Source organism: Cotesia typhae, unplaced genomic scaffold (assembly GCF_013202065.1).
Source record: "Cotesia typhae breed Kobodo isofemale line unplaced genomic scaffold, CoteBio_Ctyphae scaffold_91, whole genome shotgun sequence".
Taxonomy (NCBI): Eukaryota; Metazoa; Arthropoda; class Insecta; order Hymenoptera; family Braconidae; genus Cotesia; species Cotesia typhae.
Genome location: NW_027423781.1, coordinates 3,540,328 through 3,759,069, shown reverse-complemented (window position 1 = coordinate 3,759,069; position 218,742 = coordinate 3,540,328). Strand labels below are relative to the sequence as shown.

The 218,742-nt window shown below is 29.6% G+C and overlaps 8 protein-coding genes across 9 annotated transcripts; 5 read left to right on the top strand and 3 right to left on the bottom strand.

The window, feature by feature from the left end:
• Positions 1–10,398: 10,398 nt before the first annotated feature.
• Positions 10,399–39,589, bottom strand: Dop1r2 (dopamine receptor 2). Its single transcript, XM_074258548.1, has 3 exons — positions 38,350–39,589; positions 21,483–21,567; positions 10,399–10,819 (listed from the first exon to the last, which is right to left on the bottom strand). The coding sequence occupies exons 1-3, from the start codon at positions 39,555–39,557 to the stop codon at positions 10,691–10,693; spliced, it is 1,422 nt and encodes a 473-aa protein (XP_074114649.1). The 5' UTR covers positions 39,558–39,589; the 3' UTR covers positions 10,399–10,690.
• On the top strand, positions 29,294–31,644 carry LOC141537648 (uncharacterized). Its single transcript, XM_074258769.1, has one exon. The coding sequence runs from the start codon at positions 29,294–29,296 to the stop codon at positions 31,319–31,321; it is 2,028 nt and encodes a 675-aa protein (XP_074114870.1). The 3' UTR covers positions 31,322–31,644.
• Positions 32,245–113,557, top strand: LOC141537517 (uncharacterized). The gene is made up of 5 exons (XM_074258549.1): positions 32,245–32,370; positions 98,933–99,092; positions 112,911–112,985; positions 113,203–113,292; positions 113,391–113,557. The coding sequence occupies exons 2-5, from the start codon at positions 98,982–98,984 to the stop codon at positions 113,445–113,447; spliced, it is 333 nt and encodes a 110-aa protein (XP_074114650.1). The 5' UTR covers positions 32,245–32,370; positions 98,933–98,981; the 3' UTR covers positions 113,448–113,557.
• A 147-nt stretch (positions 113,558–113,704) lies between these two features.
• Positions 113,705–116,078, bottom strand: LOC141537515 (uncharacterized). The gene has a single exon (XM_074258547.1). It carries the CDS (start codon positions 115,959–115,961, stop codon positions 113,982–113,984), a length of 1,980 nt encoding a protein of 659 aa, XP_074114648.1. The 5' UTR covers positions 115,962–116,078; the 3' UTR covers positions 113,705–113,981.
• Positions 116,079–144,192: 28,114 nt separating this feature from the next.
• LOC141537579 (uncharacterized) lies at positions 144,193–151,539 on the top strand. Of its 2 annotated transcripts, XM_074258636.1 has the most exons (6): positions 144,193–144,456; positions 145,458–145,553; positions 145,628–145,807; positions 148,647–148,672; positions 148,838–148,997; positions 151,411–151,539. In XM_074258636.1, exons 2-5 carry the CDS (start codon positions 145,479–145,481, stop codon positions 148,851–148,853), a joined length of 297 nt encoding a protein of 98 aa, XP_074114737.1. In that variant the 5' UTR covers positions 144,193–144,456; positions 145,458–145,478; the 3' UTR covers positions 148,854–148,997; positions 151,411–151,539. The 2 variants fall into 2 exon arrangements, with proteins under 2 accessions (XP_074114737.1, XP_074114736.1); XM_074258635.1 differs by lacking the exon at positions 148,647–148,672 and having other exon boundaries at positions 144,203–144,456.
• A 6,575-nt stretch (positions 151,540–158,114) lies between these two features.
• Positions 158,115–171,494, bottom strand: LOC141537329 (solute carrier family 25 member 44). The gene is given in 6 exon segments (XM_074258229.1): positions 158,115–158,400; positions 158,403–158,468; positions 159,417–159,603; positions 168,351–168,655; positions 168,726–169,061; positions 171,043–171,494. Coding segments are annotated over 5 exon segments (984 nt in total). The 5' UTR covers positions 168,901–169,061; positions 171,043–171,494; the 3' UTR covers positions 158,115–158,149.
• Positions 171,495–182,954: 11,460 nt separating this feature from the next.
• Positions 182,955–217,884, top strand: Ets96b (Ets96B). Its single transcript, XM_074258801.1, has 10 exons — positions 182,955–183,146; positions 186,519–186,627; positions 193,601–193,654; positions 194,605–194,664; positions 200,185–200,305; positions 201,090–201,235; positions 209,620–210,010; positions 210,111–210,243; positions 211,448–211,772; positions 217,351–217,884. Exons 1-10 carry the CDS (start codon positions 182,955–182,957, stop codon positions 217,788–217,790), a joined length of 1,971 nt encoding a protein of 656 aa, XP_074114902.1. The 3' UTR covers positions 217,791–217,884.
• Positions 213,937–215,339, top strand: LOC141537647 (uncharacterized). The gene is made up of 2 exons (XM_074258768.1): positions 213,937–214,371; positions 214,497–215,339. The coding sequence occupies exons 1-2, from the start codon at positions 213,937–213,939 to the stop codon at positions 215,337–215,339; spliced, it is 1,278 nt and encodes a 425-aa protein (XP_074114869.1).
• Positions 217,885–218,742: the final 858 nt, after the last annotated feature.

Sequence of the window (218,742 nt, the reverse complement as noted above, 5' to 3'; positions counted from 1 at the left end):
TAATCCCAATATTTTAAAAAGATTTACCGTTTAGTTACTTAGATATTAAATTTCAAAAACTACAGTTTTTATCTCCTTATACACGAGCTCTTATGACGGACAAACTTTAGGCGAGACTTAAATTATTTTTTTCAATATTAATCTCCCAACTTTAACGAATAAAAAACTATACACAAGAAATTTGGATTATTGTAAAATATAAAAACAATTTAATAATAATACATTACCAATATAATTTTTGAAAAATTTAAAGTTAAATTTTATGTTTTTGACTCGTTTATCGTCAGCTATTTATTCGAATAAAGATTTGGCAACGTCGCGTTAACAGCTGAGAAAAAAGAAAAGGATAGAAATATAGTTACAGAGAGAGAAACATTTAACTCACACCCTCATGCACGTCTCTGTAATGTGTAAAATCAAACGCGCTGTTGCCAAATCTGTTTATTTAATCAAGCAAGTAATAAATACGAAAGTCATTTTATTACTTTATTTTATTAAATAAGTAAAAATCATAAATCATTAGATTGTTCAAATTGTTTTAAATGAAAATAAACAATATTGAGAAGACTGAAAGTTAAAAAAAAATTTAAACAGTATTTTGACTCATAAGTTACGCTCGAACGTCTTTAAGAGGAAATTAAAATTTTTAGTTTTTGAGAATTATTCTTGGATACAGAATTTGATTGTATCGACCGGAGATAATATAGTCTTAAATTACATACGGCAATGGTTACCGATCAAATATATTGGTCTTTCAAGTCAAGACGATGAAATAAGATAAATTCTTAAAGCGCAGCATCCGGTTGTTTTCATCAATATAAGTTTCTGATATATTAAACTCATACTAGCAGTAAAGTGGACATATAATGTTTAACATTACACCACTCATTAGAATGAAAAAAGATTTAGAATGTGCTACAACCCTGTTTAAAATTTCCAATAGGATCCCATCAAAAGCGACAAATGCCACTTAGAAACCCATAAATTTTATTGGTTTCTAAGTGGTTTTTGTCGCTTTTGATGGGATCTTATTGGAGTCTTTCAACGGGGAACAAGATATTTATTTATGCACTACATGTTGGGGTAAATATTGTATTAGATGGAAATATTTAATGTAGTTGAGTTTTGTAATGGTTTGTTGAATATTTTAGAAGTCCGATGACCAAATATATGGCTGGAACGTCACTGAATCAATAATTGGTGTCATGATAAACATCCTATGTCCACTTTCCTGTTTGTATTAGTATAATATATCAAATTACGACAGATGCCACGATTATTAATAAGTATTTTTTATTACGAATATTTCTCTTGAATCAACATCATTTTTTCACCAGTGCATACAAACACTCAAATTATTGTGATTTTTATATTCCATCTATATCAGATTTAAAATTTATAATTCTTACAATAATATATTTTTTGTATTTTATAAACATAATCTGCTCTCATTATTTTGAGTAATAAAAAATATCTTGTGTTGATTGTTATATAATTTCTATCTAACATTTCAATTTAAAATAGGGTAGAGTATTTTTTTTTTTTAATTTGAAAAAAATTAAACAGTAAAATTCACTCGGATTCTGGTTAATTTTTGTAGTTTCAACCAGTAAAGCGGACATCGGGGTGGCAAAAATATAAATATTACAGAACTTAAGGAAGTTCGAGCGTAACTTATGAGTCAAAATAATCTTAAAATTTTTTTTGACTTTCAGTCTTCCCAAAATTGGTCAAAATTTTTTATTTTCATTTAAAATAATTTGAACAATTTAATGATTTATGATTTTTACTTATTTAATAAAATAAAGTAATAAAATGACTTTCGTATTTATTACTTGCGGGATTAAATAAACAGATTTGGCAACAGCGCGTTTGATTTTACACATTACAGAGATGTGCATGAGTGTATGAGTTAAATATTTCTCTATCTGTAACTATATTTCTATCCTTTTCTTTTTTTTCAACTGCACAGAAAAAAGAAAACTTGAAAAATTACATTATAAATAGTAATAAGTGTCCCGCCGTATTCAAAACTAGAAAAATTACAATTCGAAATAACATTATTGTAATTCAAACTTTGAATGTTAATTTTCGAAGCTTTCAATGTAAATATTACAATGCAATTCTTATAAAATCTGTAATACTTACAATCTGAAACTGTAATTTTTCCAGTTTTCATCACGAAGCGCCACGTTACATTATATACTGTAATTTTTCCATTTTTTTTTCTGTGTGTTGACGCAACGTTGCCAAGTTTTTATTTGAATAAATAGCTGACGATAAACGAGTCAAAAACATAAAATTTAACATTAATTATTTCAAAAATTATATCGGTAATGTATTATTATTAAATTGTTTTTATATTTTACAATAATCCAAATTTCTTGTGTATAGTTTTATATTCGTTAAAGTTGGGAGGTTAATATTGAAAAAAATAATTAAAGTCTCGACTAAAGTTTGTCCGCGATAAGAGCCCGTGTATAAGGAGATAAAAAATGTGATTTTTGAAATTTAATGTCTAAGTAACTAAACGGTAAATCTTTTTAAAATATTGGGATTAGATAAATGACGTATTAATTTATACACAGAAATAAAGAAAAACTTGAGTTAAGCGGAAATTTTTTTGAATCAAGAAAATCTTAAGGAAGATTGAAAATTTCTTGAACGAAAGTAAATTTTTTTAAGCCAAAAAAATTTCTTCTTGCTCCAAAATAACTTCGGTTTTCTTTACAATTTTCTTGGTTCAAGAAATTTTTTTTTCTGTGTACGTGTGCTTAATTTCAAAGGTCAAAGTTGGAAATTATTTTTTACATTAGATTCGCATGATCCTCCTTACTGTAGAAAGTATAAAAGCCACAATTTATACTTTAATATCGAAAATAAGTGATTAGTAGCTGTCACTATTACTATAGTGACTTTACTATAGTTATTTACTAATAACGACTCTCCTATAGTAAAAATTCTACTCTTAAAATATATATTTTACTAGTTCAAGGCAAGTCAATAATTACAGTTTCATTTTTAGCATTTCGTTTAAAACTTTTCATTGTACTTTGTAAATATTGACGTTGCTTGTACTAGAAATTTAGTAGCTGTATTTTATACTTTTTACATATCATGCGATCATTTTTTAGGTACGAAATGATAAATATCAAAGTCAAAATTCTTAATTACTACACTGATAGAAAATTTATGTTGACTCAAGAGATATTTTCTTGATCTAAGAATTTATTTTGGAAGACAAATGATTATTTTGATTTAAGAATTTCTTGTCTTGATTTAGATTTTCTTGGCTTAAGAGCTATATTATCTTCAATCAATACATTTACTTTTTCAACCAAAATAACATTATCGTTTAAAAAACTTAAAATAATTCATCAAAGTATATTTCAAAAACTAAATAGTCTTTAATTGTTATACCGAAAAAAAATTATTTCTTGGAAATAAGTAAATTAATATTAATAAAAAAAAAGCCATTCTTAACACAAGTCGGTAACATCTTGAATCAATGTTATCGCCTATCTTGAACCAAGAGACAAAAATTCTTGAAAGAAATATATCTATATCTAGTTTCAAGAGTTCAAATTTTGAAGAAAAAATGTTTCTTGTATCAAGATTGTTTTTCTATCAGTGTATACTTTAAAATTTTAGACATTCACATAGCGAATATTACTGTTTAAAATAGTATTTTCTGCTACATAAAAAATACATAGCGATTATTAATATCACGACTTCACTGTTTGAAATAGTAATTTTTAGCAGTTAATCATTACTTATTATTATTAATTGACTATTATTTATTACAGTTCACTTTTTTCCGTATACAGTTAACTCCTTCCATAGAATAATATAAAAATTCAACCCGTTTAGGTAATTTAATATCACAAAGAATAAATCAATCTTCTTTTACTTTAAAAATCACTGAAAAAAAAAATAGTATTAACCAGTAATTTTAAAGATCATTATTGCTTGGTACTGAATGCGTTTTTCTTCTCGAGGAGTTGAGTTTATATTGATCATTACTAAACATATAAAGAGAAGGAAAAAATCCAAGCTGTTCGTAGTGGTATAGTAAAAGTTAATGTTTCATCAACATTATATTACCGTTGTACAATTTTTAAGTTTTATATTTCGCTGAGACATTTTTTCTCATAAATGGAATTAAATAAAAAAAAAAAATAAGGACTACAAAAACATCATAATTTTTAATGATGTAATTATAAACTGGAAATACAATTTGATATTTCTATGTCAAGAGTTATTTTTTAGTATGTACATTCTTAACTTGAAGAGTACTTGTAAAATAATAATAGTTGTTATAATAAACATTTAATGAATCTGAAAAATATATAACATTAAATTTTTAAATTTGTTGTACTATACATACTTGTTACAGAGAAGATAGGTAACTTAAATGTTTCACAAATAATATTTTGTTTTGTTTAAAAATTTTTTTTTTCGCTACTATACTTATAATTATTATTGTTGACATCTTTACATTTATATTTCAGCAATATTTATAATTGCTGAATTATTTACAATAAATACATTTGGCAAAAAAAAATATTAAATGACCTATTTAAAAAAATTTTAATAATTGAATTCGTTAATACTTTTTTTTTGTTTTTTTTTTTTTTACTCTGCTTACCAGAAACTCTCTCACACTCACATTGAAAATTCTTTTTGAAGCTCTTACCTATCTACATGAATAATAATCACACAACAGAAAGGTGAGAGTTTTTTTTTTTAAATAAAAATACTTCTTAAAAAGTTTATTTAATCACGTACAGTAATTCATAATTATTCAGACTGAATTTTCTCTCTCTTTTTAATTACCATCTTTTAATATATTTAATTATTTATTAATTTATAAACCCGTTTTTGCTGATTATATCTTGCTCTAAAGTTTTAATTGTATTCCCTGATGAAAAAAAGAAAAAAGTTAAAAGTATTCAAAAGAATTAAAAATAATTGACTTAATGCAATGTATTGATTTATATAGATGTGAAGTTTTTGTTTTGAGATTATGTTTTTCGATTCTTTTGAATTCTTTTTTTCAATCAGGGTTATTTAATTTTAACGACCGATAGAACTAGAATAGAACAATAAATCGGACTAGTGGCTGTAAAGCCATTAACGTCCCGTTAAATGGGTGGTCATGTCAAACGTCATTTTATTTAAAATATTACGATTTACTTATTATCTATTCATAAATGTACAATATACAGGCTTTGGAATTTCATTAGCCGATAAAATTATCACATGTCTAAATTAATGTATAAAAATTGTTGGCACTGATGCAGCAGCAATTGATAAGAAAATGATTGTGACATGAAAAAAAACAAAGGTTTCTTTAAACTAAAAATCGATGAGACTATTAGAATCAATTTAATCTCAACGAGATCGGAACACGCAACCTTTACAATTGCAGTAAGCTGCGTTACCATTGCGCCACGGAGTATTTTAAACCAATGAGAATTTATAATGGTCATTTTACAAAAATCGATTAAATAATGAGGCAAATTTGATATTGTTTTTTTTTTTTTTTTTTTTTTTTTCAATTATGCGTTAGTACGAAAATACGATACACGGCGAAAAAAACAGAGATTTTTCCTATTTTTGCATAGGAATTTTTCTAATGTTAACATAGTAATTTTTTCAATGGTAGCATGATAGAAATATCCATATGACATAGGAAAAATTCATTTGTGACATGAAAAAAAAATTTTTTTTTTTTTTCGGTTCAAAAAAAATAGAAATTGAAAAAACATCATTCTGAAATTTTCAGGATATTTGTAGAAAATGGAAAAGTTTCATATAAAAGAAAGAAAAAAGAAATTAAAGATGTTTATCATCGAGAAATTCGGAGTTTTTTTCGGAAAATCTAAAAAATATCGATGAAGATAGGTTCGAATAATTTTTTTCTATTTTTTTCCAAAAAGAACATTTAATAAAAAAAATTTTGAAGAAAAAAATGTTCCGATAAGTCAATTTTTGAAAAAGTTATGGCAATTTAAGCCACACCGTCCATAATCTGCTGGATGTTTAATTTTTTCGAAATGTAAAGCAAAATTTGAAAAAAATTTCCTCGAATTTTTTCATCACAAACCGATTGTATATCACTGTTTTACTTTGAAATTATCTGAAATTGCTTGAATGAAAAAATTGTTATGTAAATTTGTAATTATTAAATTAAGTTACATAAATTTGAGTGATAAATGAATTTTTTTTATGTCACATGGATATTTCTATCATGTTAATAAAGAAAAAATTCCTATGTTAACATTGAAAAAATTTCTGTCAACATAGGAATTTTTCCTATGCAAAAATAGGAAAAATTCCTATATTTTTTTTCACCGTGTAGTTATACGGTGTACCTATACAGAAACACTGAAATGACAGTATATTTCTACAAAAACTAAGAATTTTATAAAATGAACCTCTGAATCACCGTCGAGAATTGATTTTTTGATAAATGAGTAAATTTATTTGATCACTTCTTTAACTTTTCTCTATTTGTCAACATATTTTATCAATTTTTTCTCCACCTACTTCTGTAGTACTCTTAATGACTTACCCCCACGGAAAAAATATAACTGTAAAAATATGTGCTCGGAATATGTGCCAGCATTTATGAAAATCTACATTGAGAGATATATTCAACACGTACTCAAATTCATCAGAAAATATATGACCATCAGATATATTCTAGATCATAAATCCTAAGATATAAGCTGCTATATATTCCGAGCATGTATATTTGCATATATACACTGATAAAAATGTATTTGATTCAAGAGAAAAATTCTTGAGCCAAGAAAAAGATTTTGAAGATTTTGATAAACTTGAAAAGTTTATCAAATTGAAAAGTTCTTGCTCTGAAAAATTATTCTTGATTCAAGTAAATTTTACTCTGATTATTTTTCTACTTGATTCAAAATATGCAAATTCTTAAAAATTATGTTTTTAGTTCAACAATATCACTATCTTGAATTAAGCCAATTGTTTTATCAGTGTGCATTTTCGAGGGAGTAAATATTTTATGTTCATAAAACACTCTGTTAAGTCTGTAAAATTAATCCTATATAGTAACTTCAACGAACCACAGTTCTTTAAAACTACTTAAATTCGATATCTTGAAGAATTTAAAAGAAATACTTTCAGGGAATTTACGTCTTTAAGACAATTCATTTACGACCCATTACTTGTGTTGTTGTTTTTCTATTCATCCGCCAGTGCTATCTTTCTCACGACTATCTCTTATCTGCTTTAACTTATAGCTATTTTTGTTTACTCAGCTAGTTTATTGATGATTAAAGAAAGTATACACAGAAAAAAAAATTTCTTGAACCAAGAAAATTGTAAGGAAGACCGAAGTTATTTTGGAGCAAGAAGAAATTTTCTTGGCATAAAAAAATTTAATTTCGTTCAAGAAATTTGAACTTCATTCAAGAAATTTTCAATCTTCCTTAAGATTTTCTTGATTTAAGAGAATTTACGCTTGACTCAAGATTTTCTTTCTTTCTGTGTACAATTAGGAGCTTCGAAATTTTTTAGGGTTATTTTACGTATATTATTTTAACAGATATGCATTTTTCTAAATCGATCTTAAAATCCCTTCAATACCAAAACAATAAAAATTTATTATTTTTCAGTCTTGTCCCGTTTTGCCTACACTGATAAAAAAAATGACTTAATTCAAGAAAAACTTTTTATTCAAAATGTCATTTTTGTTTTAAGTAATTTAATTCTTTTAACTTATTATAAAATTACGGTGTAAAATTTTCATCCGGTACCTTTAAAACAGTGTGATTTATTTTTATACTACTTCGTGTTATTTAATATAACTGAATCTGTTATCTCCGCAAGCTGTTGAGCTGTATTGAATTAAATGAATGAATTAATTATAACTTTATCTGTTTGAATAATCTATACAATTTCTATATAATTAAGAGGATAAGAATGATTATTTTAATGAATTTACATGTGCTTAGATACACAGAAAAAAAAACTAACTTGGATTAATTAAATAATTTTGAAGAATTTCATCTCCTTAATTTAAGTAAAAAAATTTTTCTCTTAAATCAAGTTAATTTTTTTTTAGTGCATTCAATTTGAACAAAAAATTTGATTGCAAGATATTAAAATGATTAAATTTCATGTCATCATAAATTATAACTAATATATTCACAAGTTGGAAGGTGTAAACTTTTGAAACTTATACTTTAAACTTAACACCGTGTTTGAAGGAACTTTTCCATCGATCGAGTTAAAAATTTCCACACCAAGTCATTTACATCAGACCGAATCCAACAAAGTTATTACAGAGTATGTTATCGCTATAAAAGAGTTTAATAATGAAAGTTTTTCGGTAAATTTATGATGTATATTTATATTAAGTAGGTGATTACATTTTCATCATTGCAAGTAATAGTTATATTTCTAAAAAAAATTTTTTTGGACGCGGTGTAGTATAAATGAGTAAGTGTAAAGAATTTTCGTGTAAAAATTACATCAAATACCGTGTTAAGTTTAGGGGGTTGTGAATTTTATATTTTTACACCGTCAACCGTGTACATATATAATTTAGGTAATACTTATTATTGCAAGATTTCAATCAATAGTATGGAAGTAAATGATATTTAAATTGTCATTGGAAATTTCAATCATTAAAAATCAATTATCGTAATTTAACAATAGACTTTTCAGCGTGAACATTGTTAAATTACTTATTGTGACACACACACATATATATATATATATATATATATATATATATATATATATATATATATATATATATATATATATATATATATATACGCGATGAATAATTATAAAAATATTAAAATGTTCAACAAACTATTTAATATACAAACAATTATATTAATAAAGTTATTAATTCAGGATAAAAATTAAGTAATATATTAAGTAAATATTCAATGATCAATTATAGCTCATTAAGCAAATGTATATCGAATAACACGCAACAGTGTAAAATAGATATTTATGTCATTAGGTTGTGGCGGTTTTCTGACAGCGACGATATTTCGATATGAGCTTAAGGTTTGCGGCGGAAAGGTTCGAAACGGGTGTAATTTTAACGTCCGAGGCGTAGCCGAGGACAGGAATTTACGCTCGTTTTCGAACATTCGCGTCACAATCATTAAAGCGAATATCGAAAAAAAGTCGTTGTCAAAATCGCCACTTAACGGCCGAATGACATACAATATTTTTTGTTATTATCGCTCCATCAAAAGTTTAACTTTTGAGAGATAGGAGGCAAATAATGTTATATTAAAATTTTATGAAGTTTCACGAGGGCAACAAAACTTAATTTTATATTAATTATCTTTTTATTAATATTTATTTATGGCGTGGTTGTTATTTTATTAACATTAGGTCCGCTTCATAATAAACTGCCAGCAGAGAAATAATTCGCGCCACTCAATAGTAACTGTTTAAAATTTACTCACAATCATTGGTCGGTACACTAGAATGTGACTTTTTTTTTTACAATCTCTCTCAATTTCGTCTGGGTGTACTTGAACAGTTCGTAAAAAAAAGGAGAGGGTAAAACTTCAAGGCCTAGGCCATGAAAAAAAGACGGTATGGTAGAGTCTCTAGAAAAAAGTCCCTTTACGGACGCCACCCAGCGCTCAAAAGTTGAACTTTTGGAGCGAGTATAACAAAAAAGTAGATTTCACCACCTTGAAATTACATGGATGCAAAATTTACACCGAGAAAATTTTACACCGATATTTCACACTACACGACTATGTAAAATGCTCTGGGTCTATTTTTACAGCGAAATTTTTCACAATGTAGCACCTAAGTAGTACACTACTTTCAATTTCAAGAAAGTATATTATAAACTTATTTACAATTGAAATTAATAAATTTGCAAAACTCAATAAATTATTCAATATTATGACGACATGAAAAAAAAATGTATATAAATTTGATAGCTCATAAAAAAAATATGGATATAAAAATGTCGACTTTTTGAGGATGTATTTTGAGTATATACCAATTAATTTTTCAATGACATTTTTTGAAATTACAATTTTTATCTTTTACACCGTCATAAAACGCCTACTCTACTTATTAACTGACGCTTGCAAAATTTAAATTTTGTGTAGTGGCTGAAATATTTCTACTTATGTAAAGTTAATCGACTTTGGTAGAATGACTTTTTACATATTTTCCAATATTTGGCACAATTTTTAAGTGAAAAACTAAAAGTGATAATTTTATCGGCTAATACTTCCTTAAGTGATAATTATACAATATATTACGCTAATAATTGAATTTTCTATAATTTAAAAAATATTTATTTACAGATATTTATAATTTAAGTTTGTTCGTCATCACATACATCTTCATCTTCTTCAGGAATTGAACTGTCCAGTCGGTGTTTCCAAAATTTAAATCTTACATCGTAATCATCATCATCTTCATATTCTTCATCATCATCATCATCATCTTCATCAATTTCATATAGTTTGTTTAATTCAATTTCATCAAGAATAATATCATTATAAATATGATCGTCTATTGCTGTATTATTGATTGCTTCACTAAGAATTGTTGATGGCACTTGAAGAGTATTAGATTCCCCCGTTAATCACGTCTCACGAAAACGTATTGCACGATCTCGTTTCGGCCCTAATTTAGGCCCTACCTGACGTCAAGTCCCAGAGTTCGAGGATGGCGTGCTTGTTGTCGTTACTCCACTGTAGGCACCTCCCTCACTACTCTGTGATACACTGCTATAACTTACACTACTTGTTGGAGCTGGTCCCATTCCTCCTACGTACTGAAATCAGAATAGGTAAGTTTAAATAAAATAATAAGAATATGATGATTTCGTATCGTGCTAGGACCAAACATTCCATAATTTCAAAGATTAGTACAGGATCCATACACGAAAAAAAAAAAACTTCTGGGAAAGTATACAATACTACTATTGTAAAGCTGGACTATACTTTAATTATTAATAATTGTCAAATATTTTAGAAGAAAATTTACTATTTACTAGAAAATCGAACGCGCTTTTACCAAAATATTTATTTATCGACAATTTAATTGATCAATATTTTTACAAATTTCACTCATTAATATTTATACGTTGCCATGGTAATCGTTGCTATGGAAACCGTTGCCAAAGTGGTCACCATAGCAACGAAAAGTGACAACAATTAAAACGTTACATCAACTTTTTAATAAAGAATTTACGAAATTTTACAACTTACTATAGTAATTTCACCAAGTAATTGTATTAAATTCGATTAGAAAAAACACGATATTACTATTGTAAAAAGAAGAGATTAAAATTTCCAGTCCTGCCTCTGTATCTTTTTAATAGAAGTATAACAAATTCTATAATAGTTGAATTGGAATGTTTTTCAATTAGTGTGAGTGATAGCTGTGCATGGCGCTAGACTCCAAGTTTATGTAAATGCCGAAGGACACCAATAGTAGTTTTTCTCGGGTAGCGTAGAGGGAGAGTCTCTCGCTGCCAACTAAAAGTTCTGGGTTCGATTCCCGGGTAAAAATTCCGATTTGTATTCACCGGCCACTATTTTAAGACGAAAGCTTTAAAAAGTCCTCAACATTTTTATTGCGAAAAAAATTGTTATACCAACCCATGCAAAAAAAAATCCTGATTCAGAATGAATTTAAGATTGATATTCATATTTTGACAGAAAAATAAATTAGTTTTAAGATCAATTCAAATTTGAAATTGAATTTTAAATAGAAATTAGCACGCCTGTAGAACCTTTAATCCTGATTCAGAATTTTAATAATGATTTAATAATATTTAGGATAAATTTTATGCATAAAGTATTTTTTAGTCTTAATTAAAATTCTGAAGTAGGATCGGAAATTCTACAGGCGTGCTAATTTCTATCTACAAATTAATTTCAAATTTAGATTGATCTCAAAATTAATTCATACTTGTGTCAAAATATGAATTTCAATATTAAATTCATGTTGAATCAGAATTTTTTTTTGTACAGGAACTAAAGTATTTTGTCGAATCAACTAAAAGATTTTGTTATATAGTAACAATTTTGTTGTTATAACATATCAGTAACTTGTTATTACCAAAATTTTGTTATTTTAACATATGATTTGTTATCCCTATGTGTTAACAAATTCATTTGTTACCACAACCTATCTTAGGTTATCTTAACAAAATTTTTTTCTGCGTATGTTGTGAGGCATTTATAAATGTTGATTAAGATGTTATTGCTTATTACCATCGAAGGTTATTTCTATGGATTGAATATTTTAATAGATATACTATTTCTATTTTGTTAAAGAATATCTACTTCACTACAATTTTTTTATACATTTCGTATAACCATAGTATCAGATTTCAGACTTTATCAAGAATATTATGAACCACGATAAATTTGATCATTTCAAGACTATCGAGTTTAAAAGCAGTCATGCTTGCGAACTCTTTTAACGAAGTGCATGAAATTGAAAGGAACTGAGTTTATATAACTCAGACAGAACCAACGAAACGTGAGACTGACTGAATGGATTCTCGCGACATGCCAATGAAACGTTTTCACGTTTATTTAATGTTATTATTAGATATTTTACATTGATACTAGCTATGATACTTCCTATAGGTATACTTTTAAGGTTAAATTTTCTATCAAAGTATCATTTTCATACTGTTGTATTGTATTTAAAATTGACTTCTTGGTCAACCTATATTTTCTACTGCATACATGTGTATCATGATCCATAAGTACTGATGTCACTCTAAGTGACATCAATGGTCTCAAGTCCTTCAGATTACCATCTTTTACTAGCATATCAAATGTCAAAATTGATGCAGTAAAATACAAGGTTTCAGCATGGTACTTAGTAGTAGTGAATTCAGAATTGGAATCAATTCAAAGTGTACCAAGTAACTGACGTATGTATAATATCAACTGTTGCAAAGTCTATTAAATCTGTGGAGATGAAAGCTTTTATGTATATTGATGTGGCTTTAGATTAACCTGTCTAAATTCCTCTATCTGTATTACGGTAATAAAAATTTTATTTGAAATTTATTAAAATAAACAGTTATATAAACTTGTTGCATAAGTGTTTTCAATATTGATTCTCTTGGAACTTTTACGAGTTGGAATTGTTTCAATTAATATATATTGATCAAGCAATTAACTTTTATCAACATTATTTCAAAGAATTGAATCGTCTTTAATCAAAAGGAAAAGTTTTTCAATCAACTAAAATTTACTTGGACCAAGAACAATTTCTTAATTGAAGAATTTTTCATCTTGATTCAAGACAATATAACTCTTCAAAATTATGTTCATCGTTTAAGTTTTCTTTCTTTAATCAAATTAATTTTCCTATACGTGTATGGTAGGGGAGGGTGGCCTAAAGCGGGTAAGCTAACGAATAAGGCCTAGAAGTTTTAGTTTTTCTTCTACTTACAAACGAATATTATTCTATCCGACATAGTAGTGATCGAACTTCAATATTAGATAGGAATATTGTCTTAGTTTGGGCCTAAGAATTTTTTATCAATAAAAAATAAAAACTGTTTAAAAACTCGCTTAGTCCTACCCCTTAGCCCAAAGCGGATAATCACTACAAATAGATGAATCTAATGATAAAACTAATTTTGATAATAAAATTGTGTATTTAGCTAACATAAAAAAAAGATTTTTAGGCATTACAATCATTCAAATAATGATCTTATTTTTATATAATTAATTTTAAGCAAAATAAGCATTTTTCTATTGAAATTGATAATAAGTTTTCAATCAAGAATGTATTTCCGCGTTTTTCTTATATTTACGTATTACTTGATAATATTTTATGACAAAATAAATATAGAATTGGATCAGAGCAGCGCAAGTAGGTACTCACTTTGCCCTACCTGCTTTGCCCCAGTACACGTTTTTTTGCTAAACAATTGTAAAATCAAAAATACAAAGGGAACTGTCCAAACTTGTATTGTCCATTAGAGTTAAATGGTACCAAAATAATATGGTTTCATCAATATTATCATAAGTGTAATAGTGTTAGAATCATCTGATGACACATTCCATTCGTAATTTTAACAAATTTAGCAATTTCTTTATTTTGTATTTTGTTACTTTCTGTTAAAACTCGAACACCCAATCAGAACTTTCAAATACTCAGGAGTGTTCTCATGATCACTACAAATGCGTACTTTGACGTTCGCACTCAGTGTCACAATAAAACAGCACCTACCCGGTTTGAGCGAGGTACCCACTTTAGGATACTTTCCCTTATATATTTTTTAGTGATAGTCAATTTTTTATGGTAAGTTTTTGGAGGAGTTTTTTTTATAGTTTTTTGGTTTTTAAACTTGTTCGATCACGTTTGTCTATTAAATTATTTGTAATTTATCCTATGATATAGATAGCACTATCATTTTTAAAGTTTATTTAAAAAGTGCCCAAATTGTACAATATCACAATAAAACAGCACCTACCCGCTTTAGACTACCTTTCCCTATAGTAGAACATGCATTACTTCTGTTTGAATTTATTGTATAAAACAAGAATTCATTAAGGGGTTATATCCACTTGTAAGTTCGAAAAAATGTGTTTTTTTGTTAATTTTTTCTAGAGAGGCTTCTTATTGAATATGTACATAAAATAAATGAACATTTATCGAATTTAACGTATTTTAATAATTTATATTTTCCCGAGTTGAAAAAATTAACTTAAATGAACTCAACTGCTATAAAAACAATTGATTTAAGCTCATGTAAGTTCATTTTTTCGACTCGGGTTATTAATAAAAATATTGGGTTCCGTTGTTCCTGTAGAAGATCTCCTGAAGGTCCTCCACAAAAAGGTGTCTGGCGGTGAGGAAGATATCTCTGATCCAAATTATTTTAAATAAAAAAAACCAAAAGGAATACTTTAAGGATAGATAAATACAGGTAATGATCGAAGAAATAATCAAAATTTTGATTTTAGACAAAATGGCGGCTTCCCAACAAAAAAATCTTTTTTTGCACGAAAATTTACACTTTAAAGTGACTTAAAAAATCAAAATTTTTATCAGAAACTTTATTCCTTCGATCATTACCTGATAAAAGTATCTAAGAAGATCCTGTAAAAATTTCCAGTCAATCGGTCAAGCCGTTTCGGAGAAATATTCCTCATCGACTTTGAAAACATCGTTTCGAGAAAAACGCATTTAAAGTTTTGGCTATTATTTAAAGTTACGGTTCCGCCTACTTTCAAACGCTTGGAGACGTCTTTACAAATATGCTCATTACTCCGAAACCATTTACCAGATTACTTTGAAATTTACAGACAATATTCTCGAATATATATACATTCAAAATATGCAAAAAAAAATTTTCGATTTTTTCAAAATTACGAGTGGATATAACCCCTTAATGATCGAGTGTCTGTCAAATTTTTTAATATTGTGACAGTTGACGTAATTTATACCTTTAACTTCAAATAGCATTAACTCAAAAATTTACGTACGTATGTAAAGTTTTTTCATTTCCATGAAAATCATATGTTACGTAATTCTTTCGAACAACTTTAGCACTATGATTGATAACAAAATTTTTTTAATTACAACACAAATTCGATACAAAAGTTTACATAGATATGTATATATATTACCATCCAACGCGGCTTGTCACGACGATAGTGTCTCCAGTTTATAACTTATCTTTACTAAGCTTAACATACTTATTCTACAGACAAATACCAAGGTCAAGTTCAAAGATGAGTTTATTCGGTCAAGTAGTTTAGAAATGACAGGATTTTTAAATTTATAGAATCGTAAAAATTCATATCTTAGCAGTTTCTTTCAAAGATAATTTTCGAATGAGATAAATTATCGAATTTCTCTAAATTACATCGGAAACTTCATGAAATAAGTTGGTTTTTTGGTTTTTTTTATTTAAAATAATTTGGATCAGAGATATGTTCCTCACCGCCAGACACCTTTTTGTGGAGGACCTTCAGGAGATCTTCTACAGTAACGACGGAACCCAATATTTTTATTAATAAAATATGAATTCTTAGAATACGTTAAATTCGCTAAATGTTCATATATTTTATGTATATATTCATTAAAAAGCCTCTCCAGAAAAAATTAACAAAAAAACACATTTTTTCGAACTTACAAGTGGATATAACCCCTTAAAAAAGTCTTAAAATTATTCTATAATAATTTTTGAACAATTTCAAATTCAATTTAAAAAGAGTGTACTCAAAAATGTTGCGGTTAGGAAGTCGTAAAATCGTCTAAAAAATATGTAAAAATTAATTTTCACAACAAAATCGAGAACCAAATTTCAAAAATCTGCTCTCGGAATTTTTTTTTTGGTGTCTTAAAAAAAAGTCAAAACAGTCTTGATTTGTGTCACGTTTAAGATCTTAAACAAACGACAATTTTGAGACGATTTTTTAACATGAGTGAATATTTATTAAATAAATATGCAATGATTGTACACAAATCTCATATAAATCCATATTTCTATCACTGTGTGAATACTGATAGCTGTAAGGAAGTTTTTTACGACGTAGAAGTTTACTGTAAGTAATAAAGATCCTAATTTAGCTAGTTCATATTTCTACTATGGTCTATTGTCAACATACGAGGTAAGGTATTTTAGTGCTTAGTTCAAAGTCAGCAAACTTCTCCACTACTGTGGGTCCAATAATATTTCAGAGGTTTGGCGAATTATTTCATGAATCTGCGGTGGAATAAAAGCATTCGAATAGAAAGTTCCCGAGAACAAAAGGAATTTTGTCTCCATACTACCATAAATATTAATAAATTTTTTATTCAACATAACAAATATACTCTGGGAGATCATAAAAAATATTTTTTTTCATGGTTTTTTACATTTTTCTTATCAATTAATAACGAATTCATAAATTAATAAAAAAATTTTTTTTTTCGATGGCCTAAATATTAAATATCTTGCTTTTCCGATGGTATAAAATTCTCAAACTTCAAAATTTATTAGTGTACGTTATTTTAAAACCATGAAAAAAAAAATTAGCAAATTCTGTCGAAAGGTGTTTGGATGGAGGAACGACCTCAAATTTGAATTCTTCTCTGTTAACTCAATTTGTTTTGGTTCAGATTTACGCTTGGCTTGACGTAGCCAACTAAACCACTGACATATTAAAATTTTGTTTATTTATGCAATGCTCTTAAATTTTCAATTTTTGAAGAAGCGGCTCAATTAAACAGCTGACATTTTTTGCTTCGGTATTTTCTACTAATGTTTTGAAAAATTGACTTCTTGGATGCTATTGATACGTTAGAGTTGAATAAATTCTCCAATTTTCAGGATTAGATTTTGAAATAAGGACTTACTTGGAAAAAAAAATAAAAAAAAAAATAAGGTGACCTTTGAGATTTTTTTGAGACTCTAAATTCTGACTCGAGGGACTTAAACTAGACTACAAAATAAGTTCAGTGTAGGTTTCCTATTTCATCTAGAATAAATTAAATTTCTTCACTATTTGAATGTACGTAGGTGTTACTTTTGCTACTTTCAATGTAATTCACTATACTAATCTTCTTAAATCTTTTATTTTAATGGTGTATATGCTATAACTGTTCTATAGTGATCAAGGGCCATAACTTGATTTCTATTGACTACCATGTCAATACCTAAAAGGATATTTTACAATCTACTTATAATCATACCCGATTTTTCATCGATTGGTTCTTGCGTCTTATTTTTTTATTCTGTAAATAAAATCAAAATATTAAAAATTAACTTAATTAATCTAAATATAAATAAGTTGTAAATATTTAGTTGATAAAAATGAAAAAAAAAAAAAACCAAATACTTTCGCGATGCTTTTATAATCATTATTTATTAAAATAGAAATGATAATTTTTGTCTTTTTCGTTTAATATAGTACCTTCTCCAACCGTACCAGTTAGAATAATCATAATATAAGTTATACACTGAAAGAACAAGAATACACTGAATAATATTTCAGATTATACTCAGTGTGACATCTGTAGTGAAAAGAAATTTCAGATAGTAGCTAGTATAATTCAGATTATATTGAGTGATATCTGGATTATACTCATTATAATCTCCCTTTCTCCCAGTAAAATCTCAGATTATACCGTGTAAGATTTCTTTACACGGAGAAAAGTAAATTATTAGGTTGATCATACTAAATTTGTAGTTCCAATCATCTAGGATATGATTAAAACATTTTTAGATGCAAAGATGGTTAGTGTTATTATTTTTTTATGATAATAATTATCATTTTTTTTTAGTAACAGTTACGATCAGGATAATAACAGTCAGGATGGTTATATTTACTACCAAGGATAGCAATTGATATCATTGAATTATATGAAAAAATTGATTGAAAATTCAATAATTTTCAAATACGTGAAAAGAAAATTATAGGCACTTTTCCCCTTCACTACGGGAGTAGCTCTTATAATCATATAAAAATATTTCCTATACTGTTATAGAAATAGTTTCAATGATAGTATTGGAATGATTCCTATAATATAGTATGGAAACTTTGAGTATTTACTGTCACTGCAAAGGTCATGACTTGAATTTGTGCCATTTCAATGTTTTATATCATTCTTACCGATAGTCAATTTATTATGATAAGTATTTAGTCTGCATTCGAAAATGCTATATCTCTAGATGCATAATCGAGAAATGACCTTCTATCTTATGAACCATTGACATTTTTAAAGGTATAAACTCATGCTGATGTTACGCTTATCAAGACCTTTCATTTAAGTACCGACATCAATTTTTCATATATTTCCCGTGCAAAAAAATTCTGATTCAAAATGAATTTAACATTGAAATTCATATTTTGACACAAATATGAATTAGTTTTTCGATCCTGTAGATATTTTATCTATAGGATAAATTTTATCTATAAAATATTCTCAAGTCTTTATTAAAATTCTAAAGTAGAATCGAAATTTCTAGAGAATTTTGAATCAGAATTTTTTTTGCACGGGTTTATATGTATTATATGTATATATGAAAAATACATCAAATGCATGTGGGTACTCGAATGAAAGCTCTTAATGAGTGTAACATTAGGATGAGCTTATATTTAAAAATGTCATTAGTTAAGAAAGTGCAATTTAACAAAAGTCATTGTTTAAAAAAACAAAATTTTATTTGTTTATAGTTTACAAATCACGGCTCCTACAAATTATGGAAAAAATTCCTGTAAATATAGGAACCACTCCATTCATTCGTATCGAAATTATTTCAATAAAAAATTATTAAAAACGATCTTATAAATTCTAGGAACACTTCCTAATATTATGGGAATCATTCCCATAATCATAGTAGTTATTATCATAGTAGTTATTATCATAGTAATTATTCCCCTAGTCAGTATAGGAAATAATCCCATAAATTTATAGGAATAATATCTATGTTTTTCTTTCCATTTATATTTACGTTTTTGACCGTCGATTTTGAACGCTGGTATTTAAATTCTGCTTACTATCTTAGATAATAACTGTTATAATTCCTGATGATAACTGTAACCATTAGAAATTATAAATATAACCATTTAAAAACGATAATAGTAATTAACTTTAGTTAACATACAGGATTGTATCAATTATTATAAGTATGGTGAATGCTACCATCTATATGATTTCTACAATCATTTAGATAGTATTCACTACTATTGGGTTGATGGTAAAAATTTTTACCATAACTTAATAGTAACTGATATCATTTAATTTTCTCCGTGAAGATATAATCCGAGATTATGTTCTGTAGAATTTGGATTATGCTCAGTAGAATCTTGAATTATATCCAGTGATATCTGCGCCATTTTCTGTTTAGTGCCTGCGCGGGAAGTGCTGTTTACCATTTGTGAATTATAGTCAAATTAAAAAAATATGACCGTTGCATTAATTAGTGTGTGAACATTTATATTCTGTGCTATGTTACAATATGTTTTATAGCCGTTATAATTATTAAAATTACAAGGTATGCAAAAATAGTATACAAGACGTATGTGTTTATGTTTAGACTTGAGACAATAAGATCTAACTTGTTCATAGTCACAACGCTAAGTGCGCAGGCACTAGAAAAAATCGCGGTGATATCAGTGGGTATAATCCAAGACTCTACTAAGTATAATCCAAATTCTACAGGATATAATCTCGGATTATATCCAGTGGAATCTTACGCGGCATAATCTGAGAGAATCCCGGAAAAAATAGACCCGTAAAATTTTTCAGGAAAATTGTAGGTGTGATATTTTATAATAATTTCAATGAAATAATATGAATTTTTCATAACTTCAAAATTTTTTCCGGGTCTATTTTTTCCGATTACCAATCTGAGATTTTACTTAGGGAAATAGGAGATTATAATGAGTATAATCTGAATTATACTAGCTACTATTTGAAATTTTTTATCACTACAAATGTCACTGAGTATAATCTGGAATGTTATCCGGTGTAATCTTGTTCTTTCCGTGTAGTAACATTAATTCATAAATTTTAAACTTACTTAAACGATACAAAAGTTTTGCATAGGTGCAGTAATGATTGAGATATTAAAAATTCTCACATTTTTCATATTAAAAAAATAAACACCATTAACTATTTTAAATCGGATCTTTTAATCAAAAAATTTTCTTTTATATCAATTTATAGTTTGTTTAATATATTAGTAATGTATGAGTTATTATTAATGTATAAGTAAAAAATTTGTATACAAATAATTGAGTCCCAAATTCAGGTAAATTTTGAAATCATCGGTGACATTATGTTAATATTGCTGGTGAATAGTGTTCCAGCGGAGATCAAAGTTCCCCGAATTTGAATTGAGATTTAGAATAGACTTTCATCGTTGGAGTAAGTAAAACTAGTTGAAGATTATATAGTAATTATTCCTCTTTTGATTATAAATTGTTATCTATTATTGTCTCTTATTATTTTTTGCCTTGATTAAGGGAGTTAATTGTGCAACGGGCGCTTAAAGCTTGCTTAACTAGACCCACTAGTTCATTGTAGAAAACTATAATTTTCTTAACATTAGTCACCATATTAATTTGATATTTCTTTGCTTAATAATTATTCTTGAATATGCTAAAATATCAAAAATGTTACAACAGCATAAAGATTGAATTTTGTAAAATTATAATTTTTTTATCAGGCTAGACCATTACCCATGCACAACTAGCTCCACTAATTGGGCGCGTTGAGCAATTTGGAGCGCTTTTCCATTTCCGACAATAGCTTCTAAATTTGTACTCGAATCATTTTTGCATCGACGGTTTGAAGAAAAGTTAATTACGAGCCTAATGGAGTAGGAATCAATTAATGAATCCGATGCATTGTTTTAAAAGTCATGGGAAGTTACTATACGCCACAATTTAATGAATTACCCCTGCTCTACCCTAGTGTGATAAAAACAATAAATAATAATATGTATAAAATAGCAATCTCACCTGACTAGGTTTACATCTAAAGGCAGGTTGATATCTTCTTCTCATCTTTCTAGGGCAGCAGACGCATAATATTCGTACAAATGCTCTGAAACAAAAACGATAATTATGTACAATTTTAATTTTGATAAAATTTTTCTAAATTTTTTTGTTCTTAGCGATGATAAACGTAATAAGGTCATTCGGCATCCGAAATGAAATTAGATTTCATTTTATTTCATTGCTATGAACAAAACAACTGTAAGAGTAAAATCCATAGACTCGGTAGAAGTCTGGCGCCAAGTACCGGTCAAACGCCAGCCTATCGAGTACTATACCGTAAGCAGAGCCTGATTTTAGGGTTAGAAAATTTTATATATTTATTACATTAATTGATATTGAAAGTAATGTTTTTACACGCTTTTTATTAGCTTCACCTGTATGTTTGTATGTTTGTAACCGACTTCTTTGGGCGCGATTTTGACCCACTTTAAACGGCCAGATTTGGTTCAAACTCTGTAGATATATCGAGGACCGATGACAATACTCTATTTTGACAAAATTATTTCATTTTTCATTTTGCAAAATAAGATTTTTGTTAATTAATTTATGTAATTTTTATCTATAGTCGATAAGGCAGGGATTGGTGATAATTTTCAATTCTAACCAGTATCTTTCGCTGATTTATCTTATATTCCAGCATTAGGAAATTTCCAAATACCAAAGAAAACTTTCAATTCAACAAAACAAGTAAATAGTTTAAAAAAAATTAAAAAACACGCTTTTTATAGAAAACCGAACTAAAAAATAAATTTTGATAAATTTAAATTAAGAATAGTGTTAAAAATCTTGATAAATATAAATTAATTATAGTGTAAATAAGAATAAAATATATTTTCTCAACTTTCAGATACATTTTACAAAAATCAAAAATCTCGACATGATTAAAAGTTATTTAAAGGAAAAGTAGTGACAGTATGAAATTTTCAAAATTAAAACATGCTTTAACTTCTAAACTAATTAACTGATTGTGCTCATATTTGAACTTGACCTTTCGTAATCGTTTGTAAAATAAGTATGTTGAGTTTCATTAGGATCCCTTAAGAATTGTTAACGCTATCGTCGTAACAAGCCGATTGTAGAACCCTTTAAAATGCCACAAACCACGCATAGATTGGTCAAGCTATTCAGAAGTTATGAGAAGTATAAACACATTATCATGTACACGCACACACACAATTTCTCTTCTTACCTAGCTTATGAGATGAGTAGTTGTGCTAAACCCTCCCCTAACATATTTGGTAATTTAGATCAATAATCACGTTAATTTCGAAGTAATACTCTGATTATTGATCTTGAATACTGAAGATGTTTCAATTGGTTAATTATGATAAAGTAGGTCGAAATTATTCGACTGTATGAAAATAAGGTCTAATTTCTGTAGTTTTTTAGAATAGTTAATCTAATATTGTTAAGGGTAAAAATTATTAGTTAGATTTTGTAAAAACCTATCTATTGCATTGGTCCTCTAAGAATTAATTTAGAATTTGGTTATAATATCACCTTAGTCGAGTAAGGCTCAAAAATTTCATAGGTCAAAAAGCTTATATAAGGTATCGGCGGGTAATAAGGCCTAGCTAAGGGAGATTTTGAAAAAAATCAAAAACATTGTATTTAATTATTGCAATGTATTATTAAATTTTAAATTAATACATTAGCCATAAAATATAATGGAGTAATGGTAATTTTCACCATAAACAAATACAAAATTAAATTTTTTCAAAAACCTTGCGAATAGGCCTTATTTTAAGCCGTAAGATGGACGGCGGGGGAAGATGGTCTATCTTTACAAGCATCGAATGTTATAATTCTAACATTAATTCTAACGTTAATAGCCTACTATCAGACAAAATAGGTAGAATTTACATAATTTTTCATGTAAAAATAATAAATTTTTTTTTTTTTATTTTTACCCCGGTAGAGGTAAAAAAGCCTGCGGGTTATACATATTGGAAATAGTCATATTCTACTTAATAAAATTGGTATTAGAGATCAATCATTACATAAATTGAGCAACAATACTTTTTAAGATGTTGATAAAAATTAGAACAATGATTTTAAATTATTAAATATAAAATTATAAAAAATGTTTACCATTTACTCAAATCGTTTTTTAGGAATTCATCTGCGCTACTTTAGCATATTTAGGATGATGAAATATAGAAGATAAGGAACGTTTTATCGGAACTCTATAAACTTGTAGGGATATTTCTGTGCTAGACGCTTCTACTAGAGAAGTCTTTAGCGAAAGCGGTTATTTTAAATAGCATTTATATCACTTAGGCCTTATTATACTTATATAATGTAATGCGGCTTGTGGACAAGAGAGCTCCTACAATTCTTGATGAATTTTAATGAAACTTTGTACATTTATTCCTTGGACGAATACCTTGAATGCGTTCGAGGATGAGCAAAATAAATAGATTAGTTTAGAAATGGTAGCCATTTAAAATTTCAAAAATAATGAAAATTTCATTTTTGGTTACGTGATCTGTAAATAACTTTTGATTAACAAGAGATGTTTATTTTGTAAAAATTCTCATGAAATTACCTTTAATTTGATCTATAAAACATTTACTTGTGTATTTACTTCACAAGTTATCGAGAACAAAAATGAAGATAATCTATTTCTGAGAAATCTACCTTCCATCTCGGTTAAGCCCAAATGGCGTTTTATTTTTTATTTACATTTTAAAGTTGAATATTTTCCATTTTACTACACATTTCTTTAGCTAAGCTTCATTGCACGCCGGTACTCCATGATACAAAAATGACATATTTTAATAAGTTTAATGTCTAGCTTGCAAGTTCATTTGAATATCTTTATAGGTAGTGTACATACTAGCATGACCTCTCTCTTAATTTCAATATAACACGCGATATCGAATTCAAATAAAAAAATCGTTTGTTCAAATTTACTTTGTTATTCATTATTTGTGTAAGTTATCGTTTGAATATAATTCGGAAATTTTTTTCTCTTCAAATTTCTTTTTTAGTAGATTTCATAGAAATCTAACTATTGCATTTGTCCTCATGACGCAACTTTCGAAAAATTTTGCTATTTTCTGACTCAGTTCGTCAAGCTGATTCAGAAAATACCATTAGTTCAAAAGTTTATATATGTATGTATGTATATATATATATATATATATATATATATATATATATATATATATATATACGATATAACGCGGCTTATCCGGACGATAGCGTCTCCAATTCATCATGGATCTTTTCCAAACTCAACATACTTATTTTTCAGACGAAAATTAAGGCCAAGTTCAAAGATGAGCTCAATCGGTCAAGTAGTTCAGAAATTACAGGGTTTTAAAATTTTCAAAATCATAAAAACTAATTTTCTGGCAGATTCTTTCGCGTATAACTTTTGAATGAAATAACTTATTTAATTTTTGTAAATTTTGTATTAAAGCCCATTTAATGAGCTTCAATTTCCATACCAATTCATTCTCCTCAACTCAAATTAACCTCTTCGTCTGTAGATTTTTAATGAAATTTTACTCTTGCAGTCGTTTTTATTTTTTGATTAATAAGTATAACGCGTCCAAATTTCTTAACTTCCCGCTAAGAAAATCGAAGATGTTCAAAAATCGGGACGTTATTGTTCTTACCCGGTTTTTCAAAAATCGAGTTTTTATCAGATCTCGCCGTTTTAAGGTGTCAGGAAGCTTCCCTGACTTCTCTAGCGAGGGTGTCTGTACGGCTGTGTGTGTATGTGTGTGTGTGTGTGTGTGTGTGTGTGTGTGTGTGTGTGTGTGTGTGTGTGTGTGTGTGTGTGTGTGTGTGTGTGTGTGTGTGTGTGTGTGTGTGTGTGTGTGTGTGTGTGTGTGTGTGTGTGTGTGTGTGTGTGTGTGTGTGTGTGTGTGTGTGTGTGTGTGTGTGTGTGTGTGTGTGTGTGTGTGTGTGTGTGTGTGTGTGTGTGTGGATATATGTAAACCTCTTATAACTTTTGAACGGCTGGACCGATTTGATCTCGGTTGGTGCCATTCGAAGGAGCTTGACCAAACTTAGATTTCGAATGTAAATTGGACCGATTCGGACCGATAGATTTCGAGAAATCTAAAAAAAAAATGAAAAACACAATTTTTTTCAAAGTGGTTTTTTTTTAATAACTCCTAAACGGCTTCATCAATCATTTCCAAAAACTAATTAGCTCTTAACATCAAAAAACCACGTTGATCGCCGTCAGTCCGGTCATAATCGGTTGATTTGTTCGTGAGTTATCGTTGACGAATGAAAACCGAAAAACGCGTTTTTTCGGAATAACTCCGAAATTTTTAGTTTTATGAATTTGAACTTAAAAATTCATTATGGAGCTTAAAAAACTGCGACGAATCATTATTAATTAATACCCTTAAAAAAAAAAGAAAAGTTATAACATTAGTAAAAGAAACAAAAATATCAATTTAGCTAGGCATGACTCCGATACCGTCTCCAATATCATTATCTTCTCCTTCTGAAAGTAAAAAATAATGAATATGGAGCATTCTATACCAAATTGACCGTTTATGAACCCGACCTTTTTCGATTTTTCTGAAATTTTGGTATCTTTCTATACCCTATTGAAAACAATTTTCAAAATTGTTTCAAATTTTTTTAACGAACCAAAAACCAAAAAAAAATTTCGAGTTATTTAAAAAAGACAGCTTCTTTTTGTTAAATAACCATAAGTTTTTTTAAAATTATCTTATTGGGATAATTTTTTTTTGAAATTTTTCCTTTTAAATGTACTATTTAGAAAATAAAAATAATTTGAATTCGTATTCAATGTTTTTTTTTGAAAATTTTGGAAAAAAAAATCAAAATTTCGGGATGATTGACATTTTTTACTTTTTATTTTTTTTTTATTTTTTGATTTTTCTATAAAAAAAATTTTACGGTTATTTTGGTTTTCGTTTTAACTCGAATCTATATTTTTTTTTGAATTAAATGAGTTGAAAAATTATTTGTACCTGTGTTGTAACTTTTTTTTTTTTTTTTAAAGCTAATAATTAATTATGATTAAAAAAAATTATACGGCCTTCTGGCTTTATAGTATATTACACACTAGGGTGGGTCAAAAAAATCGAATAATTTATTTTTGATTTTATACTCTGAAAAATAGGTTCGTAGACACCTAAAAAGAATTCTCTCCGAGTATAAGCTCTTAATTATAACGGGAAGGTCCTCCGCTTTGCGGGTTTCTATTTTTTTCGAATAATCAGATAAAAAATTTATATCTCGCTTCCAACTGCTTGGAAAAATATTCCGTGGCATAGATTTTGTGAGAAATTGAATGCTTTACAAAAAGGTCTCTTATGACTTTTTCAAAAACTCAACCGATTAAAAGATATTCATAGTTGAAGTTTGGCTATTTTAAGGAAAATATTCGTTTTTATTATGAATTTTATAAGTCGATGAAAAAAATTATTTCGGATTGCGGAACTCATGATTTTGTAGGAAATTTACTGCTCTACAAAAATGGTCTCTTATGATTTTTTGATTAAGTGAAGCCGTTACGAGATATTCATCGTCAAACATTAACGAATATCAATATTTCCAGTTTTTGATCAATAATTCGATAAATTTTAATTTAAACTATGAGTTTCAGGAAAATTTACATAAATTTGAGTTTCGATCGATAAAGAAATGTTATAAACAATTTTTTTAATATTGTTTTCAGTCTTGAGCTTGTTTGATTGCATTAAAACAAGAAATTAGAGCATTTTTTTCGACATATAGCCAATGATTAGTTTAATTTGAAGTGAATGACATATTTCTTTGTCAAATTTAATATGAAAAGTATTGAATCAAGTGAGAAACAACCAGTATTTAACTTTTTTATAGATAAATTTTTTATTGAATTATCAATTGCAATATAATTGTCTATATTTTTAACATAACAGTACGCTATTACTATAAATAATTTCTTTTATTACAATTTGGGAATGTTTTTGATGTTCTTTGACAACTTGCAATAAGTACTGGAATTGTTCTTCATTTTTTGTCAAGCATTGATTATATTCACTGACTAATGCAACAGCTCGCTCTGCTGAATCATTGACAACTTTTAGTTGTTGAAAGTATTCTTTATTTTCGAGATAACTCTCATTAGTAGGCCATAATTCAACATCGACATCAAGAAAGTCATACGGTAGATCGAAGATTTTGAAAAGATTTAATGACTTTTTAGACACAAAGTCACGAGGCGAAGCCGAGATCAACAAACATGAAATCTGAGGCTTTCTTATTTAATTCTCGTGGAACGGCCCGCTGCGCTAAATAAAGTAACCCCTTTCTGTCTTTGTCGAGCAAAAAAAATTTTTTCGTCTTAGAGCCAAAAGAGCGTATACGAAAAAAAAAATTTTTTTATTCACTTTTCTTATGAATCTGAATGTTATGAACATTTTTAAGCCGGTTGGAGAAAAAAAGATTTTTTTATACGCCCTTTTGGCTCTGCAGATATATTATCGTGTGTATAAATAAAAGTAAAAGCACTAAAAATAAAGATATACATTCTTTTTTTACCTTTGAAATTTTTTTTTTAAACGTAGAATGTGTCTATTACTCAATTGGCAATGGAAAAAAAAAAAAAAAAAAAAAAAAAAGAAAACTAAAATATTAAATATTAATTATTTACATTTAACAGAAAATGATGAGGTATCATTTGTTGTGGAAAAAATGGAAGATATTGTAAAACTTGATGAAGAACCCAAACCATTAAACTGGCTTTTGAACGGTACAGAGCAAATCCATGTCAAAAACATGGAAAATCCCAACAAAGGTCAAAAACATCAGTAGTTTAATAAAACTATAATTATCGTTTTTTCTTTCAATTATTTTTTTTTGTCATTTAAAAAATGTTAGAAATGATATATTCAATATTATAAAATTTATTATTTTACAATTATTATTATCTACTAAAGTAAAAGCCATAATATATGATCACGTAAGGTAAGAGCCCTAGTATTTGATCACGTACCAGTAGATGATCACTCCATGTATTTGTATATCTATATTCACAAATATAAGTATACAAATACATGGAGTGATCATATACTGGTACGTGATCATATACTGAGGCTCTTACCTTACCAGTATACGATCACTCCATGTATTTGTATACCTATATTTGTGTATATATGTATACAAATACATGGAGTGATCATATACTGGTACATGATCATCTATTTGGGCTTACTTTACCTTACCTTACCTCACTTCATCTAACCTTACTCCACTTAAAAAAAAAAAAAAAAAAAAAAAAAAAAAAATTTATTAAGTTTAATAAATTACGAATTATTGAGATTAAAAATGTTTAAAAATCGACAATTTATTTCATGATGTTACAATATAATGTTAAAAATTTGGATTAAAATATTGTTAATAAAAAATTCTTAAATGTAAAAAATTTTAAGTCATTATGTATAATTAATAAATAAATAAATTGTTATTAATATATATATAATTAGAATTCGTTATTTATGAAATCTACTTCCATTTCGGCTGCCGAATGGCCTTTTTTTTATATGCTTTTTAAATTGATTAGACCCAATATCTAATCAAAGTGATCAATCAGTCATACTTTTAAGCACACATGACCTTGTTTCACACTTATCGTTTATAATCATTTAAACATTTACGTGTATTGATCGTATCTCAATGCATTTAACACGACAAAAAAGCATAGCATGCTATTATAATTATCACGTAAATAATTATGACTAGTATTGTGACGTTTAAATCGCATAGAAGTTATAAATCGTTCATTATTAACCATGTTTGTCAGGTTTAATAAAAGTGTAATGTTGTTTTTACTGATTATATTCATTATTTGTAAATTTGCAATTGTAAATTTAATCGTCGTACCAACAACAGAATATCGTTACGAAAATCCGAAAAATCGTGATTTGATCTATATTTTAGAGAAAATAGAACCAAAAACCTCTTCATGTGTAAATAAATTTGTGAGTGATTTCGTAAATCAGGAGCCATTTCGGGTCACCGTCTTTTTGTCTAAAACTTGCGTTGCTAATTTGTCAAACTTTTATTTATCAACAATTTTGGATGAACACCCAAAGTTTATTTTATCGAATGATGGACACTTCTCAGATAATGAAAGGAGTTCAAGTATTTTAGTGTTAATGGATGATTATCAATGCTTAAAGAATATTTCTTACGATTTCCTTCATATATGTACAGAAAAATGTTTCTACATTGTTTTCTTGATAAAGTACTTTGATGACAAAACCTCTTTCATGGAAGAATCTGAAGCTCTGATTAACAAATTTTGGACCCAAAAAATAGGGAATTTAATTATTCTTGGTGAAGTAAAAAACATCGTATTATTGGTAAGAAGTCAAAATTTCGAGCCAATGTTACTGCGTGAACCGTCAAAGCCAGTTGAACTCGGTACATGTGACCAATTTACAAAATGGAGTATTGGCGAGTATGTTGACAGGTCAATAATATTAAATAATAATATTGTAAACGTGGGATATTTTGATCGTGAACCATATGTTAAGCCGCCAACCCCTGATGATGAGCATTTTTCTGGATTAGAAATATCTTTGATGGAGGTGTTAGCGAAGCACTTAAAAATGTCAGTGAATTTGTCTTTGATTGAGTGGGGTAATGGAACTGATTTCATAGATGAAGTTAATGAAGAGTTCGAGAGTGATCGTGCAATTGATTTTGTTATTGGTGGTATCTTGTGGAATCCAACTAAACTAACGGATTTCACGGAGCCATATGATGTTATAGAGATTGTTTGGTTGGTACCAGTTCATGCAAATATATCATTGCAGGGTCTTATAGCGCCTTTTGATACCTTAGTTTGGTACGCCATAGCAGGCGTCCTATTGTTTGCAATAATTCTCAAGTATGGGCTTTTCTATAAATTGACTTTTTTAGAGATTTTCTCTCTATTTATGGGATACTCATGGCCTAAGCAACCGACTAAAGATTCATACCGCCTAAATTATATTTCATGGGTTATTTTTGGTTTCTTGTTAATACAATACTATTTAGCGGCATTAGCAGGACAATTAATGGCTCAGTCGGAAGTCCGAATCAAAAGCATGGCTGATTTGATTGATTCAGGAATTTCATATGGTGGATTGAAAATCCACCATGCGCTCCTAGGTTCTTCAGATAATGAAGATAATGATTTTGAAGATCATGTTATGGAGACGCTATCAAAGAATTTCGTTATTTTTGAGCACGATAATTACGAAAAATTGTTTCATGATTTAATTAACGGAGAAAACTCAAGTTTTGCGTTGGCAGTTACGTTGAATATGTCAGCAATGGGTACTAAGTTCGATCACAACAATGTTCATAAGATGGACGAAGTCTTGTCAAGTGTACCAATAACATTTGCAGTATGGAAAGGCTTACCTTACTTAAGCGTGCTTAATCGAATAATAGTAAGATTGGTTCAATCAGGAATTATTCAACATTTAGCTAGTGTTGTAGCTGCTAGCGAAAATGTCCATCATGTTCATCAAGATGATATAGCAGAAATGTTTATTGATTCCGAAGACCTTATACCTGCTTTTTTATTATTAGTGATGGGATCAACTGCAGGATTTACTTGTCTACTGTGTGAGGTTGTGGTGAGTCTTTGGATGAAAAGGAAAGAAAAGTCTACAAAAAAAGGCAAGCCATTGCTAAAAATAAAAAAAAAAGAAAAAAATGGCAGTAAAAGAAAAAAAATTAGATGGGTTGAAAGTAATCCTATCTTAAAACCGAATGTTGAAGTTAGGTATACACATGGGTATAACATCCCTTGGAAAGAAGTTTAAGTTAGTGATAGGAAAAGAAAAATCAATTAAAATCATATTTCTTCGGAGTTAAAAAGTAAGTTAGATAGAATACAAAAAAAAAAAACTCTGTTATATTTACTATTCCGAGTATCAGCAGTTTCTAGTTGATGTATTAAAATAAGACCTTGTTTAAATATGTTGAGATAAAATATTTGTGAAATGAGATTAAGTTTTAAAAATGTTGGACTTGATAAGAATTATTAAAGTAAAACTTATTTAATGCCGTGTATAAAATTTTTAAACATTATGAAAAATTAAGATCGCTGTTGCTATGGTAACTATTTTTGTGATAAACCTTGTTATAAAAATTGTTATATTATGGAAATTACTGATGAGGTAACTGTTTCCATAGTAACTATAACAACTCATACAGAAAAAATATATAAACGAGAAAAAAAAGTAGTACACTCAAAAAAAAAATATTTTTCTTGTAAGTAAGGTACCCGCGGGTAATAAGGCCTATTTAAAATGACCGCTTCCGCTAAAGACTTCTCTAGTAGAAGCGTCTAGCATAGAAATGTCGCTACAAGTTTATAGAGTTCCGATACAACGTTCCCTGTCTTCCTAAAAATTCCTGAAAAATTCCTGAAGAACTCCTAAAAATCGATTTGAGCACTGATAAAAGGATTTAGTACGGAGTACTAAACTGATTTAGTAACAAAATTTTTAGTCATTCATTTGAGAGAAAAAAATATTTAATACCCATCAATATTATTTGTTACAGTTTAATCAGTGATTTTTTTATCCGAAATAAATTATAGTCATATGAACAAAGCCTTATTAAATAGAAATAAATATTTAGTTCCACCAAATAATATTTAGTAATAGTTACTAAATATTTATTTGGTAAGTATTGTCGGTAGATGGCTATGCTGAAATTGAAAATTGTATATGTATTTGTTGAAAACATTAGTGTTGACATTAATATTTTAATTATTATTAAAATATTGAGTCAATTTGCAATAATAAAACCATGGAAGAGATTTTAAGACCGTGAAATTTAAGTGAATTGTACTCCGTTTTATCTGGTAAGTTCGCCTTTATTTACTTTCAATGTGATACATAACCTATTCACTGATAAAAAATAAAAAATTTTAACTTAATGTGATTCTGTTCTTTATAATACCTTATATTTTTACTAAAAATTATTTATTTTAATTATCTTGATTTATTTTGAGTAAAAAAGTAAGGTTACACGCTAAAATTTGTTTTTTTAATACCAACAAAATATTTATTGAGTACCAATAAATCATTTAGTAAATACTACTAAATATTTATTTGATGGAACTAAATGGGCTTTAATAAATGATTTAGTAACTATTACTAAATATTTGGTTATGAAAGGTTTGTTAATAAATCATTTAGTACCTGTTACTAAATCTTATTAAATAGAACTAAATCCTTCTATCAGTGAGTAAATGGTAAACATTTTTTATAATTTTATATTTAATAATTTAAAATTATTGTTCTAATTTTTATCAACATCTTAAAAAGTATTGTTGCTCAATTTAAGTGATGATTGATCTTTAATACCAATTTTATCAAGTATAGTATATAACTATTTCCCATATGTATAACCCACAGGCCTTATTAGGGGACATCCATTAATTACGTGAGCTCTAAATGGGGGTCCAATGAAATTTTATCTAAACCGAAGGGGGGGGATAATCGAAAATCTCACCTCAACTTCAAAAAATATAAAATATTACAGACATTAAAAACAAATTATTTTGAGTGTTTATTTTACCCGCTAAAATAAATTTTATGTCTATTAAATAATATCTATTGTAAGACATGCGGCATTTACTTTGCTTCGTGTGTAAAGCTGCAGAAGCAGAGGACAGCTCTTCATACGGTTCGACGAAAAACTGTTGTCAAGATTCAACCAATACGTGTAGTCAAGCGTCGTGCTAAAAAGCTTCTGTGCGTTCTGGACGAAAGTTTGGAGTGGATAGACGAAGAAAACGTAGATGTTTCCCCTGACTGTCTTCCAGCACTACCAGTAATCCCAGATGATATGTGTCCAATTATTTCAATCGAAAAAGTACATGAGTACTCCATAGATTGAGTAAAAATTAAAAAAAAGTGTTGTTTTTATGTTTTGTTTTTGCTTTGAATTTTATTTAATTTAAATAAATTAACTATAGTATACTTGAATGGTTTATTATTCTCCCGAATAATAAAAATAATTTTAATTTAAAATATTTTTAGCGTCAATCTCCCCCATTGGGAGGGGGGGGGGTCCAGACAAATCTTACTAAATCTCACCTAAGGGGGGAGGAGTCAACTGATCGAAAAATAGCGCACGCAATTAATGGATGCTCCTTTATCCTACGGTAGTAAAATAAGGTCTTTTAGCAAGGTTTTTGAAAAAATTTAATTTTATGTTTATTTATGGTGAAAATTACCATTACTCTATTATATTTTATAGTTAATGTATTAATTTAAAAATTAATGATACATTGCAATAATTAAATGCAATATTTTCGATTTTTTACAAAATCTCCCTTAGCTAGGCCTCATTACCCACCGGTACCTTGTAAATTTTTCCCATGGGGGTTAGTACACAGAAAGAACAAGATGACACTGGATATCATCCCAAATTATACTGAGTGAAAAAAAAATTCAGATAGTAGCTAGTATAATCCAGATTACAATGAGTATAATCCAGATTATAATGAGTATAATCCAGATTATAATGAGTATAATCCAAATTATAATGAGTATAATTCAGATATCACGCAATATAATCTGGATTTTTCTAGCTATTATCTGAAATTTTTTTTCACCACAGATATCACTATGTATAATCTGGGATGATATCCAGTGTCATCTCGTTCTTGCCGTGTACAACTTGAAACATTTTATTAATGCAACTAATGGATTCCTTGCTATAACTATACTCATTTATTACCACAGCATATTTTTCAGTTATCCCGTCTTTTATTATTTCAACAAAATCGTTTTTATGCGTGCATAAGTTTGGTTTAATTATCGTAATCATTATGCTCGCACAGATGCATGTAAATGTGCATATTCGTTAATAAAACTTCCATAACTTTTTAATGGAGTATCCGATCGTTAAAAAAACTGAAAGTTATGTAAAATAATTTTTTAAATATTTTATAACCCAGCTGAATTTTTACAAAGACAGTTCAAACATGATAAACTAACATCCTCTTAAGAGACTCAAAAAAAAGGAATACTCAGTTTTTTCGTGCCACCCCAATATATATCGTAGATACTCTCGAAATTAGTAAATGGGTTAAGAGTTTTGCGGACTTTCTACGCTAGAAGGTTGGCTTCCAACCACTCTAGAGCATGATTTCGAGACTTCATGGCACCGTTTCTCCAGACTCTGTGACTGGGATAACTATTGAATCTCTTTATAGCTCCATGACGTTATCCCTGCCATGAAATCATATATTCACACATATACTGTGAAATTACATTATACCAATATAGTAAACGAGATATTTCTATGAATTTTATTAATTTGAATAAAATAACTAATTTATAAAGACTCTTTTGAGAAATAATAGTTGATACGCTTTTAAAATCTGGAAGCACATTTATTAAATAAATTTTTATTTGAAATATTTAATTTTTACCCTCTACATTCCTGACAATGCAAACTATTATACCAAGAAAGAAGAAAGGTTAAAAACTAGATTTTTTTTCGTGAATTGCTATAATTTCCATAACATAAAAAAAAGACATATAATTTATTGTGACTTTGTGAATAATTTATGCATACATTTAAATGAATATTGTAATCTTTTTGAAATATTTTCTTGGATAATATTAATGATATCAGCTGCCACCCATCGGAGGTCACCGTCAACGGAGTTGTTCATGTATACTTTAGAAGCCGCCGTTTTCATCTGAAATCAATAGGTTTCGAATTCACTTAAAGGATATATATTTTTTTTTTTATGCAAACTTAACTTCTCCTTAGAAAAATTGAAAAGTTATTTATTATTTAGAGGTGTTTATTTACATAAGAGCTTATACATTTCTACGGTTTTTTTTATAACAATTTTTTGTAATGAAAAAGTACTTTACACATAAATATAATATTGAATTGACATGTAGTATTGACAAGTACTCTCTCGTTATAATTGTGGCATACAGGAATTTTGTCACAATTAATTTAGTTGCAAACCAAACCACATTAAACGCTTTAAATTTAAAATTATAAAGCGCATGAAATACACAATAGAAATAGCGATAAATTTTTTAAATAAAAACAATTAAATCATGACAGTAATAAAATAGACTAAACCACTCATCAATGCATTCATAATTTTAGCACTATAAAATATTCTCTCGTCGTTAAATTCTATATTTTGCAGCTGGCAATACTTTTTCGAGTTTTTCTAGTCTCTACGACTTCCAAGCTGCAGCGTTTATTTTGTCAGCTCACGTGTTGATTATCGATTTCATGTACGTAACTGAAGTTATCGTCACCAACTACAGTATTCAGCTCATTTGTCGTAAATAAAATGATTCAATTGATTCCCTCTGATTAAGCGGCCAAATATGCAGCGACCTCGATTATTTCCAACAATCAAATGGAAACTTTGTTTGCATTCTCTATGAAGTAGCTGAAAGTTTTCCATTCAACAATTTGGGAAATTTAACAAAGTAAAGTTAACATTTTCGGACTCACGCTACTTTTTACATCCCAAAAATTCTGCGATCGGTTGACCTTGAAGACGATCTTATAAACTTCCCACTCATTTTCAAGCACAAAGTTCAAACATATATTGAACTAGCTGTTACCCGCCCGCTTCGCTGGGCATTTTATAGAATTGTATTTTTAAATCTAAACTTGAAATTTAATTAGAGTATTGTTTTAACTTTCACAAATTCCAAATTTCATCGAATTAGCATATACCTTTTATCCATGTAATTATTCCAGCTAATATTCATTCCAACTTTCAATGTATAATCATTATAATGTTTGCATGGCTTTTTTTCAAAAATGAATAATAATTGACACGAAGAAAAAAATTTGAAATGAGAATTTGGAGTCTATAGGAGCTATAGCTTGGAAATTAAAAATTTTTAATGTTAACACCCATCTTCGCAAACCCCTGTGAGATGAGCTATCATAAAATTTTCCCATGGACTTTTTCTACATCTCTTACAGACGATTCCTACCAAATTTGGAGTCGATAGGAGCTACAGTTTAAAAACGGGAATTTTTCATTATTAACGCCCCCGCAATCCTCTTTGGGGTAAAATATCGTAAAATTCGTTCATAAATTATTTTTTCATCATTTACAGAAAATTCCTACAAAATTTGGAGTCTATAGGAGATATAGCTTGAAAATTAAAAATTTTGATTGTTAATACCCACCCCCGCAACCCTCTGTGAGGTGAGATATCGTAAAATTCGTTTATAGATTATTTCTACATCTCTTACAGAAGATTCCTACCAAATGTGAAGTCGATAGGAGCTGTAGTTTAAAAACGGGAATTTTTCATTGTTAACGCCCCCGCAACCATCCTTGTGGGTGGAATTTTGTAAAATCCGTTCTTAGCTGACCTCTACTCGGTAAAAGGAATATTCCTGCAAAATTTAAAGTCTATAGGTCTTATTTGAATCATTTAATTTTTAAATACGTATTTTTAGGTTGAAAAAAGTGTCGACGATGTTTAGAGTTGGTTAGTCATATTTTTTAAAAGTTATTTAGATAAAATTAAAAAAACCTTTTTTTTTAGTTATTTTTTAAATATCTCTGAAACGAGTCAACTGGTTGACTCTAAAATCTAATCAAATCGAAGTTTCGAAGAACGCTTTTGAACGCTATTAAATAAATTAACGTTTTTTATATTTAAAAATATAAAAGATAATTATGAACTGTGACAGAATTAATGCAAATAATTTATAAAGGTGATTTTTGTTTGTAAGCAATCGTCATATCATGTGACATTGCAAGCAAAACAAATTCACTCAACAAAATATTTATTAACTATTAATAAATTTACTTTCTTCCCAAATAAATATTTATTGAATGTTAAAAAAATTTATTAAAATTTAATAAATTAAATAATTGTCCTCAAATGAATTAAATCATTAGTAGTTAATAAATTCTTTTGTCAGTGCATTCTTAAAAATCGGATCGAAATCGATAACTTGTTATTTTTTAAAATTATTAATTTGCAAAGCTTAATTAAAAAATTAATTTTCATATTTGTTAAAGTGGAAATTTTGTTTTTAAAAGATGTTTTTATTGTATTTTGATGCAAAAAAAAACTAGTTCTTGAATCTAAAATATAAAGTTCTTTACAAAAACCAAAATTATTATTCATTTTCAAGAAATTTTCGTGGATAAAGAAGTTGATTGTATTGACTGAAAGTAATACTCTTGGGCCAAAATAACATGATGTAATCCAAGAAGATTTGAAGCAAGACAACTGTTTACTTCATGACGAAGTTCTAATTTTTTTTTCGTAAATTTATTCATTTTATAAGTAAAGAAATTCTTTTTTTTTTTTTTTGTATTATTAGTTGAGGAATTAAATTTAACTTTATATCGCATTTCAATTAGGCAACTCGTTTGAAAGTTATAAAAAGCATACACAATTTCTTGACAAGTTTAAAGTTAAATATTTCCTCCTAACCAAATAAAAGTACCAAATAAAAATAAACTTGAGAATTTAATCTGCAATTGATTTTTTGAAATATTAGTGACTGGAGTGACCCAGTGACCAGGGCAACCAGGCGCTTTCTTTTTAGTTTGCATTTAGTTATTACATTTTACAGTCCGTTTAATTCAGTTTACTGCTATTTATTCACCGTACTCCTATGAACATACTTTACATTTATATTTTCTAATCTAAATGAATGTATTTTAAAATTTCATTCTGCGATCAAAGTCGACTTCAGTACATCTAAAAAATTATTTTCTGGGATTATCGAAATAAATATGGTAAGCGATGATAAATCATAGGTCATAAATTGTAAAAGTGTCAATAAACCATTAAAGTGAACTCACCGTCTGAAATCACGACTCCAACAAGCGTAGATAACAGGATTCATCCCGCTGTTAATCCACCCCAACCATGTGACTGCAGCGGAAACAATTTCCTCGTTCCAAATACACCGTGCACAGAATCCAGACAGTAGATTAACCACAAAAAATGGCAACCAACAGACGATAAATACGCCCATAACTATTCCAAGCGTTTTAGCAGCTTTTTTTTCCTTTGCAAATTTAGCTAATTTACGTGATAACGAAAAATTTTTTCCCAGATTTTGTTTATTGTTCAATCTTGTTGACGGCATACGTGAAAGTCCATTATTATGTAAAGTAAGTGGTTCTTCCATGTCCTGGATCTCTTCTGGAGTACTTGATGCCGTACGAAACAAATGCCTTGCATCAGTATTCGTAGCACCTCCCCTATGTATTCGTAAAGTAAGTTCTAATTCACCTGACGCCATCATTACTTGTTTTGTACCAAGTTTCAAACTACGCGTTTGAATCACAGCAGCTCGATAAATACGGTAATAAGTAAACACCATTACAAACAATGGCAAATAAAAACTGATTGTCGATGAAAATATCAAATACCCTAAATTTTCTGTAAACGGGCATTTGTCCTTCGGCACTATTTCAGTACGAACTGCACGCCACCAGGCTATGGCCGGGAACGATATTGCACTCGAACAAACCCATACAATTGCTATCAATATTGCGGCACGTCTACGGCTCATACGCATTGGATAGGTAAACGGATCAGTTATTGCCCAATAACGATCTAAGCTAATAACACACAGATTCAAAATTGACGCTGTTGAAAATAATACATCCAATGAACGCCACACGTCACACCAATCTGTGGTAAATAACCAGCGATTCTCTAATACTTCATATATTGCACTGAATGGCATCACAACTAATCCAACTAGACAATCGGCAAACGCTAAGGATGTCACAAAATAATTTGTCGCTGTATGTAAATAACGTTCACGGAATACTGCTAGTATCACTAAACCATTCCCGAATATCGTCGCCATTGAAAATAATATCAGTATCACGGCCAATATAGCACGATCACTTGCTAAATCCCACAAGTCATCAGATGTTCGATTCCCATTATAAGTTGAATTGTAATCCGTATAATTGAAATCACGAGTCATTATTGACTCATTCCAGAAAAATATTCCAGTTTCGTTCCTCATAACTACAGATTTCTTTTTCATTTAAGAGTCTACGTTTTTCAGGTTGGTAGACCTGTATTTGTATTAATTTTAAGTAGTTGATTTTTTTCCACCATTTTGATAGATTTTCAGAATCCGTCAACTTTACAGAAGGTGATACTTGGATATCTGAAACAGAGAGAAGAGAAATTACAAAACGTTTCAAAATTTGGATATTTTATTCATATTAAATTAAATGCCAATTGAAATAAAACGGATCAGTTTTCATAATCAGAGCTTCGCGCTTAAAATATGCAAAATTGAATAGCCAACAGTTCACACATCATAATGCTCATTGGGTTTTCGATAATTTTAAATTTTCTCCCGAACCAATCAACTGATTTTGATGCGGTTTGCGACAATTAAGTTAAAAGTCGATGAGATATTCAAAAAATTTTCAGTGCTGTAGTTTGAGAATAATTTTAAAAAGCTTCTTTCTTTTGTTTTTATTTTTTAGATTTTTCAAAATTTACTGGGCTGAATTGTATCAAATTCTCGCATAATCTAAGGAACATAGAACCTTATGATCTATTGTGAACTGCGTTTTGATCAATCAAGTCATTCACAAGTCATTTACTCACAAGAGATTTACTCACACATATCCTCTTAGATAGTCAGCCCCAACAGCAGTCTGGCACAAAAATCGTGATAAATTATCTGCATATAGATTTTTACATTTCTTGAAAAAGAAACTTACGGTAGATCATTCTTCAAGAATCATCGAAGAATCGCGGCAGATATTTGACCACGATTCTTAGACAAAGATGGGGCCAGAATTCGTCCGAAAAATGGCCAAAAATGGTGGAGCTCCCCACCACGACTTTTTGGGTCTCAGTCATGACGGCAGAAATTCTCATTTATACTTTATTACAATAAGTCTAGGTGAAATTTTTTTACCAATAATCTGGACAAATTTTGACAGCAGACTTATCACTAAACTTGACCAAATACTACTCCAGGGTCTGTTTTAAAAATCTTGCCCAAGTTTGTCGCCAGTCTAGACAAATATTCTTGGTTAACTGTCTGGCTAAAGAATCTTGTACGTGGGAGAATAGTTCCCTAGCACCTCGAAACGTAAAGATTGGATCAAAACTCGATTTTTGAAAATTGGAGCTAAACACGGAAAAAACGACTGTTTAGAATTTACAGAAAATCATTTTCAAAATATCCACAGTATATATTCTTCAAAATTTACAGAAAGACAGTGTAATTATTACTTGTGAGTTTATGTAAAAACTACGTATTTTTTTGTAAAATTTACAGATAAATTCTATGAAATTTCCCTGATTAAAAAAAAAGTATTGAGACAAAGAAAAAATATTGAAAAGTATTGGTTTTCTAGTCAATCCAATACTTTTCAATCCTTTTTTCTTTGTCTCAATACTTTTTTTTATTCAGGTATAAGAATATTATGTGATCGTTGCAGAGTAACTTCTTGAATTAAAATTATGTTTGATTATTGATTAAAAATGTAAATTATAATCTGTTAATTAGTAAATTTTTAATTTTTTTCATCATATGTGAATTTAATAATTTACTTATTTAATTAATTTTATCATATTTGAACAAATTTTTTTTTACTGATTATAAAAAAATAATTTGTATTGAAGTACACTGTAAAAAATCAGAAAAATTAAAATTTTTGGAAAAATTCAAAACCGTGATATAAATTAGTTTACAATGATGTAGACTGAAGCATTGCTTTTTAATTCAGTAAAATAAATTTCCAGTAATAGTAACAAAAAAAGTTATATTATAATTACAGACTCAATTTATTAAATTTACAGATTTATAATAACAAAATTTACCACGTAAAAATAACATAGTAAGTTCTGTAAATATTACATAAGTCGACTTATCGATAGAATTCTGTAAATTTTACGATTTCTTCTATAAATTTTACAACGTATTTTTTCCGTGAAACAATAACTCCTCAAATTGTTAATATTATCGATTTTCGTAACGGGAAGTCAAAAATTCTACCCAAATCTAAATTTTTATACTCAAAAAAATGTAAAAGTCATATTCCCGAGTTCGGAATGCTTGAAAAATCAGAACTATACAAAACTTTCAACTTAAAACGTAGAAAAACTTACTTATTCGTTTAAAAACAATGAAACGTCGAGGATAGATACTACGGGGTCAATGATTTTATCAATTTCTCGTTCAAAAAGTAAAATATTTAGAAATTACGGTGATAACAAAAAAATCAAGAACAATAAGAAGAAAAGAATGAGAGGGAGAGAGAAAGAGAGTAAAAGAGAAAGAGAGTTAGAGCAGGAGAGAGAATATAGTCTATAACCACAGGTTTGGAGAGGGTGACCCTTTCAACCGTGATCCGGGTAAATGTTTACCGCTACTTGATCAAAGCGAATTCGATTTGACAGGCCTAGCTACTGAACTACAAGTAGCTGGCTAGTATCGCTTCACACTTCTATGTTCTACAAGAGCACTTTACATGACAGTCTCAATATTCGCCTTAAATTGCCATAGTTTTACGAAAAACAAGCGGTTTAGAGCTTACAATTTCATAAAGCGCTTATCAGTGTCTTAAATATTTTGATGTGGATGCCGAACATATTTGTAAACTAAATTTATTAATTATAAAACTATTTGTTGTAGTAATATTGATTGCATAAAGATTAATTGTGTAACATGTAGTCCGTCAATTGTTGAATAGCCTGATCAATAAACACACATAGTATGGCTCATTTCATAAAAGTTGAATTAATACTTGCTGTCTTAAATTCTATTACTATTCAAATAATCCAAGAAGAGTTTTTAGAATCAAGATATCATTTGTGGAAGGTAAAATTTGATGTATTCCAAAAAAAAGAGCTCTAGGATGGTTGAATTCATTTTTTAAGGTTGCACTATAATCACACTCGCTTCGCTCATGTTTCGAATGTTCGGGCAGGCAATAAAACATACTAATCAAAATTTGAAATCCCAAAAATAAAAATGAAACGAGACAAGTTGCCACTTTTTGCCCGGAGGGCAAAAAAAATTTCAAAACAACGTAAGTGTCTAAAAGAACTGAAAAACAAAAATTAAAAATAACCGTGCAAAACATGAACTGCTTGCATGGATTAGTAAAAATTTCCTTAAATAAGTAATCATAAACTTATTTGAGGAAATTCTTACTAATTCATGCTGAAAGAGTGCTGGAACGTTGTTTTATCTTTATAATAATAATATATGAGAGTGTGAAGTTAGTCGAAACTCTAAAAAACTGGGACCTGATTCCTTATTGGTCGAAATTAAGGCGCGCGCGTGGCGCGCTATTTAAATTTCTAGTTGCTTATAAAAATTTAATTAGTTAACGTACTTTCGACCGGTAATGAAAAAAACAGTACACTGATAGAAAGGTTAGTTTGACTAAAAAAAAAATTTTAAAATAAGGAAAGCAATAAATTTCTTGAGTCAAAGAGAAAAATTCTTTAGCTAAGATAAAATTCTTGGTTTTAAAAAAAATTTCTTGACTCAAGAATTTTTTCTCTTGTCCCGAAAAATTTATTGTTTTCTTTCTAGTAATCGCGGTTCAAGAATTTTTGACTCGAGTGTAAGTAACCTCTCTACCATCAACACAAGTAGAAATTTTAAAGCTCTACCTTATGCAACCTGATGCGCATGCCCAAGACGAAGTCAAAGTAGGAATTCAAGTTATGGCCCTTGTAATGTAATATACCATGTACCATGTCACTCAATAATAGTAAAGTGTTAAAAATGAACAAATATTAATTAATATAATACTAAGATAGTATCATACAATTTTACACTGATAGAAGGAATTGTTTATATTTAATAAGCTTTATTAACTGTTGATAAATGATTTTTTAGCATCATAGGACTTAATAAATATCTATTAACAGTTAATAAGTAATCTATTAAGTACAATTTATTAACTGTTAATGAATATTTATTAATGGTTAATAAATGTTTGTTAACTGTTAACAAATATTTAGTTAAAGTAAAAAGCAAAAATAGTAATTTTCTTTTGATACTTTTGATAGTCCTGTAGCTGGATTACATGATAATAATTCGATTTACTAAATAAATTGACGTTTCTAATATTTAACAATATAAACGATAATTATGTAATGCAATTAAATATTATAATGTAATTAATGCAAATAATTTACAAAAATAATTTTTGTTTATAAGCAATCTTCATATCATGTGACATTGTAAGCGAAACAAATCCACTCAACAAAATATTTATTAACTATTAATAAATGTACTTTTTTCCCAAATAAATATTTGTTAAATATTAAAAAAAATTTATTAAAATTTAATAAATTAAATAATTGTCTTCAAATTAATTAAGTGACGATTAATATTCAATAAATCCTCCTATTAGTGTAAATTTTCAAACTTTTTCTGATTTTATTTTTCCGATAAAAACGTTTCACTAATTTTTTTATTTTAAAACTCAGCCATTAAAAAGTTACTACTTGATCAACGTTGTTTTTATTTTCTAACTGTTTAGATGTAATTAGTAGGCACATTAGCTTATGTACATTGACTAAGCTGAATATATGAATATTCTAAAAGCCAAAATTCGTGATGAATACCAAAGCGATCAACATAGTAATACTGAATAACCTGCAACAGTCAGTTAAGCTCTATTGTGAATGACTTAAATTTCACACTCTGAGTTCAGTATATCCCAGGGTTTGTGTGTCAAGAGCCAGTTGGTTCGTGAATCGTGTTTGTTATTCCAGTGTCAACAGCAGCTGTAGCTTAATACAACTCGAAGTGTTGTACCTCTTAAACGATACGAGACCAACATGCTTATTTCTTATTTAGAATCTTGAATAATTAAGTCTTATCATCATACTGATCTAAGCTTCCGTTCAGAATATCGTAAATTTTTTAATTTAGGAACTTACTGTATCGAAACGAATTCCAAACTTTCCTATCAAAAAAATTCACATGAGTTTATATGGGAATCCACATAGGAAAGTATGAATCCATGGATCCCTGTATGGGAAATCCACGTAGGAAATATTAATTTCTATAAGAATCTACATAGAAACCTGTGGGTTCATGGATTCCTGAATGGGGATTCCACATTGGAAGTATGGATTCCTATAGTGAATTTATATAAGTAGAATAAAAATAGCCCTTATAAGAACGTGACTTCTTTTTTTTATTTATTTTTTTTTTAAAGTTTAATTTTTATTTATCAAAAAAAAAAAAGTTACATGGAATGTTCTTGTAGAATAAAAAATACAATAAAAAAACTGTGAAACAATCATCATAAAAAAGTTTGGAAAATCCAAAAGTGTACGCCTCATAATCTCATTTTTTTCTTCTCTCGTCCTTGTTAACATGTTTATATAAATAAATAAAAACATATAATAAACTAATATACCATAAACCAATATAAACGAAATGAAAAATATCTTCACAACGTACTATTAAAAATATTAAAATGTAGAAAAACACCTCAATAGTCAATGTAACTTTACCGTGACTTATAAGTAAGTACCATTTATAGATATAAGATAGAGTTACATTCACGAGGTTACAACTTAAGATTTTACATTTGACTTTATTTTTTTTTTTTTTATTTATTTTTATTCAATAAACAAATTAAAAAAATGCTTTTAAAGAAATTTAGCAATTTTTTTTAATGTTTTTTTTTTATCTTTATAACTGCTAACAATCAAATAATTAATCAAATTCAAATAAAATAATAAAAAAACAAAAACAGAACCCTTGTGGAAATAATTCTCTGAAAAAACTCTTGAAAAGTCTTTATAACTCTGAATAAGACTTTTCGAAAGTCTTCACATCCCTAACTAAGTAAAGGAAAGACTTAATAAGTCTTCAAAACTCTGCAATACTCTTCAAAAGTCAAATTTTCCCTGCAATTTCGGAATTTCTCAAAGAGTTATTAAGACTTGATAAGACTTGTTCAGTTTTACAGGAAAAGAAGAAAATATTTCTTTTCAGAAAAATTGCTTATCAGAATTAAATAAAACTATAAAAAAGAATTAATGCATGTTTTAAAAAAATTTTTTTTAAATAATATTTTCATCACGAAAATACTTTGATGGGCATCGAATCACTCATAGTTGAGCAAGTCAAAACATCAACAGCAAATGAAGTGCACTTGATGTTGGAAACAGATACTACTCAAAGAGTAAATCCAATCGGTATTTAATTTGGATTATCAAATATTAAAGTCAACTTTCTAGGTAGGAAAGAATTTTCTATCCACACGCTATCTGCTGGAATTAATTGATACCTAACATATTTTAGTTTATGAATTTACAGTTAGAATCTTTGAGTGTTCTTAGTTTCTAATAGGTGGCATGTGGTTAGAAAATTCTTTCCTACCTAGAAAGTTGACTTTAATATTTGATAGTCCAAATTAAATACCGATTGGATTTACTCTTTGAGTAATATCTGTTTCCAACAGCAAGTGCACTTCATTTGCTGTTGATGTTTTGACTTGCTCAACTATGAGTGATTCGATGCCCATCAAAGTATTTTCGTGATGAAAATATTATTTAAAAAAAATTTTTTAAAAATATTCATTAATTCTTTTTTATAGTTTTATTTAATTCTGATAAGTAATTTTTTTGAAAAGAAATATTTTCTTCTTTTCCTGTAACACTGAACAAGTCTTATCAAGTCTTAATAACTCTTTGAGAAATTCCGAAATTGCAGGGAAAATTTGACTTTTGAAGAGTATTGCAGAGTTTTGAAGACTTATTAAGTCTTTCCTTCACTTAGTTAGGGATGTGAAGAATTTCGAAAAGTCTTATTCAGAGTTATAAAGACTTGTCAAGAGTTTTTTCAGAGAACTATTTCCACAAGGGAAAACTCTGCTATGGTTTAGTAGCGCCATAACTCTAAGGTGAGGAAAAAAAATACTATAATAAAATGTATAGATAAATATACAAAAAGATCAACAGTCATAAATTAGTTTTTTAGAAATAATAATTTAACGATAGTGAATTGAACACTCATATTAACTAAGAAATTCTGTTGTGTGTTACTTTAGATAATTAAAAAAAAATTATTCGGGTACGATCATTTTTTCGACCAATTTTGTTGCCACATACACCCATCCATACACGGCCGTCCAGAAAAGATTATGTTAAATGTTATTATTTACTATGTTAAACAAAAAAATTGTTATTGAATTATATTTTATGTGCCTGACAAATTATTTGAATTGATATTAGTGTACTTAAATTAACCTGTAAGTGGAATATAAATAACAAAAAATCAATTTCAGTTTCGAGAAAATTGCTTTTTTTGAAATATCGAGAGTAGAGCACAACTTCAACGCTTCGCTTATGAAGCGTGCAATAATATTAATTTTTCTTAGCTGGCTATACTAAATAGATCTCGCTAAGAGTCATATAGGAAAAATTGCACTTGTATAGTGTCAGAAACATAAGTAATGTTAACATTCTTAGTTAAGTCAAATAGTTTTATGAAAGATGTAAAAGTTGTGATGTAAGTACCTGACTTAGGCCAGTGAGTAGCTTAAAAGACTGTCAACCATGAGGTACCAGGTTCAAGTCCATCAGACGTGGACAGTTTTTTCATTAGATAAAATTACAAAATCTTTGTTCCAGAATTAATTGCAATTGATAATTAATTAATAGCAATTATTTCATAATTATTTTAAATTTTTTAAATAATTTTTTATTCGCCTGATTAATATGAGAATCTATGTAGAATCCCACCCGGGATTCCTATATAGGAAACCATATGGAGATCTATCCGAAAACGCCATATGGGAATCCAGGCTGGTTTCCCATTTGGACTTTTTTGATAAGGTTGTATTACTTAGTGAAAATTTTGAAAACTTATAAAATAGTATTTTATTTTATCAACAGGTAGCTTATCTATTAAAAAAAGTCTTTTCAAATGATTTAATAGAGATATTTATGGATCAATACTTTTCAAGCTACAGATTATCGCTTGATCATGTTACTTCTATTTGACTTCAGAAAAGTTTTGACTAAGTTAATACGAAAATCATATTGACTGCATAGATTTGATCAGAGATGAGCGGATCTTATTCAAATCATATAGTTAAACTCAATTCGATGTTTAAGTTAAATAGCGCTGAAAAAAAAGTTTTCTGCTCGGCACCATCTACACGGAAATAAAATTGAACGAATTTTTACAATTTGACTATCGTAATTTTTACTAAATAAATTAGTAACGGTAGACACCATACTTTCCATCTATTAAATTTTACGATCTACATGGAAAGAAAAATATGGGAACTATTCCCATAATTTTAGGGGAACAGTTTCCAGGTAATTATAGGAACTTTTCCCATAAGTTATGGGAACTGTCTCCATAATTATAGGAATGATTTCTATACAATTATAGGAAACATTCCTATAATATTATGGGAAATATTCCCATAATAATATAGTAATGGTTCCTATATCATTATGGGAATCATTTTCAAAATATAATAAAGATAAAATCATTGTGCGGAGTGACTTCGAAATGATTCCTATAATATATACACGGAAAAAAAAAAGTTGGGGCTGCCAGATGATTTTTTCATGGATCAGCCACATGATTATTATGTGACAGCAGTATAATTTTCATATAGTAAGCAATAATAGTTAAAACAGCAATAATAATTATATAATAATAATAATAATAATAATAACTTGGACAACAACAATCCCTTTGTAGGACGGCAAGTAAGTATATCTAAAAAGATAACTTACTCCCAACAACAGCTTGACGCGGTAAACGAAGATCTCCGTGCAACCATCCTGGAGGACTCCACCCTGCTCACTGTGAGCCAGGTTGTGTATGGTGCAGCAGTTTCGGCTTTTCCGAGAGAGAGACATTGTCTCTCGATCGAGGCAAGGTTGAGACAGCGCATCTTACAACTTGGCTCCAAAATTGACAGATCCCGGAAACATGTCTCCCGCATTCAGTGTGTGATTGAGTTCGAAACAACTCAAAAAGCATACACGCCCCGAATTCGACGAATTGTTGCTGAACTTCGGTGGCGTCATCACACACTGAACAAGAGTACTCTTCTTGTCATCAAAGAAGAGTCTCTTAATAAATTGCGGGCTCTAGTGACTGCCAAAAAGTCACTAGAGAAAAGGCTGACGCGGTTGGTCGACAACTCGTTGTTTCGATCCAGCCCTTCACGGTTTCTGACAGCAAAGACCGATGTTACTGGAACTTATCCAACACCTGAGCGGGTGGAAGCTTTTTGGACTGAGTTGTATGGAGATCAACCAATCGTGAACGCCAATACTCCAGCTCTGCACGACTTCAAAGTATTCTGTCGGGAACACCGTCGACAGAATGCTGATGAAGAGAGCCCTGCAGTCAGTGTGGATGAAGTTCGTTCAGCTCTAAATGGCAGCAAAAATTGGGCTGCCCCGGGACCAGATGGCATTAATGTCTTCTGGTGGAAGAAGTTTACTTCTACCCACCTCCATCTGGCCCGCATATTTACATCATACATTAGAGCTGACGATCCGATTCCGGACTGGCTTGTAGAAGGGCGAACCGTACTGATACCTAAAAAAGGTGACTTGTCTGACCCTAAGAATTTCAGGCCTATCACCTGCTTGAATGCGGTTTATAAAATTTTTACAAAAATTTTAAATAACCGTATCTTGCAGCAGATAGAGCCTGTATGGTAACAGATATATGAACAACGTGGCAGTAAAAGAGGCCTGTCAGGTTGCAAGGAGAACCTGATAGTGGATCGATGCGTCTTACAAGATGCGATCTACTATCAACGCAACCTGTCAATGGCTTGGATTGACTATCGCAAGGCATTTGACTCAACTCCACATGAGTTGATTTTATATCTACTCAAATGCCTGGGAGTCAATCCCGAAATAGTGGAATGCATTCGGCGTACAATGCAGCTCTGGCGAACGCGTTTTCACATTGGAAGTGGAAACGCATTGCACGTAACCGGAGTTGTAGAGTACAAACGAGGGGTCTTCCAAGGCGATTCCTTGAGCCCCCTGCTGTTTTGCATTTCACTGCTGCCTATATCTGTTGCTCTCCGTAAAACTCGTGGGTACTCTGTGGGGCCTCCGGGTGATCGAAAATATTCGATCACCCATCTGCTTTATATGGATGATCTGAAGCTATATAGTGCTGATGAAGATCATCTACAAGCAGCCCTCAACATCGTAGCAGAGTACACACGAGATGTCGGAATGTCTTTTGGGGTGGACAAGTGTGCGGTCGTACGTCTGGCGAGGGGTAAGTGCTCTGATACCGGTGATGATGTCGAGTTAGTGGATGGGAGTGTCTTAAGACAATTAGACGCCGGGGAGTTGTATAGATATCTAGGAATGGAAGAGCACCGCATGCATGCGGTCTCTGAAGTCCGAACAACTCTCCAGAGCGAGTATGTTAGGAGACTCCGGAAAATTTGGTCCTCCGAACTTTCCGGCAAAAACAAAGTCTCAGCTACTAACATGCTCGCTGTCCCAGTCTTACTATACTCTTTCGGTGTCCTGAAATGGGCCCGAAAGGATTTACGAGATCTCGACATCAAAACCCGTAAGATCATTAATATGAATCGGAGCATGCACCCCAATTCATCAGTCGCCAGATTATACCTCTCCCGGTCCATCGGTGGGAGAGGTTTGCAGAGTTTGGAGCGGCTTCACGACCGTTTGGTCCTAGGTTTAACACACGAAGTTGTCAATTTCACTGCAGACGAGGATGACTTTCTTATGCAAATTGTACATAAACATGAAAATGCGCATAAGGGGTCATTCTTGTATAAGGCAGCAATATATGCGGCAAGAACCCTTGGTCTTGGAGAAATAAACGCTCTTATGGAACTCCGAAAGGAGGAATTTAAGAGCGTCATCAGGAACGCCGAGGAAAAACTACTCCTTGGCGAACTGATGGACAAGTCCATGCACAGCGTGTTCTTTAAACACGTGCGTGATCATGGCTTGTCCATCCAGCTGACGTTTTCCTTCTTAAAGTCAGCGGGCCTGATGTCCGAAACTGAAGGGTTCATATTTGCCTGCCAAGATGGTGTCATTAACACTCTTGAGTACCGTAGCAAGGTGCTCCAGGTGCAGCTTCCGGACACGTCCTGTAGGAGGTGTAGACAACATCCGGAGACGCTTATGCACCTTTTGTCGGCATGTCCAGTGCTGGCGAGAGGTGCATATATCCAGCGTCACAATGCTGCCCTGAGAGTACTGTACTACTATCTTCGTCATTGCTACGGTATTGACGTGACACCAGTGCTGCCTTATTTGCCAGGAGATATTCCCCAGGTTGTTGAGAATGACGGTTGCAAAATTTATTGGAACATGCCATTTGCAACAACCCGGCGGATAGATCACAACAAACCTGATATTGTGCTCTTCGACAAGGCCACTCGTGACATTTATGTCATTGAGGTCTCGGCCCCGGCTGAATACAACATCTCAGCCAAAGAAGAGCACAAAAGACAAATATATCAGGATCTCCTGTTTGAAATTGGCAAACTTTACCCAGGTTACCGTGTCAAGCTTGTCGTCCTGATTGTTGGCGTCCTAGGAGGAATGAAACAGTCTTTTATATCCTCACTTGCCAAAGTTCCAGCTTGCTCATCAAAAGCTGAGTTCTTGGCAGTTAGGATGCAGAAGCCTGTTTTACTTGGTTCTCTCCGTCTCTTAAGGGAAATGACTTTGGCCTGCTGTGATCACTAACCGCCTTGTTGTGCAGAGTGGTCCAGCAGTAACGGATGGAGCTCAGGCTGGGCCCTCGGAGAATCGGACTCCGGGGATAACCCCCCTGAGCATTTAATAGCAAAATAATAATAATAATAATAATAATAATATTAATGGTTGACAACTCGTTGTTTCGATCCAGCCCTTCACGGTTTCTGACACCAAAGACCGATGTTACCGGGAATTATCCAACACCTGAGCAGGTGGAAGCTTTTTGGACTGAGTTGTATGGAGATCAACCAAACGTGAACGCTAACACTCCAGCTCTGCACGACTTCAAAGCATTCTGTCGGGAACACCGTCGGCAGAATGCTGATGAAGAGAGCCCTGCAGTCAGTGTGGATGAAGTTCGTTCAGCTCTAAATGGCAGCAAAAATTGGGCTGCCCGGGGACCAGATGGCATTAATGTCTTCTGGTGGAAGAAGTTTACTTCTACCCACCTCCATCTGGCCCGCATATTTACATCATACATTAGAGCTGACGATCCGATTCCGGACTGGCTTGTAGAAGGGCGAACCGTACTGATACCTAAAAAAGGTGACTTGTCTGACCCTAAGAATTTCAGGCCTATCACCTGCTTGAATGCGGTTTATAAAATTTTTACAAAAATTTTAAATAACCGTATCTTGCAGCAGATAGAGCCTGTATGGCAACAGATATATGAACAACGTGGCAGTAAAAGAGGCCTGTCAGGTTGCAAGGAGAACCTGATAGTGGATCGATGCGTCTTACAAGATGCGATCTACTATCAACGCAACCTGTCAATGGCTTGGATTGACTATCGCAAGGCATTTGACTCAACTCCTCATGAGTTGATTTTATATCTACTTAAATCCCTGGGAGTCAATCCGGAAATAGTGGAATGCATTCGGCGTACAATGCAGCTCTGGCGAACGCGTTTTCACATTGGAAGTGGAAACGCATTGCACGTAACCGGAGTTGTAGAGTATAAACGGGGGGTCTTCCAAGGTGATTCCTTGAGCCCTCTGCTGTTTTGCATTTCGCTGCTGCCTATATCTGTTGCACTCCGTAAAACTCATGGGTACTCTGTGGGGCCTCCGGGTGATCGAAATTATTCGATCACCCCTCTGCTTTACATGGATGATCTGAAGCTCTATAGTGCTGATAAAGATCATCTACAAGCGGCCCTCAACATCGTAGCAGAGTACACACAAGATGTCGGAATGTCTTTTGGGTTGGACAAGTGTGCGGTCGTACACCTGGCGAGGGGTAAGTGCTCTGATACGGGGGATGATGTCGAGTTAGTAGATGGGAGCCTCTTAAGACAATTAGACGCTGGAGAGTTGTATAGATATCTAGGAATGGAAGAGCACCGTATGCATGCGGTCTCTGAAGTCCAAACAGCTCTCCGGAGCGAGTATGTTAGGAGACTCCGGAAAATTTGGTCCTCCGAACTTTCCGGCAAAAATAAAGTCTCAGCTACTAATATGCTCGCTGTCCCAGTCTTACTATACTCTTTCGGTGTCCTGAAATGGGCCCGAAAGGATTTACGAGATCTCGACATCAAAACCCGTAAGATCATTATTGGCGTCTTGATTGTTGGCGTTCTAGGAGGGATGAAACAGTCTTTTGTATCCTCACTTGCCAAAGTTCCAGCTTGCTCATCAAAAGCTGAGTTCTTGGCAGTTAGGATGCAGAAGGCTGTTATACTTGGTTTTCTCCGTCTCTTAAGGGAAATGACTTTGGCCTGCTGTGATTACTAACCGCCTTGTTGTGCGGAGTGGTCCAGCAGTAACGGATGGAGCTCAGGCTGGGCCCTCGGAGAATCGGACTCCGGGGATAACCCCCCCCTGAGCATTTAATAACAAAATAATAATAATAATAATAAGCTATATTATTAAGAGAATAAGAAAAATTTTGTGGCCAGTGTATTTATATGACAAAATGGGTTTTTGCTTGAAGTTGTGTCTTTTCAAGGTTTTATATCATTCTCACCAATAGTCAATTAATTATAATAAGAATTGAGGCTGCATCCGAAAATGCTCTGTGTCTAGATACTTAATGAAAAAATGACCTTGTATCTGGTAAACTTTTGACATTTTTGAAGATATAAGCTCTTCCCGATTACACTCGCCAAGAGATTTAATTTGAATACCCACATGCATTTTGATATATTTTTCATATACAGGGTGTCTCTGAAGTGGCGGGAGTAATTGTTGGGGTCGATAGAGAAAAAAATACTGAATCGAAAGTTCCTGAGCCAAAAATTTTTTTGGGCCATAGAATTTGAGTTATGAATTAAAAACGATAGCCAATCAGAAGCGCGCTATTCGAGAAATGAAAATGAGCGGGGAAGTAGAGGAGACGCGAGAGTGAGATGCTGCAATAGCAGCTTACTCGCTCACACAAAGCCGAGCATGAGAGGGGATTGTGACGCTATGAGCCGAGTACGTAAGTGTGAATGAGTGGATGTATGAGGTCGCAAGCGGACGGCTTAATGTATGAGCGTGTGTCCGTGTATCGCAGCATTATTGGAGGCGTTGTAACGCTGAATTAAAGCTAACCGGGTACTCTAAGACAGAGGAAAAAATTTTAATTTTTATTTTTATTCGAAAAAATTTAATAAAAAAATAAAAAAAGGCCCAAGATTTAACCAGACCCACAGAAACGGAGAGTAAATTTTTAATTCTCATTTATTTTGTTGGGGATTATTTTCAAATACAAAAAAAAAAAAAAGGCTAAGATTCAACTGGAATCCAAAAAGAGATGGATGAAAAAAATTTTATTTTTTATTTTTAATCAGCAAAATTATTTTTCTTTAAAAAAGAGCCCAATCTCGACTGGAGCAAGAAAAAATGATTGAAAAATTTTATTATTAATTTTCAATCAACAAAATTATTATAAAAAAATAAATGGGCCCAAGTCTCAACCGGACCCAAACAAACGGATAAAAATTTTTATTACTTACTTAATTTGCTGGAAATTATCTTTAAAAACGAAAAAATGCCCAAGACTCGATCGGATCCAAAAAAATAACAGTACAAAAATTTTTTCCTTATTTTCAATCAGCAAAATTGTTTCTTTTAAAAAACGGCCCAATCTCGACTGGAGCAAAAAAATGATTAAAAAATTTTATTATTAATTTTCAATCAACAAAATTATTTAAAAAAAAAAATAGTCCGCAGACTCAACCGGACCCAAACAAACAGATAGATAGTTTTAATTACTTATTTATTTTGATGGGAATTATTTTAAAAAACGAAGAAAATCGCCCAAGACTCGACCGGACCCAAAAAAAAAAAAAAAAATAAATTGAAAAATTTTGTTTTCATTTTCAATCAGCCAAATTAATTTCTTTTCGAAACAAGGCCCAATCTCAAACAGACTAAGAGAAACTAATTAAAAAATTTTATTTTTATTATTAATCAAATATTATTTAAAAAAGAAAATAAGCCACAGACTTAACCGGACTTAAACAAACGGATAGAAAATTTTTATTACTTACTTAATTTGCTGGAAATTATCTTTAAAAACGAAAAAATGCCCAAGACTCCATCAGACCGAAAGGGAGATGAATAAAAAAATTTTACTATTCATTTTTAATCATCATAATTAACTTTTTTATAATAAAAGGCTCAATTTCGACCGGACCCAGAAAAAATGATCCAAAAATTTTATTTTTTATTGTTGATCATCAAAACTAATTAAAAAAACAAATGAGGCCCTAGACTCAACTGGACCCAAACAAACGGATAAATAATTTTTATTACTTATTTATTTTGCAGGAAATTATTTTTGAAAACGATAAAAATGCCCTAGACTCGACCAGACCCGAAATAAAATAAATTGAAAATCTTTGTTTTTCTATTTTTAATCAGCAAAATTATTTTCCTTTGAAAAAGGGCCTGATCTCGACTGGAGCAAGAAAAAATAATTGAAAAGTTTTATAATGAATTTTTAATCAACAAAATTTTTTAAAAAAGAAAATAGGCCCCAGACTTAACTGGACCCAAACAAACGGAAAGAAAACTTTTATTCCTGTTTTTTTGTTGGGAATTATTTTTCGAAACAAAAAAATTGCCCAAGACTCGACCGGACCCGAAAAAGATAAATCGAAAAATTTTATTTCTAAATATTAATTAACTAAATTATTAAGAAAAAAAAATAGACCCAAGACGCAGCAGGACCCAAATAAACGGATAGAAATTTTTTATTACTTGATCACCAAGATTAATTTTCCTTGAAAAGAAAGGCCCAATCTCAAACAGACTTCGAATAACTGATTGAAAAATTTTATTATCAATTATTAATTAACAACATTATTCTTAAAAAAAAATTAATAGGCCCCAGACTCAATCGGACCCAAACAAACGGATCGAAAACTTTTATTTCCCATTCATTTTGCTAGGAATTATTTTTAAAAACGAAAAAAATGCCCAAGACTCGACCAGAGCCAAGAATAGAAGAATGCAAAAAAATTTATTTTCTCTTTTCAATAACAAACAAAAATTTATTGAACAAAAATCAGCCTAATCTTGACAAGACGATAAAAAACTGATTGAAAAAATTTATTATCAATTATTAATTGACAAAATTATTTCAAAAAAGAAAATAGGCCCCAGACTCAACCGGACCAAAACGAACAGATAGAAAATTTTTATTACTTATTTCTTATGCTCGGAATAATTTTTGAAAACAGAAGGAATTGCCCAAGACTCAACCGGACCCAACCAAACGGATGGAAAACTTTCATTTCTCATTTATTTTGCTGGGAATTATTCTGTAAAATAATTTTTCAATTAATCGTCAGGTAAAATGTCAAAAAATAAATTAAAACAAACATTGAACTCAAGTCCCAATAATTTTGATATTTTAATTAAAATTATTTTTTAATTAATTGACAGGTAAAATGTCAAATAAGGAATTGAGGAATTGAAAAAATCGCTCTCGAGTCCTGATAATTTTGATATTTTTATTAAAATTATTTATCAGTTAATTAACAGGTAAAATGTCAACTAATAAATTAAAAAAAAATTGAACTCAAGTCCGAATAATTTTGATATTTTTAATAGAATTATCTATCAGTGAATTAACAGGTAGAATGTCAAATTATAAATTAAGAAAAAAATTGAACTCAAGTCCGAATAATTTTGATATTTTTATTAGAATTATCTATCAGTGAATTAACAGGTAGAGTGTCAAATTATAAATTAAAAAAAATTGAACTCAAGTCCGAATAATTTTGATATTTTTATTAGAATTATCTATCGGTGAATTAACAGGTAGAATGTCAAATTATAAATTAAGAAAAAAATTGAACTCAAGTCCATTGTTTGTCCGGTTGATTCTGGGCCCTATTTTTTTTTCAAAATAATTTTCTCGATTAATAATAAAAATAAAATTTTTCAATCAGTTTCTTCTAGTCCGGTTGAGATTGGGCCTTTTTTGAAGAAACATGATTTTGGTGATTGAAAATAAGGAAAAATTCTTTTAATTATTTTTTTGGGTCCGATCGAGTCTTGGGAATTTTCTTCGTTTTTAAAAATAATTTCCACCAAATTAAGTAAGTAATAAAAATTTTTATCCGTTTGTTTGGGTCCGGTTGAGACTTGGGCCCATTTATTTTTTATAATAATTTTGTTGATTGAAAATTAATAATAAAATTTTTCAATCATTTTTTCTTGCTCCAGTCGAGATTGGACTCTTTTTTAAAGAAAAATAATTTTGCTGATTAAAAATAAAAAATAAAATTTTTTCATCCATCTCTTTTTGGATTCCAGTTGAATCTTAGCCTTTTTTTTTTTATTTGAAAATAATCCCCAGCAAAATAAATGAGAATTAAAAATTTACTCTCCGTTTCTGTGGGTCTGGTTAAATCTTGGGCCTTTTTATTTTTTTTTATTAAATTTTTTCGAATAAAAATAAAAATTAAAATTTTTTCCTCTGTCTTAGAGTACCCGGTTAGCTTTAATTCAGCGTTACAACGCCTCCAATAATGCTGCGATACACGGACACACACTCATACATTAAGCCGTCCGCTTGCGACCTCATACATCCACTCATTCACACTTACGTACTCGGCTCATAGCGTCACAATCCCCTCTCATGCTCGGCTTTGTGTGAGCGAGTAAGCTGCTATTGCAGCATCTCACTCTCGCGTCTCCTCTACTTCCCCGCTCATTTTCATTTCTCGAATAGCGCGCTTCTGATTGGCTATCGTTTTTAATTCATAACTCAAATTCTATGGCCCAAAAAAATTTTTGGCTCAGGAACTTTCGATTCAGTATTTTTTTCTCTATCGACCCCAACAATTACTCCCGCCACTTCAGAGACACCCTGTATATACATTGTAACAGTTTTATCTGTTCAGGTTAGCCCCTAATCAATTTTAAAATTAACTAACAAAACTAATAACAATAAAAATTATCAGGGCGCCACCAGGATTATTAATCACGGTTCCTGGAACCGGTCCAGAGCTGAGAAAACTTATCTTAGGGTAGAGAGAGTGGAGGAAGGTGCTGTTGAATAATAAAATCTTAACTAACAATATATCGATATTTATTAACAATAAAAATTTAACAAACTTAACAAATTTAAGCGCTCACACACACACTTATAATCTAACGAAGCGGAGAATAACTGCGAAATAAACGATATTTACAAACGAACCTCCAATTGACGATACGATGACTAGACGGGCTTTTTTGAACGAACGGTCTCCCACACCTGCTTAAAACTAGATGGGCTTTTCTTAACGAACGGTCTCCCACACCTGACCTAAAACTAAGCTTAAAATTTAACGTCCACCGGACGACCAAAACTAACTCCACACTTTACAACTTAAAACTAAGTCCACAGGACTACCGCACTTAACACTATTAACACTTTCTATCACGCATAACCCGTTCAATTCTTCACACACATAACCCACACTTCGCTTAAATAATTTATTTTTAATTTTAAAAATGATTTTAAATTAATTACAATTTACTTTTATTTTACTCAATCATTGGCTATCGGTGAAACGAAAATTCCTATATAATGACCAATTTCTTACTAAATTTGTTTTCGTGTTGACCTTGACTCAATATCACTGATTACTTAGACTTAATATCCACGCTGACAATTATCAAGTGTCATTTATTTTAATTTAATTACTTTACGGACTTAATCCCCATTATTTTACTTAAATTTATACTTGTTAAAATAATTTTATAATATAATAATTTCGATAAAAATTTCCTAATATAACCTTCTTAATAATTTTCCTTGATCGGTATTGTTTTTCAATAATAAATTCTTACTATAATGTTGTTCACAATTAATACTTAAAAATTTTCCGATCTATCTTATTTTCAATAATAAATTCTAAATATAACAATCTTAACAATTTTCCACTCTATAATATTCTCAATTAATAATTTTCTTAATATAAAACATTCTTAGTAATTAATTCTTAATATAAAATATTATCAACAATTTTCTGATTGTTTTATCAATTATAAAAATTTGACACGAGTCGAAATAGTCAATTTCAATTGCTAGAACATTCGCTAGTCAAGTCTTTGCTTGACCTTGGGTATTGGAATTTATGCGACACACAACTGACGCTTGACGAAAATTCCACGAATAAAAATTTGTCTCTTTTCTCAATGACAAAGATCAATCAATTTTACTCAGTTAATTATTGAAAAATTAATTTAATGAATTTTCTTAGATGTTAGTTAATTGATTGAAAACTTTTAGATATTAAAACTTCCCCCGCAAGGTCGATCGAGCGATCCCCGGGTATAAACCCCCATGAAAATCACTCAATCCAAAAACTAGCAAATGTTCTACGATTTAATTATTGAATAAAATTTTCGTCGATTAACGATCCAATTGATAAATAATTAGGAGAAGTAACTGGGTATTGGATAAACCGCGGTCCACTTCCTTCCCACAGAGCAATAATTGACATCTTGACGAACAAAACGATGATCTAACTCACTCGTTGAGGATGAAGTCCTAGTTGTAGTTGGCTTCCTTCGTCTCGTCACTACTCTCGGGAACGGTCCTTTTTGATTTCCGTGGCACTCAGTCTGGCGGTCACACTACTTCTCCCTGTTCCACTGCACGGCTCACCTATTTTAACCCAAACTCACCCCCTCCTATTCTCCCTTTAGGCCCGAAGATCGAGACGCGCCAGTGCTATGTCGAATAATTATCGATATTCGGTGACTTATCGATTAAGGGTAATTTTACCCTGTTACAACATATATAATATATATATATATAACATACCTAAAAAATTGATGTGGATACTCAAATGAAAGGTCTCGATGAGTGTAACTTTAGATGAGCTTATATCTTTAAAAATGTCAATAGTTCACAAGATACAAGGTCATTTCTTAATTATAGATTTAGAGATAAAGCATTTTCAAATGCAACCTAAATATCTATCATCATAAATTGACTATCGACGAGAATGATATGAAACCTTAGAGAGGCACAAATTTAAGACAAGTCCTTTGCAATGACACTAATTTTCACTAAGAAAATCGATTTTATCATGTGACTATCCAGGAGACAAAATTTTTCTCATTCTCTTAATAATAAATTATTATTATTATTTAATTGTTATTGTTGTTTTAACTATTGTTACCTGCCACATGAAAATCCGTATCTTCCACAGGAATGTATCATCTGGCAGTCCCAATTTTTTTTTTTTTTTCCGTGTAGGATTTAAACCTATACATTGTGGGAACCATTCCTATATTATTATGGGATTCATTTCCATAATGGTATAGGAATAATTCCCATAATTGTTTCTCGTGTATATAAATATTAAATAATATGCAACTTATGTGGAATTACTCATATATGTATCATAAATCTCGCTCATTGATAATTGTATCGTTATGTTTATAAGATGTATCTCTGCAAACAACTTAAAATGCAACAAGCAATAAATATAGCTATTTGTTTTATTTTTGATCTCAAACAAGATAAGCCTATAACTCCCTATCGACGATAACTGGGGTAGCTTTCCATCAAATATCGCAGAATCTACTTGTACTATATAGCTTGTTATTTTTATAAATTGTCAGATATTGGAAAACCCAGCTATTGACGTGCCTTGTTTACAGAAGAATCTGAGGCTAGACGATCAAACACATTAGTATCAAAAAAGAATACTATTTTCGAACTACCCAATTTTGCTATTGTCTATCTTGAGCACTTACTTTCAGAAACCTTGATACGATCGTGGGAAGAATTACTAAGTGAGATGGTAACTTGGATAGAATTATGATATTTAAAAACAAAGATTTCGTTTATTTGTTAAATTTAAATCCTTAACTTTTATTCATAGGTGTAAAAGAGCTAGTTAAAGTAAATGAAATTTTCTGTTATGCGCAAATAGGATATAGTAAATATGCATTGAACCTAGTTCTGAACTTATACATAGGCTGAACCTAAAGTTGAAAATTAGCTTAATACTTTTGTAAGAAAATTATACTTATAATTTATAGCCATTTATGCGTAATTGTAGCTCGTAGAAATCAAGTTAAGCTCAAGTTTAACCTGGAGTTGCTATTATATCACGTACTTATTAATACTCGAAAACTCATCAAAGTTTTTGTAATTTGAAGTTTTGAATTGATATTGATCCTGTTTCTTGGCATAAGAAGGATTGTCTCATCAGCTAATTAAATATCAAAATTTTTAGTTTCTTTCACGGAAAGAAAATTATGGGAAATATTCTTATAATTGGTAGGAATGGTTCCCATAATGGTTATATGAATTATTCCTCGAATATTATAGAAATCGTTCTAATAATGGTGTGGAAATAGTTGCCATAATAGGATAGGAATAGTTCCCATACTATTATAGGAATGATTCCCACAATAAGAGAACAGTTCCAAGGTCATTATAAGAACCATCCTTATGGTGTTATAGAACCTATTCCCAAACCATTATGGGAACCATTCCCATAATAGTATATGAACTATCCCTATACTATTATGGGAACTATTTCTATATTAGTTTAGAAATAATTCCGATTATATGATAGGAATTATTCCATAATAAAATGGGAATTATTTCTATATAGTGTCAAACAAATATTTATTTTCAGAATAGTGAAAAAATTCTCTCACAATATAGAGGATTGAATGGATCTTTTAAACAAAAAGTATATAATAGAAATGTTTTCTACATCATTCTCGAAAAAAATATTCTCATATTATTATGGAAATAGTTCCATAACAGCATGGAAATTATTTTTATATTATTACGGGGACGATTCCCATAATATTATAGGAATAGTTTCCATGCCATCGTGGTAATTATTCCCACAATTAATAATAATAATTTCTACAATTTGTTAGGTTCATTCCTCTATATTGTGGACATCATTCCTCTAATAGTGTATGAACCGTTCCTATCAATTACAGGAATGATGCCTACAATATAAAGAAATTAACCTAACAAATTATAGGAATTATTATTTTTAATTGTAAGAATAATTACCACGATGGTAACTGTTCTCATAAATTATGGTTGCAGTTTCTATAATGGTATAGGAAAAAATTCCATAAAATTATAGGAATAGTCTTCATATTTTTCTTTCCGTATATTGAGTATTTGTGGTGGATCTTTAAATTTTACCGTGAAAAATTGTATATTACACCTCTTGGGAAGGAAAATAAGAAAAGCGTTCGATCACATGTAATTGTTGTCCGATGCGAAGCCGAAGTCGACAAACATGTGATCTGATGTTTTCTTTTTCACTTTCCAAGGGCTGAATACTATTTTTTTGTCCGACAAAAACGGAAAGCGCCAACTTTCGTCCCTCTGATCCGGGCAAGAAACGACACTTTTTCTTTCCGATCAGTGAGACAAAGTTTAAACTAGTCAAAGTAGATCTCTGATCGCCAGTTTTTCAACTGGCGTCAGAGCAATAATTGGACTCTAGCACTGGTAAACTCAGTCTTGGCGGACCTATATTGCTCTATGCTTGAATCAAGACTGGGTGACCGACCATAGGCCATTTCAATGAATTTCCCAAACTTAGGCCAATACTAGGTAATCCATTCGCAACCATTCAATAGCAACTCGAGCTTGGACTAAGGCTGGGTAGCCTAACCTTGCCTCTTCAATGGCAACTCACGATTGAACCAACGTGAAGTAAACTATCTTTGCCACTTTAATGAAAAGCCAAGCTTGGGTCAAAACCGAGTAACCCTGCTTTGCCTATTCATTATTCATACATCAATCAGGTTTGAGTTATCTTATTTAAAGTAATTAGTGTTTACCATAAATTTTGATTCAAACCCATAATCCATTTGAGATGTAATTTATATTGTCTAATTCCTTAACTTGTGGATGTTAAATAATAATCATTTGTCACTCCGTGCTGACACGGGTTTTCTCTGTGGTTTTCCCATGGTATTATTCCAAGAGCCTAGGAAGAAGTGAGGAATAGGGCGAATGCAGTGTAGGAAGCACAAGATAATTAGAGTGAACAAAAAGTGAAGAGCATGAAAGGTTAATACCCTATAAAAAATCCATGTGAGAATCCAGCCTAGATTCCCATATGGCGTTTTCGGATAGATTCCCATATGGTTTTCCATGTAGGAATCCTGGGTGAGATTCTACATAGATTTCCATATTAATCAGGCGAAAAAAAATTTGTTTAAAAAATTAGAAGTAATTGCGATTAATTAATTATTAATTGAAATTAATTCTGAAAAACGGATTTTGCAACTTTATTTGAGGTCTATGTTTATTGCACGCCTCATTAGCAGAGCGGAGGCAGTGCTCTACTCTCGACATGTCAAAAAACCCAGTCTTTCGAAACTTGAATGACTTTTTTCTCACTAATATAACACTTACAGGATAATATGAGTGCACTAAAATCGAGTTAAATAATCTATCAAGCACATATGGTATTTTTTATGAACAATTATTTTGTTTAACATAGTAAATAATAACATTAAAATCAATCATTCTTGGACGTCCGTCAGTCTGTGTTTATGGATCCATGTATGTGGCAGAGAAATTGGTCGAAAAATTTATCGTACCAGAATACTTTTTTTCTTATTATATAAAGTTATACCTTGGACTAATTCCTAGTTAGTATTAGCGTTCTAAGTACTGTCGTTTAATTATAATTTGTAAAAAACTAAAATACGACTGTGTATTTGTATATCATTATATACATTTATTTTTTAGTATATTTTTTCCTCACCTTAGAGTTATGGCGCCACTATATATTTTTTTTATTGCAGTATTTTTTTTCTCACTTTGGAATTATGGCGCCGCTAAATCACACCTAGCAGAGTTTTCTGTTTCTTATTATTTTGCTTTTTATATTTTATTTTAATCAATTTTATTGTGAAAAATGAGATTATGAGGCGTGCACTTTTGGATTTTCCAAACTTTTTTACTGATATAAATTCACTACAGGAATCCATACTTCCTATGTGGATTCCCATATAAATTCATGTGGATTTTTTTGATAGGGTATTAATTGATTCATAAATATTCTTTTGCAAATAATAAAATTCAAAATTTAGAAGTACAAGGAATGATTGAAAATCTGTAACATCGATGTGTTCCTCAAAAATTAAAATAAAATAGCTTATCACAACGATGATACGAAATTTTTAGTGAGAGTAAGTGCGATTTTCACTTAAATCCTCTAATTAGCAAAAGTCGTTTCTAAATTAAGTTCCAAATGCCCTAAATTTGCATTATTCCGAAAAAACATATTTAATCTCGGTTCGAAATTATATCTCTCATTTTAAAGTGAATAAATTTTTGACCCAAGATAAAAATTATTTGATTCAAGATTAAATATTCTCGACGAAAACTAAAAAAAGTTAGCTCAAAAATTTTCCGCTTTTTTTTTGAAAAAGTTTTTTTAATGATTCAAAAAGTGACTTTTGTTTTTTTATTTAATAAGGAAGCATAACAATTTTGAGTCAAATGTACCAAATTGAAGGCAACATTTTTCTTGGTTCAAAATAACCGTTTTTTCTGTGTAAAAAGAAAATTATTGATGGCTGGTAGAATAATCGTGGATAAGATGCGGAAATTCAATCGTTGAACTGTTTAACTCTTTTTATCTCATTCAGTTTTTTTCTTCTTTAAATAAACGAATAAAAATAAAGAAAGTAAAAAGAAACCGTGACGTCATAACTGCAACGCAAGCAATGATTTGTTAGTGTTGAGAAATACGTAACGGCCTCCAGTACAAACTATAAACTCCATCTAGTTATTATATACTTCAGTACTATATATAAAGTACAGAAAATCTATACACATGAGGGTGAGTGAATAGGTGATCCATAAGAGGCAAGTTCAACGTCGCCCTCGGTATACATCGAATATCGGTCAAGCGTGTTCTCAATGTTTCTCTCTACACTTCTCTTGTTTTTAAACTATAATCGTCAACCTTCATTTCTCTATCTTTCTCTTACACTTTAGTATCCTCTCTTTGTCTATTTACCTATCTTCTTGTTATATCTCTCGCAAGCACATATACATCCTAGCTTTATCTCGTGACCAGTCTGGCAATAAGTAAATAATATCAACCTGTAAATAGCGGCTGCTTTATACTTTGAAAAAACACCATAAATATCTCTACTGCGTGACCTTGAACGTTTAATGCTGATAAATTATCCACGCCATTTTCGTTTATACAATGTCTTTTATTCATGGTATTTTGTTTTTAATCATTATCATTAGATATTGATCAAACAAGTATAACAGATAATTATAAAATTTTATAGCATTTATTTAAATCAAATAAAAAACAATTAAAAGTTCCAGAAAATATAGTGGTTTGTTCTAGGGTGTTCCAAAATGTAACTTCGATGATGGACCTCTCAAAATTGGAATTTTGGGTTCTCTTTTTTAATAAAAGTTTCGTTTGGACATTTCCTGACATATTTTTAACGTAAAGAAATTATTTGATATTCAGAGAATTTTTTAACAACAGATTTTCCGCTGAAATTTCAAAATTTGGCCGGAAGTATCCAAAAAAAGGTTCTGTAAGAAATTCTCTAAAAATAATGGGGTTTTATCTTATGACATTATAGAAACTACAGCTATAAATTATGGGAACAGTTCCCATAATTTTAGGAAATTTTTCTATAATTATAGGAAAATTTCTTATAATTGTAGGAATGTTACCAATAATATTATAGGAATGATTCCTGTAATTATAATAATAATTATAGATTATTCCCATTATAGGAACCATTCCTACCAATTATAGAAATATTTCCCATAATTTTCTTTCCTTGTGGCAATTAAAATTTGAACTGGAGATAAAAAAAATCTTATAATTTATCTGAAGGGGTTTTTTATAGATATTAAGAAATATCCAAAAATTACAAAAATAAAAAAAAATTTTAAATGTACGATTCAGTACGGAAACCCCCCCTCCCTCCTCCCTTTGTAGAACTTCACGTTTGATTTTGGTCCATTTGACGGCATTCAACAGACTAGTTTAAGCATAAAATAGTTATATTGTATGTGAACCAGTGGCCAAAAACAAAGGAGCGAACTGGCATTGTGATCTTTATACGATTTCTATTGGAAAATTGACATTACTTGTATTTTTTTTATTAGTGTATAAAACGACAATTTTTACACTGATAGAAAATTTATGTTGACTCAAGAGATATTTTCTTGATCTAAGAATTTATTTTGGAAGACAAATGATTATTTTAATTTAAGAATTTCTTGTCTTGATTTAGATTTTCTTGGCTTAAGAGCTATATTATCTTCAATCAATACATTTACTTTTTCAACCAAAATAACATTATCGTTTAAAAAACTTAAAATAATTCATCAAAGTATATTTCAAAAACTAAATAGTCTTTAATTGTTATACCGAAAAAAAATTATTTCTTGGAAATAAGTAAATTAATATTAATAAAAAAAAAGCCATTCTTAACACAAGTCGGTAACATCTTGAATCAATGTTATCGCCTATCTTGAACCAAGAGACAAAAATTCTTGAAAGAAATATATCTGTATCTAGTTTTAAGAGTTCAAATTTTGAAGAAAAAAATTTTCTTGAATCAAGATTGTTTTTCTATCAGTGTATTAATACTCTATTGATCATTTGTCTACATTTATTCAAAAGTTGATAAAATTGGGCATTACAATTTTTCGTTGAGCTTTTTTATTGAGCTCAATTTTTTTTTACAACAATTTGTTGAGCATTTTTGTTAAGCTTTCAATTTCCTATAAAAACATGTTTCAATAATCGTCGTATCGCGACTCGTTGTCAAGTTACAAAATTCTAAAATTAAGAGAAATTAATATATGTTATTTAAATGAGGAATATAAATTTGCGAGTCGCTACCACTGAATATTAATTTTAAAGACAATATTCTGACAGAGTCTTTGTCTCATATGCAGGATACTCTAATTCTTTGAGACACTAATAATTTATACTATCATAAATCACATGAATATTTTTATAGAATTCAAGTTCGTTATTATTCTATGCGACACCGACTTTAATCTCATTTTATCAATTCGTTGTGAAGAATAAATGCTTTCTGAAATAAGAGCAGAACGACTGGTGATAAAAGAACATTGATAATATAACTTCGTTATCTATAGATTGAAAACAACAAAATACGTTGATGGTCGATTTTTTCCACATTACTTTATTATCTCACCAACGTTTCCATAACTAGCTTTATTGATATGGAATATAAATGAAAGATAAAATATTTTCAAAAAGAAAAGAAAATTAATAGCTTTTATAAATAAAAATCACAAATAAAAGTTAATAAAATATGGAAATTATTATTTTTGACAAATATGTTGCCTTTTATTTGACGGAGATGAGCGAGTTTTCTATGGATCGATGGCCTGATTTTAAAATAACGTAGATTAAAAAAATAGAACAAAAACAATGATTACCGGAAGAATTAAAAGTAAACTATTGCTTCAGTACAATTGGAATGTCAATTTGATTTTTGACTAAAATTTATTAAAAATTCATACGTTTCATTCATTATCGAATTACTTTCTTCCGGAGTTCTATGCAGAGACAAATTAAATATGGAGATTTTTGCCATCTTTTTGTATGTATCGAAAGGCGCCTACCTGTAAATTTTGATTCCTTATTTTTCAAATGTTTTTAAGACATGAATTTGTGAAAATTGCAAAAAAATATTGGTATATCAAGGTTAAAAGTTTGATAACTCGTGATTATCACCTTATCATACTCCCATTTTTGATTTTTTTTGAAAAAATATACACTGAAAAAAAAAATTCTTGACTGGAGTGTAAATTTTCTTGGCTCAAGAAAATATCAAGGAAGATTGAGAATTTCTTGAATGAAATCAAAGTTTCTTGAGACAAGATAAATTTCTTGAACCAAGAAAATTTTTTCTTGCTCCACAATAACTTGTTTTCCTTAAAATTTTTTTGGCGCAAGAAATTTATTTTTTGTGTGTATGTTACATACTTGTGTAAAAAAGTTGCGGAATTCTGCACATTTATCTTACATATATTTTAATGTATATCCAGAAAAAAATTTTTACATTTACATGGACAGAAGTATACGAAGATTGAAATTTTTATGTCGAGAGAGGGAGGGAGGGGGTAAAATGGGGTACACCCGAAATTTAGTGAAAAAATTTTGTCTTCTAAAAAGCTCTTAAATATTCAAAAATAAATGTAAGTATTGCTTTCAACTATGAAATTCTAAAAAAAATATTCGTTAAAAAATAAAAAATTTTTTTTCTGCAACATGTTTACATAATTAGACATAAATTTTAACTTTCTCTTGCACTTTAAAAAAATTTTTTCCATAAGATCTAAAATACTAATAATTTTTCATTGAAAGAATTATTTTTTCAAAACGTTTTTATTAATTCATTAAGATTTATTAATATAGATTAAAAAAGTTCCCGTGTAAAAAAGTTGCAACCGGTGAGGTTAGTCGAGTGGTCTAAGGCGCATGGCTTATAGAGCACTCGGACTGGCTCACCGGCCAGGCGTAGGTTCGAATCCCAAGCTGGTCTTAGAAACCATCTTAGTTGATATTCGACCCTTGTCGCGTAGATTAAGATTTTCACAACCCAAAACGACCCCAACGTATCACTCCTAACAGTTAGTTAGCAATATGACCGCAGCAGTTAAAACCAACTAAATAAGAATTACTTAAAAAAAAATGAAAGACACAAATATGAATTCCAAATGAATTCCGAGCGAATTCCTGATGACCATACAAAGATAGTACAGAACTATAGTTCTATCCCGTGCAAAAAAAATTCCGATTTAAAATAAATTTAAGATTGAAATTCATATTTTGATACAAATATGAATTAGTTTTGAGATCAATTCAAATTTGAAATTGATTTATAGATAGAGATAAGCACGCAAGCTTGTAGAATTTATTCTAAATATTCTTAAGTTACAACTATAAAATTTATAAAAATTTGTTTCTGTGATTATAACGACAACTATGTTGTAAATTGTGAGAATAGTAGCTTTTATGCAATAATAAGACCATGTCAATCAATCCGTTCTATGTTTCCGTCTTGTGAAATCAAAAATTTAATGAATTTGTGAGTCGATTCGTCCGATTCATTGACAATAGTAGAAATTAATAATTTAATTACTATATGTTTTGTCATAAGAAATAATACTGAGGAGGACCGGAAACATTTTTTGTAATAAGACCTGTAAATACGTCTGAAATTGAACGATGTTCTACTAAAATTTTTCATACAATCTATCACTAGAACTATATTTCTATAATATGTTTGTATATTCATCAGGAATACATCCGAAATTCATGTTCGTGTCAAAATATGACTTCCGCATGATATTCAGCGGATCACCTACGGAATTCTGCAACTTTTTTACACGGGATTAGACTACAAAACAAAATTTTTAAGCTATTATTCAAAATAAGATTCAAATATCTTCGATTTTATAACTCACTTTCTCTTAATTTTTTTCCAAAAATGCTTTTTTTTTTAAATTTGTAAACATTTCGGAAAAATATTATTTATTTATTTATTTTTTATTTTTTTCAATGTTTCATTGTATTTTATTCAATCTCTCTATTAGTTAATGAAAAAAGTTTAGCATTTTATCCCACGTATAAAATTGCTTCCCGAGCCAATTAAAATCTCTAAAAGCATCCGGCTTACATACGCTCAACTTACAACGATATATACGGTCATTTTTCAATTGTCAGTTCAGTAGCTTAACAACTCCTGTACTTCTATCACTATTCGAGTAGTATATCACTGCATTCAACGCTTAATGCTTCTATAACGATAAATCCTACTTTCAGGTTCCGTATCATTAAACATCCTATTTACACAATTTTATCTTCCCAAGTAAGCTTCACAAATTAGGTTATACAATTTTTTACAAATCCAAAAGTATATTTCAAGGTACTTGATACAGTTATGTAAAACACACCAAATATTTGTCAGACTTTGAGAGAAAATTTGAAAGTTATCGAAAAAAAAATTTGTTTTTCGTTTTTATTTTTCTAATTTTATTATTGGATAAATATAACTGAAAACATAATATTTATCAATGCAATAACTTTTCTTACTCCATAATCGCTGATCAATAGATCCTTAAGAATATACGATTGTCATAATAATTGCAACGTACTGATCAGCTTTATAGCAAGTATAGTCGTATATTTTCTAAATGTAAGTAAATACCCCTCCATATATCTTGCAATCGTTTATGAATTCAAATTATTTATAAATATACTTGTACATATATTATCAGTAGTACCGTACGTAATTTACAAAAAACTTTAAATTTATTTGGATAACATTTTGAAAAAAAAAGGTGTTTTTTTGGAGTAACTTTCTGAAGACCTGCTAATTAATTTATAGAATTTATAAGCTCTACTTCTGAAAATTGAATCGAATGGAGCAAATTGATTTGAAATTGCTTGATTAGTTTAAAAAATTAAATTAAATTGTCAATCATAAACAACTTTGAAGAATATCGAAATCGATTTTTCCAAGCTTGAATACCTCAATAATCTACTGAGTTTCAGGAATAGCTGGCGAGGGTCAATACTACTGCGGAATTTTAATTGACAAATACTTATCCAGCATTCCATACCAAATCAACAATGATATCATTTTCTTATTACTTAATTCTTCTACAATATTTTAAATTATTGTCTTCAATTAAAAAAGATTTTCCGCTTAACAAAATAAATTGCAATCTCTGAAAAATGAAATACTGAATTTAAATTTGCATAATATCTTAATATACTAGCAGAACTTATCTGCTAAGTGGACAATAAATGAGTATTTTTATTTTGTGCAATTGAAACAAATATTTTCGAAGTTTAAACGTGCACAATTTGAACCAGTTACGTTCTATCAACGATAATTTAAAATATGATTATTACATGCCTCATAGCGCGAAATGCGTCATTCTTCGGGTGTATTTTAGGTCAAGTTTGAAGATGAGCTGAATCACTCGATTAGTTTAGAAATGAGAGTAATTCAAAAATTTCAAAAAGTGCGAAAAATCTTATTTCTGTAGCTTACAAATAAGCTTTAATTTCCATATTATTTCATTTTCTTAGACTGAAAATAATCTACACGTTTATAGGTATTTAATGAAATTTTACTATTGCATTCGTTTCTAGAATATTACAAATTTTTCGTAACTGAGAGAAAAGATATTCTATAAATTTGATTAAAGTATTTAAATAACCAGTTTATTAAAAGACCCCTATAGTGGCACCTTTAACCCTTATTAGTTGCACTTTTTCTTTCAATGTAAAAATGTTCTACTTGGAATAAAAATTAAAAATTTTTTTTGATCTAAAGGTCTTAAAGATCAGAAATAATATATTCATTAGTGATATTAATAATTTCATTAATTGAATAAGTACCAAAATTAAAGAAAGTGTCAGTAATGAGGTCCCTGCCACTAATGGGGTCTTTTACCCTATATTGATTTTATTTTATCAAGAAATCTACTTCCATTTCGGCTGCCCAATGGCACTTTTTCATGTATTTATTACATTGAAAGAAGTTGTCTTTAAAAATTACCGTTAAATTCACGGTGATTGCGGGACGGATGGACGACCTAATCATTTGTCGGTAAGTGGGATAATTTTTAACTTTTATTAGGTTTTCGGTAAATTTTGTGAAGTCTACCATCAAATAAATGAATTTTTTCGTAAATTTGTTTCAAAAATGGTAATTAATAGAAAGGCAGCATTGTGTTCCACGATCACCGTGAATTTAATGGTAATTTTTCAAGAAAAAAATTTTTTTTGTGCACGGTAAAAAATTTTGGTGTAAAAATTGACCCAGAGCACTCTACACAATTGATCGTAAATTGCATATTTATACCCCCTGCATTTAACAATTTATTTGGTGTAAGTTTCACACAAAAACTTTTACTCCGATTCATTTATACTACACTTTAAATTAGTTCCCATAATGATATAGGAATAGTTTCTATAATAGTAGAGAAATTAGTCCTATAGCGTTATAGGAACTATTCCTATAATGGTATAGGAATAGTTCACATAATTTTCTTTCCGTGTACACTCCGTCCAAAAATTTTTAAACAATGTGTAATATTTTCTTTGTATCTAGATGTCACAATTTAAAATTGATCAAAAAGTTAGCTTATATTTTTATCTTGATTAGAAATGCAGTTACTGAATTATAACTATGTCCGAAACAAAAATGAAAAATCTGGAAATCGGTTGACTGTGCAGGCCAACCCTAGAACTTACCGCTTAAATTTGAAGTGCCTTAAAATTTGTTTTTTGGTTAGTATTTGAGCTTTTCAAGTCCAAAACTGTCTAACACTGTTTTTCGTTCGATTTTGTTTTTTAAAGAAAGCATTTGATGCAGTTTTTTAAGCACAAAAAAATGTACAGGTTTGTATTGATTGGTTGAGAAATCTATGAGATATCTTAAATTAATATCGAAAAACAAAATTTTGTGAATTTTTTAACAACTGTAACTTTTGAATGCGTACTTCGATTTTCATTTTCGAAAATGTAATCGACGCAGTTTTTTAACCAAAAAAAAAATGTATCTATGGTTTTATTGTGATTTTTTTAAGCTTTAAAGTTATTTAAAAAAAAAATAAAAAAGTGTGTGTGTGTTGTGTGAACGTATATGAACCGCTTATAACTTTTGAACGGCTTGACCGATTTCAACGCGGTTTGATCGCCACCAAAAACGTAAAAATTGGTTTATTCATTCAAACGTTATTACGGTTTAAAAATTCAAAAAATAGTGTTTCATCAAACTTTTACCAGACTTTTGAACTTAAAGAGCTCAAAAGCATAGAAAAGCTACCTTATTGAACTCGGAGAGCTTAAAGTAACATACAAATTGTATTTTTGAGCTCGAAGAGCTCAAAAACGTCATAAATGCAATTTAAAGCTCCTAGGTATGGAATTAACGGGAAGTTGCAGGGATGGCCTTCAGGGACAACCGTTTTCTTAATTTTTTTGATAGGGACGTTATTGCAAATCTATTATTCGTTTACTTTAGTGAGGACAATTAATTTAGTTTGTTTATCTGCATCAGTTTGCTATCAATCTACTTCGACATCAATGAAGTATTTCTAATTCGAAATTACACTAAAAATTCATAATGTAAACTAGTTGTTGACAAATTAATGCTAATATTCTGTTCCATTAAAAAACGATTCTTTCCCAATACATGATACAATTATATCTTCGTATCACTAATTAAAAATGAAAAGAAAACACTTTCAATCTAAAATTGACAAATAATCTAGTATCTTTTTGAAAATAAAAGATTGAATTATAAAGGTGGTGTCAGCAGTAGAATAGTTACCAATATCTACCAACTTGTTAGCGTACCATCTGGTATACCTATTTAGTGATATGTAGTGCATCCTATCGAAGACTGTATTGTATACCGCGGACCAAGCAATCCTATGATTACTTCGTTCTCAATAACCATTAACCAATCGATCACTACAACTATTCAAAGCAAGAATTCCAAACTAGTAAATACTTAAGCTCCTTTATTATTAAATGAATTATATGATCTAGTATTGGTCGATTCGACCTCTGGCCCAATTTAAACAATGAAATTAAATAATTTTTGTTACAATCGATTCGTTTACAAACAAAAATTCCAAACTCATTTCAAGATATTCAATTTTGTTGTTTTAGTTAATTAACTCTTGAATCAATTAATTAAAATTCGAGATGAAGGATCAGAAAGTTCTCTCTATTCATAAACTTTACTATTTTAACGAAGCTCTTAATTATTTCGGATAAAATATACATATCCTTCGTTCGAAAATTTCTATTTCTTGTATTGTGATGGCATTGATGATGACATTGGTTCAAGATATTATCAACTTATCACAAAAGTGCCGTTAAAACTGAAAATTTTCAGATTTCGATTCTGAAAAAAAATCTGGAAATCCGTTGACTGTGCAGGCCAACCCTAAAACTTCCCGCTAAGTTTGAAGTTAAAGTGCCTTAAAATGTGTTTTTCGATTGATATTTGAGCTTTTTAAGATCAAAGCAACGTTTTTCACATTTTGAGCTTTTCGAGCTCAAAATGTACACAGAAAAAAAAAGTTTGGAAAATCCAGAAGTGCACGCCTCATAATAGCATTTTTCACAATAAAATTGATTAAAATAAAATATAAAAAGAAATATAATAAGAAACAGAAAACTCTGCTAGGTATGATTTAACGGCGCCATAATTCCAAAGTGAGAAAAAAAATACTACAATAAAAAAAATATATAGTGGCGCCATAACTCTAAGGTGAGGAAAAAATATACTAAAAAATAAATGTATGTAAAGATATACAAATACACAGTCGTATTTTAGTTTTTTACAAATTATAATTAAACGACAGTACTTAGAACGCTAATATTAACTAGGAATCAGCCCAAGGTATAACTTTATATAATAAGAAAAAAAGTATTCTGGTACGATAAATTTTTCGACCAATTTCTCTGCCACATACATGGATCCATAAACACAGACTGACGGACGTCCAAGAATGATTGATTTTAATGTTATTATTTACTATGTTAAACAAAATAATTGTTCTTAGAAAATACCATATATGCTTGATAGATTATTTAACTCGATTTTAGTGCACTCATATTATCCTGTAAGTGTTATATTAGTGAGAAAAAAGTCATTCAAGTTTCGAAAGACTGGGTTTTTTGACATGTCGAGAGTAGAGCACTGCCTCCACTCCGCTAATGAGGCGTGCAATTAACTTGATTCAAGAGAAAAATTCTTGAACCAAGAATATAATTTTGAAGAGGGTAATTGTCTTGAATTAAGATGAAAAATTATAGAATCAAGTAAAATTTTCTTAAATCAAGAATTTTTCTACTCAAATCAAGAATATGAAACTCTTCAAAGTTATACACTTGATTCAAGAACATTTTTTGTTCTGTGTAAGAAGTTATGGATAGGATTAATAATAAAAAAAGTCAAAAGACAAGATTATTATCCACATAGAGTGATTCAAATAGAATCTTTATTTTAAAAAGGAATCGTATCGAGAGAAGTGTCGTTACTTGACAGAGTTTAATCGCAGACTGACTATCCCGACTAGAAATTTTAATGTAAGACCTATTGGGTCCTCATTGGGCTGCCTAATAGGGACCCCAAATAGGGATGTCACGCAAAGTCCTATGTGGCCCTCATTGGGCAATCCCTCTTAGGTCCCAAATGGGGAAACCCCATCAGAGCCCAATCCAAATTTTTAAAGAAAAAATATTATGATCTTCGAAAAGATTAAAAATAATATAGGATTAGATACTCATGTTATGTTACTCATTAGTCTATTTAATTTGAATTGAAACGAAATCATTGGTCGGAAAAATCCTTGTCGGGAGTTGGGCTCGAACTTGCGTCCTTAGGGTCCTTAGTCGTTCACGTTACCGCTGGTCCAAGCAGGAATGCTGACTAATTCAATCGGTTAACTGACACATTATTCATGCTATGATCAAGCTTTTACAAATTGTTTTTTTTATTTATTCACTTTTCTGGCGTGAAAATACAATTTTTGTATAAATTAAATAGAAAATTTTAAAATAAAAAAAAAACTTGACTGAAAAATCCAAAAAAAATTGAAAGAATCAAAAATAAAATTCCTTAAAACTGTCCGATTTGATTTGGGATCCTCGTTATGCTAACATAAAGAACTTTTATTTTCAAGATTAAAATTTTGTTGAAATGCATATTATTTAAAAAAATTTTTTTATATGGATAAAAATTTAATTATGAAAAATACCGATAATGAAAATTTGTTTTCAATTAAAATTTCTTTTCATACTGAGAAAAAAAATTTGGAGTATGAATTTTGTTTCAGCAACATTAAAATGTATTTCAGTCTAAAAACTCAGTATTTGGATTTAATCAGCACAGAAAGAAAAATTTCTTGACTGGAGAACAAAATTCTTGGCTCAAGAAAATTTTTGGGTACCGGAAAGAAGACCGAAGCTTGTTGCTCGAAGTAAAATTTTTTCTCGAAATTCTATTCTTGGTGGAAGTAATTTTTTATTAATTCAAATCATCATAAATACTTGATACAAAAATTTTTATCATTGATCAAGATTTTTAGATATCTTAGGGAAACAGCGCCACCTAATTCAGCTGAGAAAAAATCTTCCCATTTGACATGTTAATCAATAAAAATATTAATGAAAATTTACTTCTATCAAGAACTAAATTTTTTGTAGCAAGAGGCAAAATTTTCTTAAAACAAGATTTTCTTGACTTAAATAAATTTTTTTGAATCTAGATATGTATTTCTTGAAGCAAGGGAATTAATTTTGTTGGAATAAGTGAAAATTCTTGTGTCAAAAAAAAAAATTTTTTTTTCAATGTTGGATGAATTTTTTTCTAATTCTTTTCTATTCTTAACAAATAATTTTTACTTTTATTTCTAATTAATTTATGACAAATATATTCTAATAATATAAGCTCACACATCTTTGGGCGATTAATTTTTTATATAAATAAACGACTGCCTAAATTTAAAGATTATTTCTTCATGTATCTACTCACAGTTTGGGTTAACTTAATTGGGTTCTACTACGAGCCCAGTTAGGAAAACCCATCGATGCAATATTTACATTACGTTGAGAAAATCATCTTCGGTCCCATACAGGTCTCTTTTGGGAGAACTTAGCAATTTTATTTTTATTATTCGTTGGGTTATCCCTCTTAAGTTCCACCCAGGTCCCTATTGGGAAAAATTTAATAAAAATTATAATTTTTACGTTGGGACTGCCCAATTGGGAGCTAATTAGGTCCTTATAGGGATTTCCCCCTTGAGCAAGCCTCTTCGGGACCCAATCAGATCCAGATATATACCCTGGGTAATCCCAACGTAATTTCTAGTCGGGATAATGTTAAAAACTATTTTATTGTGAGGTCTTACCCTCTGTATTGTCCTTAGTAAAACACATTTTTTTTTTCTTAACTAAGACCGTAATATTTAGTTGTACTGTGCAGTGTAAAATAAGGAGTCCTTTATACAACTCAAGTATCTAAGGTCATAAAATGAAGCCTATACAGGCTTTCTTATTCTAGCTGCACAAATGTGCTTTGAATGTATTTTTCACATTTAAAAACTAATAAAAGAAAATATATTATTTTTCTAAAATAAATATTTCTAAGAACAAAATATAAAACTAAAAGTTTATAACTGGATTTATTGTTGTTCAGAGAATCCAACAGAGCTCAAAATGGTTTTATTACTCAACTATAACTTTTGAATGCGTCGTTCGATTTTTATTTTTAAAAAAGCATTCGACGCAGTTTCTAAAGCATAAAAAGAAAACGTGTAGATTCATATTGATTGGTTGATAAATTTCGAAGATATCTCAAAATAAATACCGAAAAACAAAATTTTGCGATTTTTTAAATAAATTTAACTTTTGAATGCGTCATTCGATTTTCATTTTCGAAAATGCATCCGACGCAATTTTTTAAGTACAAAAAACGTTTTATCATGATTTTTCCGCACACTTTAAAGTTATTTTAAAAAAACATAAAAATTCAAATTTTTTTTTAATTTTTTGTTTAAATTTCTTTGAAATGGCTGGATGGATTAACTTTCAAATCTACTTAGATCTAAGTTTTGATAAACCCTTTCGAATGACGTGTCGTAGAATTCAATCGGTTGATTCGTTTTTGAAAAACTGTACGACAAAGTAGCATTTTGCTACTCGCAGTCTTTCTCATGCTGAGAAAAAAAAACTTTGTATTGCTCTAACAATACGTAATATTTTGATTTAAAAATATTTACATATAATATTATTTTTTCATAAATATTATAATGAATAAAAATTGAAATTAGACGTGCGATAATAAATGATAATTTTCAAGTTGTATCAAGAATTACAATTACTCATAATTATTGTTTAAATTTATCTTCTGATTATATGGTATAAATACACAGGATGTCAAGATAAATAACATAACATACGCGGGAAAACTCGGAATTTACTACAGTATTACTGCGTAGAGTATAGATCCCAAACTAAACTCGGTATTGCTCCGAGAACTGTTTTGGTATTTTGATAATCACCATACATATTTTGACTATAAAAAAAGCTCGCTGGATAATACTTTGTATACTGATAAAAACTTTTTTTTTTTCGTGTGTTACAGTCTATCCGATTTAAAAAAAAAAAAAAAAATGTTGAAGAAAAATTTTTTTATGAAAAAATACCTTTCATTGATAAATATTTGCATTCACTCATTTCCGTATTATATCACTATTTTATTTTTAATCATTGCACGAAATATAACATCGATTATGTTAATTAATAACATTTATTTATATATGAACTTAGTGGATAAGGCTTTGAACACTCGTGTAATGACGCCCTCACTTCGCTCGTTGCTTCAATAGAGTTATATCATGTTAATTGAACAGATCATCAATAAATGACGCCTTTTATGATCTTTCAATATAGTTGAGTCATATCAACAGATGGCGTTGCGTTTTATTATATCAATTTATTTAAATTAATTTTTAAAACAAAAATATTTTTTCGAATTTTCTTCAAATTTTCGTCAATCGTCAGGAGCGGAAGATTTAACATTTTATTTGGGTTTTTTTGCATAAGAAATAGAAAACTGAGTAAAATCTAGCCGTAACATAAATAACAATAGTTTAAAAAACGAAAACAGGCTTTCATAGAAAATCAAACTGAAAAGTAAATGAAGTGGGTCAAAATAAAGTCCAAAGTAGTCGATTGCATGCATACAAACATAGAAACATAAAGGTGAAGATATAGTAAAAATCGAGTAAAAATCCCAGTAAGTACTGTCTAGAAAAAGAAAAAAAAATATCAAACGTCTAGTACCACCATACTGACCTACAATACGTTAAATGAATATTTTTTACAGAAAAACCAATTTATTGGTTTATTATGATATTTTCGTCAGTATTAAGTCACTTTGTCATTGGTTCAAGCCTAAAGGACTCATAATAATTTTTCCAATCTTAAAAATTCAAGATCTTGCAAAAATTTCGTTGTGGAAAGTTAGTAAAGGACATTATTAATGGTCTAAATAATTTCATTAGCAACTATAATTTTTTAATTGTGAATTTGATAATTTTCAATAAACGAGTCAGTTAGATTAGTAAAAAAGCCCTTAATTCAACATTCATTTAAAAAAAAGCCAATATTTGATTCAGTTCACTAATTTCAGGATACTGATGAGTGAATTTATGACGAACTGTTTCAAAAATTCAATTTTGTAATGATACCAATTTCTTGAACTTTTTCACGCGCATCATTTTTAAAAACATACTTTCAGTTGACATATTTTTAACCTGATTTGATTTTAGTTTCATTCCTTTAGTAAATTTAGTGAACATAAAACTTGTAAGTACATGACTTAGACCAGTGAGTAGCATCGAAAACTGTCAACCATGAGGTATCGGGTTCAAGTCCATCAGACGCGAGCAGTTCTTTTATTAGATAAAATTATGAGATCCGTTTTTCAGAATTAGTTTCAATTAATAATTAATTAATAGCAATTACTTCATAATTATTTTTAATTTTTAAATAAATTTTTTTTCGCCTTATTAATATGGGAATCTATGAAGGATCCTATACCCTGGATTCCTATATAGGAAACCATGTGGGAATCTATCCGAAAACGTCATGTGGGAATCCAGGCTGGTTTCCCGTATGGATTTTTTGATTGGGGCAGAACTTATACAAAATTAAAATTTTTAAATTTGCTTAGATCCGAGAACAAAAACCATCGAACCGGAATTCAATTTTGAAATTGATGTATCAAAAAAAATTTGTATTTTTTTTTTTTAAGTCCAAATATGAAAATGAAAATTCATCAGGAAAATAATTACTTTCAATTATTCTATGTGGTAAAAAAAACCATTCATGCGCAAATGCTATAATAATTAAAAAAAAAAAAAAAAATGACAATACTGACATTTAAGTAAAGTTTTCGACTTCAACTTTCATAGGATAAAAAAAAAGTGATGAAATGTCGTGCTAAGGGTCGTATTGACATAAAAGTTAATTTGCTACAGTGATCATACATGACCAGTTAGAGCAAAAAGTACTACAGGACACGAGAAATCACAAAGAATAGAATCACCTACATTATTTTTTTTTGTTCTTTTGAATGAAGAAATTTTTTCTTGTTCCAACAATATAAAGCTGTTAAAGAAAAATGAAACTATTATCAGTTTTTGAGAATTATTTATGGATGAAGAATTTGATTTACTCTTAACTCAAGTAGTAATCGTTATTGATTAAATATATTAGTTGCTTAAGCTATGATGATGAGATTTAAGACCAGAAGTTCATGAAGCGTGACAACCGATTATCATAAAAATAATTTTTTTTAATCAAAATTATTTCTCTTGCATCAAGATGTTTTCTGGCAAAGTAGTTTAAAATGAGCCAAAATAATAAGATCGAATATTACATACCAGTCTTCGACGTTGTTTTGTGTACGATCCGTTATTATGCGTGATGTATAATGTTATTCACTTGCGATCTAAGGGTAAATATCACAAGGAAAATGATAAGTTTTCTTAAATTTTTAAGGAACACTTACGATTATCTATCGCTAAATCACAGATACTTATTTACTTAATTCTCACTACCATTGTATTTTTTAAACTTTATCATTGATTTTATAATCTCAAAAAATAAATTCCTAACGTATTATAAAAATAGTGAAAATACCTTGTACACAGAAAGAAAATTTTCTTGACTGTAGAACAAAATTCTTGGTTCAAGAAAATTTTTGGGTGCCTGAAGGAAGACTGAAGTTGTGTTGGTCGAAATAAAAATTTTTCTTGAAATTCTATTCGTGGTGGAAGTAATTGTTTCTTAATTCAAATTATCATAAATACTTGATACAATAAATTTTTATATTCGATGAAAATTTTTAGATACTTTAGGGAAGTAGCGCCACCTACTTCATCTGAGAAAAAAATTTTCTCACCTTGAGAAAATTTTTCTCTTGAATATTTGATGCCCATTTTATATTATTTTAGCGTGAAATTATACATATTAAATGAAAAAAAAATGATTCAATATCATTTGATCTTCTCATTTGATATGTTAATCAATAAAAATATTAATGAAAAGTTACTTCTATCGAGATATTTAATTTTTTGGAGCAAGAGAAAAATTTTCTCAAGACAAGAAAATTTACATTTATCAAAAATTTACATTATCAAAATTTTTTGGAGCAAGAGGCTGAATTTTCTCAAAACAAGAAAAGTTTCTTGACTTAAATAAATTTTCTTGGATCGAGATACGTATTTTTTAAAGCAAGAGAATTAATTTTGATGGAATAAGTGAAATTTCTTGTGTCAAAAAAAAATTTTTTTTTGTTTAAGAAAACAATTAGGAAGAAAAATATTTTCTTGCCTCAAGTGAACCTTTTTTTCTATATAAGCATTTAATCGTTATACATTTCGATAATTTAAGTTGACTAATAACTATTACAAGATATAGTATAAAAATATCAAAGATAGCAACAGAACAATGAACAAGAATACTTTATCAGAAAAATTGTTGAAATCTATGGCACTTATTCAGGAATAAGAAATACTCTGGTTTTGGTCATAAAATATCAAAATTTATTCCATCAATCTATTTCTTTTCCCAGTATATTTAAAGTAAGTACCATAAAAAATCTTTCAATTACTATTTTGAAAAAACAATTTAAGAAAGTAATTTCAAACAAATTTTCAAATTTTTATAGTTCCACAAAAAAAAATTTAAGCTGAAAAACTGATACGTTTAAAAAATAATTTTTTTCCTAATTATTTTATTTTTAAAAAGCTTTAAGACTTAAACAACGTTAATGTATTTAAAAAAATCAGTCATGTTGCTTCTACAGTCAGAAAAAATATGATACAATCACCCCACTTTTAAAAAGTTATCAAAATATTTCAATTCTGTTAAAATCTGTTTCCTTTTTTACATCAGGATATGGAAACAATATCAGTAAAACATATAGAATAAAAAAACGGCTATTTGGCATCCGAAATGGAAATCGATTTCGCTATCTGAATGTTTTCAATTTTATTGTTATCAACTTCAAACTATTATTAATTGGATAAAAAATGCTAATTAACGTTTATTTTATCAGTATTTAAGTCAAATTCACAAAAATTAGCTCACTCTTGCCATCAACAATTTATTCAATGAAAAAACCACCGAAATAACGATTCTTTGTATTTTCTATGAATATTAACCGTCATAAATCACTTTAAATGATCATAAATTATGAGTTTAGTGTATTAAATCAAATAAGATATCTCTGTCGGAAGTTATTAGTGAATAAATTCACGGATATTGCGATTTTTGATATTTTCAAAATTTCAAAAGATCACCATTTCTAAACTACACTTATAGAAGGATTTGTTTGTATTAAATAAGTTTTATTAACTGTTAATCAATAATTTTTTACCATGATAGGATTTGATAAACATTTATTAACAGTTAATAAATATTTATTAATAGTTAATGAATATTTTTAAGCTGATAACAAATATTTATTTAAAATAGAGAGCAAAAATAGCAATTTTCTTTTGACACTTTATAATCTTACAGCTGGAGGAACACATGATAATAATTCAATTCACTAAATGAATTAATGTTTTTAATATTTAAAAATATAAGAAATGACTATGAGCTGTGATAGAATTTAGAATTTTACAATAAATGTTATTATAATGTAATATAATCAATGCAAAAAATTGTCAGGAAAGATTCTTAGCGATTCAAAACGTCACGATCTGTTGAAACCTCGTTTTTTCCAAAAAGGAGTAAAACCAATAACGCCGATTTATCGAAAATCATTGATTTTCTTAGCGGGAAGTAAATCTATAGATATATATATATATATATATATATATATATATATATATATATATATATATATATATATATATATATATATATATAGGAGACTTTTTATAGATATGGTCACTCATCATGATATCTCTGGAACTATAAGACCTGGAGACTTGAAATTTGGCAAGAATATTCCTTTCGCCGAGTAGAGGTCAGTTAAGGACGGATTTTACAAAATTCCACCCACAAGGGGGGTTGCGGGGTGATAACAATGAAAAATTCCCGTTTTTAAACTATAGCTCCTATCGACTTCAAATTTAGTAGGAATCTTTTGTAAGAGATGTAGAAATAATCTATAAACGAATTTTACGATATCTCACCTCACAGAGGGTTGCGGGGGTGGATATTAACAATCAAAATTTTTAATTTTCAAGCTATAACCCCTACAGACTCCAAATTTTGTAGGAATTTTCTGTAAATGATGAAAAATAATTTATGAATGAATTTTACGATATTCTACCCCAAAGAGGATTGCGGGGGCGTTAATAATGAAAAATTCCCGTTTTTAAAACTATAGCTCCTGTCGACTCCAAATTTGGTAGGAATCTTCTGTAAGAGATGTAGAAAAAGTCGATGGGCAAATTTTATGATAGCTCACCTCACAGGGGTTTGCGAAGGCGGGTGTTAACATTAAAATTTTTTAATTTCCAAGCTATAGCTCCTATAGGCTCCAAATTCTCATTTCAAATTTTTTTCTTCGTGTCAATTATTATTCATCTTTGAAAAAAAGCCACGCAAACATTATAATGATTGCACATTGAAAGTTACAATTAATATTAGCTGGAATAATTACATGGATAAAAGGTATATGCTAATTCAATGAAATTTGGAATTTGTGAAAGTCAAAACAATACTCTAATTAAATTTCAAGTTTAAATCTAAAAATACAATTCTATAAAATGCCCAGCGAAGCGGGCGAAAAACAACTAGTAATTTATTAATTTATAAAGATGATTTTTGTTTATAAGCAATCTTTATATCATTCGACATTGCAAGCGAAACAAATTTACTCAACAAAATATTTATTTACTGTTGATAAATATTTATTTTACTATAAATAAATACTTATTAACTATTAATAAATGTACTTTCTTCCTACATAAATATTTATTGAATGTTTAAAAATATTTATTAAAATTTAATAAATTAAACTAGCGACCTGCAGTCACTGTGCGACTGTCAAGATTTACGAATTATGAATAAGAAAACTTTGGCTTAATAATTTTTTTTATATTTATATTCACACTGTACATAGTTTGGGTACTTTTTAAATAAATTTAAAAAATAATCGTGCTATCACAGGATCAATTACAAATAATTTAATGGATAAACGTGATGGATAATAAGTATTTGTTTTACTATTAACAAATACTTATTAACTGTAAATAAATGTACTTTGCTTCCAAATAAATATTTATTGGATGTTAAAAAAAATATTTTTAAAAATTTCATAAATTAAAAAATTGTCTTTAAAGAAATTAAATTATTAATAGTTAATAAATCCTTCTACCAGTGTAACTAGTCGATTTTGCTCATTTTTTAACTCGTTAAAGTCAATTACCCAGAGAAGAATAATTGTGTTAACTCTCATTCCCTTGAGGATAGCGGGTGCTATCGAAATGACAAGCCGCGTTACACCTCCCTTCTCACATACTCAAAAGTTGTACTTGAAGTAGTATGCTGTCTTTCATATAAATTAATTTAATACTTTCCCTATTATTACTTTTTTTTTGTTATAAGTCAGCTTTTCTTCAATCTAATTTAATTTTTTTTTCTACTCAAGAAAATCAAATTCATTGAAAAAAAAGTTTTCGTTCATGAGGCTTTTTAGCCTCAGGATATCCAGTTAAACTTTTTTAATCGTTCTCAGCGACTTGACGACCTCGGAAGATTGAACTTTTCAAAAAAATAAAATAAAAACATACGGAAAAATCTTTTTTTGATTCCAAGTGCTGCAAATTCAATTATCACATAGTAATAGAATTTTTTTAATTAAATAGAAAGGTGAGTTATTTTTGTAATTGAGTGTTTGAAAAAAAAAACAAAAACTATTGACAGAATAAAAAAAGTGACTTTATTAAAAATTCAATTGCGAGAATTTGTAACCGAATTATATATATTTTTCTGACAAATATCACTTGCTGTAAAAAGCGGAACTTTGACTTTTCAACAATAAAGATAAATTTATAAAAATTATGAAGTGTCCATTATAATAAACACGGAGGAAATCAAATATCTTTTTAAAAAGATCACATTCACTAGAATAAACTTCACCCTTGGGATAGCAATAACTATCGTATTCATTCATGCGTAACATACTTTCACGATCAATATTATCGCAGTTTTTTTCATAAAAAAAGTTCTAAAATAAAAAATCGGATAATCTTTAATTGCTGTAAAAGTGTAAATATTGTGTTCAGCAAAAAAATTATAGACTAAAAAATTGGTAATCGTTAAGAGTAGAAGTTAATTCTATTCCGATTTATGGCCATAAATCATATTGATTTTTTTATTGTTAAAAATATAATTATGTGAAAAAAGAAATTTCGAAGATATCAATTTTCGGTAATTATTTATCAGTGGGGTCCACCCTATTTTTGGCCATATCTAGATCAACATGTTTTAACTTTTTTTTTTTATTTTGCTTGTATTTACTGCGGATTTAAAATAAAAAATATCGTGAAAAAAGAAAATAAATATTTTGATAGCTTTTTTGCCTTTAAAAGTTAGAAAAAATTTTGGCTCTTCAATTCTTGGACAAAATTTCTATTTTATCTTTTTTGACGTTTTTTTTATACATATATTTATTTTTTTTTTTTTGAAAAATACATAAAAAACGAACAATTAAAAGAAAAAAAAAGGTGAATATCCCAATTTTCTAAAAAATTTATAAATTTTTCAGAAAATTTGTTAAAATTGTGAAAATCAATTTTTTTTTCATTTTTTTTTATATATTTAAAAATATATATATATATATATATATATATATATATATATATATATATATCAAAATTTTCGAAAAAATGGTGGATTCTTGCAAATAATTACCCAATTTTCCAACTTAAAGATAAAAAAATTTATCAATATCATGAAAATTCGAAATATTGATATTTGTAATTTTTTTTTTGAAATCATTTGTTTTCCCATGTAAAATACAGAAAGAAAAATAATAGAAATCGCTGCACTTATTTCAATAAATTTTAGTAATGACTCAAGGTAAGAATTTTATTATACCCAAAATTAAAAACTTAAAAAATAATACTTTAACTCTTACAAAACTTTTTTTTAATGCGCCGTGAAAGCAAATAATTTGAAAAAAATTTTAAGGCATATATTTTCCGATTTTTGAAAATCAAAATTATTTTATTTATACTATGTACTTTTTATTAACTAAAAAAAAATAAAAGCTAATTATTTTTATACAACGATGATCCAATCTAAGAAGTAACAATCAACGATTTTATCTATATTCTAATAATTTAAAAAATCTTTTAAAAATACGGTCCAGAATTAACTCTAAACTATCATAAGCTCGAGATCAAATTAAACTAAATTATTATTATTATAATTATTAATTAAATTTTATCACAGATTAAGATCAGTTAATCAAAAAAATGAGGCTTAAATAGAGTTACGATAATATCTTGTTCATAATTTATCATTCAATAGCTAATTATAAAATTTCTTTGCACACAATAAACATAGTGCTTTGTCGAAAATAGTTATGCATTAAATACATAAAGTTATAATTTAATTGAAGATCGTAGAGTCTAAGTGACTCTACTACAAATTACGTTCGTTATAATTTAAAGCCTTTTCGTGCATGAAATGAAACAATGCACTCGACAATAAATAAACTTTGTGATTTAATAGAATCATATTGAATTGTGTTAATGGTCTTTTGTTCAGCTGCAACCAACATATGAATTGAAAAAATTTCATTTTATCAATTCATTTGCATTACATCCCTCACTTAAAAAAAAAAAGTTTTTTAATCCAAACCCGGGTGACAATCTTGTCTACTAAGATAATGGTTAAAACTTTTAGTCTACATTCTCGGAATGATTCGAGAAGCATTGTGTTAATAATTGTAATTAAAATTTCGCACCTTATTTTTATCCGAAATTATTATTAAAAATACAAGTTCACAGCACAGCACAATCTAAGTACTCATTTTATGTATAATAAATATATATACATATTTATGTACACATATATGTATATATACATGTATATATATATATATATATATATATTGCCAAAAAGTAGTATCGAGCTAAGGCGGGAGTTTCGCGGTTTCAGAGAGACTGTCACCACCGCGTGGTAGAAAAGCTCCAGTTGTTAATAAACGCCTGCGCAATGAAGGTAGTCCTAGAAATGTGTCTATATACGGTAAGTGAATATGTGGGTGTGTGTGTGGCTCTTTGTGTGTAACTGCAAGTTTACTCTATGCTTTGATATCGTGTCCTGGGAATCCCCAAATAAAATATTTCCAGTCATTTGACTTTGAAGATTTTCTACCAAAGCCATTTTATCTTTATAATCTTGGGGTAGAAATGTATAGATACTTCTGCCTTGCTTATACACATAGATAGATAGATAGATAGATAGATAGATAGATAGATAGAGAGATAGATAGATATACAAGCAGAAGCAGCTCGCGCTGCGGGCAATAAGAAAAAGTAGTCAATAAAAGGATAGCACTCAACCCCAAATCAGACAATTGAAAAAAATTTTAATTTTTGATTTGCTTGAAACTTTTATAGGTTTTATACCAGCTGATGCAAGCTTTTCCTTAAATTTTCAAATATTTCACACACTGAAAGAAAAGTTCATAGTTAAGTGAATTATGCCGTCACAAATATAAAAAAATAATTTTCTGATCTTTTTTTCATAGTTACTCGAATTATGCATTAGTTGAAGTTACTATCGATAAATTGTTATACATTGATAAAAAATTTCTTAGTGTCGAGTAAAAATTTTCGTGTGAAAATTACATCAAATACCGTGTTAAATGTAGGGGGTGTATATTTAATATTTTCACACCGTCAACCGTGTAAATGTATAATTCACGATAATTTTGCGTTCAGGAATTAAATATCGACTCTACACGCTGAAAAGTTGATGGTAATTTACATTTAAATAGATAAACACATCACTCATGAAGGGCACGCAGTAGCCTATAGGATCCGGCCCTTGCTTACCAAAGGATTGGACTGGGTTCGACTCCAGCGTACAGCAATGAATATTTTCAATATTTCAGTGTATTATTATGCTCAGCCCAAAAAAAAAAAAAAAAAACGAGTTCCAATTTCAAAAGTTTACTCCCTACTGCAGTCGCTCATGACCTTAGTAGTTTATGCAACTTTAAAGAATTGAAAAAAAAAAAAAAAAAAATTTCTCATAAATATATATGAAATATTTGTGAAATGTATGAAATATATTTATAATATGTATACAATTGTAATCATTAAAAATCAATTATGGTAATCGTTACCATAAACTTCTCAGCGTGTATATTGTTAAATTATTTACAGTTACATAAATATAATTAAGATAAATAATTATAAAAATATTAAAATGTTCAACAAACTATTTAATATACAAATAATATTAATGTAGTTATTAATCCAGGATAGAAATGAAGTAATTAGACATATTAAATGGTTGATTCTAACTCACTTATAAATTTTTCAAACATAAATTTTTCTCTGTGGTTGGGTTAAACAAAAATTATCAGGTGACTGAAAGGTTGTTATGGACGATGTTTCAGATAGCTTAACTAGAAGAGCCCTTCGTGCGTAACCAAAAGATCTGGGTTTGATCCCCAGTCTGGGCAGTCCGAATTATTTTTTGTTTTCTCAGTTCAAGTTAATCAAGATGACTATTAAGTCCACATTTAACTAAAAATAGTTTAAGTAACTATCTATTGGGGTTCAGTAAAATAAATATTTTTATATTGGCCGGGTGCACGCACATATTCTAGTAAAAAATGAGTGTGTATACATGTATACATTAAGCATGAAAAAAATTATTGAAAATCACACCTAGTGCAACTTTATATAAATCGAGAAATTTATTTTTCAGTCTTGAAATTTTGTCAAAGAATACTGAAAAAGTTTGGAAAATCCAAAAGTGCACGCCTCATAATCTCATTTTTCACAATAAAATTGATTAAAATAAAATATAAAAAGCAAAATAATAAGAAACAGAAAACTCTGCTAGGTATGATTTAGCAGCGCCATAATTCCGAAGTGAGAAAAAAAATACTACAATAAAAAAAATATATAGACAAGTATCAACGCCAAAAACTCTCCGTTACCGCAGGTCGTGTTATAAGAAATTTAGCGGATAAATTTCCTACACGCTATTGTTCCATTAATTATAAGAAAACTTATTAGGTCTCCAGCGAATCCGCAAGGCTGAAAGGCTGAATAAGAGAATTTTGATTGTTGGTAAAATTAAAATTTCATTTCAACTCGTTTACTACTTTTTCCCCTAATAACTTTTGAATGCGATTTATTTTTCAATTTCTGTAAATTTCATGTTTAAGTCCATAAAATTAGCTTTAATTTACATACCTGCATGAATTTCTAACACAAAAATTTCCCATATCATTAATGAAATTTTACTATTGTATTCGTTTTAAATAATTTATGATTTATCGTTTAGTTATTGTTTTATTTGTATATTGTAATTTGTGTAACATTTTTCATCTTTCTATACGATTTAATTTTTTTTTTTTTCATTTACATAAATAACATTAAAAACAGTAGTACATAACAATTTATACAGATGAGAATAGTAGATTACAATCTCAATTTTAGCTTATGCATTTCATGAAACATCACTACTTTCATTGAGTCTTATTTCTGTTCGAGTATGCCCCCTTGATCTTTTCTCTTTCGATCCTGTTTGCCTTATCTTATTCAATATTGAATTTTTGTTTGAAACATGAATTTACAAACATTGTCTATTTTTTATATAATTATTATTATTACTTTATTTTAATTGCATATTTTTTTCAAGAAATTTACTACATTAATTTATTATTATTATTAATTATGGATGAATGTAGCTGTTAATTAAATCTACTTCCATTTCGGCTGCCGAATGGCCTTTTTTTAAAGTTGATTTTATATTATTCAGCAATTTTATATTATAAATTTTATTTTTAATTTAATAAAATCACCAAAATGGCAATTGTTGCTTAACTGCTATAACTACTTTAAATAATTATAATCTCTAATCAAACGTTTTGGAAAACTTCAACATTGGAATTTATTATTATCATTATTTTATGGAAATTGATAGTAATACACAAAAGGCAATAAAAATGCAATTTCAGTATACTTTTGATTGAATAATTTTTTAATGCCAATTATGAGATAATTATTGAAAAACTTACATAAATTGTGATAAAATTAACTTTAAGTTACATTTTTGAAAATTAAATTTTAATATTATAGAACAATTGTTAGCCTCTGAAGGATAATTTGAAGCTGACAGATGAAAATTCAACTGATTTCTTAATTTCCAAAACCTGCCCTTCTAAGATTTGCTCTGGCGTCTGGATCATCTCCACACTGCAGCTGATTGAAATAATTAGTCTCGCACCATTCACTGCAGCAATCCTTATTTTCCTTGCACTAAAACATTAAAAATTTTATTAGTAACTAGCTGTTACCCGTCCGCTTCGCTGGGCATTTTATAGAATTGTATTTTTAGATCAAAATTTGAAATTTAATCAGAGTATTGTTTTGACTTTCACAAATTCCAAATTTCATCGATTTAGCATATACCTTTTATCCATGTAATTATTCCAGCTACTATTCATTGTAACTTTCAATGTGTAATCATTATAATGTTTGTGTGGCTTTTTTTCAAAAATGAATAATAATTGACACGGAGAAAAAAATTTGAAATGAGAATTTGGAGTCTATAGGAGCTATAGTTTGGAAATTAAAAATTTTTAATGTTAACACCCGCCTTCGCAAACCCCTGTGAGATGAGCTATCGTAAAATATGCCGATAGACTTTTTCTAGATCTCTTACAGAAGATTCCTACCGAATTTGGAGTCGACAGGAGCTATAGTTTAAAAACGGGAATTTTTCATTATTAACGCCCCCGCAATCCTCTTTGGGGTAGAATATCGTAAAATTTATTCATAAATTATTTTTTCATCATTTTCAGAAAATTCCTACAAAGTTTGGAGTCTGTAGGGGTTATAGCTTGAAAATTAAAAATTTTGATTGTTAAAACCAACCCCCGCAACCCTCTGTGAGGTGAAATATCGTAAAATTTGTTTATAGATTATTTCTACATCTCTTACAGAAGATTCCTACCAAATTTGGACTCGATAGGAGCTATAGTTTAAAAACGGGAATTTTTCATTGTTAACTCCCCCGCAACCCCCCTTGAGGGTGGAATTTTGTAAAATCCGCTCTTAGCTGACCTCTACTATGTATATATATATATATATATATATATATATATATATATATATATATATATATATATATATATATATATATATATATATATATATATAGTTAGATGTATAGTTAGGAAGTGTTGTTTATCGCTCCGTATAACTTTATTAATTTTGTGATTAATTTCAGTTCATTAATTTTTATTTTTATATCATATCTAGTTAATAATTTTTTGTTTCAAGTTGTGCTATTTATCGTTTCGGTACTTTATTATTTACTGACTTATTTTGCAAGTTAAATTTTGTAACAAGTGTTTTCAGCATTAGCTATAGTGTGTTGGCCTGATAGTTATTTTGTTTTGGAGTTCTGCTATTGCCATCTATACTATGCCGGACAAAGCTCTTAATTGGTGTGGTATTTGCATTCGTTCAATTACCGATGATAACTTTGCCGCTACAAGTGATGTTTGTAAACATTGCTTTCATTTGACATGTGTCAAAGTTAGATGTGCTTTGCATTCAAGATCTGATGTTGTGAAGTTTGTAGCTGATAAGTGTCCGATTTGTCCTGCTGTACAGTCTCAGGTGCAATTTCCATCACAATCTGATGTATTAGAGCAGATTAATGAAAAACTTGGGTTAATTCAGGATATTAGCAAAAAAGTTAATGGTGTTATTGAAAAGTTAGATGACCTTAATGAGATCTGCAAAACTCTACGTAAGGATTATGAGAGCCTGGATAAACGTATTACTGCAGTTGAAGATGCTTCTGCCGCTGCTTCTTCGGAAGTTCGGTCAAATGTAGAGACTGTCAAGCTGTTGCAAGATATTGAAATGCGACAATTATCTTTGGAGACAAAACAGCTTTCCGATCATCTTATTATTTCGGGAATCCCTGAGCTACCTACTGAGAACTTGAGTAGTATTGTGATGAATTTAAGTAGACGCTTAGAGCTACAGGGGCTTGATAACCAACACATTTTGTCTGTGGAGCGACTTGGGAAGAGGAAAATAGGTGTTGCTGGAAATAATTCTTCACATTCCCGGGATATTCTAGTGAAGTGTCAATCCTCGATTATTATTAATAAATTTTTTGAGGCGAAGAAAGTACATCGGGACATTACAGCAGATTTGGTAATTCAAGGTGTTCGTAATTTGCCAGTTTATATTAACAGACGTTACCCTTCTGCTCTTTACAAGTTACGTCAGAACATTATGAAGCAGTTCCCGATGATAAATAAGAAAAATGTCTGGATTTCGCCAGGTTCAGTATGTATTAGATTGTAGGATGGCTCGGATCCGATTAAGTTACTACCCTCAATGGATTTAAAAAATATACCGGGTTTAAGCCAATAACGTCGTGTCGTTGACTCTCAGCAGTGTATTAATAACTATAGTTCCTCAGTTACTTTAAAAATTTGTCATTTAAATGCGCAATCATTAGTTCCTCACATTGATGAATTCCGTGAATATCTTCGACCACTGGATTTTTGATATTATTGCTGTTTCAGAATCGTGGCTTTCATCAAGTGTTGTAAATCTGCAAATCTTATGATTTATATATTGTTCCATTTACTGCCACACATCATACAGCAACATCTCATACGTCGATTGATCACTGTATAGTTAGTAATATTAATAATATTGTTTCAACGTTTCAATCTGATGTGCCTTTTCTTTCCGGACACGATATTATTAGTGTTACATCAAATTACAGTGTACCAAAGCATTCTCTGATAACATTTCGCTGCCGTAATTGGAATCTCCTAAGTAATGAGTCTATTGTTGAAAGACTTAATGGTTTTTTGCTGGAGTTCAATAGTGTATCTCATGATAGTGTATACACTATCAATATGATAGTGTATCTCATTTAAATAATAATGTATTAAACATTATTGACTCTATTGATGTATGAATGCTAGGATTATTTGTATTATTTGTATAATTAATTAATGTAAGGCCCTTAGGGAGCTTCGGCTTCAGGGTCTAAATTTTTGAATAAATAAATAAATAAATAAATGTATATATATATTGTAACAGGGTAAAATTACCCTTAATCGATAAGTCACCGAATATCGATAATTATTCGACATAGCACTGGCGCGTCTCGATCTTCAGGCCTAAAGGGAGAATAGGAGGGGGTGAGTTTGGGTTAAAATAGGTGAGCCGTGCAGCGGAACAGGGAGAAGTAGTGTGACCGCCAGACTGAGTGCCACGGAAATCAAAAAGGACCGTTCCCGAGAGTTGTGACGAGACGAAGGAAGCCAACTACAACTAGGACTTCATCCTCAACGAGTGAGTTAGATCATCGTTTTGTTCGTCAAGATGTCAATTATTGCTCTGTGGGAAGGAAGTGGACCGCGGTTTATCCAATACCCAGTTACTTCTCCTAATTATTTATCAATTGGATCGTTAATCGACGAAAATTTTATTCAATAATTAAATCGTAGAACATTTGCTAGTTTTTGGATTGAGTGATTTTCATGGGGGTTTATACCCGGGGATCGCTCGATCGACCTTGCGGGGGAAGTTTTAATATCTAAAAGTTTTCAATCAATTAACTAACATCTAAGAAAATTCATTAAATTAATTTTTCAATAATTAACTGAGTAAAATTGATTGATCTTTGTCATTGAGAAAAATAGATAAAATTTTTTGTTCGTGAAATTTTCGTCAAGCGTCAGTTTTGTGTCGCATAAATTCCAATACCCAAGGTCAAGCAAGACTTGACTAGCGAATGTTCTAGCAAACAAATTTGACTATTTCGACTCGTGTCAAATTTTTATAAGTTATAAGACGAGTAGAACGCTAGTGATAATGTTTTATATCACGAATTAATTATTAAGAATTCTATATTGAGAATTAATTATCGAGGATAATATAGAGTGGAAAATTATTGAGAATATTATATTATAAAATTATTCCGTCAAGTGTGAATTTAATAATTTTGGGATTAAGTCTGTGAAGTAGTCAAATTGAAATTACTGAAACTTGATAATTATCGGCGTGGACATTAAGTCCTAGGAATTAGTTAATTGAGTTAGAATTGTCATAGTAAAAGTTTAATCAGAATTAGTTAATTAAACTTATGTTAATAATTTTGAAGTGATTGTAAAGGTTTATGTTGTGATTAAGTTAATTCAAGGCATTAAGCCTCTGGTTCTATAGGGATTAGTTCGAGGTTAATTGAAATTGATAGTTGAATTGGAATTATTGTTTTTACCAAATACTAATGATTGAATAATTTGGAAAAATATTGTAATTAAATTAAAATTATAAAACTAATTAAGCGAAGTGTGGGTTATGTGTGTGAAGAATTGTATGGGTTATGCATGATAGAGAGTGTTAATAGTGTTAAGTGCGGTAGTCCTGTGGACTTAGTTTTAAGTTAAGAGTGTGTAAAGTTAGTTCGTTTTGGTAGTCCGGTGGACTTGTAATTTTAAGCTTAGTTTTAGGTCAGGTGTGGGAGACCGTTCGTTAGAAAAAGCCCAGTAGTTTTAAGCAGGTGTGGGAGACCGTTCGTTCAAAAAAGCCCATTAGTTTTAGGTCAGGTGTGGGAGACCGTTCGTTAAGAAAAGCCCATCTAGTTTTAAGCAGGTGTGGAAGACCGTTCGTTCAAAAAAGCCCGTCTAGTCATCGTATCGTCGTTGGAAGGTTCGTTGTAAATATCGTCTTATTTCGCAGTTGTTCTCCGCTTCGTTAGATTATAAGTGTGTGAGTGAGCGCTTAAATTTGTTAAGTTTGTTAAATTTTTATTGTTAATAAATATCGATATATTGTTAATTAAGATTTCATTATTCAACAGCACCTTTCTCCACTCTCTCTACCCTAAGATAAGTTTTCTCAGCTCTGGACCGGTTCCAGGAACCGTGATTAAAAATCCTGGTGGCGCCCTGATAATTTTTATTGTTATTAGTTTTGTTTAGTTAATTATAAAATTGATTAGGGGCCAACCTGAGCAGGTAAAACTGTTACAATATATATATATATATATATATATATAGATTATTACAACTAACCATAAATTTAAGATCACAAATTATTGTAAAATTTAATAAAAATAAAATGACTTACTGGATCCTATCTATTACCACAAGCATTGACTCAAAAAGCCGCCATGCCGATCAAAAGTAAAACCAATATCAATTTTGACATTTTTTGCTACTTTTTAATTAAAAAAAAAATCTTACAAATTAATTAATCGCTTGATAAATTTAAAAGAACTTATAGCTCTGGAATCAATTTTACGAGTGAAGTTTTGTGCTACTGCTCGGCCTATTTAAACCCATCACAATCTTGTAGGTGTGAAATATATATCATATATATTTGACTAGTGTTGCTACGTTAACCTTGGTAAATTGTTGTTTAGAATAATTGTTTTAGAATTTCCCTCCTCCATTACGATAAATAACTATCGAAAAATGTATTACATTATTTTGTTCGCTTAAAATTGATAAAAATATTCCTTTGTCCGTAATTGTTTTTTTTTCCTATAAAATAATTTTTTATGCAAAATTAAATATTTCAAATAATTATAATCCCGAATTTAATAATATTATTAAGAATAATAAAGGACACACGGAACTTTTCGCTTCGAGCTGCTCTAGCGCCCAAGTGTACTCTAACCCAACCGGAAATTTATTTTTCCGCTACTATTTTCGATCAAATTCCAAATTAATTTAATAAATTATTAATATCAAAGTCGATTGTTCTATTATTTTACAAATTTATTAATTAATTTAAATTTAATTAATTTAATTAAATTAACGTATCACGAGTCAGTCTTATCAATATCATTGGAGCGTTATTTCGAAGTAATTCTTTTGCGATGTCAACTAATTTTTTATCAGTACTTCAAAACAATGATATATTGTTTTCCTTAACCCGTTCGAGTATTTTTCCTTAGTTAAATGTTTACTTCTTTTTTATTAAGAAAAAAAATTATTTTATCCTGGGTATAGGACATCTTTTTATTAGATTTAGATTTAGATTTATTCAAATATGCTAAAGCCTACCCGGGAAAAAATGATCAGACCTGATCAGACATGAACAGGCATGAGTCTTCAGCCCTGATCAGACATGAAAAATGACCATGCCTGATCAGGCATGAATTGACCTGATCAGGCCTGATCAGACATGGTCAGGTCTGAAAACCCATTACTATTTTTAATTAATTATTTTGCTTAATTTTATGGTTGTAGTACTTGATAGAGTCGTACGCAATTCTCTATAATAAAATAAAATAAAAAAAAAAATAATTACATATTATTGTAAGGATGTAACACCAGCGGTCAACCATCCAACTACCAACCATGCTCAATGCTGTTTAACTCTGGTGTTATCCGTTTGCCTTGAATTTCCCGCCTGCTGTGCTGCTATATTAGATGTAACAATTCTATGAAGTACATAGAGTATCGAATAAGTTTATGATAAATATAATGTTAAAATTGGTTTTATAATATATTTTGATAGTCCTAATTTATTTATGTAACCGAATCTCATTATAATATCACATTTATTTAAATAATATAATAAGTAATGATTTTCATATTAGGCAGGAGCAGAGCAGACCATAACATCCCATAGAAAATGTAATAAATTTTTTATTTCAAAATTATTTAAATAAACGTAATGTTAAAAATAATTTTGCACTTTTTGTGATGACCAAAAATTTTTTTTCGTCAAAGAAAAAATTTTTATCATATCTCTGACTATAGTCAGAGAGGAACAGTCATAAACAGGCATGGTCAGACATGAATAGACATGAACAGGTATGAACAGGCCTGAGCGTATTTAACACTTCAGACATGAACAGGCATGGACAGGTCTGATCAGGCATGGAGAGGTCTGATCAGGCATGGACAGGCCTGAACGTATTTAACACTTTAGACATGAACAGACATGAGCAGGCATGGATAGGTCTGGTCAGGCATGGACAGGCCTGATCAGGCCTGAGCGTATTTAGTACTCCAGATATGAGCAGGCATGAACAGAACTGATCAGGCATGATCATGTATAACTTCAGGCCTGGTCATACATGAACAGGCATGATCAGGTCTAATTTCAGGCCTGATCATACATGAACAGGCATGGTCAGGTCTGATCATTTTTTCCCGGGTAGGCCTGATAGCAAGTTATAAAATATTCTTACATGTTGATCATAAATGTACAGGGAATGACAATTTTATAAATTTATGATGTATTAGAGTAGAAAAATATAACATAATTTGCACAATGGGTAATAAATTGACAATGTAGTTTTTTGGAGTAAACAAGAGAAAATACAATAACAATATTTGATTGGATGAATGTATTGATTTAACTGATAAAGGACTTTAGCTATAGATACCGAGAATAAATAAATAATCGAATATTTTGTTTTTAAAAAATTTTAGATATGAAAAGTTTATTAAGTCCACTGGTAATTCCTCCCATAGACCTGTATTGCTATTACAACAAACAAAAGTTCATAGAGCGTTGAAAAGAAATTTGGTAGTCTTCTGAAGGAAACATAATTCTTCTTGGCTGCAACTCTCTCTGAACGTTGAATCGTCAGATCTTCATTAAATAATTCTCGCAAATAAAAGGGCTTATCAATATTTAATAACTTATAAATAAAGCAAGAAGTGTAATAAATACGCCGACTCTTCACAGATAGCTAACGTAATTTACGTTTGTACGGAGTGATAAGTTCATTTTTTTTCAGACTATAAATGAAACGAATATACGAATTTACAGCACGTTGAAGTTATATATCGTTATCATAAGTAGAATGTGAGATGACAATTGTACAATAATCAATAATAGGTAATATAGTTGCTGCACAGAAAAAAAGGTTCACTTGAGCCAAGAAAATATTTTTCTTCCTAATTATTTTCTTGAGCGAAAACAAATTTTTTTTTTGACCGAAGAAAGTTCACTTATTCCAACAAATTAATTCCCTTGCTTTAAGAAATACGTATCTTGATCCAAGAAAATTTATTTAAGTCAAGAAACTTTTCTTGTTTTGAGAAAATTCAGCCTCTTGCTCCAAAAAATTAAATATCTCGATAGAAGTAACTTTTCATTAATATTTTTATTGATTAACATGTCAAATGAGAAGATCAAATGATATTGAATCATTTTTTTTTTCATTTAATATGTATAATTTCACGCTAAAATAATATAAAATGGGCATCAAATATTCAAGAGAAAAATTTTCTCAAGGTGAGAAAATTTTTTTCTTAGCTGAAGTAGGTGACGCTGCTTCCCTAAAATGTCTAAAAATCTTGATCAAATATAAAAATTTATTGTATCAAATATTTATGATAATTTGAATTAAGAAAAAATTACTTCCAGCAAGAATAGAATTTAAAGAAAAATTTTTACTTCGGCCAGCACAACTTCGGTCTTCCTTCAGGTACCCAAAAATTTTTTTGAGCTAAGAATTTTGTTCTCCAGTGAAGAACTTTTTCTTTCTGTGTTAAAGTACAAGTTATTACGTCATTACTGGTAAATAAATTACTAAATGTTACAAATTACAAATTACCTTTTGGATCTCGACGCTGATGGTAAAAGACGTGAACTTGGTTATAAATAATTTATAATTTGCAGGAATTATCAGGAGTTGTGAATCTTGTAAACATTGTTAAGAGTAGATTAGTAAACTTGTAAATTTATAAATTTTTAAATTGTTATGTTCTTAATTACTTATGAAGTAAATTAATATTAATTATGTATGCATGTAAATATATTTCCATTGTTTTGTATTTTTGCCATTCGGCTCTGGCCTTGGCATAAAATAAATAAATAAATAAAATTTTTAATTTTTAGAACTTTTTTTAAATATTTCAGAGTCTTGAAACTTCAATCTATTAAATATTCAATCAAATCAATTAAGACGATGGGATCACTTGTTTACCTAGCGACGAAGATAGCAGCAGAAAGTCCTGATAGTAAAGAAAACTGTGAAGAACAACAACCGAACGAGAGTAAAAAAATTCTCTTAGTGAAAGTATGTGCTTATTCAATTACGTCATTGTTACATTAAACAAAAACGCTCTTTAGCATCTATATTTTCTCATTATTAGCTTTATTCTTTGTTAAATAATAAACAATGCGTCCATTAAAATTAGATGATTTTCAAAAGGAAGAGTGCTAGAAAAATTTTAAATTAATTGTTCCATGACATTAGTGATTTGTAAAGACATTATTGTATCATTACACACTGTTTACAATTTACAGAAGTGAGTAAATTAATAGATTACCTCATATAGACTGACCATATTCCAATTCAGCAGATTTTCGCGATCTAATCTGTCCATGAAACTCATACAGTTCATGTTATATAACTGGTAGGAGTTCGTATTGACTTAATTTAAGCGCAGTAGAGCAGATTTGAGTTGACGGTGCAACCTTTCAATAAGTCCGTTTGTTTAAGCTCTTTCGGTTGGTTTGCCGTAATATAATACGGTATTTAATTATTTAATTCAATAATAAAACAACAACAAATAAAAATGCTTCAGCTTTAGTAGTTCGTTAGTTTTTTTACACTGTGAATGTAAATACTAAAAAAAAGTAAACTGTAAAATTCACTCGGATTCTTGTTAATTTTTATGGTTTCAAAAAGTAAAGCGGACATCGGGGTGGCAAAAATATAAATATTACAGAACTTAATGTAGAAAGTTTAAAAGCCACAATTTATAATTTAATATCGAAAATAAGTGATTAGTAGCTGTCACTATAGTAAATAACGTCTCCCTCATCTTAAAAAATTACAGTTTCACACAGTAAAAATTGCCGTTTCAATAAATAATCCATACTATAAGGAGAAGAGAAACTCAGATGAGGAGAGGGGGGTCTCACTCTGGAAGAATTTAACATTTGGAACAGTAAAAATTCTACTCTAAAAATATATATGTTTTACCAGTCCAAGCAAGTCAATAATTATAGTTTGATTTTTAGCGTTGCGTTCAAAATTTACCATTTTACTTTGCAAATATTAACGTGGCTTGTATTAAAAATTTAGTAATTGTATTTTATACTTTTTACATATCCTGCGATCATTTTTTAGGTACGAAATGATAAATATCTATGTAAAAATTCTTAATTAATGTATTTGAACATTTTCGACGTTCACATAGCAAATATTACTGTTTGAAGTAGTATTTTCTTCGGCGCCGTAACAAAAAAACCTTAGACAAAATAATCGCGGACAAAATAACCATGGACAAAATTTCCAGAAGATAAGATTCTATAATTAATCTTTGAAAAACCATGTTAAAAGGGCGCAACACGATTACAATATGGTTTTATTAACAAATTCTGTCTGTTTGGTATCAATTGTCGGGGATATTTTGTCCAGGGATATTTTGTCGTGGAACCGTTTTTGTGTGTGTTTATTCCAAAATAGGCCATTAAACGAAGCTTGTTATTTATATGAGACATTTTTTCATGGATTTTGTGTGTGTGTTGATGCGAAAATATTTTGACTATAATATTTTGTCATCTGGTTATTTTATTATTTGGTTATTCTGTTACATGGTCAAAATGTCGTTCGGTTATTTTGTCCACAGTTTATTTATTTTCGGGTATTTTGTCATTGGGTTATTTTATCCGCGGTTATTTTGTCGTCCAGTTATTTTGTCGCGGTTATTTTGTCGCGGTTATTTTGTCCGCGGTTATCTAGTCACAGCACCATTTTCTTTCATGTAAAGAATAAATTGTAGCATTTAAATAATAATTATTACATAGTGATTAAAAAAATCATGATTTTAATGTAAGAAATGGTAATTTTTAGCAGTTGATCATTACTTATTTTAAATCGACTGTTATGTATTACAGTTTACTTTTTTTCCGTGTGGTTTTTCATTCAAAAAATCACGATAAATATTAGTTTTTATATAATTTTGTACTACTGAATTTATATTTTCGTCATCTTGTGCAAAAAAATTATTTCCTTTCTGCTTAATAGAGTAGAAATTCAAACTTTAAAAAAACTTATTTGAAGACATCCAATTGTTGTGCTTCAAAAATTTCTTGTCTTGAATTTCATCATCTTTCCGTAAAGAACCAATATCTCCAACCGATAATTACTACCGAATGACTTGAGGGTATATTATCTTCGATCGATACAATTAAATTTTGCATCCAAGGAAAATTCTCGATAGCTAATAAGCAATTTAGTTGATTTTAATCACTTTATAATTTTAGATTAAAAACTGGATTCTTTGTTTAAAATAGAAAAAAAAATTGAACGAGTAGGGTAAATGGAGCAAATATTGACCAGGTAGCATAACAACTTGATTTAAAAAATTTAGCAATTTAGTTTTATGTTCAGTACGTAATTATTAATTTTCAATTATATTTCAAACAAAAATGCACATAATTAAAATAAAAAAAAAAATAGTATATTACATAGTATGTAATATACGATTGAAATCATTTATTTAATCCATACAAAGTCTTACATCTGTATATTAGATATATTAGTCAACTCAAATAATTTCGAATTGTTTCAAATTGTTTTTAATCATTTAATCATCGAGATTTTTTAAACAGGGTCATAAACTCTTCCAATAAATTTACAGATAATATATATTTATTTTCATTTTATCCAAATTGGTCAATATTTGCAGCTTTGACCCTACACAACTTTATAATTTCCAGAAAAATCAATTTTTTTTTTCGGCGCACTAAATTGTCAATATTTGTGATATAATTTTATAATAATAAAATCTCAATATAAAAAGCAATAATATGACATTTAGGATAAAGACTTTTAATAGAATAAGTAATCTTTATAAACATCGAAAACTTATAATTTTCACTATTAAACAACTGATAAGATAGTATAACAAGATTATTTATTAGGTAATCACGGAACTTCATTATACAAACAGAGGCTGAGAGTTGTCATCTTTTATTGATCCGTCTAGAAGTTTCATAAACTCATTATCTTTAGAGCTAAGCTTATTTACTCGTTCATCAAAACTGTGTGATGGATATCAATATTTTTTTAACATAATTAATGATAAGTTTTTAACAATACCAAATGATTGTGAAAAATTATTATTGTTAACTAATTCTCCAATATATAAATTTGTTTCCATAACTTTTCTTAATAAAAATTGCTTGGTAAGTTAAAAAAAATGTGAATATTTGAATATATAATATTTCTATTATCGCATCACTTCTGGCACAAGAAGTTGTAGTAAATTTACATTATACCAATCTGTCGAGTTAACTTCGAGTTTGAATTATGCGCAATTGTATATGAGAGTGTAATTTATTAATTATGATTAAAAAATATGAGCAGAGATTCGTTTTTTCGATTTATTTTTTTGAGTTCTAATAAAGTTGAAGTTTATTAAATTATTTATTATTATTATTCTTTATTTAATTGGCCATGAAGTCGAAGCTTCTTGCGGCCATCTATTAATACAATACAACAATATAATATAATAGTATAGTATACAAAAGATTAGAAATAAATACATTAACAATTAATATAATATTATAATATATTGAATTTTAGGAATAAATAAATTTTAGAATAACTGGCATAGATACGGGGAAAGCCGAGCACGAATGAGAATAATAAGCAAGTTGTACGCGAGTATGAGTGTAATTAGTGACACGTTATCATCTACCGTACACACTTATTTTTGAGCCGCTCAAGTTAACCAATTGTCTTTGCATGAACGTAGAATTATAAATTCAATTAAGCTCTGGTTAATTATGAATTACGACTAATCCTTTGACAATGCTAACGTTAAGAACCATAATTAATGCTTAAGTGAGGCACATTATAACAATATTAGTTTTAATAAATGTCCAAGCGAACAAGATAATTAATCTTGATGGTTATAAGTTATTAGGTAGCTATTTTAATTTTAATTTCAATAATTACCAGAGATTTAACGACCGATTTACGATATCTCATGAACAAATTAACCGATTTCGAGGCTTCTACATTGTAAAAAATTTCGGTGTAAAAGTTGGATCCAGAGACTTTTACACCGCCGTGTAAGAGTGAAATGTCAATGCAAAATTTTCACTCCCGTAAATTTAACACGGTGTAATTTAATTTTTTCACTAAGGTAAAAGCCCCAATTATTGACACTATAAGAGACAAATTTATGATTTCTTTTTTTTAAGCAATCAAATATCAATACCGTTGAATTTTGTTTGTGGTAATGTCTCAAGTAATGTTTTTACTAATCAATTTCTTTTTTTTAAATAATAATCAGAGATTTTTACTAATTAATTTTGAATAATTAAATAGATTATCCCGATACACCAATTATTGACAGGTTAAAAAACTGATTGATCTAATTATTGACATACTTTAGCCCCAATTATTGACACCTATATTGCGCATGCCTCGAATCATATGCTTATTCTTATTTATCGAAACTTATTATTAAGTAATCAATATTATTAAAGTTTATTAATAATAATTTCCATAAATGATTAATTACTTTTAAAAATATAAAAATTAATTTAAAAATAATTTATTGAATCAGAAGAGTTCAAACTCTTACAATAAATTTTTTAGGTTAAAGTAAAAAAAAGGCGTCATAGCGCTATCGACTGGCTGTCAATATGAGATTCAACTTAAAAATTATGAACTAGTTATTGACACCCATTGTTTAAATATTATAAAGCATACAATTAATTTCGATTATTCAATTTTATAAATTTTTCATATATTGTTTATTAAAAAAAAAAAAATCATATAATTAGATGAAGAAATTAATTAGTACTCGGCATTTAAAAAAAATGCTTTTCTAACCAAAGTTGTTAAGAAAATAGACGCTCGTAAGCTGGTTTGATGAACTGGTACTAACTTTATTTTTTTTTAATAATTAATATTTAATATTTTGAACTGACAGTAATTTTTTTCAATTTTTTAGTTAATTAGAATTTAATAAAAATTTATATGATAGTTATTCTTATTACAGATAATTAAATATATTTAAAAATAATTTAGGGTGTCAATATTTAGACCCCTGTCAATAATTGGGGCTTTTACCTTCTTCCGTGTTATTATTTATAACTTTGCAGATTTAATAACTATTACTAGCAACCTTGCAGTCATTATTATCTGACTGCCGAAACTTGTGAACTATAAATAAAAAAAATTTGGCTTTATTAAATGATGACTTTTGTTGAATTGGACTGTACTTTTTTAACTATTGTCATCTACCATCATTTTGTGACTACTATCATCAAGAGCTTTCGTTTGAGTACCCACATGCATTTTAATATATTTTTCATCTATACATTTGAGGAGTTGAGTTTCAAAAGGATATCTTTTCATTTTTGATTAATCGAGACAAAAAACTGGTTATCTTCAATTATAAATATTTTTATTGAACTTTCTTAATTTAGCTATAACGTGCTATCAGTTATGAAGCTACAATTCGATTTTCATTTAGAAATCTTTATAATTCTCGAAGTACTTAATATTTGAAAGATCAAAAAACTGTTCTTTTAAAATATGATAAGGCACCCTTTTGAAAATCAGCTCCTCATTTACATGCTTGATGGTTTAAAATTGAGGATTCACACCTTTCAAATTTAACATTACACAGTGCGATTTTCACACCGTCCGTATGAAAAATTTTTATACCGAATCATTTACACCACACCGAGTCCAAAAAATTTCTTACGGTGTAAAAGCAATTGATGTCTTATTTTAACTAGAAGAGCCGATTTAATTTAAGAATTGATCTATGTATAGTGCCTATCCTAAAAGGATCTGATTACTATGCCATGTGTGCTGATGCTAATGTATTAACTTTGGAAGAAAGAAGAATTTGTGTCTCAGTACTCAGTACTTAGTACTAATAGGATTATTAAAGGATGACATTTATTGTCCCAGATTCTTGAAATAAATTCCAAAATATTTTCCTCAAGCTCACACAAGGTCTGCTTTACCATTTATTTACCCACTGAACGCAAAAATCATTATGCTAGAATCACCATTATCCAATAAGAAAATAAAACCAATAAGAATACGTATCGTTATTCTGACGACACGTTATACAGTAATTTTTTTTAGAAGTACGCTGTATTAATTCAGCTATACAGCAGATCATCAAAATGAAGATCCGTATTATTATTTTAGGCGTAACATTAAGTTGATTCAATAATACAAATCCTTACGTTAACAAAACAGATGTCTGTTTTGACGAAACTACATATATTTACAAGAGCTATTCTCTGTATGCTTAAGTGAAACAAATGAATCCTTAAATCAGAAATCCGGATCGTTATTTTAAGGAAACGTCATTTGAGGTTACGTTGGATAGGAGGGTGTGCCAAAATGTAACTTCCTCGATGGACCTTTTAAAATTAACATTTTGTTCCGCTTTTAACAGGAGTTGTGTTTGGGCATTTCATGACATATTTTAAGCGTTAAGGATTTCTTTAATTTTTACATAAATTTTTAACAGGAGTTTTGTTCGGCCAAATTTTGAAATTTTGAAATTCCAGCAAAAATGCGTAAACAAAACTCCTGGTAAAAAATTCTATGAAAATCAAATAAATCCTTAACGCTCAAAATATGTCAGGAAATGCCCAAACACAACTCCTGTCAAAAGCAGAACTTAAAATTCTAATTTTAAGAGATCCATCAAGGAAGTTACATTTTGGCACCCCCTATTGGATAGTCATTTTAACGATATTTGTTTTTCCGTGTATCAATCTTGCAATTTCAGTTTAACAGTCAAATTTCGTAAAATCTGTTCTAAGCAGATTTCTACATGATAAAAGTAATATTCCTAACAACACTACAGGAGTTATAGTTCAAAAATGTTTTTTATCATCACCCCTGCAATTTCCGTTCGGAAGTTGAATATATTCTTCGCTAGACCCTCTTTTATGATGAAAAGAAACCTGATCAAAATCTATTTATGACAAAAGGGGTCGATTCTAACCATTGGTCGATTTGACATGGTATGACCCATATATAGATTTATAAAAGTTTTATATATTTAGATGTATACTTTTTTGTACATCATTTTATATCTTAATTTATAAAATTTTTATGTAGGGGTTGAAAGTTTGCTAGAATACAATAGAATTTGATCAAGTTTCCCCATTAGATTTATCATCGGTAGTGATGAGTTTCTTCAAAAACGTTTTATAAAATGTTGAAGTAAAAATTTGATCTTTCTAAGTTTCTTTTTGATATATTGAATAAAGAAACTAAGTTTTAAATTAAGAATATTAAATTTTTACTCATCAAAAATTTTTACTTATCTTCAATCGAATTTTCTTGCATCAATATTTGTGACGCTATGAAAGGATTGAAATCCTAACCACGATTTTACTCACAGTTTCTCTTGTACTCTAGCTCATCTGATTTCAGCGTTTGAATGAGGGATCGTGTATCACAAATAAATAAAAGAATTTTAAAAATTAATTTCCTATAAGCTTCATCAATATATCAAACTAAAATCTAACATATATAAGCATTGTAATACAATAATAACGATACTAAGATTATATGTTACAAAGAACTGCTTACAAAAACTTCAATACTGCACTAATACATACGATTCAATTCTTATTGTCACAGCAATACAAACTCAAATGCGAATCCAATTACAAATGTGAGAGTATTTACTCCGTCCCGCTAATTATCTCTCTCTGTGATAAGCTGCAACCACTATCTCAACACTCTACGTAGCTTACTCAGAACTCACGTTTACGTCCACGGTCTAAGCTCATTCCCTTCGCCACTAAATTAGCTGCTACCCACAAAACCCTGGATCAAAACCAGAAGAGGTTACGAACCCATGAGACCCCGGATTCACGGGGCACTTCCGTTTATGTCATTGCATCTCTCCTTAAGTGCACGGTCAAATTTCCTAATTATTGCGTCAAAAAACTTACTTTTTAGAGTGACAAAATAAGATAACCCTATCTCAGCACACATGCTAAATACGAATTGAGGAGGATCGAGCGAAACTTATGAGTCAAAATAATGTTTAAAATCTTAACTTCCCGCTAAGAAAATTGAAATTTATAAAAAATCGGGAAGTTATTGGTTTTACCCAGTTTTTCGAAAATCGAGTTTTCAACGGATGTTGACGTTTTGAGATCCTAGGAAGCTTCCTCGAATGATTCCGCGATAATGTACGTATGTCTGTATGTATGTGTGTGTATGCGTATATATGTGTATGTGTGTGGCCGTATGTAAACCTCTCATAACTTTTGAACGGCTTGGGTGGAACGACCAAGGGTGCCATTCGAAGGAACTTGACCAAATTTAGATTTTAAATATAATTTGGACCAATTCGAACAGGTAGATTTTGAGAAATTTCAAAAAAACTACAAAAAAAAATTATTTACAAATGTGATTTTTTTGGAATAACTATTAAACGGCTCTTTCTATCGATTTCAAAAACTTATCAGCTCTTAAACTCAAAAAACCACCTCGATCGCTGTCAGCCTGGTCAAAATCAATTGATTCGTTCGTGAGTTATCGTTGTCGAAAAAAAAAAAAAAAGAAAAAAGTGTTTTTTCAGAATCACGTCGAAATTACTAGTTCGATCAATTTAAACTTGAATATTCGTTATGAGGCTTTAAAAACTGCGTTGAACGCTGCAAACCACGTGAAAATCGATTTATTCATTCAAAAGTTATTGCGGTTTGAAAATTCAAAAAATAGTGTTTTATTGAATTTCTATCAAACTTTTGAGCTCAGAGAGTGCAATTTTGAGCGCTTAAGTATGGAATTAGCGGGAAGTTGCAGAAATGGCCTTCAGGATCAACTGTTTTCCTAATTTTTTTTACTTTCAGTCTTCCCAATATTCGTCAAAATTCTTTTTCGTAATTTAAAATAGTTTGAATAATTTAATAATTGATGATTTTTACTTATTCAATAAAATAAAGTGATAAAATGACTTTCGTAATTATAACTTGCTAGATTAAATAAACAGTTTTGGTAAAAGTGGGTTTGATTTCATCCATTACAGAGACGTGCATGAGTGTGAGTTAAATATTTATCTCTCTGTAACTACATTTCTATCCCTTTCTTTTTTCTCAGCTGTTGTCGCGACGCTGCCAAATCTTTATTCGAATAAATAACTGACGATAAACGAGTCAAAAACATAAAATTTAACTTTAAATATTTCAAAAATTATATCGATAATGTATTATTATTAAATGTTTTCATATTTTATAATAATCCAAGTTTCTTGTGTAAAGTTCTTTATTTGTTAAAGTTAGGAAATTAATATTGAAAACAATAATCGGAGCCTCGACTAAAGTTTGTCCGCCATAAGAGCCCGTGTATAAGAAGATGAAAAATGTGATTTTTGAAATTTAATATCTAAGTAACTAAACGGTAAATCTTTTAAAAATTTTGGGATTAGATAAACGACGTATTTATTTATACGTTTACTTAATTTCAAAGCTCAAAGTTGAAAATTATTTTTTACGTTAGATTTGCTCGAACGTCCTTAAATAACTTGTCTACTATTTCTACAGAAATACTCTTCTCCGAAATTGCAAATGGGACAATATGTACTGGATACAAAAGCGTATTACAATAACTTCTGTAGACTTCTCTCTCAGCTAGGTGCAATACTCTGCTCAACAGCTTGAACTGAACTGCTCAAATGGGACCATAAAATGGCTTACAGTAGAACTTTTATAAATTCGAAGCGGAGCTTTTGGAATTCTAATTGAAGGTAACTATACTAGTAGACGAGCATAGAGAAGACAAGAATAGCTTTTCCTCTCTTCCGAAGTCATATTTAAAAAGCTCAAATTTATAGGAGTGTAACTTTATAAGGATTCCAAATCGGGCTGTACATAGAGACAGGTTTGGATAGCGGCCGCCATCTCGCGGTTAATGCCGAACTATGTACCAACTTTGCTCATCACTGATTCTTTTTAGAAACATCTGCTAGAATTAATTGATACTAAACATATTTTAGTCCACGATTTTACAGTTAGAATCTTTGAGTATTCTTAGCTTCCAATAAATAGCGTATGGTTAGAAAATTTTCTTTTATCTAGAAATTTGACTTAAATATTTGATAGTCCAAATTATAAATCTATTGGATTTACTCTTTGAGTAGTATCTGTTTCCAACAGAGCAATTACACTTCATTTGCTCTTGATAGTTTGACTTGCTCAACTATGAGTGATTTGATGCACATCGAAGTATTTTTCAGATGAAAAAATTATTTAAAAAAAAAATTTTATAAAACATGCATTGATTCTTATTTATGTTTTTATTTTCAATTGCACGACTCATGATGCGAAGCATCAGAGGGTCCTATACGATCGAAAAATGTTTTTCGCCTCATTTCGGTAACTATTTTTATTATTATAGTCTTATTAGTTCACGGAATCAAGATATTTTGCATACTATTGTCAAGATTATTTAATAAAAATTAATTTCATATTTTTGAAAATTGATTTAGTGCAATAAAAACGGAAAACAACATTGAAAAAGGTCAAAAATTTTTCCTGTCCGTCATGTATGAAACTTCGGAAACACTGTAACTTGCAGAAAAATGCATCAATTGAGTTAAATTTTTTTTTTTTAATTTTTTGAAAGAATTGTAGGTCACCGAATGCGAATGGCTAGGTAATTCAGTATCGTTTATTTACAATTAAAAAAATAAAACAAAAACCACAAGACTGTATATCTGTATACATAATGTATATCTGTATAAAATAATTCTCTCAAAGTTTGTTGTAGATGAAATTTCTGGGTTAAAAATTTGATTGCTACTTATTTCTCTACATTTGTAAATATTTTCGATATAACTTAGAGGCAAAAATATATACAACTTCAGCTGAAAAATTTTTCAAAATAATTTATAGTTAAGCTTGACATCATTTTTCACAGCAATCTTATTACAACTTTTAGCCAGCCTTCTACAAACAAATTCTTGTCAATAACTTTAGTTCAGATATCGGTGTAGATTTATTTGAATTTCTTTAGCATTTTCAGTACAGATTCAATACAGTTTTCTGCAGTGAAAGATTTTGAGAGAACTTAAAAACAACTTGACTAAAATTCCTTCAGTGTAGGTTTCTTGACTCAAAGTGTAGGTATCAGGGTTCAGCCTTTTGGTTTTTTTTTATTTTATTAATTGCAATTAAACTACTTCGAGCTCAAAAGTCTGATGGTAGTTTGATAAAACACTATTTTTCAAATTTTAAAACTGCAATAACTTTTGAATGGAAGAACCCATTTTTACGCGGTTGAAATTCAACGTAGTTTTTTAAGCCTCATGAAAAATCTTTAAGTTTAATTTGATAAGACAAGAAATTTCGGAGTAATTCCGAAAAAACACTTTTTTCGGTTTCACACACACACACACACACACACACACACACACACACACACACACACACACACACACACACACACGTTTTTGAAAATCTTCAATTTTCTTAGCGGGAAGTTAAAAATTCACAATCTTTTTATCAGGAAGCTAAAAAAAATTCCATATTAGTAAACTAAATTTTACAACTGCCAATTAATTTTTAATATTTTCTACTCATAGATTCTACCGACTATTAAAAACTATTGAATTTTTAATGTAAAGACATAGATTACTTATCTAGATTAACAGAGTACACTTGAACACTTAAAATCAAATAAATATATTTTATTTTTATAACGAGATATACAATCAATGGATATATTTTTACAACATTTCTAATTTTTATGTAGATCAACACGTTAAATCAGATTGTTGGCCTATCAATAATTAATAAATCATGAGCTTAGTGTTATTTTATATTCTCATTAAAGCATCAAGTGAATACAGTTGAAAACGCAATCCAACGAATAATAGTTGAGTGGATTGCAGTCTTTTGTGTTTAATCAATAAAATTGTTCGTAGCAAAAATGTTCGCAAATCATTTATTAAAAGTTAAATACATGTTTTTCAAAATTATTGGATTAGCACCATTTACATTTGAAGATGCTGAAAAATTGGATGAGTGTAATTTAAAAACAATAAAAATGAAACATTCACAACTTGGAAATTTATACAATAGTGTGCTAATAGTACTTATATTTATATTGGGTGCTTTCGTTTTTAAACAGCTTCTTCATAATGATTTACCTCATACAACAAAAATTATTGACTTAATATACATTATCAAAGCAGTTGTGGGTGTTGTTGTGTTGTTGTCATTATGGATAATAATGATTTTGTATCAACCGAAAGCCGTCAAATTAATAAATACTATGATAGAAAACAATAAAATGATTAATAATAATCGAAATATGTGTGGTGTTTTTTCACTGAGTCAATTCGGATACCAAATAACAATTTTGAATATTATAAATTGGTGTATATGGTTCGGTACACTTGTTACCTATCCATTCGCATACGAAATCTCACTATCTACCAGCATAATTGTTTATCTACCAGCATTTATTTCTTGTTGTTTACTGATGCAATACGTGATTATGGTAGAACTTCAGAAAAAAAAGTTCTTCAGTTTGCACGCGGCATTTATAAAACTAACAAATAGAATCGGTTTTTCAGATGAGAGAGTAATTACACGTATTATTATCGAACTCAAGCAAATATACGAAATGTTTTATTCTACAACCGAAGAAATCGCTCGTTATTATTCACTGCCAGTGTTCCTAATTATTATAAATTCTTGTGGAAAGATATTTTTTCTTACTTACAATTTATTGCATCCACTGATCTATGAAAACTCTCCTTATAAACATGCGAAGTCAGTCACTGAAATCCATTTAGTATTTAACTTGATCATGGAAGGATTTCCTATTGTTGTTTTGACTTACGAAGTAACTTGTCTTACAACCGAAGTAATAATATCATTTAATATCTGTTACTTTTTATCGTGGTCAATTATATACATGAACACACGTAGCCATTTCATTCAACAATTTAGTCAAGCGAAATCATAAATAAATATTCTTACCACTAAAAATAGACATGTATGATAAAGCTTGATCAAATGTGACCATGCATGATCATTTAATTCCACGCTCAGTCTTATATGCTCATGCAGGGTGGTTTTAGTCACTTGAAAAATTATCATGCATAATTAGGCTTGGTCAAGCTAGAATTGTTTCTAATCATATAAAGCAATGATTACCCTATCAAAAAAATCCATATGGGAATTTAGCCTGGATTTCTACATGGCGTTTTTGGATAGATTCTCATATGGTTTCCCATATAGGAATCCAGGATAGAATCCTACATAGATTTTCACATTAATCTGGCGAAAAAAAATTTATTTAAAAAATGTTATAGAAAAACGTTACAATTAATTTCTTATTTAATATTCCCACGTCATGCATTCAATTTTTTAAATGATCAAAATTACAATACTATGTATCTGCATAACTTTACCTTAATTAAAGTTGCAAAAAACGAAAAAATTTTTTTTGGAAATTCAAAAATTTTTAAAAAACAGAAAAACACTCTTCTAAAAATTTCAGGGTCTTTAAAGATCAGTACAAGGTATTTAACAAAAAAAATTGAGCGAAAATTTTAACTGCGAACTTCATTTTTAACGATGTTCAAAAATTCAAAGTTTGACAAATTTGGTATTTTTCAACATTTTTTTCCAAAATATTGTTTTTTCCCCTTTAACTAGGCTGGTTTCCCATATGGAGTTTTATTGATAAGAATGACTTTCTATGATTATACATCATTTAACCAAAATGGTCAAACATGATCCATACAAAATCATGCGTGACTTCACATGCATTCAGCAACACACATTTCCACGTAATTTTATTAATTAATTTTTACATTATTAAACTCTTGTTAAGTCAAAATTTTATGAATGATTTCAGATAAAAGAAATAACGAGTGCAGTTCATAAAATTATAAATAAATCTCTTCACGTGAATAATGGATGGCTCATTGAAGTATTTTGACAATTACATTATTTATAAATTATATTTGGATTTTATCGATAATATGCCTGTTTTAAAATATTGATTGAAAAGAATTAAAAATGATAAAATTTGAATTCTTTTCAATAATTTCAATTCTTTTGTTTGTATATATAAATATATAGGTTGCATAAAGCGGCCGCATTTCAATCAATATTTTTAATTAGGAATACAAAAATACTTGTTTTAGTTACAAGAGTTTTCACGTCGACTGCATAGAATTGATGTTAAACTCACAGCATGCGATTTCTTCAAAGTCGACCTTACACTGTTACATTCAGTAAGAGATTATAATTAAATTTTTTTTATTATTCTGCATGTATATAATCCAGTTTCTAGAAAAAAAATTTTTGTTTAATAATCATTCATGTGTTTCAGATTATCAGTATATTAGTCACTTACTTGGTAATACTTCTTCAAGTAAAAGATGAATAAAAAAACTATATCCTTTGATGACATGATTGCAATCATCGATGAAAAGCGAAACATTAATCTATTATCTTTATCCTTTAATTTTATCGTTTCAATCAATTCAATGTATTTAATGTATAATTTAATTTCAAATCAAATGTGAATCAGAGAGTGATCTGGATGATCATGGCAATAATTTTAACGTAAAGAGAATGATGTACCGATTGTAGATAACAATTAGAATTTAAAACAACCAGAAAAGTAAATTGGAAACAAAAACGATTTATTAATGTAATTTATTTTTGGATTAATTAAAATTTAACAGAAAAGCAATTTTATTAAATTATAATTTAAGGCGCGCAGTAGTCTATCGGATCCGGCCTTTGCTTACCAAAGCGTTGGACCGGTTTCGAGTCCGGCGTACACCAATGAATATTTTCAATATTTAAGTGTATTATTTACCCCCTGCCTTACTCAATCATGACCTTAGTAGTTTATGCAACTTTAAACAATTAAAATAATAATAATAATAATAATAATAATAATAATAATTATAATTTAGTTTAAAATTTTCACAAATTTAAAACCACTTTTTTTATAGTTATCAGGTAGTTTTGCAAATAGTGGAATAACTTTCAATGAATCATTTATCATGTACTCTTGTAACTCAGCACTGCTATGTATATCAGACACATAATCGTGAATCCTGCCGTATAACATAGGTAAAATAGTTGCTTTGTCTAAATTAGGGCTGACATAATTCCCACGGATAGAAAATAGCGTATTGCGAGGTCTTGGAGCTATAAAATTAGACACATTGCCAACTTCAATGCATCGATTATTCGAATCAAAATATCTTGCACCAATTTGATATTCCTGTACATTATGGCTTTCATCTAGTACATTTTTTCCCTGCTCATCTGATACTTCATTCGCTAAATTAACTTCTTCATCATTGAAAATTTCTTCTGCTTCAGTACTTTCAACATTGTTATCATCACAATACTTCAACAATTCATCAAATACAAGATTTATAGCTTCCATCTGATAAATCCATAAGTTAAACAGCGGACACTTTGAAACATTACAAATAATTCTGGTATCGTTTTTCATGTATATATCATTTCGCAATAGGTAGAGTGGCTGAAAAATCGACAACAGAATGAATAACTGCTGCCCCAAAAGTGATATACTTTTGCTCGCATTGACGTAGTTATTGAAACTCTCACGTAAATTATTAACATACGCCGAGCCACCAATTTCTACACGCTCCTGCAGTATATCCGTAAACATTTTGACATGATCCATTGATCCTTTGGCACCAGATTTAATAACATGCATCAACATACCGCATCCATTAATCATTTCTTTAAAAGTGATAAGAGGTAAGCGAACTCTAATCCCAAAAATTCTGAGGTCTTCTAAGAACTCATCAACTTCATCTCGCCAAATAGTGCATCCAAGTTGCATAAGAACATTCGACTTCTTCGGAGTAGAGCTATACTTCGAGGACAAAATCTTCCATATCTTTGATTTCCTTTGAAAAAACTTATCATAAACTTGAAGCAACAACAAATGATACTGACCAAGTGAGTAACGACTCCTATTGCAGATATTCCGTCGTCTTCCGTATTTCCAAGAAAATTGCAACAGTTCCGTTATCGCTCGAAGCATTATTAAACTTGGGACTTCATTTTCTCTCTTCAAATAATAAACATTCAAGTCATCACCATCTTGGTCAGCGTGCAACCCCTCCAGTACAAATGGATTCACATGGATGGTATTGTCATTCTCATTCTCATAACCCAACAGTTCGCAAGAATAGATTGCACAGTCGTTGATAGATGGATCTCGATTGATGATAACGTATGGTGAAGCCAAGTCCAACGAATCCATCATGTGCTGAGGAATGCTGACGTCATTAGGACCAAGACTGTTGTCGATTGTTAATGTCATTCGAATACCTGAGGCGTTTACACCTAGAATTCGTGTTCGCATGTAACTCAATTTTCCAGATTTTTGTTGCATCAAAGATCCACCTTTGAATTTGTCATTGATGAATTGATAGTATTTCAAATGTTCCATGTCAATAATGTGCTTGGGTATTCGGAAGATCGGAGCTTGGCGATAGATCAAGCGTTGTGGATATTGCAAGTTATGGGGGACAGCTATGTTATTTATCTCGTTATTGTGCACCTTATGAATAAACCAAATTATTGATTGAAAATAGGAGTGGTTTTTTTTGGTATACAAACTTGGTTGCGGCATGCAATAAAATCTTTTTGGTGTTTCCAGTATAAACGTCCGGGGATATTGCAAAAACGGTGTGCAGTATATACACTGTCGAGTTGATGATATGTAACATATTATGCATAGATAAAAACTTCCGTTTTTACTTTCTTGAAATATTTCTACGAATTTTTCATAGCTGATTGTTAATGTGTTGTGTGTGTTAACTGCATTTACTTTGTATTTTATAGTATAAAAATGGGGATCAACTATTGATGTAAATTCGCTTTCTGAACATAAATCACCCATATTCTTTGAGTAACGGTACTAAACTATAAGAAAAAAAAAAGTATTCGAAAAGTAAAACATATATTTTACTAATCACTCTTTGTTCAATTATTTTGTTTTCGTAGCAACAGTATAGGAGTAAAATATATCCGTGATCGATATAAGAGTTTATCAGCCAACTTTTTGTCGCTAGAAATATAAAGTTATTAGATAAGACAAATAAATGAATGTCATATAAAAAATACTTCTAAATGGTGATAGTACTTTCGAAACGTGTATAGATAACATTCATATTATAAGTATTAATCATGCAAATATTGTATTCGACATGAACATCTAGTTAGTTTATTTAGTGAGCTTTCTGAGCCAAAAAATCTGCAAATCGGTTAACCCTGAAGACCATTCTTGAAATCTCCCACTTATTTTCAAGCGCAAAGCTCAAAATTATATTTGATTCTAAATTTTGAGTTTGAAGAGCTGAGATTTGTTGACGAAGATATTGTTGACAAAAAATTAAAAAATTTCTTAACTTCCCGCTAAGAAAAATGAAAATTTTCAAAAATCGGTCATTGTAGTCAATTTATTAGTTTTACTCCGTTTTTCGAAAATCGAGTTTTCATCGGATCTGAACGTTTCGAGGTCTTAGGAAGCTTTCATGATTATTCCCGTAATAGTGTCTGTATGTATGTGTGTATGTATGTAAACTTCTCATAACTTTTGAACGACTCTACCGATCGATTCCAAAAACTAATCATCTCTTAACATGAAAAAACTATTTCATTCGCTGCCGGTCTGGTCAAAATCGGTTGATTCATTCGTAAGTTATCGTTGACGAAACAAAACCGAAAAAAAGTGTTTTTTTTTAATTACTCCGGAATTCCTAGTTGGATCAAATTAAACTTGAAAAATCTTTGTGAGGCTTAAAAAACTGCGTTGAATACCACCAACCGCTTAGAAATCGGTTCATTCATTCAAAAGTTATTGCGGTTTCAAGATTTGAAAAATAGTGTTTTATCAAATTTCTATCAGACTTTTGATCTCGAAGAGCTCAAAAACACACACAAATTGTCATAAGTGCGATTTCACGCGTAGGTATGGAATTGGCGGGAAGTTGCAGGGATGGCCTTCAGGGTCAACCGATTTCCTAATTTTTTTTTTTTTTCTTGGCATTGTTATGTACTGTATGGCATAACTAATTTTTTATTTGAATATTCAGTCCTAGTTTTTACAGTAATAGATCGGGAACTCTTGAGTTTAATTTATTTAAGGATGATAGGTGTCTTTGTTCAATAATGAGTAAACTGTTAAAATTAATACATATTTTGTTCAAATTCAAAATTAATGTTATTAGTTAAATTCATATTATTATTATTATTATTATTATTATTATTATTATTGTTATTATTGTTATTATTATAATTATTATTAAATGTAGAGCATAACTATGAATGACGGTATCTGCGATCAATTTAATTATCTTTGGGCCCGTGACAATTCCGATGATGCCAGTACAGTAAGTTCCAAAACCGGCGAATCTTCCTTACGGCTTTGACCACGCACTTTCAGCCAGTTGGTCCGGTATGTCTTCGTCGAAAGCATTGTAGATAGACGGTGATCCTCGAAGTCCGTTGATGAACTGTTGAGCTACAGTTTCTATCACTGCTTCTCGCTTCCTGGGGAACATGATGCGTTCACGCAGAGCATCCAGATCTTTTTGAGAATAGATACCTCCGGTAGCTAGAAACGGTGCCCTTTGGTAAGTCCAGGTCGGCTGTATGCTGGGTTCCAGCGTCTCTGGTGGTAAAGTCTCTCCAGGCTACATCACGGCCTCTGAACATGTCCAACACATGGTCATGACAATAAGGAATAGGATTTTCATTTCTGAAACATAAAATCATCAGTTAAGGTCTAAAGTTGAGAGCTGGATTCGCGACTTTAGTTCGATTTCTATTTGGCTTTGAAATTTTGATATTCGTTTTCTTCAATCGCTGCGATTGGGATGCACGACCTTTGATTTGTTAGCTATTTTCAGACTAACGTTACCGTTAGGAAAAACCTCTAAAATTTCGTGAGTTCCATCATAATGATCCCCAAATTTGTTGGGTATAGAACCCTTCGGAGAAAAGCATTTTCTCCTTCTTTAAACGTTACTGGCTTTATGTTTTTGTAGTAAATTTTTTTTTATTTCTCTTTTGCGTTAATTAAATGGTCTCGAGCTAATTAACGTATATTTATTAATCTTCTAACCAAATTGCTTATATAATTGTCGTAAGTACATAACCAATGAAGCTCATGGAGAGGTACACTCGACGGTACGCGGGCGGGGTTTCCGAATACAAGTTCATAAGGAGTGAATTTTGTTCCTTGATGAACATTCGTATTGTAGGAGAAAATGGCCAATTTAAGCCAATTGTCCCAACTCACTGTCTTCGCTAATAAATTAATTAAGATATTCTCCTAGAACGTGGTGTGAACGTTAGAGAACTGTAAGATTGTGGTCTCAATGCCGTTGCTTGTATTTTCCTTATTTCAAAACGCTTACTAATATGTTGCATAAATGAACTAACGAAATTCCTCCCTTGATTCGTTAATAAAGCTTTGAGAGCCCTGAATATACAAATAAAAGGTTTTATAAATACATCAGCGACCGTTGTCGCCAACATATTCTGCATCAGACGCATCGTTAAACAAAACTTTGAAAGTTGGTCTTGAATTTTGCTTAGTGTAAATTAATTGAAATTAATTTACACTAAGCACAATGTTTTAAATGTAAATAAACTTCAAAAAGAAAATCACAATGTTACAAAAAAAAAAAAAAAATGATTTTCACATACACATTAGTGATGATGAAAGAAAATTTTTAACTTCACTGTTATTTTTCAAATAAATGAAACACTTGTTTTTATTACAAGTTCTTTAAATTATCAATTAATTTCTTTTAAATTTTCCTAAAAATTTCTACCTTCAGCAAAATAAAATCTCAGTGTCTATGTTCGAGCGCCAATTTTGTTATGTACAGTGTGGCATATTTTATTTCTTATTTAAGTATTCGGCCCTTGTTTTTACACTAATAGACCGGGAATTCCTGAGTTTAATTTATTTGAGAATAAGAGGTGTTTCAGTTGAATGATGAAAAAACTATTAAAATTAATACATGTATTGTTCAAATTCAGAATTAAAATTATTAATCAAATCACAATTATTACACAGTGATTAAAATTAACTTTCTCTTTCATATAACGAGTTTTCGATATTACTAAATTTACAAATATTAATAATTCAAATTGTACCTATTTTGTTGATTAACATTATTCGTTGGTAGTTAAGTAACTTAAATTCACTTTACAAAACAATTTAATTGTACTTCTACACATAGTTTCAAAAACTTAGTAAAACTTTAGACGATGTTAACACTAGGACGTCAGGACGACGAGAGCGATCTTTGGTGAAAATTTTTAAGATATCGAATTTTAGGGCGTTACTAATTTGCACACACTGGGGGGAAATAATGTCCAATTATGTGACTATTTTTTTAAGCCCTTACCATCTCTCTTAAGTTATCTATAATTGTCTCATGAGTCCCCTCCACTTGGGTCAAAGCGCAATGGTGTTTCTCTCTTACTCCTATGTAATACTCCTTATCTATGTGTTTTAGTATACGCAAGCGCATTCACGCATAAACAAAGACATATAAGTGTGTTTTTTAAAACTTATAAATTTTATATGTTAAATTTTAGATCCTTGAGGCTAACTATTTATTTTTATGTCCTTAGTATTAATTTCGTTTTATTAAGTTAATTTTATTTTTATTGATTGCTGTTTTATTTATTTTAACTTTTCAATTTAAAAATTTTTATTTTCTTGAATATTTCATTATTTATTTTTATTTTCAAAAACTATGAATTCTAGTTTTTTTTTTTTTTTTTTTTGGTAATGGTTTATTATAAAATTTTGTTGTAATTATTTATTATAAATTTTCTATTTCTTCTAAATTTTAAAATACGCTATTATATTTTTTAATGACGAAAATTTCCCAGTCTGAAATCAGGCGCCGATGTCTTCAGGGGTACAGGAGTATTCAATTTGATAAAATTTTCCTGAATCCCTACACCAACAACGAGAGTCCCATTAAAGTACGAATCTTTTTTTTCGTGCTATTGCTTAGAATTGCGTGAGAACTATGTCTAAAAAATTTTCCACCGGGAAATCCAACAATTAAAATCTTTTCAAAAGAACTCTTTTTTTCATGTTGATATTCTTTTTACTCAAGCGAAACCCGTAAAAAATTACTACAAAATTTTAAGATGTTTCTTTTTTGGGTGATTTGTTCATCTCTCTAGGCATAACTTATATTTATTTAGGTTTTTTGAAAAAATTTTTTACCTAAAAAGATAAAAACAATAACTAAAAACATGTAAAAGTTATATAAATTCATAATAACAAACAATATTTGATACAATTGAGCAAAACTCGCGAGGAATTGTAAACGTATTATAATACATTTAATTATGATAGCACTTACAATCATGCAATTACAAGAACTGATGTACAAATTTAAATATGTCAATAAATAAATAAATAATAATAGTTCATCTCTCTAGGTTCTTTCGTAGACTTATCGATAAGAAAATGTTATCTTTTTAACGATATTTCATTTTCGGATAATACATTTTTTTTCTTTTTTTTAGGGGGTCCCGATTTTGCCCCCAAAAAATTAAAAAAAAATTTTTGGTGACAACTAAAAATTTTTGTTATTTATAAATAATCTAAGTATACTTAGAAAACAACTTAAAGAAATAAGATTTAGCGTATTTTAATCTTCAGTAACTTAAGATTTCCTTAAATACCCTAATTTGCCCCCTCCATCTCCTATTAGAATTTTAAAGTTATTAATTTGAATGAATTTTGTATTTTAATAATAATTATTATCAATTTTACTTTTATCTTCATAATTTTATTTTATCATTCCTTGTAATTTTATGTTTTAGTAGTTCTATTTCCTTATAAATTTTGTAAATAAAAAAAATATTCTTAACTGTGTCCTGCATTCTACTACTTAAAATTTATTTTTTATATTTAGTGATATTTTGAGTTCAAAGATACAAGGTTTTATTTTGAATGATTTGTCCATAAGGTCACTCGAGGAGACCAACGATAAAGCCAGCTGCAGTTTACTTAGGCTTCAGAGTATATTTAATCTTATTGGGCCTTCTTAGAAACCCATAAAAAAAAAAGATCATAAAATAGAAAAATAATGTTTCCGTTGCATGGGAAACTGTAATAGAATCACATTTACAAAATTGAAGAAATCTTTAACATAGTTAATCTATTTGAGCCCAAAATCCTTTCTTTATATCCTTGTAAGAAAATAATTTCATCTTGTTAAGTTTATGTGCATGTAAAAATAAACCAAAAAAAAAATAAAGAAAAAGAAATATTACATAACAGCTTAAGATCAAAATGTTTTGTCGGATTACTTTGCTGACGTCGAAATATTCGAAAAAGTGTTCCTTTCGCACAACTTCGGTAATTCTTGTTGAATCCTCATTTAGCAAGTAAAAATAATTTTTTTGTGTTTAAAAAATTGCTTGAAGTACCGAAAATGTTATTAATTTTTTTTTTCTTGAATTCGACGACGACAAAATTTCGTAGAAATTTTTCCAAGCATTTTAAAATCGATTATTATAAAAGGCCAATTGTTTTCCGGATCAATTTTTTATTTATGGTCACTAATTGATGCATAATAGCTATTGAGCCAATTCGTTATTTAATCTTTTACGATATTTTTGAATACGACCTTTCAATTGGGACCGATGTCGCCCAAATTGACGAAAAACTTGACTCATTTTTGCCAAAATGGGAAATTGAAGCTCATGACGTTTTCACTAAAGTACACTGATAGAAATTTCCTTCAAAAATTACCGTTAAATGCACGGTAATCGTAGGACAGATGGCACGACCTAATCATTTGTCGGTAAGTGAGATAATTTTTAACTTTTTGACAACAAATATTACCATAGTCTCCCTGTTAGCACAGGTTGACCATCAACTAAGTTGATGTTCAATGGTATACGTTAACTTTGAGTTAACTTCGCGTCAACCTCTGCATTTGCAACAGTTTCCCATAATTTGACTTTAACTTAACTTACACATCAAGTTAGCGTAAATCTATTGCCTGAATTTTCCGAAAGGTTCGCTCAAAGTTAACGCGACCCTAATTAAGAAATATAATTTGCGATGATTCAAAGAGATGCCTTTTTGATCATTTTAAATCATTCCAAATTGTCCGGATTATTTGACTTTCAAGCATAAATTTTCCCGACTAGAAATGTTAATGTAAGACCTATTGGGTCCTCATTGGGCTGTCTAATAGGGCCCCCAAATAGGGATGTCACGCAAAGTCCTATGTGACCCTCATTGGGAAATTCCTCTCAGGTCCCAATTGGGAAAACGCCATAAGAACCCAATCCAAATTTTTAAAGAAAAAATATTATGATCTTCGAAGAGATTAAAAATAATATAGAATTAGATACTCATGTCACACTACTCATTAGTAATTATTTAATTTGAATTGAAACGAAATCATCGGTCGGAAAAATCCTTGTCGAGAGTTGGGCTCGAACTTGCGTCCTTAGGGTCCTTAGTCGTTCACGCTACCGCTGGTCCAAACAGGAATGCTGATCAATTCAATCGGTTAACTGACACTTTATTCATGCTATGCTCAAGCTTTTACAAATTGTTTTTTTTATTTATTCACTTTTCTGGCGTGAAAATACAATTTTTGTATAAAGTAAATAGAAAATTTTAAAATAAAAAAAAAACAACTGATAAATCCAAAAAAATTGAAAGAATTAAAAATAAAATTCCTTAAAACTGTCCGATTTGATTTGGGATCCTCTTTATGCTAACATAAAGAACTTTTATTTTCAAGATTAAAATTTTGTTGAAATGCATATTATTTAAAAAAATTTTTATATGGATAAAAATTTAATTATGAAAAATACCGATAATGAAAATTTTTTTTCAATTAAAATTTCTTTTCATACTGAGAAAAAAAATTTGGAGTATGAATTTTGTTTCAGCAACATTAAAATGTATTTCAGTCTAAAAACTCAGTATTTGAATTTAATCAGCACAGAAAGAAAAATTTCTTGACTGGAGAACAAAATTCTTGGCTCAAGAAAATTTTTGGGTACCGGAAAGAAGACCGAAGCTTGTTGCTCGAAGTAAAATTTTTTCTCGAAATTCTATTCTTGGTGAAAGTAATTTTTTATTAATTCAAATCATCATAAATACTTGATACAAAAAATTTTTATCGTTGATCAAGATTTTTAGATACCTTAGGGAAACAGCGCCACCTAATTCAGCTGAGAAAAAAATCGTCCCATTTGACATGTTAATCAATAAAAATATTAATGAAAATTTACTTCTATCAAGAACTAAATTTTTTGTAGCAAGAGGCAGAATTTTTTTAAAACAAGATGTTCTTGACTTAAATAAATTTTTTTGGATCTAGATATGTATTTCTTGAAGCAAGGGAATTAATTTTGTTGGAATAAGTGAAAATTCTTGTGTCAAAAAAAAAAATTTTTTTTTCAATGTTAGATAAATTTTTTTCTAATTCTTTTCTATTCTTAACAAATAATTTTTATTTTTATTTCTAATTAATTTATAACAAATTTATTCTAATAATATAAGCTCACACATCTTTGGGCGATTAATTTTTTATATAAATAAACGACTACCTAAGTAGTTAAACAGGGGGGTACATGCCCAATCGGTAAAACAGATTTGTGGGTTCGTGTCCCACCCTAAGCTGGGATCTACATTACCGACTATAGGTTCGTGACAAGTATCATCTGTGGATATGGGCGACCTATTTTTACCGACAATAGATGTTGCCGGTGGTAGATATGTATGTCATTTTGAGGTTATGGGTGAAGTTTTTATCGAGGTTATAGGTGGCGCTGGTGGGGAATTCTGCCGCCATCTTACTATCCGCCATTTTTTAAATCTTACTATCCGCCATTTTGAATCCGCCATTTGGTGGCTGCTATCCGCCATTTTGAATTTGAGTTCAACATTTTGAGGTTAAAAAGCATCCTCAACTATTAACCTGCCTTCGGCTCAGCCATTACAGATCAATAGTTCAGGATTATGCATTTGTAGTATGGTATATCCATGTTCTATATATTTAAAATGAAGTTATGTCAACTACTTGAGAGAAGGATTTCACGCAACGCCATCTGGTGACAGCGTGCATTACTTCTAACCGCGCAGTAGATGACTCATTCTGTTCTAGAATTTTCTAACTGCGTAGTAGATGACGTCATCAGACAGGCTTGAACCTGTTCAAGGTCATATAACTGCGCAGTAGATGACTCATTCTGTTCTAGAATTTTTGAGTCTGCTATCTGATTTCCGCCATCTGGTGGCTGCTATCTGAGTCTGAAATCCGCCATTTTGAGTCTGCTCTCTGAAATCTGCTATCTGAAATTTACCATCTGGTGGTTGCTATCTGACTCCGCCATTTTGAGTCTGATTTCCGCCATTTCAAATTTTGATTCTGATTTCCTGCATTTTTGTTAAAAAATGCACCTGTGATCTCAGCATCAATAATAGTTGCTTAGATCACAGGTGCATTTCATTGTTTATATTCTGAAAAGATTAATATATTCAAACTGTACGTATGAGGAGTACATGCGAGAAGATACGCCATCTGTCGAGATTTCTGTCTACTTCTAAACAGGTCTGAACCTGTTCAAGGTCACGGTAACTGCGTAGTTCTCTTTGCTTTATTCCTAACTGCGTAGTAGATGACGTCATCATACAGATCTGAGCCTGTTCAAGGTTGCGTAACTGCACAGTTTTCTTTGTTCTATTTCTAACTGCGTAGCAGATGACGTCATCAAACCGTTTTTGAGGTAAAGGAGTGGGGGTAACTGCGTAGTATCCTCTGGCTATAAAAGCAGCGCGCTCAAGCCGTACTTCACAAAAACGAAGTACATCTCTCGTGATTAAACAATATTCAGTGTTATAAAATATAGTGAAGTTCAATGTTGTGAAGTACGCGAGTATAGTCCAGTGTACAAAAACTATTGTGTAGTGTACATTATCTATAAACAGTGACATAACCTTTAAAAGTGTACATAACCTATAAACAGTGTATATAACCTATAAACAGTGTATATTCTCGTGTAAATTCAGTGTGTATATAACCTACAAACAGTGTATATAACCTATAAACTGTGTACATAACCTATAAACTGTGTACATAACCTATAAACTGTGTACATAACCTACAAAATTGTGTAAATAGACAATAGTGAAGTACGTGTCTTTCAACGATGGCTCAACCTAACCTCATTGAGGCTTTAAAAAACTTGATAGATACTATTGCAACCTCATATGCTGATCTGTTGGGAGCACAGCTTATTGATGATGAACATCGTCAAAGGTGTTCACGAGTGTGTGATGAGACCGCTGAGTACTTCAACACAATATTATTGGATCCTGGAACATCAATCCAAGTGAGGCGAAGTGTTCAAGCACACATCAACCAACTTAACTGGTTTGCCGATCAGTTCACCAGACTCGATAACCAAGTAGTCGGTGGAGATCTCAACCAAGGAGTCAAATGGCGGGACTTGGAAAACGCTTTCGCTGGTAATATCCAGACTGGATGTGTTGTCAACCAACATCACAAAGATCCAGCATCATTTCTCCAAGCCTCACGGGATATCATCATCAACAAGGTACAGAATGTCTTGAGAGATCTGGCAGGGTTGAAAGTGAATGTTGAACTCTTTTGCACATTCCGGAAACAAGAAGATGTAGAAGAGCGAAAGTCTTTCATCACCAAAAGTCGTGAGATTCTCCCTGCTACATCTCTCCAGGATTGGTACAGTGAACATGTATACGACAAATTACTTCAAAGAATTGAAGAATTTGAACATGAGGGTTCCGGATGGAGTCTGCTTGGACCGAACAGCTTGATGGTGACCATGTCAAGAGTCGCATCAACCCAAGTTGGAAACTCCACCTTCGTCAAATTACCGAGGGATATTATCAGGAAGAGTGCGGTTACCAACATCCAAAACAATGACGAGTTCTGCTTCCTGTGGTGTGTCAACGCTGCCTTGCATCCACCAGTATCGGTTCCAGAAAGCCCTACAAGATATTGCCACTTCAGCGTCAGATTGAACTATGAAGGTATTCAATTTCCAATTAAACTTAATGATGTACCAAAATTTGAAAAAATGAATAACCTTAGCATTAACGTATATGGTATAGATTCTGAATTCACGGGTAAAAAGTCTGAAAAAAGTACGATTATTCCATTATATTTAAGTAACTTCGAGTCAGAAACACCAACAATACATTTATTAATGATTAAAAAAAGTGTAAATTATACCAATAATTTAGATAATATTGCGTCTGTCTATCACTTTACGTGGATACATAATCTATCCGGACTAATTAAAAGTCAAATAACTCTAGGAAGACATAAATTGTACTTTTGTGATCGTTGTTTGAATCATTTCAAATTAGAAAAATGTTATTTAGAACACCGAGCAGATTGTTTCAAATCTAATAAAGTTCGTATGGAGTTTCCTAGTGAAAAAAATAAAATTTTAAAATTTAAAGATTTCAAATCTAAAGATACTGTACCGTTTGTAGTTTACGCGGATCTAGAATGCACACTCGAACCCCCAGAAGATGATGAAAAGACAGTTCATAAACATGTTCCACACAGTATTGCTTACTATGTACATTGCAGCTATGATAACACCCTCTCCAAATTCGAATTGAACCGTTCTCCTGATTGCATAAACTGGTTTGTTAAACAATTAGAGTCATTAGCTCTGGACTTTGAAAAAATTCTAAAGAATCCCATTAAAATGAAACCTTTAACGAAAGAGCAACAAGATAGACACAATCAGGCAACTGAGTGTCACATCTGTGAAAAACCAATCACTTCTACAACAGATAAAGTCTATGATCATTGTCACTTCACGGGTAACTATAGAAACGCAGCTCATAAATCATGTAACGTTAATTATCAGAAATCTACCATTATCCCAGTTGTCTTTCATAATTTATCTGGCTATGACTCACACTTTATAATTAAATCCTTAGCTACAGTATTTGAGGGTGAAATTTCATTATTACCAATCAATAAAGAGCGTTAGATTTCTTTCACAAAATCAGTTAAAAATACTTCAGTCTCTCTAAGATTTATTGACTCTTTTAGATTCATGGCCTCCAGTTTAGAGAAATTAGCTTCATACCTTGATGATAAAGACAAACAGATTACGCGACTACACTACCCTGACCCTAACAAATTTAAATTAGCAATACGTAAGGGTGTATTCCCGTATGAGTACATTGACAGCATTGACAGACTAGATGAGAGACAATTACCTGACCAAGAATCATTTTATTCAAAATTAACAAACTCAACTATTTCTGATGATGATTATGCTTTTGCTCAAGTAGTTTGGAATGAATTCGGTATCAATACGTTAGGTGAGTACTCAGACTTGTACTTGAAGACTGATGTACTTCTCCTGGCTGATGTTTTTGAGAATTTTAGACGCAGTTGCTTTAAGACATATAATTTAGATGCCCTACATTTTTATACAGCACCAGGTCTTTCAAACTCTGCAATGTTAAAGCATACTGAAGTAGAACTTGAACTGTTAACTGATCCTGAGATGCTTCTTTTCATTGAAAAGGGTGTTTGTGGTGGGGTATCGATGTGTGCTAATAGACATGCTGAAGCTAACAACCGGTATATGGGCAAAGATTATGATTCAAACAACCCCGAAACATACTTGATGTACTACGATGTAAATAATTTGTATGGAGCAGCAATGAATATGTCTTTACCCAAGGGTAAATTTGAATGGGTTGAAAATGTAGACAATGTAGATCAGTTTTTCAATGATGATGAGAGTGTAGGCTACATCCTTGAAGTGGACCTACACTATCCTGAGAAATTACATGATCTACACAAAGATCTACCTTTATGCCCAGAACATTTTGTACCACCTGGCAGCAAACAACAAAAATTAACAACAACTCTGTATGATAAGTCTAATTATGTAATACATTATAAGAATTTTAAACAATATTTAGATTTAGGCTTAGAACTTAAGAAAATACATCGAGTCTTGAAATTTGAGCAGTCAGACTGGCTCAAGTCATACATTGATAAAAATACTGATTACCGAAAATCAGCGAAAAATGAGTTTGAAAAAAATTTTTATAAATTAATGAATAACGCAGTTTTCGGAAAGACAATGGAGAATGTAAGAAAATATAAAGATGTATATTTGAGAACGAAGTGGCAAGGTCGATATAATGTATCCGATTTAGTATGTAGACCTAACTTCCACAGCCTTACAATTTTCGATGAAGACATGGTTATAGTAGAACTTAAAAAAGCTAGAGTCTGCTTCAACAAACCAATATATGTAGGCTTTAGTATATTAGATTTATCCAAGACTTTTATTTATGACTTCCACTATAATTATGTGCTTGAAAATTATGCAAAAACCTCTAAATTATTGTACACCGATACAGACAGTTTAATTTACCAATTCAATGTACCCAACATCTATGAAGACATCAAACGTGATATCTCAAGGTTTGATACTTCCGATTACCCACCTAACAACGTCTTCAATATGCCCCTTGTTAACAAAAAGGTTCTGGGACTCATGAATGATGAGAACAATGGAAAAATCATGTCCGAGTTCGTGGGTCTCAGAGCCAAATTGTATGCCTTCGAAATCCATGATCCTGAGAAGGAAAAGGATAGGATTAAGAAACGGGCAAAGGGTATCGGAGGATCAGCCTTGAAGACTATCATGTTTGATGACTTCAAAAGATGCCTTTTTGAAAATGTGCTGTTAAAGAAAGAGCTGTATATGATAAAAAGCAAAAAACATCAAGTGCACACAGTAAAACAGGAGAAACTTGCTCTCAGTTGGGCTGATGACAAACGTCAACTCATTGAGGCAAGCACTGATACTGTGCCTTGGGGTTATAAAGGCTCCTTAGATTTTAAGAAAAGAAAACTTGTAGGTGATGAAAATAATAATAAGAGACAAAAAGTTTTGTAATAGTAAAAATAATGTAAATATATTTTTAAGGATTTATGTATTAAGGTTTTGTAAATAAAATCAAAGTAAATATAATTTGTGTTTTATATATCTGATTTATTGATCCAACTATTATGTTTAGTATCAAAGCCTAACCATTTAACATAGTATTTATTTCCACGTTTTCTAATTACTTTTTCAACAAGATATACATCTGGATATTTGACTTTGCTGAGTTCTTCGTTGTAAAATCCGCCTTCAATTGGTTGATCCTGATAGCCCACGAGCTGGTACGTCGTTGGATTCGTATTCTGCACCGATTTGATTGTGAAGATTTCTGTTGTCCAGTTTGGCGTGTATCCTTTGTCAAAAACATGCTTGTACTTGCTGATTCGGACTTTGTCTCCAACTTTGAACTTCTGCTTCGATTTGGTTTTCAGTGGTTGATATATATTTTCCAATAGTTGTTTCTCCTGAGCAGCGGTAACATCAACAGGTTTCATTTTGATGGTACTGTGTTTGGTGTTGTTGTAAGTATTCACCAAGTCATCAAGTATATCAGTCCACTTGTAGCTGCCACGAACTGTAAATTCTCGCCACATTTTATTCTTGAGTGTTCTATTGAAACGTTCACATATGGATGCTTTGAGATTGCTGAATGTTGAGTAAAGATTTATCTTGTGCTGCTTCATCAGATCTTTGAATTCTTTGTTGTAAAACTCTTTACCCTGATCAACATGGAGATTCTTAGGAACACGACCTTGCTGGAGTACAGACTTCATAGCACTAGTGACATCTCCACCACTTTTTGATTTAATTGAACTGCCCAGGCATATTTAGAAAATATGTCTATGATTGTAAGCAGATACTTGTATCCTTTATTGACTGTCGCATATGGAATCATCTCAACCAAGTCAGCTTGCCAAGTCTCATCGAGACCTCGGATGTCAACATGACGACGTTTATAGTTCCTGCGAGCTGGTTTGTGAAGCTCTTCAGCTATCACTGTCTTTTTGTCGTTCATTGAGTTTCTCAGTGAGATATTTGATATTATTTTGGTGAGAGGAAAGTACTGCTTTAACTTCCTCAATAGTCGTCTGCAAATTTCCCACAGCAGCTTTCAATATTACTATTTCAGAGTGTAAATGTGAAATAATCTCTTTCTGTTCACTGTCTATACTTTTATTCAGTTCAGACATCTGTCTCAGTACAAACTGCACTGTCGCCGCATCATGTTCATTTGAAGGATTACCGAGATTGCACAGCCTTTTATTCTCAATGTTATAGTTTCCATCAGAAGTTACATTGAAACCTCTACCAGCTGACCCTCGTTGACCTAAGTTATTGTCCAGTGGACGTCCAAATATATCGATGCTCATGGTTATGAACACTTTGACTGTCAGCGTGTGAATGATTTAATTTTTCAGAAGCTTTTAATATATAACTCCAGCCTCCCTAAGCTCTTCAATAATTGATATGATTTCATTCGTGTGACTTGGATTTCCAGCAGCTTGAGATGCCATAAGTAGTCGCAAACGATCAACTAGTTCATTTGGATCATCCCAGTAAACATAGTCCACTGGTAATCTCTGTTTTCTTGCAATCATATATTTTGGTAACCCTTTACCGAACTTGGTGATAAAATCAGCAATGTATTTATTGAACTTGATTGTTGTATCTTCATAAATAGTACGATTTGGGTCATAATTTTTCCTATGAGCGTTGGTATGTTGAATTATGTCCAAGTACTTTTTCTTATCATCTGGGGTGATGAGTGCATCCTCTGGTGATTTTCTAAATAATAATTCCAACAACCCAGGAGTTATTGGATAATTTTTTTCTTTGACAGTTATTGTATCATTTGCAAATGAAATAGGTGAATCACCCATATGCATTTCACCGCGTTTTCTGCGTACACCATATCTCATATCATTATCTTTATGTTTTTTACTTAAACGTTGTAGATAATTAGTGAGAAGAGGATTTCTACGAGCTGGAGTACTTGTTGATGGTGGTGGCTGAGTAATAGCAAGTGCTGTATTCTCAAATGAACTTTCATCATCTGTTATTAAACTGTTGTATACTTCTGGATCATCATATAAAGATTTTTCAACCTCTTGTTTTTCAACCTGTGGTTTTTCTTCTTTTTTAATATTTCCCTTGTGGAAATAATTCTCTGAAAAAACTCTTGAAAAGTCTTTATAACTCTGAATAAGACTTTTCGAAAGTCTTCACATCCCTAACTAAGTAAAGGAAAGACTTAATAAGTCTTCAAAACTCTGCAATACTCTTCAAAAGTCAAATTTTCCCTGCAATTTCGGAATTTCTCAAAGAGTTATTAAGACTTGATAAGACTTGTTCAGTTTTACAGGAAAAGAAGAAAATATTTCTTTTCAAAAAAATTACTTATCCGAATTAAATAAAACTATAAAAAAGAAGTAATGCATGTTTTAAAAAAATTTTTTTTAAATAATATTTTCATCACGAAAATACTTTGATGGGCATCGAATCACTCATAGTTGAGCAAGTCAAAACATCAACAGCAAATGAAGTGCACTTGATGTTGGATACAGATACTACTTAAAGAGTAAATCCAAAAGGTATTTAATTTGGACTATCAAATATTAAAGTCAACTTTCTAGGTAGGAAAGAATTTTCTATCCACACGCTATCTGCTGGAATTAATTGATACCTAACATATTTTAGTTTACGAATTTACAGTTAGAATCTTTGAGTGTTCTTAGTTTCTAATAGGTGGCATGTCGTTAGAAAATTCTTTCCTACCTAGAAAGTTGACTTTAATATTTGATAGTCCAAATTAAATACCGATTGGATTTACTCTTTGAGTAATATCTGTTTCCAACAGCAAGTGCACTTCATTTGCTGTTGATGTTTTGACTTGCTCAACTATGAGTGATTCGATGCCCATCAAAGTATTTTCGTGATGAAAATATTATTTAAAAAAAATTTTTTTAAAACATGCATTAATTCTTTTTTATAGTTTTATTTAATTCTGATACGTAATTTTTTTGAAAAGAAATATTTTCTTCTTTTCCTGTAAAACTGAACAAGTCTTATCAAGTCTTAATAACTCTTTGAGAAATTCCGAAATTGCAGGGAAAATTTGACTTTTGAAGAGTATTGCAGAGTTTTGAAGACTTATTAAGTCTTTCCTTCACTTAGTTAGGGATGTGAAGAATTTCGAAAAGTCTTATTCAGAGTTATAAAGACTTTTCAAGAGTTTTTTCAGAGAATTATTTCCACAAGGGTTTCCCCTTTCAACTTTGAAGATTCAACTATACTCTGGAGTGGTGTCACAATAGGCTTGAACATTTCCTCCATAGCTTTCTCAGCTGTATCTTTACCCAACTTCAACATCTTGTGCTTCCGTCGGATGGCATCACTGGCTTGAGATATCTGATGCAGAATATCTTTCTGCTTTGATATTTCTTCAGGCTTCATGTTGACAGGTTAACGTCTACAGCATGTATGACTATCACACTCTAAAGTACCTCAATTTATACTAATGAAGGAGTCGAATCCTTTGCGATAACTACCACTGTTCAATTCACTGTCTTTATCTATTACCACAAACCCATATTTATTCCAACATGCCGAGCATAAATCTCTGAATGAGTTGTACGACATGTCTGTATTGACATGATCATTATAAATATGCTTCAGATTCATTTCATCTTGACGGAATAGCACGAGAAAGTTTGCATTATCTCTAATCAGATGCTTCGGTATTCGTGTATAAGTTTGACAGAGATAAAAGCTGTCTACATCCTTGTGTCGACCCATGCAGAAAAAAGCCTTGATGTGATCTTGTTTTTCACAAGCAACATCATCAAATATCATCAGGGAGTTAGGTTTAGCATCTTCAGGCTTGATTACAGCTTCATGTTCACTGAATGTGAAGAATCCAATACCATCAATCTGTTTAAGCAGCGTCTCCAGGAACTGATACTTTGGTTGGTTAAGAGACTTTGAGTAAAGATATATATTCTCAAACCTCAAACCGTTTGGATGTACAATAAGAGACAGTAGAGCGTTGGTCTTTCCACAGTTTGATGGTCCGCAAAACACTGCACGGATACTGTTGGGAAGTAATGCACCATGTCGTTTGAGTTTCACACCGGTCCCTTGAATTTGATCAAAATTGATAACTGGCAACTGAGCTCTTGATTTGCTGCCCATGACTGCTGATTAGATTCTGAGCTCAAGGGGTATATATACCAGCTTATATAGATTAGCATGTCAGTCTTTGATGTGACATGTCTGAGAGCAGACGTGGTGAAGGTTTATTCAACAACATAATCAATAAGCTTCCACTTGAACTTCACATACCAGGATATCAGTATTGTGGTCCGGGAACAAAGTTAGCCAAAAGGTTAGCTCGAGGTGATCCAGGCATAAATCCTTTGGACTCTGCGTGTAAGGAACACGATATAGCTTACTCTAAAAATCGTGAAAATTTGGAAGCCCGTCACGAGGCTGATAAAATTCTTGCTGAGAAAGCGTGGCAACGATTTCAAGCGAGGGACGCTACTATTGGTGAAAAAGCTGCTGCTTGGAGTGTGAATAAAATCATGAAGTTGAAAAGACGTTTCGGTATGGGTCTTAAAAAAGAAAAACCTATTACAAAGCGTAAGACAATTAAAAGAAAAACAATGAAGCGTAAGACAGTCAAAAGAAAGACAACCAAGAAGAAGGATGTTGCTCTGAGACAGATTGTTGATGAAGCTAAAAAGTCCATGCAGCCTGGTGGAGATCCAGTTAAAACAGCTCTTGGAGGTGCCCGCAAAGCTGTCAAGAAAGTTGGTGGGAAGAAAAACGTTCGATTGCCTCGTATTCTACCAGTTCCATCAAAGATTGGTGGAGTACTTCCATTCTTGATTCCCCTGTTTGCAGGGTTATCAGCGGTTGGTGCTCTAACAGGTGGAGCTGCAGGTGTTGCAAAAGCTGTGAACGATGCCAGCGCAGCCAAAAATCAATTAGCTGAAAAGAAGCGTCACAACTTGAAGATGGAGGAAATAGCTGTAGGTAGAGGATTATACCTCAAACCTTACCGCAGTGGTATGGGACTTTATCTGAAACAATACCCAGAAGGAGCTGGCTGCAAGAAGTCAAAAAACCAGTAGAGCTACCACATCGAGCACTGACTAACATCGACTTATTAAAATATGTCAAGCTGCTTAAAATTCCAAATTTTCGAGGAGTTTTTATGAGAAATGATTTACCAAAATCTGGACCAAAGACAAACGAATCAGCAATAATAAATTTAGATGATAAACTTGGATCTGGAACTCACTGGGTTGCATACAAGAAGAATCATAATCAAGTAATTTACTTTGACAGTTTTGGTAATCTACAACCCCCACAAGACTTGATGAAATATCTCGATGTAGGTAGCGTAAAGTACAATCATAAAAGATATCAAGACTTTGATACAATCATATGTGGACATTTGTGCTTAAAATTCCTGGCTGGACAACTATAAATTGAAGTGAGTCGGGACAACAAGCGTCAGTCATGGCAGAGTCATTCACCTTGACATTATCCGGAAACTCCTCCATACTGGAGGCAAATTATTTTCCGCCGATTGAGCTATCACCAACAAAAAATTATGTACTTGGGCTTGTTAAGCTCCTAACATTTAATTCAATACCAAATATTGATGTTGGTGTTAATAAATTTTATGTGTCATCAAAAAGATCCAAAAGAAGTACAATCAAGAGATTTCAAGAAATAACTATACCAACAGGGAGTTATGAAATTAAAGATATTGAAACTTATATAAACAAGACATTACCTGAACTAAGTTTCACTTTAAAAGCAAACAACAATGAGTTGAGAAGTGAAATAAGATGTGATCAATATATAAATTTTGAGCCTGAAGATTCCATTGGATCATTACTTGGATTTACCAACCGCGTGCTTGAACCTAACACAGCACATAAATCTGATTTACCAGTCAAAATATTGAAAATCAATGCTCTGAGAGTCGAGTGCAATATAACTACTGGATCGTACATCAATGGTGAGAAGAATCACACAATCCATGAATTTTTCCCGAGGGTTCCAGCAGGATATAAGATAGTGGAAGTGCCAACAAACATCATTTACCTACCAGTCGCCGTACGAGCAATACACAACTTGAGGCTCCGCATTGTTGATCAGGACGGGAGAATAGCAAATTTCCGTGGCGAGACTATAACGATAAGACTGCATATAAAAAGTCTGTAATGGGTATCGTATATAAGACAAAGACTGGTAACGGGTATAAAAGGATTGCAGGATGTCCAAAGATTATTAGTCATCATCGAGCTCTGAAAGTGTTGACACGTCAAAACGCAGAGTTCCTAAAAAGTCTAAGACTAAAATTACGTGGAAAATTCACAAGATAAAAATAAATTTTTGTTGTCTAGCTTGTGTGATACCATGGCGGAAATCTTAGATATAAAAAAATCAATTATTTTCGATGAGTCTATTGCACACTGTGAAGCTCATTCACACTTACCATATGCATCATCAACATTCAACAACAGTGATGAAATCAGGATTGCTGTTCAACATCAAGATCTGTGCTTGCTCCCAAGCAAGAGCACATTACATTTTTATGGAAGAATGAGGAAAGCTGATGGTACTGCTGTAAGTGCTACTACGAAGATGGTCAACATGGCTGTTTGTCATATGTTTGAAGAGATACGTTATGAACTCAATGGTGTAGAAATCGATAGATGTAAGAATGTTGGTATCACCAGTGTTATGAAAGGATACGCTTCTCTGAGTCCGGGACAACAAAATATTCTGGAAAATGCTGGTTGGATTGTTAATGAAGATGACAACAAGCTGACTGATAATAGCGGTTACTTTGATGTCTCAGTACCGCTGAGTTTCATTCTTGGATTTGCTGAAGATTATCAACGAATTATCGTGAATGCCAAGCATGAATTGATACTGATCAGATCAAATACTGATCAAAATGCTTATGTTGTTACCGTTGAGAATGAAAATGTTTCAATTACGATTCAAAAAATTGAGCGGATTGTACCATACATAACAATGTCTGACAAGCAAAAAATTATGGTGCTGAATTACATAACCTCCGATCCAGCTATCCCAATCAGTTTCCGGACTTGGGAATTGTATGAGTATCCACTGCTACCAGCTACCAACAAGCATATTTGGGTAATCAAAACAACAAATCAGCTTGAGAAACCTCGTTTTGTTATCCTTGGATTCCAAACAGCAAGAAAGAATCAAATCGAATCAAAACGCAAGCGAGTTTGATCACTGCAGCATAAGAGACATTAAGCTGTTCTTGAACTCTCAGAGTTATCCATATGGAAATTTGAACCTCAACATTGTGCATAATCAGTATGCCTTGATGTATGATATGTACACAAATTTTCAAAGTGCTTACTATGGGAAAGAAGCTGAACCGCTATTGGCTAAGAAAAATTTCTAAGTACAGCACCTCTGTATATAATTGACTGTTCCAAGCAGAACGAGTCAATCAAGTCTGGACCTGTGGATATACGTCTGGAGTTTGAATCGTCAGCACAGTTTCCAAATCAAACTGCTGCTTACTGCTTGATAATTCACGACCGAATAATTGAGTACAATCCCATCAGCAGCACTGTAAGAAAACTTACTTAATGGTACAGTTTGATCCGAAACCCACCATACATTACATGTATGTATGGGACTTTGCATCCAGACAAGCGAGGAAAGGACCATGGGAACAAGCAGCAAGAGACGGAGAACGATTTCGTCGACGAATACAACAAATCAATAACATTATTGATCCTATACTAATCAATAAACTTAATGTAATTAAAAATAGTAAATAAACTTAATGTAATTAAAAATAGTAAATAAATAACAATGTTTTTGTAATTTAATGTTTTTTAATTACAAACCTTACTAGAATAAGTATAAAAATTATTTAGTATAAAAGTTAAGTATAAAACAATTATTTAGAATAAAAGTTAAGTGCACATATCAAAACACAATTCTCTCACAATTTCTGTAATTGTTTTCCCAGAGTGATTAATAAGCTTGAATTTATTATAATTGGCCCCAATGTAGTGTCGATTTAAAGTATTGCATAAGATTAAAAATTTCATTTTAAATATCATATCAGGATTGTTGAGATATTTCTGGTTGGTGGTAGCTGGGAAGAACGTTGAAAAGTGGTTTTCCAGATCGATTTCAACGTTGAGTCCATGATCTGTCATAACCGTTCTAATCCCAGTTAGCTTGTAAGTTTTTCCCACCTCAAGTTCACACATCTCTCTTGAACATCAACGGGCTTGGAGTTTTATCTTCAACTTTGACACGCTTGAAAGTTGTTGATCTCTCAATTTCATGCATTGTATCGGTAACAGGATGTTTACGGTACGGTGCCATGATTGAGATTTCTTCAGCAGATTTCAAGTAGCAGATTCCAGCACGAGGTAGCAGATTTCAACAGCTGGTAGCAGGCTTCAGAAAACAGTTTCAGAACAGCAGATTTCAAAAGCTTGATATTTTCTAACACACAACACTATGGTACTTCACTCGTACTTCACTTCGATGAAGTATGCTCGCGGCGCGCTGCTTTTATAGCAAGGTAATGACGTCATCTACTGCGCAGTTGGAAAAATTCTAGAATAGTATGACTCATAATCTAAAAATAGAAACTGCGCAGTTATGATAGATGACGCACAAGAAGTTTAACATAACCTGAAATCATAAGTTAAATGGTGGGAAAGCATAAACATAACCTGTAAAATGAGTTAAATGGCGGGAAAGCATAAACATAACCTGTAAAAATGAGATGACGTCATCTACTACCCAACAGAAATAGAACAAAGAAAAACTGCACAGCTACGAGACCTTGAACCGGTTCAAACCTGTCTGATGACATCATCTACTACGCAGTTTAAAACTCTACGACGTAGTTTGAATAACCAATCAAATTATTAATTAACCAATAAGATTATCGAGTGGTGGGGAAAATCCAGAGATCGGGTTATAAAAAGGTTGAATTGATTGTAAGAGTCATCATTCAGTCACTCTTCGTTGTCAAGAGCAGTAAAAATGGAGATCATTCTAGACGTTCAAGGATTCAGAGGAGCTGATAATCGCTTCATTGTTAAGGAGTTGGCCTCAATAACAATTCAACATGATATTGTTAATATTGAAGAGTTGTCATACACACTATTTCAACCTCCATATCACTGGAAGGTGTTACCAGTCAACTATCAACGTCTGAATACCTGGCTGATCCGAAATTATCATGGAATCGGTTGGAATGCTGGAACAACTTCATATTACAAGCTCAAAGAAGTTCTCAATTATTTAACTTGTAATAAAAAAATTATTTATGTCAAAGGTATCGAGAAAAAGTTATGGGTTCAAAATTTAATTGATTGTAATAATAAAATTGTAATCGATCTCGATAATTTCAAATGTCCCTCTCTAAAAAGTATGAAAATTTGTAACAATCATTTTTGTAATTATCATGATCGTTTATCTGATTTATGTGCCTTGGAAAATGTAAAAATTTAAAAGATTGGTTTGTAAGCACTCAATAAATCTAAAATAAATGAATTACAATTGTTATTATTATTTCATCCTAACACATTTAATTCAGAATAGAATTAATTATTGTTAGTTATTAAATTCAAATAATTTTCCAACACTACTACTGATATTAATACTTATCAACAGATGGCGTAATGGTTTTGATTTTTTAATTATGATAATCAATAATCAGTTTTTGTTTTCTAAAATTTTATATAATTAATATTTGTTTAAATTAAAAGTCATGCATTATTTTATATAACCATTTAAAAATAAAAACTGAGTATTGATTTTCAAAATATATCGCTAGAAGATTTTTGGATTTGACGATACAGAGCACATCAACGCCATATTAGTTTATCAAATAATACATAACTTTTAATTTAAATAAATATTAATAATATTAATAACAAAATATTATAAACTAATAATAATTATTTATCTTTTATTTAAATTAAAAGTCATGTATTATTCTATATATGTATATATAACTAGAAAATTTTTTTAATATTTATGAATTGACAGCTTTCACGCTCTAAGAATAAACTGATAGTAGATGGCTCTAGTACAAGAAGCGCGAAATTCAAACTATCATTATGATAAGTAACTTAAAAATTATGATTAAGTATAACTTATTGAATTTGAATTATAAATATTAATCTTAAATTAAAAATGTGAGGAATTATAAATAAAAACAATGAATTATTTATATTGAAATCCAATATTTTATTGATAAAATAATTCCACTGGTCATTTTTACATCAAGACTAGAATTAATAAATTTAAATTTATTATATTTTCCACCATGATAACGCAGAAACAGATAGTTTGAATCTATTAATTCATTCAAACTCTTCATGAAGTTATCATCTTTTAGATGTTGAGTAGTTCTTGATGGTAGATAAATGTTAAATTCATCGTTTATATTAGCAACAATCCTAGTTCCATACTCAGTTGTAATAGCTTTGATACCGTTAATCTTATATTCTCGATTAAACTCCAACTCGTTCATTTTCTTAACAGGAAGAATCCCAGTAAGACAATTAACCTCGTTTATCTTGGTTACATCCATGATTGATTGCTGTAAAAATTTTTTAATTAATTGTAATGGTTGATTAAATGATTCTTGATTTAATTCATATTTTGATTAGACAGTAAATGAATACTTACGATTAGTAATACTGATAGGTAGAAGATGTATATCACCAAGAACTTGTACTTCAACTTGTAGTCACCACCAGCTCGTACTTTACTGGAGACGTGTACTTCGTTTTTGTGAAGTACGGCTTGAGCGCGCTGCTTTTATAGCCAGAGGATACTACGCAGTTACCCCCCACTCCTTTACCTCAAAAACGGTTTGATGACGTCATCTGCTACGCAGTTAGAAATAGAACAAAGAAAACTGTGCAGTTACGCAACCTTGAACAGGCTCAGACCTGTATGATGACGTCATCTACTACGCAGTTAGAAATAAAGCAAAGAGAACTACGCAGTTACCGTGACCTTGAACAGGTTCAGACCTGTTTAGAAGTAGACAGAAATCTCGACAGATGGCGTATCTTCTCGCATGTACTCCTCATACGTACAGTTTGAATATATTAATCTTTTCAGAATATAAACAATGAAATGCACCTGTGATCTAAGCAACTATTATTGATGCTGAGATCACAGGTGCATTTTTTAACAAAAATGCAGGAAATCAGAATCAAAATTTGAAATGGCGGAAATCAGACTCAAAATGGCGGAGTCAGATAGCAACCACCAGATGGTAAATTTCAGATAGCAGATTTCAGAGAGCAGACTCAAAATGGCGGATTTCAGACTCAGATAGCAGCCACCAGATGGCGGAAATCAGATAGCAGACTCAAAAATTCTAGAACAGAATGAGTCATCTACTGCGCAGTTATATGACCTTGAACAGGTTCAAGCCTGTCTGATGACGTCATCTACTACGCAGTTAGAAAATTCTAGAACAGAATGAGTCATCTACTGCGCGGTTAGAAGTAATGCACGCTGTCACCAGATGGCGTTGCGTGAAATCCTTCTCTCAAGTAGTTGACATAACTTCATTTTAAATATATAGAACATGGATATACCATACTACAAATGCGTAATCCTAAACTATTGATCTGTAATGGCTGAGCCGAAGGCAGGTTAATAGTTGAGGATGCTTTTTAACCTCAAAATGTTGAACTCAAATTCAAAATGGCGGATAGCAGCCACCAAATGGCGGATTCAAAATGGCGGATAGTAAGATTTAAAAAATGGCGGATAGTAAGATGGCGGCAGAATTCCCCACCAGCGCCACCTATAACCTCGATAAAAACCTCACCCATAACCTCAAAATGACATACATATCTACCACCGGCAACACCTACTGTCGGTAAAAACAGGTCACCCATATCCACAGATGATATTTACCATGAACCTGCAGCTGGCAATGTAGATCCCATCTTTATGTGGGACACGAACCAACAAATCTGTTTTACCGACTGGGCATGTACCCCCTGTTTAACTACTTACCTAAATTTAAAGATTATTTCTTCATGTATCTACTCACAGTTTGGGTTAACCTAATTGGGTTCTACTACGAGCCCAGTTAGGAAAACCCATCGATGCAATATTTACATTACGTTGAGAAAATCATCTTCGGTCCCATACAGGTCTTACTTGGGAGAACTTAGCAATTTTATTTTTATTTTTCGTTGGGTTATCCCTCTTAAGTTCCACACAGGACCCTATTGGGAAAAATTTAATAAAAATTATAATTTTAACATTGGGATTGCCCAATTGGGGCTAATTAGGCTCTTGTAGGGATTTCCCCATTGGGCATGCCTCTTTGGGACCCAATCAGATCCAGATGTATACCCTGGGTAATCCCAAAGTAATTTCTAGTCGGGTTGAAGTGAATTATTTTAAATCATGTAAAATTAAAAAATAAAATAGTATTTTTCGATGATTTGGAATAATTTGAAGTGATTTAAATATTCAAATCATTTAAAATTGAATTGAATAACAAAATAATATCAGAAATTCTAGCTTCTCAGACAATTAGAAATTATTTAGAATAATTAAATCGTTTGAATTATTTCAAATTGAATTGAATGAAAAAATAATATCATAATTTCTGATTCTTCAGACAATTAAAAATTATTTAGAATAATTAAAATGGTATCAGGCTTATTGATCCCTGGACAAAATATCCCCGACAAGTTATCCTTCGGATTCGTTATAATTTTCGAAAGTTAAAAAAAAAAAATTCAAGGGCACAGCATGGTTAAAAAAGCAAAATTTTCATTTAAATATTACCATTTTCAAATTCGACAATAATGCTGTGAAGCGGGAGAGAATAGGAGTTACGGATAATCATTACGTGAAGCGTTCCAACATTCACGTAACAGGATATTTTTGTGGGAAAGGTTTTTGAGAAAGGATTAGGGAGAGGAACTTCTTAATGTGAGTGTATAGAATATGCGAGAAAAAATTCAAATAATCCGAGCTATTTCAAATATAAAGCTTTTTTGAAATAAAGCCATATATAATAGCTAAATTTGTCATTAAAGACAAATTTTTGGGAACTGGGGGAAATAAAGGATAAAGGGGGAAGGGGAGGACCTTTACTCAGTAGGAATTTTCGGTAACTGAAAAAGTAATTCGGACAGCCCAGACCGGGAATCGAACCCGGATCGTTTGGTTACGCGCCAAAGGCTCTACCAGTTAAGCTATCCGAGACACTTATTTTAATATTAATATAAATAAGTGTAATTAATTTATATTTATTTTTTTTAATATATTATATATTAAAATAATATATAATTTATTAAATATATAAATTTAATAAAAACATTTACCAGACATCAGAAAAAATAGTGAATATTCTTGTAGGTCCCTCTTTTCAAATAATGTTATCATTTACTATCAGTATCTTTTTTCTTTATTTTTGTATTTGTATTTATTGGGGTCAACTGGAAATGTTGAATACAAAAAATATTATGATCCGATAAATACATAAATTGAAGTTACGACAATGATTCTCATATAATTATAAAAATATGAGAAGACCTAATAAGCAACTGAAATTGATTACAAATTCTATTCTAAATAAATGTGCGATATAAGCACAAGAAAATTCAGCAATTGCTTGTATTTAATTGACAGAATCGCAACTTTATGATAAGTTAAAAGTTTTAAAGTTACAAAAATATCTATAGTTCGAAGAAAAATGTATTTAAAAAGTATTACGGACAGTGGACAAAGAAGCTCTGGGCTCTTTAAGACTAAATTGATAAAGCTCATTCAATACCGGTAGAAATAGGATTAATCTACCGTTACGATAAGGAGATAAGGAAAAGACGACGGAAGAAAATAAATGAGATGAAGCAAATCAAAGAAGCTGGAAACTATAAACGAATTGACTGACAATTTGGTTTTTTTTTGCAATTTTACTGCGAAGTTAGATAGTTTTTAGCATTGAATTTATCATTTATCACACATACTCAATTTATTGAAGATAAATATTGAACCAACAAAATATACTTGAGCCAAGAATTTGATCTTTTGACTGAAGAAATTTCACACGAAATTTCTTGACAAATTTTCTCAAGAAATTTAGTATAGGCCGGGTAGCTCAAATGATAGAGTAGCCGACATGTCTTCGGAAGGCTTTGGGTTCGAATCCCAGTCCGAGCTATCGGAATTTTTTCTCGCATATTCTATAAACTCACATTAAGAAGATCCTCGTAGTTCGAGTACTTTAAACTATCTTTCTCTGAAATAATAAAATAAAAACTTTTTTCAAGGGTAAATTTCTTCGATCATTACCTGTATTTATCTATCCTAAAAGTAATCTTTTTGGTTTTTTTTTATTTCAAATAATTTAAATCAGAGATATGTTCCTCACCGCCAGACACCTTTTTGTGGAGGACCTTCAGGAGATCTTCTATAGGAACGACGGAACCCAATATTTTTATTAATAAAATATGAATTCTTAGAATACGTTAAATTCGCTAAATGTTCATATATTTTATGTAACATATTCAATAAAAAGCTTCTCCAGAAAAAATTAACAAAAAGACACATTTTTCCGAACTTACAAGTGGATATAACCCCTTAAAGCAAGAGAATTAATTTTGTTGGAATAAATGAAATTTGTTGAGTCAAAAAAAAAATTTTTTTTTCGCTCAAGAAAATAATTAGGAAGAAAATAATTTCTCGGCTCAAGTGAACCTTTTTTTCTGTTTAAAGTTGACTGAACGACAATTCAAAGAATTTAGTATCAAGAAATTTATTCCTATTTAAAATACCGAATTTTTATTATTGAATCATTTCAAAAATTTATTCATCCTACAATTTTGTTAGCAATTGCAACGCAATGCACAGTGAAGATACCTGCTTTAATAAAGTACCGTTTCAAGGATTCTTAAGCAATAATGTTCACAGCTACACATACATTATTTAAGATCATGTTTCTGAAAACTTTTGATAGATGGCGATAGAACCCCAATTTAGAAGCTCAATTCATGTATGTATGTATGTTGCGTGTTTGTACAGTGTTAAGACGCGGTTTTCTTTTTCTCGTGCGTAATACAAACTTGCATACGTGTATAGACATGCATCAACGAGTACATTGCGTCTTACAGCACATAACTCGTATGTAATCGTTTTGATATTATTGTCTAGTTTAACATCATCTCTGATGATGATAGTAATGATTTGATTTTTTAAATAATTATGGTAAACTTATTTAAAAACAAATAAATTATTCAAAATAATAAATCGATTAAATAAGTATCCAATTTTTCATGGATTATTGAAACTAACCATAAAAACCGGTAAGTTATTATAAATTATAAATTAAACAAAAAATTTCTTAAATTTTCTTGATAAATTTCAAATGTCAATGTTTGAATTTTCTTTATTTTTTTAATTATGTAACTAGAAAAAATACTTTACTCTTAACAACGTGAATATTTTTACTAACAAAACAAAGTTGTCAATTACGAATGATGGGTCAAGTTCAATAACAACTGTTGCATCCAACTATTCCACCATTCTTTGAAAATGTTTATCATATCTTCTTGTTTACAAAAAGTCGCCTTGAAAAGATTAATCAATAAATTGAACTTAACATTAAATTCGATGTTGTTCATTACTAGCGATAATTTATCAGATATAGCTTTATAAAATTAATTATTATTTAATTTTTATTAAATACAAAAAAAAATTAAAACTAAAATTTAGAGACGCCTGTCAATTTTATGAAATTAAAGTTAGCAGTCACTCGACCATTTTTAATTTTTTCTTTTGCCATAATTTATTGAAACTACCCGTGTAAAAAAAATTGTCCTAAAAGAGTCATAAGCTTAGGATCCTAAACGTGACACAATTTAAGACATTTTTATGACACCAAACTGAAATGAAATTTCGATTTTAGAAAAATATTGTCACAATTACTCAGAGAAAAAATATTGTAAAAAGTACTTTTATGACAATTTTAGGACACTTTTATGAATTTTAATCCACTTTTATGACGACTTTAGGATACTTTTATGACAATTTTAGGACATTATTATGAATTTTAGGACACTTTTATGATAATTTTAGGACAATTTTATGAAACTTATGGCAATTTTAGGATACTTTTAGGACACTTTTATGACAATTTTAAAATACTTTTATGAAAATTATCATAAGTGTCATAAAATTGTCATAAAAGTATTTTAAAATTGTTATAAAAGTATCCTAATTCATTATCAGATTATGACATGCTTAAATTTATTTCTCACTCTAAATTTTATATTACATTTTTTTTTTTTTTTTTTTTTTTTTTTAGAAAACACTTATTTTTATAACAATGTTGTCCAATGTTAATAACTATTGCTGTTTTAATTTAAAAAGCGGTGCGTTAATACTTGGAATTTTGGAAATAGTGAGTAAAAAGATGCATCTTTTTTAGTAATTATCATTTTGTAAATAGTATTTTATCATTATGTATTTTTCCAGGTACTTACAACATGTATTCTTATTGTCATCGGTGTTGACATAATTTATCAAGGAATTTGCACCCCATCAACATGTTCTCCGTTGCTGCTTATAACAAGTCCGGGATTATTATATTTATATATTCCCATTTGTTGTTGTTCATTACTTCTATCATTTTTAATGATTTGGGGTTCGATAAAGGTATTTATTTGAAATTTTAATAATATTTATGAACTGTTTCCTAATACACAGATGAAAAGAAATGTCTTGAACAAAGAGGGAAATTTTTTGGAAATTTCTTCTTGAACTAAAGCCAAAATTTTGATCTGTTTAAAGTTAAAAGTTATTGACTTTACGGAAAATAGATATTTATGTCATAAAGCCGTGAAGTGGCGGTTTTCTGACAGCGACGATATTTCGATATGAGCTTAAGGCGGGAAGGTTCGAAACGGACGTAATTTTAAAATTTCTTCAATCAAGAGAAATTATCATAAATCAAATTAACCTTTTTTTTATTAGGTCACTATCACACAATAACAAATAATTTATAAATCGTAAGCTATGCTAAAAAGTACTCAATACTCGTTTATACTAAACTAATCAATGAAATTCAACAATAAACGATCTTTATTACACAAATCAATTACGATGTGTTAAATTGCATGGCGCATTGTGTAATGATTTGTTGGCATTTCTGTTCAGATAGTTATTTCCGATCAATAAGCATAAAATGAACCATTTTAGTAGATTTGAATTGCTGATACATTTCGCCGGTTATGATACATTCACTACGAAACCAAGATCACAGTCTACACATTGCAGCTGATAAACGAGTGGGCAAAGCGAACCAGGTTTATTTGTGAAATAAAATAAAGTGAATGGAGAAATGTTGCCAATTTAAACTAAAAGTTTTCTCGTTTTGACGATAATGTAATATATCGAAGATCATTTTTTACATTAAGAGTTTACATGGGCTTACTTCGGGAAAAAAGGCATGTTTTTGTCATAATAAAATTTTTTATTCAATCTTTTTGCTAAATTAAAGACGTGCATTTAATAAACATCGTCTGAAATTTTCGTAGAAAAATATTTAAAACTCATAAAGTACAGTAGTACGCCATAAGTACAGTTACTACAGTTAATACATACATAAAGGAAATATGAAATTTACATGATAGCTTAAAATATAAAATTTACATAATGTTCAAGTGGACATAATGTTTTTAATCATATTAACCAGCTCACTATTATGTTATTATTCGAGATTTATAAGAAAATCAAATACTTTTGTCTTGAAGGATTCTAAACTAAGAGAATTAGAAATTTCAGGAGGTAAATCTTGCCAAAACCGTATAGCTGATATAACAAACGAATGCTCGTAGATTGTGGTAACAAAATTGGGTATTTTAAAAGTGATATTATTATTTCTGTTAGCTATTCTTTGCGATCGTCTGATAACAGGGTCTTCTTCAATAAATAAATTACGTAGAAATTTTGGTTCGCCTGTTGATAATGAGATGATCATGAGAAATCATAAAATCAAATTGGGTCTTTTATTTAATACCTAAAACTAGAATCTGAAGATTGGAAAAAAAAATTAATTTAGATTCTTAATAGAGTTTAAAAAAAAAAATTAAAATTTCGCTCAAATTTGCACCACATTTTGATCTTTTAAAATTAATTCCTATTTGAAAAACAAAAATCCTTCATCCAAGTTCTTGCCAATAGTATCTTAAAAACGCGTGCCAAATTTCATTAAGATTAATTCAATAGTTTTCGAGAAATCTTGACAACCGACTTTGAAAATACCGTTTGCCTCGAGATCTTAGCAGATATGCAAAACAAAGCAAGCTACACTAATCTAAGCTCAGCCCAGCTAAGAATTTAGTAAATTTGAACGAAGCCAATGTAAAACAATCGTTTAAATCAAACTTTTTTGGATTATTTTAGCAACTACTTTCATGTTTAAGAGTTTTTAGAGAATAAGTAGAACAATTTTTGTTCAAATTTTGACTTTATTTTGAAAGTCGTGTAGTTATTTAACTTGATATTTTAATTGTTTATGACGTTTAATCTAAATTTCATTTATTATTATTAACTAATGATACCACGATTAAAACAGGATAAAAAAAGTGATAAGAAGTGTCGTTGGGTACTCGATTGTAATAAATTTACTTTTGTTGTGTTTTAAATATTAAATAATAGTCAAAAAGAAATAAATTGACAACAATTTCCGTGTGAAAAAAAATCGTCTTAAAATTGTTGCTTGTTTAAGATCTTAAACGTGACACAAACCAAGACTATTTTAAGACTTTTTTAAAACGCCAACAAAAAATTCCGAGAGCAGATTTTTGAAAATTGGTTATCGAAATCGTTATGAGAATAAGACGATATCACAGCGACAGCTCCGGAAAATTATTATAGAGAGTCTTAAAATAGTCTTGAAATAATCTAAAAATCTTCTTAAAAAAATCTCAAAATTGTTTTTAAAAAAATCTTAAAATAGTCTTAAAAAAGTTTTAAAAAAGTTTTTCGAGATTATTTTAAGATGAACTAACAGCGACCGCGCCCGGGAACATTAAAACATAGCGTCTCAAAAAAGTCTTAAAATTGTTCGATAATAAGTTTTCAACAATTTCAAATTCAATTTAAAACGAGCGTACTTAAAAATGTAGCGGTTAGAAAGTCGTAAAATCGTCTAAAAATTAATTTTCATAACAAATTCAAGAACCAAATTTCAAAAATTTGCTCTCGGAATTTTTTTTAGGCGTCTTATAAAAGTCTTAAAATTGTCTTGGTTTGTGTCACGTTTAAGATCTTAAACAAACGAAAATTTTAAAACGATTTTTTTTTCACACTCTTCACACGGTTTAAGAATAATTAAATGAAATGATAATAACTGTGGCCAAATAGTCTCTTAAAACACAAGTCTAGACGCTCAAAATCTTACACTTCATTCGGCCTAACTTTCATTGACAAACATGCGATAAGGAGCTTCGTTCTAAATAATTATAACTGTAACTTTTTTAAAAATCCACAGGTTAGCTTCAATACTTCCAAAATGAGGTATTTCAGACCAATTTGAAGTTGAGTTGGTGGCATTTTCTTCGAGCTATGGCTATTAGTACCTCGTTACTTAGCATAAGCTTTTACTGATAATTTAAGTTTTTGATGTTTATTAGATTATTTTTATTTTTACGAACGACTAACTATGTTATTTTATATTTACAGGACAACTTTGCCTTAATGATGCCTTACATTTACTACCGAGTTATCATTTTGATGCCGTATTATCTTCAATATTTTTATAATGCAATTAGAATTTTTATTACGGAGGATTGTAATACAGAGAGCGCTTTTGTTCGGCTTACATTTGGAATATGTGGATTGGGTATGTTGAATTAATTTTTACTGCTTTTACTATCTTTAAACCTTATCAGATCTCCTTAACTCGACGTACATAAGAAGCAATTTCAAAAATCAATTACTCAAAAACAATAAACTGTAAAATTTTTTTACAGTAAATTACACGGGAAAAACTAAACTGTAAAATTCACACGGATTCCGGTTAATTTTTATAATTTCAAACAGTAAAGCGGAAATCGGGGTGGCAAAAATATAAATATTACAGAATTTAATGTAGAAAGTTTAAAAGCCACAATTAATAATTTAATATCGAAAATAAGTGATTAGTAACTGTCACTATAGTAAATAACGACTCTCTCATCTTAAAAAATTGGAGTTTCAAACAGTAAAAATTGCCGTTTCAATAAATAGTCCATGCTATGAGGAGAATGGGGTCTTAGGGGAGAAGGGGGTCAATTGAACCATTTGAATTAAAACAACGAAAAATATTGAAAAAATGCTTCATTCTCTCAGAATTAGATTCTAATATGTTAAACTCGAATATGATCAAAATTTGAAATCATTGCGATTAATAAATTTTGAAAAATTGAGATTTTTTTATTTTTAGGCATGTAAACTTTTTTTTTGGCTGGTGACAAATTGTTTAATAATATTTCAATTTTTGAATTAATTGATAAAGTTTGAATTGTAGTCGTTGTATATACTTATACTTTATAATCCTCAACTTTGTTTATAGTGAAATAATAGTTTATTTATTTATTATTTACTATTAATTGTTATAAAATTATATGGGGTCAATTGAACCATACGGAGAAGCATGGGACATGCGCGCGCATCTTGACTCTACGTGAAAAAACTCAGGAAAATAACCTAACAATTTGATGAACTGAATTTATAATGAAAATCATTTTTAAATTGATTTTTAATTTATTTAATATAATATCTGTACATTAAAACGGTGCAACAGTAATATTTCCAAGTAACAATTAATCTATTATTTATTAAAAATTCGGGTTTGAGTTTTAAATATTATTGGTTCAATTTACCCCAAGCAGTGGTTCAATTGCCCCCAAGCGGGGGTCAATTGAACCATTCGACGCGTTTGGATAAATTAATAATTTTTAAAAATTCACGTTGTTTATTGATTAATTTGTGTATTGATAATGATAGTAGACATAATAAACTACCATTTCAAGAAAAAAAAAGAAATTATTATTTAGTTTTAATTCGAATAGTAAAAAATTTCTAAACTTTTTTTGGTTCAATTGACCCCCTTCTGCCCTACCCTGGGAGAATTTAACATTTGAAACAGTGATAATTCTACTCTTAAAATGTATATTACACTAGTCCAAGCAAGACTATAATTATAATTTCATTTTTAGCGTTGCGTAAAAAATTTACCATTTTACTTGGTAAATATTGACGTTGCTTGTATTAAAAATTTAGTTACTGTGTTTTATAATTTTTACATATCATGCGATCATTTTTCAGGTACGAAATGATAAATATCAAAGTCAAAATTCTTAATTATCATACTTTAACATTTTCGACATTTACGTAGCGAATATTACTATTTGAAATAGTATTTTCTTCCACGTAAAGAATAAATTGTAACATTTAAATAATAAATATTACATAGTGAATATTAAACTCACGATTTTACTGTTTGAAATGGTAATTTTTAGCAGTTGATCATTACTTATTTCAAATCGACTGTTATTTATTACAGTTTACATTTTTCCGTGTTGATAAATTTTTATTCATGCCCAAGTATCTATAAATTTTAAACTCAAGAATGTTTTTTCTGTTTTTACTTTATAATTTCTATTCTCGCATAAAGAACAATTCTATAATGGAATGTTCTGCGGTTAGCTTGCCACGAAAATTGAAAGTAAATTAATTTTAGAAGCTCTAACGCGAGTTCAAAGAAAAAAACTAAATTCAAACGACACAATGAAACTAAAAAGAATAATGTAAACTATAAAGAGAGCTTAAAGAAAAGATTACGCTCCAAGACATACCCAAAGAAATGACTGCCGCCTAAAGCGAGCTTAGGGAAAAAATAAAACTCAGAAAGATAATCAAATTTCTAGGGCGAGTTTAAAGGAAAAAATAAGCTCAGGTAAAATTGAGCTCAATTTTTCGATTAAACTCGTTTTCAACTGACGTTATCTTTGAAATTACATCGTTTGAAGCTCTTTTTAATTTGAACTCACTTCAGAATACGATAAAACATTTTCTTGTGTAACATGTTCAACATTTTTATTCCACTATTGGAATTATTACTATGCAAAATTGAAAAAATAGCTTATTTTCTTTTATGCATGTTTTACTATATGAATATCCAATGAAGAAAGCACAAATCTTATGTGAAATTTATTCTACAATTTAAATTTGTAGTTGAGTAAATTCCAATTTTACTTTTATGATTTTTTTAGCACTTGGTATTCATTTCTGCATGGTTATATATCATCACAGTAAGGAAATTAGAAATGAAAAATCAAACAATGCCAATAAATCAATGTATTAGTATTATGACTATTGAATAAAATATTTTTAAAATATCATGTTCTCATTATTTTTTTTTTTACAAATATTATAGATTTTCTCCTCTAATTATATGACACTTTCATCGGAGAATGAATGACATGATTTTAATAATTTTCTATTATAAAAAATATAAATCTCTGTATTTTAATTATACAGGCAAATCTAGAGCTAAACAAATCTCAATTTCAAATTCATAAAACTTTAGAATCTAAAAGCCGAGTGTGAATGGTAAAAAAATTTTTCAATGTGCTATGTTTCAAATAGTAAAGCGGACATCGAGTTGGCAAAAATATAAATATTACCGAACTCAATGTAGAAAATGTAAAAGCCACAATTTATAATTTAATATTGAAAATCAGTAATTAGTAGCTGTCACTACACGGAAAGAACAAGATGACACTGGATATCATCCCAGATTATACTGGGGAAAAAAAAATTTCAAATAGTAGCTAGTATAATCCAGATTACAATGAGTATAATCCAAATATCACCCACTAGTGGAGCGCCGTAAGGTTTATACCTCGGAATCCAGGGCCAGTCAATGAATCTTAATATAAACCTTGAAAATATGTTTTTAATAGTATATAGAAAAATGTTAAAAAAAAATTTTTTCGCGCTCTCAATTTTTTTAAAATTATTATAAACAATTATTAATTTTTTGGAGTTTTCATTGATTTATATTAGTCAAAAGTCATATTTTAAAAAGAACAACTATTACAAACTTGAAAACTTGATCTTGGATCTTTAGGGACTGCAGATATACCGATGAAGGTCGGATTGGAGAATAGAGGGGATAACAGCAGCTGTTCGGTATTGTTCATGGCGGGCCCTCACAGGATAATACACGTTGTAACTTGCTAGACTTAATACGTAGCTGTTGTTTTCGTTCCGAAAAATATTTATTTCAGATTTTTGTTTATTAAAAATTAATGTTTATATTATTGTGCAGTGAGTGTGATAAAAGTTAATTACTGAACATTACTGAGTTTTAAAAACTTTGAAAATAGTGGCATAAATTGTAAGTATTTGTTTTTCATTTATATTACATGCTTTTGAAAACAGTTATGAATATTTTGTAATAAATCGATGTTAAAAGTTAGAATATAATAGTAGAATTTAATAATATAAATCATTAATTATGATATAAAAGTTAGTTATTAATATTACTAATATTTGTTGTTGCAGCCACGTGTCGCAATGGGTGAACCATCCAGTATTGATAGTACAAGCAATGATTGCCTCATTTGTGATAAAATCGGATCTAGTTCTGAATTAAGCTCTGAACTAGGAGATATTATAAAAGTCACTAGAGGCATATCATCATTAAAAGCTGCATCTGCGGAAAGAGGGGATGGACTTTCTCAGTATATAAATACTCGCGACTTTGTCTACGTGCATTCGGTATACAGACAAAAATATATTAATAAAGGATGCATTAATTCTTATTTAAAAAAAAAGAACACCACATCTGCATGCTCTCCACCTAAAAAAAAGCTTCGAACAGCTACTTCAATTGATTTTGATTGGAAAACTAGGTGCTTCTTTTGTGAAAAAGAAGCGGATGAAATGAAGGAAAGAAGGAAGTCCAAGTCGTCAAGACAACAAATCAGCTACGTCACTAGTACTGATTTCAAGAAAAGTATTGTAAGTTTGATATGTGAAGACAAAAGTGAATATTGTCGCAATATTCATAAAAGAATTGTAGGCGTGTTAGATTTAGTAGCTCAGGGAGCTAAATATCACGCGGATTGTTACATGCGTTTAAAAACAACGCTAAAACAGACTCGGAGGGAGAAAAAAATTCATCCAGTAACAATGCAAGTAGATGCAGCAATGGAGCAGATTTTCAAATATATTGAAGAAAATGATGACTGTCAATTTTCACTCGCAGAATTAAAAAGTATTGTTACAATTGACCATATTTCTGACGATAAAACAATAAAAATGAGGTTAATGAACCATTACGAGGATAATATTGTGTGACAGGGAAAACTGAACTTCTCATGGTCGTTATCGACCACTTTATTGACGCCACGGTAATGAGGGTTTTCCCTTACCGTTCGATTTTGACAAGTAGTTCAGACTTGTCACCGGGCGTGCAAATCGAAAGTCCCCACTGCTGTCCCCAAAAAAACGAAGCGGGGTTGACAATAGGAAAGTTCGAGAACTCGGAGTCAAGGGTTATAAAAGATCCGACAAAAGAAACATCAAGGCTTTTTGAGTCAGGCCCTGGAACAAGTAACGCTTTTTGAGCCAGCCCTTGGAACAAGTAACACCTTTTGAGCCAGGCTTTTGAGCCAGTGACGTTTTGAGACAGTGAGGCTTTTGGCAAAACAGTGAGTAAGTGTAGTGCTGTGTAATAAATTCTGTCATCGAGATTCAGGACCATCAAGAAGTCAATCTACGATCCGGAATTGGGAACCCATTACTTGGAGCCGGAAAGTTTATTCGAGACGAGAGAGAGAGACCAACCAGCCGCTGATTTCGCCCGTTTCCACCAGGACTTCACTCAACGTTTGGAGAGTTGTAAAAGTTAAGTCAGGTATTATTATTACAATTATTTCAGGCCAAACTTCAATTTGAAAATTGAGAGGCCGAATTAACTGTAATAAAATTTGTCAATTAATGATCGCTATTGTCTCAGATGTCACTTTTAATTTAATAGATTCTTTTATAAGTAAATTATTCATAATTGTCAATTAATTAGTTTGTTACAAGCCTTTTGGTTATGAGAAATTATTTAGTTAAAATTATTTGATTAAGTTGAAATAGTAGAAGCATTTGTGTAATTTAGATAGTCAAGGTCACTTTGGAATATATGTAAGTTGAATATTTAATGAGGCTTGTTAAATTTGTAGAATTTGAAATTTGTAATTTTGTAAAATTAATTCTAGGCCATTGGGCTAAATTCAATTAATTTAGTAAATTTAGTGAATTAATTTTTTGAGAAAACTGTTAAAGAATTTAGTTGAGAAATTTTGGTAATGAATTAAATTAGTGAATTTGGTATTTTGTATTAAAGAAATGTTAAGCGTAAAATTTCAGGAATTTAGAGAATTAGTAATTCGGATAAAGTGTGTATTGAGTTAGCGTCCGGTGGACGATTTTGTATGGAATTAGGGAGTTATTTAGAGACGTTGTATAGACGCCTGAGTCGGGGGTACAACGGATTAAGTTAGGAAACCGCTGCGTAGACGCCCGAGTCGGGGGCGCAGTCGGGAATAGGTTTTAACTGGTATTCCGTCAGGTTGACGAGGTAAATTATGTTAATTGGTATTCCGTCAGGTTGACGAGGTAATTAGTTGGTATTTTATGGTATTCCGTCAGGTTGACGAGGAAATTAAGATATTGAGATATTCCGTCGGAGTGACGAGGTTGAATAAATTGGTTAATTAGTTATAGGAAAAATCGGCAAGGGCCATTTAGCGTAGGTGAAAGGTTCTCACAATTAAGTTAGTTTTAAGGAGACTGTTAAGTTTGTGGAGTTGGTTAATAAATCAGTTTAATTTTTATAAATAAATTTTCTCAGTCTTATTTACAGCCTTTCTCGGACTTCTCACGACCCTGTCCTTTCCTTCTCATGCTTCCCCGGTTTCTGGGACACCGTGTCTAAAATCCCAGTGGCGCCCTTTCTAAAGAGGAAAGGGGTAGCTAACTGGACCTGGGCTAAACCCCACGGTTACAATTGTATTCTCCAGTAAATTTGGAACCAATACAATTATATGTTTTAAGAATCAACAATACGACATATTGTCCGACAACTGGTACAGTGAGAGGTCAAAAGATAACGAAGAAGAAGAACGTCGTATTTTAAAGGCTGCTGGTGAAATTTTACGACGACACATCCGAACGCAGGCTTATGATAATAAAATTTATCCAGCTAGTGATCAAATGTTTAACAACGTTCATGAGACAATACCGAAATCTCTATCATTTTTTTTGTCAGAAATTATTCTAAATGATAAAAGAGGTAAACCAGAGTATATAAATCATTATGAAACGAAATGTACCTCAATAGCTCATGCGATAATATCTGCAGTAAGGCCTGACAGCTGCACTAATCCTTCACCTACAATCTATATCAACGAGATCGACGACGACGACAATAATGTACAATGATGTAACAATGTGTATAGTTAATGATAAATTTTTTTTGTAACTTATTTTTTACGATAATCTAATAAATTAACATTGAAGTTACTCTGCACATATAATTTATTACAAATAAAATTAAATTTTTCACTATAAACACTTTTTCCCCCTTCCGCCTCTCATTTTTCAGTAAATTGTTGTTAAAAATTGTTGTAAATCGAGATCGGTCAATTTTTTTTTTTTAACTTTTTTATTTGAGGTTTTAATAATGCAGTCTCATACTTGATATACAGATTCATTGACTGGCCCTGGGTTCCGAGGTTTGACCATTTTTATGCCTTACGGCACTACTACACTATAATCTGGATTATACTAGCTTCTATCTGAAAATTTTTTTCCCCACAGATGTCACTGAGTATAATCTGGGATTATATCTAGTGTCATCTTGTTCTTTCCGTGTATAGTAAATAACGACTCTCTAATCTTAAAAAATTACCGTTTCACGCAGCAAAAATTGCCGTTTCAATATATAGTCCATACTATCAGGAGAAGGGGAATTCAGATAAGAAGAAGGGGGTCTTACACTGGGAGAATTTAACATTTGAAAAAATTTTTTTTTGCCTTCGTCGGACAAAAAAATAGTATACAGCCCTTAGGAAGTAAAAAAGAAAACCTCAGATCACATGTGATCTAAGGCTTTTCTTATTTTCCTTCCCAAGGGGTGTAATATACTATTGCGCAACGGGCAGAAAGCGTCAACTTTCAGCCCGCTGTGCTTAACGAAGTTGCCGCTTCCTGCCTTTGTCTAGCAAAAATATAGTATACACTCCACGGGAAGTAAATAAGAAAGCCTCAAATTACATGTTTGTCAACCTCGGCTGATAATTACATGTGATCTGAGACATTTTTTACTTTATTTCCTGAGGTGTGTAATATACGATTTCGTTTTTTTTTCTCATTTTTTTGGATTCAAACGGCCCTAAAAAAATCTTAAAAATCAAAATTTTCAAAATCCCCTACGTGCAACAATAGCTACTGAATAGACGAATATGGGGAAAAAAGTTGCAAATCGGTTCATATTTATGCAAATTACAGATCCCACCAGTTTAAAAAAAGTAGTTTTGAGAAAAACGCGTTTTCGTCGGAGCGCTGCGCGTGCAATGGTCATTTGACATGCTGTTACAAAAATGACTAAGGTACCCGCAGGTAATAAGGCCTAATTGATAAAAATGATATTTAAAATAACCGCTTCCGCTAAAGACTTCTCCAGTAGAAGCGTCTAGCATAGAAATGTCTCTACAAGTTCATAGAGTTCCGATAAAACGTTCCTTATCTTCTATATTTTATCATCCTAAATATGCTAAAGTAGCGCAGAAGAATTCCTAAAAAACGATTTGAGTAAATGGTAAACATTTTTTATAATTTTATATTTGATAATTTAAAATCATTGTTCTAATTTTTATCAACATCTTAAAAAGTATTGTTGCTCAATTTAAGTGATAATTGATCTTTAATACCAATTTTATCAAGTATAGTATAACTATTTCCAGTATGTATAACCCTTAGGCCTTATTACCCTACCGTAGTACAATAAGGCCTATTCGCAAGGTTTTTGAAAAAATTTAATTTTGTGTTTGTTTATGGTGAAAATTACCATTACTCCATTATATTTCATGGCTAATGTATTAATTTAAAAATTAATGATACATTGCAATAATTAAATGTAATATTTTCGATTTTTTTCAAAATCTCCCTTAGCTAGGCCTTATTACCCACCGGTACCTTATAACTCGAAAAATATTCGGAATTTTCATATAAAACTCTGAGTTCATGTTTTTGAATGTATAAACTTTGATTAAATAAAAAAACTAATTTTTTTTTTAAATATCAGTGGCTTGTCCCTCTTAAGATTTCATTTATCATCTCTAACAACTTTTATAAACATATTTTTCATAGCTAGCTTACGAAAAATGACCAAAAATTGCCTGTTTTTTAGCTGACGAACTAGACTACACCCTCCGGGTTGAAAGCTAAGATTTTCAACCCGCATAATTCGAATATTGTATTCTTTTGAAATTAAAACGTCGGTTTGATTAAATACTTAAATTCTAAAAATATTTATAAAAAAAAAAAAAAAAAAAAACGTAATTTTTAAAACCAATTTTTTAATAAAATTTTGACAACTTATATTTTTAAGATGAACTACAAATACATTGGTTGTCATTTATATTCATAAATTATTGCCAACAACTTATTAACAATGTAAGTAAAGTAATTGGTATTAAGTTTTTTATTGATCAGTTAAATATTTAACTTATGAATTATTAAAATTAATATACACGTATATATATATATATATATACATATTGATAAGTAAGAGAACGTGCATTATGTACAAGATGGAATGAAACTTCCTTATTTACATATCCGCTTTATCTTTGGATCACGATTGATTATGGCAAAGATACGATAGAAAATGTAGTAAGTAAGTGAACAAAAATAACATTATAAGCATGAATTTGTTCATCTATTCTCTCACCACTTTATAAAGCTTTTGTACTCTTCATTAACACTAATACGTTTAATAGTTTCATATCCAATAATTATTGAGAAACTGAAACATGCTGATTGTACAAGTCTTGCTGATAAACCTTTCGAGAACATTTTGAAGCCCTCTTCGATCCATAAAATTCTAAATGTATGACACATACTATCTAGGCGCTGAACTTGTAAACGTGCACGTACAATGTCCAGAGGATTTGTTATTATTGTCGTAGTAAAACCCCAAAAGTTCCAGCTAATGATTGAATAAATAAATGAGACACCCAATTTGGTAAAATTCGTAACAATTCATCTAAAAAAAAAAAAAAAAAAAAAAAAAAAAATATTAATCATTAGTTATAAAGAAATCCATATAATATCAATAAAATATTTCTAAATCTAGAGATTTAATACTAGACGAATTTTTTTACAGATTCATTTATTATATGAAAAGATTATTCTACTTTTGACGCCTGAAAAAAACGCTATTTCTTTTAATTGTTTTTTTTTTTTTTTTTAAATACTTCATGTTTAATTATATATGGCTTGTTTAGCTAAGTAGAAATACTTATAGACTATACGGCTGCCCAATTTTGAAACACAGCAACTGCAAAATTTTTGTACTTGTTTTTTTTTTTTAACAGAAAAAAAAATTTTTTTGAACCAAGAAAATTGTAAGGAAGACCGAAGTTATTTTGGAGCAAAAAAAATTTTTCTTATAACTTTTAAACCTCAATTTCAAATAATTTTTCTTAAAAATATTTATGTTTAAGTAATTTCTATTCATAAATCAAATTTTTATCAATTTGGCGCGCAAATTTTTTTTTAATAAAAAAAGTTTTTAAAAATCTCAAAATTGTCAGTTACTGTGTTTTGAAATTGGGCAGCCGTATACAACAAAATTTTTTTTTTTTATTTTAAACACTTTTTATTACAAAAACAACAGTTAAACATGAGTCTTCGGAAAGTAAATAGATCCGCGCTGTTGAAAAAATCTAAACAAATCTAAAAGGTCGATGTTAAGCAAAAAAGTCCAATGGTTTCAAGTTTGTTGTGACAATGGCTATATACCATAGCACAAACATTTTTTTATGCAAAAATCACAGAATGTCGGTAAAAAAAAAAAAAAAAAAAAAAAAGTAATTTTTTGTAATTTTTCGCTTAAAAACGTACAAAAAATTTCTCAAGTACCAAAGTAGAATAACTCCTTAATGTGAGAAAAAAATTTTTTTCGATTGAATAGAATATAATCTAAAATTACCTTGATAGAAGGTGTATAAACCCCACCATAAAGCACTGTTAGGTACGTAAGCACATAATGAAGCCATATATCCACGATAAAATCCTTTTATACCATCTTTTTGATAAATTGATTTGATTATTTCACTGGTCACAAACGCGCGTGACGATCCAAGTGTTAAATTTAATCCTAGTGGATTCATTGCCATCTAAAAAAAAAAAATTAATTGAATTAACATGCTTTATAAATATGTAATTTATATTTAGTTTGATATTCATAAATTATGGTAGATCAATAAGAATCTTGGACGGAAAAAAAAATATTGTTAAAATTACTATCCAACGTATCCTCAAATGAAGTTTCCTTAAAATATCGATCCGGATTTCTGATTTATATCCCAACTAGAAATTATATTGGGAATACCCGAGGTACACATCTGGACTCCATTGGGTTTTAATGGGGCATTCCTAATAGGGAAATCCCCATGAGAACCCAATGAACAATCCAATTGGGAAATCCCAATTAAAATGTCAAGTTTTCTAGTTGGGATTCATATGGGATCTAAATGGTAATACCCAACGTGAAAATAAAAAATTTTTTGCACTTTTTTCTAGTTTTGTTAACGTAAAGATTTGTATATTTGAATCAACTAAATGTTACGCCTAAAATAATGATCCAGATTGTCATTTTGATGATCTGCTGCATAGCTGAATTGGCTATACAGCGTATCTCTAAAAAAAATAATAGTTTAAAAAAACTAAAAAACACGCTTTTTATAGAAAAGCGAATGAAAAAATAGAAAATAAATTTTGATAAATATAAATTAATTATAGTGTAAATAAGAATAAAATATATTTTATTTTTTAAAAAATCTTGGGGTGCATGGTGTCAATAGTTATAAATATTTTATTGACAGATATGAAAAGGATTATCATTTGGATGATATCTTAAAAAGCACCCCACGCTTTTTGAAGTTATACTTCTTTTGGCGCGTTGGAGAAAATTGATGAGGGTGAATTTTTACGATGCGCGCGCACACTGGCTCCCAAATTTAACAGTATGAAATTAGTTCTAGGTGGCATGAAAGTCGATAGCTATGTTCAAGTTGTATATTCTAGTATTTTTGTACTTAGAAGTTCTAAGTTAGAATAGGGATGCACGATTCCAAAAGAAAAATCGATCTCGAGAATCGCGATAAATTTTATCGCAAGAATTGATCCTTGATAAAATCGAGTGTGAAAGAATCGATCGTTTGAATGAAGGCGTAATTTTCAAGTTTAAAGAATTCCATATCATTATAATGAACTAATTTAAAAATTAATATGGCTTATACTAATGCATTTTCAATTATTAAAATAGACATTTCTTCTAGATTGAAAATAATATTTTATTGCACTTAATAACAGTGAATTATAATTTTTTTACTAAATGCTTTCTAATATTTAAATGAGTTAATTAATTATTAATTAAATTGATTTAATTAAATATTAATACTGCTATTAAATATTAATCAAATAAAAAGTATTATTAGTTAAATGTATATTTTAATAAAAAAATAAATATTTTTTTCTAGTTTCAAAAAGAATAATAAAATTATTAAAAGAAAGTAAAATTAAGTTTTTCTTATAAGAAATACCATTCCGTTGTTGGTAGGGATTTAAGGAACAATATTTGCTGTAAATGGTCAGCACTTAATTGATTTCTGATAGCATTTCCAACATGACTAGCAATAGAAAAAAGTCTTCCACACGGGACAGAAGTTGCAGGAATCGTGAGGTGTTCTAAGGCTATCGATGATAAAACTGGTGCAGATTTTTTTTTCTCGGTTCAAAACTCAATTGCGTTTTCATCTTCTTGAGAAGGACTATCGATAAATTTTTTTTTCTAATACGATTATAAAAATTTTCAATGACACAGAATTTATTAGATATTTCACCATATTTGTATTTTATTTATATAGTAAATGAGTTAAAAAATTACACTTGTTGATTTGAATAATTTCTATAAGTGGGATTTTTTCTCTTTTAACTGCTACAATTAATTTGTTATAATATTTAAAAAAATTTTATCTCAATTTTAGAATCAAGTTTTTAAATTACTTAAAAATACTTTCTTTCAAAATTCCCGGTCATCGTCGCCATTTTATTTTTAGACGATCGATTCCGACTCTGAAAAATCGATATGTCGATTCAACTTGCTCTGAAGAATCGATCTAAATAATCGAATCGACAACAGGAAAAGATCGATTCTAGTAAGAATCGATTTTGAATCGTGCATCCCTAAGTTAGAACACGTATTTCGTTACAGTATAATCAAACAGTGTGAATAAATAAACGTTATTTTGGTGTTTTTATTAAATCAATTTTATACACGACGGTGATAGTATATACTAATAATTTATTAGTATACATATATATATATATATATATATATATATATATATATATATATATATATATATATATATATATATATATTAGGTGGGTCAAAAAAATCGAATAATTTATTTTTGATTTTATACTCTGAAAAATAGGTTCGTAGACACCTAAAAGAATTCTCTCCAAGTATAAGCTCTTAATTATAACGGGAAGGTCCTCCGCTTTGCGGGTTTCTATTTTTTTCGAATAATCAGATAAAAAAATTTATATCTCGCTTCCAACTGCTTGGAAAAATATTCCGTGGCATAGATTTTGTGAGAAATTGAATGCTTTACAAAAAGGTCTCTTATGACTTTTTCAAAAACTCAACCGATTAAAAGATATTCATAGTTGAAGTTTGGCTATTTTAAGGAAAATATTCGTTTTTATTATGAATTTTATAAGTCGATGAAAAAAATTATTTCGGATTGCGGAACTCCTGATTTTGTAGGAAATTTACTGCTCTACAAAAATGGTCTCTTATGATTTTTTGATTAAGTGAAGCCGTTACGAGATATTCATCGTCAAACATTAACGAATATCAATATTTCCAGTTTTTGATCAATAATTCGATAAATTTTAATTTAAACTATGAGTTTCAGGAAAATTTACATAAATTTGAGTTTCGATCGATAAAGAAATGTTATAAACAATTTTTTTAATATTGTTTCCAGTCTTGAGCTTGTTTGATTGCATTAAAACAAGAAATTAGAGCATTTTTTCGACATATAGCCAATGATTAGTTTAATTTGAAGTGAATGACATATTTCTTTGTCAAATTTAATATGAAAAGTATTGAATCAAGTGAGAAACAACCAGTATTTAACTTTTTTATAGATAAATTTTTTATTGAATTATCAATTGCAATATAATTGTCTATATTTTTAACATAACAGTACGCTATTACTATAAATAATTTCTTTTATTACAATTTGGGAATGTTTTTTGATGTTCTTTGACAACTTGCAATAAGTACTGGAATTGTTCTTCATTTTTTGTCAAGCATTGATTATATTCACTGACTAATGCAACAGCTCGCTCTGCTGAATCATTGACAACTTTTAGTTGTTGAAAGTATTCTTTATTTTCGAGATAACTCTCATTAGTAGGCCATAAACTGGGATATAAAATAAATCGGCGAAAGATAATGGTTAGAATTGAAAATTACCACCAATCCCTGCCTTGTCGACTATAGATGAAAAATACATAAATTAACAAAAATCTTATTTTGTAAAATGAAAAATGGAATAATTTTGTCAAAATAGTGTATTGTCATCGGTCCTCGATATATCTACAGAGTTTGAACGAAATCTGGCCGTTTAAAGTGGGTCAAAATCGCGTCCAAAAAAGTCGGTTACAAACATACAGGTGAAACTAATAAAAAGCGTGTAAAAATGACGACGTATAGTCAGAATAACGATACGTATCCTTATTCTAACGATATTTTTCTTTCCGTGTAGCAGTAAGAGAAAATTTATTAGAGAGTTTTAAATTTCCTTTTCGATCTTGAAGCAAGTGGTAAAGAAGTAAACTTGGTTGTAAATAGTTTGTAACTTGCAGGAATTAGTAGGAGTTGTAAATCTTGTAAACAGTAGTTTTTTAAATCTTAAATTTGTTATGTACTTAATTTCTTAATTACTTACGAAATCAACTAAAAACTAATTACAAATGTATGCTAATATATTTCCTTTGTCTTGTATTTTTGCCATTCGGCTTTGGCTTTGGCATATAAATAAAAAATTTTTGGAAAATCCAAAAGTGCACGCCTCATAATCTCATTTTTCACAATAAAATTGATTAAAATAAAATATAAAAAGCAAAATAATAAAAAACAGAAAACTCTGCTAGGTATGATTTAGCGGCGCCATAATTCCGAAGTGAGAAAAAAAATGCTACAATAAAAAAAATATATAGTGGCGCCATAACTCTAAGGTGAGGAAAAAATATACTAAAAAATAAATGTATATATAGATATACAAATACACAGTCGAATTTTAGTTTTTTACAAATTATAATTAAACGACAGTACTTAGAACGCTAATATTAACTAGGAATCAGCCCAAGGTATAACTTTATATAATAAGAAAAAAAGTATTCTGGTATGATAAATTTTTGGACCAATTTCTCTACCACATACATAGATCCATAAACACAGACTGACGGACGTCCAAGAATGATTGATTTTAATGTTATTATTTACTATGTTAAACAAAATAATTGTTCTTAAAAAATACCATATGTGCTTGATAGATTATTTAACTCGATTTTAGTGCACTCATATTATCCTGTAAGCGTTATATTAGTGAGAAAAAAGTCATTCAAGTTTCGAAAGACTGGGTTTCTTGACATGTCGAGAGTAGAGCACTGCCTCCGCTCCGCTAATGAGGCGTGCAATAAATAAATAAAATAAATAAAAATTAATCAGTGCAACAATAATTTAGATTCGAAAATCATCCATAAAATCAAAGTCGGGTATTTTCTCCAGTTTAATAGCAAGTCCGGACACTGCAACTACTAAAGTAGTTAAAGCATTGGTTAAAAAGTTAAGATCGAAAGATCTGATACCAAAAGTTTAAGTTACGTAAGAAATCAAAGGTACCGAATAGCTTTTGTAGACTGTCTGTATAAAAATCAGTTGGATTCTGCAACATCATGAGTGCCATAAGAAATTCAAAGATGCTACTGATCCCTTAGCTATAGGCACAGATCCAAGAATTGTGGTGAGTCTGACCCTAGCTAGCTGTGTTTCAAATGTAGCTGACTGCGATAAGGACTCCTTATACTTGCTCTGTCCTACTTTGAAAGAAGATAACATCAGCACAAACCACGTTCCTGGCACCGAACTATGTGCTGTATTTCAATAATAGTAGTCTGAATTGATAAGACATGACGAAAATTTTGCAAGGTAACCTCAGATAAAGCTGGACCGCGCTAGAAGTCAGGTATTATATTAGCACATTTATAAGACAGAAAATCGATACATGTGCAATATCTGGAACAGTTCTCTGACCAAAAAAAGATATTTCTGAATAAAACACAAACTTATCGATTTCAAGGATTTCAGAATGTGAGTGACCATTATCAACGGTTATTAAATTGGTTAAATGTAAAGACACGAAGGCTATACTTTTTAGCCTGCGTGTTCTTTAAATTGTTATCAACAGGCGAACCAAAATTTCTACGTAATTTATTTATTGAAGTAGACTCTGTTATCAGACAATCGCAAAGAATAGCTAACAAAAATAATAATATCACTTCTAAAATACCCAATTTTGTTACCACAATCTACGAGCATTCGTTTGTTATATCAGCTATACGGTTCTGGCAAGATTTACCTCCTGAAATTTCTAATTCTCTTGGTTTAGAATCTGTCAAGACAAAAGTATTTGATTTTCTTATAAATCTCGAATAATAACATAATAGTGAGCTGGTTAATATGATTAAAAATCATTATGTCCACTTGAATATTATGTAAATTTTATATTTTAAGCTATCATGTAAATTTCATATTTCCATTATGTATGTATTAGCTGTACTTATGTGAATTATAATTTTATGTATATCATTTTTGCCATTCGGCTTTGTGCCTTGGCATTTAAACCTAATAAATAAATAAATAAATTAGCACTCTAATTCGTGGATATGTTTTATGTAAAAAAGGTAATGCTCGTAAGAAACTACTATTTGCTATATATTTTACAGTAGTAGAGTAAAAAATTTCCCAAGACACGATTTGTTGGAAATTTTTTAATGTACTATATGCTAATGAAATAATTAAGTATAAAGATATTCATTTTCAAAGTTAAATATACTTTTGGCTATAAAAACAGAATTTTCAACTTAAAACCCCCAACAGAGCTCAAATGTTCCTTTCCATGCCAGAAATATAAAATTTGGCAAATCCAAAAGTGCACGACTCATAATGCTCACTTGTTCAATAAATAAAAAAAAAAAAAAAAAAAAGTAATTAATGTTCTGAAAAAAATTTTTTTTTTTATTTTATTTTAAATGTTACTTTACTTTTTTAATTTAAATCTTATTTTTACAATTTGCTAGTTTTAATTTGTTTGCTATTTTTTTTTTTTTATTATTACTTTTACAATACAATTTTTTTTTATTTTTATTTATTTTTTCATTTAAAAAATCATGCGGTGTTTTAAACTAATCATGCGCACTCAGTATGCATCAGCACCAGCTGTCATGCACGTCGGTAAAACATTAGTAATTATTTACAAGTGGGATCAACCTATTTTTTTTTTTTTTTTTTTAAATAAAATTGATAAATTTTTTTTGTTAGTTTTTTTACGTACTTAAAAAAAAAAATGAAATAAAAATCATCAAAAAAAAAAATGAAATAAAATTTTATTCAAAAACATGAGCCAAATTTTTTTCCAACTTTTAAAGGCAAAAATGCTATCGAAATATTTATTTTTTCTTTTCACAATATTTTTTTATCATAAATGCGCCGTAAAAATAAGCAGAATAAAAAAAATTTGAAAATGTAAATTTTTCACCTTTTTATGGCTCAAAATGGGGTTGACCCCACTTGAAAATAATTACAAAAACATTTAATATAAATATATACAAACACTCATGTATCTTTTTTATTAATTTTTGTTTTTTCATTAATAATGATCAAACAATCTTAAATAAGATATATGACCATTTGTAATATCAATCTCCGCAAAATGGATTTCAAGCTAGTAAAAAAAAATTTAATTGAATTCGTGAATTTTTACGCAAGTTATCATAATTCCAATGGAAAATAATGTTGATTGACAGAAATTTTCTTTTGACTACGTTGATATTTTTTTCTGATCCTACTATCTTAAATTGATTTTTACCAGTGACAAAATCAATTTCCATTAAATTATCCATCGAATGATGCGCAAATTAATTAGACTAAGTGGATTTCCAATCATGTAATTAATTAAATAGTTGCAAAATCAAGGAAAAACAAATTTTACGATCGTAAAGCTCTCTCTGCTGTTTCGCATCATGAGTCGTGCAATTAATGTAATTATAAAGCAATCGGATGAATTTTCAGTTCGCAAGATCATTAGTCGATAAACTGTTGATTTAAGCGAAATTTAACACAACAAGAATTGTAAATTTTTTCAAGCTTCTCACTTTATTTGTAGACATAAAAAATACCAAAACAATAGTTTCAAAGAGAGAAATTTTTTAATTTGTATTTTCTTTGTTCACTTGAAATTCATAAACAAATTAAGAGCGACCTTAGAATTTTTTTTTTAAATCTAATATTCGATTAGGGGTTGTGATTTTTTAAATCCAAAGTGAATTTAATTTTGAATATGAATCATTATTAATTAGAATGTAGGGCTGTAGAATTTAGCCGGTTAAGCCGGCTAAAAAAGTTAGCCAAGCTAATTAGCCAAAGGCTGAGCCAGCTAAATGGCTAATTAAATATTTTATCAAGCTTGATTTCATTTTTAGCGTTGCGTTTAAAATTTACCATTTTACTTTGTAAATATTGACGTGGCTTGTATTAGAAATTTAGTTGCTGTATTTTATACTTTTTACATATCATGCGATTATTTTTTAGGTACGAAATGATAAATCGCGTTACTGATGCCCTAATGGCGTATAATAAAAATATTTTTTTTTTCTAAGTCCAAAAGAAATTTTTAGTTTGGAGAAAAAAATTTTTTTTACATTTCTTCACGTTTCATACAAAAATACGTTGATTCCCGAAAAAAATTTTTTTTAAACGCCCTTATGGCATCCGAAGTGGGTCCGAGAAGCCATAAGGGCGTATAAAAAATTTTTTTTTGCATTTTTGCACATTTCGGATAAAAATACGTCGATTCCCGAAAAAAAAATTTTTTATATGCCCTTATATCTTTTCATTGGGACCTTTTGCCGGTATACGCCCTTGTGGCATCTGGAACGCAAAATATCAAAGTCAAAATTCTTAATTATTATACTTCAATATTTTCGAAATTCACATAGCGAATATTTCAGTTTGAAATAGTATTTTCTTCCATGTAAAGAATAAATTGTAGCATTTAAATGATAAATATTACATAATAGGGTGTGCCGAAATTCAATTTCCGTGAAGAACATTTTAAAATTGGAATTTTGAGTTCCGCTTTTAGCAGGAGCTGTGTTTAAGTATTTCCCAAGATATTTTGGGGTAAGACGATTTATTTGATTTTCATAGAATTTTTAACAGGAGATTTAGTTGGGCACTTCCGACCAAGATTTGAAATTTCAGTGGAAATGCCCAAACTAAACTCCTGTTAAAAAATTCTATGAAAATCAAATAAATCGTCTCACTCCAAAATATCTTAGGAAATGCCCAAACACAGTTCTTGCCAAAAGCGGAACTCAAAATTCTAATTTTAAAAGGTTCTTCATGAAAATTGAATTTTGGCACACCCTATTACATAATGATTATTAAAATCATGATTTTACTATTTAAAATGGTAATTTTTAGCAGTTGATCATTACTTATTATAAATCGACTATTATTTATTGCAGTTTACTTTTTCCGTGTAAATATGAAAACTTTTACCTTATCGACTGCAAATTTTCCACGCTTATTGGTAAATCCAAGTACCATAAGATGCTGACTTAATACATCAAAAGGCACAACAATGGTTTGTGCAACAGTACTTGCCGCACCTCCACCAATTAATGCTTTTATTCTTGAATCTAGACCCGCTGTAAGTGGATCTTGATTTAGAATATGCCTTACACCCTCGTACGTTGACACGTAGAATACCCCCGATACTATTTGAATTGAACTTATCCAGAAGCCTCGATACAAACCAGCTAGTCCTTCCATTCGATAAATTTTTTGATAGGCGTCTATCATACCTACAAGACCAATTGTCTCACGATTAATAATTGTAACTATTTCTTTTAAAAAAACTAAATAAATATATACCTGTATACATATGATTTCTTCGTTGAATTTGTAACCGTGTTTTTATGACAGTCAATGGATAAAGGCAGCATCGTATTGAGAAAGACGACAGCATACTCAAAGGAAAAAATTTCGTTTTGTCCATCATGTCCCACTCGATTGTTTTTATAAACGGTGGCGCTTCTATTGCAGACATTGTTCTTGTATAATTCTAATTTAATACTCGTCAGAAATTTTGGTGTTAATAAAGTCCTATTATTTTCGTTGAGCAAATACGAAGCTTCACAAAGCCTGAATCGGCACATTTCACAATTTATTGTCGTTGGGCATTACTACCCTCCTGTCAATTGTTGAAGCCTAAAAAAAAAAAAAAAATGTTATTTAGAATATTAATAAAAAAATTGCAATAATTGTTAGGAAGTTGGAATCACTTTATTTTTGGGCAAAATTGAAAGATAGAAATTTTTTTTCTTATCTATTTGTTGTTCATGTCATTCATGATAAAAATCACTAAAATAGTAAAAAAAAAATTTTTTTTAATGATAATAAAATCAGCAGACATCTTAAAATTTTTTTTAAGAATGTAATAATACTAAGAAAATATTTTCACACTGATAGATGGACTTATTAACTATGAATAATTGAATTTATTTGTAAACAATTATCTCTACACTGATAAAAAAAATTAACTTGACTCAAGAGGCAAAATCTTAAACCAAAAATATTATTTTGAAAAAAAAAAAAAATGACTTTCTTGAGTCATTTCGCTTATTAATTTATTTCATGCTGTAAGATGGACGGCGGAGTTCCTAGGATCCACCTTTACAAGCATAAAATGTGAGTGTATTCCATACATGCTTGTAAATTAAATATATAATATATATATATATATATATATATATATATATATATATATATATATATATATATATATATATATATATATATATACATGTAATATAAATATAAAATAAATAAAAAAATTCGCTTATTCTCTTTATAATACACTCTAAAAAATTAACTTGACTCATGAGCCAAACTCTTGAACCAAAAATACCATTTTGAAGAAAATGTTTTTCTTGAGTCAAGAGAATAAATTCGTGAAACAAGAAAATTTTCTTGGATTAAGAATAATATCTTAACTCAAGAATTTATTTTCTTGACTCAAGAAAAACATTTTCTTCAAAATGGTATTTTTGATTCAAGAGTTTGGCTCATGAGTCAAGTTAATTTTTTTTAGAGTGTATCATAAAGAAAATAAGCGAAATATTGTGGTCAGTGTATTTATATAATAATTAATAAACAATTAAAAAATAATAATTATTAGTATTCAAATGTTTTTTTGCTTTATTTTTAATGACAATTAATTTAGCAGAGACTTGACAATTTTTTTTTAATTAACTAAGTCTATAAAATTATTTTTAAAAAATTTCATTTATAATTTTTTAGAGCCTCTAATTATTGATTTTTTAAATCAATTTTTTTTGTTATAAATTATATGTTAAAACAATTATAAAAATTATCAAGACATTAAAGTTAGCTGTCACTTGACAATTTTTTAATTTTCTTTAACAAAAAAATTTGTTCTGAAAAATTATTTTTAAAAAATTGCATTTTTAATTTATTAAAATTTCTACAAGTCCAATTTTTTAATAATTTATTTGTTGAAGAAAATTAAAAAAATTGTAAAATGACAGCTAAATTTAATGCCATAAAATTATCAGATGTCTCTCAATTTCAGTATCATAATTTTTATAATTTTTACAAAAATGTATTCATTGAAAATTAGAATTTAAAAAATTTATTTTTAAAATTATTTTTTATGAACTTTAATAAAAAAAATAAACAAAAGCTTAAAAATTACATGACATTAAAGTTAGCTGTCACTTGACAATTTTTTCATTTTTTTTCCAAAAAATTTTGCTCCAAAAAATTATTTTTAAAAAATCCCATTTTTCGTTTTTTAAATGTCAATTTTTTTGATAAATTTTTTTTTTTGCCATAATTTATTGGTTACAAAAATTCTTAAAATTATCAACTATCTGCTAAGTTAATTTTCATAAAAATTACTCATGATTTCATTGCCAGAAATAAAGTAGTCCCAACTATGAAAAAATTACCAAAACATGTCAATTACACATATCTCACTTTAAAAATCAATCTAGAACTATGTTATGAGTTAAAAGAATTAAATTTGAAGTATATTTCCACAGAAGATATTTTATATTATTATTTACAAAAGTTGTTTTGATTATTTTTCATAACATTGATTAACTTATAATTACTTTACGAAATAAAATAATTAATATTTCAAGTAGATTAAATGAGGTTAACTTACAATGATGTAATCGAGTGACTGATTGAAGCAGACAACAGATGATAAAACTTTGTAAGTTTTCATAAATAATTTAATTATTTAAAAAAACTTATAAAATGTTCTACGAAGTTCTTGATTATTGACAACAGCCACTTCTCAATTGTATTACGATGGAATGAAAATGTGTTTTAACTTCAAACCTATTAAATAAAAAATTAATATATTCAATCCATTGACGAAATAAGTATCGAACAATAAAATCATAGCAGTTTTAATAATAGTGGATGTTTGTAATTATTCAACGCTAAACTTATGAAATCGAGTTGCAAAATATAATTGGAGTACTAAACAATTATCTAAGTACTTTGGTTTATTTCCGAAACTCAATTGTATTAAATAAACAGTATAATTTTAAAACATAAAGTAAATCATTGCACACATCCTAGATAATATGTATCTGTCATTATTTGTAAATTAATTGATCAATAATGAAATAATACTTATTTATTCTTATCACTTTATTGTATTGGCTGTGTATATATACCTAATCTATATTTATTATTATGCCGAATTTTGATTTGGAGGATGAAAGTTGTGACTTGTGACAGATAATCAGCGCTCTGTAACCACGGTGTTTTTCCAGCGCCACGTAGTGTGAGAAAGAGGAAACATTTTGCGCGGTAAATGCTTTTTGAATTTAAATGTAAGCTTGTTAATTAAAATAAAAATTTTTTATGAAAATAAAGTTAGCCGACATCTAAAAATTTTTGTAATTTTTTTTTATCGAAAATATTATTACAAAAAAATAAAAAAAAATTTGCACGTGTAAAAAACTTCAAAAACTGCAAATGCAATTTTTTGAAAATAATTTTTTGTTTTAATTTCATTATTAAAAAAAAAATCAAAAAATTTAGAACGTCGGCTAACTTTAGTGAAATAATTTTTTTCAATGTATAAAGAATAATGATACAGAATTAAACATGACACTGAAGCTGACAAACATTAAAAATTGTTTTTAAATTTTATAGCAAATAAATTATAATAAAAAAAATTTAATAATAACATTTCATATGTAATAATTAAAAAAAATTATTAGTAGATATTTTTGGAGGAGTTAATATTATTGTAAATAGTTTTTTGTAAGAATTGAAAAATTTACAGGTGTCGGCTAACTTCAATGGCACAATTTAACAAACATCTAACAATTTTTTTAAACTCTTACAACAATTTAATTATTAAGAACAAAATTCCACACAGAAATTGAAAAAAATTTGAAGTGCGAATTTTTGAAGATATTTTTAACTTCGATATTCTGGTAAAGAAGTTGAAATATTACGGGGTAACTGGTAAAGCTTTGAACTGGAAGGAGTCGCCAAGTGAAGGTCAATGACTACTACTCTGAGGAATATGAGGTCAACTCTGGAGTTCCACAAGGCTTGCATCAAGGTCTGGTTCTCTTTAATATATTTATCAACGATATTGCAGATAATTTAAAATCTGAATATTTTTTGTATGCGGACGACATGAAGATATATCGAAAAATAGCTGCTGAGGATGGTATAAAAGTATAGAAAGATATACTGCTAATAATTTAAACTTATAAAGTAAATGAAAATTGATTTAATTTAATTTAATTGAAATTTAATTCTATTGAAATGTTAATACTTTTTTTTTCTTTATTTTTATTTTCTTTTTTCACCTATAACTAAATTTAATTGATGTAAATCTAATGTATAAAGTCAATTGGCGTTTGAATGAATAAATAAATAAATATGAAAAATAAACAAAAAACTTCTCGCTAAGAAAATTGAAAATTTTCAAAAATCGGGAAGTTATTTTGAAGTATTGGTGCGGCTGTGTGTGTGTGTGTGTGTGTGTGTGTGTGTGTGTATGTGTGTGTGTGTGTGTGTGTGTGTGTGTGTGTGTGTGTGTGTGTGTGTGTGTGTGTGTGTGTGTGTGTGTGTGTGTGTGTGTGTGTGTGTGTGTGTGTGTGTGTGTGTGTGTGTGTGTGTGTGTGTGTGTGTGTGTGTGTGTGTGTGTGTGTGTGTGTGTGTGTGTGTGTGTGTGTGTGTGTGTGTGTGTGTGTGTGTGTGTGTGTGTGTGTGTGTGTGAGAGGGAGAGAGAGAGAGAGAGAGAGAGAGAGAGAGAGAGAGAGAGAGAGAGAGAGAGAGAGAGAGAGTATGTGACCCTCTTATAACTTTTGAACGGCTCGACCGATCGAAACGCGGTTGGTGGCATTCGATTAGGTTCCACCAAACTTAGATTTCCTGAAAATGTAACCGATTCGGACAGGTAGATTCCAAGAAATCTCAAAAAAACTGGAAAAAAAATTTTTTTTAAAAGTGGCTTTTTTTGGAATAACTTTTAAACGGCTTTACCGATCAATTCTCAAAACTAATAAGCTCCCAACCTACAAAAACGACGTCGACCACCGCCAACCGCGTCAATATCGGTTCATTCGTTTGGGAGATATCGTGAACGAAAGAAATCTAAAAAATTGAATTTTTTAAGAAAAACTAAAATTTTACATCTGATAAATTTATGTTAAAATATTGTTTATAGTACTTAAAAAAACTGCATCGACTGCTCCTAACCGCGTGAAAATCGGTTTACTAAATTAAAAGTTATAGCAGTTTGAAAATGAAAAAAATCGTTTTTCATCAAACTTTTATTAGACTTTTGGGCTCGAAGAGCTCAAAAGTATCAAACAGCTTATTTTTGAGCTTGGAGAGCTCAAAATATGACAATAAATTTTTGAACTCGAAGAGCTCAAAAACTTCACAAAAGCGGCAAAATTGCAAGCGTAATAACTGAACTTAGCGGGAAGTTGCAGGGATGACTTTAGGGTCAACCGTTGTCCAATTTTTTTTAATGGCAAATTTCAATGTTTCGATTTACTTATTGTAAAGAAGTTTATTATTCTATTATAAAGCAGGATCGAATTTATCCAAGATCGAACAAAATCTATAAGTCCCAATCGTTAATAATTGCGGAAAATAATTGCTGGCTTCTGAGGGCCACCATAGCTTTTAGGCTTATAAGCCTACTTTCCTTCAAAGAGATGACTACATGTACAATGTATTGTGTAATTATAATATTTAGAATTAATTTTGAGCAATTTCTTGTGACTAATAAATATTCATATCATTAAGAGCTTGAAGATACGCCAAAATTTTGAAATACATATCAAATTTATAGTCACAACTTACATTTGAGTAAATAATTTAATAGAAATAATAAAAGTGTGTATACACACCTACACGTACATAAACACACACACATACTATAGCGATATATATATAAATATATATCGCTATAGTGAGTTACGTAAAGCCAATGAAAATGAAACCACGCCCTCGATTTGGATGTTCAGACCACCCCTAGAAGAGTATAGATACATAAAAGGGATGAAAAGCTTATAGAGGTGTTTCAAAATATCATGAAGTAGGCGTTTACAACCCCATAAAGTGAGAATGAAACCCCCTGATACCCCACTCTTGAAAACATAGAAAGCTTTTTCAGAAAACTTAGCCTTTTCTCATCTTTACAACAGATCAAGTCACTCGCGAAAGAGTAAAGCTCTCGATTTTGGTTGGAACAATAGTTCAAATTTTTCAAATATTTATTCATGATTATTTCTTTATTGGTGTTCGTGAAGGTGTATGATGTGAAAATGTATAAAATTGTGAGAATTATTTAAAATGATGAGCTTGTCTGATCAAGAAGTTCCCGTAATCATAGATTTAGTTAGAATGGTAAGATTGATAACTGTCATTTTCTTCATTAGATATATACAAACAAGTTTAATTTTAGTTACAACTTTTACACAAAAATAAGTTTCTTACCAATAATCAATACGCTGAAAAAAAAACGAACTTGATCCAAGAAAAAAATCCTTGAACCAAGAAAATAATTTTGAAGAAGCTCATTGTCTTCAATAAAAACGAAAAATTCTGGAATCCAGTAAAATTAACTTAAACCAAGTGAAATTTCTTAGCTTAACAATTTTTCAACTCAAACCAAGACGATGAAATTCTCCAAAATTATTTACTTGATTCAAGTAAATTTTTATTCTGTGTACCAACTTGAAATCATGATTTATTTCCCCCTAAAAAAATTATAAATTCTCGAAAATTCAAGTCGCTTGATGACAGTCCTATGTCGACGTTCCAAAGTCTCAAGAAGCTATTTTACCCGCTTTCGGAGTAATAATGTCTTTTGTCCAGATGAGTTTAACTCAATTCAAATTTTACGAAAATTTCTTCCAATTAGTTTTGACAAGTCATAAAAATATAAATCTACCAATATAAATCTACAAATTATAAAATATAAACAAAATATAAATCTATAAATTTACTATAAGAATCCATACTTCCTATGTGGATTCCCCATGTAAGAATCCATGAACACACAGATTCCTATGTGGATTCCTATAGGTTCCTATAACAATCCATACTTTCCTATGTAGATTATTATATAAAGTCATGTGGATTTTATTGATAGGGATTTGGTTATCAATTATTATTATTATTTTGATATCAATAGTTACTGATCGAATATCTTGATATTTCAAGCTAAGAAGATGAGATTCTAGACAAGAAATTCTTAAAGCGTAACAACCGGTTGTCTTCAAAATAAGGTTCTTCCATCACCATTATTTCTCTTCAATCAAAATCATTTTTCTATCAGCGTATTATATAGGGGAGGATGGCCTAAAGCGGGTAAGCTAACAAAGAAGATCTAGAAGTTTTAGTTTTTCTTCGACTTACTAACGAATATTATTTTATCCGACATAGTAGTGATCGAACTTCAATATTAGATAGGAATATTGTCTTAGTTTGGGCCTAAGAATTTTTTATCAATAAAAATTAAAAAGTGTTTAAAAACTCGCTTTGCTCTATCCCTTATCCCAAAGCGGATAAGCACTACAAATAGATGAATCTAATGATAAAAATAACTTTGATCATAAAATTGTGTATTTAGCTAACATAAAAAAAAGATTTTTAGGCATTGCAATCATTCAAATAATGGTCTTATTTTTATTTCATTATTTTAAGCAAAATAAACATTTTTCTATTTAAATTGATAATAAGTTTTCAGTCAAGAATGTATTTCCGCTTTTTTCTTATATTTACGTATTACTTGATAATATTGTATGACAAAAAAAGTATAGAATTGAATCAGAGCAGCGCAAGTAGGTACCCACTTTGCCCCAGTACACGTTTTTTTGCTAAACAGTTGTAAAATCAAAAAAAGTTTGGAAAATCCAAAAGTGCACGACTCATTTAATTATGAAATATAAAAAAAAAATAAAAATAACGAAAAAAAAAAAAACACATGAGTCGTGCAAAATAATTATTTTTTAAAAATTTCTTTTTAAAAAGAAAATAAAATTTTTAAAATAACAGCTGTACTAGGAAAGTGATGCACAGGTGCCTCTGGTGGAATAAAATGTACATAATATCTATAGATATAGATATATCACCATCCATGTTAATTTTACATGGATATATATAGATATACAGTTTTGTAGTTTTCGTTTTTTATTAATTGCAATTAAACGACATTGAATTAATTAATCATTCGCATTCAGTGACCTACAATCGTCGATTAGAATTAAAAAAAAAAAATTTAACTCAAATAATGGATTTTTTCACAAGTTACAGTGTTTCCGGGTTTCACACATGACGGACAGGAAAATTTTTTGACCTATTTTGGTGTTTTTTTCAAATTTTATTGCAGTAAATGAATTTTTAAAAAGTATGGAATTAATCTCCATTAAATTATCTCGACAATAGCATGCAAAATATCTTGATTCTGTGAACTAACAAGGCTATAATAATAAAAATAGCCGCCAAAATGAGGCGAAAAAAATTTTTCGATCGTAAAGCACTCTCTGATGCTTCGCATCATGAGTCGTGCAATACAAAGGCAAATATCCAAACTTGTATCGTCCTTTAGAGTTAAATGGTACCAAAATAATGTGGTTTCATTTAGCAATTTCTTTATTTTGTATTTTGTTAATTTCTGTCAAATCTCGAACACCCAATCAGAACTTTCAAATACTCAGGAGTGTTCCCATGATCACTACAAATGCATACTTTGACATTTGCACTCAATGTCACAATAAAACATCACCTACCCGTTTTGGGCGAGGTACCTGCTTTAGGCTACCATCCCCTATCATTTAAATTAGTTAAATGATTCACACTGATTTTAGTGGTATGCATTCATTTAAACTTGAACTGTATTAATATTTGCTCTTTCCTCTTTTAAAATTACGACGTAATTCTTACCATAATCCAAGCTAAAGTAGCTTGTAAATATTACTGTCAATAAAAAACAATCGTGGGTCAACTATTTTCGAAAGCTTGAATATTCGAGTGGTAGCATACGTTTATTGTGATATCACCGATTAAATATTACTGTCTACGAAAGAATTAGTGTGGGAATCAAATGATTTTTATTACCTACTAGCATAAATCAAATGTTTTGATTCAGTCGAGATATATCATACGGGTAGAAGTACTATAAAGTCAAGGTCTATTTTCTACAAGCTCGGCGAGTTCCTGTTTGAGAATGAAACAGAAATATTTCATTTATAAAAGATTCGAAAGAGAAAATAGATATGAGGGGGTAAATAAGAAGGGCGATCGGTATCCTCGATGTTGAATGTTGGCACCCTATGCGTGGGCCTGGGGATGCTCATAATCGTAGAGGGGTGACAATTAGGTGTTTAGTGAATACAGAAGGGATAGAGTATCTCGTGGGACAACTGGTGGTCGCGTGTTGTGTTCTAACACTACTAGATCTGCCAACACCAATGACAATGTCAAGTATTATACATGCTATCAAATCGTATTCTGTACTAGCTTATATTCTATTGTCAATTTAAGTACTCTATATGTTTGGTGATAATGACAAGTGGATAATGAAGAACTCAATTTCTTTAAATCGATTTATATACTCATCCCAAAAATTAAGGCATGTTGAAAAAATTCAAAACTTTTCAATTTTTCCAAAACATTATTAAAGCACGCGCAACTCATATAAAACGTCTAAGTTCTGAACATTTTATTTTTTAACCGTAAATTCTACACAGTATTCAAATTACTACACATATCAATAAAAAAAAAAAAAAAAACAATCTTGATTCAAGAAACTTTCTTTTTTCAAAATTTGAACTCTTGAAACTAGATATAGATATATTTCTTTCAAGAATTTTTGTTTCTTGGTTCAAGATAGGCGATAACATTGATTTAAGATGTTACCGACTTGTGTTAAGAATGGCTTTTTTTTGAGTCATTAATTTACTTATTTCCGAGAAATAATTTTTTTTTCGGTATAACAATTAAAGACTATTTAGTTTTTGAAATCTACTTTGATGAATTATTTTAAGTTTTTTAAACGATAATTTTATTTTGGTTGAAAAAGTAAATGTATCGATTGAAGATAATATAGCTCTTAAGCCAAGAAAATCTAAATCAAGACAAGAAATTCTTAAAGCAAAATAATCATTTGTCTTCCAAAATAAATTCTTAGATCAAGAAAATATCTCTTGAGTCAACATAAATTTTCTATCAGTGTAGCCTGGAATTCCACATGGCGTTTATGGATTGATTCCCATATGGTTTCCTATATAAGAATCCAGGGTAGGATCCTACATAGATTTCCATATTATTCAGGCGAAAAAAATTTATTTAAAAAATTAATAATAATTATAAAGTTATTTCTATTAATTAATTATTAATTGAAATTAATTCTAAAAAACGGATTTTGTGCTCACTTTTACAAGTTCGTCGGAGATCCGTCGGGATTGATGACTTGATAGTTTTGTCACCTGCTCTGTGAGTTTGGAAAATATTTAGAAATATTTAAAGGAGGATAGAGTATGTAGGAAAAAGCTGTTAAAACCTCGTATCTAAATCGACATATTTCAGCAAGAGGTTTTATAATTTCGCCCTCGTGTAACGATCACAAACTCCACAATCATGTATGTGCTTCATTTTCAAGTGTTTGCGTGTGTGTTTGGGCACTGTACTTATTTGCTATTTACAATTTGAAGCAATTAAGTTTGGTAAAGACAATCTAGGAGGAGGTAAGGGGGTATGCCCTCCGGAGTAACGTTCAAATTTTGATTAAATAGAATGAAAACAGTAGCGAATGTAAAAAAGATCTATCAACATATCGAACGATTACAATAATCGTACAAGTAAAATAAAATCAAACTAGTTATTATATACTGAGAAAAAAAAATACTTTTACTCAATTAACAATTGAGGAGCTGATTTTCAAAAGGTCGTCTTTTCATATTTTAAAAAAGTAGTTTTTTAAATTTTTAAATATTAATTACTTCAAGAATCATAAAGATTCCTAAATGAAAATCGAATTGTAGCTCCATAACCGATAGCACTTTATAGCAAAATTAAAAAAGTTCGATAAAAATATTTAGAATTGAAGATAACCAGTTTTTTGTCTCGCTTAATCAAAAATGAAAAAATACCCTTTTGAAAATCAGCTCCTTAATTTCTTCGTTCAAGAAACTCGCTGACGATCAAATATTCTATTATTATTAATTATTAATTTTTGAAGAGAAGAGCATCAATATTTATTTTTGAATAATAGATAAACAAAAGAATAACTTTATTTAAATTAAGTAAAAATTATTTCAATCAATTTAACAAGTTCGTGAGCTAAAAATATATATTCTTGAAAATTTTCAAGAACACAAATTCTTGTATCAAGAAAATTTTATTAAGAAAATTTTTTTTTTCTCAGTGTACAAGTTTTATCAGTAGAATCTATTCCATGTTTTTTTTTTGTTTTTTTACGTATAAATTTATAAATTTCCTTTGAAAAAAATCGTAGGTTTCTTATGAAGAGAAAGTTAAATTTGTGTACTAAAGAAACATTAAAAAAAATTTTTTTTAATTGTAAAATAATTTTACAATATAATTTTTTCCAAAAAAAAAAAAAAAACATTAAAAAACCAAAAAAAAAATGACCAATAAAGTTAGAATATCTTAATTATTGTAAAATGTATAATTACTTTAAAAATATTTCAACAAAAATTAACAATTTTTCTACGAGTTGAGGTAGAAAGCTACAAATTTACATAAATATTTTTTTTTGGATTTATAATGATATACCGAAACTCAAAAGAATCAAAGGAATGACTCAAACACTTTCTAAAATGTTACTTCCTTGATAATGTTCTAATTTATTTATTTGTTATTCATTATTTTATTCGTTCCTATTTTAGTATCCTACAACTAAAAACAATTGTTCATATGTTCTTGTGTGAAAATATAAAATATTTTAGAGATAAGCATATTATTGTTTTATTTGAATTTTTGGTATCTTAAATCAATTGAACGTCATTTTCGTAATTTCAATAGCAACTAGAAATTTAAATAGCGCGCTACGCGCGCGCCTTAATTTCAACCAATAAGGAATTGTGGTCCGTTTTTTGCGAGTTTCGACCTATGACTAACTTCAAGACTTTCATGTATTTTAATTTAGAATATTATAGAAAAAATAACTTTAGTATAAAAATTCCATAATTATTATAACCTGACTAGAATTCAAATTTGCGCGCGCAAGCGCGCGCATGAATTTAGGGTTTGCATATATTTTTATTTTTTGATATATTTGACCAATCACGTTACGAATAGTTTGCTTACATGATATATTTTCATATTTTTCATCTAAATTATAAGAGTGGATAAGCTTTTTACTCTTTATCTTACATTTCAATAATATGGAAACCAATTATCTGAATTGATTTGTCACTTTTTCGTATGAACAAAAGAACATACAAAAGAAACAATGGGATGGAACAAAGAAAAGTCTTTGTTTTCTTACAATCCGTCTGTTGTAGTATTGTCTTGTTACACCCTAATGCAAGTGTTAAAGAGCATTCAACGAGAAGAACTATATATAAATAGAAGATTAAAGGAAAAAAGTGAAAAATAAAAAAGATAACAAAAAAGTTTCGTATCGATGTATTGAATATGTTTTTTTCACATAAAACTATATAAAAACTGAATCAAATTTCTTTCTTTTATTTTGTGAATTTTAATTTGCTCCATTAGGTCAAAATCTTTTGATTTAAATTACTTAATTAGGATCTGAAAATAAAATAAAATCTAAAAATTTGGGATTTCAAATATTTCGATTTTTAGCCTGAAGTAACATTTAAAAGAGTGAATCTCTGCAAAAAATCTTACTTTAGAGCGTTTCATTTCCTACAAACATATAAACATGTAAGGTATCCGCAGATAATAAGGCCTGTCGGGTAATAAGGTCTAAGAAATGCTATTTAAAATAACTGCTTCCGCTAAAGACTTCTCTAATAGAAGCGTCTAGCATAGAAATGTCGCTACAAGTAGACGCAAATTTAGAAAACACTTTAGTTAATCGATTTTATAGTTTCTTAAAATCATTTTTTACATATGGACCTCCGGATGTCTGTACGCTGATGAGGTGTGCATTTTAGGATTTTTAAAACTTTTTTTAAATGCTATCCCTGCAAAAAAAATTCTGAGTTCATCAAAATGAGTTTAAACTTGAAATTCATATGTTGACACAAATATGAATTAGTTTTGAGATCAATCCAAATTTACAATAGATTTGTAGATAGAAATTAGCACTTCTGTAGTAGTAGAACTTTCGATTCTGCTTTAGAATTTTAATAAAGGCTTTAGAAATTTTATATTTAAAATATTTTTTAGTCTTATGTATTTGAAATATTCTTAAGTCTTTAGTAAAAATATTAAATTAAGATTGATCTAAAAACTTATTCATATTTGCATAAAAATATGAATATCAATCTTAAATTCATTTTAAATCAGAATTTTTTTTGCACGGGTATGGCCGAATTTAAAATTCATGTGTAAAAATAAATTATATCTCGATTTTTTTATGCACTTTCATGATCATTGATCCATTTAAACTGTCAAGTGAATTAATTATCTTATAGTGCTAGAGTAATTGGAAGAAATCAACTAAAAAAAGGTCACAAATTATTGACTGAAAAATTTGAATTCCATGGTACTCGAATGTTACACCTCCTCATTTCAGCCGTCGATGTTTCCGCTGTGAGATTGAAGAGATTTGAGTATTCAATTATAATCCATATCTTCACAGAAAAAAAAAATATACTTGAATCAAGTAAATAATTTTGAAGAATTTCATCTTCTTGGTTTGAGTTTAAAAATTCTTAAACTAAGAAATTTGGTTTAAGTACATTTCATTTGATTTAAGAATTTTTTGTCTTGATTAAAGACAATGAAGTTCTTCAAAATTATTTTCTTGGTTCAAGAATTTTACTCTTGATTCAAGTTAATTATTTTTTTTCAGTGTTAAAATAAAATTTTCGTATTCCTACTTGTTAGTAGTATTCCGTTGTTTTTAAGACAAAAAAATTATCCATTTATTTGAAAAAATTTTTTGGAAATATTTAAGTGATAATAGGAAATGATGTATCTATATCTACTTATCAGGGATATTGGGGTGACTTTGGGTGACTTCACTGTAAACCGTAGCAAAGTGCACAATTACCAGTCTATAGACCACTCTTTGCTCGTATATAGAATCCTATAGGTAATATTTTATTCCCCCTAGTTCAGTTTATATCAATATATATTTGAGTATTCACTACATTGTACAGTAGATAGAATGCTCATGTCCCCTTAGCTTAAACTCTGAAGTGATGGGGCGTCCCCTTCTCGTATAGAGCATCAATTTTATCGCACGCGACTCTAAACACCCGAATCCAAAAGCCATAACCGTAACTATACTGACTTTGATTACACGTAACCTTTATTATTTTCAGCACGGATATACAAGTCCGAATAGAAAAAAGTCGTGTGATCTTGATCAACGTTTGTGTATAGTATATAACACAGTCAAGTAGTAAGTTATACAAGTCAATGACTCTTTACAATAACAACAATAGGGATGAGTCGACAATTATTCCGGCTGGAATAAAAATGGGTCTTCTTACTTCTGGGAAAATAATTCCTGGACTGAAATTCAGGCACGCGACAATGTTTGCGCTTTTTTATCACGAGTCATTAGGTCTTTTATTTACCCTAAAAGCTTTCATTGAGTCGAACGTTTATGTAATTTGTATCAAATAATTTTACAATTGCTAATGTAATAAGTGCTATACATACCTGGGACAAAAAGTTCATTTTTGATCATATATAAAATTTGACCATGGCTAAAAAAAAAAAAAGGATGTTTTTTGCATTTCGAAATTTTTGATTTTTTGGTTCAAATTTTTGGTTCAAATTTAGGCACGCTTAGCGCGCTATTCAAATTTCTAGTATTATTGAATTCGTATGAGATATTGATTCTTTCAATCGAGAAGAAACTTTTTTCTTAACGGAAAAATTTTTTTTCTTGGCTAAATACTGCAAATTTATTAAGTATGGAGATCAAATTTTTTGAAGTAAAACCAAATAAAATTTTATAGGAAAGAAAAAAATCTTCTAGTTCGAGAATAAGTCAATAAAGAAAAACTTTCCTGGTCCATCAAGTAATATAATATCGATTTCAAATTAAGGATATCATATTCTCAAGTCAAAAAATACTTTCTTTGTTGAAAAAAGATTTCAAAAGTACAAATTTTTCTTGAAATTCTATTCTTGGTGGAAGTAATTTTTTCTTAATTCAAATTATCATAAATACTTGACAAAATAAATTTTAATATTCGATCAAGATTTCTAGATACTTCTATTACAAAAAAAAATTTTTTCCAAATTTTTTCTCGTCTTAAAAAAGGTCTATAGGCTTCAAAAATTTTTTTCCATTGTTTCGCTGAGTAGCTTTTTTAGAAAATTTAATGCTCTTCAATTTGACGTAATCATAAAGCCGGTACGATGATTTTCCGCGGAGTTATCGTTAGTCAAAGCAAAAAAGTATTTTTTCACTTTGACAATCAATAACTCTTGAAATAATGATTGTACAGGAAATCGAATACTAGTGTATATATGGTATAAAGCAATGGTGAAAAAAAAAATGTTTGTTAACATATATATTCAAACATGAATATGGTATGAAATTATTTTCTATTAATTTTTTAATTTAATTAGTTTTCGATAAATCATTGTTAATAATTGAATCTATGTACGTCGAAACAAATGATAAAATATAGTAAATTAAAAATAATTGAAAAAATTTAGTATTTGCGAAAAAGAATAAGAATTAATATACTGAAGCTGTTCGAATTAGAGTCAGTTGTGGAATTATTAATGATAGATGTATAATTAAAATAGGGGCCGGATATTAATGTCTGCAAATTAATAACGGGAAGTTAATAACTTCTGTGATTAGTCCTCATTTTCAATTAAGACAAAATGTTTTATTTTTAATCTTTTTACAATCTTCATGTCAAAAAAACTCATCAATTTAAATCAAAATTTCTTTTATATCAAACGATATCAAAGTTAATTAATATAAATAGATTTTTTCTTCATTTAAGCTTTTACTCATCAAATTTTAAACAATTGAGTTAGGTTCTTCACATTTCGTTAAAAGTGAGTTTCATTACAAATTTTATTAAAATAACTGTAAACATATTCAGCGACATCCATTCGATCATAAATATTCATGAATCTTTCAGTGAATAAAAATAAATTGTGAACTTTTACTCAATTGGATTGGAGGGAATTGAAATTTGAGAAATACATTCGAATTCAAAAATACATTGGTTGACGTTTAGTATATCTACGCTAATAACTGAGAGTTCACGGAGGCCGGTAATCAGATTTACCACAAGATTGCTCCGCAAGGAGGAAACCTACCAATCGTTTACCGGAAGTCTTTCTGTTTCCGTCTATCGCGAGCTTCTATTTATATCTCATATCTTACTATGTTTGTATCTCTATCTTTCTCTCATTTTCCCTCTCGTTTATCAGTTGTTGCAGTAATTCTCTCTCTACCGAACCAATTCACTACCTTCTACAGGAATGCTCACAGATATCTTTATTATCGATTTTGTTAAACCCCATATTCGATCGTTACGATGAATTATCTACTAAAAAAGAAAAATATAATTTTTTTTAATAATTTCAAAGATTAACAAATTAAATTTTCTATAAAAAAGTAGAACTTCCCGCTAAGTTTGAATTTAAAGCGCCGTAAAATGTGTTTTTCAATTGATATTTGAGCTTTTCAAGCTCAAAGCGTTTTTCATATGTTGAGCTGTTCGAGCTCCAAATGTATTTATTGTGCAACTATAACTTTTGAAGGCTTCGTTCGATTTTCATTTTCAAAAATGCATCCGACGCAGTTTTTCAAGCACGAAAAATGTATACATGATTTTATTATGATTTTCCCCCACGCTTTAAAGTTATTTTAGAAGAAAAATAAAAATCCAAATTTTCTTTTGGTTTTTTACTTCCGTTTTGTGTAATTTTCAGCTCTCCGAGCTCAAAGAGATAGCTTTTCTATGCTTTTGAGCTCTTCAAGCTCAAAATTTTGATAGAAGTTTTATAGAACACTATTTTTTTAATTTTCAAACCGCGATAACTTCTGAATGAATCAACTGATTTTCACGTGGTCGGTGGCATTCGACGCAGTTTTTTAAGCCTCATGGAGAATTTCTAAATTTGAATTAATTGAACCAGCAATCTCGGAATAATTTCGGAAAAATACTTTTTTCGGTTTGCTTTTGTTCACAATATCTCTCGAACGAATCAACTGATTTCGACCGGGTTGGCGTCGATCGACGTAATTTTTTTATTTCGAAAGCTGATTAGTTTTTGGAGTTGATCGATAAAGCCGTTTAAAAGTTATTCCAAGAAACCATATTTTAAAATAAATTTTTTCTTATTTTTTTTTGAGATTTCTCAAAATCTATCGGTCTAAATCGGTTCAAATTCACTGGAAATTTAAATTTGAGAGAACTCTTCGAAAGTTAAAAGCGGTTCACACACTTTCATACAAACACACACACATGCATACAGACATAGTGACAACATCGTGGGGGTAGTCAGGAAGCTATCTGTGACCTTAAAACGTCGAGATCTGATGAAAACTCGATTTTTCCGAAACGAGGTAAAACCAATAACTTCCCAATTTTTAAAAATCTTCGATTTTCTTAGTGGGAAGTTAAAAAAATTTTTGACCGTCTAATTGTCTATTAATAACGGTTTAAAGTTCATAAATTTATAAAAAAGTATATATCTACGGAGTCGGATAAAAACAATTTGTATGGGTTGCGTCTTCACGGGTACAGTCTTGCGTAAAAATAATGGATTACTTAGCTACAAGCTCACATACTTTTGCGGCCCGTATGATCTCTAATTTTTTGACAATGTTGTACCATGACAACTACCTTAAAGCACAACAACCGGTTGTCTTTAGAATAAGTTTCTTAAATCAAGATTATTTATTCTCTTTAACATAAATCGAAATTAAAGCAATCGTTTGTAAATATTTTATTATTATTAACATGACTTGTAAATAAAAAATAAATTATTTTTCAGACCGACGGATTCCCAAGAATATCAGAATCAGTTAATGGATTATTAAATATCAATTACTGCAACACGTACACAAACAGCGAGAATACGTCTACTGAAAAAAATCATCAAGGTAAATATTTAAAAAAAAAAAAACAAAAATAAAATTATTAATGATTCTATTGTTTCTCAAATGTTATAAATAAATTAAAGAGGTAAAATCAATAATAGAGAGCTTAGACAAAATAGATGAATGCTTTTGATGCTGTCTTTGATGGTACAAACTCTTAAAAAAAAAAATCAAGATTGGATCGTATAGAACTTACAATCTGTACTTATATTTATAGCAATTTCGTACTTTGACGGTAGTCTTTCATTTTCCACTGTCATGCAACCATCAAGTTTTGTGGATAATAAAACTTATACATTGAGCGAAGGATGAATCTATTGCTTGTTGCACACTATAACTACGTTATTATACGTCAGGGAGGGCAGGGCCATTTTATTATCCCCTTGAAAGAAAACTGTCACTAACAGGCAAAAGTAAACTACGTTGATACATCTTAATATATTGATGCGTCATGTTGACAGTAGTATTTTTGAGAAGTTCATAGAAAACTTTTGAGATCTTAAAAAAGTTCTTAATGATGAATATGATTTGATTATTGTTAGATAATTTTCATTATTTTATGTATGAATAAGATTTCACTTTTTGAGAGTCTGCTTCAAAAATCAGATCGACAAAAATTTTTAAGTCATTCAAGATTTTTAAAATTACAAATTTATTGTGCGTTTAATCATTTTCTTCGTTCTTCTATCTATGTTTAGATTAAAATCCCTATTTATATGAAAAATGTTATTATTAATGTTTCGTATTTAATTATTATCAAATAAATCTTAAAATTGGCAATTCGACATCAAATATCACAAACATATAACAGTAGTGGTTGATATTTTTGTGCTTATTGTAAACTTTCCTCATGCTAAGTGTTTATAAATATTGAAAATTATACAACATAACTAACAATTTTAAAAATAGAAGAGTTTAACTATGACAATAGTATATAAAAAATATAAAACGATTTAACCAACATAGTAAATGAAACCAATAAAATAGTACGGATCTAACTAAATATCCAAATTAAATGAATAATCGAACAGTTTATTTTTAAAGACTTCTACACGGAAAGAAAAAAATGACACTGGATATCATCCCAGATTATACTCAGTGATGTCTGTGGTGAAAAAAATTTTCAGAAAGTAGCTAGTATAATCCAGATTATACTGGGTGATATCTAGATTATACTCATTGTAATCTGGATTATACTAGCTGCTATCTAAAAAATTTTTTCTCTCAGTATAATCTGGGATGATATTCAGTATCATTTTGTTCTTTCCGTGTAGGCTACATGAATTAACAATGTCTACTGGAAGTTCATCCCAAATACGAATGACCGTTACAACAAAAGAATATTCAAAATGAGTCGTAGCAAAATTCGGCATTTTAAAACTACTAGAATTCAAATTTGCGCGCGCAAGCGCGCGTCCGAGTTTAGAGTTTGCATATATTTTCATGCTTATGATATATTTGAACAATCACATTACGAATAGTTTGCTTACATGATATATTTTCATATTTTTCATCTAAATTATAAGAGTAATTACTGTTTTTCTTTGCTGATGATCTTTCAGATCGTCTAACAGTAATGTCTTCAGAAAATTCTCAACAAAAAATTGTTAATTTATGGCTCATTGGTAAACTAAAATATTTATTAGCTTCAAGCCACTTACAGGGAAGAACGTATCTATTGCAGCAACATATAAATCAGTGGTATTACAAACCAAGACTTTATAAGTTGTCAAGCGTTGTCAAGTGTTTAATAATACAAGAAATAGTAAAAAATGGAGTTCTATAAAGTTTTAGTGTATTTGGTCTTGAATATATTTACTATAATTTTGATAACGGCTGAAGGAAGTATGATTAGTCTACTAGACTCGTCGCATATAGAAGATTGGGTATTTTTAAATTCATTCGCATGGGTAGACACCTCCGTTCCAGATCACACGATGAAGATGATATTGAAAGCCGCGCTTCCGATAATAGCCAAGAATTATTTCACAAAACAACCGATTTTGGAAGCTGTTCTAGACAGTAGTGTTGAGGAATCTCGTAATGCGTCTGCTGATTATTCATACTTCTTCGTCAAAGCAGTCATAGGAGAGACTTTTTGTCCTGCTACCAAAAATATAGATCGCAATGCTAATGAGGAATGTTTCAAGCAAAATATGGAAGGATCATTAAAATTATGCGCGATTCATATGTATTACAACCCTAGAAGCAATAAATTTGGAAAAAATTTCATAAAATGCTGGGAAATGAATGATTTTAACACAAAAGACGATTATTATGCTGATAAAGCTCTGGAAGCTATAGAAATAATAATAAACCAACAAGTTCAACATTATGACTACTCATCTTTTTATTTCAAAATAATTAATAGAATTTATCATCTTGATTTAAAGATTCCAGAAATTTGGTATGACAAAATATTCTATCTAAAATTTCAAGTTCAACATTGCTTAGAGCCCCATGATGGTAAATGTACGCCACCCAACGACGAAAGCGAGATATTAACCTGTTCTGGTGAAATAGATGTGTCCTCGAAATATCCGGATCTCTATACAGAATATATGTTCCAGTGTGAATAAATTATGTAAAAATTCATTTATAAAACACTTTCAAAATTGAAAATTTTTTGAATTTATATCATGTTAAAAATATTTGCTTGCTTATTATTGTAAATTATTAATCTTCAGAAAATAAAGACAACAATGCGCTTGAATTGTATTTCTTCTTTGAAATATTTATCAGACAATAAATGTTTATCAAAAAACCTATAACTTAACAATGACTCATTTAGTATTTATTTACTGTGGAAAATATCAGGTGTTTGACGCACACTGCTAAAATAAAAAAAATTTTTAAACGAGTACATCACGACGCTAGAACTCATGTCATGATAAGAAATTAATAAAAGCTATTGATTATTATTTATCATCAACAATAAATAGATATGTAATTCTACATCGAGTGCACTGATAGAAAATTTATGTTGATTAAAGAGATATTTTCTTGATCTAAGAATTTATTTTGGAAGACAAATGATTATTTTGCTTTAAGAATTTCTTATCTTGATTTAGATTTTCTTGACTTAAGAGCTACATTATCTTCAATCGATACATTTAGTTTTTCAACTAAAATAACATTATCGTTTAAAAAACTTAAAATAATTCATCAAAGTATATTTCAAAAACTAAATAGTCATTTGTTATATCGAAAAAAATTATTTCTTGGAAATAAGTAAATAATGACTCAACCAAAAGCCATTCTTAACACAAGTCGGTAACATCTTGAATCAATGTTATCGCCTATCTTGAACCAAGAGACAAAAATTCTTGAAAGAAATATATCTATATCTACTTTAAAGAATTCAAATTTTGAAGAAAAAAAGTTTCTTGAATCAACATTGTTTTTCTATCAGTGTATGTATAATGATAAAAAAAATTAAAGCATTCTCTAAAACAAAAATTCAATTTTGGTTAATTTGAAAATCTTAAAAGAATTTTTAATCTCGCTGATTTTTGGAAGGAATTTGACTAAACGGTAAACATTTTTTATAATTTTACATTTAATAATTTAAAATCATTGTTATCGATTTCAATAGAAAAATGCTTATTTTGCTTAAAATTATTGAAATAAAAATCAGATCATTATTTGAATGATTGCAATGCCTAAAAATCTTTCTTTTATGTTAGCTAAATACACAATTTTATTATCAAAATTAGTTTTATCATTAGATCCATCTATTTGAAGTGCTTATCCGCTTTGGGCTGAGGGGTAGGGCAAAGCGAGTTTTTATTTTTTATTAATAAAAAATTCTTAGGCACAAACTAAGACAATATTTCTATCTAATATTGAAGTTCGATCACTACTATGTCGGATAAAATTATATTCGTTCGTAAGTAGAAAAAAAAACTAAAACTTCTAGGCCTTCTTCGTTAGCTTATCCGCTTTAGGCTACCCTCCCCTATATTTAATTTCAAAGGTCAAAGTTGAAAATTATTTTTCACATTAAATTCGCTCGAACCACCTTAAGATAATTTATTTAAAATACCGCAAACCGCGTTCTAATCGGTCAAATTATGAGCACACACATACTTATAAATATCAAGACACTGCAAGAATAGGATAGCTTTCTATATACCTCGAGCCGTTGATATTTAATGAGAATCACTTATAAATTTTATTGATTTTCATAGCTGAAAGTCAAAAATTGATATTAAAGGTTTTTAAGTGAAAAAGTCGTGGCTTGCATTTTACTGCAGCCCAATTGTAAGCTCATAAAATTTAAAAAAAGCACACTGTGCAAGAAATTCATGACAATATACTCAAATAAGAGGATACAAAGTGAGAATAAGAATAAAAATATTTTTTTTAACATTGATTGACACTTTCAGTTCGGTATTTTACATGCTGCGAGAGAAGAGAGAAAAATTGTGAATGAATGCGATAAGAAATAAAAAAAAAAAAAAAAAAAAAAGAAATGCGAGAAACTCAGTCGCAGGTTTTGAAACCCCTCAATATGAAACTCAATCACTACCTATAATGCCGCAATTTCTCGGAAGTAATTGCATTACCTCATACTTCTACTGTGTCAAAAATGATTCTCCAATATTTATTAGAAGAAAATAAATAAAAATATTGAAAGATCAGGTATCAAGAAGTTTAAACATTATAATTTTACATTTTTTTTGTTTCTATGATAAAATACAGTAAAATGAACAGTTAACCGAAAAATTTTGGTTAAATACACAAATAAGACACATAATTGAATTCGTGTCTAAGGGTTTCTTTTTTTTCTTTAAGTAAAACTTAACAAGCAGTCCCCTAAAAAATCATTGATTTTTAGAATTTATTCTCAATAAGAAAATAATAAATATTTTACTTCAACCTTTGCCAAATATTGATATAAAACAAAATAGTAGTGGTGTATTTAGTTTGCCATTTTTATGAACTGTGATATAATAATTCTTTTCTGATTATGGCTGCAGCCGTACATGTTCATGTTGGGAATCAACTGCCGGAAGAGATTGTGGCTATTGGGGATTACTGTGCTTTTAACTGACAAAATAAAATTAATTTGAATCAAGAGAAAAGTTCTTGATCCCAGAAAATATTTTTGACAAATTTCCTTCAAGAAATAGAAAATAAATTTTATTAAGTATAAATTAATAATAGTGTAAATAAGAAAAAAATGTACTTGATTTTAAAAAAAGCGCGGGGTGCTTTTTAAGAAGTTATTGGAATGATAATCCTTCTCATATCTGCCAATAAAATATTTATAACTACTTACATCAAGCACCTCTCGCTTTTTTTCAATGAAATACATTTTTTTCTTATTTACACTATTATTGATTCATATTTATTTTCTATACTTTAGTTTGGTTTTCTATAAAAAGCGTATTTTTTGGTTTTTTTAAATTATTATTTATTTTCTATCGCACTAGTAGAATAATATTTACACATAAATGTCATGGAAAAACAGTACTTTTAATACTTATGACATTTTTAAAAGATTTTGCTAGTTAAATAAATAAAAAAATTGTTTAAAAAAATTATTAAGTGGACGTCCGTTCGTTTGATGTATGGAAACCGAAGTAGCCAATGGTACAAAAAAAAATTATTATATATATGATATTTTTCTGGCTATTGACTATAATTTTATTTTTACTTATATTTAGGGCCAAAAAGTTTTTTTTTAAGTTAATTCAAATTTGAGATGAAACATATGAATGCTCATTTAAACACTGCGAAACTCCTGGCCCTACTTATCTTATATGAAACTCTTCGGTATTTAACTGTTATATTTATTTTCACGACGTACTAAATTTCTACTGATCATGATGAGAAAACCAATTTTATATTTATTATAATGTCATTATACTTGAAAGCAATAAACTGTAATAATTTATTGTTCATTGATTTATTCTATCAGAATGGATGACAAATATATTTTCACATTAATCCACATACTACATAGAAGTGAAGACAATAAAGTTATCGATGAGTGGACACCCATAGCGAATCTTGAAATCCCTCCGATTCGGTTTCTTTCTACAAATGTGAATGAATTGTTGAGATTTAATATCGGAAGAAATTATTATTCAATCAAGAAAATTTTATTTTCTCGTTTTTAAAATATAAGTAAATTTTTCTAATCTTAGATGTACAAAAACTGCAACAGTTAGGTTTAATTAATTGAAATTAAAAAAAGTTTGGAAAATCCAAAAGTGCACGACTCATAATGCTCATTTAATTATGAAATATAAAAAAAAAAAAAACAAAAAAAAATAGCTATCTAATTATTTGTCAATAAATAACGAAAATAACGAAAAAAAAAACACATGAGTCGTGCAAAATAAAAAGAAAAAAAAATTTTTTAAATAATAGCTGTACTAGGAAAGTGATGCACAGGCGCCCCTGGTGGAATAAAATGTACATAATATCTATAGATATAGATATATCACCATCCATGTTAATTTTACATGGATATATATAGATATACAGTTTTGTATAGCCTAACAAGGCTATAATAATAAAAATAGCCGCCAAAATAAGGCGAAAAAAATTTTTCGATCGTAAAGCACTCTCTGATGCTTCGCATCATGAGTCGTGCAAAATGATCACTTTTTATTTCTTTCTATCATTTACAAAATATTTGATTGACAATTCAAAAATCAGAAATTTTAACTTCCCGCTAACAAAATTAAAAATTTTCAAAAATTGAGAAGTTATTGATTTTACTCCGTTTTACGAAACTCGAGTTTTCATCGATTTTTATACTTATGTTATAATTCAGCTACATAAGCACTTTTCTCTCAGCCTATGTAGATACATCTAATATTAAACCTATATAATGAAAAAAAAGCTTACTAAACTATTTTGCGTAGAAATTTTACTGATGCGTTAAAAAAATTTTTTAAAAAATGATTTACAAAAACCACTTACTAAAAAAATAAAAACTTATTTTCTTCTTTCTTTGTAGCTTCCAACGGATGTGCAAATGGAGATTACCGACAAGAGTCATGGCTTCAAAATGGTAAGTAACTTAATTGACTTATGGCGATTAAAATAAATCTAGAACAGAAAAAGAAATCTAATTCGGAGTTTCTCATCTGCTAATACATTTGAAACATAGAAATACAAAAATGTGCACACTTATTCGTCGCAACATTCTATACGTAAGACAATTTTTTCTTGCATAATAAATTGTTGAATGTAAACGGTGAGAGTTCAATAAAGATTAATGAACGCTTTGTTTGATTTACTCATAATATAGGATTATATCGGTTTCCCTTCTTCCTCCCCATTGCGAGTATTACCCTCACGGGTCCAGATCCCCCTCTTCATACTGAGAGCTAGTACAAGTCTTATTATGTTGTTTTTTTTTCCTTTATACACATCATTTTAAAATATCGAGAAAAACTTTTTATCCATAATTTAAGTAAAATCAACTTTTGAGTATAGCATAGATTATTTCAATTAAAAAAAAATTATTTCAATTAAAAAAATTAAAAAAAAAAGATTATTTCAATTAAAAAAAAAAAAAAAAAGATGTTTGTGCATTTGACCGGACTCACTTATAGATATGTATTTTGACCCACTGAATTCAAATTTGAAGTCCGTTTGGCCTGGTCACTCTCCAGATTTGAGTAAAATGCGAAATAAACCCAAAAAAAGGCAAAAAAACTGCAATCAAAGCGCTGAAAAAATTTTTGTGGACCCGGATCAAGTATGATTTTCATGAATTTCCAGTCAAATGTACAAACAACTTTTTTTGTGTGCCGGTGTTATTATATTTCAAACTTTTATAAACAAAAGGTTCAATTAATTTTATATACTGTAAAAACTTGAAAAATATATATTACAAATCGCGTCGATCGGTCGTGAGTTTTATTTAAAATGTAATTTAATTGCAATAAGCGATCACTCTATTATTTGACAATTGATACTAGATTTAGCTTCAAATAGTGTGCTTAATCTCAACAGGAAGTAGCTGTGAGACCGAAGATAGTGAACAGTACGTTTCCGAATTTCATTCTGCACCAGGTAATTAAAAGAAAACTTTATTATAAAAAATTTATTTTGATATTGCGATTTCTTATCTTGCTAAATACAAATCATTATTTACTCAACATGAATAATAACGCGTGCAAAAAAAAATTAAAAAATGGTTGACCTTGCAGGTCATCTTGGGAACTTCCCACTATATTTGAGTCCAAAATGCTCAAAAAATTTCCTATCACAAAGTTTGGAGCTCTTCGAGTTGTAAAATATATTTTTTATGTCTTTACTAGCTCGAAAAAACGTTCGTGCTCGAAAAATTATTACTTACACGGAAAAAAGAAAAATAGAAAAATTACAGTATTTAATGTAACGTGGCGTTTCATGATGAAAACTGGAAAAATTACAGTTTCAGATTGTAAGTATTACAGATTTTATAAGAATTACATTGTAACATGTAATATTTACATTGAAAGCTTTGAAAATTAACATTCACAGTTTGAATTACAAAAATGTTATTTCAAACTGTAATTTTTCTAGTTTTGAACGATGGGACACTTATTATACTACAAGCTATTACTCGCCTGCTCCGCTGGGCGTTTTATAGAATTGCATTTTTAGATCTAGACTTGAAATTTAATTAGAGCATTGTTTTGAGTTGCACAGATTCCCAATCTATCAAATTGGTATGCACCTTTTATCCATATAATTATTTTAGCTAATATCCCTGATTAAAAAAAAGTATTAAGACAAAGGAAAAAATATTGAAAAGAATTGGTTTTCTAGTCAATTCAATCCTTTTCAATATTTTTTTCTTTGTCTCAATACTTTTTTTTATTCAGGGATTTATTGTTACTTTCAATGTGCAATCAGTATAATATTCCCGTGTCTTTCTTACAAACATGAATAATAATTGATATGAAAAACACTATATAAACATAACCAATAGAATTCAAAAATTTATTTTAAACAAATGAAAATCGAATAGAATAAATTTAGTTATAATAAAAATTCATCATTTCTAAGTCAAAAAAATATTGTTCCGGTTAAGTAATCACCAACACATCATATATTAAAACTTCCTCCGAAACACGCTACATCTTATGGTTTTAAGTATTGCTCCGATCGGTTCAGTAGTTTTTGCAGTATAACCGGACAAAAAAACCGACTCACCATATATTAGTATAGACATAATGTAATTTTTCAAGTTTTCTTTTTTCCGTATATTTTTAATTTTAAATTGCAGTACCTCCCGAGGAATCAACTGATTCTATCGCAGTTGACGGTATTGGATGGAGCTTTTTCGGGACAAAAAGATAATGAACTGCTTCATAAATGATGTGACGCAAAATTTCGAATTAATGTGAATAAATCTGAAAAGAGGTTGATCGGCAGGCTTTCCCTGAAACTTCCCGCTTTTTTAAGCTTTAAACACTCGAAAATCTTCCGATTGGTTTATTTTTGAGATTTTCAAGATATTCAACACAATTTTTTGAGTACAACGATTATTTATGAAGTCTGGAATTCATGGATCGAATAATTCAAAAATTATCTCAAAAAAGAGATTATTTAGAAATCTTTAAATGGCTATAATTTTTAAACGCGTAGTTACATTTTGACCGACTTGGCTAAATTCGACGTAATTTTTTAAATTAAAAAACCAAAACCTAAAGAAAATTTTTTTGTTTTGGTTTTTATTTTTTAAATATCTTTGAACACAATGAACACTTTGGAACAAAGTGTCGCTCATCTCGATCGATTGATTCGTCTTAAAGATATCATACGACAAAATTTTATTTACATATACACAGACACCTAGCCACACTAGACACGCATAGACACGGCCGGACGTCTAGCCGGAAATAGTCAGAACAGCTTCCTAGGACCTCAAAACCGAGAGATCTAATAAAAACTCGCATTCTCAAAATCGGACCTTTTGTTTCAAAAAATCTTTTTAAGAACATTCAAGTGAATTGTTTAACAAATTTATTTTACTAATCATATTTCGTTAGAGAAATGAAACTGATAACTGAAACAAATTTTTTTGCTCTACATAGTATCTTTGCTATAGGCATTATATTTTATTTTTATATTCTATCTTCTTATTATTTTTAACTTCATTTTCAATGCATAAAAATCATTCCTGATTGAATATGGATGACATTATCGTTGTAAGATTACAAGCATCAGCACTTTATGCTTTTATTCTGAGCAAAACAATTTGCGTTTATAATTTATCAATCACATCTTAAATTCACTGTGTATAGAAATCAAGTTGCATTTTTCTTTGAATTTTTAACTTTTCGCTAAGAAAATTGAAAATTTTCAAAAATTGGAAAGTTATTGGTTTTACCCTGTTTTTCGAAAATCGAGATTTCAACGGGTGTTGACATTTTAAGGTCCCAGGAAGCTTCCCCGAAAATTTCCGTGATGATGTCCGTATGTCTGTATGTATGTATGTGTGGCCGTATGTAAACCTCTCATAACTTTTGAACAGCTTAACCGATTTCATCGCGGTTGGCGTCATTCGAGAGGACTTGACCAAACTTAGACTTGAATACAATTTGGATCGATTCAGACTGCACAGTAAAAAATTTTGCGTCATTGCGTCAAAAATTTTTGTGTTAAATATTTAATACTTTTATGTGTAAATTTAACATTTATTGTGTTAAATTAACACAAAAAATTGTTAAAAATTCATAACACAAAATTTTTTGACGCATTGACACAAAATTTTTTACTGTGTAGTGAATTTTGAGAAATCTTAAAAAACAAACTACATAAAAGAAAAAATTTTCAATTATGGTTTTCTTGGAATAACTTTCAAACGGCTTTATCGATCGATTTTATAAACTAATCAGCTCTTAATATAAAAAAAAACCACGCCGATCGCCGCCAGTTCGGTCAAAATCAGTTGATTCGGTCATGAGTTATCGTTGTCGAAAGAAAACCGAAAAAAGTGTTTTTTCGGAATTACTTCGGAATTTATATTTCGATCAATCCAAACTTGAACATTCTTTATGAAGCTTAAAAACTGCATCAAATGCCGCCAACCGCGTGAAAATCGATTCATTTATTCAAAAATTATTGCGGTTTGAAAATTCAAAAAATGGTATTTTGTTAAAGTTCTATGAGACTTTTGAGCTCGAAGAACTGAAAAGCATAGAAAAGCTCTCTTTGAGCTCGGAGAGTACAAAACAACATAAATTGTATTTTTGAGCTCAAAGAGCTCAAAAACGTCATAAGTGCAATTTTGAGCGATTAGATATGGAATTAGCGGGAAGTTGCACGGCTGCCCAAATTCAAAACACAGTAACTGACAATTTTGAGATTTTTAAAAAGTTTTCTAATTAAAAAAAAGTTTGCGCGCCAAATCGATAAAAAATTTGATTTATGGGCAGAAAATACTTAAATACAAATATTTTTGAAATTAAGGTCTAGAAGTTATGAGAAAAGCAGCAATTCTAAAAATAATTAGGTAAAAAAATTTTGCAGTTACTGTATTTTAAAATTGGGCATCCGTGCAGAGATGGCCTTCAGGGTCAACCATTTTTCTAATTTTTTTTATAGATTTTCTAATTTTATAGATTAACAAACGCGAAATTATAAATTCAACAAATATTCAAGCTGTCTAATATAGATGCCTCATTATAAACGATATTATTTGGTAGATAATTTGATTGGTTGAATTTTAATTATAATTCCCTGCCAACAAGTTATACAGAACCCTCAGGGGTATATTTATTGTTTGCGTTTCTCTAATATCTGGTCTTTTCATACTATGCTTGAATATACGCCAAACTTTATTACAAATTTCGTTAAACGGTAATGTAAACATTTAGTAATATTACGGACTTGTATTTTCTGAAGTAATATTAAGTTGTAAACAACAATTAATATTAATGATTAATAATAGGGGAGAAGGGGGTCAATTGAACCAAAAAAAGTTTAGCAATTTTTTACTATTCGGATTAAAACTGAATAATAATTTATTTTTTCTTGGAATGGTAGTTTATTATGTCTACTATCATTATCAATACATAAATTAGTCAATAAACAACGTGAATTTTTAAAAATTATTAATTTATCCAAACGCGTCGAATGGTTCAATTGACCCCCCCCCCCACTCGGGGGCAATTGAACCTCTACTTGGGGTCAATTGAACCAATAATATTTAAAACTCAAACCCGAACTTTTAATAAATAATATATTAATTGTTACTTGCTAATATTACTATTGCACCGTTTTTATGCACAGATATTATATTAAATAAATTAAAAATCAATTTAAAAATAATTTTCATTATAAATTCAGTTCATCAAATTGTTAGGTTATTTTCCTGAGTTTTTTCACGTAGAGTCAAAATGCGCGCGCATGTCCTATACTTCTCTGTATGGTTCAATCGACCTCGGAACTGCTGGTTCAATTGACCCCATATAATTTTATAACAATTAAATAGTAAATAATAAATAAATAAACTATTATATCACTATAAACAAAGTTGAGGATTATAAAGTATAAGTATATACAACGATTACACTTCAAACTTTATCAATTAATTCAAAAATTGAAATATTATTAAACAATTTGTCACCAGCCGAAAAAAAAGTTTACATGCCTAAAAATAAAAAAATCTCAATTTTTCAAAATTTATTAATCGCAATGATTTTAAATTTTGATAATATCCGAGTTTAACATATTAGAATCTAATTCTAAGGGCATGAAGCGTTTTTTCAATTTTTTAATTCGAATGGTTCAATTGACCCCCTTCTTCCCTACTAGAATTAATTAATTTATTCCATTTTTGACAAATTTTAATATTTCTAGTAAAAAAACTATCCCACGAAAAAATAAATATGTCATTTGATTTATAACATTAGTTTGACCTCATCCCTTTTTGTGTTCCCCCTTTTTTTTCGCTGTCCTTTGTACATATATCGTTATAGTCTTTATATAGTCATCCCTATTATAATATCAAAACTATCATAGAAGTAGGAATCTGTTTCCCTACTTAATGTGACTTCTATCCATAACATTTGATAACCCTAAGGCCATTACATACTCACGTGCCACTGCAACGATGCGTCTCTACTTCCGTCATGACACACGTCCTTATGTCAGAACTTAAAGCTTTATTGTACTCTCGATTCCATTAATTTTTATTTTGATTAGCCGATTCAGTCACTTCATTCATTACTAAAAAAATAAATACACGCACACAATGAAAAAAAATACTTGATTAAAAAAAAAGAGTTTTTTTTTGGAATTTTATGCTTGTTTCAACACATTCAGTTTTCTTAATTCAGCAAAATAAAATATTTTGAATTGTTATTTGACGGACAAATAAGCTGGTGTACTAGCAACTGACACATGGTTTAAGTTGGATAGTTTTATTAGAAATCTAGAACCAAGTTGTATGACCGAATTATCATTTATATACATTATATCTATTCATACAAGCTATTTCTCGAGTGTTATTTACTTTCAATCAAAAACGATTTAATTTCTTCCGTAAAGGAAATTCTTAACGCAATTTGAAGTAATTTTCTTTTAACTACATTGCAGAAGTTGTCAAACAAGAATCTTCGATTAATTGCCAAAAAAATAATGAATACAATCAACAATATCATGGAAGTGGACTCAACTTTTTAGATCTCAGCCCTGCTACTTCTGATTCATGTTTTGGGTGAGAAATTTTTACTTAAAATTTTTACGATGTACACTGATAGAAGGATTTATTAACTATTAATAATTTAATTTATTTGAAGACAACTATTTAATTTATTACACTTTAATAATTATTTTTTTTTAATTTATAAATATTTTGTTGAGTGCATTTGTTTCGCTTGCAATGTCGTATGATATAAAGATTATACCCGGGAAAAAATGATCAGACCTGACAATGCCTGTTCATGTATGATCAGGCCTAGAAAAGTTAATTAAATTTACCCTACGGTAGGTTTTTAATGATAATCAAAACACTTTTATCTATTGAATAATAAAATATACGTTTATTGATAATTTACAAATTTATAAATCGAAATTAATGTACATGCACTGAACATATTCAAAAATTTTTTCTTAGCATATTTGGTCCTTAGCATGAACAGGCCTGAGCGTATTTAATGCTTCAGACATGAACAGGTATTGTCAGGTCTAATCATTTTTTTGCGGGTAGATCTGATCAGACTTGCATAGTTAGAGATGTGATAAAAATTTTTTCTTTGACGAATACTGATATTTTCACTGACACAAAAATGGACTTGATTCAAAATATTTGCTCTTAAACCAAATTAACTATATTATCAGTGTAATTGTGGTTGATATTATATTAATTACACATATTTTATGTCATAACTTTGTAAGTTGATAGTACAAGTTTTAAAAAATGTATTTAGTCCATTCTATAACCACCATAAAACTAAATTCATTCGAATAAAATATTGTAATGGTACATTTTTATATTCTAGTTATTTGTTGAACAGAAAACCGAGTCCAGGGGGAAATGAAGTAGCTGATTGTGTGTCAGTTAAAGAAGAGCCATCAGACCGTAGTTACATTGAACCAACATCACTTACTAACCTTTCGTCACCGAGTTCACAAGACAATTTGAGTGGTAAATATCATTATTTATTTATTTTATTACTATTATAAAGTCTAGCAGTCGAGATTAATCACAAGCATTAATAGTATCAAACAAAAATTTTAATAAGTATGTTTTAAATTCTTAACAATAAAACAAACGAGAAATTTAATCTCATTTTTCATAATAGAATTGATTAAAATAAAATACAAACACTTTTAAATCTTTCAGCATGTATCGTAAACGAACCTTATTTATATGGATTTAGATGTAAAAACGATAAGTGGATTTTAGTTTATTGCTAATTATTATAATTAAGCCGGACGTCCATGGAATAATTTTTTTAAACATTTTTTTTATTCACTTAAAAAGCAAAATGTCTTTTAAAAATGTCATAAATGATGAAACTAATATTTTTCTATGACATTTATGTGTAAATGTTATTCTACAAGTGCGATAGAAAATAAATAAAGACAATTTGAGTTAAAAAAAAATCGCTTGATTTCTCTAGGGCGAGAATCCGCTTCGCTCACTGATAGAAAAACAATCTTGATTCAAGAAATTTTTTTTCTTCAAAATTTGAACTCTTGAAACTAGATATAGATATATTTCTTTCAATAATTTTTGTCTCTTGGTTCAAGATAGGTGATAACTTTGATTCAAGATGTTACCGACTTGTGTTAAGAATGGCTTTTTTTTTTATTAATATTAATTTACTTATTTCCAAGAAATAATTTTTTTTCGGTATAACAATTAAAGACTATTTAGTTTTTGAAATATACTTTGATGAATTATTTTAAGTTTTTTAAACGATAATTTTATTTTGGTTGAAAAACTAAATGTATCCATTAAAGATAATATAGCTCTTAAACTAAGAAAATCTAAATGAAGACAAGAAATTCTTAAAGCAAAATAATCATTTGTCTTCCAAAATAAATTCTTAGATCAAGAAAATATCTCTTGAGTCAACATAAATTTTTTACCAGTGCTTATGAGGCATGGTATTTTAATTTTGTTTTATGACCGGTGGCATTTTAAATGTGTTTTTCTGAAATCTTATCCATCACGAATATTACGAGTAGAGCAACAACCATCTTTCGAGTTTTCGAGTGTATTTTATAGCCTTGTCAGTTTAATTGATCAATTGAACTGTAATGTAAATAAAAAGATTTATTTTCTTAATTCCAAGAAGAAAAGTGACAAGTAGCTAAAAAAACCAGAAACAAAACAAGTATAATAATTAGTCTATAATAAACTATTTTACTTCAAACATTAATGATAAAGCGAATTGAACTTTTATGCACCCTCTCGAGGTCTCTACTCGTGTCGTAAGTTGTGACGAATCTCTTCACAAAAGGGAGACAAAGGCGAAATAGATACATAAGAGTAATATGTCTTGTGGGGATAATAGATACCAATGATGGTGTGATCCACGTGCTCAATTCTATACATTTTATTGTTACCGTCATTCCATCAATTTCTTTCAGAATCTCAAACACATGACCAATAAAATCTATGACTACTTTCCAGATTTGTTTCTGATTATTGATACAAATTTTTAGTAGGAGATATAGTGCTCTATAATCTATCAGTTGATTGATTTTTCGAGATCAAAAATCTGACAATTGTATCAGAACAATTCTCTTTTGGGAACTTCATGATATCTGACGGTACACAAAAAAAAAATTAACTTGATTCAAGAAAAAAATTCTTGAACCAAGAATATAATATTGAAGGGGGTAATTGTCTTGAATTAAGACGAAATATTCTTGAATCAAGTAAAATTTCCTTAAATCAAGAAAAATTTTCTTAAATCAAGAATTTTTCTACTTAAATCGAGAATATGAAGCTTTTCAAAATTATATACTTGATTTAAAAACATTTTTTTTTTCTGTGTAGTTCTCGTGGTTAAGACATACCGTGAGAAAATTCTAAATTTCTGGATACTTATTAAGGGGCACACCTAGTGTGACAGCGTAAAAAAAAGGCATTTTTTAGGAAAAAAAAAAAAAAAAAAAACTAGTCAATCAATTGTTTTAAAATTTTGAGGGTATATTTATACATGTTTTAAGAGTACACAAAAAAATTTTTGAAAGAAAATATTAAATATTTTTGAAATGACAAGCGATCTCCAGCGGCGCCAAAAAAAAAGAGGTCCTCCACTACTGCCATGATTGCAGCCTTCTTTGTTGATAAAACCTAAAAAAAAAAAAATTCTCGTTAAAGACATGATGATACAATTTCACTTAAAATTTGAAGTCGATTGACCATTTATAACTCGAGATGAATTCAATTTAAAATTGGATATTTAACATTGATTGCATACGCTTTCTGCAGTTCTGTACCAGTTTCTTAGTTATAAAAAAAAAAAAAACTATCAGAAACTTTTAAAAAAGAGACAGTTTTTTAATGTATTTATTGTGAGTTTAAAAAAAAATTTTTTTTAATTTTTCGACCGTCGAATTATTTATAAATAACTGATTAAAGTTCAACAATTTATGAAAAAGTATATATTTACGTAGTCGGACGGAAACAATTGTATGGGTTGCATCTCTACGGGTACAGTCTTGCGTAAAAATGATGGATTACTTACACTGATAAAAAATTCAATTTGACTCAAAAGCAAGAATCTTGAATCAAGAAGTCTATTTTGAAGGAAATGAATTTCTTGAGCCAAGAGGAAAAGTTCTTGAGGCAAGAGGAAAAATTCTTGAGTTGAGAAAATTTTCTTGGTTTAAGAATTTTTCTTCTTGCTTCAAGAAATTCAGTTTCTTCAAAATGGTGTTCTTCACGGCGAAAAAAATATAGGGATTTTTTATTAAGGGGGAGGATAAAAAAATTCCTATGTTAACATAGGAATTTTTTCTATGCAAAAATAGGAAAAATCCCTAAATTTTTTTCGCCGTGTTGGGTTAAGATTCTTGCTCGTGAGCCAAGTTAAATACTTTATCAGTTATAATATGTATATCAGGAATGTGGACTAGATCAGTGGACTTTATCAGTGTAGCTACAAGCTCATATATTTTTGCGGCGTGCATAATTTCTAATTTTTTGACGATAGTCAAGATCTTTTTGAAACGGCTCGATCTACAAATTTTAGAATCTAATCAGGATAAAGACAATAGATTCTTTCGAATGTCATACCATGCGACTCAATCAATTAATTCGTTCGAAAGCTATCGTAGGATTGATGAGTTTGCAAATCAATAATTTCCCGTTTTTTTTTTTTTTTTTTTTTTTTTCATTTTAAATTTTCCTCGTGAAAATTTTTAGATAACAAAATTCGTGAGAATTATTCTCTTGATTCAAGAAAATTTTTATTCTTTTTGCAAATTGCAAAAAAATATTCTTGATCCAAAAAAAAATTTCTTACGATAAGATATCCATTTTTTTCTGTATAGACAATGAAAGTAAATGTTCATAAGTTAATCACGATTACTTAAGTCTGTAGGAATAATTTTGCTGATGCCTACAGATAATATTCAGATTGTACTTTATAAAAACTTTTTCCTTCATATCGATGTCGAGTAGACGCTATATATAGGATAAAGAAAACTCAGTTTGATGGTAAAAAAAACACCCCAAAAATGCCTTTTATGCTTTTAAGAACAAAAAAAAATTATTCATTTTGGCAAAAGTTCCGCTAGTTGACATTTTTAGTTTTTATTTTTCAGTTTTTGATTAAAACAAAAATTTTTCAACTATAACTATCTGTGCAGCTTTAGCTTAAGTAAACGAGCTACTTTGTAGTCACCTGGGGATTTACAGAGTTCTCTCTCAACGTAATTCTCCCTTGCCATTAAGCCAACTCAATTATTCACTCGCAGTTTACGTTAATAATAGGGTATAGAGTACTTCCGAGATATGTGATGCTATCGATATAATACGCTACGTGAACTTGTTTTAAATCTCACGGGAAAATTAACATAAAAGTTTTTAAAAAAAAAATTTTTTACGAAAAAAATCACTCAGCAGTCGTTATATTTCAACAAATAAATTTTATAAAAATAACAATTAAAAATTGACTTCAGATTTCAGATTTCAGATTAATTTTTTATCATAATATCTGGATATATAGACAAAATGCTAATAAATAAATTCAAGTGAATATTTGAAAGTGAAATTTTTTGTTAGTACTACCCCTATCAAAAGAATCCACATGAGTTTATATATATATATATATATATATATATATATATATATATATATATATATATATATATATATATATATATATAAACTCATCATTTTTTAAATTATCACTAAATGTTTTTGCTAATTTTAATGTCTCTCGTACGTATATAGTAAGATCATCATTTAAAAAAAAAATAAATTAAAAGCCAAAATTTAAAAAATTATTTATTTAAGCAATATTAAAATAAATTTATTAAACTTACTTGATGCCGATTGTAGAAACAATAATTTTTTATCCTCAGTCCTGATCTATTATAATTATAGTAATTCACACATTAAAAAAATAATAATTGTTGGTGAAATTACAATTCATGATATAATTTCACAATCAAAATTTGAATATTACAAAGAAAATTACTAAATTTTCAATAACCCCATTGTAATTTCTATTACAACTTTGTTTTGTGATTTTACAAAAATTTCTAGTAAACCAAATTACAAACAATGTTTGTAAATTTAAAATTTTTTTCATGAAATTCGACAAACAGTTCTGTGAAATTACAATACAAGTAGGATTTTTACATTAAGATCGTAAAATTACAACACATCCTACTAAGTTTCCTGACATTTGGAAAATTTGACTTTTGGAAAATTACTGGAATTGTTTCATAATTTCGCAGTGGTAAACATCGAATTGTAATTTTACTCAACCTTTGTTTTGTAAAATGATAGTCATTTTACAAACATTTTTAACAGTGTAGTAATCCACTTAAGAAAGTATGGATTCGTATAGGAACCCATCGGAGTCCACGGAGGAAGTATAAATTCCTTTAGGAATCCACACACGAACCTGTAAGTTCATGGATTCTTATACACGGAAAGAGAAATGAAAACATCGTAATTTTTAGTATGGGACATTGTAATGCCGGACTAGAACTACAAAAAAAATTACGATGTTGCTATAATAATATTTTTTCGATCACAAAAATTAAGAAGAAGTTTAAGTCACCAAAAAAATAATTCTAAATCACCGAGGAATCGAACCCGATCTCTTCTCTTTGTCTCAAGCCCAAGGCTTATCCTCTTACGCTATCTGAAGAAATATCCAAAATATCCAAATCTAGACTGGTTTCTTATATCAATTTTTTTCACAGGGATTTGTAAATTGATTAATATAATAAATGAGATACAAATTTCAAATATTAAGTAAATATTTATGTACATACAATCTCTTGCACGCCTTAAAACGCGAAATGGTTGAGGTAATACGTTACTCCCGACTCGTCATAGTCAAGTAATTTTGTAACTTTAATTACCTCCATCACTTCCATATTGCACTTATACAATAATATGAGTAGACGTACACTTCTGAGGAAACACTTTAATTAATCAATCTTATAGTTTTAAAAATCATTTTATGTTGCTACTTGGAAAATAAAAACATTTCGAAAAAAACTTCACTTGGGCGTCCAGATGTCCATGTCAGCAGTCTAGTTCACGTAGTGTTTAAGCAATAATATTACTAGATTTTTTAATCTGCGTGCGCATATGACAAAAAAATGTGTGCCTATAATTAAGAAAAATAAAATAATTAAAAAATATTCTGTAAAAAATTACTTACTTATTTTTTTTCTTTCAAAAATCAATTTTTTTGTTGAAAAATAAATAAGCACGCACTTTTGGATTTTCTAAACTTTCTTTAATGTTATTCTTAAATAAAAAAAAAAAAAATACAAATATTTCAATTAAATATTAATCAACTTTGTGAATTAATCTCAACAATTCGTTTAAACCACTCACTAGAATCATTTCCATTTTAAAAATCTAAGAAAAATTTACATCCAAAAATTTTACAATTTTACGCCAAAATATTCAGTAAGAAAAAATAAAAAATAATCATCCTTTGAATTCCGTCTAAATAGACGGATTTAACTACTTATCACATGAATGTAAAAGATTATATTATAAATAATGATGAAGATAATTAAAATACTAACAACTATTAGAAAAACAACTGAGTACTATTTTTATTGGGCCGTGTTCTTCTCACTTTCTTTCTTTCAATTCCCCTCTGTCTTTCCATAAACCGTCGATTCGTAGATCAACCTCTCTTTATAAACCGCGATTACTGTTGATAAGCTCTCGTAAGCTTTGAATATCGAGTAATTTCCTGCCAATACTTCGGCAACAGGAATACTCGAATGACATTTGAGCACTCTAATATCTAATATCTAATATACTATGTAGGTAGGTGATACCAAATGAACTGACAACGAAATATCTACGATTCGGAATATTTATGACAAAGTACTTGATTATTTTGAATAATTATTATTTTTACGATGATTGTATCACACAGTAAAAAATTTTACGTCATTGCGTCAATAAATTTAGTGTTAAATATTTAACACTTCCATGTGTGAATTTAACATTTATTGTGTTAAATTAACACAAAAAATTGTTAAAGATTTAACAAAAAAATTTTTAAAACAAAATTTTTTGACGCATTGACGCAAATTTTTTTACTGTGGAGTTCGGGTTTTTGCATGATAATTTTGAACACAATGCTTGACCATGCGATCTTGCCAATTATTTACACAAATAGACAAAGAATTTGTGGTTTATAAAGTCGAGGTTAAATCTCAGAAAGGGTTCCACCAAACGGTAGAGTTGAGATTTGTTCATAAATATACATTTATACATGTACATAGGCAACCAGGAAATCCTCCGGTAAATTATTTAAAAGTCGTGTCGGGGAGTGCGGGTAAAAAACAACCCTTCTAATCTTCTTTAACACGGACGAATAACCAAATGCCTATTTACGACAATAATTTCAATCTGTTAATATATTATTTTTTAAAGCTTTCAATTAAAAATGTGCAAACATTTAATCGCAAGTATTATGAAGATGGTTTATGACCTATGGGTCCGTCTAGTCCTCTTGGTCAAGTACTATGCATAAATAATTTTTAATTTCACTTTGAAGTCAAGATTTTTACTGTCTCTTCGTAATTACATTTACAAAATAATTTTATTAACAAAATAATTTTAAAACTTGCTCGAAAAATTTAAAAATCCTGGAAAAATCAAGTTTTCTCTTTTATGAGATTTGTCTATGAATTAACGATAATGATTAAGGATCTGAAGAGTAGATATCCATACTTCATTTATTTTTTTTTTTTTTGAATATTTTCACAACTTAAAAGAAAAATAGGGAAAAAGGTTGACCCTAAAGACCATTCCTGCAACTTCCCGCTAATTCCATACCTAGGAGCTTAAAATTGCATTTATTACGTTTTTGAGCTCTCCGAGTTCAAAGAGACAGCTTTTCTATGTTTTTGAGCTCTTCGTTTTTTTCAATATTTAAACAAGAAATCTACATATCCATGCGGCGAGCTCAAAATGACATGAAAATTATCTTTTTGTTATACTCGCTCCAAAAGTTCAACTTTTAAGCGCTGGATGGTGTCCTTCAAGGGACTCTTTTCTAGAGACTCTACCATACCGTCTTTTTTTCACGGCCTAGGCCGTGAAGTTTTACCCCCTCCTTTTTTTTACAAACTTTTCGAGTACACCCAGACGAAATTGAGAGAGATTGTAAAAAAATAAGTCACATTCTAGTGTACCGATCAATAAATTTGAGTAAATTTTAAACAGTTACTATTAAGTGGCGCTAATTATTTCTCTGCTGGCAGTTTATTATGAAGCGGATTTAATGTTAATAAAATAACAACCACGCCATTAATAAATATTAATAAAAAGATAATTAATGTAAAATTAAGTTTTTTTGCCCTTGTGAAACTTGATAAAATTTAAATATGTCATTGTTTGCCTCTTATCTCTCAAAAGTTAAACTTGTGGAGCGATAATAACAAAAAATATTGTATATGTCATTCGGCCGTTTAGGGGCGATTTTGACAACGATTTTTTTTCGATATTCGCTTTAATGTTTGTGACGCAAACATTCGAAAACGAGCGTAAATTTCCGTCCTCGGCTACGCCTCGGGCGTTAAAATTACACCCGTTTCGAACCTTCCCGCCGCAAACCTTAAGCTCACTTCACGGCCTTATGACATTAATATCTATTTTGAGCTGGAAGAGCTCAAAAGCGTAATAAGCGCAAATTTGAGCGCTTAAGTATGGAATTAGCGGGAAGTTGAAGGAATGGCCTTTCGTTTCAACAGTTTTCCTAATTTTTTTATTAATAATTTATGAGTCACCTATATGATAAAAAAAATAATAGTCAATTCCTCTGAAAAATTTTAAATCATCAATTTTTTTAGCACGAAACTTGATTTACCAGCGACGACAACAATATACAAATAATTCATTAATCACACGAGATCCACGAGATTCTCCGACGTCAAGCAGACCAACAAGTACATCTTCAGTAACATCACAATGGCTAACACCAACTCAATCTAATCAATCTACAGTAGAACAAAACTTTGTTTCACGTTCTGATAACTGGTCATCGTCAGCAAATGCCAATGTTTCTACAAGAAATAGATTAAGTCCAACTTGGCCTAAATTGGGAATTCAATCTGACATAAAAACTCCATCATGGGAGCGACAAACTGTTTATCAAAAGAAAATTTCAGCTACTTGGAATTCTGAGTATATAAAAAAGTCATCTTCTTCAGGGCTTTTATCATGGCCCGATGTATCTGTCGGGTATGTAATTGCAAAATTTATTTTTATTTTCTAGAACTTAAAAGAATTTATAGCTCAAATTAATATTTCAACTAATTTTTATTTAATCGAATTTATGTAGATATCAACAGCAAAGAAGAGGTTCCTTACAGCTTTGGCAATTTTTAGTTACGTTATTAGATGACCCAGCTAATTCTCCGTGCATTACTTGGACTGGTCGTGGGATGGAATTCAAATTAATTGAACCAGAAGAAGTAAGCAAATTTATTTTTTAAAATAATTTTTAATAAGTCGCTCAAAAATATTTTACTTTAAAATTTGAAAAAATCTGAAATGGACCCTAAAAAATTTTTCATTGAGCTGATTTTGAAAAGAACTCTTATCCAATATGATAAATTATAATATTTTTATCAAAGCCTTAAATGAAAAATTAGTTAGTATTTTTCTTCCAATTTAATGTAAGTTAAAACTTTTGGTATTGTTTAAGCAATAATAATAATACTGCTTGAAAATTTTATAAACTCGAATTTTGAAATGCACGTACCAAATAATTGGCGTAAAAGACCAAAAATAGACTTGAAAAAGTTTAGAAAATCCAAAAGTACACGCCTCAGAATCTCATTTTCCATGATAAAATTAATTAAAATAAAATATAAAAAATACTTTTAAATCTTTCGCGCCATCCCGTGTAAAAAAAATCGTCTTAAAATTGTCGTTTTAAGATTTTTATAAGACGCCAAAAAAAATTCTGAGAGCAGATTTTTGAAATTTGATTCTTTAATTTGTTATGAAAATTAATTTTTAGACGAATTTACGATTTTCTAACCGTTACATTTTCGAGTACGCTCTCTTTAAATTAATTTTAAAATTGTTGAAAACTTGTTGCTCTGTCGCTGTTAGCTCATCTTAAAATAGTCTCGAAAAAATTTTTTAAAACTTTTTTAAGACTATTTTAAGATTTTTTTAAGACGATTTTTAGATTATTGTAAGACTATTTTAAGACTCTCAATAATCATTTTCCGGAGTTCTCGCTGTTATATCATCTTATTTTCATAACAAATTCGAGAACCAAATTTCAAAAATCTGCTCTCGGAATTTTTTTTTTGGGTCTTAAAAAAGTCTTGAAATAGTCTTGGTTTGTGTCACGTTTAAGATCTTAAACAAACGAAAATTTTAAGACAATTTTAAGACGATTTTTTTTTTACACCGGATTGTCCACCCAGAAAAGAAAAGGTTTCGCATGTATTGTAAACAAACCTTATTTACATAGATGAAGAAATAAAAAGGATTATTGGATTTTCAGTTTATTGCTAATTATAAATAAACTGCATTGAATTAGACCGTGATCTTTGAAAGAACTTAGTTTTGAATCATACTGAAGCGTATAAAAAAATGAATTTGATCAGTTAAGTTATTCGGCAGTTATCGTGATCACGCCGATTTTTCTAATTTTTGCAGGTAGCGCGAAGATGGGGGATTCAAAAAAACCGCCCTGCAATGAACTATGATAAACTTAGTAGATCATTAAGATACTATTATGAAAAAGGAATCATGCAAAAAGTTGCTGGTGAAAGATATGTTTATAAATTTGTCTGTGATCCAGAAGCATTATTTAACATGGCTTATGGTGTTGGAACTTCAAATCCAACCGCTGAATCTTCAAATACAGTAGCCAGAACCAGTATTAATAAAATTGAAACCACTACAAATATTTCGGATTCCACAAAACATCCATCAGAAGGGTATGGAGATGCTGTCCTTGCGATGTATTCAAATACAACTAGTAAGCACAATCTTTTTTAAATTAATTTAGTATGATTTTTCAAGTACATTTATCACCATGAACTTCCTACACAGAAAGAAAAAATGTTTGACCAAAGATAAATTTATTTGCTTCAAGAAAATCTTAGAGTTATAGAAGAAAGATCAAAATTCACTTAATTAAAATAAAAAAATTTTGATTTTTTAACGTTAACGATAACTCACGAACGAATCAACCAATTTTGACCGGCTTGGCAGCGATCGACGTAGTTTTTTTATGTTAAAAGCTGATTAGTTTTTGGAATCGATCGGTAAAGCCGTTTAAAAGTTATTTCAAAAAACCATGTTACGTCGAAAACGTAACTAAAATTTAATTATTTTTATCCTAGCCGTTAGGCTAATAGATAAGGATCTGAAGCTTTATGGGAAGGGGTTGATGTTTATAATATAAGAAAATGAATTCAATTTAATAAATATATTATAAAATTATCATACAAAGATTTGAATTATTAAAACAAACATAAAAATCTCAATTAAGAACTTACTTAAATGAACACTTATGTAAAGAAACTTACCGTTTCTTTACATAATTGAAATTTACTTTACTAACACTTGTTTTTTTTTTAATCTGACGCGTGGTTTCATTAAAACTTATAAAAACTTTTTCGATGTTAACACTAGGACGTCAGGACAACGAGAGATATTTTTGTTGAAAAATCGTAAAGGTGTCGAATTTTAGGGCGTTACTTATTTTTACTAGATGGGAGAAATAATGTCCAATTATTTTTCTATTTCCTTGAGCCCTTGCCCTCTCTCTTAGATTTTTCTATAATGTTGCATGAGTCCCCTCTACTTGGGTCAGAGTACAATATCGCTTCTCCTTTACTCTTATGCTCTATTATACATCTATGTGTTTGTGTATACGTAAGCGCATTTATGCATAGACAAAGACATACATGTGTACTATTTTACATTAAATTATTTACTGTGACCAAATTTTTATATTAAATTAGTTAGATAAAAATTAATTTGTGCATAGATTACAAATTATCATTAGTTTTTTAGATCTAAATTTTTCTTTTTATTTATGTCATTATTTTATTCGAAAATAAAAGAAAACATTTATTTATTTTTTTTTGTTTAAACTTAAATTATAGTTATTAAATTTTGTTCCTTAAATTATCAACATATATTTTTTTTTGTTGATACTAGAATTATCATAACATTCCTTTTTATTTTTTTCTTTTATCATTATTTACTTTTATTTTATTTAAACTATTGTTTATATATACATTTATTTTGTTATCGAAAACTTCTATTTCGGATCTCGACAAAGTTTAAAATTCCATTAGGGTATTTGTTCAGGCTCAAATCCCTTAGTATGGTCAGGCCCAACTAAAACTAAATTTTTCAAATAAGTTTCTTTTGAAAATGCTATTGATAAATTTGAAGATAACAAAATTTTAAAAATAAAATAAATGTATGTAATTAGTTGTAAGAACATAAAATTATTTATGAATAATTAAATTCTATTTGTTATAAAATAAAAATGTCGGACGTTGAGTCCGACATAACAACCACATTTGAGAAAGATTTTTTCGTAATTTTTTTTCCGATTTCTCAAAATTTACCGGTCCAAATTGTATTCAAAATCTAAGCTCGGTCAAGCCCTTTCGAATGGTACCATCGGGATGAAATCGGTCGAACCGTTCAAAGGTTATGAGAGTTAAATGTATAAAAGGCTGGAAGTTTAAAAAGTATACACAGAAAAAAAGGTTCACTTGAACCAAGAAAATATTTTTCTTCCTAATTATTTTCATCATTCCGAGGCCGAAAGTTCGTTTTTCTTCTGTTTTCTTACATGAAGAAAGTTACTCATTTCAGACTGCTCACAATTAGTGACAGTTTCAATTACTGTATTTTTTTGTTTTAGTTTTCCTCCCGTGACATTACTGTCAACACTATTATATACGCGGCAATAAAATTATAATTTAATTATATGTGTAGTTAAAAGTAATAAAATTTGTTCACTTATATAAAAAGAATAATTAAATAAAATATTAAATACAATAATATGATAAAAAATTAAAATTATTTATATAAATTTAAAGTTTTTTGTAATTTTTACGAGAATTTAAATAAAAATATCACTTAATAAACAAACTTGTGCATAAAAAAAATAAATTATGAGTTCATCGGAGTGTTCATCTGAAGAGTCTGAAGCTGAAGAAGTGCGACGAAATATTGCTGCGAAAGCTGCTGAAATTATCCAAAATTTAGCACCCTCAAAATCTGTGCAACGCTACAGAAATTGCTACGATCAATTTATCAGTTGGAAGGCTTCAAATCGTATTAATTTAATCAATGAAGATATTTTATTAGTATATTTTAAAGATTTATTTAAAACCTTGGCACCCCCGACAATTTGGAGTCGCTGGTCGATATTGAGAACCATGATTAGTATTAATCATAGCATCGAGATTAAAAATTACAATAGATTGAAGAAACTAATTAAGAATAATGCTAAAGGTCATCATCAGAAGAAGGCCAAAGTATTCTCATGGAATGAGATAAAGAAGTTCATCGATGAGGCACCGGATGAAGGTTATTTAATTGAAAAAGTAAGTAACAATTATTACATACAAATTTTTGTGCCTAAAATCGTCATTTATGTACATATTTATTTATTTAATTATTTATAACAAGATAGGTTTATTTACATTTATTTACAAAAACTTCATTCCAGGTTGTTGCGATTTTTGGTATTGCTGGAGCAATGAGAGGTGGCGAATTTCCAGAACTACGAGTACAAGACATCGAAGATACCGGCAGTCAGCTGATTGTTACCATCTTGAAGACAAAAACAGACTATCCTCGTACTTTTGTAATTGGCCCGGAATACCGCAATACAATTTTGCAATATAAAGCTCTACGACCTCAAAACTCCAATACGGATAGGTTTTTTTTACACATTCAGAAGGGTCGATGTGTACGTCAAGTCATCGGCAAAAATATATTCGAACAAGTCCCTAAAAAAATTGCTACATATTTAAATTTACCCGAACCCGATAAATATACTGGTCACAGTTTTCGACGTACGTCAACAACGTTGTTGGCTGATTCTGGAGCTTCAATGATGACAATCAAGCAACACGGAGGTTGGAGATCAGATGCGGTAGCCAGTGGATATATTGAAAATTCAATCCGGAACAAAAAAAAAATTTATGATCAAATTATGAATATTAGTCAATCCCCGGCTACAGTGACACATACATTAACTTCGACAATTCAAACAGCACCAAACTTGCAATTGAAAACTCATCCAATGACAGAAGCTACTATGATGTATTCAACGCCTATTACATCATCAGCTGTTACAAATACAGTTACATCGACAACAACAGCTCACACAACAACAACAACAACATCATCATCATCTACTTGTCCAATAAATTCAACAGTTTTAAATAATACATCCAGAGCATCATCGGATGTATCTTCACCGCTTGAAATGGATCATGATTTGATAATGGATTATTTCAATGATGATTTCTCAGCTCCAATCGAGGAAAAAAAGACTGAGCACTAAAAATCCTCGTCAAAACCTGTCCGACCGAATACTCGCTTTTCTGATAGTGGACTGCTTGATGCGAAGCGGAGGAAAAAAATTGCTCTGAAGAATGATGATATCCAAAATATTTTAAAAAGTATTCCCGAAAATGCAAATATCAAATTTGAAAATTGTAAATTTGAATTTCATTTTCACTATCATGAAGACAAAGAGAATTAATTATACTATTTGATTGCATTAAATTCAATTTTATTTACTGTTTTAAAAATTAAGTTCTACTAATTATTGTATCAATAGTAATATTCAATGTTTCAAACGTTTAATATGCATCCTATTCTCTTTACTAACAAGTATTATTATATGAAGTATAATTATGTGAATCGTTTAAAATGTTCACATTACTATTTTTGTTTTTTTTTTAATTTATTTTAAAAATAAAAAAAATTGTTTTTTTGTTAATTGATATTAATTACTTTGCATTTATTATCTGATTTATCTTTGTTTTTTTTTAACTTTTTATTTGTTTTTAGCGACTGCCCCCGCGACGGGGCTTCGCCCCTGGACCCCATCGAGATTCTATCCCTAGATCTCAATATTAATTTAAGATTTACTTCAATAAGTATGTTATATAAAAAAATATTGAACTTTATGTAAATTTATATATTTATTTTAACCTCATTTGTCTTTATTTATTTTGTAGAATTATTATCGAACTTTCGGTCCTGGTATGATGAAAAATAGTATACGCGCCACGGGACGATAGTAGAACATTTTCAACCCCTGCTTTTGTCACCCTCGCCTTCGGCTCGGGTGACAACATCGCGCGGGTTGAAATGTCCTACTTTCCTCCCTAGGCACGTAATGTACTATTTCTTGAGCGAAAAAAAAAATTTTTTTTTTGACTTAAGAAATTTCAGATATTCCTAAAAAATTAATTCTCTTGCTTTAAGAAATACGTATCTTGATCCAAGAAAATTTATTTGAGTCAAGAATATTTTCTTGTTTTGAGAAAATTCAGCCTTTTGCTCAAAAAAATTTAGTTCTTGATAAAAGTCAATTTTCTTGTCTTGAGAAAATTTCTCTCTTGCTCTAAAAAATTAAATATCTCGATAGAAGTAAATTTTTATTAATACTTTTATTGATTACCATGTCAAATAGGAAGATCAAATAATATTGAATCATTTTTTTTCATTCAACATCTATAATTGTACGCTAAAATAATATAAAATGGATATCAAATATTCAAAAGAAAAATTTTCTCAAGGTGAGAAAATTTTTTTTCAGCTGAAGTAGGTGGCGCTGCTTCCCTAAAGTATCTAAAAATCTTGATCAAATATAAAAATTTATTGTATCAAGTATTTTTGATAATTTGAATTAGGAAAAAATTACTTCCACCACGAATAGAATTTCAAGAAAAATTTTTACTTCAGCCAACACAACTTTGGTCTTCCTTCAGGCACCTGAAAATTTTCTTGAGCCAAGAATTTTGTTCTACAGTCAAAAAATTTTTCTTTCTATGAAGAAGTCTATATGAAAAAGTTAACAAATCGTAATTTAAACATTGAATCTAAATAATTTGTGTAATTGAAAATTTTCAAAATCGGGATGTTAAAAATTGCTCAAAAATATTTGTGACTGACCAAAAAAATATTACGTCAATTGATGAGCAAATGCTCATAAATTATTCGTGATTTGAAAGTAAAAATTGACGGTCATTTCACATCACTTAGCAATACGCGAAATTTTTATGATACAAGAAAATTTACTTCCTCCTAAATTAAAACTTTTCGGACCCAGAAATTGTTTTTGAAACGATGAAAAAATTAGGAAGAAAAATTTTCACTTGGCTCACGATAATTTTTTTCTGAGCATTTTAAATATTTATAAAATACCGATAAAAAATAAAAATTTTTATTATTTTTTACAAAGAATTTTTACATGAAAAATTATGTAAATTCTACCTATTTTGTCTGATAGTACGCTATTAACTAGATTATAATTAATTATAATGTTCTTTCTTTTTTCCCAGTGTATGGGCAATCAAGCTTACATCACTTACATCAGTATCTTGGAACGAACGATGGGTTCAAAACACCACCAGCTCGCTACCATACTCATCATCACACCCATCAGTACAATAGTCATCTTCATCACCATTATCATCACCATCATCATTCTTCTTCACCGTATTCCGACTCATTTTTAAACTATAGTCGTCTATCGCAGGAATTACCGTATGATATTAGAACTCAAGAGTCTATTAATTCGACGTGCAATGATTATTTCCACGATGAGCATTCTACAAAAGTCAAGGAGCCATCAGTAGCATTCGATTCATCACAAATCCGGAGCCAATTGTCTAGTTCTTTATCAAGCTCAGAAAATTCTAATATTTTGGAAACTACATCCACCAATTCAAAAATCGAACAAGCTTATAGTTGTTTGAGTGTTGATAGCTGTGTATGTTAGAAATAGAATGATATTTATAACTCAAATTTGCTTGGTACAACCAAATAACAACCAATATTTTCATTTCACGGTAGTAAGTAAGCAACTACACTGAGAGAAAACGTTTCTTTTGAAAATTGTGGAAATTTTTTTAACAATAAATTAATTTGTTGAAAATTTTCGACAATTTTTTTTCTTAGTTGAAGAAATAAAAATTTTTTCCACAGTAACTTTCTTGTTGAAAAAAAGGGTAATTATTTACAAATGGGGTCTACCATTTTAATTTTAATTTTTTTAAACAGAAATTTTTTTTTTGAAAATTTTGATATATATGTATTTTTTTAATTACATAAAAAAATGAACAAAAAAAAAAGAAAAGTTGATTATCACAATTTTATAAATTAAAAAAAAAATTTTTAACTTTTTAGAACATTGTGATATTTAACTTTTTTTTTAATTGTCCGTTTTTTTATGTACCTACTTTTCAAAAAAAAAAAAAAAAAAAAATAAAAATTTTCTCAAAAAACATGAGAGCCAAAAATTTTTTCCAATTTTTGATAGTAAAAAAGCTATCGAAATCTTTTTTTTTTTTTTTATTCATACATTTAATATATAGTATACATTCAAATTTTATAATAATAAATATTTTAAACTGTACATTTTTCAAGTATTAGTAAACAATTTCAAATGATCTAATAAACAAAGGAACAATCAAAGTACATCATTTAAACAATAAAAGTAATGAACAATTAATCTAATAATATAAGAAATAATGAATTAAGTGACAGAGTAATTTATCAAATTAAATATAAGCAATTCATTTTACTAAAAGGCAAACAATTAAATAATTAAATAATAGTTATGAAAAATCAGTGTTTCAAGGCAGTAACTTTTAAAATTTGCAAACACAACAAGTCATTGATTATTTTTATACAAAAATGCTCGTAACACATCCTCCGGAAATCAGGTAGCG

Coding starts and splice junctions, on each gene's coding strand:
- LOC141537648 (XM_074258769.1), top strand. CDS start 29,294: ATGTTTGTCAGGTTTAATAAAAGTGTAATGTTGTTTTTACTGATTATA.
- Dop1r2 (XM_074258548.1), bottom strand. CDS start 39,557: ATGAAAAAGAAATCTGTAGTTATGAGGAACGAAACTGGAATATTTTTC. Junction 21,568..38,349: donor TGGAGTCGTGATTTCAGACG/GTGAGTTCACTT, acceptor TTTTTGTTTCAG/AGCATTTGTACGAATATTAT. Junction 10,820..21,482: donor TTAGATGTAAACCTAGTCAG/GTGAGATTGCTA, acceptor TTCTGATTTCAG/TACGTAGGAGGAATGGGACC.
- LOC141537517 (XM_074258549.1), top strand. CDS start 98,982: ATGGGATCACTTGTTTACCTAGCGACGAAGATAGCAGCAGAAAGTCCT. Junction 99,093..112,910: donor AAAAAATTCTCTTAGTGAAA/GTATGTGCTTAT, acceptor GAATGATTTCAG/ATAAAAGAAATAACGAGTGC. Junction 112,986..113,202: donor ATAATGGATGGCTCATTGAA/GTATTTTGACAA, acceptor TACTTGTTTTAG/TTACAAGAGTTTTCACGTCG.
- LOC141537515 (XM_074258547.1), bottom strand. CDS start 115,961: ATGGGTGATTTATGTTCAGAAAGCGAATTTACATCAATAGTTGATCCC.
- LOC141537579 (XM_074258635.1), top strand. CDS start 145,479: ATGTTGTCCAATGTTAATAACTATTGCTGTTTTAATTTAAAAAGCGGT. Junction 145,554..145,627: donor TACTTGGAATTTTGGAAATA/GTGAGTAAAAAG, acceptor GTATTTTTCCAG/GTACTTACAACATGTATTCT. Junction 148,998..151,410: donor ATTTGGAATATGTGGATTGG/GTATGTTGAATT, acceptor TGATTTTTTTAG/CACTTGGTATTCATTTCTGC.
- Ets96b (XM_074258801.1), top strand. CDS start 182,955: ATGACTCTTTACAATAACAACAATAGGGATGAGTCGACAATTATTCCG. Junction 183,147..186,518: donor TCATTGAGTCGAACGTTTAT/GTAATTTGTATC, acceptor ATTATTTTTCAG/ACCGACGGATTCCCAAGAAT. Junction 193,655..194,604: donor AGAGTCATGGCTTCAAAATG/GTAAGTAACTTA, acceptor TAATCTCAACAG/GAAGTAGCTGTGAGACCGAA.
- LOC141537647 (XM_074258768.1), top strand. CDS start 213,937: ATGAGTTCATCGGAGTGTTCATCTGAAGAGTCTGAAGCTGAAGAAGTG. Junction 214,372..214,496: donor AAGGTTATTTAATTGAAAAA/GTAAGTAACAAT, acceptor ACTTCATTCCAG/GTTGTTGCGATTTTTGGTAT.